Genomic DNA, 288,358 nt, shown 5'->3' with positions numbered 1-288,358 from the left:
CACCCCCTTCCTCCCCCTACCCAACCTTCCCTACAGCAGCAACATATGTCTGCCTCTAGCCAACTCCACCAATATGGCCCCTTTTTCCCACCCAGTGTTGGAGGCTGGTCCCAACCTGGTTGGGGACGACATGGCTATATTGGTGGGTATGAGACACGGACCTACCCGCCCCAACAAGAAGCCCCTCAGCAGTATTACTCTGGCCACTACCCCCAATAATCACAGGAGGAAGGTCAGTACCAACATCATGGGCAACAGTATGCCCCCACACAGGGCGTTGTTGCGCAAAATAGTCAGCAGCAACCACAGGCTGCTCTTCCGCCTTCTCCTTCCCCAACATTCCACAATTTATAAGTGGCTACAAACATGCAAATTGTTGATGCATACTGTACATCAGTGTCCATAAGCGGACTGATGGCAGGAGATGTCCAGTGTGTTACAACTGGTGCTAAAAATCACAATCCTAGTAAAAAAGAGGTGCTCTACATCATCAAAATGATGTAAAAAATATAAAACGAACATTTATTATGTAGGTTTTCAAAGCATATTAATAAACCACCATGACAGGCAAGGCTAGCTTACGCGTTTCTGAGACATATTACATGTCTGTAAGAAATACAATATTTCACCGCGCTATACTGGTAAAGTCAAAGGATCAAAATAGACTACTCACTTGATAATACATAGAAAAGGCGTGCTGTCCATATAAAATTCGTAAATTTGTGGCCAGCTAACTTTCTTTCCGAATCAAGGCAAACAGCCTCAAGAACATCACGCTCTCTCTATGTATTATCAAGTGAGTATTGTAATGTGATCCTTTGAGTTTCCCTGTATAGTGCGCTGAAATATTGTCTTTTTTGCAGACATGTAACATGTCTCAGAAACGCGTAAGTAGCCTTGCCTGTCATGGTGGCTTATTAATATGATTTGAAAACATTCATAATAAATGTTTGTATTATATTTTTTATATCATTTTGATGATGGAGACCTCCTCTTTTTGACTTTGGAATCCAATTGTCTAATGTTGCAATGTTGTTATTGCATTATTTCTTTTTTTGGATATGTTTGTAAAGTATATTTTGCAACAATGTTCTAATCTGCAAAATGGCCAATTTGGCCCATTGCCCAAGTTTTACATAGGGCAAGAATATGTTTGCCTTTAAGAAAAAAAAACATACAAAAAAGGCAAAAGTAAAAATTTGTCTACTACACTTTACGTCTCTGTCTCAATTCTCAAAAACAGTATCAACATACGCTTACCAATGCAATTAAACAGTCATAGATTCAGATGGGGTAGAAATATATATTTTTGGACACACAACAAACCAAAATTTACAACATAGATACAGCATGCTCTTGCCAAGAAGTTTCCCCCTCAGGTGACATAAAGTAATTAGTGAAAATATCACGCACTTTGAGCCCAGAGAGCGGTCTACGTTGAGGGTTGATAAGTGGTCTCACCCTACGCACATTGTCCGGCCTACGCACTACACCAGCAGAGGAGGAACAATCATGTATCCTGGTGAAGTCATGAAGAACCACACAGGCTTTCACTACTTCATTAACATTTTGTTCACTCAGCTGAATGGCAAACTGAAGTACACGCCATTTGGCACAAAGAATGCCAAAGGAACACTCCACCAGTCACGTGATAGGCGCAAGTTAAAAATTCTGCGCCTGTGGTCAAGGTTGCGCCGGGGATATGGCCTCATGACATTGCGTGTTAACTGAAACGCCTCATCTGCCACAAGGACATAAGGGACAGATTCTTGAGTGGAGCCTGGTAGCTGGCGTGGTGGTGGTAAATCCAACTGGTTGGTGCGTAGCCACCGAGCCATAATGGAAGTATTGAAGAATCTAGAGTCTCCCGTCCTTCCATAGGCCCCAATGTCAACAATTATAAACTTGTATTGAGGGTCAGCCAGAGCCAACAATACAACAGAAAAGTATTGTTTATAATTGAAGAATTGGGAGCCAGAGTTCGGCGGCTTACGCACCCGGATATGTTTGCCATCAATACAATTTGGAAACTGGCATTCCTCCTCAAAGTCCCTTGATATCCTCAACCAGTCTTCCATCCTGGGCTCGGGTATGATGACTTGATGGAGTCTTGTCCAGATTTCTGTACATGTAGACCTCACTATGCCAGATATGGTTGATCTTCCAATAAGAAATTCATGGTGTAGGGCAGCATAAGACAGGCCAGTGGACAGGAAGCTGAAGAACAACAGAAAAGGAATATTTTAGAATGCACACATTTACAAAACAAACAGGTCCATACATAACAAACTTGGTAGGATTTCAGAGCAAATAACACACACATCTTTGTTTGCACAATGAGTTAGTGATATTCAGTACATATTACACATAACATTCTGGTCTGTAAGTTGACACATATGTGGACTAAGATGAGGGCATAAAAGTTACTCCAAGAAGCAAAAAATATATACTTTGGCCAACACATCATGAACATAGAGAATGTGGTTGTGTAGTACATACCGTAATGTGAGTAGAAGTCGCTCCTCTGCAGATATAGCTTTGCGCATCCTTGTGTCCGGAAAGGTTATCCCAGGGCGCACTGTCTCCAAGAGTCGATCAAATGTTGCAAGGCTCATGCGACAGTATTGGTAGAATTTAGCCGGATGCTCCCGCAGAGAAGAATAGAGGCGGTGAAAATGACCTCTTGTGAGTCGTTGCCTCAAAAGTGGATGGACCCACATGCGTCTCCTCCTCCCCGGATCCACTATCACTGGGTATGGGTGACCAAAGCGGCGTGACAAAAGCCAGTTGAAGAGAACCTGCTCAGTTGTGTTGAAAGTCAGACTGTTTGCCATGTTGCACAAAGAACACCAACACCCCTCGTGAAGGCAAGGTCACAAGTGGACAGAATGGAGGCAGTCACCTGTTCCTGAGCCAATAAATAGGGTGCAGGCTAATGATTTAAATAGTTGCCAGGCCTCAAAACCGTTAAATGTTCATTTTGCAAGGCTGCGAGAAAATCTCGCCATACGGAGTCCATACGGATTACATACGGATTACATACGGATGCTGACATGCGCAAAATACGCGACCACATCTTGCTTACGGATGACATACGGAGCACTATTTAGGGGTGATTCATCCGTATTACGCCTGTAAACTACGGACCGTATTTTGCGTCGGTTAGTGTGACCCCGGCCTTATGGCGAAACTCTGTTGGAAAGATATCTAACTACAACTGTTTTTATGCGCATTTTATGAAGTGTTCTTTTTATGAGTATAATAATTTTTTCTTGCAATTGTACAATTACATATAGCTTCACTATTGGGTGGATGTTTCCCCACAATATATCGTATGTTATGATAGGTGAGAGAGGAGGCACCAAATTAGGTGGTGTAAGCAATATGGGGAAATGAAAGACTTAACACATATTTAGTGAGGCTGGTGGGAGTGTGAATGCCATCCGAGTATTGACTGTGATTTTTATTAAAAATAAGGAAGAGGAACAGCATCCGGTCTGGGTGAAAAATTGTATCAAAAATTTATTCTGCCAGTACAAAATACAACGTTTCGGCCATATTGTGGCCTTTTTCAAGTATACAAAATACAACGTTTCGGCCATATTGTGGCCTTTTTCAAGTATACTTGAAAAAGGCCACAATATGGCCGAAACGTTGTATTTTGTACTGGCAGAATAAATTTTTGATACAATTTTTCACCCAGACCGGATGCTGTTCCTCTTCCTTATTTTGGACTATTGTTCATTTGGGTCCATGAACCTTTGAACTGGCATCCATTCCTCCGTTGTGCTGTCGGCTGTTTTTTGCTGTGATTTTTATTAGTCCTGTAATTGTATGCATAGCTATGATCTCAAAACTTGGTCTTATTTGTGTAGTTTAATGTTTAATATTAGTGTATAAATCCTTTGATTCAGACACATAAATAGGTGTTAATGCATGGCCTCCCTAAAGTCCAGATGTGATTTTGAAATATATCTGACTTTATGGCTTTCAAGATTGTCACAAAAGGAGTCGTTTGAAACAAGAAAAACATGTCAGTTTCCAGGCCCACTTTTATCTTGAATGTACTAGTAGCAGTTTTTGTTTTGTGAAACACATCAATGTTTATAAAAAGAAGGAACAAAGTAAAGGAAAGACTGATAATAATCCTCCTCTCTTCTGTCTTTGGCTCAAAAAAAATCACATGAAAAACTGTTGCAAAAGCTGTGTGTGTGTTTCCAGCCTAAACGCATAACAGCAATATGGAAAGCAAATTGGTCTAACAACTAAAACGCTGAATACGAGCATAATTACTTGACTTGAACGTTAAAAGTCATCATTTTGAAGACTCTTTACAGCAATTTGCTGTGTCAACAGCAGATGGCGCCATATACAAAGGCTACATGAACATTGTGTCTCATTGATGTGACCAACCTCAGAATATGTTCTGGTTACAGTCTCAAAGCTATGAGGTCAAAATGTGTCACTGAAGATTATTTTGTCATTGGCAGGGGTTGATCTGATAACATTTTATTTTTTCAAACTATTGCAGAATTGCAGAATGAAATATTACAAGAGTAGTTGAGTACAGATGAGCGAACTCAAAGGGTTAAGTTTGGGAGCCGTGCCGGACACCTAGTGTCTGCACCTGACCCCTAACACAGACTTTTCACTGTACATCCATTTTCCTGTTCGGGTTCACCAGTCCAATAAAGCTTGTTGAAAGGCAGCAGCGCAGCTTTAAAACTGTGGCCACTTCCGGACCCATCACAGTCATGCCAATATATATGCTTTTGGTCAGCACTGATAATGCTATCAGTGTTACTATATCATAAAAGAATTATGGCCATGATGGATGGTGACACAAGATGTAGAGGAGCAGGAGGAGGACAAGAGCCAATTCACACTGATATCAGGCCTGTCCTGCACACATGGCTCGGAGGGTGGGTTACTGTTCCAACATCGGCCAGGTACCTAACTGTACAGCCAGGGGACATTTTGGAAGGATTATGATAATGAGGATACAGAGTACCCAAGTAGGGGAGAGAGCCCCGGAAAAGGGGCTCACTGTGTGTCCGGGTCGGAACTACAGGGGCTGTCACCCAGGTTCCCAGGGGGTACGTTCCTGGGGAAATGATTGCAGGCCAGGACCAACAGTCAATCAGGAGACGTGGGGGCGGGGCGACTATAAAATGAGCGGTGGAGACCAGCAGGAGGGACTCGGCAAGGAGAGAGATGCGGGAGATGAGAGACAGGAGGGAGGAGTCTAAGAGGTGTCCCAGAGCGAGAGTGAGTCAGCGCATCCGACACAGGGGAGACTGGGGCTCACCTGACCAGAAGAGAGGATGATGCCGAGCCGCACGAGGAGATCCAGTGAGACCCGCAGCTGACACCTGCCCCGCTCCATACTGCAGCTGCAGCCTGTACAGCGAGACCCGCAGCCGCCACTGCCCCGCTCTATATCGCGGTTGCGGCCTGTACAGCGAGACCCCGGGCCGCCACTGCCCCGCTCCATACCACGGCTGCGGCCTGTACAGCGAGACCCGTGGCCGCCTCTGCCTTGCCTCCCAACGAGACAACTCTGGCGGAGGGGAACCGACCTGGAGCCTGCATCACTCCCTCGGCACCAGGCATAGGAATGCCCGAAATCTCTGTCAACTCTTCTTTGCCTGGACCCCACGGCTGAGGTGCCAATCAGACATCTTCCAGACAACAACTCTGCAGGACGTCAGAGATCAATAAGTGACATTTCGTTTCAGTTCATAGTTAGTCCCATGGCCTGTAGCCAGCCATACTGTGGTCATATAGTTATTGTCTCTCGCCGTACTATTTAGCATTGTTCGCCTGTGTATTTGTGTCTGGCTTCCCTGCGAGGAAAACCATTGTTAACGTTACTCTTTATCCATATATAAAAGTTAAGTTTAGGCTACTTTCACAATAGCGTCGTATGACGTACGTCGCAATGCGCCGTTTTGGAGAAAAAAAGCATCCTGCAAAGTTGCCTGCAGGATACGTTTTTTCTCCATAGCCTTGCATTAGAGACGCATTGTGACGTACGGCCGCACGCTGCATCCACCATGCGACGGATGCGTCGTGTTTTGGCGGGCGCGACGCACAAAAAAAGTTACATGTAATTTTTTTTGTGCATCGTTTCCGCCATTTTTGACCGCGCATGCACGGCCGAAACTCCGCCCCCTCCTTCCTGGACATTACAATGGGGCAGCGGATGCGTTGAAAAACGCCCGTACCGGCGCAAATGTGAAAGTAGCCTTAGCCCTTGCTCTGTCTCCGGCTCATCACTGCATCCTGCGTTCCTGCGAGTACCACACCTAGATTATATACCTCCCACTGAGGACAGCTTGTCATTGCCTCTGCGCAGACTGGCACACATGAGTCAATACATGCTGCAGTACCAATGCAACTGGGGCATCACCAGCACCTTGGAAAGCAGAGTTAGCATGGCCAAAATGTGAAAAAAAAAAATATCAAAATTGATCCAAAAAGGGTATCCAACCGTTAAATCATATATATCCCTACAAATTATCTTTATTGATTAAAAAACATATGCAATGGTTCACACAAAAAAACCCGCACACAAACAAAAACAAAACCGTGTTCCAAAATCACCCATTAAAAATGGGTAAGCTAGAAGTCCCTCTTATGTCAACTAGGCTGTCGCCTTCCTGAAGGTGGAGGTTGGCACCCTAGGAGGGAACGTTGTGGCACCCCTGCTCCACGATGGCTGACCCTGGGAGACCTATATTCCCTGCAACCACTTGGGGAACCCTCCTACCCGATGTCCTAAAGGAACCCCTACCCATAGACATAGACGATCCTATCTCTAAGAGGACCCTAGACCCCAATTAAAAACAAAAAAGAACACAATAGGCAATTGGTGACGATTGACAGAATTTCACAACGTGGTCAAAGGATAACAATACTCCAGGGGTTTGGGCCCTTGGTTTGCTTAAGGCTGTTTACTCACAGAGGTTTTTTAGCGGTATTTTTAGCGTTTTTTCCAATAAAACCGCTAAAAATAAGCTTCCCATTCATTTCTATGCATTTTGCACTTTTTGTGCATACTGATGCGTTTTTTACTGTGAAAAAACTGCATTGCGGTAAAAAAAGCAGCATGCTCATTAATTTTGCTGATTTTTCTGCGTTTCTGGCTATTTCTATGCGTTTTGAAAATGCGCGGGGAAAAAACGCATAAAAACCGCGCGTTTTCGCGCAAAAAAACGGAAAACCGCGCGGTTTCTGGGAAGTGAGTCAGGTTTTTCAGCAGAAATTTTCTGCTACATGTGCACTTAGGATATGTGCACACAGTGCGGATCCTCCAGCGGATTTTTCCTCGCTGATTTTACTAAATCCGCAGGTCAAATTACCTGCATTTTTCCTGCGGATTTCTACCTGTTTTTTCGCGGTTTTACTGCGGTTTTTGTGCGGTTTTCCACTGCGCTTTTCCACCTGCGGATTTGTAGAATAGAGCAGGTGGAAAACAGCAGCAAAACTGCACAAAAGAAGTCACATGCTGCTTTTTTTTCCGCACAAAAACCACGCAGAAAAAAACGCAGCATGTGCACAGCGGTTTTTTTTTCATAGGCTTTAATGGTACTGAACATAACCTGCAGTTCTGCTGCAGATCCGCAGCTGCAAATCCAGCAGAATCTGCACCGTGTGCACAGGGCCTTAGCCTAATAGTTGGCATAGATGAAAAAATGGTGCTCAGAAAACTATTAGAGCCAACTCAGATGTAGTCACTATAGGAAAAAACTAATGTTGGTTAAATCAGTGTTTTCTAAGCATGCAGTGTATGTTCACACTCTTTCCAATAGCAACAAAAAGACCAGCAATGCCACATTTCAAATGTGACAAAAGATGCTGCATGATATTGCCCAAAGAAGTTATAACCCCATCATTAACCACGTGTGTAAACTGGAAGTGGTTTCTAAGCATGCAGACTGTTCAAAACACTGCTGCAATAGATACTGCTTTTTAATGCCAATTGTTAACCCCTTCCTGACATCAGACGTACTATCCCGTCCATGGGACCCGGGCCCCTATGCCCATGGACGGGATAGTACGTCTACCGCGATCAGCGGCGCCCACGTGGTGAGCGCCGCTGATCGCGGCCGGGTGTCAGCTGATTATCACAGCTGACACCCGGCACAATGTGTCAGGGGCGGTCACGGACCGCCTCTGACACATTAACCCCTTGCACACCGCGATCAAACATGATCGCAGTGTACCGGGGGTTAAAGGGAAGCATCAGTAGGGAGGGGGCTCCCTCCGTGCTTCCCTGAGCCCCCCACGGCAGCGCAATGTGCAGCGCTGCTGCCGGGGGCTCCTTTCCTGCAGGCCCCCGAATCCAAGATGGCGACGGGGGCCTTCGGGGGGCCTGCAGGAAGCTGGCTTCCTCAGTGCCTGCAAAGCGCAGGCATTAGGAAGCCTTGTGCACTGCCTGTGACAGATCGCTGATCTGTCACAGTGATCTGTGATGTGACAGATCAGCGATCTGTCACAGAACAGTGATGTCCCACCTGGGACTATTTAATAAAGTAAGAAAAAAAAATAAAAAAAAAGTGTTAAAATAATTTTAAAAAAAATCGCCAAATAAATTACAAAAAAAAAAAAAATATTCCCCCAAATAAATCCATTTTTTGAAAATAAAAAAAAAACAATAAAAGTACACATATTAGGTATCGCCACATCCGTAACGACCCGCCCTATAAAACTGTCCCATTAGTTAACCCCTTTAGCGAACCCCTTAAAAAATAAAAATAAAAAACGAAGCAAAAATAATGATTTATTATTATACCGCCAAACAAAAAGTGTAATAACGCGTGATCAAAAAGACGCATATAAATATCCATGGTACCGCTGAAAACGTCATCTTGTCCCGCAAAAAAACGAGCCACCACACAGCATCATCCGCAAAAAAATAAAAAAGTTATAGCTCGCAGAATAAAGCGATGCAAAAATAATTATTTTTTATATAAAATAGTTTTCATTGCATAAAAGCGCCAAAACATAAAAAAACGACCTAAATGAGGTATCGCTGTAACCGTACTGACCCGAAGAATAAAACCGCTTTATCAATTTTATCGCACGCGGAACGGTGTAAACGCACCCCCCCAAAAGAAATTCATGAAACGCTGGTTTTTGTTCATTCTGCGTTCCAAAAATCGGAATAAAAAGCGATCAAAAAATGTCACGTGCCCGAAAATGGTACCAATAAAAACGTCAACTCGTCCCGCAAAAAATAAGACCTCACATGACTCAGTGGATCAAAATATGGAAAAATTATAGCTCTCAATATGTGGTGATGCAAAAACTATTTTTACAATAAAAAGCGTCTTTTAGCGTGCGACAGCCGCCAAACATAAAAACAGCCATAAATAGTAAATCAAACCCCCCGTTATCACCCCCTTAGTTAGGGAAAAATAATAAAATAAAAAAAATGTATTTATTTCCATTTTTCCATTAGGGTTAGGGTTAGGGTAGGGTTAGGGCTAGGGTTAGGGCTAGGGTTAGGGCTGAGATTAGGGTTAGGGGTGTGTTGGGGTTCAGGTTGGAGTTAGAATTGGGGGTTTCCACTGTTTGGGCACATCAGGAGCTCTCCAAATGCAACATGGCGTCTGATTTCAATTCCAGCCAATTCTAAGTTGAAAAAGCCAAATGGTGCTCCTTCCCTTCCAAGCTCTGACATGCGCCCAAACAGTGTTTTACCCCCACATGTAGGGTATCAGCCTACTCAGGACAAATTGCAAAACAATTTTTGGGGTCCAATTTCTCCTGTTACCCTTAGGAAAATAAAAAATTGGGGGCAAAAATATCATTTTTGTGGAAAAAAATGATTTTTTTATTTTCACGTCCGAGCGTTATAAACTTCTGTGAAGCACTTGGGGGTTCAAAGTGCTCACCACACATCTAGATAAGTTCCGTGGGTGGTCTAGTGTCCAAAATGGGGTCATTTGTGGGGAGTTTCAATAGTTTAGGTACATCAGGGGCTCTCCAAACACACATGACACCCGCAGACCATTCCATCAAAGTCTGCATTCCAAAACGTCACTGCTTCCCTTCCGAGCCCCGACGTGTGTCCATACAGTAGTTTTCTCCCACATATGGGGTGTCAGCGTACTCATGACAAATTGGACAACAACTTTTGGGGTCCAATTTCTCCTGTTACCCTTGGGAAAATGAAAAAATTGGGGACTAATTGATCATGTTTGTGGAAAAAATACGATTTTTTTATTTTCATGCCCGGGCATTATAAACTTCTGTGAAGCCCTTGGGGGTTCAAAGTGCTCACCACACATCTAGATAAGTTCCTTAGGGGGTCTCGTTTCCAAAATGGGGTCATTTGTGGGGGGTTTCCACTGTTTAGGTACATTAGGGGCTCTCCAAAGGCAACATGACACCCGCAGAACATTCCCTCAAAGTCTGCATTCCAAAACGTCACTACTTCCCTTCCGAGCCACGACGTGTGTCCATACAGTAGTTTTCTCCCACATATGGGGCATCAGCGTACTCAGGACAAATTGGACAACAACTTTTGGGGTTCAATTTCTCCTGTTACCCTTGGGAAAATAAAAAAATTGGGGACTAATTGATCATGTTTGTGGAAAAAATACGATTTTTTTATTTTCATGCCCGGGAATTATAAACTTCTGTGAAGCCCTTGGGGGTTCAAAGTGCTCACCTCACATCTAGATAAGTTCCTTAGGGGGTCTAGTTTTCAAAATGGGGTCATTTGTGGGGGGTTTCCACTGTTTAGGTACATTAGGGGCTCTCCAAAGGCAACATGACACCCTCAGACCATTCCATCAAAGTCTGCATTCCAAAACGTCACTACTTCCCTTCCGAGCCACGACGTGTGCCCATACAGTAGTTTTCTCCCACATATGGGATATCAGCATACTCAGGACACATTGGACAACAACTTTTGGGGTCCAATTTCTCCTGGTACCCTTGGGAAAATAAAAAAATGGTGACTAAAAGATCATGTTTGTGGAAAAAATACGAATTTTTTATTTTCACGCCCGGGCGTTATAAACTTCTGTGAAGCACTGGGGGGTTCAAAGTGCTCACCACACATCTAGATAAGTTACTTGGGGGGTCTAGGTTACAAAATGGTGTCATTTGTGGGGGGTTTCCACTGTTTAGGTACATCAGGGGTTTTCCAATCGCGACATGGTGTCCGATCTCAATTCCAGCCAAAAACGTCAAATGGCGCTGCTTCCCTTCCGAGCTCTGCCATGCGCCCAAATAGTGGTTTATCCCCACATGTGGGGTATCAGCGTACTCAGGACAAATGGCACAATAACTTTTAGGGTACTTTTACCCTTGGGAAAATAAAAATTGGGGTGAAAAGATCATTTTTGTGGAAAAAATATGATTTTTTAATTGTACCGCTGTACGTTATAAACTTCTGTAAAGCCCTTGTGGGTTCAAAGTTCTCACCACATATCTAGATAAGTTCCTTGGGGGGGTCTAGTTTCCAAAATGGGGTCACTTGTAGGGGGCTTCCACTGTTTAGGTACATCAGGGACTCTCCAAACGTGACATGGCGTCCGATCTGAATTCCAGACAATTTTGCATTGAAAAAGTCAAACGGCGCTCCTTCCATTCTGAGCTCTGCCATGCGCCGAAACAGTCGTTCCCCCCCACATATCAGGTATCAGCGTACTCAGGACAAATTGCACAATAACTTTTGCAGTCCAATTTCTCCTGTTACCCTTGGTAAAATAAAAAAAATTGAACCTGAAGTATTTTTTTTGTGAAAAAAAGTTAGATGTTCATTTTTTTTTAAATATTCAAAAAAATTCCTGTGATGCACCTAAAGGGTTAATAAACTTCTTGAATGTGGTTTTGAGCACCTTAAGGGGTGCAGTTTTTAGAATGGTGTCATTTTTGGGTATTTTCTATCATATAGACCCCTCAAAGTGGCTTCAAATGTGATGTGGCCCGTAAAAATAAAATGGTGTTGTAAAAATGAGAAATCAGTGGTCAACTTTTAACCCTTATAACTTCCTAACAAAAAAAAATTTTGGTTCCAAAATTGTGCTGATGTAAAGTAAACATGAGGGAAATGTTAGTTATCAAGTTTTTTGGGTGCCATATCTCTGTGATTTAAGGGCATAAAAATTCAAAGTTGGAAAATTGCGAAATTTTCAAAATTTTCGCCAAATTTCCGTTTTTCTCACAAATAAACGCAAGTTATTTGAATGAAATTTTACCACTAACATGAAGTACAATATGTCACGAGAAAACATTGTCAGAATCACCGGGATCCATGGAAGCGTTCCAGAGGTATGACCTCTTAAAAATACAGTGGTCAGAATTGTAAAAATTGGCCCGGTCATGAACGTGCAAACCACCCTTGGGGGTGAAGGGGTTAATGACACAGATGAGTACCAATGCTAAACCAACTTATAACTACAATCAGTTCAATGAAGGACCTGAGATACAACGCATTCAGGGCAAGAAAAAAATGTGGTTTGCACATATATAGATACAATTAGCAGGTTTACTGCAGACTATGATCCAATCTATACTCTGTATTGTAGTGGCACAGATACCAACATATCCTGACACAGTGTGTAACCCCACAACTGATAATCAGGAAAGAAAAACAGTCACATATATCAGATATGATAAGGAATGCTGCATATTGCCCCCATAAGAATGATGGTTCTCAACTGGTTAACCGCCACCAGCCATAGAGAATTATGCGCCTCTTTGATATATGTGGCTGTTTTTCTTTCCTGATTATCAGTTGTGGGGTTACACACTGTGTCAGGATATGTTGGTATCTGTGCCACTACAATACAGAGTATAGATTGGATCATAGTCTGCAGTAAACCTGCTAATTACATCTATATGTGTGCATACCACATTTTTTTCTTGCCATGAATGCGTTGTATCTCGGGTCCTTCATTGACCTGATTGTAGTTATAAGTTGGTTTAGCATTGTTACTCATCTGTGCCATTAACAATTGGCATTAAAAAGCAGTATCTATTGCAGCAGTTTTTTGAACACAGTCTGCATGCTTAGAAACCACTTCCATTTTATACACGTGGTTAATGATGGGGTTATAATTTTTGGGGGGCAATATCATGCAGCATTTTTTGTCACATTTGAAATGTGGCATTGTTGGTCTTTTTGTTCGTATTGGAAAGAGTGTGAACATATACTGCATGCTTAGAAAACACTGATTTAACCAAAGTTAGGTTTTCCTATAGTGATCACATCTGAGTTGGTTCTAATAGTTTTCTGAGCACCATTTTGTCACCTATACCAACTATTAGTTGGCAGTGTACGCAGTGTCTAATTTCTGTCGCAACTTTTGAAATTTAGTCTGCATGCCAAGAGACTATAGTCTATTTTGGCAAACCAAGGGCCCAAACCCCTGGAGTATTGTTATCCTTTGACCACGTTGTGAAATTATGTCAATTGTCACCAATTGCCTATTGTGTTCTTTTTTATTTTTAATTGGGGTCTAGGGTCCTCTTAGATATAGGATCGTCTATGTCTATTGGTAGGTGTTTCCCAAGTGGCTGCAGGGAATATAGGGCTCCCAGGGTCAGCCATCGTGGAGCGGGGGCGCCACAACGTTTCCTCCTAGGGTGCCAACCTCCACCTTCAGGAAGGCGACAGCCTAGTTGATGTAAGAGGGACTTCTAGCTTACCCATTTTTAATGGGTAATTTTGGAACACGGTTTTGTTTTTGTTTGTGCACAGTTTTTTTTGGTGTGAACCATTGCATATGGTTTTTTAATCAATAAAGATAATTTGTAGGGATATACATGGCCAAAATGTGGCAAAACTTTATGAGCATGCCACAGTATACAGCACCACTAAGTATTAGCAGGAGCCAACATTACAACAACATGGTGGAAAAGTATGTGTCCTCAAGTCTCCACGTACTAACTGATCGGTCTGCCCCATTTAACATCTGCGTCTCCAAATTTGACACATGAAGCAGACAAACAGAAACAGAAAAGCCGACTATAAAGTCCAATCAATGAAAAAATAGGTAATATTTATTATAGGTAGCAAAATACAGGTACAACTAGGAAGCAACAAATCAATGTGTGTAAACAAACATTAAAAACAAGGTCGCACATGCAGGACCTACACCCCGTGGTTCAAGATAACTAGGCTAAAGAGGGCTTTACACATAGCGATATCGCTAAAGCGTCACCGATTTTGTGATGCAGCAGTGATATTGCTAGTGATATCGCTATGTGTGATTCCTCCAACCGGCTCACCCGCTGTCTGTCGCTGATCGCGCAAGATCGTGCAGCTCCATTTCTCGTCGGGTGCTTCCTGCTGGGGCTGACGGGCGACGCATGGACGCGGACGGGAGGACGTCTTCATCGCCGCGTCTGAAAGGTAAGTAATGACCGCTGCTGCATCGCTGTGAGATCTGCCTGTTTGGCAGCTCACTAGCGACCATTTAGCGATGCACCAGCGATCCTGACCGGGTCGTATCGTGGTCGGGATCGCTGGTGCATCGCTAAATGTAAAGGGGCCTTAAGTTTTAGTAAATCTAAAGTAGGTTGTTTTAAGACAGTACCATAGAAAAGAAAAGAAAAAAAATAACAAAACACCTTGTTGGATAACTCCTCTTTGTGGGAGGAAGCCCACGCAAACACAGGGAGAAGATGTAAACTCTGTGCAAATGCTGTCCTTGGTGGAATTTGCACCCAGCACTGCAAAGCTGTAGTGCTAGCCACTGAGCCACCGTGCTGCGCTGCCTTGCCTGCCTCATCCACCAATATTTTCATGTCCACATCCTCCACCACTTGGACCTGTTGCTCCTGATTCAAGATGATTGTTTTTTATTTCGGCTCTGCTTTGTGTTAGGACAGGACGCAGCTGTAGTGAGGGACAGTATTAGGTTTTGCATATGTGCAGTTTTCCAAAAACACTTTATGTGTGCTCTGTCTGTGATAGCACATTGCGTAACCAAAAGTTTTATATTCTTCAACTTAGACTATGTCTTAGTACAGTAAAGAGCAAAAAGGTAACAATGTTTTGAAGTTTTGACTTTCAGGCTCCGTATCTCATTATCCACTTCTACTTTGAACGTGAGACTGCCATAATTTTACAATCAACTTGGATATCTCATATATAAATTTGACTTGCAACTATTTAGCATATGATTAACTATGCAGATTATTGTCATGTCACTGCATTGTTACTGTTTTGCTCCTAAAGATCTACATTTTAATTTTTATTATTTTGTTAATAGATAGTATATCCATCTTTGGCTTTCAGCACTGCCTGAATCCTTCTGGGCATGCTCTCGGTCAGATTCAAACATGTGTTGACTGAAATTTGATCTCAGGTCCCTTCTGCACGTTCTAAAAGTTGGTGCATACTGGTCGACTCACTTGGGTATGTATACAGTTTTTTCTTCAATTCTACCCACAAGTTTTTGATTGGGTTGAGGTCTGGGGACTTTGGGGGTTATTCCAGTACCTCATTGTCATTGAACCATTTCTTCGCCAATCTCGACATATGCCTCAAATCATTGTCCTGTTGGAACACTAGGTCATCCTTGCCATACCTATAGTACTTCAGTGTACGAAGTCACTGTTCTTACTGGCGTATGGTGCCTGGACCTCTCTTCTGCTCACCGGGCCCTAACGGCAAGATTCTGCTGGTTCAGTTAATATATATAGTCGCATGTGAATACTTCCCACACAGCAATAGTTAACAGCCACCAGCCAATCAAAGTCCGGCAGCTGAGGTCAGTGCGCACGTTGCCAGCGTATGACGTCGCTGCCATACGCTGGCACATTTGCGCCTCAGATGAGAGACATGGAGGCAGTATGGAGAGACATGGAGGCAGTATGGAGAGACATGGGGCAGTATGGAGAGACATGGGGCAGAATGAATAGACATGGGGCAGTATGGAGAGACATGGGTGCAGTATGGAGAGACATGGGGGCAGAATGGAGAGACATGGTGGCAGTGTGGAGTGACATGGTGGCAGAATAAAGACATGGGGCAGCATGCAGTGGCATGGGGATAGTATGGAGAGACATGGGGGCAGAATAGAGAGACATGGGGGCAGGAATGAGACACATGGGGACAAAAATGGAACACATTAGGCCCGTAATGAGACACATGGGGTCAGGAATGAGACACAAGGGGCCAGGAAAGAGAAGCATGGAGCCAGGAATGAGACACATGGGGTCAGGAATGAGACATAGAGGACCAGGAATAAGACACATGGGGCCAGGAATGAAACACATGGGGCCAGGAATGAGACATGTGGAGTCCATAATAGATTACATATGAGAGCAGGCTGTGGGACATTATTACTGTAGAGGCTAATTAAGGGACATTATTACTGCTGTAATGTAGTTTATTTTTGAGGATACTGTTTTTAGTGTGGGGGAGAAGAGGTCCTGTTACTGTGCAGTTCAACACTGTCACTTTTTCTTCATCTGGTGTAGTGTAGAATTTGGGGAAAATTTGGGGAATGTGCTCTATATAACTGTGTTATTTTCTGCAGAGATGAGTCCTGGCTAGAAGAAGTGATGGCAGACTCTGCAAGATGAAGATGAAGGACTTCAACTATAGACGTCACCAGTGAGTCAGTGTGTTACCTGTACACCAGTGAGTCAGTGTGTTACAATATATGTTTGAGGGCTGTCTATTCCTTAGGGGATCTGCTCCGGAGCAGTTTAGATTTCACCTTTCTGGCTTTAGGCTTAGTTAGTTCTCCGGCTGTGCCGAGGCATCTAGGGCATCGTAGGAACGCTCCACGACTACTGCTAGTTGTGTTGTTAGGATCAGGGGTCTGCAATCCGCTGAGTTACCAACCTCTCTGGTTTCCTAGTGGCTTTGCCTGTTCCTGCCGTCCTTCTCGGTGACCCATTCATAACAGGTCATTATGTGGTGGCAATATGTGGTCTGGTCATGGTGTGGTGGTGTTTGTATAAGAGAACAGGATTTATTAACAAATGCTTAATAGGTTAGAGTAGAGTAGGGCCCTGCCAAAAGAACCTGCTTTGGTGTGGTGGCAGTTTAAAATATCTTTTGGCTAAAACAAAAGCTTATGGCCATGTATGTGATCTGCTAATAGATGGGAACTGTTAATGTGTGATTGGTGAAGATGTGGTGCAGAAACGGAGTTTTTCCAAGAGTGGGTGGTGGGACTGTGGAAGGTTTGAGGGTTGGAGGTGGCGCTGGGGTGGAACCTGGATGATGTCTCAAGGGGGTCCACAAATTTTGCTAATATAGGACCCTGAAATTTCAGGTAGCAGCCCTGTATAGGATACTCACATATAGCTCAGCACTGAGACCACCATCGATCCAGGTCAAGTATCCAAATCCTTTGGCTGTGAAACAACCCCATGAAATCAGGCTTTCTCCACTTGACATTTACTTCAATTTCTCAATTCATTAGCCGCCTTTTCCCTTGTTTCAGACCCATTTGCACCTATCAGAGCCTATTCTATTGGATTTCATGTCATCAGTCCAAATCACCCGTTTCAAATCTTTAAATGTCCACTTTTCGTTTTTGTTTGCCAACTCGAACAGACGCTTCTTATGACAATATTGAAGTTGAGTCTTCGTCACCTTTTTTCGGGTCACCATTCCAAAATTGTGTAATGTGCATCCCATGGTGCTTGTATGGACATCTGTGATTTCACTATTATGAAGCATTTTAGTCTTCTCCACTGCTGTGTTTTTGGCACCAGAACTGATAGACCTTAGGATGAGCAGATTTGTTGACTCCAAGATTTTGCCTGGATGTTCACCTTTTGTCTTCTGAATGGATAGATGGACTTCATTTTGTATTCTTCCAACCGTCATGGCACTCACATGATGCAGTTAGGCAATTTTCTTGGCCAAGAGACAGCTATTGATGAGCTGGATAATGCTGCTTATCCTTTCTTGGGAAATCGTCTTTTGGCTGTTCCTTGATCCGAACCAATGACCTTTCACCTAGGAATCAACCTACTAACACAGTGAGCTATTAGGGAATGTGAGAACAGGTTGTATTTTGTAGTATTCAGGAAGAAAAATATAACAATACAGTGACATGACAAGAATCTGCATAACTAATCACATGCTAAATAGTTGTAAGTCAAAGTTATGCATGAGATACTAAGTAGTGATGAGCGAACGTGCTCGCCACTACTCGCTACTCGCCCGAGTATCATGGTACTCAGTGAGCACTGAGCATTTCCGGGATTACTTGGCGGGAACTCGGGTCTCCACCCAGCATTTTTGACAGACTTTAGAGACCCAATCACGCTGCAGGGATTGTCTGCCAGGCAATGAAATGCCGCATCCATCTTTGTTATGGTCATGCAGTGATTGGCTGGCCGCACAGCATCATCAGGAGTATAAGAGATGGACGCCGCCCTGCTCAGCGCATTCAGCTCCAGATTGAGAGAGTGTTGGGAGAGCGGCTGCCTTGATTGGGTCAGAATTGGGGATTTATGAGTTAGTGTGGGGTCTACTATCCTAAATACTCACATCCAGCTAAAGCAACAGTCCTTCTAATGACTAAATCTGGTGTATATATGTTCCAGTGTTAGGTAGACAGGGTGGTGTATGTCGCTCTATACACATCAGTGCCTGCAGGCACTGTATGTGTTATCAATAGGAGATCAAGAGGAGTAACGGATTCAAATGGTTATAAAAAAATATATAGTCATTTTATTAGGTTACAATCCATATAAACAGCGTACAAAAAAGCATTATAGCAAAAACATAGGATGCACAAAAGATGGAGGTAAGTAACCCATGCATAAACACCCATACCCATGAAGTATGACAAAAATACATACCACACAGTGTGGCAGTCCTTAAAAAGGAAGGGAGTATGGCGGTCATAGCAACCACACTCAAAATAATCCCATGTGAGGGAAGTTGCGCTGCCAGCAACAGGCACTTACCAAGTGGGGTATGCACGAGCACCAAGAGAGAGGATAAAACGTCCCCCGACACGCATTTCGCGTCAACACCTGGTCGCTTTCTCAAAAGGAGTGGGGTATAGGCAGCCGAATAGGACCTTTAGTAACGCTGGCAACAGGTCACATGATCAGTCACGTGTTATCATCGGGCGAATCCAGCCAGCATAAGCGGTCCATGCGCCGTGTTACCTCAAGGTCCTTCATGAGTCAACAGGCGTCAGGCATCCAGTCACAAGCACAGGGAAAAGACCCAAATGCGCACGCGTGGAGGCAATGAGACGCCAGTGCCCATTGAAGGACACAAGGGGACAACGTGCATGCGCACTGCCGAAGATGACGAGTGCAAGTGAATGCATAATTAATTATAAGTGCACACATACAACATAACAAATATCCAAAAATAATTAAATAGTAAATGATTATGCATGGGAAAATAAATACAATAACATATAATGAATAATTAAATGAAATGCTAGATGCATAACAAACATTTTTACAGCGCATGTAAATAGGATATAATAATTAATCAGATGAAATGCCAAATGCGTAGCAGACATTTTTTAATTCAGCTCAGATAAAGATGAGTAAGCAGGTAACTAAATGGATCTCGCATCCCAAAGGTGCCTGTCTGCTTAAGTAGACACCACAAAGTAAATCACAGTAATGAAGATTATAAAAACCTGAATGAAAAGGAAAAAATAAAATCGATTAAAAACAAGAAGATACAGTGATGTGCAAATTAATTGGTAGAAAGCATTTTTAAGTAAAATCGTAAGTTGGTTACCAGTCAGTGATTCAAATCAGTTTTAACTGCTTTGAACACTCACACCTGTTCAAAGCAGTTAAAATTGGTTTGAATCACTGACTGGTAACCAATTTACGATTTTACTTTAAAAAATGCTTTGTCCCAATTAATTTGCACAGCACTGTATATCCTCTGAAATGGATATGTACAAGACAGGTGCAATACAAATATGATTTACAAAAAAGAGGCAAAATTCAAAGACTCCTTTAAACCCTTGGGGACCATAGTCTCCAGGGTAAAGATCTATTTAGCCTCACATTGGGCTACAAGTTTTTTATAATTCCCACCCCTAATTACTAAATGGATAATGTCGATACCCCTGGCTTTGAATGATTTTGGGTCACAAGCATGACAAGCCCTAAAATGTCAGGGAATAGTTTTCAAAATAGAGGGGTCGGCCACTGTCTTGTCCACACGAATGTACCGAACGTGCTCGCGCACCCTCACTCGTAATTCTCTCGATGTAAGGCCAACGTATATCATGGGGCACCCACATGTCGCAAAATAGACATCATTGGTGCTGCTACATGATATACGTTGTCTAATCTTGTAACTCCTAGAGCCATCAGAAGAGTGGAATGTTGTGCCCTGCAGGACATTCGGGCAGGCAAGACAGTGGCCGCAAGGGATGGATCCTGGAGTGGAACCCCTAGATCTAAAAGGGTTAGGTTGCTCGGAGATGTAATGGCTCCTCACCAACAGATCCTTCAGATTTTTTGACCTCCTAGGGGTCATCTGTGGATAGTTGCCAATTACTAGAGCAAAAGAGGGTTCAGCACTGAGAACAGGCCAATGCCTAACCAAAACTTCCCTCATGTGGTCCCATTCGTGCTTCAAGGTGGAAATGAAACGATTAGTTTCATTCTTAAGTCTACCTCTCCTGCCCAAATCAGCCCGGGGGTAGAGTAAATTATTCCTTGGTGAATTTCTGGCCTGCACGTAACCCCTCCCTATACACCTGTTACTATGGCCACGATCATGAAGGCGGTCCCGGAGCTCCAGGGCTCTTCTTTCAAAACTGTGGAGCAGATCCGCCTCACCCTGAGGAATTGACTGACTGGGACGGCCCTGATGGTGGAAAAATTGTGGGAGGAATGTGAATGCAGGAGTGGGTAACCTATGTTGACTTTCTGTAGACGTCCGTCTGAATATACCAATTAACATCAAGAGACAGGGAAACTTCCAGAAAGTCAATAGAGTTAAGCTCAAACTTATAAGTCAATTTGATGTTATACTCATTCACATTTAAGCATGCCATGAACTCCCCGAGCTGCTGCACTGTCCCATTCCACAAAAATAAAATATCGATGTAGCGGTGCCAGCACAATACATGGGAGGTGGCCGGCACTCCCCCGTCACCTATGACAAATCTCTCCCAGTACCCAAAGAAAAGATTTGCATACGACAAATGGTAAGAATGAACAAATACCTGTTCCAAAGGTTTCCTTGAGCTACTTAAATCACATAACCAACAATCACTTGATAAACTAGAAAGTAAAATTGAGGTGGTACAATTAGCACTCCAAAAGGATCTGACGGGTGATGTTTTAAAAAAATTTAATGATGAAGTAGACATAGAGCGTTAAAAGTGGGCCCAAGATATCCAAACGATGAAAACAAAAAAATTTAGAAGAGATATACAGGACAAAACAGCGTCCAGGGTTTATTGGTGGCGTAATCCCGACAACAGATCCCACCCATATTATAGGAATACATCTCGCTCTAGGTCAAGGTCAGCTTCAACTAAATCTAATTTTTCTTGTGAAGGGGATGCTACATCTCAATCCTCAAGCTTTGGAGGAAATTCAACCTCTGATGTACCTAAAAGACGAGTCAATACACGCCAAACTACTAAGTCCAAAAATATGGCAGGATGTACTGCCTCAGGTGGCCCACAGAGTGGTTTGCAGGTGATTAATCTTTCTTCACATATACTTACCAATATTCAGCTTGATGTCCTGAGCAGGGGGGGCCTTACCTTCTCCCCCACTAACTCATTTGATTATTTTTCAGCTGTGAAGGACCTCCATATGTTCTCATGGAAGCTGTTATTACATAAGCTGCACAATAAGAATCAGTCAAATGAGATGTTGAGTGACAGCGAGCAGGAGGCACGCCGTAATTTGGAGGATCTTCTAGAGGAACAATCTCCACCATATCGGGGTAAGTTTCCTCCGAATGTGTTGCCAAAATCGACAAAGTTTCCCCCCTTGTCTTTTAAGCCCAGCCATTGACATTTTTACAAAACTTGTTACTAGGGATCTTAACGCACTGACCACAAGGCGAAAACACGATAATTTATCTCAGAGACAGCAGCAAGCTGTTTCTCAGTTACAATCACTCCCTGGGGTGGTCTTTAAACCAGCTGACAAGTGGGGAAACATTGTCATTTGGCCTTCAACTCTATACGAGCATGAAGCTTTTCGACAGCTTAGGGATTCTCGTACCTATCAGAAGCTGTCCTACAATGCCACATCCTCCTACTCGCTGGAGCTTCAACAGATTCTGATTCGGGCAGTAGATAAAAATATCATCACGAAGCTGATTTTTGAGGGGTTGAAGATTAGGTCCCCCAGGACACCTACTTTTTTTCTCCTGCCCAAGATCCACAATGACGCCGCCGATCCGCCTGGGCGTCTTATTGTGTCCGGTATTGAGGGACTGTGTGATCCCGTGTGTAAATTCTTGGATTATTATTTGAAACCTTTGGTGGAACAGTTACCATCATATATCCGCGACACAAGGGACATCTTGTCATGGGTCGATGGCGTCCTTGTGGATCATAGAATCGTAGAGTTGGAAGGGACCTCCTGGGCCATCTGGTCCAACCCCCTGCTCAAAGCAGGATTCGCTAAATCATCCCAGTCAGATGTCTGTCCAGCCTCTGTTTGAAGACTTCCATTGAAGGAGAACTCACCACTTCTCGTGGCAGCCTGTTCCACTCATTGATCACTCTAACTGTCAAAAAGTTTTTTCTAATATCTAATCTGTGTCTCTTCCCATTCAGTTTCATCCCATTGCTTCTAGTCTTTCCTTGTGCAAATGAGAATAAAGTTGATCCTTCTACAATGTGACAGCCCTTTAGATATTTGTAGACAGCTATTAAGTCTCCTCTCATGTCCTTTTTGTAACGGCCGACGTCGAATCCCTGTACACCTGTATCGATCACACACAGGGTGTGGAGGCGGTTCGCTTCTTCCTGGGGATGCACGACCTTGATGGCCCTTTGTGCAGGTTACTCCTCAAGCTGCTCCAATTTGTCCTTACACACAACTTTTTTGTCTTTAAAGATTGATACTATTTATAGTGGTGCAGCACAGCCATGGGCGCGGCCTGTGTGCCCTCGTATGCAAATCTTTTCTTGGGGTACTGGGAGAGATTTGTCATAGGTAACGGGGCATGCCGGCCGCCTCCCATGTGCTGTGCTGGCACTGCTACATAGATGATGTTTTATTTTTGTGGAATGGGACAGTGCAGCAGCTCGGGGAGTTCATGGAATGCTTGAATGTGAATGAGTATAACATCAAGTTGACTTATAAGTTTGATCTTAACTCTATTGACTTTTTGGACATTTCCCTGTCTCTTGATGTTAATCGGTATACTCAGACGGACGTCTACAGAAAGCCAACATCGGTTAACTCACTCCTGCATGCACATTCCTCGCACAACTTTTCCACCATCATTGGATCTGCTCCACTAACGACAGTTTTGAAAGATGGGCCCTAGAGCTCCGGGACCGCTTTCATGATCATGGCTATAGTAACAGGTGTATAGGGAGGGGTTACATGTGGGCCAGAAATACACCAAGGAATGATTTACTCTACCTCCGGGCTGATTTGGGCACGTATTTGGCATTTCATCTGATTAATTATTATATGCTATTTACTTGCACTGTACAAATGTTTGTTATGCATCTAGCATTTCATTTAATTATTCATTATATGTTATTGTATTTATTTTCCCTTGCATAATCATTTACTATTTAATTATTTTTGGATATTTGTTATATTGTATGTGTGCACTTATAGTTAATTATGCATTCACTTGCATTCGTCATCCCCGGCAGTGCGCATGCACGTTGTCCCTATTGGCATGGCTGGTCTGGAGCCGGAATCTCCAGGAGTGGACCCTCTGGGCCATGGCACCGAGGGGCCCCGGGCAAGCCGCCAGGTGGAACCGACCCCTATACAGGGACCGTTAGGAGCAGGCCCAGGTGTTCAAGTACCACGGTAGCCGGTACCAAGAGGGGCAGTTCAGGATGGACTGGAGTAGGACTGTGGGACTGAAGTGTAGATGACAGAACAGAGCTTATGTGGCGCCCCTGAGGGTTCAGTCGCCACAGAGGTACTGCACCTCCTCCTGAGGTGTGGTACCCCACCATCCAGGTAAGGTGGAGACACCTGACCACACTCCAACACCTGCACCCCACACCACAAAGTAGTGTAGCAAAGCACCTTCGGAGGCTCCCTGCTTGGAGTGTAGCATAGCACCCCTTGGTGGCTCCCTGCTTGGAACACGAAACGTGCTGGGAGGTGGGTGGAGCTGAGTTTGCATAAAAGAGCGGGAAGAGTTGAGTTCGGTTCAGTTCAGTCATTCATTCAGTCAGTGAGTGAGGATGTAGAAGGACAGAGAGTGAGAAAGAGAAGATCCTCGGGAGAGGGATGGAAGAAGGAAGTGATGCAGCAGGCCACAGTGATCTGGGTCTGGTGGCACAGGAAAGAGACAGAGAAAGGAGGCTTGATTTTCCATTGGGAAGAAGGATTAGCATGGAACGTATGGAGAATAGGAGGACTAAGGATCAGGGTTGGAAGAGAGAACCCTTCCCAAGTTCTAAGCGCAAGGCCGGGGTCCGGTCCCTGAGGTTGTATGGATATTAATGGTCCTGCAGCAGACACCGGAGGAATAAAAGTAGTGACCACTTTATTACCACACCAGACTTGGGGGCACAACAGCAATGTGTGTGAGCCGGGACTAGGTAGAAGGAGTCTCCGAAGCAGGCTACAGCTGTCTGCCGTACAAGTAGAGTTCATAGGAACATCTGACAGGAGGAACTCCAGTGTAACTCAGTAATAGGAGTACTTCATTCAAAGGCGCTATAAGAGGAGACGTTCAGAAAAGGCACATATGTTGGCGGAGTGTTGGAAAGGAGTAGATCATCTTGCCTGGAAGTTGGCTGAGCTCCTGGCCCGGAGGACACAGCACGGATGCGGGCACCTGTACCTGCAACAGACTGTGAGTAAAGCTTTGGAACTGCATGCCCTGGTGTCCTCCACTTATTCCTGCGCCAACCCGCCCAGCACTGCTACATCCCTTGCGCCCGACACTACACCATCTAAGTGTCACTTCACCTACACTGCCCTGGGACTACAGCCCTGCCTGTGGAGGGCTATAACATCATTGCTGCACCACACCATCTGTCCCAGAGGATCTGTCTGCAGCGTCGGCTTACATCTTCATTGCCGAATACCACAGGTGGCGTCACGAATCATTCATAAAATTTCCCTTTTTACAATGGGCGCCCAGGGCCACGGGCCGGGTCCCAGCTGCCGTGACATCTCCCATTGAAGCTCATCGGGCCCGGTACCGAGTACCCCGCTGCCCTGGGAGGGCGACCCAACTGGAACATAGGAGACAGGAGTGGAGTAAGACTGTAGACTAGAATGTGGAGGGACTGAAGTGTAGATGACAGGACAGAGCTGGAACACTGGAGACAGGAATGGAGTAAGACAGTAAACTGGAACGTGGAGGGATGGCTGGAGCCGGAACACAGGAGACAGGATTAGGACGGCAGGACTGGAGCAGGATGGAACAGGAACACTGGAGGCAGGACTGGAGTAGGACAGCAGGACTGGAGCAGGATGGAACAGGAACACCGGAGGCAGGACTGGAGTAGGATGGCAGGACTACCGGAGGCAGGACTGGAGTACAGCAGAGGACACGGATAGCCGGACTGCAAGGCTGCTGCAGGGAGCACACGAGAATGGGACTGTGAGACTGCAGAGAGCACATGAAGAAGCGAGGCCCAGTGTGCTAGGAAACACAACGATCAGGCGCCTCCCTCAAGGGGAAGCGGCCTGATATGCCCCTGTCTGGTCTGCCATTGGTCAGGGGGTGCTTCCGGGTCAGGGCATAGCTGGAGCACAAGAAGCAGAAGGGAGGCGCATGCAAAGACGCTGTCGGCCGCGCGCCTGTCAGACGTGACCGCCGAGGCTGTCGGGCGGCGAGGGGCTGCGGTGTGGGGAGATGGCCGGGTGAGTATGCAGAGACAGCGTGACAGTCCCCTTGTGTCCTTCAATGGTCTCTGGCATCTCATTGCCTCCACACGTACGCATTTGGGTCTTTTCCCTGTGCGTGTGACTGGATGCCTGACTCCCGTTGACTCATGAAGGACCTTGAGGTAACACGGCGCATGCACTGCTTATGCTGGCTGGATTGGCCCGATGATAACACGTGAGTCGTGACTGATCATGTGACCTGTTGCCAGTGTTACTAAAGGTCCTATTCGGCCGCCTATACCCCACTCCCCTTGAGAAAGCGACCAGGTGTGGACACGAAACGCACGCCGGGGACGTATTATCCTCTCTCTTGGTGCCCGTGCACTTGGGATTATTTTGATTGTGGTTGCTATGACCAGCATACTCCTTTCATTTTGAAGGACTGCCACACTGTGTGGCATGCATTTTTGTCATACTTCATGGGTATGGGTGTTTATGCATGGGTTACTTACCTCCATCCTTTGTGTGTCCTATGTTTTTGCTATAATGCTTTTTTGAATGCTGTTTATATGGATTGTTACCTAATAAAATGACTATATATTTTTTATAACCATTTGTATCCATTACTCCTCTTGTTCTCTTATTGATATCATGTATATGGAGTGAAATGTGTATTAACATTATTATATATGTCCGCCATGCCTTCCTACTAAGGTATTTGGCACTTTCTCTGTTCTAAGGCACTGTATGTGTGTATATAGATCATTGCATACATCAAGACGGTCCATTCCCTTCTTGCGTTCTGATGATGTTGCTGTACCTGTAGGATATGTTAGCCATATATAGCTAGCCCCAGGTGTAATTGGAATACAGGCCACACATTTTTTGGTGTGGTATATCCGTGCCAGCTCAAATCTGTGCATGCTCAAAGTTTGGCCTTTTTACGGCGGTTTTCTTTTTTTGGCCTGGGTGAAACTGTACTTATGTACAGCACTATTTAGCCAAAAAAAAAGCAAAAACAAAAAAAAACATTTGTTGTAGTGGCATCTCTGTGACAGCTCATATTTGTGCGTGCTCAAAGTTTACTTTTTTGGGCCTGTTTGTCACAATACTTATATACAGCACTATGTTGCATTATTTAAAAAAACAGGCCACATTTTACAGTGGGGTCTATCTGTGACATGCCTCATACATCCGTGTGCCAAAAATTGAGGCATTTTATGCCTAACTTCCCTTTTTTGGGTAGTCTATCACTCTTTATATCCAGCAGTCTTTTTATCCAAAAACTGAAAAAAAAATTAATACAGTTTGTTATCTCAATAAATATACTTGAAATTAGTCCAAATACCACATATATTCTGTCACTTCAAAATATCCGAAACAAACATTTTCGGGCCAATATACCATGACGGCACTAAAAATCATGAAGAGATCCAGTATGAGAATAAAATATCAAATTTTATTGCAAAAACATTAAAATACTATAAAATTACAAAAATGCCCAGCAGGAGGCTCTCAAAAAGACCCATGCCATTAGTTATTATAGTCACACAGACAAATGTGAATCCTTGCACATAAGTAATTATAAATAATTACCGACAAGAGCATAATCTCTATAAATGTAGGGAATATTCACACCACAGTATTAAAAAATATATTAAATATAAATCAGGCCTGATATATGTAACGTAATTAAATAACCTCAGTGTCAAAATAACTGAATATATCGTGGCTGAAAAAAATACAAAAATACAGTGTAGTACTAGAAACCCACATTAAATTGCACCTGAATGGTCGTGACCCGATCTGATATATGCTGCAGGTTAAAATAAATGACCTCAATATCAGCAAGATTGAATAGTATCACAGCTGAAAAAGTGCTAGAGGATTGCTGCATAAAGCCTCAGAGGTTCAGCATTAAGGTTCAGAAAATACTGTGTGGAAATAATCTGTGACAACACTACAGGCAACTCACTACAGGCAAACCCACATTAAATTGCATCTAAATGATGGTAACCCAGTCTGATATATGATGCAGATAAAATTAAATGACCTCAATGTCAGCAAAGATAGTCACAAGAAGGAGTGGAATAGTCACAGAAAAAAAAACTAATACCCTGTATCAATAAATAGAATAACCACAGGGAAAATCCAATACAAATATTCCACGCAGCAAAAAAAGGGAAGAAAAAGAAAAAATGAAAGGAAAAAATTTAAAAAATTGAGAACAGACTGACATGTGCAGGGGCCAATCCCAACGTGTTTCGGGGGAGTCGTCCCACTTTCTCAAGGTCTTGTCTCTGCACAAACGCTGTCTCCTTTTAACCCCCCGTGTCACCCTACTAAGTTAATAGAAAAAGTGCACATGTGCAATCCTATTAATGTGAAAGAATCCCTTGTCCATTGCCTGATGTAAAATGCATGTTACTAAAAACATATGAAGAATATAAATATATATGTATATAAAATGCAAAAACTTTATTAAATTTAATGTGCATTTAAGACTATATTAAAAACCCAATCATAGAATCATAGAATCGTAGAGTTGGAAGGGACCTCCTGGGCCATCTGGCCCAACCCCCTGCTCAAAGCAGGATTCGCTAAATCATCCCAGTCAGATGTCTGTCCAGCCTCTGTTTGAAGACTTCCTTTGAAGGAGAACTCACCACTTCTCGTGGCAGCCTGTTCCACTCATTGATCACTCTAACTGTCAAAAAGTTTTTTCTAATATCTAATCTGTGTCTCCTCCCATTCAGTTTCATCCCATTGCTTCTAGTCTTTCCTTGTGCAAATGAGAATAAAGATGATCCTTCTACAATGTGACAGCCCTTTAGATATTTGTAGACAGCTATTAAGTCTCCTCTCAGTCTTCTCTTTTGAAAACTAAACATTCCCAAATCCTGCAACCTTTCCTCATAAGACAGGGTTTGCAGACCGGTCACCATTCTGGTCGCTCTTTTCTGAACTTGCTCCAGTTTGTTGATGTATTTTTTAAAATGTGGTGCCCAAAACTGGACACAATATTCCAGATGAGGTCTGACCAAAGAGGAGTAGAGGGCAATAATGACTTCACGATCTAGACTGTATGCTTCTGTTAATACATCCTAGAATTGCATTTGCCTTTTTTGCTGCTGCATCACACTGTTGACTCATATTCAGTCTGTGATCTATTAGTATGCCCAAGTCTTTTTCACATGTGCTGTTGCTTAGCCCTATTCCTCCCATTCTGTATATGCTTTTTTCATTTTTATTGCCCAGATGTAGTACTTTGCATTTTTCCCTGTTAAAAACCATTCTGTTAGTTGCTGCCCACTTCTCCAGTTTATTTATATCTTTTTGAATCCTCTCTCTCTTCTCTAGTAATAGCTATCCCTCCTAGCTTTGTGTCATCAGCAAATTTAATCAGTTTACCCTCAATTCCTTCATCTAAATCGTTGATAAAGATGTTGAACAATACAGGGCCCAGGACAGAGCCCTGTGGTACCCCACTTGAGACATTCTTCCAACTGGATGTGCAGCCATTTACGACCACTCTTTGGGTCCGATCACTAAGCCAGTTATGAATCCACCTAACAGTTGCCTTGTCCATGATTAAGTTCGTTTACCATAAAAATAAAAATGTAGTAATTAAATAATTTAATAATCTAAAAAATGGGGCATTCATATCTATAAATAATCAAAAAGCAATAAAAATGCCTTTCACATATATATATATACACACACAGCCACATGTATTAATACACACACATAAACATATATATATACAGTGGGGAAAAAAAGTATTTAGTCAGTCATCAATAGTGCAAGTTCCACCACTTAAAAAGATGAGAGGCGTCTGTAATTTACATCATAGGTAGACCTCAACTATGGGAGACAAACTGAGAAAAAAAAATCCAGAAAATCACATTGTCTGGTTTTTTTTCATTTTATTTGCATATTATGGTGGAAAATAAGTATTTGGTCAGAAACAAGCAATCAAGATTTCTGGCTCTCACAGACCTGTAACTTATTCTTTAAGAGTCTCCTCTTTCCTCCACTCATTACCTGTAGTAATGGCACCTGTTTAACCTTGTTATCAGTATAAAAAGACACCTGTGCACACCCACAAACAGTCTGACTCCAAACTCCACTATGGTGAAGACCAAAGAGCTGTCAAAGGACACCAGAAACAAAATTGTAGCCCTGCACCAGGCTGGGAAGACTGAATCTGCAATAGCCAACCAGCTTGGAGTGAAGAAATCAACTATGGGAGCAATAATTAGAAAATGGAAGACATACAAGACCACTGATAATCTCCCTCGATCTGGTGCTCCACGCAAAATCCCACCCCGTGGGGTCAAAATGATCACAAGAACGGTGAGCAAAAATCCCAGAACCACGCGGGGGGACCTAGTGAATGAACTGCAGAGAGCTGGGACCAATGTAACAAGGCCTACCATAAGTAACACACTACGCCACTATGGACTCAGATCCTGCAGTGCCAGACGTGTCCCACTGCTTAAGCCTGTACATGTCCGGGCCCGTCTGAAGTTTGCTAGAGAGCATTTGGATGATCCAGAGGAGTTTTGGGAGAATGTCCTATGGTCTGATGAAACCAAACTGGAACTGTTTGGTAGAAACACAACTTGTCGTGTTTGGAGGAAAAAGAATACTGAGTTGCATCCATCAAACACCATACCTACTGTAAAGCATGGTGGTGGAAACATCATGCTTTGGGGCTGTTTCTCTGCAAAGGGGCCAGGACGACTGATCCGGGTACATGAAAGAATGAATAGGGCCATGTATCGTGAGATTTTGAGTGCAAACCTCCTTCCATCAGCAAGGGCATTGAAGATGAAACGTGGCTGGGTCTTTCAACATGACAATGATCCAAAGCACACCGTCAGGGCAACGAAGGAGTGGCTTCGTAAGAAGCATTTCAAGGTCCTGGAGTGGCCTAGCCAGTCTCCAGATCTCAACCCTATAGAAAACCTTTGGAGGGAGTTGAAAGTCCGTGTTGCCAAGCGAAAAGCCAAAAACATCACTGCTCTAGAGGAGATCTGCATGGAGGAATGGGCCAACATACCAACAACAGTGTGTGGCAACCTTGTTAAGACTTACAGAAAACGTTTGACCTCTGTCATTGCCAACAAAGGATATATCACAAAGTATTGAGATGAAATTTTGTTTCTGACCAAATACTTATTTTCCACCATAATATGCAAATAAAATGAAAAAAAAAACAGACAATGTGATTTTCTGGATTTTTTTTTCTCAGTTTGTCTCCCATAGTTGAGGTCTACCTATGATGTAAATTACAGACGCCTCTCATCTTTTTAAGTGGTGGAACTTGCACTATTGCTGACTGACTAAATACTTTTTTTCCCCACTGTATATATATATTTACATACACACGTGTATGCGCAAGCCACTCAATTAAAAATGAGTGGGGTAAAAAAGGCAGAACAATAAATTACACATCCTTGAAATGTACTATAGGGCATACAGTTCAATTTCATGATTGAGTCCCTTTGGCACCAAACTGTCTAACATAAAAATCCATTTGGACTCAACTCTGGACATACTTTTTATGTAATCACCCCCCCCCACTGGGATTTTTTTTGATCTATTTGAATTCCAAAAAATGAAGATCCCCCACATGACTTGCCATGTTTTTCAACATAATGGCGTGACAGGGGGTGTCCCATGAATCCTTTGGTGATATTATCCAAATGATCTTTTATCCTTTCCCTGAGCCTTCTTTTCGTGCTTCTTTTTGTGTGCCCAACGTAAACCTTGTCACAAGGACATCTTACTATACACTCACTGGCCACTTTATTAGGTACACCTGTCCAACTGTGTGTTAAGACTTAATTTCTAATCTGCCAATCACATGGCGGCAACTCAGTGCATTTAGGCATGTAGACATGGTCAAGACAATCTCCTGCAGTTCAAACCGAGCATCAGTATGGGGAAGAAAGGTGATTTGAGTGCCTTTGAACGTGGCATGATTGTTGGTGCCAGAAGGGCTGGTCTGAGTATTTCAGAAACTGCTGATCTACTGGGATTTTCACGCACAACCATCTCTAGGGTTTACAGAGAATGGTCCGAAAAAGAAAAAAAATCCAGTGAGCGGCAGTTCTGTGGCCGGAAATGCCTTGTTGATGCCAGAGGTCAGAGGAGAATGGGCAGACTGGTTCGAGCTGATAGAAAGGCAACAGTGACTCAAATTGCCACCCGTTACAACCAAGGTAGGCAGAAGAGCATCTCTGAACGCACAGTGCGTCGAACTTTGAGGCAGATGGGCTACAGCAGCAGAAGACCACACCGGGTACCACTCCTCTCAGCTAAGAACAGGAAACTGAGGCTACAATTTGCACAAGCTCATCGAAATTGGACAGTAGAAGATTGGAAAAACGTTGCCTGGTCTGATGAGTCTCGATTTCTGCTGCGACATTCGGATGGTAGGGTCAGAATTTGGCGTAAACAACATGAAAGCATGGATCCATCCTGCCTTGTATCAACGGTTCAGGCTGGTGGTGGTGGTGTCATGGTGTGGGGAATTTTTTCTTGGCACTCTTTGGGCCCCTTGGTACCAATTGAGCATCGTTGCAACGCCACAGCCTACCTGAGTATTGTTGCTGACCATGTCCATCCCTTTATGACCACAATGTACCCAACATCTGATGGCTACTTTCAGCAGGATAATGCGCCATGTCATAAAGCTCGAATCATCTCAGATTGGTTTCTTGAACATGACAATGAGTTCACTGTACTCAAATGGCCTCCTCAGTCACCAGATCTCAATCCAATAGAGCATCTTTGGGATGTGGTGGAACGGGAGATTCGCATCAGGGATGTGCAGCTGACAAATCTGCGCCAACTGTGTGATGCCATCATGTCAATATGGTCCAACATCTCTGAGGAATGCTTCCAGCACCTTGTTGAATCTCTGCCACGAAGAATTGAGGCAGTTCTGAAGGCAAAAGGGGGTCCAACCCGTTACTAGCATGGTGTACCTAATAAAGTGGCCAGTGAGTGTATATATGACCCCCATGGATTGACAAGTAATCTTATCGTTGATATAAAACATCTCAGTTCTATCAGAATTCAAAAAAGTCGTCTGAATCATTCTTTTGCATTTAGTACGTATACAGCAAGAGCAATTTCCACAGGGAGTGAAACTTCCACTTCTAGTATGTTGATTATCTTTTGACGTGGGAATACTGTTCAACAATCCCATTTTTTTAGTGGGAGCTATAATATTACCAATATTTCTGGCTCTTCTGTAAACAAACCTAGGAATTGCCGGTAATAATTCACCCACAATTTTATCTTTCTTTAAGATGGGCCAATACTTCCATATAACCTTATAACCTTGGTGAAACCTTTATGATTCCTATGATACTGGGTGATGAAAGGTAAGTGACTAATCTCTTGCATTGTCTCCAACCAGGAATTAATCCGCACAGCAAGAAAATGCATTCATTGTGCACATGCCTGTGTGAACTGCCGCCTAAGAGTGCGCGCAGTATAAGAAATTCTCCATAGACCGGGGTGCCACTCCAAAGCAATAGGCACAACAACTTCACCAAAAAAGAAATACAGATGGCACTCACCGGTTAAAATCTTCTTTATTCTATTTCTTTAAAACATCGGCATAGGGAGGATGGGAGCAGGAGTGGAGATGACGACACCTGTTTCGTGCTGCAGTGGCGCTTCTACTGGTCTCAGAGGGGAGTGAGCCCAGTCTCACCTCTTAACAGAGGGAGACAATCAAACCCCACCCCCACTGCTTCAACACATATGCAGCAATTATCAATAACAGCTAAAATATTTTAGAAAAACAAATAAAAAACACATATACAATCATGAAAGCTTATTATAGGAAAACAGACATATCCAATCTCTCATTTAGACCAGCAGATTCTTGTGCCCGAGTGCACATGATCCATATGGCCTCTCTTTTCAATAGAAGTTTATGTAAATCTCCCTCTTGCACTGGAAGAGACACCCTTTCCAGGCCAGCAAAAGAAAATACCTCTGGATTTCCTCCATGAGATTCCCTGACATGCTTAATTAGGCGTGGGACACCTTTACCTTATCCAACCGAATTATAATTCTCCCTAAATCTCACATATAGGGGGCGAATGGTCTTACCGATGTAAAAAGCTTTACAACAACATAAAACAACATAAACCACGTGAGTTGTTTTACAGGTGATAAAATCCTTAACAACATGAGACACTCCCCCGATGTCTGATTTGTGCGCTATGTGGACGATATATTCATGATATGGGACGGACCCCGTGAAACATTTGATGAATTTGTCCAGTACCTAAATAAGTCCAATGGCATGAATATGTCGTTCACGTCTAGATATGGAGGTCTTAACCTCGATTTTTGGATGTACAGATCAGTGTTGTAGATGTTGAGTTGCAGACCAAGGTATTTCGTAAACCCTCCTCCACAAATGCCATTCTGCGGTTTGATAGCTTCCATCCAAATCATGTAAAACGGTATCTCCCTTATAGCCAATTATTAAGATTGAAGAGAATTAATAATACCCAGGAAGGTAATAATCAGCAAGCAGAGGAATTATGTGACAGGTTCCGTTGTAGGGGCTATCCTAATGGTCTTCTTAATGAGGCTAAGGTTAGGGCTGATCAGGCATGAGGTCGCAATCGTAGTCCTGCCTGTGGATCTGAAAAGAGATTCGTTTTCTGTTTCAAATTTGGCCCTATGGATGGGGTTATACGATCTGCCATTCGCAGGAACTGGCATATTTTGGAGCGTGATAAGGATATCGTAGAGGTGGCAGCAAGGGGTCCCATTGTTTCCAATAGATGGGGTACTACCTTGGGTGACATAGTAGTAAAAAGAACAGATGGTGAAGCAACTAAGTAATTGGTTAAGCAAGAGTGTTCCACATGGTAATTTTAAGTGTGGACATTGTCCATTCTGCAGTTACCATATTGTAGAAAGAACACTGTGCATCGGGGGAGTGTGTCATGTTGTTTAGGATTTTATCACCTGTAAAACAACTCACGTGGTTTATGTTGTTTTATGTTGTTGTAGAGCTTTTTACATCAGTAAGACCATTAGCCCCCTATATGTGAGATTTAGGGAGCATTATAATTCGGTTGGATCAGATAAAGGTGTCCCACGCCTAATTAAGCATGTCAGGGAATCTCATGGAGGAAATCCAGAGGTACTTTCTTTTGCTGGCCTAGAAAGGGTGTCTCTTCCAGTGCAAGGGGGAGATTTACATAAACTTCTATTGAAAAGAGAGGCCATATGGATCATGTGCACTCGGGCACAAGAATCTGCTGGTCTAAATGAGAGATTGGATATGTCTGTTTTCCTATAATAAGCTTTCATGATTGTATATGTGTTTTTTTATTTGTTTTTCTAAAATATTTTAACTGTCATTGATAATTGCATATGTGTTGAAGCAGTGGGGGTGGGGTTTGATTGTCTCCCTCTGTTAAGAGGTGAGACTGGGCTCACTCCCCTCTGAGACCAATAGAAGCGCCACTGCAGCGCGAAACAGCTGTCGTCATCTCCACTCCTGCTCCCATCCTCCCTATGCCGATGTTTTAAAGAAATAGAATAAAGAAGATTTTAACCGGTGAGTGCCATCTGTATTTCTTTTTTGATGAAATCTCTTGTATTGTACTCAAAGGTTCCTGTATTGGTTTGGTTCCATGAATCAAATCATTTCTTGATGCAGCTTTTGCCAATTGATTCGCCTACTCAAGGGAAGATACTTCATACCCTCTTTCTACAAATTGTTCTTTCAAAAAATTTGCTTCAGTAACATAATCACTATCTTTAGTGCAATTACATCTGATGCGCATAAATTGGCTTTTGGGGATGTTTAGGAGCCATGAGGGGAGTTGGCAGCTATCCATATGGATGTAACTATTGCAGTCCACCTCTTTATGATAACATTATGTAAAAATGGTGTTCTTCTCCACATAGATATTTAAGTCCAAAAAATTAATGTTAGTTACACTTGTATTAGCAGTGAATTCCAAACCATATGAGTTATCATTTATTTCCCTCAAAAATTCCTCTAGATCCACCTGTGGACCTTGCCATATAAAAAGCACATCATCAATGAAGCGTCGCCACATGATGAGTCCCTTTCTTAGTTGGCCATTAAAAAAATATTTGACTCCTCCCATCTCCAAACATATAAATTTGCATAACTTGGGGCAAACTTTGTCCCCATTGCTGTACCCCAAGTTTGCAGATAAAATTGTTTACAGTATGTGAAATAGTTGTGTTGTAAAATGAATTTCATACTCTCTACTATGAATGCAATTTGAGTAGGATTATAGATATGCAATTTCTGAAGGAAATACTCAGCAGACTCACAGCCTTTTGTTTGATTAATGACTGTGTAAAGGGACTTAATGTCCAAGGTGCCCAGTGTAAAGTCATCAGTCCACTTGACAGTCTCTAGAATTCTGATAGTATCTCTAGTATCTTTCAAATATGCGGGAAGCATCGGGACACATTTTTGTGTCCACATACTCTGATAAATTTGCCGTAGACAATTTATACCAGATACTATGGGTCTCCCCGGTGGGCATCTTAAATCCTTATGTATTTTCGGAATGTGGTCAAATATTGCCACACTTGGTGTCTTGTTGTTAATAAATTGAATTTCCTTTTTGTTCAAAATGCCCAAAGATTTACCCTTCTGGACAAGAATGTTTAATTTTTTGATATAATGGGCGGTTGGGTCACTTATTAGTTTCCTATAGGTGATGTTATCATTGAGAAGTCTCAATGACTCCTCATGGTACATTTTCCGATCCATGACTACAATACTCCCTCCTTTGTCCGCACTATGGACAACAATATCGCTATTATCTTGTAAACTAATCAAAGCCCTTCTCTCTTCCCTCGTGAGATTTTGTGGGGCATATTTGAAATTTCTTCTTTTCATTTTCCTAATATCCATAGTGACCAGTGTTTCGAATGTATAAAAGGCATTCGAATATTCACTGATGGAATTGAATGTGGATGGGTTTGCTAATGTTGTGTGTATATAGTCACTAGGACCTGGATTTGATACATAGGATCCGGCTATCTCCTTTTTTAAAAAATATTTTTTAAGAGCCAAATTTCGGAGGTATTTTTTCATACTCACATATAAATTAAAAGGAGCTGATTCCGTAGTGGGGGCGAATAGTAAACCTTTGTGTAGGAGGGATTCTTCTTTTTCAGACAGAATGTGAGAACTTAAATTATTAATTTTTTGACTTTGAGCATTTTTGTTTATTTTCTTTTTGGCGAGTTTCCTCCCTCCTCTCTTACCACGCTTGGCTTTGTGCTGTGGGCCTGAAAAAAATTTTGATGGATTTTTGAAATTCCCCCTTTTTTATATACTGATGTTCCTTTATTAGAATTTTTAAAAGCTTGGGTTTTCTTAAAAATATTATTGTGACCCAAATTTTTTGACACAGAATTTTTTGAGATAGGTTTTTGTTACACCGAGTTTTTTACCATAGGATTTTTTGAAACCCCGTTTCTACTTCCCGCTTTGTTATAAGTCATATCCTTTATAGCAACCTGTTCTTTCCTGTTGCCTGTTTATGACCTTTATCTATAGTCCCAGAGGGACCCTCTAAACAAAAAATTTCTGGATCCTCATTTACAGATGCTAGAGATTAATACCTATTGCTAGTGGGAATATACATTTCTGTGGGAGTATCTGTGATTTCCACTGGGATATCCAATCGGGTATTCCCCATATGATATACCTCATTCCCCCTGTCTAATGATGTTCCTGGAGTTTCATCCTGTGTATATTGACTTCTTATATTAATTGACATAGGGGTGTACTGAGTAGAATTTGAATTTGCGTAAGTGGAAAAAACTGCTGAAATATTACCAGGAGTTTTGGGTGAGGTTTCCTTATATTTATCCAACACCAGAAATTGTGTTACTGAATGTGATTGAAAGGAAGTTTCATTCATAGAATTGGAAGATTGCATGGGATTGCTGTGCCCTTGTAATGACACCTCATCCCTCATACATTTTCTCATTTTCTTTAATCTGATTTCTTTTTCTTTACTTTGTAATCTCTTAGTAATATTAGCTGCTAATTCTTGAATTTCATCAATATGGTCAAATGCTTTTAATTGTTCAAAATGATGATTAATTTCCCTAGTGATTATGTTACTGAAGCAAATTTTTTGAAAGAACAATTTGTAGAAAGAGGGTATGAAGTATCTTCCCTTGAGCAGGCGAATCAATTGGAAAAAGATGCATCAAGAAATGATTTGATTCATGGAACCAAACCAATACAGGAACCTCTGAGTACAATACAAGAGATTGGTCATTTTCCTTTCATCACCCAGTATCATAGGAATCATAAAGGTTTCACCAAGATTATACGGAAGTATTGGCCCATCTTAAAGAAAGATAAAATTGTGGCTGAATTATTACCGGCAATTCCTAGGTTTGTTTACAGAAGAGCCAAAAATATTGGTAATCTTATAGCTCCCACTAAAAAAATGGGATTGTTGAACGGTATTTCCACATCAAAAGATAATCAACATGCTAGAAGTGGGAGTTTCACTCCCTGTGGAAATTGCTCTTGCTGTATACATACTAAATGCAAAAGAATGATTCAGACGACTTTTTGAAATGCTGATAGGACTGAGATATTTTATATCAACGATAAGTTTACTTGTCAATCCATGGGAGTCATATATATAGTAAGATGTCCTTGTGACAAGGTTTACATTGGGCGCACGAAAAGAAGGCTCAGGGAAAGGATAAAAGATCATTTGGACAATATCACCAAAGGATTCATGGGACACCCCCTGTCACGCCATTATGTTGAAAAACATGGCAAGTCATGTGGGGGATCTTCGTTTTTTGGAATTCAAATAGTTCAAAAAAATCCCATGGGGGGGGTGATTACATAAAAAGTATGTCCAGAGTTGAGTCCAAATAGATTTTTATGTTAGACAGTTTGGTGCCAAAGGGACTCAATCATGAAATTGAACTGTATGCCCTATAGTACATTTCAAGGATGTGTAATTTATTGTTCTGCCTTTTTTGCCCCACTCATTTTTAATTGAGTGGCTTGCGCATACACGTGTGTATGTGTATATATATATATATATATATATATATATATATTTATGTGTGTGTATGTATACATGTGGCTGTGTGTGTGTATATATATATGTGAAAGGCATTTTTACTGCTTTTTGATTATTTATAGATATGAATGCCTCATTTTTTAGATTATTAAATTATTTAATTATTACATTTTTATTTTTATGGTAAACAAATTTAATCCGTCACATTGGGTTTTTAATACAGTTTTAAATACACATTAAATTTAATAAAGTTTTTGCATTTTATATACATATATATTTATATTCTTCATAGGTTTTTATTAACATGCATTTTACATCAGGCAATGGACAAGGCATTCTTTCACATTAATAGGATTGCACATGTGCACTTTGTCTATTAACTTAGTAGGGTGACACGGGGGGTTAAAAGGAGACAGCGCTTGTGCAGAGACCAGACCTTGAGAAAGGGGGACGACTCCCCCGAAAAGCGTCGGGATTGGCCCCTGCACATGTCCGTCAGTTCGGACTGGTGACGTCACTGCTTCACCACGTCTCCCACTCGCCACGCTACTCCACGGTGGCGCCATCGGCCGAGGCTGTCCGCTGCATTCTGTGGCTCATCGCTTAGGCGATTTCCAAATGCAAACGGGAGGACAGATGACGCTTCCTGCATTGAAGACAGACTTTTTTCCTTCATCCACTGGCCTCCATTGAGGGACGGACAACAGATAGTACACACCACACACAACAGTGAGTACTCTGGTTTGTGCGTTTCTGGCAGACAGTGTGTCCTATAACAGCAATTTATGCTGTACAGAGTTTTCAGCGCAGAAACTTCATATTTTACATTGAATTATATTATATTATTCCTTTAATAAAATCATTATATATGAAATTTATAAACCCCTTTTTTTAGGAGTTTTATTACACACAATTTTTTTGTGATCACTGTATCTCGAACACTAGGTGCGCCTGCACAGTTTAGGCATTGGTGTTCGCTTTCTTGAGTGCTCCACACTTAGACCTCTTGCATGTCAGCTTGGAGTCCAAAGGAGCGCATCATTGGGAAGTGATTCATACATCAGTGCAGATCTAGGCATGCGCCATAAGAGGTGTTTCGTGACGCCACAGATAGTTCACGCCTTCATTTCCTTATGATGCTCTCTGATTGGTTCCCGGGTATATTTAAACACACAGGGCCCACCGCATAGACACGCCCCCAGAAGAAGCTAGTGTGAAACACGTGTGGGGGTGAAGGAGGTCGCATCATTCACATTCACTAGAGACCTGGCATCAGCGTTTTCATAGGTATTACCCTTTTTCCTTTATGTTGAACCTTTGTGGATTTATGCAGCAATCCTCTAGTACTTTCTCAGCCATGATATTATTTAATCGTGCTGACATTCAGGTCATTTATTTTTATCTGCAGCATATATCATACAGGGTTACCATCATTTAGATGCAATTTAATGTGGGTTTCTATTACATTCAGAGTGAGTTGCCTGTAGTGTTGTCACAGATTATTTCCACACAGTATTTTCTGAACCTTAATGCTGAAACTTTGAGGCTTTATGCAGCAATCCTCTAGCACTTTTTCAGCTGTAATACTATTCAATCTTGCTGATATTGAGGTCATTTATTTTAACCTGCAGCATATATCAGATCGGGCCACGACCATTCAGGTACAATTTAATGTGGGTTTCTAGTACTACACTGCATTTTTTTCAGCCACGATATATTCAGTTATTTTGACACTGAGGTTATTTAATTAAGTTACATATATTGGGCCTGATTTATTTTCAATATATTTTTTAGTACTGTGGTGTGAATATTCTCTACATTTATAGAGATTATACTCTTGTTGGTAATTATTTATAATTAATTATGTGCAAGGATTCACATTTGTCTGTGTGACTATAATAACTAATGGCATGAATGTTTTTGAGAGCCTCCTGCTGGGCATTTTTGTAATTTTAATGTTTTTTTCAATAAAATTTGTTATTTTATTCTCATACTGGATCTCTTCATGATTTTTGGTGCCGTCATGGTATATTGGCCCGAAAATGTTTGAGTCTGTTATCTCAGGCTGAGGCCTGGTGTATCTGTGGTGGAAAAATCTATACTTCGCAGGCATGCGTTGCATAGTTCAGTCTGCTAGCCTTGTTCTACTCATTATTTTGTATCTTCAAAAATTAGCACAAAACCTAAAAAAAATTAATAGTCTGGTATATCAGGCTAAGGCCTGGTGTGTCTGTGGTGGAAAAATCTTTGCTTCGCAGGCATACTGATCACATAAAATTTTTCTCCAAATTAATCAATTTTTATTGAGCTTTTCAAATATTTCAGTAGTCCATTTAAAATGGGCAAGGCAAGGGCCAAGGGATGGGGAAGTGTACCTGATGATGATGGTGCATGCAGAGGACGAGGTCATGGCCAAGCTGAAAGTGGGCCACAGCAAAGACCCACATCTTTGTGCTCGACCTTCCTGTCCCAGTTTCTAGGGGAACACAGCACACCACTATTGGAGCCAGAGCAGTGTGAAACGATTGTTGGTTGGATAGCGGATAATGCTTCCAGTCACTTAGCCGCCACCACCACCATGTCTTCCACATGGTCACGTCTGAGTAGCAGTGAATGTGGACCGGATATTACTCACCCTGATGCTCCTTCCCTCTACCATGCCGAGTGCCCTGAGCAAACTGATCCCGCACTCGGACACCCGAAGAGCTGTTCAGTTTTCCATTTGGAGATTCGTGCCTCTCGCCCGGTCCACTTGAAGCGGGGTAAGATGATATTCCATGTAGCGATGCACAAATCTTTGAGCAGACACGGTCACAAGAGGTGGACGATGATGAGACACAATTGCCGGAAAGTCAGGAGGAGGAGCAGGGTGTGGATGTGGAAGTCGAGGTGGTGGATGACATAGTGACTGATCCAACCTGGCAGGAGGAGATGCAGAGCAAGGACAGCAGCACACATGGGGAAGGAGGCATATCACTCCAAATGTCAGGAAGAAGCAGTGTGGTGGCTGCAGACAGAAGGCATGCATCCGTTCCCCGTAACACCAACATGACGAAAGTTGCCATTCCAACTGTTAGATCGTCCTGAGTCTGGTTATTTTTTAAATAATCTGCCGATAACCCCAAACAGGCCATTTGCAGCACTTGCTATGCCGGCTTCAACAGGGGTAGCAAAACTACCAGCCTGACCACCACCAGCATGATTAGGCACATGGCAGCAAAGCACCCGACTTTGTGGGCTGAAGCCCAGGCTCCAGGACCAGTCTGCAGGTGACAACACTGCTTCTTCCACTGTTTTGCGTACAAGCCAATCCCCAGTTCACCATGCCAGTGAAGTTGCCTCAGGCCCTGCACCTGTTGTTGCCCACAGTCAACCAGCACCATCGTCAAGCCCATCCACGTATTTGTCCCAGCCCATCCTTCAGTTGTCTATATCCCAGTCATCGGAACGCAAGCGGAAATACAGTACTTAATTCGAACATTTCTCGTCTGCTTGCGCTCAAAATGTTGCCTTTTATGCTTATTAAGATGGAAGCTTTCCGCAACCTGATGGCGACGGCCATCCCAAGGTACTCGGTCCCCAGTCGCCACTATTTCTCCCGTTGTGCCGTACTGGCATTACACCAGCATGTGTCCCACAACATTACCTGTGCCTTCAACAATGCTGTTAGTGGGAAAGTCCACCTAACCACAGACATGTGGACAAGTGTTTGTGGGCAGGGATGGTACATCTCACTGACGGCACACTGGGTTAACATAGCGGAAGCTGGGACCCAGTCAGACCTTGGGATGGAACATATCCTCCCCATGCCAAGGATTGCGGCCCTATGTCAGTCATGGTTGCCCCCACAGTCTACAGCTTCTGCATCTCCTCCTCCTCTTCAGCCTCTATCTCTGAAATGAACACATCAGTCAGAAGCTGGAACCACTGCAGCACTGCCTAAGCCAAGCGGCAACAGGCTGTGCTGAAGCTAATCTGCATAGGTGACAAACCGCACAATGCAGAAGAGTTGTGGACAGCGCTGAAAGAGCAGTCAGATATTTGGCTGATACCGGTGAACCTACAGCCAGGCATGGTCATGTGTGATAATGGCTGGAACCTGGTGGTGGTTCTGAGCCAAGGTGAGCTCACACACGTACCTTGCCTGGCCCACGTGCTTAACCTCGTGGTTCAACGTTTTCTCAAAAGCTACCCAAAGCTGCCGGATCTGCTAGTGAAAGTACGCAATCTGTCTGCCCATTTTAGAATGTCAGCTACAGCTTCAGCCGCCCTTGCCTTGCTTCAGCAGCGTTTGCAGCTTCTGTCTCACCCATTGGTGTGTGATGTCCCCACGCATTGGAACTGTACACTGCATATGTTGCAAAGGATTAGTGAGCAGAAGAGGGCAGTTGTTGACTACCAGCATCAACAAGGCTATCGATATTCAGTTCAGACTCCACACATAAGACCTCAGGCATGGACATGGATGTCAGACATATGTACCATCCTCCAGAAATTTGAGAACTGCACCAAGATGGTGAGCAGCGATGATGCCATAATTAGCGTCACCATCCCACTTGTCAGCATTTTGAAAACCTCTCTGCTCACAATGAATGAGGATGCATTGCTGGCAGAGCATGAGGACATGGAGCAAGGAACCATACAGGTTGATTACACTCAGCCCAGGCTCATGTCGTCGCAACGTGGATTGGTAGACAATCAGGAGGAGGAAGAAAAGGAGCTACTTTCATGCGCTATAGACAGTACTACAAGCACAGCTGTCATACCGTCTGTTCAGCAGGGATGGCCTGAGGGCAGGGAGGAGGATGAGGAGGAGGACAGCATGGTCAGTTGTCCTGTTGGCGAGGACACGGAATTCTTGCCTGTTAGCAATCTGACATGCATGGCTAACTTTATGTTGAGCTGCGTTTCCCGTGACCCTCGCATTATAAAAATTTTCGGTGACACTCATTACTGATTGGTGATACATCTAGACCCAGACTACAAGGAGAACTTTCAATCTCTTCTCCCAGAGGCAGAGAGGTGTAAAAAATGTTGTTGTACCAGAGGGCCCTTGTAGCGGAATTACTGAAGAAATTCCCATGTGAGAATGCTGGCAGCAGACGTCAGTTTGTTGTACAACCAAAAAGTCCAAGCGAGAGAGACAGAAGTACAATCCAGCTCAGGCAGGGGAACAATGTCAAAGTTCTGGGACAGTTTTCTCAGACCCTTCCATCGTGCCGGCACAGAGGCAAGGGGTGCTGTCACAAGAAGTGCAATGTTTGGGAAGATGCTGAGGGAGTACCTTGCAGATCATACAAATATCCTCCGTGATTCCTCTGTGCCTTTTAATTATTGGGTATCCAAGCTGGACACGTGGCATGAACTCTACACCTTGGAGGTCCTGTCCTGTCCTGCTGCTAGCGTTCTGTCAGAGCGGGTTTTTAGTGCCGCTGGTAGAATTATAACAGATAAGTGCATCAGCCTGTCAAATGACAATGCTGACAGGCTGACTCATAAAAATGAACAAGGGCTGGATTGGTCCAGACTTCTCGACACCACCGAATGAAAACAGCGAAACATAACCTCAAATACATTGTCTTTTTTGTGGAGGTGTATTCTAATGCACCTCTTCACAACCACACATGGGTATCCGCTTCCAGATTTGGTCTGTTTGGTGTTATCCTCCTCATTATCCTCATCCTCATCATCCACAACCAGTAGAACACCAGGGTGAGCGTATTCAGTGATGCAAAAGTCACTCAATTTTAGTGCAAGGGTGTTTTTATGATGCCCGTTCCTAATTTGAAACCAAAACAAATGTTACTCCCCCAGGGGGAACTGTCATAAAAATGGGATGTACGTATATTCTTCCCATTTACTCATATTTTCCAGTTTTACTATCTCTGGACAATCCTCTTAGGGCCTAGTGTATACCTCTACAATAGAAAAATATTGAAATACTATTATATTTTAATTTATAACCCTGTCTCTGAGCTGTTGCTAGGGGCAAACATATCTCGTTGGACACATTCTGGCTTCATATCTTTGAACCTATGTTCGCCCCCCTTTTGTTATTTTTTTTCGTAGGTGGATTCACATTTTTTATTTGTTTGATTTCAGTATGATTTATCATTATGTCTCCTCATTCTCTGCAACTAGATCACCAAGGTTTGTGTTCTGTGCTACAGGCAGTCCAATTTTTGGCAAGGGTGTCTATGATGCCCATGGTATATTTAAAAAAAATGTACCCCTCATGTGGAAATGTTTGTCAGCCCAGGCATTGCGTGTATGGGCATTACAAGTCTAGGAGACCCAATCCTTTACATTGGTCCTAGTTTTTAATGAGGCCTTCATCAGTGTCTCCTCATTCTCTGCCACTAGATCACCAGGGTTAACGTGTTCTGTGCTGCTACAGGCAGTCCAATTTTTGGCACGGGTGTTTTTATGATGCCCGTTAATAATTTGAAACCAAAACAAATGTTACTACCCCAGGGAGAAATCTCATAAAAATGATATGTACGTATATTCTTCCCTTTATTCTTATATTTTCCAGTTTTACTAACTCTGGACAATCCTGTTACGACCTAGTGTATACCTCTACAATAGAAAAATATTGAAATACTATTATATTTTAATTTATATCCCTGTCTCTGAGCTGTTGCTAGGGACAAACATATCTCATTGGACACATTCTTGCTTCATATCTATGAATCTGTACTCGCCCCTCCTTTTGTTATTTTCTTTCATAGGGTGATTCAGATTTTTTTTTTTATTTGTTTGATTACAGTATGATTTATCATTATGTCTCGTCATTCTCCACCACTAGATCACCAGAGTTGAAGTGTTCTGTGCTGCTATAGCCAGTCCAATTTTTAGCAAGGGTGTCTATGATGCCCATAAAATATATTTTACAATTTTACTCCCCCAGGGGGAAATGTTTGTCAGCCCATGCACTTAGTGTATGGGCATTATGAGTCCAGGAGCCCCGCTCCTTTAAATTGGGCTTAGTTTTTAATGAGGCCTTCCTGAATGTCTCATCATCCACCGCCACTAGATCACCAAGGTTAACGTATTCCTTGCTGCTACAGCCAGTCCAATTTTTGGAAAGGGTGTCTATGATCCCCATAAAATAATTTTTAAAAATGTACCCTCCATGGGGAAATGTTTGTCAGCCCATACACTTAGTGTATGGGCATTACGAGTCTACGAGACCGGCTCCTTTGTAATGGGACATTTTTTTTAGGAGGCCCTCCTCCATGTTTCCTCCAAGGGTGGATTGTGGTGCGTGTAAATTTGGGTCAAGGTAGTCCTTCCATTCAATGCATAAGGAAACTGTATGGCAGGACCAACTGAAGACTGTAGTGGGTTTTCATGTGGCCTTCCAGTACTTGGGTTCAAAGGCTTATTGGGGTGGGTATGACTTGGCAGCAGGGCAGGTCTTGCTGTCAATGCATAAGAAAACAGAATGGGAGTACAAAATGAATAATGTGAATTGGATTTTCCTGTGCCCATCCAGTACCTGGGTTCAAAGGCTTATTGGGGTGCTTATGAATTGGTAGCAGGGCAGGTCTTGCATTCAATCCATAAGAAAACAGAATGGGAGTACAAAATGAATAATGTAAAGTGGATTTTCCTGGGCCCTTCCAGTATGTGGGTTCAAAGGCATATTGGGGTGCAGATGACTCGGCAGCAGGGCAGGCCTTGCTGTCAATGCATAAGAATACAGAATGAAAGTACAAAATGAATAATGTGAAGTGGATTTTCCTGGGCCCATCCAGTACCTGGGTTCTAAGGCATATTGGGGTGCATATGACTTGGTAGCAGGGCAGGCCTTGCATTCAATGCAACATTTTTTAGTGAAGCCCTACCATCTTGCGAAAGGGGTATTGGGGTGCGTCGTAATTCTTGGCAGCCCATCCACTCACTGCATAGGTTATAACAGTTTAGGAGACCCACTGTTTAATAATGGCCCTTTAAGCAGATTAATGCTGCCTGATGCCCCTGTAAAAATAGGCTCTGTGACTTTAAGAGTCCCTCCTTTATAAATGAAACAAGATATGTCTGCTTATGTGTCACACACCACATGGCCAAGGGTTGTTAAATGTTACAATGACATTTCCCAGTGATTGCATTTGTTTTGGTTGAAAGCAATGTTAAAGTTGAAAAATGCTTCAAAAACGCTGAACATAGCCCAAGTGGTGGAGGAACATTTTGGTCTGGGGTTAATTATTTTGCCTTATATACAAGTCATTAACCTGGAAAGGATGTACCTTAACATATTTCCCAGCAAAATCCATTTTGGTTTAGTTTTTGTTTGTTTTATGGTGCACCTATAAAAATGGCGTGAATCTCTGACAACATTGTTTACAGCTGTGACCTAGAAGTCAGAAATGCTTCCAGGGGCGATCCCAATAATGTTCCTGTGTCATTTGAGCAGTGTTTCCATCATTTTCTGATGTTTTTAGACCTTAAAAGGACCCCCGGAGGGGTTGCGGTAAAAATGCTCGGGTCTCCCATAGACTTACATACATTGGGCTCGTTGCTCGGGTCGAGTACCCGAGTATTCCAATTTGCTCGACCAGATCAAGGAGCACCCGAGCATTTTAATGCTCTCATATCACTAATACTAAGATGATTGTCTATAAAATTATGGTAGTTACACGATCAAAGCAGGAAGGGATGGAGAGATATGGAGCCTGAAATTCCAAAGTTCAAAACATTGTTACCTTTTTGCATTTCACTGTAAGTAAAAAATATACCCTTTGCAAAAAAAAGGAAAAGGAATGCAAAATGGGAATATTACTCATGGCTTGACCATTTCACAAGCCAGGAAGCAAACTGTCTTAGACAGAAAAGCCTTGGTTTCAGCATTTTTTTTTCAGCAGGAAAATAAGGACTTAAACTACCCTTCTTGGTTGTATTGTGTCAAGAATTAAAAAAAATGTTATTAAGTAGCTATACTGCAGTATATCACAAATCAATTTACAGTTACACTGACTCTTCAGGTCCAGCGCCTCCCTATAACTTGCATCTGCGTGTTAATATTCACAAACAAAGACATCCACTACTACTTTCCATGTTCTTCAGTGCTGCAGTTGCACACCACACTCTGATTTAGGCCTTTTTATTGCTATGCGTAATGATGAGCTGTATGCCCTGCAAAGCCCTAAAATTCTTGTTTTCCTTGCCCTCATCTTTTATAGTCTCGGTGATAGTCCCGCTTGATTGGCTGTGCAAGACCATGTGATGTGATAGCTGCAAGGCACCAAGTTTTTTTTTGGGCAATCCACATAACTTTAATTGCAAATTGTTCGACTTTGTCCGACACTGCAAATTTTCTCAAATTTGGTTTGAAGTCAATTTCCAACAGTAATGTTGAAATAAACCTGCTCTACTTCGTCTTCAGTTTACATTTGTGTACAATATGCCAAACACAATGGATGTCCCTCTATCCAGTCATTGTATCCAGGACAATATGCTTTGTATAACCCAACGTCAAGCACAATGCTTATAATTAACCCACGTATATTAAAACAAATATTCAAAGATATAGTGAAAAATAGTTCACTTCATGATTTATTAAGATATCTGCAAAATATTCTGTACAGTACAGTGCTTGAAAAATACCTCAAATAGTAAATATATAATAACTTTCACATAAGCAATCTGATAGGGGTCAGGCATATCACCATGACTGAGGAAAATAAACTATACACATGATACAAATCCAAAGGTGACCAGTAAGTCGTTGGTGGGTATTCTTTCATTTTATCTACCAGAAAAGAGAAAGGAAGAACTAGAGAAAAGGGAATGAAACAAGCAAATTACAAAACAAACTAATATTTAGGCAATTTACATCTGTTTCATGTTTCCTTTGTTTACGATCTATCTCTATTATTTCACAATGCCAGTCTACTTTGTCCAGATCAGGATCCCTAAATGTGGGACATTAATATAGAGAAAAACTTATTTTCTTATTTTTATTTTAGAGGCTATCTTCTGATGCCACCGGTGCTCCCCTCCAAACCCTTTGAGCTTGAGTGACAGTGACAGTGGCCACCAGTAACATAACGTCAACTTGCTGCATCTTCCAATCACCAACGTCTCCAGTGATAAGACACTGCAACCACATCTACACTATACATAGGCTTCATAAAGACTGGAGGAGATCCTGGCCAGGATATTTTATATTTTCTGATCTCTTATCGTATTGGTACATTTTGGAGGAATGCTTTCATCCCTTATAGGCAACTATAAAGAATGTTGCCATAAAGCCCCTGGCATATAAAATAACTGATATGATAGGATCTAAAAATAATTATTTATAGAAGTGACTTAGCAGGTTCTGAAGGTCCAAAGAAAGAAGGCATGAAGAAACCCTGGGATCTCTCTATTGCTGGGCATAGGGTAAATAAGGTTTTAGGATACTGATCCTTACCTTGTTAAAGTAGTCCTCGTTCCGATAACATTATGCCCTGGCTGCAGCATGTTAAAAAACAACAAACTACTCCATAGTCTCCTTCTTCAGGAACACCAGCAAGCTACAATCACTGCTCTCAATGTCTGCAATTGTCTATGGCACTAAAGTCACATTGACAGCATCGCAGTCAGTTGATCAACTCGGCAACTCAGTTGACGTGACGTCAGCCCTACAGCCAATGCCAGACTCTCGAAGCTGCAGTTGGGAAAAACCATTTTCTTAAAGGGGACAACATAGTTAAGGTTGAACTCTAATTTGTCCTGGAGTTTTGCCCTGCCTATTTATTCAGTAACCATTACGTAAATGTCTAAATAATTAAAAGTTTTGATCTAGGCTTTGCAAAGTCACTTCCAGTCAAGGTGCCACCAACTTATGTGTTCTAGCATTAAACAACACAGCACAATTTAAATGATATAATATCAGGTAAAAGATAAACTATCAGGCCATGGAATACAGTTTCCGTGACACGGTAACAGAGGTAGAAATTGTGGATAGAACAATTATAAGTGTAATAAACCACTTTTCCAAAATTCTCCTTACAATTATCATCCTGACTCGTCAAAACATCCTTTAACATTCAAAATGTCTAGCCGTGATGATGACATCACTTTGCATGTCTGTGACATCACCAGTACTTGATGAACGAGCAGCATATCCTGTTTTGGTTCTCCTATAGCTATTCTACTTCTCCTTTATTCCATATCAATGTAATGCTAAAACCGCTGACACATGGCATCATCTTAAAGTTGGACAAATTTGATCAGATGCCAACAGGGGTCGATATGGGTTCTGATACAGCAAGGTTAGCTATTAAGCTTTCACATTGCTTCATGCTCTTCATCATGTGATCAGATTGGTGTGGGTTACCCGAAGACCTGGGATTTACAGACATTGTAAGATTTGTGCTCAACATTTATATTCAAGTTGTTTGGACATTTCCTGTGTCAAAGAAATTAAGGAATTACAAAAATAGTTTATACAGTTGCCTGCATACCTCCACTGTACAACAAAGAAAAGATACATGTATGAAACATATCTACAAGTCGTTTCCTATCCACACGTTAATTTGTCAGCAATTTCCATGGGGTGATGTGTCTAATGTGTACGTTGTTGCACCTTTGTCAGCCACTCCTCCTGCACCGATTAAACCATTATCTTATCGGAAACATAAATGAAATTAATTCTCCTTTACATGTTATAATAATTTTGCCAGCTTATAGTGTGAGCTGTGAATGCATGTGGGCAGTTCAAGTATCGTAGTGTTCCTCCACATCTCTCTAATCAAAGGTAAACATCATGAAGCTCTAAGTAACCTCCTGATCCCATCAAGTACAGAGTAGTTTGATCAGAAGATCCCAGTAACATGTTCCAGGACTTGTATAGCCAATGTTCTATTTTGTGTTTGAAGATTTCAATATCTGTATGTTATTCCGGAGCTGAAGGCAGCCTTGGTCGAGGTTTGGCTTCTGCAGTTCCGTTCGTTGATGCATAAGGACATGCTTCTGTTCCGTTATTCCAAGATGTCGATCTGTTAATTGAATGTTTCCCTACACAAATGTTTAGCAGGTTTTCACTATTTGGATCTGCAAAAATTAAGAGACACATTTTTAAAATTTTAATAGATCAAAAAATCACATGAACTTAAAGAATAAAATAAGGGATTAGAAGGAGGAAAGATTTGTTGTCATGCGACCAAAGAGCTTAAATTGGTGGTCCGAAACATATATTTTAATTCCAAATGTCTGTCATTATGTCATTAAATGTTGTACTCTAATCTCTTTTCTAATGTATTTTAATTAAAATTTACCAACCAATCCCTCTGTACTCTATCTAGCTGCTTTATTTTCTTTTACCTACTTCCTGTTTGATGATGCTTTATTTGAGAACCTCCAATGCATGCTGGGATACTCAAATGAAACATGACTGCCGCGGCCTTTGTCCCCGCCCTGAAACAAAGTGTCATTAGTGACATCCGTTTCAGGGGCTTGGCTAGCCTCTGCTCTACTTAGAAAGTATCAATTGTCAACTCCAATGTATGCTCAGTAGGATCTTGTCACTGTGCAATATTCTTCTCATTGCACAGTAACAGTGCTCTCTCTTAATGGCTCTGATGAGAAGTGATGATCCAGCAAGAGAGTGCACTGTTAGTGCACACTGTAAGGAGTTTACATGGCATACAGGAAAAGCAGAGACCAGCCCTGACCCCAAAATTAACTCCTTTTAACCCCTTCACGACCTTTGACGCCACGTAGGCGTCATGAAAAGTCGTGCCAGAACGACCCATGACGCCTATGTGGCGTCATGACTTTAAAGCCCCCCTGCGGGTCGGGTGACCTAGGTCACTGAAAGGTCACCCGACCCGCAGATACAGGGGGCTTTGTTCATCGCCACAGGGGGCGTGGCTTCGCCCCCACGTGGCTACGATCGCTCTGATTGGCTGTTAAAAGTGAAACAGCCAATCAGAGCGATAGTAATATTTCATCAATGAAAATTGATGAAATATTACAATCCAGCCATGGCCGATGCTGCTGTAGCATCGGACATGGCTGGAGACACCGATTCCACCCCCCCCACCGGCGATCGCCCCCCCCCGCAACTGAATGACAGCGGCGATCTGCCGCCGCTGTCATGATCTGCCCCCCTCCCATTCCCTTCGCTCCCCGCCAGCTTCCGATCCCCCCCTCACCCCATCTCACCTCCCCCGGCACCTTCTAAGTCCCCCCGTCGCTCCCGGTGTCCGGCGGGTCCGGTTCATGGGCGCCGCCATCTTAAAAAATGGCGGGCGCATGCGCAGTGCGCCCGCCCGAATCTGCCGGCTGCAGATTCAATTCTTTCATTTTGATCACTCTCACAGTGATCAAAATGAAAGAAAAAGTAAATAAACCCCCCGATTATCACCCCCATAGGTAGGCACCACTAATAAAATAAAGAAAATATTTTTATTTTTATTTTTCCATTAGGGTTAGGGTTAGGGTTGAAAAGAGGGTTAGGGTTGAAAAGAGGGTTAGGGTTAGGGTTGAAAAGAGGGTTAGGGTTAGGGTTGGAAAGAGGGTTAGGGTTGGAAAGAGGGTTAGGGTTGGAAAGAGGGTTAGGGTTAGGGTTGGAAAGAGGGTTAGGGTTGGAAAGAGGGTTAGGGTTGGAAAGAGGGTTAGGGTTAGGGTTGGAAAGAGGGTTAGGGTTGGAAAGAGGGTTAGGGTTGGAAAGAGGGTTAGGGTTGGAAAGAGGGTTAGGGTTAGGATTGGAAAGAGGGTTAGGGTTGGAAAGAGGGTTAGGGTTAGGGTTGGAATTAGGGTTAGCGTTGGAATTAGGGTTAGGCTTGTGGTTAGGGATGTGTTAGGGTTAGGGCTGTGGTTAGGGGTGTGTTGGGGTTAGGGTTGGAGTTAGAATTGAGGGGTTTCCACTGTTTAGGCACATCAGGGGGTCGCCAAACGCGACATGGTGCAACCATTGATTCCAGCCAATTTTGCGTTCAAAAAGTCAAACGGTGCTCCCTCCCTTCCAAGCCCTGACGTGTGCCCAAACAGTGGTTTACCCCAACATATGAGGTATCAGCGTACTCAGGAAAAATTGCACAACAACTTTCGGGGACTAATTTCTCCTGGTACCCTTGGGAAAATAAACAATTGGGGGCTAAAAAATTACTTTTGTGGAAAAAAATGATTTTTTCATTTTCACGTCTCTGCATTATAAACTTCTGTGAAGCACTTGGGGGTTCAAAGTGCTCACAACACATCTTACATACGTTCCTTGGAAGGTCTAGTTTCCAAAATGGGGTCACTTGTGGGGGGTTTCCACTGTTTAGGCACATCAGGGGCTCTGCAAACATAATGACGACCGCAGACTATTCCATCAAAGTCTGCATTTCAAAACGTCACTACTTCCATTCCGAGCCTTGACGTGTGCCCAAACAATGGTTCCCCCCCACATATGGGGTACCAGCGTACTCAGGACAAACTGGACAACAACTTTTGGGGTCCAATTTCTCCTGTTACCCTTGTGAAAATAAAAAAATGCGGGCTAAAAAATCATTTTTTGAGTAAAAAAAAGATTTTTTATTTTCACTGTTCTGCATTATAAACTTCTGTGAAGCACTTGGGGGTTCAAAGTGCTGCTCACCACACATCTAGATAAGTTCCTTGGTGGTCTAGTTTTCAAAATGGGGTCACTTGTGGGGGGTTTCCACTGTTTAGGCACATCAGAGGCTCTGCAAACGTAACATGATGCCCGCAGACCATTCGATCAAGTCGGTATTTCAAAACGTCACTACTTCCCTTCCGAGCCCCGACGTGTGCCCAAACAATGGTCCCTCCCCACATATGGGGTATCAGCATACTCAGGGCAAACTGGACAACAACTTTTGGGGTCCAATTTCTCCTGTTACCCTTGTGAAAATAAAAAATTGCGAGCTAAAAATTCATTTTTTGAGGAAAAAAAAAGATTTTTTATTTTCATGGCTCTGCGTTACAATCTTCTGTGAAGCTCTTCGGGGTTCAAGGTGCTCACCACACATCTAGATAAGTTCCTTGGGGGGTCTAGTTTCCAAAATGGGGTCACTTGTGGGGGGTTTCCACAGTTTAGGTACATCAAGGGCTCTGCAAATGTAACATGATGCCCGCAGACCATTCCATCAAAGTCTGCATACCAAAACGTCACTACTTCCCTTCCGAGCCCTGACGTGTGCCCATACAGTGGTCATCCCCCACATATGGGGTATCAGCGTACTCTGGACAAACTGGACAACAACTTTTGGGGTCCAATTTCTCCTGTTACCCTTGTGAAAAAAAAATTGCGTGCTAAAATTCATTTTTTTTGAGGGAAAAAAAATGATTTTTTATTTTCACGGCTCTGCATTATAAACTTCTGTGAAGCACTTGGGGGTTCAAGGTGCTCACCACACATCTAGATAAGTTCCTTGGGGGGTCTAGTTTCCAAAATGGGGTCACTTGTGGGGGGTTTCTACTGTTTAGGCACACAGGGGCTCAGCAAATGTAACATGACGCCCGCAGACCATTCCATCAAAGTCAGCATTTCAAAATGTCACTACTTCCCTGCTGAGCCCCAACATGTGCCCAAACAGTGGTTCCCCCCCACATATGGGGTACCAGCGTATTCAGGACAAACTGGACAACAACTTTTGGGGTCCAATTTATCCTAGTACCCTTGTGAAAATAAAAAATTGCCAACTAAAAAAATTTTTTTTAGGGAAAAAAAAAGATTTTTTATTTTCACTGCTCTGCATTATAAACTTCTGTGAATCACCTGGGGGTTCAAAGTGCTCACTATGCATCTAGATAAGTTCCTTAGGGGGTCTAGTTTCCAAAATGGGGTCATTTGTGGGGGAGCTCCAAAGTTTAGGCACACAGGGGCTCTCCAAACACGACATGGTGTCCGCTAACGATTGGAGCTAATTTTCATTTCAAAAAGTCAAATGGCGCTCATTCCCTTCTGCGCCCTGCCGTGCACCCAAACAGTGGCCCCCCCCCACATATGAGGTACCAGCGTACTCAGGACAATCTGGACAACAACTTTTTTGGTTCAATTTCTCCTGTTACCCTTGTGAAAATAAAAAATAGCGTGCTAAAAAATCATTTTTGAGGAAAAAAAATGATTTTTTATTTTCACTGCTCTATGTTATAAACTTTTGTGAAGCACTTGGGGGTTCAAAGTGCTCACTACACATCTAGATAAGTTCCTTAAGGGGTCTAGGTTCCAAAATTGTGTCACTTGTGGGGGAGCTCCAATGTTTAGGTACACAGGGGCTCTCCAAACGCGACATGGTGTCCGATAACGATTGGAGCTAATTTTCCATTCAAAAAGTCAAATGGCGCTCCTTCCCTTCCGGGCCCTGCCGTGCACCCAAACAGTGGTTTATGACCACATATGAGGTATCGGTGTACTCAGGAGAAATTGCCCAACAAATTTTAGGATGCATTTTATCCTGTTGCCCATGTGAAAATGAAAAAACTGAGGCTAAAAGATAATTTTTGTGAAAAAAAATACTTTTTTTTTGTTACGGATCAATTTGAGAAGCACCTGGGGGTTCAAAGTGATCACTATGCATCTAGATAAGTTCCTTGGGGGGTCTAGTTTCCAAAATGGGGTCACTTGTGGGGGAGCTCCAGTGTTTAGGCACACAGCGACTCTCCAAACGCGACATGGCAAGCGCTAAATATTCCAGCATATTTTCCATTCAAAAAGTCAAATGGCGCTCCTTCCCTTCTGAGCCCTGCCGTGCGCCCAAACAGTGGTTTTTGACCACATATGAGGTATCGGTGTACTCAGGGGAAATTGCCCAACAAATTTTAGGATCCATTTTATCCTGTTGCCCATGTGAAAAATGAAAAAATTGATGCTGAAAGAAAATTTTTGTTGGAAAAATTAAAATGTCCTTTTTTTCCTTCCATGTTGCTTTAGTTCCTGTGAAACACCTAAAGGGTTAATAATCTTCTTGAATGTAGTTTTGAGTAGCTTGAGGGGTGCAGTTTTTAGAATGGTGTCACTTTTGGGTATTTTCTACCATATAGACCCCTCAAAATAACTTCAAATGTGAGGTGGTCCCTAAAAAAAATGGTTTTGTAAATTTTGTTGTAAAAATGAGAAATCGCTGGTCAACTTTTAACCCTTATAACTTCCTAACAAAAAAATATTTTGCTTCCAAAATTGTGCTGATGTAAAGTAGACATGTGGGAAATGTTATTTAGTAACTATTTTGTGTCACATAACTCTCTAGTTTAACAGAATAAAAATTCAAAATTTGAAAATTGCGAAATTTTCACAATTTTCGCCAAATTTCTGATTTTTTCACAAATAAACGCAAAAATTATCGATCTAAATTTACCACTAACATGAAGCCCAATATGTCACGAAAAAACAATCTCAGAATCGCTAGGATGCGTTGAAGCGTTCCAGAGTTATTACCTCATAAAAGGACACTGGTCAGAATTGCAAAAAATGGCCAGGTCATTAAGGTCAAAATAGGCTGGGTCATGAAGGGGTTAATGTGCACCGATAGTGCCCTTTCTTGCCCATCTTTTTTTTTTTACCAGAGACTGTGAGTTAGCGCACTGTCACTGTGCATATTGCACAGCGAAAAGATCCTACTGAGCATGTGTTGGAATTGACAATCAACACATGGTCATTACAGCAGGGTGCTACAGTATGCACTGGAGGCTCTCAAACAAAGTGTCATCAAAGAGGAAGGAAGTAAAAAAAATAAAATAAACAGGTCAGATACAGTGGGTACGGAAAGTATTCAGAACCCTTTACATTTTTCAGTCTTTGTTTCATTGCAGCCATTTGGTAAATTCAAAAAAGTTCATTTTTTTTCTCATTAATGTACACTCTGCACCCCATCTTGACTGAAAAAAACAGAAATGTAGACATTTTTGCAAATACTGTATATTAAAAAAGAAAAACTGAAATATCACATGGTCATACGTATTCAGGTACTTTACTCAGACACTCATATTTAAGTCACATGCTGTCCTTTTCCTTGTGATCCTCCTTGAGATGGTTCTACTCCTTCATTGGAGTCCAGCTGTATTTAATTAAACTGATAGGACTTGATTTGTAAAGGCACACACCTGTCTATATAAGACCTCAAAACTCACAGTGCATGTCAGACCATGCACTGAAGTATGAGAATCACTGAAGTGATGTCAGACCATGTGATGTCAGTGATATCAGTGATGTCAGACCAGTGATGTCAGACCAAGTGATGTCACTGAAGTGATGTCAGACCATGCCCAGACTATGAGAAACAAGATTCTCTGGTTTGATGAGACCAAGATAGAACTTTTTGGTGATAATTCTAAGCCATATGTGTGGAGAAAACCAGACACTGCTCATCACATGCCAAATATAATCCCAACAGTGAAACATGGTGGCAGCATCATGCTATCGGGGTGTTTTCCAGGTGCATGGACAGAACGACTGGTTGCAATTGAAGGAAACATGAATGCGGCCAAGCACAGAAATATCCTGGGTAAAAACCTCTGATAGAACTGGAGAGGATCTGCAAGGAAAAATGGCAGATAATCCCCAAATCCAGGAGTGAAAAACTTGTTGCATCATTCCCAAGAAGACACATGGCTGTACTAGCTCAAAAGGGTGCTTCTACTCAATACTTGAGCAAAGGGTCTGAATACTTATGATCATGTGATATTTCAGTTTTTCTTTATTAATACATTTCTACATTTCTGTTTTTTATCAGTCAAGATGGGGTGCACAGTGTACATTATTGTGAGAAAAAAAAAAAAGTACTTTTTTGAATTTACCAAATGGCTGCAATGAAACAAAGAGTGAAAAATGTAAAGGGGTCTGAATAATTTCTGCACCCACTGTACGTTAGGATATCATAATAAGGGAATGATAGGGACATTTTTTAATAAAAGCATAATACAAAAGAGATTAGATTATTACATTAAATAGACAGGCATTTAAGATTAAAATAAAGATTAGTTTCAAACTACCCCTTTAACTTGTTCTATTGTTTTGCATGTAGCGCTTTTAGCAAGAGGATGTACATGTATGGATTAGTTGACACTGAAAATGTTAAATGAAACCACTGCTGATAAGTGTGTGTTATGAAAGAAAATGGGAAAGTTCCTTGGTGGATAATCTCTTACTGTATTCCAGGAATTTTTGTGTAACAATTCTGGGTGCACCTTCGATTAGAGGACCTAAAATCTACAAGAGATGTGAAAATGTTTTATTGCCAGTATCCCCACTCTTTAGTGATCAGTGGGCGTGCTCGGATAAGGTGTTATCCGAGCATACTCCTGTCCTAATCGAGTAATTTCGGCATGCTCGAAAAAAATGCTTGAGTCTCCTTGGATGCATGTCTCGGGGCTGTTCAACAGCCACCACGCATGCACAGACTAACAAATAGGCAATCCCTGCCTGTGTGGTGGCTGTTGAACATCCACGATACATGCAGCAGCAGCAACTCAAGCATTTCGTTTGAGTACGCCAAAATACTTGTTTAGGACACTAGTATGCTTGAATAACACCTTATCCATGCACGCTCACTCATTACTACCACTACTTCTTAAATGACAGTGTATTCTACATGTTCTGTATCTTGTTGTAATAAAACCTATCTATATCTCAAGACAGCATTTTTCTCACTTTTGTTTCTGAGATGATTGGAAAGATGAACTGGTAGTTCCCAATACAGGACATACAAGTAGAAGATGTGCCCTTCACTATGTTAATGCCTGCCTTACTAAAATGGCAGAATCGGCTTCTGTTATTAGGCCAAAGTGGTGGTAGAGGGATCTCTTTCTGTCTAACCACTTAGATGCCGTGGTTGCTGTTGCGCACAGCTTTAAGGTATTAATCAACCAAGATCAAAGTTATTTCTTTTGACAAGTGTTGCAGTAAACGGTACATGTAGAAGGTACTTCCCTTATCGGTACATGAAGAAGGTACATGTAGAAGGTACGTCCCTAATCGGTACATGTTGAAGGTACTTCCCTAATCGGTACATGTAGAAGGTACTTCCCTAATCGGTACATGTAGAAGGTACTTCCCTAAACGGTACATGTAGAAGGTACTTCCCTAAACGGTACATGTAGAAGGTACTTCCCTAAACGGTACATGTAGAAGGTACTTCCCAACATTGCTGTACTGTGTTCTTTCATTTGTCTACCAGCAAAGAGAAAGGTAGGACTAGAAAGAAGGCCGATCTACACAAATTAAGACATTGTACATATACTATACGCATTTAAAAATTATTACCAAACTTTGGATACTGGCTCTTCTGATTTAGTAATATATGATTTTTATGTATTTTTTTGTGGAAATCCACTTATGTCTAATGATCAAACATTACATTTCTGTTCGATAATGTAAAATATAACAACTTGTAGATGTTCCAGTGTCTAGATATTGCCCCAGAATTCTATTGAGAACATCACCACCTTCATTTGCGCTCATTAGAGATGAGTGAACTCAAACTGTAAAGTTAGGGGTCAGTACTGGACACCCTGTGTCCGATGCTGAACTCCAAACACAGTCGTCTCCTGGAAGTCCACGTTAAAGTTCGATAGAGCCCTTACTACGACCGTTTAAAAACCACAATGTTCAGGTCCCTATTGGCTTCTATTAATTAGAGTTCAGGGTCAAGAAAGGGGCAAGTTTTGGTGCCCAAACCGATCTTTGGACTACAGTTAGACCGAACCCGACAAACCCAAACCTCCACGGGTCCGCTCATCCCTAGCACTCACTACTAAAGATATCCCATAGTTTCAACCAATGTTGACAGCGCATTCCTTGTTTACACAGAGGGATGTGCTGCCGACCAACAATAATTTTTGACACCGCATAAGAATATACGATGAACGACTAACAAGTGTTCTGTCATTTGATAGCATTTTTACAATAGACGATGATCGAGAACAGATGAAAGAGTGTTTCGTCTTCAAATAATATCCCATGTAAGTAGCCCTTTAATTTTAATATCTACCAAGTTGTTCAGATGATATACAGTTCAATCTCATATTACTTCCACCTTTCTCCGAGGAAAAAAAATTAACTTAATTGTGGAAGAAAACCTAAGAAGAAAGTAATGTATTTATTTTTGTTTTTAGAATGAAATTTTCTTGACATGTCTACTTTGACATTTTTCACAGTGCTGGAATTTCCATGCATAACAATAGCTACAACACAAATTTGCTTACCTGCGCTCTTTTTCTGAGAATTGACTTTACAGTTTGTCTCCTCCTGAAGCCTTTTCTCAAACTTCCGAACATCTTCTAAGGACATGCCTGCAAACATATTTGCCGTGTGATCTTTAAATGTAGATGTCAATCAATCACATTCTTACATAAAGGAACACTAAGATAGGGGCTTATGTCTTAGATCATGCAGTAAACAGATGGATTAGTGAATGCTTAGTGGTTGTCGCCATTGGCAAAACACATAAAGAGAAAACACCAGCATGTTAATTAAATAACTCTGGCCACACGCTGGGACTTCATCTGTTAATCTGGCCCCAAATCACCATATGTGTCAGAGCAAAACAATGTTATCAGGAAACAAAAAGAAATTGATCATATTATTTACATGTCATTAGTACAACACAGGCGGAAAAAACTATAAAATGGGTGTTACCTTCACAAAAATAATAGTGCTGCATCATACCTAAAGCCCCCGTCTCACATAGCGAGACCGCTCAAGCGTCACCGATTTTGTGACGCAACAGCGACCTCGCCAGCGATCTCGCTACATGTGACACGCAGCGGCGACCGGCTCCCCTGCTGGATATCGCTGATCGTGCTCGAGTGTCCAGGACCATTTTTTCGGCGTCGGCGTCCCACTGGCCAGCTCGCATCTCTGTGTTTGACCCGAAGAGCCACCTCGTTGGCGACGCAGAACTCAGGGACGCAGGCGGGAATCAACAGAAAAGCTGCTGTGTGACAAGTTACCAAAGACCGCCGAGGATCGCTGGATGGTTGCTGCGTCGCTGGTGAGATCTGCCTGTTTGGCAGCTTACTAGTGACCATTTAGCGACGCACCAGCGATCCTTACCAGGTCGTATCGTTGTCGGGATCGCTGGTGCGTCGCTATGTGAAACGGAACCCTAAAGGCTCCCTCACATTAGCATATAATACAGAGGAGAGCAATACAAGAAAACATCACATTGCAATCTGACCAATGTTATACAATGAGTCAGTGTTCATCTACAAGTTTTTTCTCAGTTGGATTGGACCGAGAAGAAAATTGCAACATGCTGTGATTGCGAGAATCAGATTGCATTCGCCACTGCAAGTCGATGGGTGCGATAATATAATCACACAGCACGTGGACTATGCTTGTACCTATTGATTTTTATGCATACATCTCAAAGGACACCCAACAACATTTCATCAGTCAAATACAGTAAATTCTCAGCCCGAACTGTCAGAATAGAGTAGATAAAATAGATAGAAATACAGTATGTCAGTGAAGTATATAATCAGTGCTTGCATGTGTTGTTTTCTGTACTTGTATTTAGCTAGTAATTAAATAAATTAATTAGAAAATGGTGTGGGGTCCCCTTTACTTTTACTAACCAGTTCAGGGTAAGCAGACAACCATGAGCTGGTGTTATTATTCTGGGAAGGGGCCTATATCTTTGGAGCTTCCCAGCCTATTGATAACACCTCATAGCTGTATACGTAGCCTTTACTGGCTATTAAAAAGGGGGAATCCCCCCAAAAAAATGAAGGGGGTCCCTCTTATTTTTAATAACCAGCAAAGGCTATGCAGACAACTGCGAGATGATATTAATAGGCTGGCCATGGATATTGACCTCTTCCCAGACTAATAATACCATCTCTCAGCCATCCCAGAAATAACATATCCATTAGATGCGCCAATTCTGGCACTTCGCCTCAGCACTTCCAGACTCCCCTGGTGCATTGGCAATTATGGTAATGGTTTTGGGGTTGATGTCAGCTGTGTAATGTCCGCAGACATCAAGCCCAGGGATAAGTAATGGAGAGGTGCATACCCCCATTACTAACCTAGTAGTCAAGAGAAATTAACACACATCCATACAAAAGTCCTTTAATTGTAAAAAGCACTCCCCAACAATTACCCTCTTTTATCGATTTATTAGCAAAAACAATAATCCACAGGGTCCATCAAAGTCCATATGGAGGTCTCACGACCATCCCTGTGAGTGGTAACATTACTGATGTCACCGCTCATCACAGCCATTAATTTGGTGTACTTAGTTTTAAAAGCCTTGTCAGAATGGTTAACAGAAGCATCTTATTAGTGCAGGCAGCTACAACTGGAATAACGTACCGTATACAGTTTACAGTGCTAAAAAACGGACTGATTCTTACCTGTGTTTTGGATAAGATTTTCATAATAGTTTGGTAAATGTGTCCATTTTTATCAGAGTTTCATCGGCTTTTCTCGCACGCAAAACACAAAACTGATGGACGTCTCTAGTTACTCCTGGTAAATGGTCCATGAAAAACAGGCAGCACACGGGTGGAATAAAAGTGCTAGGACGCTGGTATCCAAGGTAAACAGCGGGTAACTACTGTAAGTGCCGCACGCGCTTAGTTACCCAATATTTACCTTAGATACTAGCGTCCTAGCACGAGCACGCAGGTATCTAAGGTACACAGCGGATAACTAAGTGATGCGCGCGCTTAGTTACCCGATATTTACCTTAGATACCAGCATACTCGCTGGTGCTGATCGCTGGTGAAGCTGACTGTTTGGCAGCTCACCAGCGATCATGTAGCGAGGCACCAGCGATCCTGACAAGGTCGTATCGTTGTCGGGATCGCTGATGCATTGTTTAGTGACGGGGCCTTAAGCAGCAGAAATTTACTGCATCCGATCACTGGTAGGAAAAGTGCTGCAGACAAAAATGCACTGAACATACAGTGCAATAATCGGCTGAATGATTCCTTGTTATCATCAGGTGTAAACATGGCAATAATGAGCCAATGAACGAGCAGCTGAGTGCGAGGGCTCATCGGATCGCACACGGAGCAATGTTATTCGATGGGGCTGTGCACATGTCCAATTTTTTCCTCGGAATCTGTGCATGCACAGTTTGCATCCGATAATTAGATCGCACTGCAAATCAATATGTCCGGACAGCACTCGGATGACATTTGAGTGCAGTCTGAATTTCAGGGATTAACAGTATGGAAATGTATTTATTTTTTCCCATCTAACCTTCATTTGAGAAAATTTGATCACACAAATGATCAAACTCTGTCAATGTTCTCTGCGGCACCTGTTCTGTTTACACAGGATGATGTGCTGACGAGAACGTTGCTATTTTGTGCAAACTAAAAAATTATTTTACCCGACAAACGAGCATTTTACAACAAAAAAACATTGGCCCAGCAGTATATGGTGCAGTGCAGAACCATATTACATAGTAGTATGTTACATGAGCGACACAACGTCATTTGCATCAAACGCAAGCCTCGCATCATATAATGGCAGGGAATTTATGTTTAGATTTTGATTTATTTAATAGTAAGTGGTTGCCTTTGATCTTTGTGTTTCCATACAGAAGTAAGCCTGGTACAACACCAAAGACGTGTTCTCTAAGCATCCAATTACAAGTCAGGTACTTACCATACCACTCATCCATCCAAGCCACAGCTTGTCTGTGGCCTGCAAGTAAAATGTCTTTGATGTTCTAAAAACAAACAAAAACAGTAATTATCTATCATGTGAACACATTTTATTAAACACACAGTTGTCTCACATCCAGAAATAGCTGGGACTGTTCATATATTCCAGATATTATTTTGGTAAATTCAAAGAAGAAGAGGTTCTTATAAACCGAGCCCAAAGGCGACTAGTCCTGGGTGAGAATGGTAGATTTCCCAGGCAGCACTGAGAGTGAGAGTTATCATATTTTTTGCACTAAAAGAGACACATCTTTCTCCTGAAATTCTGTCCTGACACTGGCTAGTTCCTCCCTCTTGCCATTGGGTGGTAAGAGCTTGGGTGGGACGTCCCTCTTGAGACAAAATGTCCTATTATCACATACTGGCCAACAATTACTCTACAAAATTTGGGACAGTTACACCCTGCCCCCTAGGACCACCAGGCAACACCCCCAATATAGCTATTATTACCAGGACCACTTTGGTGGGGTGCAGTTTTACTAAACAAACGCCCAATTTGACTTCTGTCATGGGTGGCAAAGATTGACGCTATCCTGAGGACACAACATGATCATATGAGCTTAGATATAGATCTCTTTCTACAGGGTGGGCCACTGATATGGATACACCTAAATAAAATGGGAATGGTTGGTGATATCAACTTCCTGTTTGTGGCACAATAGTATATGGGAGGGGGGAAACTTTTCAAGATCGGAGGTGACCATGGCGGCCATTTTGAAGTCAGCCATTTTGGATCCAATTTTATTTTTTCCAATGGGAAGAGGGTCATGTGAACTTATTGAGAATATCACAAGAAAAACAATGGTGTGCTTGAACAAAGAAATGCTAGTCTAAGGGGGTCAGATTCCTTGTAGGAATGCTTGGACCTGACACCCATAATGTGGTGGTGCACCATCTTGCTGGAAATACTCAAGGAATATGCCATCTTCAGTGCATAAAGAGGGCAACACATCATCATGGAGCAATTTCAGATATCCAGTGGCATTGAGGTTTCCAATGATGAAGAATGGCCACAATTATGGGTGTCAGGTCCGAGCATTCCTGCATGAACAGTTTCCTGGAAAGTGGATTGATCATCGTGGGCCAGTTGAATGGCCACCAAGGTCTCCTGATCTGATCCCCTTAGACTTTTATCTTTAGGGTCATCTGAAGGCAATTGTCTATGCTGTGAAGATACGAGATGTGCAGCGTTGCTATCAGTGTGTCAAGAGTGGGAGAAGAGGGTTGCATCCAACACAATGGGCAGCACTTTGAACACATTTTATAAGTGGTCATAAACTTGTAAATAACTCATGAAAGAATAAAGTAACGTTAAAACCAACCACACCATTGTTTGTCTTGTGAAATTCTCAGTATGTTTGATGTGTCACATGACCCTCTTCCTATTGGAAAAAATAAAGTTGGATGCAAAATTGCAGACTTCAAAATGGCCACCATGGTCACCACCCATCTTGAAAAGTTTTCCCCCTCCCATATACTAATGTGCCACAAACAGGAAGTTGATATCACCTACCATTCCCATTTTATTTAGGTGTATCCATATAAATGGCCCACCCTGTATATAAACTACTGATAGCATAGAATGTTAGATTTGAAAGGGACCTCCATCGTAATCGTGTCCAACCCCCTGCTCCATTCAGGATTCACTAAACCATCTCAGACAGATGTCTGTTCAGCCTCTGTTTGAAGACTTCCATTGAAGGAGAACTCACAACCTCTCGTGGCAGCCTGTTCCACTCATTGATCAACCTCACTGTCATAAAGTTTTTTCTAATATCTAATCTGTATCTTCTGCCTTTCAGCTTCATTCCATTGCTTCTGGTGTTTCCATGTGCAAATGAGAAGGATAATCCCTCTACATTGTGACATCCCTTCAGATATTTGTAGACAGCTATTAAGTCTCCTCTTAGCCATCGCTTTTGCAAGCTAAACATTCCCAGAATTCCCATGATGGTATCTTTGTGCCATTTATGACACATCTGATCTGCAGACTAATAATTTTGGTCCTCCTGAAATACCCTTAGGGTAACCACAACTTTTGCACCCTGATGCTATCCTGATACTATTTATGCCTCTATCCTGACTGCAGACTATGGATGTTGTTTCTCATAAAATATTCTTTGCGTGAAAAAGCTCAGAATTAATCTTTTTTGGGATTTCTTATTTAGAAATAAGTTCTGACCTTTCTCATAATTTATCCAGATAACAAATTCTGTTTTTCTAAAGTCACCCATAATCATATTAATGCCTTCTAATCCATGGGGGCTGACTTCCCAGCAGTGAATCACTTACCTTATGAATGAAGCTTTCTACTCTTGACTGAAATCCGTACACTTCAAATTTAGCTGCTACTAATTTATAAGAGCACATAATGGGCTTTGTGGTTTCATGCCAGTCCTGAAGTAAAGGCCCTCGACCTGTCTTCTCTGAACGGAAAGTTCTCAGGTCCTAATGAGAGATTACGCCACATGCAAAGCTGTTAAAAATGGGAATATGCACCTGTATTTTCACATTATATTTTTGGTGGGGGCTGGAATTTGGGCTCCTTTATAAGTGCTGGTTCCTAACACTGCGCCATCCATCTTCTTATCAGGACATGACTATATTTGTTAAAGAAGCACTCCTCCTCCCATCAAAGTTTTTTTTTTCCATAATATATTGCAGTAATCATATGATATAGCATTGTGTACTTACTATTGATCATTTTGCCTTTCTATCCTGTTAATTCTTCTCATTTCTATTAGGTTTACAACATCACGTGATTAAAAACTGAAAAGCTGAATCCTTCTAAGATCTATGTAGAAACAGGAGGACAATTTTCTCTGCACGAGTCATCAGTCACTGCAAAATTCCCTGGCAGGGTGAGGAGTAGAGCAGCTAGATCAGGAGTTGTAGAGGGGAATGAGTCTAAAGAAACAAGAGACTTCCTGTTCCTACATAGAGCAGATAAAATAGAATTATCTGGGTAGTAAGGCAAAATGAGCAATTGTAATTACATAGTGCTATATAATATGATGACTGCAAAACATTAAGAAAATAAAAACTTTGATGGCAGTGCTTCTTTAATGACAGAACTTAGGTAGAAAAATCATGTCTTAAAAAAAATATTAAAGAAATATGCCCATTGTCTGCTTTTCCCTTACCTGTGGAGAGGGAATCTGATACATATTCACACTATTCTTAGAGAGGAAACATGGAGCAATGGACATTTCATCCCATTCTTTTATAAGATCAAATCTGTTGGCGATCTACCAGCTCTGTGAATGCTGAGCTCCGTATCACCCTGCCCACACCACTGACTGCCAGTTTTCTGAATATACAGTATACCCTCGGAAGAAACCAGCAGCGAAACGCACGTCGAGGTGAGCAGATGCCACTCCAGGTTCTTTGAGGTGAATCCTTTCCCTATCTACATTTAATGCACAAACTGTTTCTATTTGTATATATTCTCTGCTCACTTTCAAGTATTAGTTTAAACGCTCTAGGGATGCACATACTCAGGTTGATTCATGGGATTTTGGTATTTGGATTTGATTTAAATTGCTACCTTCTCTTCAGATTTTACATGAATAGGGAGTGTGATCTCTGCACTGTTTCAAGTGTCAGATGTTTTTATTGCTGAGTACTACTCTAATAACCAGCATCATTCCTTTCACTAGCTTTAGATCTTTACTACTGATGCAGCTATTATCACTTTTTTACCTCCCTTCAATGGTAATCCATTGTCTGAGAATGGTACATTATTCCTGTTAGTGCTATAAATAACTACGAATATATGTCTAAGGCTGGTTTCACATTTGCGTTTTTTTGCGCTGGAAAAAAACGCATACATGCGCATGCGTTTTTTCCCCTATATTTAACATGGGTGCGCATACCTGCGCGCTGGTAAGCGCATGTATGCGATTTTCATGCGCTGCGTTTTTTTGGGGTGTGCGTTGGTATTTTCCAGACGCAGCATGTTGCATTTTTTGGCCCTTGAAAAAAGCGCATGCGCACGTATGCGCACGTTTTGCGCTAAAAATGGCCATTATAGCCTATGGATGCGCATACGTGCGCACTGGCATGCGCAGGTATGCGTTTTTTTAGCGCTGCGTTTTTTTGGTGGTGTCCACTTGTTGTCCTAGTTATAATCTTCTAAAGTCAAAAAAAAAAAGTCTATATAAAGGAGGTGCCTGCCAAAACTCTGCCACTACTACACTGACAGATTGAAGAGCAGACAGTCAACCAAGAACCCATTATATCAGCGAAGAATGTGAGTATATTACATTATATGCCTGTCCTTTTAAATTATGTATGTACTAATGATTTTTATTATTTTTACATGCAGTATGTCTTCAGAATCAGAGTATTCCCCATCGCGGCAGGAATTGGCGCAAGCAGACCGTGAGGTGATTATTTTCGTGCATCTGGTAAGTATATCTGCTGCTTCTCCAAATCTCTTACGTTTTTTTCAACTTTTTTAAGACATCGTCATCATCATCTTCTGCGGACGGGACTAGTGAGGGCGAAGAGCAGGAGCAGCGAAGCCAAGTCCCGGTGGTGATACGGAATGTAAGTATCAAATGATTTGTAATGTTCTTTATTTTTTATCTTCTATTTTTACTTTTTTATGTTTCTTTTTTTGTAACTTTTTTTTCAATTTAAATTTGATTATTCTAATGAATGTGTTTTGTCTAGGTTCCACAACGGGATGAAGACGTCTACCTGGATAATGAGCAGCTCATCAGCCTGGTCCAGGAGCGTTCGCCGTTGTGGGACAGCCGTGACCGGCTGCACAAGGACATTGTGGTGACCCGGCGGCTATGGAATGAGGTGGCCGCAGCGTTGATGGATGGCTGGGACAGCGCCACAGCATCCTCCAAAAAGGCGTTTAGTGAGTATTTCCCTGCTCTGTATTGTGCCGCAGTGACTGTTGTCCTTGACGGCACTGTTGGGTTTCGTGCTAGGCATATTCTAGCAGGAAACCCAACAGTGTAATCGGGGTCTACAGTGACTGCTTTGAGTATTGTATTGCTACATTGTGCCGCAGTGACTGTTGTCCTTGACGGCACTGTTGGGTTTCGTGCTAGGCATATTCTAGCAGGAAACCCAACAGTGTCATCGGGGTCTACAGTGACTGCTTTGAGTATTGTATTGCTACATTGTGCCGCAGTGACTGTTGTCCTTGACGGCACTGTTGGGTTTCGTGCTAGGCGTATTCTAGCAGGAAACCCAACAGTGTCATCGGGGTCTACAGTGACTGCTTTGAGTATTGTATTGCTACATTGTGCTGCAGTGACTGTTGTCCTTGACGGCACTGTTGGGTTTCGTGCTAGGTGTATTCTAGCAGGAAACCCAACAGTGTCATCGGGGTCTACAGTGACTGCTTTGAGTATTGTATTGCTACATTGTGCCGCAGTGACTGTTGTCCTTGACGGCACTGTTGGGTTTCGTGCTAGGCGTATTCTAGCAGGAAACCCAACAGTGTCATCGGGGTCTACAGTGACTGCTTTGAGTATTGTATTGCTACATTGTGCCGCAGTGACTGTTGTCCTTGACGGCACTGTTGGGTTTCGTGCTAGGTGTATTCTAGCAGGAAACCCAACAGTGTCATCGGGGTCTACAGTGACTGCTTTGAGTATTGTATTGCTACATTGTGCCGCAGTGACTGTTGTCCTTGACGGCACTGTTGGGTTTCGTGCTAGGTGTATTCTAGCAGGAAACCCAACAGTGTCATCGGGGTCTACAGTGACTGCTTTGAGTATTGTATTGCTACATTGTGCCGCAGTGACTGTTGTCCTTGACGGCACTGTTGGGTTTCGTGCTAGGCGTATTCTAGCAGGAAAACCAACAGTGTAATCGGGGTCTACAGTGACTGCTTTGAGTATTGTATTGCTACATTGTGCCGCAGTGACTGTTGTCCTTGACGGCACTGTTGGGTTTCGTGCTAGGTGTATTCTAGCAGGAAACCCAACAGTGTCATCGGGGTCTACAGTGACTGCTTTGAGTATTGTATTGCTACATTGTGCTGCAGTGACTGTTGTCCTTGACGGCACTGTTTTTTTTTATCAACAGTGGACAAAGTCCGAACACGTTGGCGTTCGATCAAGGACCGCTTCAACAGTGATGTTCGTGCTGAGGGCCAGGTTCGCAGTGGATCTGCGTCAAGGACCAGAACTAGATACCGTCACTATCACGCGTTGCAGTTCCTAAGACCGGTCCTTGCCACGAGATCGTAAGTATTATAAATTTTGGGTTTTTATTTTTATTAATCTGTGTTTTTCTAATCCACAGCTGATGCTTCTTGTAAAGGCATGGTAGTAATGATTTTCCTTTCTTCAACAGCACCTGGAGCAGCACCCTGCAACCTGGCCCTGGAGCGGTCCTTCCTCGGACGTCCTCTGACCCGTCCCAGCCATCCGACAGCCAGGAAGCACCTTGCAGGTCAACCACACACACAGCTGGTGACCAGGAAGCTGGGCCATCAGGTGTTCCCCTGTCCCAGGTCTCTGCCACTGGTTATGCGGGCACTACCCGCCAGCGGCAGAGGGCCTTGGACAGGAATGTCTTGCCCGAGTTTATGCATTTGAGCGAGACATTTAATTCCAGCCTCAAGTCACTGTCCGACAGAGTTGAAAGCGGTTTTGCACTCATGGAACGTGGTTTTAACCACTTTGAACACCGCTTCAATTCTGTAGAACAGCGCCTTGACCGTCTGGAGGCCGACCTCAACAGACCAGCACACCATTTTTTTAGTAAGATTGAAAAGGGCATGGCGGAACACCTTAGTCCTGATCAACAGCTGAATGTGCTGCAGGCCTGCAACAATGCTTTCTTGCAGGCTATGCAGCATAATCGGTACGGTCAGCAGTCAGTGGTGTCCTTTCCACCTGTGCCACCATTGACTCGCTTCACCTCACTACCGACTTGTGCTGCATACCACTGCACGGACACCTCTATTCAAAGCCAGGACACCCACCGTTACACCACCACAAGTCTGAGTGCAGCTGGTCACTTCACCGACACCACCATGGCAAGCGCTGCTCCTGTCTGGAGCACCACCGCCACTCCCATGCATGCGTGGAGCTCAGCCACCACTAGGCAAACATGGAACAGCCCTGCCGCTACAACAACATGTAGTAGCCCTGCCACCACCACTCTGCAAACCTGGACCATCACTGCCGCCACCAGTCCTCCTGCAAGGACGAGCACTGACAACGAAGAGCAGCAGCAGCAGCCACCTCAGCAGCAGCTCCAGCCTCATCAGCAGCAGCCACCTCAGCAGCAGCAGCCGCCACCTCAGCAGCAGCCGCCACCTCAGCAGCAGCCGCCACCTCAGCAGCAGCCGCCACCTCAGCAGCAGCCGCCACCTCAGCAGCAGCCGCCACCTCAGCAGCAGCCGCCACCTCAGCAGCAGCAGCAGCCACCTCAGCAGCAGCAGCAGCAGCCACACCTGCAGACGGGGGACCTACACTCAATATTTGCCCCTAGTTCAAGGCGAAATCTATCAAGGCGGGCATTGGGCCAAAGTCGGTCCAGGCACACAAGCCTACGGCGACATGCCATTACAACTAATGTACCTGAACAGATTTCCTCTCCTCCAAGTGTTCCAAGTTTAATTCCCTTAACTGGACTACCTTCCCCCACAAGTTTTGTTGCCCCTTCCCCTCAAACGCCGTCTTCAACAGCAAGTGTTGCATATTCCCTGCACACCCCCAAATTGAAACCATCTGCCCCCAAACGCCGGAAAAAATAATTTTTTGGTTTATTTTTGTGATAAAAAATAAATTTACATTTGTGGTTCACCATTACTAAGTTTCATTAATGTTGTTTGCGCCGCTCACACACACTGATGGGTAAATACATGTTAAAAACCAACCCAAGGCCTAGTATAGTCATATGTGAAATAACACGGACTAGTATAGTCATACCAAGGCCTAGTGTAATAACTCGAGTTTTATCAACTTGGATCTGGTTTCATGAAAAACAAACTTTTGAAACTTGTCTTAAAAATAAGTTTCTTTCTAGTTTCACCAGTTTGTTTTTTGTGAAACAAGATGCTAGTTGTTAAAAATCGAGTTATTACAGTAGGCCTTGGTATGACTATACTAGGCCGTGGTATTTCACATATGACTATACTAGTAGGCCCAAGGCCTACTATACTCATATTTGAAATACCACGGCCTAGTATAGTCATTCCAAGGCCTAGTGTAATAACTCTAGTTTTACCAACTAGAATCTGGTTTCATGAAAAACAAACTGTTGAAACTTGTCTTAAAAATAAGTTTCTTTCTAGTTTCACCAGTTTGTTTTTTGTGAAACAAGATGCTAGTTGTTAAAAATCGAGTTATTACAGTAGGCCTTGGTATGACTATACTAGGCCGTGGTATTTCACATATTACTATACTACTAGCCCCAAGGCCTACTATACTCATATTTGAAATACCACGGCCTAGTGTAGTCATTACAAGGCCTAGTGTAATAACTCTATTTTTACCAACTAGAATCTGGTTTCATGAAAAACAAACTGTTGGTTTCAAGTTTCACCCGTTTGTTTTTCGTGAAACAAGATCCTAGTTGGCAAAAATTGAGTATGCCTTGTTATGACTATACTAGGCCGTGGTATTTCACATATGACTATACTAGTAGGCCCAAGGCCTACTATACTCATATTTGAAATACCACGGCCTAGTATAGTCATTCCAAGGCCTAGTGTAATAACTTTTAAGTTGGAATGGAGCAGATTACATTCATCCACTCAATGCTGACTTGTATTCCCCATGGACTTTCATTGGGGTTGGGTTTTGAGGGTTGTGTTTTGAGAAAATCACATACTTTGTTTTCAACTAGTTGCACAATTTTCTCTTGAAAAAAAATGGTTTCCTGATTCATGGCCTGCAGCTTTGCTCGTTCCAATATATTTCACGCAGACTAGCAATGCTGCATTTTAACTCATATGTGTATTTACCTGCCCAGGTGTGTGAACATCAAAAAATTCAGTTATACATGGGAAGTTTTTTATTAAATTGGAGTTTAAAAAATATAGTGCACTCAGTAATGGTATCAAATAAGGTTTTTTATTACCATAAACAAACAAAAACATTACACCATTTCATCTTGCCAGTGCACCCGTCCTACATCAGAAATAAAGTAGGTCGCAAATTGGTCCCTCATTTGGCCAACTTCAACGGATGACCTGAGAGTGTGCTGAGTGAATTCAGGCAATGGGTTAGGAGCATCATCGTCCAGTTCAAAGGTCGGGTGCTCTTTAGCCATCACAAAGTTATGTAGAACCACACAGGCCTTCACCACCTCATCGACTGTTTCAAGTTTAAGATTAATGGCCGTGCCCAGAATTCGCCATCTGGAGACAAGAATCCCAAAAGCACACTCGACAGTTCTTCTGGCCCTGGTCAGCCTGTAATTAAATATTTTTTTGGTGTGGTCCAAGTCCCGGCTGGAGTAGGGTTTCAGTAAGTTTCCGCACATTTGAAAAGCCTCATCGCCAACCATTACAAAGGGCAGTGGCGGAGCTTCGGTGTGAGGAAGAGGCCGTGGCATAGGGAAATTAAATTGGTTGCCATACAACCTCCGGCCCATGTCTGAGTTTTTAAAAGCCTGTGAGTCATTACCACGGCCAAATGCTCCAATGTCCACTGCTACAAACATACATCCGGCATCCGCAATCGCAATGAGTACTATTGAAAAGTACTTTTTGTAATTATAGTACTCAGATCCCGTTCTTTGGGGTTTGATGATCCGTATGTGTTTACCATCAACAGCTCCCAAACAGTTGGGAAAATTGCATACTGTCCAGAATTTGTCAGCAATTTCCATCCACTTTTCAGCGGTGGGCAGGGGCATAAATTCTGGGCAAAGAACATTCCAGAGAGCCCGGCAGGTGTCAGCAACAATTCCAGACAAGGTAGAGATTCCAATACGGTACTGGAAGTGTAGTGAAGATAGGGTTTCTCCAGTCGCCAGGAATCTGTGAACAGACAAAGAAGTAAAATTAATATTTATGTATATTATTTTAAAAAAACTATAAAATAAAATATTAGTACATTCACGAAAACTAATTACCCACGGTTTTGAATACTAAATTTAAAAAAAAAACATCAGACCGCACCCCTTGGTTTTTAAAACATACCGTAATGTCACCAGTAGCCGTTCCTCAGGAGGAATCGCACGACGGAGCTGTGTGTCCTGTCTCCGGATGGATTGTTGGACACGAGCAAGCAAATCCATGAAACTTTCGTGGGACATCCTGATATAATCTGTAAATTTCTCCGGGTTTGCCTGTAGCTCGCTGTAGAGGGTGTGGTATGCCCCACGGCTCTCCCGGAGTTCAACAATCGGATGTATCCACATACGCCGCCGTCTTCGCTGCCTCTCTCTCTTCCTTTGTTCATGGCAAGCAACTGCATACGCCTGAGCCATCGCGATGTCCAAATCCAAGTTGAAGTGAAAACTCTTCCAGCGCAGATCCATGGTCACGAGAAGAATCAAGCAAATGTGAAGAATACTGTAGACAGGGTCTATATATTAACATACCACACCCACAATGAAGTCCCATTGGTCTTGTGTGTTGTTGAATGGTTGTTTTTTCATTTTTGTGGGGTTTTTCCAAAATCTGTAAAAAAACGCAAACGCACAAAAAACGCATACAAACGCGCAAAAACGCTGCGTTTTTTTCCTGCATGCGCATAAAAATGCTTGAAAAAAACGCAGCGTTTGTATGCATTTGTATGCGTTTTTTTAATGCGTTTTTTTGCGGGAAAAACGCGCTGCAAAAAAAAGCAAGTGTGAAACTAGCCTTAACTCTTTAGAGCTCATGACGTCTTCCCTGTGAGACACTCTGCTTTTTTCTATCTTGTTTATGTGCTTTTGTTTTTTTAATACAAACTAATAAAAGTTATACATTTTTTACTATCATGGATCTCTTCATTTCCCTGGGTTTCTTAAACTGGGGTCTTATATTTAATTTTGTATACAGTGCATATTCAGAAAGCTGCCAATCAGCTGTGTGGGAGGGGTTACACAGAGCAGTTGACTAGGAGGCATGAGACATCTAGCCCTGCAGTGATTATGTACTGCTGACAAAACACAGATTTTTTTTTTTAAACAGTAACACACAGCCTACTATTTGACCCATCACTGGAAGCAGGGTTTCATCACAATGTTCTCAGATAACATAACAAAAACCTTCTGCAAATCCCCTTTAAAATACCACTCTAGAGGATTTTTATTGCTCCGCTGGAGTGATGCTTTAAATGTTAGTCCTCTGCCTGTGGTCATATACTCACCTGCCACCATCTTCATTGTTTTCCAGCATCACTCCTGTCAGTCTCTGGCAAAAAGTGACCCGCCGGGCATCTGTGGCGTTTCATGTAGCTGAGCGGAGGTCACTTTTCAACACAAGTCTATGAGAGCGCCTCATTCTGACCTAGTTTTGGCTCTCCTAGACTTGCATTGAGAGCTTACGACACAGCTTCTGACTTCTGGCTAGTCAGAAGCTGCTCTAACAAGATGGTGTTGAGGGACCGGAGTGGCATAAATAAAAGTGAAGACGCCGGAGGGTGAGTAAATGACTGGTAGTAGGGGACTTACATTTAAAGTGCCACTCCACGCTGGAAAACAATATGCTGGGATAGTGCTTTAAGAATAGATCACCAAACGAACCCCCTGGTGCCTAATGTTCAGCTTTACAAGTGGCAATCCATAACTAACATGAGAGCTACAATTGTGATCCCCCAAGTGAGGTCCAAGGTGACCTCCTACCCTATCGACCCAATGTCTTGGTCCTTATCGAGATTACTTCAGTACCAGGCAATTGAGTCAGATGCCCCAAAAAAGGGACATTTTTAATCCATTTATTATTCATCGTTCACATGAAGGAAGGTTGGGTAAAATATTAGGGAAAATGCAGTAGCTAATGTAATAAAAATGTTTTATAGGTGTCACTCTCACCTCTGATTTTTTGTAGTAACCTTCTGGAAGATCATCAGCCGCAATGTCGACAAAACACACATCATCTTCTGGGGTTGGTTTTTCACCAAATACCTTAAAAAATATATATATTTGTTTTCAATTTTATTTGTCATTCGTCATAGTAAAGTTGTTGACCATGTATGTGTTATGTTAAATCACCCCTGTATTTGCACAAAATCTACAAAAATCTGTAAACTATGGAGAAACTACCATTCCCAGAATGCTGACCGTTCCAGTTTTATTACAGCTCCAGAGCCATGGGTTGGAGACCACTGGAGTAGAGAGATCTCAGACAAATAAACTACAGATCAGATTATTCCTTAATTAATAAGAAGAAATATTTCTCTGTCGGAGAAGAATCATAATTATCCACTAGGTTTTATGTCACATCATTAACTCCTTCCTGCATTAACGTCCTGGACAGAGGTCCGCAAATGTGAGAAGTCTCAGCAGATGAGCTCCCTTCCCACTAGGATGATGCTAGTTATATCACATAGCCAACATCTGTCTCTGAGCTTTGGCCGTGGCTGTTAAACATTTAGTTTCTGCTTTCATTCTCTGACAGAGTCATTTTCATGAATGCTCGCTGATGGTTATGTGCATTGGCTGTGTATAGGATAGGGGTCATCTGGCATCACTGAGTGCCAGATTTAGACGCCCTATATTAGGCCTAGTGCCACAGCACGGCCTCTAATATATATTCTTTGCTACCCATCTCATACTTACCCCAAAACTTCTGATATTCCCCTGAAGAGGCCACTGACAGAGGGCCGAAACGCATAGGAACAGGTTGTGTGTGTAGGGGGGTGACATTATTAGGTATCACTTGGGTACTACCCTTGTTAGGGCAGTAGTCTTCATATGCGGCACAACGGGGGATTTTAGGGGTTATACATCCACCCTTCTCCCATTGATTTTTTTTTTGCTCTTTGTGGTGCCTCCATGAACAGGTGTCTCAAGACAAGGGTGAGATCATTCCAATTTTTTTATTTGCACTGGTTACATTGCGGGAACTTTACATGTCATATATGTTATATGTTTTCTTGCCTTTAACTAATCTGATACCCGATTGGAAGTTTGATCTAACTAATCTGATAGACAATTGGGGGGTTTGATCTGGTTTGACCTAACTAATCTAATAGCCGATTGGAACTTTGATCTGGTTTGACCTAACTAATCTGATAGATGATTGGAGGTTTGATCTGGATTAACCTAACCAAATAGCCAATTGGAACTTTGATCTGGTTTGACCTAACTAATCTGATAGATGATTGGAGGTTTGATCTGGACTGACCTAACTAATCTGTTAGCTGACTGGAAGTTTGATTTGGCTTGACCTAACTAATCTGATAGATGATTGGAGGTTTGATCTGGATTGACCTAACTAATCTGTTAGCTGATTGGAAGTTTGATTTGATTTGACCTAACTAATCTGATAGATGATTGGTGGTTTGATCTGGTTTGACCTAACTAATCTGATAGTTGATTGGGGGTTTGATCTGGTTTGTCAGCTCATTGAAACATCGAAGAAAATAACTGGGAGAAACTGTCCAATGATCTGACAGTGAAAGATCAAAGAAAATAATTGGGAGAAACTGTCCACTGTCAGTTCAGTGGACAGTTTCTCCCAATAATTTTCTTCCATCTTTCACTGTCAGCTCATTGGACAGTTTTTCCCAATTACTTTCTTCGATCTTTCACTGTCAGCTCATTGGACAGTTTCTCCCAATTATTTTCTAACCTGGGAGGAGCTTAACTAGAAAATGACTAGATGCCAATGACAATCTGTTCCTGGGACGGCAATTGTCACATGACCGGCGCATTTCCTGGTGTAAAAAGATGTGTCACAGATGTAAGTGTCACATGTTGCTACAGTGTTGAAACCATAATGTAACATAAAAAAATGCCGATGTGTTTTTTTAAAATGTAACTGTCAGGGTCCTGACAGCGCCGGCGTACAGCCTCCGCTAAGCAGGGACTCACCCGCACCGTAGGGACCCCTGGGGACAAGAACAGCCAGAAAATAAAGATGCACAGGACCTGAATGTAGAAGTTTAGCAAGCTGGCACAGGACCTACGGTCATGTGAACGGTCAAGTGACTGCAAGGGGGCGGGGCTTAGCGTCCTACTTTCAAAGAAGGTAGAAAACTCAAAGTCGGGCAAAGCGGGGGTCATGCACAGTACAGGCAAGTGAGGTACAGGAGGGATAAACAGATGGGAGGTCAGACAAAGCCAAAGGTCATACACAAGATATCAGTAAAGTACCAGGGTTGAGACAGAACAGATAGTCAGGGCCAAGCAGAGATCACAACCAAACAGACGTAGAAGGTACCAGGCATAATCCAAAGCAAAATCCAGAGAACAGACTGAGTTGTACACAGAGGATCAAGCAACCAGAGCACAGCACTAACACACTCAGGGGTCACCACACAATGCCAAGGGCGAAAGTATAACTGACGGGGGACTGGAGCTTCCTGAGGCTATAAGAAGCCTCCCCAGAACCAATGAGAGGCCACCATAATAGGTCCCAGGTGTGCAGGTGAGAGTCTGCACTGAGGTCAGAACATCAACCCCAGCAGTTCCGGTCACCCACCACTGGTATCATGACAGTAACTTTCTCTATTACTGTGTTTTTGGTTATGTTGCAATAATAAGATACATTATTAGTCTGACATTGAGAGATATGCATAAAACATTATCCAGCCATGTTAAGTGCATGAAGGAGACAGCTGAGTGCTGCAGAAAATATCTGAGAAATCTCTTGCGATGTACTTCTTATTCGCTGTCAGACATTTGATAGATATGGAGCATGGTTGGAATATGCGCCACATTATTATTATTATTATTATTATTATTTATTATTATAGCACCATTTATTCCATGGTGCTTTACATGTGAGGAGGGGTATACATAATACATACAAGTACAGTAATCTTAAACAATACAAGTCACGGCTGGTACAGGATGAGAGAGGACCCTGCCTGCGAGGGCTCGCAATCTACAATGGGATGGGTGAGGATACAGTAGGCGAAGGTAGAGCTGGTCGTGCAGCGGTTTGGTGGATCAGTGGTTACTGCAAGTTGTAGGCTTGTCGGAAGAGGTAGGTCTTCAAGTTCTTTTTGAAGGTTTCCATGGTAGGCGAGAGTCTGATATGAAGTGGTAGAGAGTTCCAGAGTAGAGGGGATGCGCGGGAGAAATCTTGTATGCGATTGTGGGAAGAGGAGATAAGAGGGGAGTACAGAAGGAGATCTTGTGAGGATCGGAGGTTTCGTGCAGGTAAGTACCGGGAGACTAGGTCACAGATGTACGGAGGACTCAGGTTGTGGATGGCTTTGTATGTCATAGTTAGGGTTTTGAACTGGAGTCTTTGGGTAATGGGGAGCCAGTGCAGGGATTGACAGAGGGGAGAGGCCGGGGAATAGCGGGGGGACAGGTGGATTAGTCGGGCAGCAGAGTTAAGAATAGATTGGAGGGGTGCGAGAGTGTTAGAGGGGAGGCCACAGAGCAGGAGGTTGCAGTAGTCAAGGCGGGAGATGATGAGGGCATGGACTAGGGTTTTTGCAGATTCTTGGTTGAGGAATGTATGGATCCGCGAAATATTTTTGAGTTGAAGTCGGCAGGAAGCGGAAAGGGCTTGGATATGTGGTTTGAAAGAGAGATCAGTGTCAAGGATAACCCCGAAGCAGTGAGCTTGTGGGACTGGAGAGAGTTGGCAGCCGTTTACTTTAATGGATAGGTCTGTTGGGGGGGGTCACGTGAGATGGGCGAAAGATAATTAATGAAGCCTTTCATCACGTTATATACTGTCTATAGATTTCTATATTCGCACAGCACTCTTACCATACAGCTCATTTTACATCACTGCTTCTACTTTAACAAAAGCTTTTCATTTTATTTGCTGATATAATACTTCCAAGTTTATATTGCTGGCTACATTTCCAGCCCTGATTGCCGGCTGCCAGCGATTCTTTTCCCAGCTATGTCTTTGTTCTTTGCATGACTTTGATTTGTATAAGTATTTGTTTAGTGTCTTTTTACATTGATGCAAATGGCTAAAGACGTTTGTACTTTTCTGATTTGTAATACAAATTTAGATTTTTCCAGGAAAAACAATAAACTTCCAAAAACGCAAACACTTCCAATAGAACAGAATCCAGCTCGGCTCAAATCAGCAATGCCAAAATATTCTGGAATAAATGTGGATCCTTGTTAGCAATGCGGTTGATCAGTGATACACAATGAAAAGCAATAGCAAAATACATGATAAATGATGCCAGGGTTTGGCTTCTGATGCCTCATTGTATTCCAAACGTGGGAAATGTGAAAGAATAAAGGTCTAAGAGATCATTTTCTCAGAGTTTGATTATTATGGATTTAATTTATCACTAAGCAAAAATTTCTAATGTCTATGGTGGCCTGGCAGACCCTCATAGGGAAAGATGGTACTGATATGATGAATATTTCATGGCTGATCGCTATGTTTTCTTCAGAGATAACCGGGGAGGTCAGAGGTGCTATCCATTCAATTGTTTTTGACTAAGGAACTGCTTAAACGGAATGATAATATGGATTTTCCTAGCATTTAAAGATGCAGAACAGATGATGATTGGAAGCAGTAAATGGCAGCATAAAAATTACGTTTGTAAGAAGATGTATTAACAGAAAAGCGATTTGTTTTCTAATATATCTCCACAGCTTCTCATACAGCCAAATCAGATCTCATGCTCTGCACTGAGGAGGGGCAAACATCCTGAAATATGTCTGAAAATTCAGATTCTGGTTTGACTTTCATCCTACGTCATATTGCAAGGCTCGTTATAGGATCAATAATGACTTTTAGTATTGCTGCTTACAATAGGTGGCACTAGAGTTCAAGCCCTCTTTTCTTCTGAAGAGGCAATTTGCAGATTTAATTTATCAGAGGAGCATTGCACAGCATATAAGTGTCCTTACCCTGTCAGGCATGTCACTATCCATGTCAAAGGCCTCTCACCTAGCCAAATGAGAGCTCATGCTCTGCACTAAGGAGAGGCAACACCCCGAAACACGTCTGCAAATTGAGATTCTGGTTTGGCTTTTATCCTAAGCCATGTTGCAAGGCTTGTTAAAGGGACAATTTTCACTTTTAAAATGGCTACTTACAATAGGTGCCATTCGATTTCAACTCTTCTTCCTCTCTGCAGAGGCAATTTAACTATTTAATTTCCCAGAGGAAAACTGCATGGACTATAAGTTTCTTTACTCTGGCATGTCAGGCTTGTCACTCTCCACAAGCAGAAACGCGACACAATAAAACCAAATGTAATCTGTAATCCAAAACTGCTCACTATACAGAGTGTTGTTCCTGCAAAATGCGTACATGTTTGTTATGTGGATATAAATAATAGATCAGAGCAATATTCAATAGTATACAATGTCTGACAGCGTCAGAAATGGCTTTCTCTGATCTGCCAATACAACTGAAAAACTCCCATTGACACATAAAATTAAAAAAATTGGAGTCATAAGATCTGTCATCAAAATATGTGCAAAAAATTATTTATTATATAAACATCAAGTATAGATAGCAATAAAATCTTTGTATACACGTAGATACATAGGTATTACATGGATAAATTCAGTATGAAGGACACAGGTAAAGATAGTCCAGGAGACAACACTACACTGAAGAAAAAGAAGAAGCCTATGCAAAACGCGCGTAGGGGTTGGCAGCCTGTGACAAAACTGTGACCAACATGGGTGAGGATCAATCTTGAGCTAGCCACTTTATTGTTTGCCCCTTAAAATGCCTCTGTACATTATATATTATAGCCTATCTTCATAAGAACTTGGTTCCTCCGGTCATCTACTCTTCAGTGTAGTGTTGTCTCCTGGACTATCTTTACCTGTGTCCTTCATAGTCACATTACCCATGTTATATCTATATATCTACCTGTATTCAAAGATTTTATTGCTATCTATACTTGATGTTTATATATTATATAAATAATTTTTGCCCATATTTTGATGACAGATCTTATGACTCCAATTTTTCTAATTTTTTATATGTATGTAATGTGGTGCTGTTTGGGTTTCCTACTCAAGTCTCCCTGATTCACTATCTTTGTACTCCTATCAAGCCCATACGCAGGACCTAATATGATATTCTTAACACAAAGTGATACAGAAGTACTGTAGTATTTTATTACAAGCTCAAGTGTCACAGTGTGGTCCAAAAATTATATATGATATACCCTTTTTTTTATTGCAAATTGGTTTTGTGGCTGACCACCACTGTTGCCGTGCACGCTGGGTCATGTTCGCCATCTTTTCTGTGTTTATTGTGATTGATCTAGGCTGCTGTGCACACTCACGGCAGCCCCGCCCTGCCCCAGGCTTTATTTATTTTTGCATCCATGTCTGAGCCTGCATTGCCCTTCATCTGTGTTTGCTGGTCAGGCAGTGTGTGGAGGTCAAACCTGAGATGTCTGTGTTCAGACCTGGTTGGCCTTTATCTGCACCTGCTCCATCTGGCTGCACGGGAGTGATGCAGATATGCTTCAGGTATGGATTGCATTTGATATGGTCTTGCTTTTAAAACATTTAGGAGGCCGCAATGGCACAGTGAATAAATAAAAATGTAGAGTAGGACCCCCCATATGAGATTGCCTTGGCATGGCGGGGTGGCTCAATATATTGATCAATATTTTGCTAAATGTCTCATTTTGAATGCAGTAAGATATGTGCATATGCACCTCATGTTATGCGTTCTGACCACTGGCAGTGCTGGCTCTTCTCTTTTTTTTATGATATACAATAATATAATAATTATATATATATATATATATATATATATGTATAGTGGGGTAGCGCTGTCATTCACATAGGGGATTCTCGCTTAGCCGCCACAAAACCATTATAGTCCATGCGGTTTATTTATGCAGCATAAACCAAAGCAAGCAACATAAAGTTCATATCAGCATAGCGTCCTTGACAGAGCTTCTCTCTGTCCTCTCTGTAGTCACACAGGTTGGCATACACAGGCTCTTCAGCCTCATAGTTATCTCACCCACGTCAGGGTTTCCTCATGGCTGTTTCTCCATGCTGCAGCCATCCATTCCCTCCAGGGAATCATCAGGCACGTGCAGCCATTACACACAGCCACTCCACATGCTGTTAGCCAGGAGACACATCTCCCAGCGGGACCTTTCACAACGGACCAACCAGGTCCCTGCATTCACTACATGTGACCTACCATGGCCACTTTATACGGTCCGTAGCCATGCCCACCGGGTCACATGGCTATGACCTCATCACAGGTCCTTGAACCATTCACACAATTTTATCACAACGTTCTCAAACACACCCCCTGGGTGGGTTTGTAGGTAACTGGGTCCGCCCGTCTCCCCAGTTACCTGGAGACTTCTCCCTGGCACATTGAAACAACACCTCAGCAATATCATTGCTGATCAACACACACACGTAAGTCTCCATCTCAAGGCCACCCACCTTGAGATACATAACGTTCCTTCAGGATTCTGCCACTCATTCTCTCTCTTGGGACATCCACACAGCGCCCCGTAGCAGACACAGTGGTCACTACACCACTATATATATAAATATACAAACACACACACACACAAAATTTAAAGATATAATTTTGGTTGCTGCACACAATATATACACTCACTGGCCACTTTATTAGGTACACCATGCTAGTAAGGGGTTGGACCCCCTTTTGCCTTCAGAACTGCCTCAATTCTTCGTGGCAGAGATTCAACAAGGTGCTGGAAGCATTCCTCAGAGATTTTGGACCATATTGACATGATGGCATCACACAGTTGGCGCAGATTTGTCGGCTGCACATCCCTGATGCGAATCTCCCGTTCCACCACATCCCAAAGATGCTCTATTGGATTGAGATCTGGTGACTGAGGAGGCCATTTGAATACAGTAAACTCATTGTCATGTTCAAGAAACCAATCTGAGATGATTCGAGCTTTATGACATGGCGCATTATCCTGCTGAAAGTAGCCATCAGATGTTGGGTACATTGTGGTCATAAAGGGATGGACATGGTCAGCAACAATACTCAGGTAGGCTGTGGCGTTGCAACGATGCTCAATTGGTACCAAGGGGCCCAAAGAGTGCCCAGAAAAAATTCCCCACACCATGACACCACCACCACCAGCCTGAACCGTTGATACAAGGCAGGATGGATCCATGCTTTCATGTTGTTTACGCCAAATTCTGACCCTACCATCCGAATGTCGCAGCAGAAATCGAGACTCATCAGACCAGGCAACGTTTTTCCAATCTTCTACTGTCCAATTTCGATGAGCTTGTGCAAATTGTAGCCTCAGTTTCCTGTTCTTAGCTGAGAGGAGTGGTACCCAGTGTGGTCTTCTGCTGCTGTAGCCCATCTGCCTCAAAGTTCGACGCACTGTGCGTTCAGAGATGCTCTTCTGCCTACCTTGGTTGTAACGGGTGGCAATTTGAGTCACTGTTGCCTTTCTATCAGCTCGAACCAGTCTGCCCATTCTCCTCTGACCTCTGGCATCAACATGGCATTTCCGGCCACAGAACTGCCGCTCACTGGATTTTTTTTCTTTTTCGGACCATTCTCTGTAAACCCTAGAGATGGTTGTGCGTGAAAATCCCAGTAGATCAGCAGTTTCTGAAATTCTCAGACCAGCCCTTCTGGCACCAACAATCATGCCACGTTCAAAGGCACTCAAATCACCTTTCTTCCCCATACTGATGCTCGGTTTGAACTGCAGGAGATTGTCTTGACCATGTCTACATGCCTAAATGCACTGAGTTGCCGCCATGTGATTGGCTGATTAGAAATTAAGTCTTAACACACAGTTGGACAGGTGTACCTAATAAAGTGGCCAGTGAGTGTATATACACAGTAGAATGTAAAAGTTTGGGCACCAGTGGTAAAAAGTACTGTTATTGTGAACAGCTAAGCAAGTTGAAGATGAAATGATCTGTAAAAAGGTTAAAGTTAAAGGTTAAGGTTACTTTGTATTTTAGGGGAGCACAAGGGTTTTATCATGTGAAGATCTAAAGAACTATATGATTTAAAATGAACTAGTGGGTGTATTGAAGATATGATTGATGGGAGATTGTCGAATTATCCCTAATTCTCGATTGGACAAAAATGTCCAGCCAGGTAGTGTTTAAGGAGGAGTGAAGTGCTTGTCTATCTCAGGCTGGTTTCACATTAGCATTTTTTTAACATGTTTAACATGGGGGGGTGCATGGTCTTCCGTTTGCACGCGTTCGTATGCGTTTTTGTGCGCATGCGTCTTTTTAAGGCGTGCGCCTAGGCACGCCAGAAGCAACCTGTTGCATTTTTGGATCCGTCCAACGGCGTCAAAAAAACACATGCGCACACTTGCGCAAGGAATTCGACAAAATAATGCATTACAGTCTATGGGAACGCAGGCGTGCGCATGGACATGCGCACGCTTGCGTTAAAAACCGCATGCGTTTTAAGAGTTAACATGGCTAGAAACTGGTTAAAACGCATGCGCATAAAACGCAAATGCATGCAAAACGCATGATGCGTGTTTTGCATGTATTTCTATTGCGCACTAAGCACTGCGCTAAAAAACGCTAATGTGAAAGTAGCCTCAGTCGGTCACATAGATACGAATATAACATCAGTGGATATAGGCAACAACGCCACTCTATTCAACCCAAAACAAGGCAAAAATGAAGATCCAAGATACAGATCTAAGAATCCTTTTTAGTTTACGTGTTTGCTGGTTCTGATGCGTCACGTAGAGGAGATCTCTTACCTGTGAATTGCAGCCGTTGTTATTTTCAAACTTGGTTTCTATTCGTATTTGAAATTTTGGAAGAAAAGAGCACTGTGGAAAGAAAACACCAAACACTTGCCTTACTGTGCCAATAAACTCTCCTGCGGATGGCATTCCCATCCTGTTCAAGTGGTTAAAAGATAGCGTAACTAAACTTTCCTGGAGTTCTATTACAATACTCTAAACACTGAAGTACAAGGGGCTGGATATTGGTCTACTGCCGTGGTCTGCATGCAGCACATCTCAGTAGCACTCAGTAGGACAATCGGGTGTCTGTGGAACATTGGGTCACGCAGAGCATTACCAATGCTACGTTTATAGGAGACATTGTGTTTTATAGAATCATAAAGTGTGCTATATAAACAAAACAGCATCATTTCTCAAGATAAGCACATACAATTACTGTATATTAGATCAGATACTGCATAAATGGCAGGATATTGCCGTATACATGAAGAATGGCCTCTCGTGTAAGATGACCTGTATTGATCTTGGTGGTGAATGTGATTGATTCTGCTATTGAGAAGAACTTCGTGCTAAGTTCATTTATATTACTTAGAATGAGCTGATAACATCGAAACAAATGGACATCCCATATACTCTATACAGTAGAGGGGCCTGGTAAATGAGAAGATCCCATCACTTTTAATTGTCCTCATCATTTAATTTTAAAGGGAATCTGCCAGAGGGTTTTTACTATTTAATCTGAGAGCAGAATAATGTAGGAGCTGAGAGCTTGATTCCAGAGATGTGTCACTTAGTAGGTTGAGTTTTGTAGTTTTAACACAATCAGTGTTTTATCAGCAGGAGATTATCACTACAGGACTATGTCTCACATGGAGAGCAGTCAGGATAATCTGCATAACTCTGCCCTCACCATTGGAGTGGGTGGGGTTATACACAGAAAGTTCACTGAATGAGGACCCACAAAACTCGAAAGAATCCACTGTACTTTAACACTATCACTGATCAGGTGGACTACAATTAATAAAATATAACCTTTATCTCTAATTTTTAAAATATTAAGCAATAAGGCCACCGTGCTCTTTGAAATACATCCACTATATCCTATCATGGATCATTATGTGGATCAAAGGCCATATACTGTATGTATCATATCATCTTCTCTATACTATTGTCATTGTTCTCTAATCCTTCATTAAATATCAATACCACAGTGGGTTAAATAATAAGGAAATATTGGTCTCATATAATCCAACCAGTACCCTATTTAACTCGTGAAGAGAGATTGCACTAGGCTCTAATTTTATCAGAATAGCACTTTCATTTTCCCATAGTGTTCATACAGGCTAAAGTGCTTGTGCAGTAACATGGTCCTCAAAAGGATCTCCGTAAATCTGACAAAGTTATAAAACATGTGTACACCTAACCTATCTCATTCACGGCATATGTATAGTTCCCCATAATATAGAACTGCCATTGCTATATAGTTCTCCTCCTCAACCCATCTCGCCCCCCAATTTATTAGGTAAGCACATCAGGAGGCTGAATTCTACTGTAGTCAGAGGCTGATAATTGAATGTCGGCACAGGAACGCAGGGGCGTACCGTCAATAGTAGCAGACCACCAGCTGCTATGGGGCTCGGAGAGGTGAGGGGGCCCTGATGGGTGAGGGGGCCCGCGACGGCCGCTGCGGTTTGGCAGCTGTGCTGTGCTGACACAGTACTATCTCCTTTAATTAAATGTAAGCGACGGCCACCGGCACTGTATACCCCCTGGCTGGGCCCCTGGAAGCTCCCCTTTCCTTGTTTCCTGGTCAGCAGTTGGCTGAAGTCTCTGGCTGGATTTGCATAAGAAAGCCATGCCTCCTGGCAGCCAGAGAGCAGGGTGCATTGCAGGAAGCAGAAAACATTCATTATGAGCCTCTCTCACTCAGGGACAGGGACACACACAAGACAGTGACTCAGTGAGCCCGGCTGGGGGTGGATTTTTTTTTGTTAAATGTATCCCCTCACTGTGCTGTGTGCAATATACAGCGATATACAGTGTCCTGCGTGCGATATACAGCGTCCTGTGCGTGATATACAGCGTCCTGTGCGTGATATACAGCGTCCTGTGCGCGATATACAGCGTCCTGTGCGCGATATACAGCGTCCTGTGTGCAATATACAGCATTCTGTGTGCGATATACAGTGTTCTGTGTGCGATATACAGCGCACATATACAGCGTCCTGTGTGCGATATACAGCGTCCTGTGTGCGATATACAGCGTCCTGTGCGCGATATACAGTGTCCTGTTTGCGATATACAGCGCACATATACAGCGTCCTGTGTGCGATATACAGCGTCCTGTGTGCGATATACAGTGTCCTGTGTGCGATATACAGCGTCCTGTGTGCGATATACAGCATCCTGTGTGCGATATACAATGTTCTGTGTGCGATATACAGTGCACATATACAGCGTCCTGTGTGCGATATACAGCGTCCTGTGTGCGATATACAGCGTCCTGTGCGCGATATACAGCGTCCTGTGCGCGATATACAGCGTCCTGTGCGAGATATACAGTGCCCTGTGTGCGATATACAGCGCACATATACAGCGTCCTGTGTGCAATATACAGCGTCCTGTGTGCGATATACAGCGTCCTGTGTGCGATATACAGCGTCCTGTGCGCGATATACAGCATCCTGTGTGCGATATACAGCGTCCTGTGTGCGATATACAGCGTCCTGTGCGCAATATACAGCGTCCTGTGCACGATATACAGCATCCTGTGTGCAATATACAGCGTCCTGTGTGCGATATACAGCGTCCTGTGTGCGATATACAGCGTCCTGTGCGCGATATACAGCGTCCTGTGTGCGATATACAGCGTCCTGTGCGCAATATAGTGTCCTGTGTGCCATATACAGCATCCTGTGTGCGATATACAGTGTCCTGTGCACGATATACAGCGTCCTGTGTGCGATATACAGCGTCCTGTGTGCGATATACAGCATCCTGTGTGCGATATACAGTGTCCTGTGTGCGATATACAGCGTCCTGTGTGCGATATACAGCGTCCTGTGTGCGATATACAGTGTCCTGTGCGCGATATACAGAGTCCTGTGTGCGATATACAGCATCCTGTGTGCGATATACAGCGTCCTGTGTGCGATATACAGCGTCCTGTGTGCGATATATATATATATATACACACTACTGAGCCACCAATGATTTATTCTGCCTTGCTAAATGTCTGTGATATACACTCACTGGCCACTTTATTAGGTACACCATGCTAGTAACGGGTTGGACCCCCTTTTGCCTTCAGAACTGCCTCAATTCTTCGTGGCAGAGATTCAACAAGGTGCTGGAAGCATTCCTCAGAGATTTTGGACCATATTGACATGATGGCATCACACAGTTGGCGCAGATTTGTCGGCTGCACATCCCTGATGCGAATCTCCCGTTCCACCACATCCCAAAGATGCTCTATTGGATTGAGATCTGGTGACTGAGGAGGCCATTTGTGTACAGTGAACTCATTGTCATGTTCAAGAAACCAATCTGAGATGATTCGAGCTTTATGACATGGCGCATTATCCTGCTGAAAGTAGCCATCAGATGTTGGGTACATTGTGGTCATAAAGGGATGGACATGGTCAGCAACAATACTCAGGTAGGCTGTGGCGTTGCAACGATGCTCAATTGGTACCAAGGGGCCCAAAGAGTGCCAAGAAAAAATTCCCCACACCATGACACCACCACCACCAGCCTGAACCGTTGATACAAGGCAGGATGGATCCATGCTTTCATGTTGTTTACGCCAAATTCTGACCCTACCATCCGAATGTCGCAGCAGAAATCGAGACTCATCAGACCAGGCAACGTTTTTCCAATCTTCTACTATCCAATTTCGATGAGCTTGTGCAAATTGTAGCCTCAGTTTCCTGTTCTTAGCTGAGAGGAGTGGTACCCGGTGTGGTCTTCTGCTGCTGTAGCCCATCTGCCTCAAAGTTCGACGCACTGTGCGTTCAGAGATGCTCTTCTGCCTACCTTGGTTGTAACGGGTGGCAATTTGAGTCACTGTTGCCTTTCTATCAGCTCGAACCAGTCTGCCCATTCTCCTCTGACCTCTGGCATCAACAAGGCATTTCCGGCCACAGAACTGCCGCTCACTGGATTTTTTTTCTTTTTCGGACCATTCTCTGTAAACCCTAGAGATGGTTGTGCGTGAAAATCCCAGTAGATCAGCAGTTTCTGAAATACTCAGACCAGCCCTTCTGGCACCAACAATCATGCCACGTTCAAAGGCACTCAAATCACCTTTCTTCCCCATACTGATGCTCGGTTTGAACTGCAGGAGATTGTCTTGACCATGTCTACATGCCTAAATGCACTGAGTTGCCGCCATGTGATTGGCTGATTAGAAATTAAGTCTTAACACACAGTTGGACAGGTGTACCTAATAAAGTGGCCAGTGAGTGTATATTGACAATCAATCGGCTACTTGTTGGCTATTAGCTGATAGCCCATTTTGGCATTTCTTATGCTCACAGGATGATCAGTATAGATTGCTTTGTGTGTATAGATTATTATTGTTCTCAGCAGCACATACATGCTGAGAACTGAAACAAATCAAAGACTAGCTATAAAATTAATTGTTTGACCTATTACATGCATGCCTGGAGATAAGAGCACCTGTTGATTTTTTTTGGGGGGGGCATTCAAACTTTTGCTATGGGGCCCCATGATTTCTATGTACGCCCCTGCAGGAATGTCTATTTTCACTCCCGGCAATGATAAGAGCACGGTGGCCTTGTTGCTTAATATTTCAAACATCTGAAACATAGGGGTTATACACAGCCCAGAAGTCTTAGCTCTGCTTTATATACATCAGACAAAATAGGTTTGCCATTAAACCTACACCGAGCAGCCAAGTGAGTGAGACATCCATGGAATCAGGCTTCCTTGCCCTATATTATGCTGCTCTCAGATTACATAGAAAATACCTGCTCACAGACCCCCGTTATTTATTTAGCAGCTCCATTTTCTCCTGCTAGAATGAGCTCATTAGTACAAATTTCTAGAGCTCTGATTAGGTCATCAATTATTGTAGGCCAGAAAACTTCTTTAACTTAGTGAACTGTGAAAGTCCTAACACTTGGGTGCACGGCGAACCAGGAGAGATCATCCTACCAAGTATGGAAGCTAAGTTGGGCAAGATGTCATTGAAAGCTGAGTGGATGTTCCATCAATGCAGAGACTATGACTAGCACCCGTTACAGCACCTCCCACTTGACTAGAAGAAGCAGCATGCAGCTGATCTCCATGCCATTATTCTATACCACAATCATTTTACAAGGGCATGCTTAGCATTGTATTATCACAGTATAGTGCTCCTGGTTTAGAAATATAAATCAGACTGACAGCTTCTCCTAAAGTAAATGGGCTTTTGGGAAGAGGCCTTCAAATTAACATGAAGATGACTTGGATATACATCCACAATGATCACTTTCTTGCCTTGTGTACCTTTACTTCTTGTAAGGTTTCTTAGTGTTGCTGTAAGCAAACTTTTAAAACATCTTGTATTTCAGGTTTACTGGTCGCAGGAGACTGAAAATATCCTAGGTTGAAAGGACCATTCACTTGAAGTATATTTGCCATCCATTCCGAAATGCCCAGAATACTCCCAAAGGGAGTTTGTAGCTATATTCCGCGCTGCCGCTTTAGACAAATTCCAGGAGAATGCTGTATGATTGCAGTGGTTTTATTCTACGCGTTTCAGGGGTCTGAAACCACAGGGTCTAAATGAAATAACTGAGGTTTTTACCTAGACAGTGGAATTTTTGTTTATATCTATATTCACATGCTCTGCAACCTTAAAGGGAAAAAAAAAAAAAAAAAAAAAAAAAAAAAAAAAAATTATTTATGTATTTGCTTAAATATTGCTTGTGCGTTAGCTCTAAAAGAGTGTTATATATATGAAAATCCTGTATAGCCTCCTATCAGGTTTAGCTCCTTTTGCCCTTGGGAGCAATCACTTTCATACCTCTGTCTTAAACATTATCTCTGTTAGTTGCATTTTTTGAAGAATTTTTTGAAGAGTTTTTTTTTTTTTTTTTTTTTCTTTAATTAAGCCCGGGTAAGCGCTACTAATTCTACTAGTCTGACATGAAAGAATGACCCCGGCTGATAATAGTATCTTATTTCTCCTTTAACTCAGCTCCCATGCATATATTGCCTAGTCATAGAGATTAGTGAACAGTGCAAGAATGTTACTGCCACTCCTTCACAGTAAAAAGACTTATGTGTCAGGGGGTGAACACTAAAGCTGCCTGCGATCTTATCTATTAATGAAGCCACCCATTCACTCTGCCGCTTTATCCTGCGTTTTTTCTTTGAGCAGTAGTTGGCTCCTGCACAGCGTCCTGTGTGTTGCTGCATCTGATATTAACCCCCTTTTTTATGTGCTTCATGTTATATCTAAAATTTGCCCATGATCTTTGTATTAGTGAAGTAATGAATCCATGCTGTCTGCGTTCTCATTCTGAGCAGCGCTGGCTGCTGTGCAGCTTCTCGTGTGTTGCTACTTTTAGCATCCTTTATTATTTTTTAACCCATTTCCTCTATACTAAAAAATAATTTTATATTTAATTTTTTAGAATTTAACTAAAATTATATATTTTTTATTGGTAATGAATTAAAATTATGTTTTTACTTTTTTCCCCTTTTTGTATTAAGATTGCAATGCTTTCAATGAAAAAAAAAAAAGCGGTTTGCTGTTTCCATACGATAGTCCACTTGTAAGGTATCCACCTCTAAACAGGAATAAACTCCCCCTTTCCCTTTTTTTTTTTTTTTTTTTGTTTAAATCGTAAATTTGACTTTATTATCTGTTTTGTAAACGAAAATTTAATCAAAAAATCTTTTAAAATACGTATTCTTTTGTAATATATCTTAGGTTAACTGTTAACCATGTGGTGTCATTGAACTTTGACACTGCATCATCTGACTTGTTGGCGCTCATTTTTTTGAAATCCAGCATCCTTACAAACCTATTTATGTCTGTGATACCTGTATGTATTTGTGGTATTTCCTGATGAAGGGGGCATGAGACCCCTGAAACGCGTAGAATAAAACCACTGCAATCATACAGCATTCTCCTGGAATTTGTCTAAAGCGGCAGCGCGGAATATAGCTACAAACTCCCTTTGGATTCATCATTTCTTTGGTCACTGAAGACCTGTGGATCTGCAGCAGCCGCTACCTACACGCTCTTATCTCATCCTAACCAGGTGAGCATATTTCATGATATACTGTCTTTTGTAACGTGGATAAGACCCTATTGCGCTTTTTTGTCTCCCCCTTTTTTTGCAACAGAATACTCCCAGAAATATATAAGATCTACCACACTCGTCGCTATACTCACCTCTTCCTGTTCTTGGGCTTCCTCTCCTAGGGTGACTTAAAGAGGGGGAAAGTAGTGTGTAGATGAATATCTGACTACTGTATAGGGGTAATATGAAGAAAAGTGTGAGGTCTTTTAAATAGAGGGGGGATTTAACTAGGGTTTATTAATGAGGAATGGGATATAGTTTGGGCAAACTAGACACCATAACAGGTTTCAGGGGCTTTGTACACAGGGGGTTCTGATCTGGGTTCTTTATAAAGGTCTGAACTGAGGTATATTAGAAGTGCTAGCCTGGGGTCAACCTACAAGGTGGATAAAGCCTGTTTCAATAAGACATATGTACATGGGGGTTGTGTATGTGATCTGGTGTCTGTACACAGAGGGGATTGTATGATATTGGTATAAACTAGGAATCTGGCCTGAAGTCTGTATAAAGGACTGGAGTTGGTAGAAATTTAGGGTTTGACTTAGGGGAGGGTCTCGATATTAGATGGTTCTGGCCATGCGTCTGTGTACGTGAGGTTTCTGATTAGATACCTGCATAAAGGGCTGCAGTCTGTCAGCTCAGATAAAATGTGTGCCTCTATACTGTAGACATGTAAAGAAAATAAAAACCTAAAATCTATGAACAATCTATGAATATGTGTCACTATCTGGTTTAAAATACTATAACTAATATAGATGATACATTCCATGTAAAAGTATGAAGCCTTGATAACATTGAAAAGTCAGAGGCAAAACAAATTGCAAATAGGATAGTGCAACTTACCGTGTATTCTTTATGCCAGTCGACGGGGACAAAGAGAGAAAGAAAACATAGAAGAAATTCATCAGAAACAAGTAGTAGTATATTGCTAATATAAAAACTCCTACTTTTTCATTTAGTTTTAATCACTTTTTCATGTAAATGACATAGTTTAGTGGAAAGTGACCCAGAAGTTTTACATCTTAGTGCAATGCTAATTATGAACTACCAGCTCTTAGGCCGATTTCAGACCATGAAAAATGGACCACGCTTAGATCATAAAACCCAGCGCAACCATTGGGTCTCTTAACCTGAGGTGACTGCTTGACATATGCCTCAGACACAGCTAGCCCAGGTCAGAAGAACCAACGGTTGGGCAGTGTCTTCCAGTTCGAGCATGGTCTGTATTTCACCAATGTTCCAACCCAGTTTTACTCAAGTAAGCCTGCCAGGCAGAAACATTGAGGTTGTGCCTACGGTAACTAGAAAAAGTTTTCAGATTTTATTGAGCTACGCTTGGATTCCAGTGGTTTTCAAACCAGTAAAACTGCTTTTAACGGTAATATAAATACAGTAAATACTGTAGGTCTGTATTACTGTGTCTGCACAAAACACAGGCAGTATAGATTTCAAACTATGGCCTTATTCATTCTTCGTCTTGTTTTTGTGGTTTAATTTTACCACAAGTACACTACTCAAAATATGGTTTCTTCCTGTAACACCACACATTAAAAAAACATAGCGTGCACTTCCCTGGCAAACTACTGTGAAGAGGATTCCTAAGAATGCTCATTTTCCGATATTCAGGCAGTATAAACAAGCTACCAATCACTCAATGAACAAGCAAAATGCTCCTTCAACAAGTGAAATGATCTTTAACCTTGTTGAAACATCATCGTTCTCAGCAGCACATGATATGTCTGCCGAGAACATAACAGTTGATAGGCACAGAACAACCAATTACTGAAAGTTCTTGGCACGTGGGAAGAGCTGTAGGCTTACATGAATGTGATTTTTCAAAGATCATTCAATTAGGAACAAAAAGAAACCAAAACTGATCAACTGGGTAACGGTAAAGCAGGAACTTTGTGATAGAAGATCCAATATTCCCTACACACACAAAAAAAATATAAATTATAATTTTATTACCATAATATCTCAAAATGTATAGACACTGCTATATTCATAAAGTGATCGGGCCCCATTTCCTTCTATATTGAAACAAGCAACTTCAAAAGAATGCAATTGATGAATCAGGTCCTCTGTCTTTATGTAACTTCCTGCTGTGCTTATTTGCAGGAGTCAATAAGAACAGACTGAACTATAGAATAGAACATGGCCAAAGCCTCAGTTTAAATATATGGCCAAGCAAGAGGTAGATAACAGATGATTTCAGAATCCCTATGTTAGAATACTGTAAATTTCTGGTACTTATTATAATTATGCCCTAATGCTAAATAGCCAAGACTTAGTGGGATATTTCAAGAATGTGAAGAAATGCCCCACCCCCATCATGTAGTTCAATAGCATCCTATCCTAGTCATGTGTCAGGATAGATTTCAGTCTGAAGAAACACAGCTTGAGACCTGTGTCTCAGCTACCAGAGGAGCTGTATTGTAAGTACACATACCTAAATGAGCTGAAGAGCAGGGCTGTGACTTCAGAAGAAATAAATCTTCTCCTTGGCTGACTTAGCACAAAGATTTTTTTCTCCAGCATTAGTCCTCCGTGCATAGACAGCCAAGGATAAAAAAATGTTTTCTCCTGTCACAGCAGTTCTCCAGCAACTCCAGTATGTGGGCTTATTATACAGCTTCTCTGTCAGTTGAGACACTTGGTCTTAGGAGCAGTGCTTCTTCAGACTGCAACCCGTCCTGACATGTCATTAGGATAGACTGCAATTTGAATTGTGTGACGAGGTCATTCTAAAACTTTCTTGGAGAATCCATTTAAGAAAATAGCAGGTAAGCCTTACAAACATACATTTACATTTACTCTCAGGAACGGTTTAATTTTATTTTAGACAGGTAATTAAAATGTAAAATTAGTCACAATATCAAGATGTATTAACCATAGGATTATCATTTCTCATCAGCCTATGTTAACAGTCTGGTGAACAAGCACCAAGCTACTTGTTATATAGTTAATTGTGCTCATTAAGGTGCATTGACTGACCAAAATGGGCATGTCTAAATGTACCATTACAGTTAGGTAGTATTAATAAAAAGTTAAGCTCTTGAGAGTATGTGGCCCCTTTGCCATAAGATTGTTGGTAGTTACCAAAGAATTTCATACATGCAAAAAAAAAGTAATATCTGTAGGGAGTACTGTAAAATCAAATATCTAACTGCAACATGTATTTTTTTTCACTGTTTCTAATTAAACCTGGAAGACCATGTAGATGACATTTAGACATGATGCTATATCTGTATTAGAATTTGCCAACAGTTACATGTCATTTAATGCCCATGTGACTCCTACATGTTTATAAGAGGCTATTGGCCATTAGACACAAGGGCTCAGGTATCACTACAACCTCTGCGTCCTTTAATGAATGTTATGCCCTTGTCATATACTGTATATTTATGGCCACTAAGCACAATGTCAAATAAAGTGCAAAGTATCAGCAGAAGCATATATACTAATCAGTTGTACTCAGATTCATTTTTCTTTGCTGTTTGCATAGGCTGAACACATAGTGACTGATGATAGCAAGTTTATTTCTGTATGGAGGAGTAAGGTATGGTCTTTCTCCAGAGCATGCTTTATTGACACTACTGTGTGATATCATCTATTTAGTAAAAGTATATAGACGTAAAACACAGAACATTGTCTACCCAACATCACAAGATGAGGATACCGCACACATAACAGCATTATAAAGCACCAACCATGGAGGTATATAAACAATTCATAAAGCCAAGTTGTCTTTTCATATTCACGTCAGAGCCTATACTGTGGTCTTTGCCTCCTTTCGCCATTCTCTTTACTAAACTTTCTGATACATATTGGGTCTATTTAAATGGATTTTTGAAGATATCACAATTACCATTAAAGGAAATTTAAAATGATGGCAAATCACTGTGATATACCATCACTTCATTGTGGGTTAAGATCTGATGTTTTTGGATCTCCACTGAGAAGAAGATCAAGGAACCCGCGGTGATGGTGTTGTGAACCACTGAGCATCCTGGATAGGGATGGCTGCTGATCCCGGCACAGGTAAGTAATCAGTGACACAAAAACTTGTAAGGAGATGCATTGCTAAGCCAACACTTAGTCCTTTCATTCCCAGGGATGGTGGGGTTTCAGTGGTTGGACACCCACTAATCACACAATAGGCAAACCCATCGAACGCTATGGGCCCTTCAATGAAGTAACTGACACATCATCATAATATTTGGGTTCATGGTTATGCCGAGAAGCGCAGCCTGCAAAGTGACATGAACAGTATGCTCTCTGTAACTTCTTCTTTCAGTGTAAAATCTAATTACCGTATTACAAATGAGAAGACTGTCCAACCCTATTGCTGAAACTCTGCAATAATACACATTATGGAAGGATTGCCATATCACTAGGATATGCCACTACTTTCCCAGTGGTGGGGTTCCAGCTTTCAAGATACTCATAATTCTCAGAATGAAAGGGCTGCATTGCTACATAAGCATTGGATGTTCCTTCCAGTCTGTATATGGGACAGCAATGTAGCCTCATTTACTTAAAGAGGACATTGTCACTTGTTCAAAAAATTGAGATAGATATTGTGTAAAAATCCCTGAGCTCTCATGATCCTGCCACTTTTTTCCATTTTGCGCTGCATCGCTCAATTGCAGAGACATTCATATTTATTCATTTTGTAGTGCCATATGTGAAAACCCTGCTTCTATTGCAACTTGGCGTTTCTTCACAGTCTTTTCTAGTGGCATCTTTTTCTAGTGGGAGCACTCCTCGCTCCCAAACGCTGATAACCACAGCTTGGCAGCATCTGAGACTTCTAGATCAGCTGGCAAGCTGTAAATGGCAGCGTCTGATAGGGTAGGGTATAAACAAATGCCCGCAGAGAAAATTCTGAAGAAATGCCCAGTTGCACTACAATCAGAGATTTCACATATTTCACTCCAAAATCAACAAATATGAATATCGGCAATGGAGCGATGCAGCGCAAAACGGAAAAAAAATGGAAGAGTCAGGAGAACTTCATTTTTTTCCAGGTGTATAATTAATTTTTTTGATCAAGTGACATGTCCTCTTTAAACAGAACTTTGTTGGTGTTCTCTATACAGCAGACCAGCACTGCACAGGAAGAAAGTTCAAAGAACTTTAGATGACCTTTGTTTTTGGGACCAGCAGATGTTCCAGAGATTGTACATTTTCTAACAATGTGCAGTTGCTGTCCTAGCCGTTCCCTTTTGGTTCTGCCTTGGAGTATGGATCGGGGGGCTATCTCTGATCTTTAACCAGTTCTTCTTTCACTCTGTTGCCTCCTCTCTGTCCAACCCAAGTGCTATGTCTGCTAGAGGAACACACCAACTGCTCTGCTTTGGACTCTTCCTATAACACTCCCCCGAGGAACACTGATCTGTCTCTAATCTACTGCCATGGACTACACCAAAATACACTAAGAAGGAAAACATTCCTTTAACTGAGGGACAAGTAATCTTCACAGTGTCAGAAAAGAAAACATGGGCCTTACAGGAATTTTGAATACTCTCCTATATCCCTAAACATGCTACCAGCATATACAGTTTGTATGGGTTACAATAACTACATTCTATAACTATTTTGCAATTGTCAAATATAAATTGTAGCTTTACTTTAAGAATTGAAGCCATTCACTGTGACATTTGTATAAATGAATGCTACAATGCCATAGTACTTGCAAGGTAGGGGGTTTTCCGTAAAGAAAATCTGTTTAGCATTGTGTCCCTTTTAGGCAATAATAGAATTACAGCAGTTTTTCATTATATGTTGTGCCCTCGAAGACACAACCAAATACTTCTATTTATTCCCAGGTACTTAAATAGCAGGCTATATTCATAGACTCCCCCAGTAAATCATGCTTTCACTCTGTGTATAAAACCTTTCACTGCGCATTCTGCGAATATAAAGCCGCCCTCCCCCATGTTGACTCTTGTTCAAATGACAGTCTTGCAAACATTTGTTCTACATTTACTCTGTGCCAGTTCGGTGACAAGCTTCAGTCAAACTCCCTCGCTCGCGGAGCAGAGTGCACCTGCTTGATTTAAGCCTTTTAGCGAGCGATCACTAGAGTCACTGGATTATTAAGCAGTCACTGAAGACGCCGCATGGACCCTCAGCAGTGGGTTATGATTCATGTTCTCAGGAACAAAAAACACACAATATGACTTCAGTATAAAAGTAGCTAAAATCATCCATGAGAGACAATAATAGGACCTGTAACACTAATGTTATAAAAATACATAAGAATAGGTTGCAACCATCGAGGATTACCGGAAATAACTATATGATATCCCACTTATTTAAGCCAAAAAACTCCATAGAATTAATGTTCCTTTCCAATTTTGCTTTTTTTTTTTGTGGGAACATAGCAGTTCCCACTAAAGTAGTCCTAGTTGCTAAGCAACAGTAGTTTTCCTACACTGGTGACCATGATCAATGCAGTACAAGTCTGTATTTAGTGCAGTAATTATAAGTGTATACATAATATACTGTGATATCAGTGGCCTCAGTGCTTGTCATTAGGAAGAAGACCATCTCATCAAGAAGGAAAGAGGCAATGGAATTCACTGCAGGTTTTCAGCCTCAAAACTATTTATATGTACATGTAGCTCTTTCAAAGACAATTCCTGCAACACCCGTACATGCCAAGCCTGTTCCTCTATTAATAGAAAATCAGTGTTTGAAAATGGTACGCAAATGAGGTTGAAGAGCTACTGTAGATTTGAAGCCTCAGTCACTCAGGCTCTATACCTTGCCCAGTGCCACCTCCTCCTGCTTGACGGACAGCCCCAATACTGTGTGACTTGAGGCAAAGGAGCCATCAGTCAAGCAGAAGGAGGAGGTGCCAGGCAGAGAATAGAGGTGGAGTGACAGAAGTTTCAGATCTACAATAGCTCTTCTTCAACTTCATTTACATATCAGTTAAAACACTGATTTCCCAGTAACAGGAACACTGGGCATGTACAGGTGTTGTTGGACTTATCTTTCAAAGTGCTGCATGCACATGTATATAGTTTGGAGTGTGAAATCCTGCTGAAACATTCCCTTTAAAAAGGGAAAAGGCAAGTACAGTACAATGCAATGCTTTAAAAGTCCCTCAGAGGTTGTGAGCTCAGAATGGTTGCCTTAGACAAACATGGCGCTAGTCACTCCATCTAGCAGGTCACAGAGGAACACTGGTCTTCACCTTTTAACTATTATACAGGGATCTGGACTTACTGTGGGAACTACAGGGTTTTGTCCACAGAGTAGCTGCTTGCCAAAGTAGTGGGCCTGAGGCAAGGATGGTCAAATAATTCAAATTAGTATCAGGAGGGACATAACCTGTCAAATAGGCAGAGTCAGATGCCAGGAAGTCAGTCAATCTGAATCATCAAGTTGGAGTCAAAATCAGGTGAGTTTATGGAAACAGATGTAGTCAAAATGCAAGCTGGGTAAAGATCAAAATAACCAAAATAGTTGACAGTAACATAGTACAGGGATGGATCCAAGCACAATAACTAGCAATCCCCGCAGTACCCTGGGAGTATAAGTAGGGTGTGGTACTGTCTTATTGGCCACAGTGGGGAGCTTATTACATCTGCTGAACTGCTGGGAAGCACACCCCCTGTTCTGCCTAATTGGGCAGCATCACATATTCAGCCAAACCCTACCACTGATTGAGAAGCTCCTCCACCACACAGAGATATAGACCTTGTTGTTTCCTTCATTCTCAGTTCTGCCAGGGTGAATCTGGCAGTGCCTGGTCATAGCGGCAGACATCGCTGGAGAAGGTCCAGGTTGGGATGTAACAGGAGATACTTAATATGTGGGACTCAGGAGATAACTGCAATCTACAAGTCAAACACTTCTACGAGTTCTCTTTAAATTGTGTGCACTGCATCTTTTCACTACTTATGTTGGATCAGTAAATACTTTATATCTTGAAATATTTGGTTCATAAAACAGTAAGGCCAGGTTCACATAACGTTAACACAGCCCGTTCAATGCATAGTGTTGACGGGCTGCGTTAACGCTATAGCATAACGCAATTCCTGAACGTCTGCACATACCTTTATAGAGGACACGAACATAGGCTATAACATTATTACAATGCAAACATATCTCTGCACCATAACAGGCCTATACTAGTAAGAGATGTTGTCAATGACTTGAGAAAGGTCATAATTATCAGATCGTGAAAAATGAGGATGAATGAACTCATGGAGATCAACATCCAACACTGCGGAGACACCATCACATGTTTCTCAACGCAGTGATTCTAGAGCAATGCCCCAATCCCTAATGGGAAATATGTAAAAACATGCAAAACACAAGCCGCGGAGACACCATCACATGTTTCTCAACGCAAGCAATGACTAGCCAGGTCTTTCCCCGGGAAGGAACAACCACGGGAAGGGCAGTCTCCAATGAAGGAAACCACCTATGCCAAAACTTGGTATCCATCCACAGACAGCTGTTTCGGGGTATTGCCCCTCATCAGTGTGGAGTAGGAAACTGGCCAGTAGGAGCAATGCCTAGTAGAAGACTGTGAAAAATGAGGATGAATGAACTCATGGAGATCAACATCCAACACTGCGGAGACACCATCACATGTTTCTCAACGCAGTGATTCTAGAGCAATGCCCCAATCCCTAATGGGAAATATGTAAAAACATGCAAAACACAAGCCGCGGAGACACCATCACATGTTTCTCAACGCAAGCAATGACTAGCCAGGTCTTTCCCCAGGAAGGAACAACCACGGGAAGGGAAGTCTCCAGTGAAGGAAACCACCTATGCCAAAACATGGTATCCATCCACAGACACCTGTTTCGGGGTATTGCCCCTCATCAGTGTGGAGTAGGAAACTGGTCAGTAGGAGCAATACCTAGTATAAGACTGAAAAATGAGGATGAATGAACTCATGGAGATCAACATCCAACACTGCGGAGACACCATCACATGTTTCTCAACGCAGTGATTCTAGAGCAATGCCAACAATCCCTAATGGGAAATATGTAAAAACATGCAAAACACAAGCCGCGGAGACACCATCACATGTTTCTCAACGCAAGCAATGACTAGCCAGGTCTTTCCCCGGGAAGGAACAACCACGGGAAGGGCAGTCTCCAATGAAGGAAACCACCTATGCCAAAACATGGTATCCATCCACAGACAGCTGTTTCGGGGTATTGCCCCTCATCAGTGTGGAGTAGGAAACTGGCCAGTAGGAGCAATGCCTAGTAGAAGACTGTGAAAAATGAGGATGAATGAACTCATGGAGATCAACATCCAACACTGCGGAGACACCATCACATGTTTCTCAACGCAGTGATTCTAGCGCAATGCCCCAATCCCTAATGGGAAATATGTAAAAACATGCAAAACACAAGCCGCGGAGACACCATCACATGTTTCTCAACGCAAGCAATGACTAGCCAGGTCTTTCCCCGGGAAGGAACAACCATGGGAAGGGAAGTCTCCAATGAAGGAAACCACCTATGCCAAAACATGGTATCCATCCACAGACACCTGTTTCGGGGTATTGCCCCTCATCAGTGTGGAGTAGGAAACTGGTCAGTAGGAGCAATACCTAGTATAAGACTGAAAAATGAGGATGAATGGACTCATGGAAATCAACATCCAACACTGCGGAGACACCATCACATGTTTCTCAACGCAGTGATTCTAGAGCAATGCCCCCATCCCTAATGGGAAATATGTAAAAACATGCAAAACACAAGCCACGGAGACACCATCACATGTTTCTCAACGCAAGCAATGACTAGCCAGGTCTTTCCCCAGGAAGGAACAACCACGGGAAGGGCAGTCTCCAATGAAGGAAACCACATATGCCAAAATATGGTATCTATCCACAGACAGCTGTTTTGGGGTTTTGCACCTCATCAGTGTGGAGTAGGAATCTGGCCAGTAGGAGCAATGCCTAGTACAAGACTGTGAAAAATGAGGATGAATGAACTCATGGAGATCAACACAGTCTTCTACTAGGCATGGTGGTTTCCTTCATTGGAGACTGACCTTCCCGTGGTTGTTCCTTCCCGGGGAAAGACCTGGCTAGTCATTGCTTGCGTTGAGAAACATGTGATGGTGTCTCCGCGGCTTGTGTTTTGCATGTTTTTACATATTTCCCATTAGGGATGGGGGCATTGCTCTAGAATCACTGTGTTGAGAAACATGTGATGGTGTCTCCGCAGTGTTGGATGTTGATCTCCATGAGTTAATTCATCCTCATTTTTCACAGTCTTCTACTACCCATTGCTCCTACTGGCCAGTTTCCTACTCCACACTGATGAGGAGCAATACACCGAAACAGCTGTCTGTGGATGGATACCATGTTTTGGCATAGGTGGTTTCCTTCATTGGAGACTGCCCTTCCTGTGGTTGTTCCTTCCCGGGGAAAGACCTGGCTAGTCATTGCTTGCGTTGAGAAACATGTGATGGTGTCTCCGTGGCTTGTGTTTTGCATATTATTATCAGATCAGCAGCAGCTCCACCGATCATCTGCCTGCAGCTCCTGCTCTGGCTGGATGTACATTACATACAGAGCCACAATAGCTCTCCTCTCTACACCGCATAGTAGCCATTCTTGGGATCTGCATCTCAGCTCACATTTGCCTCAATAGGTGCTGAGAGGCAGTATCCCAGAATGGTAAGTACACAATTTACACAGCAGGAAGTACAAAGAAATGATCGTTGGGGTACTGGGTTCCGGCCACCCACTGATCTGATTTTGTTGGTCTATCTTAAGGAGAGGTACTCAATATTTCAGTCCTGGAATAGACCTTTAAAGAATCACTTCAAGCACTTTTATCCTCTTAATACATTGCAATCATCATATGTACACTGACGAGCAAGCTAATCATATGCTACATAGTTGCAAGTCAAAATTGAGATATCCAAGATGAGTATCTATAAATTGATGATGGTCTCATGATCAAAGCAGTAGTGGATGGTGAGATATGGAGCCCGAAAGTCAAAAGTTCAGAACATTGTAATTTGCGGCCCTTTTGCCCAACAGTGGAGATCAGTGTACTTACTATTGCTCATTTTGTCCTTCTACCCAGCTAATTCTTCCATTTTCTCTGCTCTATGTAGAAACAGCAAGTCTCTTTTCCCTGCATTTTTCATTCTCTTTTCAATTCCTTACCCAGCTGCTCAGCTCCTCCTCCTGCCAGAGATTTTTGCAGTGACTTGTGACTTAAACAGGGAAAATTGACCTCCAGTTTCTAGTGGATGGTGAGATATGGAGCCCGAAAGTCAAAAGTTCAGAACATTGTAATTTGCGGCCCTTTTGCCCAACAGTGGAGATCAGTGTACTTACTATTGCTCATTTTGTCCTTCTACCCAGCTAATTCTTCCATTTTCTCTGCTCTATGTAGAAACAGCAAGTCTCTTTTCCCTGCATTTTTCATTCTCTTTTCAATTCCTTACCCAGCTGCTCAGCTCCTCCTCCTGCCAGAGATTTTTGCAGTGACTTGTGACTTAAACAGGGAAAATTGACCTCCAGTTTCTATATAGAGCTTAGAAGGATTCAGCTAGTCAGTTTTTGATCAGGTGACTTCATACACCTAATGGAAATGAGAAGAATTAACTGGGTAGAAAGGCAAAATGAGCAATTGTAAGTGCTATATAATACGATGACTGCAATATATTAAAAGAATAAAAATGTTGATGGTAGGAGGGCTTCTTTAATCTAATATTCTGTATTATTAACACTGAATAGATACAGTAATAAACACATTTTTCAGTCACCCCCTCTTTGAGCAGTTCAGTGGCCAAAATGGTTTTCATGCCTTGAGATCCTGCATGTTTTCAGGTACAGGATTCTCCATTGATGTCTGCAGATATCGTTGATATTCTGCTGGATCCCTAGGCTAAAGACCAGTTTTCCACCATCTCTCTATAGCAGGGGTCTCAAACTCGGCAGAGTAAATGGGCCGCACATGAAAAAAAATTTAAGCTGGCGGGCCGCATTCCTTTCAAACTTAATACAGTACAAAGTTATTGTTAAACAATTGTTTATTTGAGCTACTATAACAATTCTATATCACTGTACTATAATACTGCTAGGTTTAAACTTATGTAGGGGCAGTTACAGCACAGGTATGGGGGCTGTGCACCTGTATGTAGGGGAAGTTACAGCGCAGGTATGGGGGCTCTGTACCTGTATGTAGGGGCAGTTACAGCGCAGGTATGGGGGCTCTGTACCTGTCTGTAGGGGCAGTTACAGCACAGGTATGGGGGCTCTGTACCTGTATGTACAGGGCGGTTACAGCGCAGGTATGGGGGCTCTGTACCTGTATGCAGGGGCAGTTACAGCACAGGTATGGGGGCTGTGTACCTGTCTGTAGGGGCAGTTACAGCACAGGTATTGGGGCTCTGTATCTGTATGTACAGGGCGGTTACAACACAGGTATGGGTGCTCTGTACCTGTCTGTAGGGGCGGTTACAGCACAGGTATGGGGGGCTCTGTACCTGTCTGTAGGGGCGGTTACAGCACAGGTATGGGGGCTCTGTACCTGTATGTAGGGGCAGTTACAGCACAGGTATGGGGGCTCTGGACCTGTATGTAGGGGCAGTTACAGCGCAGGTATGGGGGCTCTGTACCTGTCTGTAGGGGCAGTTACAGCACAGGTATGGGGGCTCTGTACCTGTATGTACAGGGCGGTTACAGCGCAGGTATGGGGGCTCTGTTCCTGTATGCAGGGGCAGTTACAGCACAGGTATGGGGGCTGTGTACCTGTCTGTAGGGACAGTTACAGCACAGGTATTGGGGCTCTGTATCTGTATGTAGGGGCAGTTACAGCACAGGTATGGGTGCTCTGTACCTGTCTTAGGGGTGGTTACAGCACAGGTATGGGGGCTCTGTACCTGTATGTAGGGGCAGTTACAGAATAGGTATGGGGGCTGTGCACCTGTATGTATGGGCAGTTGCAGCACAGGTATGAGGGCTGTGCATCTGTATGTAGGGGCAGTTACAGTGCAGGTATGGGGGCTCTGTACCTGTCGGTAGGGGTAGTTACAGCACAGGTAGGGGGTTCTGTACCTGTCTGTAAGGGCAGTTACAGCGCAGGTATGGGGGCTCTGTACCTATCTGTAGGGACAGTTACAGCACAGGTATGGGGGCTCTGTACCTGTCTGTAGGGGCAGTTACAGCACAGGTATAGGGGCTCTGTACCTGTATGTAGGGGCAGTTACAGCGCATGTATGGGGGCTCTGTACCTGTCTGTAGGGATAGTTACAGCACAGGTATGGGGGCTCTGTACCTGTATGTAGGGGCAGTTACAGAACAGGTATGGGGGCTCTGTACCTGTATGTAGGGGCAGTTACAGCACAGGTATGGGGGCTGTGCACCTGTATGTAGGGGCAGTTACAGCACAGGTATGGGGGCTCTATACCTGTCAGTTTGGGCAGTTACAGCATAGGTATGGGGGCTCTGTACCTGTATGTAGGGGCTGTTACAGCACAGGTATGGGGGCTGTGCACCTGTATGTAGGGGCAGTTACAGCACAGGTATTGGGGCTCTGTACCTGTATGTAGGGGCAGTTACAGCACAGGTATGCTCTGTACCTGTATGTAGGGGCAGTCACAGCACAGGTATGGGGGCTCTGTACCTGTATGTAGGGGCAGTTACAGCGCAGGTATGAGGGCTCTATACCTGTCAGTTTGGGCAGTTACAGCATAGGTATGGGGGTTCTGTACCTGTATGTAGGGGCAGTTACAGCGCAGGTATGGGGGCTCTGTACCTGTATGTAGGGGCTGTTACAGCACAGGTATGGGGGCTGTGCACCTGTATGTAGGGGCAGTTACAGCACAGGTATTGGGGCTCTGTACCTGTATGTAGGGGCAGTTACAGCACAGGTATGCTCTGTACCTGTATGTAGGGGCAGTTACAGCACAGGTATGGGGGCTCTGTACCTGTATGTAGGGGCAGTTACAGCGCAGGTATGAGGGCTCTATACCTGTCAGTTTGGGCAGTTACAGCATAGGTATGGGGGTTCTGTACCTGTATGTATTGGCAGTTACAGCACAGGTATGAGGGCTCTGTACCTTTATGACCACAGCACACACATACACAATGCCGACACACCCCACTGATCGGACAGTCGTCGCCTATAGAGCTGTGTGACAACTCCTGCAGTGAGCCTGCTGTGATTAGAGGCTGATTTGCTCCCGCTCCATCCACAGCCAGAACTTTATACCCAGTCACTAATCCCGACAGTGAGCGGCAGCACAGCTCTGCAGGAGCAGCCCACGTGACACAGTGCTGCGCGGGTAACACAAGCTCACAGTTATTAACCCCTCCATAGCCGCCCCCGCTGTATAACATGGAGCAGTCCACAGCCAGCGCCAGAACACAGCGCTGTATAAATTCTACCCGAGTCCTCTCACACACGTGCTGGGAGAAAGCTGCAAACTGCTCCCACAGGACCTGCAGTGATGACGGTCAAGTGATCAGTCACATGGGAGGGAGGAGTCACGAGATGGGATGTTTTTGTTGTGAAGAGGTTGTTCGAGTGTAGTTACAACAGAGCAGTGCACTCCTCTCTAGCATGAGATGTGTGGGGCACCGCGGGCTGCGTGTTTGAGACCTCCTGCTCTATAGTATCTGCTCCGGAATATAAGGGTCTGGAGTCAGAAGTAGCAAGAAATGTGTACAAACCTACTAACCCATGTTAATATACAAAAATAGTTTAATAAGCAGCAAAGAAAATGATAAAAGACTCGTACTGGACCAAGCTGAATTTGTAGCACTAATGAGATACATAATGCTTATTTTGCTGCCACCTGGAACTCTAATGTGTAAAATCTTCAAGTTTCCAGGTTGGCACCGGTTTGGATGTGGCCATGCTCACATTTTCTGGTCTCCATTCTACCTTGCTCTGTCCTCGCTGACCTAGAATAACCTGCTATTTTTACACTGTGCTTTTTGTAATATATTACAGTCAGCACAATGGAGCTCCGTAGCTTTGAGAACTTTAATGTCAGTTATCAACAGGATATGTGAGATCAGACTGAAATGAAGTCAATGCGAGTTTTTTGGGTTGAAGAATGAAACTGTGAAATGTCCTTATGAGCAGAAGAACACATAAATATCTGCTTAGGTCACCTGCGTTTTCCTATTTTTATCAGTAATAAAAAATATTTTAACTCAAAGCATACCTCCAGTAAAAATTAAAACTTTATGGGGCTCTTATGGAGCCATTGAATGTCATATAATTGATACAGTAATGCCAGCTGTTTTTTTTCATGCAATTGGTCACCTGCACCATTCAACGACGGCAACTGAAGGAGACTTGCCATAATTATGAATAACCTTTATAATATCCCTCAGCTTTATCAGAACACAACTTATTACAGTCTTACTGCTCTCACTGCAGTCAATGTTACCCCCAATAACAGCCAGAGTGCCCATAAAACGACCATGGTGACTCAATAACTGCCATAATACTCCCATATCATTTATGGAGCTGTGGTGACCCTAATAAGAGTGATTGCTTCCAGGGCCATAACTAGAGTGGGCGCAGTGGTTGCAGTCACTTCTGAGTCCTGGAGCCTAATGAGGTCCTAGCTTCAAGTTCCAACAATGTCCGCAGCCACCGTAACAACCCCTGTGCCAACTTGCTGCTAATTTATCACTTTCGCAAATAGGAATATTTCTTCTTCTGCTTAACTCTAAGAACTGTGGGAGATTTTCATGTTTTGTTGGAATATCTCCATTGTTGTGGCCAATCTGATATAATTACTTTAATTATGCTGAGTGACAACCCCTGTGTAAGATATAATACCGCAATATTGGTTGTCACCAGCAATGGGATAATGTTGATTGTTGTCTTATTCTGGATAATTTGTTATAGTTGTATATTTTAGGAAACCTTAATTCTAAAATACTGTGCATATGATTTTAGGCAGATGTGTAAACAATACTGCAAAGTAAGAAGTGTTAATTACAGTTGTGCTCAAAAGTTTATATACCCCGGCAGAATTTTTGCTTTCTTGGCCTTTTTTCGTAGAATATGAATGATAACACGAAAACTTTTTCTCCACTCATGGTTAATGGTTGGGTGAAGCCATTCAGGGTATGCTCCATTGTCAGTAAAGAGTGCGGGTTAGACGCTGTGTACATCCGCAGCGTCCAACCCGCAGCAGCCAGATGTTACAGCATAGTGGAGGGGATTTCATGCAATCCCATCTCCACTTGGTGTGCAGGAACCCCTCCGGCTTCCCTGCGTAACCAGACATGCGGCTCGTCTTTCCAGACCACAGCATGTCTATTAATCTTGCGGAGATGCTCCGCCTCTACAAGATAATGTCATCCATACAATGTATAGGACGCGGTGATTCCGCATGGTTCAATGAACACATGTAGAATCACCGGCGTTCAAAAGCCGGCAGTGCTTTGGACGTTGCAGACATGTGCTGCGTCCAAAGCGCTGCCAAGTACTGACCGTGGAAACATACCCTTATTGTCAAACTACTGTTTTCTCTTTTTAAATCATAATGACAACCCAAAACATCCAAATGACCCTGATCAAAAGTTTACATACCCTTGTGATTTTTTGACTGATAACATGCACAGAAGTTGACACAAATGGGTTTAAATGGCTACTAAAGGTAACATCCTCACCTGTGACCTTTGACAAATGCCAGGAAAATTCTTTGGGATGCAAAGAAAAACCCACAAATAACATCGGCTGAAATACTGAACTCTCTGAAAACTAGCGATGTGGCTGTTTCAAGATGCACAGTAAGGAGAAACTTGAAGTAGTTTGACAATAAACGGCTTCACCCAACCATTAACCATGAGTGGAGAAAAAGTTTTGGTGTTATTATTCATATTCTCTGAAAAAAGGCAATGAAAGCAACAATTCTACTGGGGTACATAAACTTTTGAGTAAAACTGGAGACTATTTTTTCCCATTAATGAGAGAGACTGAACAAAAGAGAAACTCTAAATACAAACAGTAATTGGTGGTGATGGTCCTTTGCTTTCAAAACAGCATCAATTATTCTAGGCACACTTGCATACAGTTTTTGAAGAATTTGGCAGGGAGGTTGTTTTAAACATCTTGGAGAACTAACCACAGATCTTTTGTGGATGTCGCTTACGCAAATCCTTGTGTCTTTTCATGTAATCCCAGACTGACTGGATGATGAAGAAATTGGGGATCTGTGAGGGCCATATCATCACTTCCAAGACTCCTTCTTTATGCTGAAGATAGTTCTTAAAGATATTGGTTGTATGTTTGGGGTTGATGTCCTGCTGCCAAATAAATTTGGAGCCAATGGTACTGTATGATGGTTAAGTATCTGCCTGTATTTCTCAGCATTGAGGACAAGAAATGGGCAACATTGTTGATAGTAGATGCAATGGTTGACCAAGGAAACTTAGTGCAGCAGATGTAAGACACATCATTCTAAAGGTACTGTCACACTTAGCGATGTACCAGCGATCTCGACCAGCGATATGACGCGGTCAGGATAGCTGGTACATTGCTAAGTGATCGCTAGTGAGCTGCCACACAGGCAGATCTCACCAGCGACATCGCAGGGGTCGGGGGTCGCTACTTACCTGTCACAATAGGCGATCCTGACGTCCTCCTGCCCGACTCCAAGCGTCGCTCGTCATCACAGCAGGAAGCCCAGCAGGAAGCTGACGATGAGAAACAGTCCAGGACATTCTCGTGCGATCAGCGATAACCAGCGGGGGAGCGGTCGGAGGTAAGTATCAGACATAACGATATCGCTAGCAATATCGCTATAACGTCACAAAAACCAGTGACGTTATAGCGATATTGCTAGCGATATCGCTTAGTGTGACAGGCCCTTTACTTCCCTTAGAAATTGGAAGCTGTCTAGCAGTGCCATCAGCTAAGAACTGAAAGCAATCAGTGGGACCCTGCTACACCAATCTACTGTTCAGGAAAGTCTAGACAGAAGTCATCTTTATCGAAGAATTGCAGAAAAAAATGTATACGTTCTACATGGGAAAAAAGGCCAAGTGACTCATTTAGGTATGAAAAAAGGAAATTGGGTGCAGTTGCTCTGGACAGATGAGTAAAATTTGAAGTATTTTGCTGTAACAAAAAACAGTTTGCTGTCGTAAGGGCGGGAGAGTGGTACAATAATAAGTGGCGACAGTGAAGTATGGTGGAGGAGCCTTGCAAGTTTGAGGCTACATTTCAGCAAATGGAGTTGTAATTGAGGACTTGGTCAGGATTAAAGGTGTCCTCAATTCTGAGCTATAGAGGCAGATATTTATCCATCATGAAATACCCTCAGGGAGGCATCTATTTAGCCCCAAACTTATTCTCCAGTAGGACATTAAGAACTAGAACTGATAATAAGGTCCCCACAGAGCATTGATGTTAACTTTATCGAGTCTATTTGGGATGACCTGAAGAGACTGAAGAATTTGCCAAGCGACATCCACAGGACATCTGTTGCTACTACGCCGAAATGTTTAGAGCAACCTCCCTTTCGAGTTCTTCAAAAACATTTTGTAAGTGTACCCAGAAGAAGCGAATCAAAGAGCGGCCATCAAATAAGGATTTGATTTAGATTTCTCTTTTGTCCATTCACTTTGCATTTTGTTTATTGATAAAAATAAACTACTAATACTTCTATTATTGGAAGCTTCTTATTTTGCAGCATTTTATCCATATGCATGAAAGTTTTGTACAGTACAGAATATTGCAGCAGAAAAATAGTCTTCATGTGGATTGTGTTAAGAGAAAATTCATTTTCTAGCCACTCCCCTCATATAACATAACTCAATTTTTTATTTCTCTCTAGATATTTTGGATTAGTTCAGGCTGCAGACAAGTTCACATTGCCTGAGGATTAAAAATCATCTCCATTTCCTGCATAACATTGATTCATCATTCATTATTAATAATTTTCTTACTTGTTGCTCATCTACTACACCCTAATATGTTGTAGATGGAAAATGTACATCGGCGTCTAAGGCGTGTAATGTGTAACACAACAGGATGAGAACATACTCTGTAGTTTATATTTCCAAATTAAGTTTTTCCAAAGTTTGCAAAGTTGTTTTTATATAGCAGAACAATCCTACAATACCATGTCGTAGGGTCAAAGAATGGAGGAGGCTGATGCTACTTCCCCACGGTAGCCCAAATTTATTAAGACATAAATAATAAGGCATAAATATGGCAGGAATACAAAATCAGAGGGATTTAAGGTAATTTTTTTATTGGGGGGGGGGGAGGGCAAAAGTTTAATCTATGCTTATTGTGAGGAGGAATAAATTTGCACAAGAAATATTCACTCTTTAAGGCCATTAGCTAAACTAATCTGACATAAATCACTTCATTTTGGATATCAAGCCCACTTTTAAAATGATGAGCAAAACTGCCATTTTTATAGAAAATTTCATGCAAGTTATATTTCATACCTTAAATTTCCAAAGCAGAAACCCATTGTGAATGAGACATATGTGTGCCATCTGAATCAGAGCCTGCATGATTGCAGCCAGGTATATGTTTCCCAGAAATGTTCCAGTGTTTCAGAGAAAAAATAGTTGGGCGATTCGGCCGGGGACCATAAGAATAAATGCGACTAGTTAATAATATACAATAAGAGGCAATTTAAGCATTGTATCTACCCCCAAATGGTATCAGTAAAAACATGCTCATGGAACAAAAAATGAGCCCTAACACAGCCAAAGAACCCAAAAATTGAAAACGTTACGGGTCACATTATGGGGTCACAAGTGAATTTTTTTTTTCTTACAAATTTCACACAAATGTTTTTCATCACTTAAATAAAAAAAGAACCTGTACAGATTTGGTATCTGCATGCTTTTACTGACTTGGATAATCATATTGCCAGGTCAGGTTTACTATATAGTGATCCTGATAAATGATGAAAAACAAAAAGCAATTGTAGAATTCCTGATTTTGTTGCCGGACCTTTAAATTATCGTGTGTGTCAATTTATTTGTGTATAAATTATTAAATTATTCGTGTGTTATCTCTGATAAATAAAAAAAATAATTGTGGATTTCCTGATCTTCTTGCCAGACCTTGGATTTGTCTTGACTATTCAGGTGTGTCATCGCTTTTGCTCTTGACGCTTTCTGACCTCAGGTACCTGATTCTGGACTTGGCCTCTGACTATCCGTTTCCTCCTATTCCCTTATCTTGGCGTACCCTCCTGGCATTTGACCTTGGACTGTTACTTGACCACACCTTTGTCTTGCCCCTCTGTACTAGGAGCGATCCTGCTATCTGACCTTGGACCTCCTGACTAACCCTGTTTTGAGTAGTAATTCAGCGTCACATAGCCTCAGGCGATACCTGACCATCTATATGTTTTTATTACTGTGGACACATATACTCATTTGGACATAATAATTATAATTTATAGTTACCTCTTTGGCTGATTTCCTTCAGAACTTAATGTCTTTTACATCTTGCTTGATGCTTTAACCCATTCCTAATGTACTATATCCTTTATGGCAAGTTTTTTTCAGATGTAATCACCACTATTTTAATGTTTTAATAACCGGTATGTCTATTTTTATATTGGAACTAATAAAGGCTATTTTGATATTACTTTATGATTTATGTAATCATTTGTATAGGATTTTACTGTTATTATTCAGTAATCTAAATGGTTTGCCAGAAATGTACTCAGAAGTGGACAGCCCCTTTAAAGTGCTTTTCATTTATGAACATAAAACAGATGCAGATACTGTATGTAAAAATAATTGGTTAATGTGACAAAAAGCAGGAAATTCTATTATTTCCAATACTTCTTTCTGCTGACATACCATATTATCCATATAAATTGTAGTTCTTTTATTCTGGCTAGAAAAACAAATTCTGTGAGTGAAGAGAATGAGAGAACACATATGTGACCCCTGGTATTTTACCATTCTGCAGCAGCTAGTATTTAAAATCAAGCCCATTGTTCAGATATGTACCATACAGGTCATTAGAGTAAGCATAGAAGAGGCATCAGCTACCCTTTTCTTTGATTTTTAACTTTGCTTGTCATTGCAAAGTAATCTCAATTTTAATATCTGTGAACATGCAAATTACATGATGTTCAAAATGATCCCTGATATACAAGATTTAAAGGAGATAAAATAGCCAATTACTACATTAACAAAGGCATAAAACCAACGCTATCTTGTGATTTGATGTGGGTATCTGTAACATATTGAGATTATTTTATTTTTTTATTCGTATTTATTTTTTCAACATTGCAAAAATAAATTATAATTAGAGATGAGCAAACCTTTCAAGGTTCGGTTCAGATTCGCCAAATGGACCTCCGTTCGCCGAATTGTTCGACAAAAGTACATGAAACCCATTAAATTCAATGGGAGGCAAAACCAAACGCATAGACACCACCTTAAAGGATGACAAAAAGCTTCCCATACAGCTAAAATTAGAGGCAGACACCAGGAAATTTGTCATCAATTGACCCACAGTAGAAATTTGCAAATGGCACAGCAGCAGTCAGCAATGGGCCATGCATGAGGTATCAGGGCCTGGCCCAGCATTTACAGCTTGGAATTGAAGTTTCAATTAGGACCTGGTGGTTAAGAGAGCGGTATAAGCCTTCTTAGCTGGGAAACCTCACACCTCATTCAACACCTTCAATTTTTTATTTTTACTTCCAGCCACACTCAGATGGTGGAAACATCAGTTTCATAGACTACTATTGATAAAAAATTTAAGAATAGTAACACAGATAGATGACTGATCAATTGACCCACATTAACCCCTTCCTGACATCCGACGTACTATCCCGTCCATGGGACCCGGGCCCGTATGCCCATGAACGGGATAGTACGTCTACCGCGATCAGCGGCGCCCACGTGGTGAGCGCCGCTGATCTCGGCCGGGTGTCAGCTGATTATCACAGCTGACACCCAGCACTATGTGTCAGGGGCGGTCACGGACCACCCCCGACACGTTAACCCCTTGCACACCGCGATCAAACATGATCGCGGTGTACCGGGGGTTAAAGGGAAGCATCGGCAGGGAGGGGGCACCCTCTGTGATTCCCTGAGCCCCCCATGGCAGCGCAATGTGCAGCGCTGCTGCGGGGGTCTCTTTCCCTACAGGCCCCCGAATCCAAGATGGCGACGGGGGCCTTCGGGGGGCCTGTAGGGAGCTGACTTCCTCAGTGCCTGCAAAGCGCAGGCATGAGGAAGTCTGCAGAACTGCCTGTGACATATTGCTGATCTGTCAAAGTGATCTGTGATGTGACAGATCAGCGATCTGTCACAGGACAATGATGTCCCACCTGGGACTATGTAATAAAGTTAAAAAAAAAAAAAAGGGTTAAAATAATTTTAAAAAAATCGCCAAATAAATTAGAAAAAAAAAATATATATTCCCCCAATAAATCCATTGTTTTGAAATAAAAAAAAACAATAAAAGTACACATATTAGGTATCGCCGCATCCGTAACGACCTGCCATATAAAACTATCCCATTAGTTAACCCCTTTAGCGAACCCCTTAAAAAATATAAATAAAAAACGAAGCAAAAAATAATGATTTATTATCATACCGCCAAACAAAAAGTGCAATAACGCGCGATCAAAAAGATGCATATAAATAGCCATGGTACTGCTGAAAACGTCATCTTGTCCCTCAAAAAAAGAGCCGCCATACAGCATCGTAAGCGAAAAAATAAAAAAGTTATAGCTTGCAGAATAAAGCGATACAAAAATAATTATTTTTTATATAAAATAGTTTTCATTGCATAAAACCGACAAAACATAAAAAACGACCTAAATGAGGTATCGCTGTTACCGTACTGACCCGAAGAATAAAACCGCTTTATCAATTTTACCGCACGCTTAACGGTGTAAACGCACCCCCCCAAAAGATATTCATGAAACGCTGGTTTTTGTTCATTCTGCGTCCCAAAAATCGGAATAAAAAGCGATCAAAAAATGTCACGTGCCCGAAAATGGTACCAATAAAAACGACAACTCGTCCCGCAAAAAATAAGACCTCATATGACTCAGTGAGTCAAAATACGGAAAAATTATAGCTCTCAATATGTGGTGATGCAAAAACTATTTTTACAATAAAAAGCGTCTTTTAGCGTGCGACAGCCGCCAAAAATAAATACTGCCATAAATAGTAAATCAAACCCCCCGTTATCACCCCCTTAGTAAGGGAAAAATAATAAAATTAAAAGAAAATGTATTTATTTCCATTTTCCCATTAGGGTTAGGGCTAGGGTTAGGGCCAGGGTTAGGGCCAGGGTTAGGGCTAGGGTTAGGGTTAGGGCTAGGGTTAGGGCTAGGGTTAGGGCTAGGGGTGTGTTGGCGTTAGGGTTGGAGTTAGAATTGGGGGTTTCCACTTTTTGGGCACATCAGGTGCTCTCCAAATGCAACATGGGGTCTGATCTCAATTCCAGTCAATTCTGAGTTGAAAAAGTCAAATGGTGCTCCTTCCCTTCCAAGCTCTGCCATGCGCCCAAACAGTGTTTTACCCCCACATGTAGGGTATCAGCCTACTCAGGACAAATTGCAAAACAACTTTTGGGGTCCAATTTCTCCTGTTACCGTTAGGAAAATAAAAAATTGGGGGCAAAAATATAATTTTTGTGGAAAAAAATGATTTTTTTTATTTTCACGCCCGGGCGTTATAAACTTCTGTGAAGCACTTGGGGGTTCAAAGTGCTCACCACACATCCAGATAAGTTCCGTGGGGGGTCTAGTGTCCAAAATGGGGTCACTTGTATGGAGTTTCAATAGTTTAGGTAGATTAGGGGCTCTCCAAACGCACATGACACCCGCAGACCATTCCATCAAAGTCTGCATTCCAAAACATCACTACTTCCATTCCGAGCCCCGACATGTGCCCATACAGTAGTTTTCTCCCACAAATGGGGTGTCAGCGTACTCAGGACAATTTGGACAACAACGTTTGGGGTTCAATTTCTCCTGCTACCCTTGGGAAAATAAAATAATTGGGGACTAATTGATCATGTTTGTGGAAAAAAATATGATTTTTTTATTTTCATGCCCGGGCATTATAAACTTCTGTGAAGCCCTTGGGGGTTCAAAGTGCTAACCACACATCTAGATAAGTTCCTTAGGGGGTCTAGTTTCCAAAATGGGGTCATTTGTGGGGGGTTTCCACTGTTTAGGTACATTAGGGGCTCTCCAAAGGCAACATGACACCCGCAGACCATTCCATCAAAGTCTGCATTCCAAAACGTCACTACTTCCCTTCTGAGCCCCGACGTGTGCCCATACAGTAGTTTTCTCCCACAAATGGGGTGTCAGCGTACTCAGGACAAATTGGACAACAACTTTTGGGGTCCAATTTCTCCTGTTACCCTTGGGAAAATAAAAAATTGGGGACTAATTGATCATGTTTGTGGAAAAAATACGATTTTGTTATTTTCATGCCCGGGCATTATAAACTTCTGTGAAGCCCTTGGGGGTTCAAAGTGCTAACCACACATCTAGATAAGTTCCTTAGGGGGTCTAGTTTCCAAAATGGGGTCATTTGTGGGGGGTTTCCACTGTTTAGGTACATTAGGGGCTCTCCAAAGGCAACATGACACCCGCAGACCATTCCATCAAAGTCTGCATTCCAAAACGTCACTACTTCCCTTCTGAGCCCCGACGTGTGCCCATACAGTAGTTTTCTCCCACAAATGGGGTGTCAGCGTACTCAGGACAAATTGGACAACAACTTTTGGGGTCCAATTTCTCCTGTTACCCTTGGGAAAATAAAAAATTGGGGACTAATTGATCATGTTTGTGGAAAAAATACGATTTTGTTATTTTCATGCCCGGGCATTATAAACTTCTGTGAAGCCCTTGGGGGGTCAAAGTTCTCACCACACATCTAGATAAGTTCCTTGGGGGGTCTAGTTTCCAAAATGGTGTCATTTGTGGGGGGTTTCCACTGTTTTGGTACATCAGGGGTTTTCCAATCGCGACATGGTGTCCGATCTCAATTCCAGCCAAAAATGTCAAATGGCGCTGTTTCCCTTCCGAGCTCTGCCATGCGCCCAAATAGTGGTTTACCCCCACATGTGGGGTATCAGCGTACTCAGGACAAATGGCACAATAACTTTTAGGGTCCTGTTACATTTGGGAAAATAAAAATTGGGGGTGAAAAGATCATTTTTGTGGAAAAAATATGATTTTTTAATTGTACCGTTGTACGTTATAAACTTCTGTGAAGACCTTGTGGGTTTCAAGTTCTCACCACATATCTAGATAAGTTCGATGGGGGGTCTAGTTTCCAAAATGGGGTCACTTGTGGGGGGTTTCCACTGTTTAGGTACATCAGGGGCTCTCCAAACGTGACATGGCGTCCGATCTGAATTCCAGCCAATTTTGCATTTAAAAAGTCAAACGGCGCTCCTTCCCTTCTGAGTTCTGCCATGTGCCGAAACAGTGGTCCCCCCCCAAATATCAGGTATCAGCGTACTCAGGACAAATTGCACAATAACTTTTGCAGTCCAATTTGTCCTGTTACCCTTGGTAAAATAAAAAAAATTGAACCTGAAGTATTTTTTTTGTGAAAAAAAGTTAGATATTCATTTTTTTTTTAAATATTCAAAAAATTCCTGTGACGCACCTAAAGGGTTAATAAACTTCTTGAATGTGGTTTTGAGCACCTTAAGGGGTGCAGTTTTTAGAATGGTGTCACTTTTTGGGTATTTTCTATCATATAGAAACCTCAAAGTGGCTTCAAATGTAATGTGGTCCGTAAAAATAAAATGGTGTTGCAAAAATGAGAAATCGCTGGTCAATTTTTAACCCTTATAACTTCCTAACAAAAAAAATTTTGGTTCCAAAATTGTGCTGATGTAAAGTAAACATGTGGGAAATGTTACTTATCAAGTTTTTTGTGTGCCGTATCTCTGTAATTTAAGGGCATAAAAATTCAAAGTTGGAAAATTGCAAAATTTTCAAAATTTTCGCTAAATTTCCATTTTTTTCACAAATAAACGCAAGTTATTTGAATGAAATTTTACCACTATCATGAAGTACAATATGTCACGAGAAAACAATGTCAGAATCACCGGGATCCATAAAAGCATTCCAGAGTTATGACCTCATAAAGGGACAGTGGTCAGAATTGTAAAAATTGGCCCGGTCATGAACGTGCAAACCACCCTTGGGGGTGAAGGGGTTGAAACCTTTTATAATGGCACAGAAGCAGTCACCAAGGAACATGTATGACGTATTAGGCTCTGGTCTAGCATTTGCAGCTTGGAATTGAAGTTTTAATGAGGACTTGGTGGTTAAGGGACCGGTGTAAGCCTTCTTAGCTGGGAGACATCATACCTGATGCAACACCTCCAATGTATTTATTTTTCATCTTTAATCCAACCACACTCATATGGCACAAACATCAGTTTCATAGACTACTATTGACAGAAAAATGTAAGAATAGTAACACAGGTAGTTAACTGAAAGTGAGTGCACACCTGCCTGTCTGGAAGCCCTACTTACACGGGCAAACCACCAGATGGAGACCCAACTTGTAGTAGAAATATTATAATAGACCTCTGACACACCTTTCACCACAGGCAACCCACCAGATGGAGACCCAACCTGGAGTCTTCACATTTCAAAATCTCTGACACACCTTCTACCACAGGTAAATCCATTCCATTGTAGCTCTGGCAGTATGTTTTGGGTCGCTGTCCTGCTGGAAGGTGAACCTAAGTCCCAGTCTCGAGTCTTTTGCAGCCTCAAACAGGTTTTCCTCCAGGATTGCCCTGTATGTAGCTTTATCCATCTTCCTATCAACTCTGACAAGCTTCCCTGTTCCTGTTGAAGAAAAGCCTCTCTGCAGCATGATGCTGCCACCACTATGTTTGACTGAGGGGATAGTGTTTTCAGGATGATGTAGTGTTTTCCACCACACAACATTTTACATTCAGACCTAAAATTTCTACGTTGGTCTCATCTAACCAGGCCACTTTCTTCTACATGCTAGCTATGTCTCCCACATGGATTTTTGCAAACTGCAAACAGGAATTGTAATAGCTTGATTTCAAAAATAGCTTTCTTCATGCCACTCCATAAAGGACAGACATGTGGATTATATGACTATTAGTTTTCCTGTGAACAGATTCTCCCACCTGAGCCATGGCTCTCTACAGCTCCTCCAGACTGATGATGGGCTTCTTTGCTGGTTCTATAATTAGTGCTCTCCTTGTTTTGGATGTCAGTTTAAGTGGATGGCCATGTCTTTGTAGGTTTGCAGTTGTGCCTTTTGCCTCCAATAAGATTGAACATCTCTGTGAGATGTTCAGAGCGTGGGGTATTTTGTTATAACCTAACCTTGCTTTACTTTTCTCCACAACCCGTTGGTGTGTTCCTTGATTTTTATGATGCTGCTTGATCCCTTATGTTCTCCAAAAAACCTGTGAGGCCTTCACATAACAGCTGTAGTTATATTGACAATAAATTACACATAGGTGGACTCAATTTGCTAATTATGTGACTTCTGGATGCAATTGGTCACTCAGGATTTTATTTAGGGTTATCAGACTACAGGGGACTGAATACGAATGCAAATCTCAATTTTCAGATTTATATTTTTAAAAAATTAGAAAACTTATAATTTCCTTTAAACGTCACAAATACGTGCTACTTTATGTTGGTATGTCACATAAATTCCAAATAAAATACATTATAAGTATCATACATTTGTGGGTGTAATGTGGCAAAATATGGAAAAGTTCATGGGGTATGACACTGTAAATCAGTGCAAATTTCAATACTGGAAAGCATGTAATTACTTGAAAAATAAACATGGGACAGAGGAGAGAGAAGAGCATCTCTTTCATTTCAAAACATAGTGTGAATTGAGGCTGATGTCATATGGTCGAAAGATCCAAAGTTAAATATTAAAGCTTTGTAACTAATGTGAAGGGTTGCCACACTTAGCTGCTTCCTCAGGTAGACACAAGAACTCTCCATGTGTCTCTTCCAATATTTTCAGTACTTTGTCAAAGGTGTCTCGTTCATGGAAAGTCGTAGCATGACGGAATCCCTTGCTTCTCTGTCTAGAGCCATCAAGGCAACCTCCGACGCTAACGCAGGTGTCCTGGAATACATCCTCATCATTTCCCTTACCCGCTCAGTCCAGCTCCATAATAGAACGTTACTCCCTGTAAACTTGGGGAGATTGCTCAAAATTGTCCCCAGCGGAATACTGGCCCTTGGACCACCCCCAACTGCTTGGTCTGCCACCTTTGCGCCCGTAGATTACATTCTGCTGACTACGCCAAGTGTAAGAGTAGGAGCAGGAATGCAGGATGCAGTGACGGTACGCAGGCAGCAGAGCAAGGGTTAATAGGTTTATTTACAGGGGAAATACTCCACACAGGGAGGTAAAGAGTTAAACAGTATAAAAGGCACAGTATAATACAATGGTACAAATATTAGCAAATGTATAAGGAAGTCCTAATACTGCAGCTCTGGCTGCGAACTCGATGGTGCCGGCAACGCAGTGTCCTCATTAAAGGGGTCAAGCAGACAACAATACCCCCGTCTTCTGGTGACAGTAGTCTGTCTCCAGTACCTTCCACTGCCCTTAGTCCATATACTGTAGTTTCCTACAAAGGTAAGGTCCACGACTATTGTCTAAGCTCGTCGAGACTCCTGCACAACTCTCCTCACAGTCTGGATCAAGCAGGCCCAAAGTGGCTGATGGTAAAAGGGGTCACGATCTGGTTTGGGCCCCACATGGCTCAGAAGTTGTTTAACGGCACGGTCAAGGTACCAGGTTCTGTCCTGTCCTCGGTAACTTGTATTATACTCATGAACATGGAGCATCCTGTGCCTTACTTTCTGATGGTCACCGGACTCACGCTGTACGCCCCTTTCTCTCTGGTCCCTGCTGTTGGCGACGGGTGAGGTCTGCCATCTTCCACTAACTTGCACACTGCCGATGTTCTCATGACTTGGCACTTCTCTCTTTGGCTGCTGCATGACTGGCTCAGCTCTTCTCAGTGTGCATATCTCAGCTCAATGTACACAGCTTGGCTCTGCTTTGCACTGCTCCGCAGTGGTCTTTCTCTCTGGTGTGCTACTGTACACGCTTGGCTCTGCAGGCGACAGCGCTCCTCCTTCTATGTGACTCCTCGCAGCGTTGTTACTCCATGCAGGGGACAAGGGAAGCAGAGTGTGCCACTCACCACTCTGCGCGCTGCTCTGCCCTGGCGCCAAACTGCTCTGCTTCATGCACTTTCTCCTTTTATCTCCCTGCTGCGCACCGCTTCAGTCTCTCCTCGCCCCCTCCTGTCAGCTCGAAGCTCCGTCTCTCTCATGCTTCCCTGATGCAGCAGGGGAAGGTACGCCCCACTCATGCTTCCCCCCATGAATAATGGATGCAGCTTTTCTAGTTCCGGACCCGGCATGCAGGTACCTGAGGTCTGGTCTATCTCCTTACACCTGCACCTCGATGCATATTGGCTGGCTCAAACCAGGTACTCTGTGGATGTTATACTAATGTGCTTATGGGTATATGTCATTTATAGTATACGTTTACATGAGATGTAATGTTTATATACCTGTGTTGTGTTAGGGACTAAGGTAAGGACAGTTAGCAACATAGTTAGGCCTAATGTTTAGCATAGTCTGAGGTTATGTGAAGTATAGTGCAGTGGGGGCACTATAGAGGCAGGGATGTAGATTTAGATGTAAGATAAGATCGTTAACTGGTTTTAGCCAGAGTAGTAATAGCTAATGTTTAACCCAATAGGAAGCTAGCAAGTGGGAGGAGCTAGTTCTGAGGTAACTGGATTGTTATAGAAAGAGTTGTGGGGAGTTGTGAGGTAAAGCGTGAAGGGAACAGAAGCAGTGATAAAGGGGCAGAGACAGTGAAGTGAAGGCTCGGATTACAGAAAAGATGGAAACTGTCGACAGGAAGCAAGTGGGACTGGGCAGCCTGAGGGAACAAATGGCGAGGTTTTTTGGCAACTCCCGAGACGTTCCTGAATGGAAAAGGAATGGGGAGCCCCTGGATGAAGCGGGTCTATCATCTGTTAGCTGTGCTACAGAGTACCTGGGAACCAGATCTTGTGCCAGAAGACAGTATTATGGAGAGTCTAGAGAAGTAAGTTTCTATGTCCTGTGGAAAATACTGGACTGTAACTGCTGTACCTGGGAACGAATTAAGTAAAGTTTTGCAGAAAATATATAGAGACTCTGACAATATTTGTGTGTGCGTGAGAAGAAAAGGAGCCGTGCACTCGGAGGAGAACGCTGGCCCACAGATGGGTGAAGCACCGCACACACAGCACATTGCAAAATGGACATTCTGATTTTACAGTGGCGGAGCGTTGGGGTGTGGAAGAGTCAAAGCCCCTCACCACGACTGACACCCTGGCCCCCGTTACATGATGATCACCAGACCGCATCACAGGTCCTGTTAGCACACATGTCTGTGTCAGCTCTGCAGGAGGTGGTATAATGAGCACTCTCCCTCCCACTCTGTGAGTGCTCATATAAAACTAGCCCATTTATACAGCTTTTCTTTAACCCTGCCAACACTTAGTGTGCTGGAGAAAAAATATCCTGGTTTCCTACCACTGTCGCCACATATCTCCCCTCATACACTGTGCCAGTTGACCCTGTCACACTTACCAATATAATGTCATTTTTAAATACCGTATATACTCGAATATAAGCTGAGATTTTCAGCCCATTTTTGGGGGCTGAAAGTCCCCCTCTTGGCTTATATTGGAGTCATATACCTGGGGGTCGGCGGGGAGGAGCAGCGGGGGGGTCAGAGATCATACTCACCCCCCTGGAGCGATCTCTGCAGCCCTCCTGCTTCTCCACGGTCTCCCTTCTTTACTTCAGCGGTCACATGGTGCCGCTCATTAAACTCATGAATATGTGCATATTTATGAGTTTAATGAGCGGTACCACGTGACCACTGAAGGCAGGAAGGGAAACCGTGGGAGAACAGGACTGCAGAGACCGAGCCAGGACGGGGTAAGAATAGGCTATATTCACCTGTCCCCGGTCCATCAGTGCTTGCTGCTGTCTGATGTGAGTGTGACATTCAGACAGCAGAGGGCGCGCTGACATGGTCAGTGCGTGCCGTACCCTGTGCTGCCTGAACGTCACTGACAGATGACGTGGCAGATAGCGGCAAGCAGCGATAGACGCAGGACAGGTGAATGCCTCATGTGCCGGGTCCTGAGCACCCAGTGACGGGAGAGGTGAGTATGTCATTTTTTTATTTGCAGCAGCAGTGGCAGCATATGGGGGCATAATGTATGGAGCATCATATGGGGGCAGCATATGGGGGCATGATATATGGAGCAGCATATGGGGGCATGATATGTGGAGCAGCATATGGGGGCATGATATGTGGAGCAGCATATGGGGACAACATATGGGGGCATGATATATGGAGCATCTTATGGGGGCAGCATATGGGGGCATAATATATGGAGCAGCATATGGGGGAATAATCTATGAAGCAGCATATGGGGGCATATTATATGGAGCAGCTTATGGGGGCATAATCCATGGAGCAGCATATGGGGGCATAATCCATGGAGCATCTTATGGGGGCATAATCTATGGAGTAGCATATGGGGGCATAATCCATGGAGCAGCATATGGGAGCAGCATATGGGGGCATAATCTATGGAGCATCTTATGGGGGCAGCATATGGGGGCATAATCTATGGAGCATCTTATGGGGCAGCATATTCTATGGAGCATCTTATGGGGCAGCATATTCTATGGAGCATCTTATGGGGCAGCATATTCTATGGAGCATCTTATGGGGCCATAACCTTTATGGAGCCACATATGGGGCATAATATTCTAGGGAGCATCTTATGGGGCCAGTATTAACCACTGTGCAGCATTATATGGGGTGTATTTTGTATGGAGCATCTTATGGGGCCCATCATGAACTGTATGGAGCATTATATGGGGCTCCTGATTCAATATGGCTATTCAAAAACATTTATCCTACTGATGTCTCAATTAATTTTACTTTTAGTGGTATCCATTTTTATTTTTGAAACTTACCAGTAGCTGCTGCATTTTCCACCCTAGGCTTATACTCGAGTCAATAAGTTTTCACAGTTTTTTGGGGCCAATTTAGGGGGGTCATCTTATGCTTGGGTCGGCTTATACTCGAGAATACGGTATATAAAATGCAATGTGATATATTGGTTCCCTCTCAGAAAATGAGATAATGGAGGCTTCAATTACCAGCCGAGTTAATGTCTTCTAATAACGATAATGCTGAAAACACCTCATTATAACAGCCGAGTGATTTTGCTCATATCAGCCAAACTAATAGATTCCTCAGAAGGATAGCTGGAAATGAATTTCACTGCATTCAGTTTGTATGTTTCACTCAAAGGGAAGATGCCACAACTATTAACAACCAAATCCACCTACGACAATATACAGGAATAGGCTATGCTATAGATCAGTGTTTCCCAAGCTCCAGTCCTCACGACCCCCAACAGTTCATGTTTTCAGGATTTCCTAAGTAATGCACAGGTAAAGGAAGTATCATCAAGGCATCAGGAATTCTTTCACTTGTGCAACACTATAAAAATCCTGAAAACATGACGGGAGTTTGGCAAACACTGTTATAGATCATAATAGTATCAGGTGGTTGGAGATCCATTGTTGATCTATTTGCTCACTGAATATTGCACCATGCCTAAATGTTTGAGGTGTACCAGCCAGAAGTTTTAAGGGAATGTCCCACAAACAATATTTAGAGCTTATCCAAAGTATTGGTGATAAATATATGATTGGTAACAACCAATCACTGGAATCTCCACAGGTCATGACAAACGGTCTTAAACCCCTGTGAATGGAGCAGTAGTGCACATAGATATATTTGCTTCTATAGGATGAACGTTGTAGGGTAATGTGTGATCACCACTCCCATAAATAATTGAGCACTACTGCCCTATTCACACAGTGACACACAGCGTCGGACTGGCCCACCGGGGAACCGGAGGATTCTCCGGTGGGCCCTGGCATCTGGTGGGCCCTGGCACCTGCAGGCATACAGGGCCAGCAGTTGCCTAGGGCCCCCGCTGCTCCAGGGGCCCCCAGCCAGTGGTGTGTCGCACACCATGCAGCTGCTATGGGGGCCCCTGCCAGCGGAGCAGCAGCGGGTGTCAGGAGGCAGGAGCCCCTGTCCCCGCTGCTAAAGGGAAATGAATATTCACTGCGAAGCAGTGAATCTCATTTCAGGTCTCCACCCCCAGAGGCCCCGCCCCCAGCCCAGTAAGCCGCTCTGCATCAGGGCCGGCGCCGCCCTCAGTCCTCTCTGCTCCTGACTCACAGCCAGTGCGCGATGACGTCACTACATCGCGCACCCGCTGTGTGTCTGGCAGAGGGGGCAGCTCCTGACACTGAGGCCGGGATCAGCGTGGGAGCGAGGAGGAGAGGTGAGTATTGTGTTTTGTTTTGTTTTTTTATATCTCTCGCTCTCTCTATCTGTCTCTCTCTATCTATCTATCTCTATTTCTCAATATATCTCTCTCTATCTCTCTTATATCTATCTATCTTTCTATCTCTATCTATTATCTATATCTATCTATCTCTATCTATTATCTATATCTATCTCTATCTATCTTTATATCTATCTTTCTATCTCTACATCTATCTCTATATCTTTCTATATATATCTCTATATCTATCTATTATGTCTATCTATCTATCTCTATATCTATCTATCTTACTCTATCTATCTCTATATCTATTATCTCTATATTTATTATCTATCTAGCTACCATCTATATCTATCTATCTTTATCTATATATATCTCTATCTAATATCTATATATCTCTATACCTATCTATCTATTTATCTATCTATCCGTTATCTATCTCTATATCTTTTCTCTGTATCTATCTATCTCTATATCTATATCTCTCGCTATCTATCGCTCTATCTATATATCTATATCTATCTTTATATCTATATCTATATATCTATCTCTATATCTATCTCTATATCTCTATAGCTATCTATCTATATATCTCTATCTATCTCTATATCTCTATATCTATCTTTCTATCTCTATATATCTATCTATCTCTATATCTCTATATCTATCCATCTATCTATATATCTCTATCTATCTCTATATCTCTATATCTATCTTTCTATCTCTATATATCTATCTATCTTTATCTATTTATCTCTATATCTTTTCTCTGTATCTATCTCTCTATATCTATCTATCTCTATATATATCTATTATCTCTATATCTATTTCTCTCTATATCTATCTATCTATCTATTTATCTCTATCTCTATATCTATCTCTCTGTATATCTATCTATCTTTCTATCTCTATATCTATCTATCTTTCTCTATCTATCTATCTATCTATCTATCTATCTCTATCTATTATCTATATCTATCTCTATCGCTCTATCTCTATATCTATCTTTCTATCTCTACATCTATCTCTATATCTATCTTTCTATCTATATCTATCTATATCTATATCTATTATGTCTATCTAGCTATCTCTATTATCTATATCTACCTATCTCTATATCTTTCTATCTTACTCTATCTCTATATCTATCTGTTATCTCTATATTTATTATCTATCTTTATCTATCTATCTCTATCTATTATCTATATCTATATCTATCTCTCTATCTATTTATCGATCTCTGTATCTATCTCTCTCTATCTCTATCTTTATATCTATATCTATCTATCTCTATATCTATTATCTCTATATCTATCTACCTATCTATCTCTATATCTATCTCTATATATATATATCTGTTTCTCTCTATATCTATCTCTATATCTCTCTCTCTATAGCTATCTATATTATCTCTATATCTATCTATCTATATATTATCTCTATATCTATCTATCTCTATATCTATCTATCTATCTCTATATCTGTTATCTCTATATCTATCTCTATATCTATCTATCTCTATATCTATCTTTCTATCTAACACTATATCTCTATATCTATCTCTATATCTCATTATCTATCAATCTCTATCTCTCTCTCTTTATCTATCTATTGATCTATCCATCTATCTCTATATCTATCTCTATATCTATCTATTATATCTATCTATTATCTCTATTATCTATATCTATCCATCTATCTAGCTATCTCTATCTATCTCTATATCTCTCTATATCTATCTTTCTAACTCTATATCTATCTATCTCTATACATATCTCTATATCTAGCTATTATCTCTATATCTATCTCTATATCTATCTTTCTATATCTATCTGTCTCTATATCTATCTCTATATCTATCTATCTCTATATCTATCTATCTCTATATATCTCTATATCTATTTTTATTTATAGCCATCTATCTATATATATTTATCTCTATATCTATCTATATATGTATATATTATTATTATTATTATTATATCTGTATATCTCTATCTATTATCTATCTATCTCTATATCTTTCTATCTATAGCTATCTATCTCTATATCTATCTATCCATTATCTATTTTCTATCTATCTCTGTATCTATCTACCTATCGATCTATCTATCTATCTATCTATCTATCTATCTATCTATATTTCTTTCTATATCTATCTTTATATCTATCTCTATCTATCTCTATGAATCTTTCTATCTATATCTATCCATTATCTACTTTCTATCCATTATCTACTATCTATCTCTATATCTATCTATTTCTACATCTATCTTTCTATCTATTTCTATCTAACTCTATATCTATATATCTATATAGCATTATACCCTATGAGGGGGGCAGTATTATACCCTATGAGGAGGCAGCATTATATCCTATGAGGAGGCAGCATTATTCCCTATGAGGGGGTGCATTATACCCTATGAGGGGGCAGCATTATACCCTATGAGGGGGGCAGTATTATACCCTATGAGGGGGGCAGCATTATACCCTATGAGGGGATGCATTATTCCCTATGAGGGGGGCAGTATTATACCCTATGAGGAGGCAGTATTATACCCTATGAGGGGGGCAGCATTATTCCCTATGAGGGGGGCAGTATTATACCCTATGAGGGGGCAGCATTATACCCTATGAGGAGGCAGCATTATACCCTATGAGGAGGGCAGCATTATTCCCTATGAGGGGGTGCATTATACCCTATGAGGGGGTGCATTATACCCTATGAGGGGGGCAGTATTATACCCTATGAGGGGGGCAGTATTATACCCTATGAGGGGGCAGCATTATTCCCTATGAGGGGATGCATTATTCCCTATGAGGGGGGCAGTATTATACCCTATGAGGAGGCAGCATTATACCCTATGAGGGGGTGCATTATTCCCTATGAGGGGGGCAGTATTATACCCTATGAGGGGGGCAGTATTATACCTTATGAGGGGGGCAGTATTATACCCTATGAGGGGGCAGTATTATACCCTATGAGGGGGCAGCATTATACCCTATGAGGGGGTGCATTATTCCCTATGAGGGGGTGCATTATTCCCTATGAGGGGGGCAGTATTATACCCTATGAGGGGGGCAGTATTATATTCTATGAGGGGGTGCATTATTCCCTATGAGGGGGGCAGTATTATACCCTATGAGGGGGGCAGTATTATACCCTATGAGGGGGGCAGTATTATACCCTATGAGGGGGGCAGTATTATACCCTATGAGGGGGCAGCATTATTCCCTATGAGGGGGTGCATTATACCCTATGAGGGGGGCAGTATTATACCCTATGAGGGGGGCAGTATTATACCCTATGAGGGGGGCAGTATTATACCCTATGAGGGGGGCAGTATTATACCCTATGAGGGGGCAGCATTATTCCCTATGAGGGGGTGCATTATACCCTATGAGGGGGGCAGTATTATACCCTATGAGGGGGGCAGCATTATTCCCTATGAGGGGGTGCATTATTCCCTATGAGGGGGGCAGTATTATACCCTATGAGGGGGGCAGTATTATACCCTATGAGGGGGTGCATTATACCCTATGAGGGGGTGCATTATACCCTATGAGGGGGTGCATTATTCCCTATGAGGGGGGCAGTATTATACCCTATGAGGGGGGCAGTATTATATTCTATGAGATGGCTGCATTATATTCTATGAGATGGCTGCATTATACTATGTGAGGGGGCTGCTTTATATTCTATGAGGGGGCTACCCCAACTCCTGCTACATAATTAAGACATGTACAACCTTATATTATACCCGGATATTAGCGTGTTTTACCGCATAATTGGTGGTCTGGTATTTAACTCTATGCAGCTACATAGTGGGCCCCAAGAATGATTTTCTCTGGTGGGCCCAAGGTGTTCCAGTCCGACGCTGGTGACACAGGACCCATGTTCTTGAGGTAAATGGAGGTCCAAGTGGAAAAAAAACCCTGAAGTCCTGATTTTAACACCTATCCTTTAAATTAGTTGGCTACTTTAGCCTTCTTAGGAATATGCCTTCTAAAAGTATATCCATGCCTTCATGAGGAACACATTGTCACTTGGTCATCTATACAGTTAAATGTGAAGATAACAGTTACATAAAATATAATTATGAGAGATGCAGAAAGACACATTTTTCACTAATCACCATGATGATTGGACATTTACATTGGACCTTTAGTATTATATATCATTATAGCTGTGTTTTTCTTTGTTCCTGTCACATTTTCACGGATCCTATAAATTCCCACCAGAATGTCATTTTTCTGTTACCTGTTATAGTATAGGGGTAATAGTTCCAAGCCTTTTCCGTAATGTAGAATATCTTTGGCACAAATCCTCTCACCCACGTTGGAAGTTTGCTGGAAAAAGTACAAGAACAAAAATTAATATGACTGAGAACACTGATCAGAGATACTGTAGATAAAAGCTGAAATGATAAGAATAAGTCTAGGTTTCAACCATGTCTACACTGAGGTGCCAACAGGATTTAATAGAAAAAAATCTATGGCAGATGGAGTCTTTTTGGCATACATTTAGGTGACATACATCAGTTTAAAAGTGTCTCAACTTCATTAAAAGTGGGTGTCTACAAATATGGAAAAACCCCTGCAGTATACTGTATAGGTGTGTATGTCTAGGACATATAGGAATCACTACATAGGGTCTGGCACAGTGCTTACAAAGGGGTCATGTGAAAGAAATGGAATTGCAGACTAAGATTTTGCCTCTGTAACCTTACCATTTTTAACATTATAGTACCGCATGAAACAAATCTAGTAAAAGGTTATTGAATAACTATGTAAAAAGTACCTTCTTGAATGAATTGCAATAGATGTACAGAGTTCACTGTCACAAATAAATCTTCATCGTTTTTATTCAACTTTAACAAAAATCCTTAAAGAGGTTGTCCACTACTCAGGTCCACTAGTCAAAAAACTCTGGTCAATCACTATGTCCCTCCCTTATAAAATAATAACACCTTCGATGTTGGGGCGCTGCTCCAGGGATGTTGGCACTGACTCTCCATGGGATCTTGAGACAAATACAAACCCTTCAGCCAATCAGCACTGGCATTACTCTCCCCGCCATTTGTCAAACCAGATATCCGGAGGAAGTCAAAGAGCAGCTGGAGCTTTCACTTCCTCTTGATGTTGGATTTTTCTGAAGGAGAAAAGAGTGAAATCAGCACTGATTGACCGCCCTTAGAGATTCAGTGTCAACACCTCTGGAATGGCAACAGAGGGGTTATTATTTTACAAGGGGGGACATATGGATTGGGAAGGGTTTCTCAGACTAGTGGACAACCCCTTGGGAGCCCCTGATAGTCAATTGTTGAGGGAGGTAAGAATCAGGCAAATTCAATTACGGAGTGACAATTGTTTTCTTCTTTAAAGGGAATCTGTCAGCAGATTTTTGATATGTAATCAGAAGACAGCAGGAGGCTGAAACAAAGAATTCAGGGAGGTGTCACTTGTCAATGTGCATGCTGTAGTTTACTAACTGTAAAAGATTTATCACTAAGAGATTAATATTGCCGATTCAGCAATTAAGCAGCTCACTGTCTATGGACTTTGTACACAGAGAGCCTGATGTGGGTGGTTAGCTTTCTCAGCTCTGCTTCATTCTAAATCTAAAAGCTCTGACTGTGTCAGAATGGCTGCACCCAGTATACTAAGTGATACATCACTGGATTCAGCTTCTCTTATCTACATTATGCTGCTCTCACATGAGCTAGCAAAAACCTGCTGACAGATTCCCTTTAACAGCTAAGCTGCCACCAAAGACTACTGACAGCAGTTTATCACAGAGAATACAGGATTGCCCGGCAGAGAGAGCGTTCCTGAGCATGGGACAGTCGGGCGAGATAGCTGCTGGCTGAAAGATGGGTTTAGCTGAAAGCTACAGTCATGGCCAAATGTAGTATTGACACCCCTGCAATTCTGTCAGATAATACTCAGTTTCTTCCTGACAATGATTGCAAACACAAATTCTTTGGTATTATTATCTTCATTTAATTTGTCTTAAATGAAAAAACACAAAAAGAATTGTCCTAAAGCCAAATTGGATATAGTTCCACACCAAACATAACAAAGAGGGTGGACAAAAGTATTGGCACTGTTCGAAAAATCATGTGATGCTTCTCTAATTTGTGTAATTAACAGCACCTATAACTTATCTGTGGCACCTAACAGGTGTTGGCAATAACTAAATCACACTTGCAGCCAGTTGACATGGATTAAAGTTGACTCAACCTCTGTCCTGTGTCCTTGTGTGTACCACATTGAGCATAGAGAAATGAAAGAAGACCAAAGAACTGTCTGAGGACTTGAGAAACCAAATTGTGAGGAAGCATGAGCAATCTCAAGGCTACAAGTCCATCTCCAAAGACCTGAATGTTCCTGTGTCTACCGTGCGCAGTGTCATCAAGAAGTTTAAAGCCCATGGCACTGTGGCTAACCTCCCTAGATGTGGACGGAAAAGAAAAATTGACAAGAGATTTCAACGCAAGATTGTGCGGATGTTGGATAAAGAACCTCCACTAACATCCAAACAAGTTCAAGCTGCCCTGCAGTCCGAGAGTACAATGGTGTCAACCCGTACTATCCGTCGGCATCTGAATGAAAAGGGACTGTATGGTAGGAGACCCAGGAAGACTTCACTTCTTACCCCGAGACATAAAAAAGCCAGGCTGGAGTTTGCCAAAACTTACCTGAAAAAGCCTAAAACATTTTGGAAGAATGTTCTCTGGTCAGATGAGACAAAAGTAGAGCTTTTAGGGCAAAAGCATCAACATAGAGTTTACAGGAGAAAAAAGAGGCATTCAAAGAAAAGTACACGGTCCCTAGAGTCAAACATGGCGGAGGTTCCCTGATGTTTTGGGGTTGCTTTGCTGCCTCTGGCACTGGACTGCTTGACCGTGTGCATGGCATTATGAAGTCAGAAGACTACCAACAAATTTTGCAGCATAATTTAGGGCCCAGTGTGAGAAATCTGGATCTACCTCAGAGGTCATGGTTCTTCCAGCAGGACAATAACCCAAAACACACTTCAAAAAGCACTAGAAAATGGTTTGAGAGAAAGCACTGGAGACGTCTAAGGTGGCCAGCAATGAGTCCAGACCTGAATCCCATAGAACACCTGTGGAGAGATCTAAAAATGGCAGTTTGGAGAAGGCACCCTTCAAATATCAGGGACCTGGAGTAGTTTGCCAAAGAAGAATGGTCTAAAATTCCAGCAGAGCATTGTAAGAAACTCATTGATGGTTACCGGAAGCGGTTGGTCGCAGTTATTTTGGCTAAAGGTTGTGCAACCAAGTATTAGGCTGAGGGTGCCAATACTTTTGTCCGGCCCATTTTTGGAGTTTTGTGTGAAATGATCAATGTTTTGCTTTTTGCTTCATTCTCTTTTGTGTTTTTTCATTTAAGACAAATTAATTGAAGATAATAATACCAAATAATTTGTGTTTGCAATCATTTTCAGGAAGAAACTGAATATTATCTGACAGAATTGCAGGGGTGTCAATACTTTTGGCCATGACTGTATCTAAAGTGCTTTAAACTAATGCAGAAATTATTGAGGTCAACAAGAAGTCCTACCAGCTTAAAATGCATAAATGTGTACTTTTTTTGTAAGTGCTCAACTTTCTTCCCTTTCGATCGCTCAGATGTTCAGCTGCAGGTAACTTATAAGTTAAATCTAACATTTTGACAAATTTTGACAACTACCATTACCCATCTACCTGAGAAATTATTGATTTTCATAGTTGCTAAAAGTCTTGTCTAATACTGGTGGGGGCATCACATCAGCACTGCAGTCTATCGGTGGACATTGACTGGATGCAGCGCTCATGTTGTTAGGGCTGGCGGAACGCACCAAATATTAAAAGATGGTAATAAGGTGCGTTCGCAGCCCGGCGTCCACCGTGCAGGGGTGGTAAACTGCTGCTCAGTAATGGCGGACTCTATATGGCGGTATAATAGAAAAACACACGCTGGTTAGCGTCACCTGGTGTGTACAGAGGCGGACTCTGTTGCTTCACAGAACCGCACTACCACAGAACATAAATGCCGGAGCCTGTTTAAAGCTCACAGAGCTCAGCAAGGGAGCACACAGAATGCGGTCACAGTACTCTGCCCCAAGGACTCAGGGTCATAGTCCCTCTAGACCTTCTGGGCGCCCACTATAGACACTGACTATGGTGGAGTGTTGAGCACGTGCACCATGGCGTGCAGAGCCAGCGGTGAACACTGATGCCAGTCTCAGACTCTGCCTCTACCTACAAATATGCCTGGGCACTTAACAGGCTAGGCTGCACAACACATGCGTACCAAGGCTAGGGGTTTCTTAATGAGTCATTCACCAGAGACATTCATACATGCATACAACACTCACTCCTCATAGTCTGGTAATGCAGTCTACACTAGTACATGGCCAAGCGGCCATGCAAACCTTTTATAGCAGTGCAATTCTGGGACCTTCCTGACCTTTCTGATGGTCCAATCCGAGCTGGAGAAGGACCTCCTGAGCATGTGACCTCCGATCTCCAATGAGAGATCGTCCCACTGGCATGCTCAGTGGATCGAAAGGAGGACTTAGTCCCTAGAGTAGCTCGCTGCTGACCAGCATGCATTGCTATAGCTGGACCAGAGGTGGCAGCAGCAACCAAACCCAAAGAGCTGGTCTGAGCAGAGGACCAGGATCGACGAGTCTGCTGAGCAGCCTCCTCTGCAGCCGGAGAGGAATGGGAGACAGCGGAATGCAAGGCTCGGGATTCCTGCTGTGCAGCGACAGGAACCCGACGCCTAACATATGATGATCCCAATATACCAGTGGGGTTGTAGCAATGAGTATGGAGAGTGATGAGTATCAATTTTTGTATTTGTGTCCCATTAATGGACAACTCTTAACTAGTGTTGAGCATTCCGATACTGCAAATATCGGGTATCGGCCGATATTCGCTGTGTCGGAATTCCGATACCGAGTACCGATATTTGTTCAATATCGGATATCGGAATCGGAAGTTCCCATAATGCAATGAGCCACTGTTGTGGCTCTGATTGGCTGCCGAAATGACGTCTTCATGATGCGCGGTCAGTTCGGGCCTTCCAGGGGGTCTGTGCCGAATGCCCGGGGGTTTGTACCTGCCTTCCGGGGGTCTTTGCCGACTGCCCGGGGGTCTGTACCGGCCTGCCGGTGGTCTGTGCCGACTGCCCGGGGGTCTGTGCGGAATGCCGGGGGTCTGTACCGGCCTGCCGGGGTGCTGTGCCGGAATGCCGGTGGTCTGTGCAGACTGTCCGGGGGGGTGTGCAGGCTGCGGGGGTCTGTGCAGGCATCGTCCGATGGGACTACAAGTCCCATCGGGCAATGCCTGCTACCATGACGGTGATTGACACATTAGCCAATGATGGGACAGTAGTAGTCCCATCATCCGGCTAATGTGTTGAATGTAAAAAAAAAAAACCAAACATACTACATACATACTACATGCTACATACACACTACATGCATGCTACATATATACTACATACATACTACATGCTACATACATACTACATACATGCTACATGCTACATACATATTACATATATACTACATGCATGCAACATGCATACCACATATGTACTACATGCATGCAACATACATACATACTACATATATACCACATGCATGCAACATGCATACTACATATATACCACATATATACTATATGCATGCAATATATATACTACATATATACTACATGCAACATGCATACTACATATATACTACATGCATGCAGCATGCATACTACATATATACCACATACTGTGTATACTACATGCATGCAAGATACATACATACAACATATATACTACATGCATGCAACATACATATACTACATGCAACATGCATGCTACATATATACCACATGCATGCAACATGCATACTACATATATACTACATGCATGCAACATACATACTACATATATACCACATATATACTACATGCATACTACATATATACCACATGCATGCAACATACATATATACAACATATATACTACATGCAACATACATACTACATATATACTACATGCATGCAACATACATACTACATACATACTACATATATACTACATGCATACAACATGCATGCAACATATATATATATACAACATATATACTACATGCAACATACATACTACATATATACTACATGCATGCAACATACATATATACTACATATATACTACATGCAACATACATACTACATATATACTACATGCATGCAACATACATACTACATACATACTACATATATACTACATGCATACAACATGCATGCAACATATATATATATACAACATATATACTACATGCATGCAACATACATATATACTACATATATACTACATGCAACATATATACTACATACATACTACATATATACCACATGCATGCAACATGCATACTACATATATGCTACATATATACCATATGCATGCAACATGCATACTACATATATACCACATATATACTACATGCATGCAACATACATAAAACATATATACTACATGCATGCAACATGCATACTACATATATACAACATATATACTACATGCATGCAACATACATATACTACATGCAACATGCATACTACATATATACCACATGCATGCAACATGCATACTACATATATACTACATGCATGCAACATACATACTACATATATACCACATATATACTGCATGCATACTACATATATACCACATGCATGCAACATACATATATACAACATATATACTACATGCAACATACATACTACATATATACTACATGCATGCAACATACATATATACTACATATATACTACATGCAACATACATACTACATATATACTACATGCATGCAACATACATACTACATATATACTACATGCATACAACATGCATGCAACATACATATATACAACATATATGCTACATGCATGCAACATGCATACTACATATATACCACATATATACTACATGCATGCAACATACATAAAACATATATGCTACATGCATGCAACATGCATACTACATATATACAACATATATACTACATGCATGCAACATACATATATACTACATGCAACATACATACTACATATATACCACATGCATGCAACATGCATACTACATATATACTACATATATACTACATGCATGCAACATACATACATACTACATATATACCACATGCATACTACATATATACTACTTATATACCACATGCATGCTACATATATACCACATATATTACATGCATGCAACATACAAACATACAACATATATACTACATGCATGCAACATGCATACTACATATATACAACATATATACTACATGCATGCAACATACATATATACTACATATATACTACATGCAACATACATACTACATACATACTACATATATACCACATGCATGCAACATGCATACTACATATATGCTACATATATACCATATGCATGCAACATGCAAATTACATATATACCACATATATACTACATGCATACAACATACATATATAGTACATATATACTACATGCAACATGCATACTACATATATACAACATGCATGCAACATACATATATACTACATATATACTACATGCAACATACATACTACATATATACCACATGCATGCAACATGCATACTACATATATACTACATATATACTACATGCATGCAACATACATACATACTACATATATACCACATACATGCATACTACATATATACTAGATATATACCACATGCATGCAACATGCATACTACATATATACCACATATATACTACATGCATGCAACATACATACAACATATATACTACATGCATGCAACATGCATACTACATATATACTACATGCATGCAACATACATATATACTACATGCAACATACATACTACATATATACCACATGCATGCAACATGCATACTACATATATACTACATATATACTACATGCATGCAACATACATATATACTACATGCATGCAACATACATACTACATATATACCACATGCATGCAACATGCATACTACATATATACTACATATATACCACATGCATGCAACATGCATACTACATATATACCACATATATACTACATGCATGCAACATACATATATACTACATATATACTACATGCAACATGCATACTACATGCATGCAACATACATACATACTACATATATACCACATGCATGCAACATGCATACTCCATATATACCACATATATATATATATATATATATATATATACTACATGCATGCAGCATACATATATACTACATGCAACATACATACTACATATATACTACATGCATGCAACATACATGCTACATACATACTACATATATACTACACACATACTACATATATACCACATGCATGCAACATACATATATACAACATATATACTACATGCATGCAACATGCATACTACATATATACCACATATATACTACATGCATGCAACATACAGTACATACATACAACATACACTCACTGGCCACTTTATTAGGTACACCATGCTAGTAAGGGGTTGGACCCCCTTTTGCCTTCAGAACTGCCTCAATTCTTCGTGGCAGAGATTCAACAAGGTGCTGGAAGCATTCCTCAGAGATTTTGGACCATATTGACATGATGGCATCACACAGTTGGCGCAGATTTGTCGGCTGCACATCCCTGATGCGAATCTCCCGTTCCACCACATCCCAAAGATGCTCTATTGGATTGAGATCTGGTGACTGAGGAGGCCATTTGAATACAGTAAACTCATTGTCATGTTCAAGAAACCAATCTGAGATGATTCGAGCTTTATGACATGGCGCATTATCCTGCTGAAAGTAGCCATCAGATGTTGGGTACATTGTGGTCATAAAGGGATGGACATGGTCAGCAACAATACTCAGGTAGGCTGTGGCGTTGCAACGATGCTCAATTGGTACCAAGGGGCCCAAAGAGTGCCCAGAAAAAATTCCCCACACCATGACACCACCACCACCAGCCTGAACCGTTGATACAAGGCAGGATGGATCCATGCTTTCATGTTGTTTACGCCAAATTCTGACCCTACCATCCGAATGTCGCAGCAGAAATCGAGACTCATCAGACCAGGCAACGTTTTTCCAATCTTCTACTGTCCAATTTCGATGAGCTTGTGCAAATTGTAGCCTCAGTTTCCTGTTCTTAGCTGAGAGGAGTGGTACCCAGTGTGGTCTTCTGCTGCTGTAGCCCATCTGCCTCAAAGTTCGACGCACTGTGCGTTCAGAGATGCTCTTCTGCCTACCTTGGTTGTAACGGGTGGCAATTTGAGTCACTGTTGCCTTTCTATCAGCTCGAACCAGTCTGCCCATTCTCCTCTGACCTCTGGCATCAACATGGCATTTCCGGCCACAGAACTGCCGCTCACTGGATTTTTTTTCTTTTTCGGACCATTCTCTGTAAACCCTAGAGATGGTTGTGCGTGAAAATCCCAGTAGATCAGCAGTTTCTGAAATTCTCAGACCAGCCCTTCTGGCACCAACAATCATGCCACGTTCAAAGGCACTCAAATCACCTTTCTTCCCCATACTGATGCTCGGTTTGAACTGCAGGAGATTGTCTTGACCATGTCTACATGCCTAAATGCACTGAGTTGCCGCCATGTGATTGGCTGATTAGAAATTAAGTCTTAACACACAGTTGGACAGGTGTACCTAATAAAGTGGCCAGTGAGTGTATATACTACATGCATGCAACATGCATGCTACATATATACAACATATATACAACATGCATGCAACATACATATATACTACATAAATACTACATGCAACATACATACTACATACATACTACATATATACCACATGCATGCAACATGCATACTACATATATACTACATGCATGCAACATACATACATACTACATATATACCACATACATGCATACTACATACACTCACTGGCCACTTTATTAGGTACACCTGTCCAACTGTGTGTTAAGACTTAATTTCTAGTCAGCCAATCACATGGCGGCAACTCAGTGCATTTAGGCATGTAGACATGGTCAAGACAATCTCCTGCAGTTCAAACCGAGCATCAGTATGGGGAAGAAAGGTGATTTGAGTGCCTTTGAACGTGGCATGATTGTTGGTGCCAGAAGGGCTGGTCTGAGTATTTCAGAAACTGCTGATCTACTGGGATTTTCACGCACAACCATCTCTAGGGTTTACAGAGAATGGTCTGAAAAAGAAAAACAATCCAGTGAGCGGCAGTTCTGTGGCCGGAAATGCCTTGTTGATGCCAGAGGTCAGAGGAGAATGGGCATACTGGTTCGAGCTGATAGAAAGGCAACAGTGACTCAAATTGCCACCCGTTACAACCAAGGTAGGCAGAAGAGCATCTCTGAACGCACAGTGCTTCGAACTTTGAGGCAGATGGGCTACAGCAGCAGAAGACCACACTGGGTACCACTCCTCTCAGCTAAGAACAGGAAACTGAGGCTACAATTTGCACAAGCTCATCGAAATTGGACAGTAGAAGATTGGAAAAACGTTGCCTGGTCTGATGAGTCTCGATTTCTGCTGCGACATTCGGATGGTAGGGTCAGAATTTGGCGTAAACAACATGAAAGCATGGATCCATCCTGCCTTGTATCAACGGTTCAGGCTGGTGGTGGTGGTGTCATGGTGTGGGGAATTTTTTCTTGGCACTCTTTGGGCCCCTTGGTACCAATTGAGCATCGTTGCAACGCCACAGCCTACCTGAGTATTGTTGCTGACCATGTCCATCCCTTTATGACCACAATGTACCCAACATCTGATGGCTACTTTCAGCAGGATAATGCGCCATGTCATAAAGCTCGAATCATCTCAGATTGGTTTCTTGAACATGACAATGAGTTCACTGTACTCAAATGGCCTCCTCAGTCACCAGATCTCAATCCAATAGAGCATCTTTGGGATGTGGTGGAACGGGAGATTTGCATCAGGGATGTGCAGCCGACAAATCTGCGCCAACTGTGTGATGCCATCATGTCAATATGGTCCAAAATCTCTGAGGAATGCTTCCAGCACCTTGTTGAATCTCTGCCACGAAGAATTGAGGCAGTTCTGAAGGCAAAAGGGGGTCCAACCCGTTACTAGCATGGTGTACCTAATAAAGTGGCCAGTGAGTGTATATACTAGATATATACCACATGCATGCAACATGCATACTACATATATACCACATATATACTACATGCATGCAACATACATATATACAACATATATACTACATGCAACATACATACTACATACATACTACATATATACCACATGCATGCAACATGCATACTACATATATACTACATGCATGCAACATACATACATACTACATATATACCACATGCATGCAACATGCATACTACATATATACTACATATATACCACATGCATGCTACATTTATACCACATATAAACTACATGCATGCAACATACAAACATACAACATATATACTACATGCATGCAACATGCATATATACTACATATATACTACATGCAACATACATACTACATACATTCTACATATATACCACATGCATGCAGCATGCATACTACATATATACTACATATATACTACATGCATGCAACATACATACATACTACATATATACCACATACATGCATACTACACATATACTACATATATAGCACATGCATGCAACATGCATACTACATATATACCACTGTGATAAAACACTCCAGGATCGCCTTTGCTGGGGTCAAAGGTCACGTGCGTTCAGCATGAAACTCAGGCGCAGAGCTGGGATTCGGGTATAACTGACACTGGGTCAGGTTTATTAATGGTGAAAGCAATGCATAAAGAAATAAAACATAAAACAAATCCTTGCCTGTCCGGCACTAACTAAACAAAGTACAACCTAACTACCAACTGGCGGGTTTCTCCCGTCCAGCCAAACCACAGTTGCAGTGGGCACTGCTCTCACTCACGTGTGTCTCTCACACAGACAGGCTCTCTGTGTTCCCAGGCTGAGACACTCACACAACCACCTTGCATCCTTTTATATCCACCTCCCATTATCCATTAGTAAGCAGGTGCGATACTGACCAGACTAGGCCACATAGGAAAGGAATCTGGGCGAGATATACCTGCCCTCATCCACTATTCCCACATGATGCTCACATATCCCCCCCTTCTGCTCAGACCACTCCGGTCGAGCAATGACACCCGCCAAACAGTGCACTCGGGACAGGGCATCTGCATTTCCCATCTGTACCCCTGGGCGGTGCTCCACCGTAAAAGTGTAGGCCTGCAGGGCAAGGAACCACCGGGTCACCCGGCTATTCCGTTCCTTGTTCAAGTGCATCCACTTGAGAGGGGCATGGTACGTGATCAGCCTGAACTTTCGGCCCACCAGGTAATATTTGAGGGCCTCTAGAGCCCACTTAATGGCGAGGCACTCTTTTTCTACGACTGCATACCTTTGCTCGTGTTTATTCAGCTTCCTGCTGAGATAGAGGACTGGGTGTTCCACTCCGTCCCTCACTTGTGAGAGTACTGCCCCGATACCGGTATCAGAGGCATCCATTTGTACCACAAACTCGCTGCGGAAGTCAGGAGTCACCAGTACGGGCTGAGAGCAAAGTGCCCGTTTTAGGCTATGGAAGGCTTCTTCAGCCGCTAAACTCCATTTAATCATGACGGAGTCTTTCCCTTTTGTAAGATCTGTCAGGGGGGTAGCGATGGCTGCAAAATTGGGTATGAACCGACGATAATAGCCGGCGATCCCCAGGAAGGCTTGCACCTGCTTCTTGTTGACAGGTTGTGGCCAGTCCTGAACCGCCTGAATCTTATCAACCTGGGGTTTAACAACACCCCTCCCAATTACATACCCCAAATACCGGGCTTCTTCTAGCCCGATGTGACATTTCTTGGGGTTCGCGGTTAGACCTGCCTCCCACAGGTCATCAATCACAGCTTGTACTTTCTGGAGATGAGTCTCAAAGTCCAAGCTGTAAATGACAATGTCATCCAAATAGGCCGAAGCGTACCGCCTATGTGGCCTCAGGACTCGATCCATCAGTCTCTGGAAGGTCGCCGGTGCCCCGTGCAGTCCAAACGGCATATACACATACTGAAATAAACCTTCCGGCGTAGCAAATGCCGTCTTTTCTCTGGCAGCCTCAGCCAGAGGGATCTGCCAATACCCCTTGGTTAGATCTAGGGTCGTAATATACTGGGCTTTTCCTAACCGATCTATTAACTCGTCGACCCGGGGCATAGGATAGGCATCAAATTTTGAGACCGCATTCAGTTTCCTGAAGTCATTGCAGAACCGGATGGTGCCGTCCGGTTTAGGAATTAGCACAATCGGGCTGAACCACGCACTGTGCGATTCCTCAATGACTCCTAACTCTATCATTGCCTTCACTTCTCGGGAAACGGCTTCACGGCGCGCTTCCGGGATTCGGTAGGGCTTTACGTGAACTGTGACACCAGGTTCCGTTACAATGTCATGTTTCATTAGCATAGTCTGCCCGCATTCTCTACCACAATGTGATAAAACACTCCAGGATCGCCTTTGCTGGGGTCAAAGGTCACGTGCGTTCAGCATGAAACTCAGGCGCAGAGCTGGGATTCGGGTATAACTGACACTGGGTCAGGTTTATTAATGGTGAAAGCAATGCATAAAGAAATAAAACATAAAACAAATCCTTGCCTGTCCGGCACTAACTAAACAAAGTACAACCTAACTACCAACTGGCGGGCTTCTCCCGTCCAGCCAAACCACAGTTGCAGTGGGCACTGCTCTCACTCACGTGTGTCTCTCACACAGACAGGCTCTCTGTGTTCCCAGGCTGAGACACTCACACAACCACCTTGCATCCTTTTATATCCACCTCCCATTATCCATTAGAAAGCAGGTGCGATACTGACCAGACTAGGCCACATAGGAAAGGAATCTGGGCGAGATATACCTGCCCTCATCCATTATTCCCACATGATTCTCACACCACATATATACTACATGCATACAACATACATATATACTACATATATACTACATGCAACATACATACTACATACATACTACATGTATACCACATGCATGCAACATGCATACTACATATATACTACATGCATGCAACATGTAGTATATATGTAGTATGTATGTATGTTGCATGCATGTAGTATATATGTAGTATGCATGCTGCATGCATGTGGTATACATACAACATATATACTACATGCATGCAACATGCATACTACATATATACTACATACATGCAACATACATATATACTACATGCAACATACATACTACATATATACCACATGCATGCAACATGCATACTACATATATACTACATATATACTACATGCATGCAACATACATATATACTACATGCATGCAACATATATACCACATGCATGCAACATGCATACTACATATATACCACATGCATGCAACATGCATACTACATATATACTACATATATACCACATGCATGCAACATGCATACTACATATATACTACATGCATGCAACATCCATATATACTACATGCAACATGCATACTACATGCATGCAACATACATACTACATATATACCACATGCATGCAACATGCATACTACATATATACCACATATATACTACATGCATGCAACATGCATACTACATATATACCACATTTATACTACATGCATGCAACATACATATATACTACATATATACTACATGCAACATACATACTACATATATACCACATGCATGCAACATGCATACTGCATATATACTACATGCATGCAATATACATATATACTACATGCATGCAGCATACATACTACATATATACCACATGCATGCAACATGCATACTACATATATACTACATGCATGCAATATATATATATATATATATACTACATACAATATAAATTTCTCACACAGCAATGCCATAAAATGAGACTAGGGACTTTTTTTTTACAGTGGCGAAGAAATACAGTGCGGAAGGATACCTACCTCCCATCATTGGTTTCCTGGAGCCCTTAGAGAACGGTAGCATCAGCTGATGCTGCTGTTCTCCACGCAAGATCGTCGTGGGACACTCGTGGACTTCTGCGGATCAGGGGTAAGTATATTGGTGGTTTGTTATTTTAATATTTATTCCACAGACGACAATGGCTTCGGGGATCAAAGTGACAAGTGATGGTGAGTATGTACTCTATGTTATATGCACTGTATGTCTATATGTATGTATTGTATGAATGTATTGTATGTAGTATATATGTATGTTGCATGCATGTAGTATATATGTGGTATATATGTAGTATGCATGTTGCATGTAGTATATATGTATGTTGCATGCATGTAGTATATATGTTGTATATATGTAGTATGCAGGTTGCATGTAGTATATATGTATGTTGCAAGCATGTATTATATATGTGGTATATATGTAGTATGCATGTTGCATGCATGTAATATATATGTTGTATGTATGTTGCATGCATGTAGTATATATGTGGTATATATGTAGTATGCATGTTGCATGCATGTAGTATATATGTTGTATGTATGTATGTTGCATGCATGTGGTATATATGTAGTATGCATGTAGTATATATGTAGTATGTATGTAGTATGTATGTTGCATGCATGTAATATATATGTAGTATGTATGTTGCATGTAGTATATATGTAGTATATATGTATGTTGCATGCATGTAGTATATATCTGGTATATATGTAGTATGCTTGTAGTATATATGTAGTATATATGTATGTTGCATGCATGTGGCATTTATGTAGTGTGCATGTAGTATATATGTAGTATATATGTAGTATGCATGTTGCATGCATGTAGTATATATGTTGTGTGTATGTATGTTGCATGCATGTGGTATATATGTTGCACGGATGTAGTATATATGTAGTATGCATGTTGCATGTAGTATATATGTATGTTGCATGCATGTAGTATATATGTGGTATATATGCATATTGCATGCATGTAGTATATATGTTGTATGTATGTTGCATGCATGTAGTATATATGTGGTAAATATGTAGTATGTATGTTGCATGCATGTAGTATATATGTAGTATATATGTAGTATGCATGTTGCATGTAGTATATATGTAGTATGTATGTAGCATGTATGCAGTATATATGTAGTATATATGTAGTATGCATGTTGCATGCATGTAGTATATATGTAGTATGTATGTAGCATTTATGTAGTATGCATGTTGCATGCATGTAGTATGTATGTAGCAAGTATGTTGCATGCATGTAGTATATATGTAGTATGTATGCAGCATGCATGTAGTATGTATGTTGCATGTATGTAGTATGTATGTAGTATGTATTTTTTTTTGTACATTCAACACATTAGCCGGATGATGGGACTACTACTGTCCCATCATTGGCTAATGTGTCAATCACCGTCATGGTAGCAGGCATCGCCCTATGGGACTTGTAGTCCCATCGGACGATTCTGCACAGACCCCCTCAGCCTGCACAGACCCCCGGTCAGTCGGTACAGACCACCAGCAGGCCAGCACAGCCCCTCGACAGGTCGGTACGGACCCCCGCAGCCTGCACAGACCCCCGGACAGTCGGTACAGACCACCGGCAGGCCGGCACAGCGCCCCGGCAGGCCGGTACAGACACCCGGCAGTCCGCACAGACCCCCGGGCAGTCGGCACAGACCCCCGGAAGGTCCATACACCCCCCCGAGAGGCTGTACAAGGACAGAAAAGGGTTTTTCTTATTCCGATACCGGAAGTCCCATAGACTTGAATGGGACTTCCGGTATCATAATCGGTGAAACACGATACTTTTTTCGTATCGGGCCGATACCATCCGATCCAATATTTTAGGGTATCGGATGGTATCGCTCAACACTACTCTTAACGTAATAATTCATACGCTTTTGTAGTGGAAAATAAAACCTGTAAAAAGTGTGAAGGAATTATATACTATTATATTAGTGATGCTTTAAGGTCAAATTGGAATTAAGCTCTAGACAAAGAAATGTCATGAACAATACGTAGTCTTTAGTGGAGACCCTTACTTTTGTACCAGTCCAATTATTGGAAAAAGTACATTTAAATTAGGAGCCTATGTTACAATTTGACAACAAAATATTTATTAAAATTTAAAAAACTTAGATTGCATAAGAGCGAAATAACCATTGTATTTAATAGTTGTAGGACGAGCTGCTGCTGAGTTTCATACATTTTTCTATTCACAGCAGACTCCCAATTACCGTATATTTGGACCGAAGAAAAGCAAAATAGAGAAGTACAATCCATAATAGATTTATCTATTTATTTCACATCACATAAGCAGCAAACATTTCGAGTAAATTGCCAACGCTTACAAAAAAGTAGTGCATTGCTCTCCACGGTTAAGTTAGTCCATTGTGTCCTTAATGCTAGGCTGCACATGTTGATGCAGAACATTGAAATCTAGCCATGTGTGGGGATGTCTGCAACATGTCTGCTTCCTTGTGTTATTATTAACCTCTTTACATAAAGCATGCGTTCCACTGTCACACTAATGTCACATCCAATCTGTTTCTAAAACCTGCTGATTATTCATCTGGAAAAGTGAACAGATGTCCACAGTCTTGTGCCCTCCTGTAGAGTATTTACCTCTAGTCTCATACCCACAGACACAGGAAGGCTCTCCTGCCACACATGCCAGGATCAAATAAGCTTATTTTACATACATGTCAAAATCAGATAGCAATCAGCCCCAAGTTGTTAAATTGCACTGTTTCGATGAGGGTCAGTATAAAAAAAAATTCTGACAACACTTGATATTTAAAGGTTATGAGGGGGTTAAAAAAAATGGAAACTGCATTTGATCTTGTATAAAGATAAGCAGAAACCTGGATATTTGGGTCTGGCCAGTTTGTCCAAACAGTCACAAAAAGTTCGAGTACCAGAACAGTACCTAGACCCAAACCCGGAACCCATTCACTTGAATGGGGCACCCGAATTTCCAGTGTTTGCCATGCTGTCATGTGCATGACAGCGTGTCAAACACCGCTACTGATCATCTGTAAAATCATAATCACCGGTCAGACAGCTGCGATTCCCTAACAGGTATGATCGGAGGTATAAAGTTTACCTCCAGTCACTGGTGTCGACTGATGGGAATACTGCTCCCATCAGCCGACGCCTGCTGCCGTAATAACAGTGAGAGCAGGAGAAGCTGATGGGGGTATTCCTCACTCATCACCTGCGCTATAAGTAAACAAATAAATATAAAAAAACAGCGTGGGTTCCCCTGTATTTTTAATAACCAGTCAGGCAAAACTGACAGTTGGGGGCTGCAACCATCAACTGTCACCTTCAGCAAGGCTGCTTATCAAGAATAGAGGGATCCCCAGTAGTAGTCCCATTAGGTGATATCAATGATCGGAGGTAAACTTTATACCTCCGATCACAGCTGCAGGCTCATACTGTCATTTGACAGTGTGTGACCCACGACTGTCTAACAGACAGTGAAGATTTTACCGCCGATCAAAAGCGGTGTTTGCTGCCCTGTCATGTGACAAACACCCGGTGCTCGGGGGGCCAAACCGGAACAGTAGCACAAAATTCCAGGTGAAGTCCACGTTCAGTGTCCGTGCCCAAACAGTAGGAGTTCGGTACGGATGCCGAACTTTACTTTTCGGGTTCGTCCATCTCTAGTCTTCTACTGTACATTTTTTAACTGTTGATGTATAACAATGGATATAACAAAATGGACATATGGAGGACAAACGGATGGCTAACAGATGACAATGGGGATGAACATCATCTGTTTTTTTTCTGGAAGTAAAATGGAGGATTTTACATAAACTCATCTGATCCCAGCTTAAAGCAGAAATCAGATGGCCATGTACAGTATCATGGTCCAAGTATGGGCCTCAATGCACAGACAGGTCGTGGGTCTTCTGACCCGAACTCGACTGTCCTATACATGTCCTATGCCTACGAGGCTAAGTTGGGTCAGAAGACCAGCAGCAAGTCCATGCACCATGGTTCATACAAAGAACAAGAGATTAGCAGATCAGTCAAAATTCAAATTTGCAGTTTTCCCTGATTTGTGGAGGTTAATTTAGTCTGTGATTTCTCCGGACCCCATAGCATGTTGAAGGTAATATGTAAAAAATAGAAATAACTATCTATACTACATCTCCACTGCCCCAGCTCCTCACTGTCTTCGTCGCATCTTTTGATCCCCACCACTCAAACTGAAACCCCCAAGTCTCTCATGCTGAGCAGAGAGTTCAGGCTCTGATAAGTTTCTGAACGAAACTGCAGAAGTGCACAATCGTTCACATTGTCATGATGTTACAACTTGCATCACAACTTTGAGCGTGCATATGAATAAACATCACGGAGTCATCAGTGCTGGTCAGTAGGAGAGGTCTTTATGAGATGCTATGAGAACCGGACACATGATGGTCAGGAGTGGAGGGTACTGAGAGGTGAATGGTAAATGTGAGTATAAGGATTTTTTTTAACCTTTTGATGGCCCTTTACGGTTCAGAAAAATAGTGGCCATTAGCTGCTATACTGCTGAATCCATGCAGAAGTGAACTACAAAATTTCTGCATTTTGACAATGGATTTTTTTTCGTAAAATTGGAGGAGAATTCAAATCCCCTCAAACTCTCCTTCCTTGCCATCACTGAAACCTGGCTCACTCCCTCTGACACAGACTCTCTAGCTGCGCTATCTTATGGCGGATTCCATCTCTCTCACACCCCTCGACACAGCAACAAGCGTGGTGGAGGAGTTGGCTTGCTACTGTCTGATACCTGCTCCTTTACCCCAATTCCTCTGCCACCCTCCACTACTCTTCCCTCATTCGAGATGCACTCCGTCCGCATCTTTTCCCCCACCAACCTCCAACTGGCTGTCATCTACCGCCCCCCAGAACTAGCCATCTCATCCTTTCTCGACCACTTCACCACCTGGCTACTCCATTTCCTTTCTGCTGACATCCCCACCATCATCATGGGCAATTTCAACATCCCCATTGACACTTCCACCCCGGCTGCCTCTAAACTTCTATCGCTCACGGCTTCCCTCGGACTCACTCAATGGTCCTCTGCGGCCACTCACAAAGATAGTCACACACTGGACCTTATCTTCACCCGTCTCTGCTCCCTCACTAATCTCAATAACTCACCCCTCCCCCTGTCTGACCTCAACCTACTGAAATTCTCTTGCCTCTCCTCTCCTACTGCGCAACCCCTGCTCCATAAACTCCCTCACCCTCGCAGGAATCTCAAACACCTCAATTTGCAATCACTCTCTGAGTCCCTTCTCCTGCTTACAGACATAGCTTCCCTTCATGACACAGATGCTGCTGCCACTTTTTATAACACCACAATAACAGCAACACTTGATTCGGCTGCCCCTCATGCAGAGCAAAACTCGAACAATCAACAGGCAGCCCTGGCTGACCAGCCAGACCAAAGAACTGAGATGGGTTTCCAGGGCTTCTGAGCGGAGACGGAAGAGAACCCACTCTACTGAGCACTTCAACGAATACAAGCAGTTCCTTGCCAGCTTTAAGTCCACGCTCTCTGCCGCAAAACAAACTTACTTCTCATCTCTCATATCCTCCCTGTCTCACAACCCTAAACAGCTCTTCAACACTTTCAATTCTCTACTCCGTCCCACAGCACCTCCTCCCTCTCCTCTCATTTCTGCTGAAGACTTTGCCTCCTTCTTTAAGCAGAAGATCGATACGATCAGACAAAGCTTTGGCCCGCAGCCCACATTGCCCCTCTTGGCCTCTCAGCCCTGTCCTGTTAAAGCCAGCATCTCCACCATGACAGAAGATCAGCTCTCCACCCTTCTGTCAAGATCACACCTCACCACTTATGCCCTCGACCTGCTCCCATCTCACCTCATCCCTAACGTGGCCACAGTCTTCATCCCAACTCTAACACACCTCTTCAACCTTTCACTTAAAAATGGTGTCTTTCCCTAATCCTTCAAACATGCCTCAATCTCACCCATCCTCAAAAAGCCCTCCCTTGACCCATCCTCTGTGTCTAACTATCGCCCGATATCTCTTCTCCCTTATGCCTCAAAACTACTGGAACAGCATGTATATCTTGAACTGTCCTCCCACCTCTCCTTCTGTTCCCTCTTTGACCGGACAATCTGGCTTCCGACCGCATCACTCAACTGAAACTGCCCTTACTCACTAATGACTTACTAACCGCCAAGAGCAAGCGACACTACTCTGTCCTCCTTCTCCTGGACCTGTCCTCTGCCTTCGACACCGTGGACCATTCCGTCCTGCTACAGATTCTCTCATCTCTTGGCATCACAGACTTGGCCCTATCCTGGATCTCATCATACCTAACTGACCGAACATTTATTGTCTCCCTCTCACACACCACCTCCTCACCTCGCCCCCTGTCTGTCGGTGTTCCTCAAGGTTCAGTCCTAGGATCCCTACTGTTCTCCATCTACACCTTCGGCTTGGGACAGCTCATAAAATCCCACTGTTTGCAGTATCACCTTTACGCCGATGACACGCAGATCTACCTATCTGGACCTGACCTCACCTCCTTACTGACCAAAATCCCACAATGTCTGTCTGCTATCTCAGCCTTCTTCTCTGCTCGCTTTCTCAAACTGAACATGGACAAAACAGAATTCATCATCTTTCCCCCATCTCACTCTACCCCTCCACCAGACCTATCCTTCAATGTTAATTGCTGCTCGCTTTCTCTAGTCCCGCACGCTCGGTGCCTTGGGGTGATCCTCGACTCTGCGCTCTCTTTCAAACCACATATCCAAGCCCTCGCCTCCTCCTGCCGCCACAAACTCAAAAATATTTCCCGGATCCACTCATTCCTCAACCACGAAACCACAAAAACACTAGTGCATGCTCTTATATCCCGCCTTGACTACTGCAACCTCCTACTCTCTGTCCTCCCCTCTAGCACTCTGGCACCACTCCAGTCCATCCTACACTCTGCTGCCCGACTAATCCACCTGTCTCCCCGCTATTCCCCAGCCTCCCCCCTATGCCAGGCCCTTCACTGGCTTCCTATTGCCCAGAGGCTCCAATTCAAAACCCTAACCATGACACACAAAGCCATCCACAACCTGTCTCCTCCATACATCTGTGACATGGTCTCCAGGTACCTACCTGCATGCAACGTTCGATCCTCTCAAGATCTCCTTCTCTACTCTCCCCTTATCTCTTCTTCCCACAACTGCATACAAGACTTCTCCCATGCTTCCCCCATACTCTGGAACTCTCTGCCGCAACACATCAGACTCTCACCATCAACGGAAACCTTCAAAAAGAACATGAAGACCCAACTGTTCCGACAAGCCTACAGTCTGCAATCATCCTCGGTCTACTGAACCAGCGTCCGACCTGCTCTACCCTCTCCTACTGTATCCTCACTCATCCCTTGTCTTACACATGTTTATTATACTTGTCTATATTTCCACTTTTCACATGTAAAGCGCCATGGAATAAATGGCGCTATATAAATGCATAATAATAATTAAAAAAAAAATGCCTCTGCTGATAGCGTTTTTCACAGTACAGTTAGTGTGCAGTGAAAGGGGAGGATTTTTGGTGTGTGCAGCAGTGCTGGTGGTGATTAGGCTGCCTTTTAAGGCTACCTGCTAGCTGCATTGCTGTATGCACACTGCTGTTCAAACTGCTTTTTTCAAAGCACTCCAAAATGTATTATTTTGTCCTGGTGAGTTACTGAGCGTTCATTTTTTCACACACCGTCTAGCGGTGTACGCTCCTCACACACTACTGTGTACCGGCTGGTATCACGGACAAATAGACGCTATCTGGGTGTGACTCAGGAAGAAAAAGCCGAGGAGTTTGTCCGTTTTTCCAGACCTACACCTTAGAGTCGTGTCCGTTTTTCAAGCAGTTTCGTATATCTGCTGTTTGTTACGGTCAAAACTAGACAGAGACAGCGTGTGTCAGTCCGTATACAAATACACGGAGCTTGACAATTTTCCATAGAGACACCGTCTAGCGGGGTACGCTCCTCACACACTACCGTGTCCTGGCTGGTATCACGGATAAATAGAAGCTATCTGGGTGTGACTCTGGAAGAAAAAGCAGAGGAGTTTGTCCGTTTTTGCAGACCTACACCTTAGAGTCGTGTCCGTTTTTCAAACGGTTTCGTATATCTGCTGTTTGATCATGGTCAAAACTAGACAGAGACAGCGTGTGTCAGTCCGTATACAAATACACGGAGCTTGACAATTTTCTATACACACCGTACAACGGTGTACGCTCTTCACACACTACCGTGTACCACCTTCTAGCATGGACAAATAGAAGCTACCTGTGTGTGACTCTGGAAAAAAAAGCCGAGGAGATTTTCCATTTTTCCAGACCTACACCTTAGAGTCCTGTCTGTTTTTCACACAGTTTGGTATATCTGCTGTTTGATCATGGTCAAAACTAGACAGAGACAGCGTGTGTCAGTCCGTATACAAATACACGGACCTTGACAATTTTACATACACACATCGTATAGAGCTGTCCGACTCTCCAACAGTATTGTATATCTGCCGTTCGCATTACAGTCACTTTCATACCTAGTCAGCGTGTGTGTGTGACACTCCATAAATACATATACGGAGATTGTTAGTTGCACAAAAATCATATACAGCTATACACTTCTGATACAGTTCCGTATATCTGCTTGTTAGAATACGGTCCAATACATACTGTGAGAACGTCTGTGACAAACATAATATATACGTTTATTTAATTTGTTTAATACACCTTACACAGCTGGACGCTTCTCATACAGTACCATCTCTCTGCTGGTATTTTTGGTACATTTCCCAAACATGAGGAAGTATGGTGGAAGAGGCCATGGACGTGGGCAGGGGGGCGCAGCTGGTACTGATGGTGGTGGTGCATCGGCTGGTTCTGGCAAAAGCACAATAGCAGCTAAGGCAGGAGGTGTTGAGCCTGTGTCATCCTCTGGCCCAAGAAGGCCTGTAAGGTTGCCTTTTCTTGGAGTAGGAAAACCGCTTTTAAAACCGGAGCATCAGGAACAGGTTTTGGCGTACATTGCCGAAACAGCCACCAGCTCTATTGCCTCCTCTTCTGAACGTTCGAATCATGCAAGCACGGAGTCGTCAGTGCAGGGTTCTGGTCATAAAAAACCCTTTTCCTTGTGTCGTTCACCCCCACCAAAAGTTAAGTATGCGGCAGCCCACACTTCAGATTACTCTATGGAGCTCTTTTCACATACCATGCCTGGGTTATCCAGTCAAATCCTGAATTCCCCAGTTCAAGATGAATCTTACATGGAGTGCACTGATGCACAGCCACTGCTAGATGATTCTGCTGGTACATTGACCCACAGCACTACATTGCCCTTGCAATCTATTGAGCCAGAATCTGACCCTGATGAAACCCAGGTGCCCCTTCCCACATACTATACCACCTAACACGGTGACACAGAGGAAGGGAAAGAGGAAGGTGCAGATGACTTTGAAGAGGAGGTGATGGATGACCCAGTTCTGGACCCGGATTGTCATCCATTGGGGGAGGAGGGTGGCGCTGGCAATAGTTCAGATAAGGAGAAGGATCTACAGCAGGCATTGACATCGCTGCAGCGGTTATCTAGCAGGCCCGCAGCTGTCCTAAAACGTGGAACAAAAACTAAAAGAGTTGCAGGACAGCTTGACTAGAAGGTCAACTTAGCACAGCGTGCAAGGCCAGACAATGTTTATCATAGTAGGAAGAGTGCAGTGTGGAACTTCTTTGTCCAAAATCCTACTGATGAGGCAAAGGTTACCTGTAAGAAGTGCGGAAGGACCTTTAGCCGAGGTAAACAACTCAGAAATTTGAACACCAGTTGCATGCTTAGACATTTAATAAACATGCACTTGCAAGCGTGGACGAACTACAAAACCTCAGGTAGCACATGTGCACCTGCTCCGACTGAAGGTAGTCAACAACGCTCCATCCCTACCCCTACTGTAAGACCACCGCCACCATTAAGCACACCACCAGCACTAAATGTGGAGGTGTTGTCGCAAGTCCAAAGCACTCAGGGAATCACAATGGCTTTGCAACACAACACTGAATCTAGGCTATCACCACCAATACCATCATCAACCCCCTCTCACTCCATCCGGTCCACCGCTACTTCCCCCAGATGCAACTCTCCAGTCCAGCTGACCCTACCAGACACTCTGAGTAGGACAAGAAAGTAGTCATCCTCTCATCTGCGTACACTGTGTTTGAATGCCTACATTGCCAACCTAACTCATTAGAGATGATGCCCTACCGTTTGGTTGAAAGCGAAGCTTTCCGTGACCTCATGGCCTACGCTGTCCCACTCTATGACCTACCCAGTCGGCACTTCTTTTCTCGAAAAGCCATCCCTGCCCGCCACCCGCATGTGAAAGACCGCATTGTCCATGCATTTAAACAGTTAGTGAGTGGAAAGGTGCACCTCACAACAGATGCATGGACCAGTAGGCATGGCCATGGCCGTTACGTGTCCATCACTGCTCACTGGGTTAATGTGGTGGATGCAGGATCCACTGGGGACAGCGGCGGTGGAAGAGTGCTGTCTAGCCCACGGTATAGGAAACAGTTGTCTGTAGGCTTTCGCTCCTCCTCCTCTATCAGCGAAAGCTCGTCCACAGAGCGCAGTCGCACGAGCACTACATCCGCAGCTGGCAGTGTTACACACGAGGTGTCCCACTATTGAACAGCTAGTGGTAAGCATCCGCAGGCTGTGTTAAAGATGATGTCTTTGGGCAACAACAGACACACCGCGGAGGTACTGGCCGACTACTTGCAGCGACAAACAGAGTCATGGCTGGGCAGTCTACATCTTGAGGCAGGCAAGGTAGTCAGTGATAACGGCCATAATTTTGTGGCAGCCATATCCCGTGCAAAACTCACACACATACCTTGCCTGGCTCACATTTTGAACCTGGTGGTGCAGTGCTTCCTTAATAATTATCCAGAGTTAACATCCCTGCTCCATAAGGTGCGAAGACTGTGCTTGCACATCCATCGCTTGGCCATACACTCCAGTCGCATGCAGAAGCTGCAGCGATTGCTCCACCTCCCCAAGCACTGTTTAATCATAGACGTTGCAACAAGGTGGAACTCCACCCTGCACATGGTTGAGAGCCTGTGTGAACAGAGGCAGGCTGTAATGCATTTATGGGAGGATACACTGGCAGGCAGTTTGAGGGAAGACATGGAATTGTTGGGTGTGCAGTGGTCAAAGCTGAAAGACCTCTGTAAAGTCCTTCAGTGTTTTGAGGAATGCACATGGCTGGTAAGCGCAGACGACGCAATCCTAAGCATGAGCATCCCACTTATGCGTCTGCTCATGCAAACTTTGATGAACATTAAGGAGCAGGCGTCTGCAGAGGAGGAGGAGGGAAGCCTTGATGACAGTCAGCCATTGTCTGGTCAGGGAACTGTCCTGGATGAGGTGGAGGAAGAAGAGGAAGAGGAGGAGGATGAGGGGGATGATTATTTTGGTCAGGAGGATGTTTCTCAGGGGGCAAGAGAAAATGTTGGCATTCCAAGGTCAGGTACAGTGTTTGTGCGTGACTGTAGGGATGTGGATTTGCCAGAAACTGCTCCTCCACCCACCACAGGCAGTGCATCATTGACACCTGGAACATTGGCCCACATGTGCGATTATGCCTTGCGGATCCTAAAAAGGGACCCCCGCATTGCCAAAATAATGAGGGATGACAACTACTGGCTGGCCAGCATCCTCGATCCACGCTACAAAGGGAAATTACACAACATCATGCCACAGGAGAACCTAGAGATAATATTGGCAAACAAGCAACTCTGGTAAACTGTTTGTTTGAGGCTTTCCCAGCACACAGCAGTGGTGCTGGTTCTCCCATGAGCCGGAGTGGGCACAATGGAAGAGGTGTTCATGGTGCACACAGCAGAAGTGGCGTTGGAGACAGGGGTTTAATGACCATGTTGTGGAATGATTTCTCAAGTACCGCTCACACGACTGCTAATACTGCATCGATTAAAAGTGACAGGAGGCAGCAGTTGTCAACTATAGTTACAAACTACTTTTCCTCCCATATCGATGTTCTCCCTCACAGGTCATTCCCCTTTGACTATTGGACCTCTAAACTGGACGCCTGGCCTGAATTGGCACAATATGCCTTACTGGAGCTTGCTTGCCCTGCTGCTAGTGTGTTATCTGAAAGAGTCTTCAGTGCTGCTGGATCAATCCTGACAGAAAAAAGGACCCGTCTGTTGACCCAAAATGTTGATGATCTAACCTTCATTAAAATGAACCATGCATTGGTTTCAAAGGATTTTGTCCCACCTTCCCCTGATGACACATAGGTTACCAGAAAAGTGCCTCGGTTTTTTCCTCCTCTTCCTCGGACTTGCCCAATTACGCCCTTTGCAGCAGCTGAATGTCCAGCCAACACATCAAGATATGTCAAGTTTTAAACCTCCCTAACTGGGCTGCCCACCTGTCCCCCAATGGCTGGGGTCAAGACCTGGTGCACCAGGGCAAGTGATGTTGCTCTGAACAGGTGGATGGGCCCACTGATGGCCAACGGCAATGGCACAGGGCCCCTCATAGTAAAATACAGTGTCTCAGATGGTGGGAGGGCCCACTCGCCATCAGACACACCAGCATACTATGAGGGGCCCTGTACCAGTACCGTCAACCACAATTGTGCCCCCCCTGCTTGGTCATGGCCATAGCACTTGCAAGTTGCAATACTTACCTCTCCTTGCTCCACCGCTGTGTAGTCTGGGCAGTTAAATCCTTCACAGGGATGGCCACTAGAAATTTGGTGTATTGATCAATGATGGTTAAGATGTAGCTATGGCCTGTCCTGCTGGCCTCTACCTTCAGATGATCAATGGCTACCATTTGAAATGGACGTCAGCTTATAAGCGGATGCAGTGGTGGTTTATGATCACCTTTCACAGTTGTGATAGTCACAGACGTGTGACATTCCTACCACCATTTTTCAATGTCTCCTCTCATGCCAGTCCAATAGAATCGCCTACGGCCTGTGGCTTCTATCTTTTGCACTCCAAAATGACCAGACACATCATGATAGGCAGTGAGGACCATGGGTACATCTCTTCCTGTGATCACAATTTGATGGAGACGAGTAACGGTGATGTGATCCATGCTACTGCGATAAAGCTATCCTTTCTTCACAAAGAACATTTTTCGCTTTCTCCACAGACACAGTAATTGAGGGTCTGCATCGCCTCTGCAACATCTACCAGGAGGTTTTCCCACCATGAGTAATTCCAAAATTTCTGCTAACACTCGACTTTGCGTCTATACTTGTATCCATGTAGTTATCAGTAGCGGAGATTCTGGACTGGCTTACTGAGATTGAAATATATACGAAGATTTAAAAATACCACAACACTGTATACTGGTGTACGTTATGAATACCTTTCCCTTTTTCTACTTTTTTAATTCTGGTGTAATACATAGTGAGCCTGTGAGTGTCTGTGTCTGACTCCGGAAGTATAGACGGAAATTTAACCCTAGACTGGACACACCTGGTATGTGCTGATACAGTACCTTGTTTCAAAAATTTGTATTAAGGTGTCATCTGTATGATAACCAACGTGGGAGGGGGCCCTCTTCTTGCCGCAGACAAACACGAGACTGAGACAGAGTTTGTATTGAACAGGTCCGTTTTTAGTGCCCATCCTTCTGTCGAAAACAGCAATTCACCACAGCCGTTTCACATTTCTCTGTACACAGGCCCTGGTACCTTCACTTCCTTTGTAACTATAATCGTGACGTCCTCTGTGGCTCTTCCACTGTGGCTGGCCTAGGCCCAACCATCACAGCGCACCAGTCTGAGCACACCGTCCGTATGATAGCCCCAGACCATCTTAGTCTGCGGCTACCATCTTCTGGGCCACCCCCCCGTGACCGCCTCAACTGTCAGTCCTCTCTGGAGCCTTTCCACTATCTCTTTTTCCTCAGCAGAACTTCCTCTTTACTGTGCTTCCTTCTCTGACTGACTCTTTCAGAACCTTCCCTCAGCCTTTTATACTTCTAGTTCTGGTAGCTCCGCCCACCATCACCTAAAAGTTTCTCTGACCAATGGCAGTTATTCAGTCCCACTCCTACACTCTCCACTGCCCTGCAATGGGCAAGCTAAAACACTGCACCCTTTCTCTTTATCTTAGCGGTTTCACACCTACACTGCGCTACACCTCTGCTTCTCACTACAGGCTGGTTTGTCTGTCAGTCCACCTTCCCTACATCATCTATAGTAAGTGAGCATGTGTGGGTTACGCCTTCTATATATACGGTGAATCAGAGAAACCAAATTTTTACACTATACTCGATACAGCTTGTATGTTGTTATACAGTACCTTTGTTCTACATTTATCATAACGGTCAAATTCATACTGTGTAAGCGTCTGAGAGTGACTACGGGACTATTTATACAGAGATTTCAATTGTACCCTAAAAAATATATACTTGCTATCTTGTTATCCAGGACCTTTTTTACAACATTTTTTATTATGGTCAAAACCAAACTGAGTGAGCGTCTGAGGGTGATTACGGAAATATATACCGATATTTTCAATTTGGCCAACGCTGTATACAGCAGAACGCTTCTGATACAGTAACCTTTTTAGCTATTTAGAGTCTGGTGTAATCCATAATGAGCCTGTAAACGTCTGTCTGTTACTCCGGCAATATATTTGGAACTTTAAGATTACCCCAACTGTATACAGCTGTACGCTTGTGTTACATAACCCATTTACAGCTTTTCATATTCTTGTGTAATCCATACTGGGCCTGAGAGCATTTGTGTCTGCCTCCTAAAATGAATACGGAGAATCAGAATGTGGGCATGGAGGGCCACCTGGTACTGATGGTGGTGGTGGTGCATCTGCTGGTAGTGCCAAAAACAAAATAGCAGCTAAGGCAGGAGGTGTTGAGCCAGCATCATGGTGTAGCTCTGGAAGGCCTGTAAGGCTCGTTTTTCTGGGAGTAGGTAGACTGCTTTTAAAGCCAGAGTATCAGGAACTGTTTGTGGCTTACATTGCTGAAACAGCCTCCAGCTCTATCACCTCCTCTTCTGAAGTTGTAAAAAATGCAAGCACTGAGTCGTAACTGCAGGCTTCTGGTCAGGAGCAACCCCTTTCCTTGTGTCCTTCACCCACACCAAAAGTGAAGGATGTGGAAGCACACACCTCAGATTACTCCATGGAGCTCTTTTCACATACCATGCCTGGGTTAATTAAAAATAGGGCCCATCATGTACTGGAGCAATGTAAATGGGGCAGATCAGACAATGGAGCATCATCCATGAGGCCCATGATGTACTGGAGCAATATAAATGGGGCAGATCAGACACTGGAGCAGCATCTAAGGGGCACATTATACACTGGAGCATTACAAATGGTGCCCATTATATATGGAGCATTATTGGAGCCCATCATACACTGGAGCATCATCCATGAGGCCCATCATGTACTGGAGCAATGTAAATGAGACGGATCAGACACTGGAGCAGCATCTAAGGGGCACATTATACACTGGAGCATTACAAATGGGGCCCATTATATATGGAGCATTATTAGGGCCCATCATACACTGGAGCATCATCCATGAGGCCCATCATGTACTGGAGCATTATAAATGGGGGAGATCAGACACTGGAGCAGCATCTCAGGGGCACATTATACACTGGAGCATTACAAATGGGGCCCATTATATATGGAGCATTATGTGGAGCTCATCATATATTGTATGGAACATTATATGTGACTAATTATTTGGTATGGAGAAATATAAGGGGCTCATTATTCTGTACGGCACACAATGTGGTGGCCATAACACTGTATGGAGTAATATACTGTCCTGTTTTTGAGCTATTGTACAATTTAAAATAGATCAGTCATGTCATGTAATCAGTGAAATATGTGTCATTGTACTATACCTATATTTCTGTGGCGTATCGGAGCATCATGAGTTGTGGTATGTGTTAAAGGGGCGCACTGACACTGTTTGGCCCAGTGCACACGAAAACCATGAGCCAGCGCTACCCCCCACAACTTTAGCCAAATAACGCTCAGTTTTCAATGCGTAACTATTATTAGGAAGTAAATTAAGGTTGACAGCTTCAGTTATAAGAATTGATGTTTTTGGCTTTGAAATGGGCACTGTAGGTGTGTTTACTGTCTTCCACTCCCTGCCGACTTTGCTTCCCCATTGACTTGCATTGTGTTTCGTGTTTCAGTCGGCCTCCAACTTTTCCCTTTAGTCGGCCAATTTTGTTCGACCCGACTTTTGCGAAAGTCGGGTTTCATGAAACCCGACTCGACCCGAAAAAAGGCAAAGTCGCTCATCTCTTAATTGTGAATAAAGAAGTTTCAGGGCGCTTCCTTCAGAGGATCCTTAACCAGTTTGAATGCCTAATGAAGGCCTACATGGCTGAAACGCGTTGTGTGTTTTTTTTTAATGTTTTATTGTCTTTTATAAAATTTTGCATTTTACTTAGCCAATAAAATGTCATCTGATTCAACATCAAAGATACTTGGTTGTTTGGCTATATAATCCTCTTACTCCAAAATGGGTTAAGGATCCTCTGAAGGAAACTCCCTGAAACTTCTTTATTCACAATCAAAACTTCTGACATGCAAAAACCTTTTCTGAAATGACAACGACATCAGCAGCCACTCACTTAATGGCTGCTAGCATACACAGAAGAAGAAACGCAAGGATGCTATAAAATGAGGAATGTAAACAGTTGTCATAATGTGAGTTTGGATGTATTAAATGGCCACTTTGTCTGCAATAACAAAGCTAGTATTACCATCTCTTCCACGAAGTTGTAAAGCAGGGAAATATTTGGAGTTGATACAAAAACAAATACATCTAAGACAATGACGTCTGTCAAACATGATGGCGCTATATTTATTTACTCACTTATGTAGCTCCATTATTTCCACAGACATCATCAAGACTGTCCCCATTAGGGATTCCCTGTCATATCCATGGAGATTGGGAGAAAACTTGAGAGCAGGCAGGAAACCTACACAAATACGGGGAGAACATACAAACTCCTTGCAGGTGTTGTCCTTGGTGGGATTTGAACCTAGGACCCCAACGTTGCAAGGCTACAGTACTAACCACTGAGTCACCATGCTCCTGCATGTCACATCTTCTATATAATTGTTTATTTCTGTCTGTCTGTAACGGAAATCCTGCATCGCTGATTAGTCGCGGCCGGCCGGGCACGACCAATCAGCGACAGGCGCAGTCCGGCCGCGAATTGGTGTGGCATTCGAACGACGCACGCCACCGCTACCGTCGGGAGATCTGCGTCGCTAGCCGCTGATCTCCCGATGGTTGCCACGGGTCATCTGCCTCATGGAGGTCAGCGGCGACGCAGCCGGGAGATGACCGACACAGCGCTCCATGTGCGGATGGTACCCAGGGTCCGAAGGAGAGAAGACTCCGGTCCTTTGTGCTAAGCATTACTGGGACCGGAAGATGCCGTGAGCGTGGAGAGGAGATCAGGGGCCTTCGGAAGGTGAGATTAACCTTTTTTTTAATTTTTTTAAATTATTTTTTACATTCTATCTTTTACTTTTGATGATGCATAGGCAGCATCAACAGTAAAAAGTTGATTACAAATGTCAAACACTATGATTGGCAAGTGTGACCCACCTGTCAATCACATTCAAAGCGATGCTTCAAATCGCTTGGAATGTGCTTGAATTCCGCACGCGAAAATCGCGTGAAAAACGCATGTTTTCCACAGGAAAATGCATGCAAATTCGCATGCATTTTTCCCGCGGCGGGAGTTGCGGAAATGCTGCAGAAATTTCCGCAGCATTTCTGCAACGTGGGTACTTAGCCTCAGTGTGACACGCAGCAGCGACCAGGCCCCCGCTGTGAGATCGCCGATCGTGGTGGATCGTCCTGGACCATCTTTTGAACGTCAGTCTCCCGCTGACCATATTCTAGAATACCCGATGCGTTAGAATCGGGCCACCATCTACTGTAGTAACAATAATAATAATAATAAAATGCTTTTGTTAATAGCTAAAATATAATTTTTTCTGCTGCAGAATCGCTATTGCTAGGATAACCAGGCCTTTTAACGTTGGCTGTTGGCACGTGAGATTCCTGTCCCTATGAGGTGCATCTACATAGTGCTGGGCAGCCCACCCTGATGTAATAATATGGGCATCACTCAGAGGCACGGCGCAGGATAGGGGCCCGCTGCCAATTTCACCTGGATGTGCATCCCTGGAAACCCACTTGCTCAATGCATTGCAATAGAAGCTGACAGACAGTCAGAGGCATGGCAGAGACGTCATGTGCTGCCTGTGACCGTAAAGCTGAAGTCAGCTGACAGCTTCTGCCCTGGCTATAGAGAAGGATGCCGGATGTCATGGGAGCAGGAGAAGGTAAGAATAATCATTTGTTTCTGTATAAAATGTGCTGGAGAAAAACAGAAGGGGCCGAGGATGGGGGGCATTATATTAGAGGGGGGTTAGATTGGGGGAAATTATGCCAAGAAGGAAGGAGCCCATTATGGGGACACTCTTAAAGGATGGGGCACATCATGAGGGTCATTATTACTTGAAGGGCCCAGGACGGGGTAAATTATTACTGGAGGTAAATTAAATTATTACGGGAGATAGGATAATATTACTTGAAATTGCCCAGGATGAAGGACAATATTACAGGAAGGGGCCCAGGATGAGAAATATTATTAAGTAAAATGCTCAGGACATGGGACATTATTACATAATTGGGAATGTTATACCAGGAAGCAAAAGGGGCCCAGGATGGGGGACATTGTTATAGCATGGGGCCCAGGATGGGGACATTACTACTGGAAAGGGCCTATAATAGGGGGCATTATTACTGGGAAGGGCCAGAATGATGAGATTAATACTGGAAAAGCTCCTGTGTGAGGGACATTATTACAGGAAGGAGCCAGATTGAGGGAGATTATTACAGCAAGTTGCCAAGACAGATAATAATAATAATAATCTTTATTTATATAGCGCCAACATATTCCGCAGCGCTTTACAGTTTAACAGTTTCAAAACACAAGTCATAAGTAACAACGCTAACAACGCAATAATTAAAGCAAAATAAGACGAAATAAGACGACCCTGCTCGTGAGAGCGTACAATCTACAATGAGGTGAGGGAGATACAGAGTACAGGTGTGTATTTACAATGGTGTATTTACAATGAAGGTCCAGCCATCTTGCAGGAGTGAAGGATGGATGGAGATAGTGAATGGGCTACGCACGCACACTTACACAGAGAATGACTTTGATTAGTGAATGTGATAGGCCGCTCTGAACAGGTGTGTTTTGAGGGAGCGCCTAAAACTATGCAAATTGTGGATAGTCCTGATTTCTTGGGGTAGAGCATTCCAGAGGATAGGAGCAGCACGGGAGAAGTCTTGGAGTCGGGAGTGGGAGGTACGGATTAGTGCAGAGGTTAGTCGAAAGTCGTTTGCAGAGCGCAGCGATCGGCTAGGCCGATAGACAGAAATGAGAGAAGAGATGTAAGGGGGTGCCGCACTGTGGAGAGCTTTGTGGGTGAGAACAAGTACTTTGAATTGGATCCTATAATGAATGGGCAGCCAATGTAAGGACTGGCGAAGAGCGGACGCGTCCGAGTACTGATTACCCAGATGGATGATCCTGGCTGCTGCATTGAGTATGGACTGGAGAGGGGATAGTCGAGTGACGGGGAGGCCAATTAATAGAGCGTTGCAGTAATCCAGGCGAGAGTGGATCAATGCAACAGTGAGGGTTTTTGTTGTTTCCATAGTGAGAAAAGGGCGGATTCTAGAGATGTTCTTTAGGTGTAAGCGGCAAGAGCGGGCAAGGGATTGTACAGTGGGGCAAAAAAGTATTTAGTCAGTCAGCAATAGTGCAAGTTCCACCACTTAAAAAGATGAGAGGCGTCTGTAATTTACATCATAGGTAGACCTCAACTATGGGAGACAAACTGAGAAAAAAAAATCCAGAAAATCACATTGTCTGTTTTTTTTTCATTTTATTTGCATATTATGGTGGAAAATAAGTATTTGGTCAGAAACAAGCAATCAAGATTTCTGGCTCTCACAGACCTGTAACTTCTTCTTTAAGAGTCTCCTCTTTCCTCCACTCATTACCTGTAGTAATGGCACCTGTTTAAACTTGTTATCAGTATAAAAAGACACCTGTGCACACCCTCAAACAGTCTGACTCCAAACTCCACTATGGTGAAGACCAAAGAGCTGTCAAAGGACACCAGAAACAAAATTGTAGCCCTGCACCAGGCTGGGAAGACTGAATCTGCAATAGCCAACCAGCTTGGAGTGAAGAAATCAACTGTGGGAGCAATAATTAGAAAATGGAAGACATACAAGACCACTGATAATCTCCCTCGATCTGGTGCTCCACGCAAAATCCCACCCCGTGGGGTCAGAATGATCACAAGAACGGTGAGCAAAAATCCCAGAACCACGCGGGGGGACCTAGTGAATGAACTGCAGAGAGCTGGGTCCAATGTAACAAGGCCTACCATAAGTAACACACTATGCCACCATGGACTCAGATCCTGCAGTGCCAGACGTGTCCCACTGCTTAAGCCTGTACATGTCCGGGCCCGTCTGAAGTTTGCTAGAGAGCATTTGGATGATCCAGAGGAGTTTTGGGAGAATGTCCTATGGTCTGATGAAACCAAACTGGAACTGTTTGGTAGAAACACAACTTGTCGTGTTTGGAGGAAAAAGAATACTGAGTTGCATCCATCAAACACCATACCTACTGTAAAGCATGGTGGTGGAAACATCATGCTTTGGGGCTGTTTCTCTGCAAAGGGGCCAGGACGACTGATCCGGGTACATGAAAGAATGAATGGGGCCATGTATCGTGAGATTTTGAGTGCAAACCTCCTTCCATCAGCAAGGGCATTGAAGATGAAACGTGGCTGGGTCTTTCAACATGACAATGATCCAAAGCACACCGCCAGGGCAACGAAGGAGTGGCTTCGTAAGAAGCATTTCAAGGTCCTGGAGTGGCCTAGCCAGTCTCCAGATCTCAACCCTATAGAAAACCTTTGGAGGGAGTTGAAAGTCCGTGTTGCCAAGCGAAAAGCCAAAAACATCACTGCTCTAGAGGAGATCTGCATGGAGGAATGGGCCAACATACCAACAACAGTGTGTGGCAACCTTGTGAAGACTTACAGAAAACGTTTGACCTCTGTCATTGGCATTGCCAACAAAGGATATATCACAAAGTAATGAGATGAAATTTTGTTTCTGACCAAATACTTATTTTCCACCATAATATGCAAATAAAATGAAAAAAAAAACAGACAATGTGATTTTCTGGATTTTTTTTCTCAGTTTGTCTCCCATAGTTGAGGTCTACCTATGATGTAAATTACAGACGCCTCTCATCTTTTTAAGTGGTGGAACTTGCACTATTGCTGACTGACTAAATACTTTTTTGCCCCACTGTATATGGGATGTAAAGGAGAGATTGGTGTCAAACATAACACCCAGACAGCGCACCTGCTGCCGGGGTGTTATTGTGGTACCACCCATGGAGAAGGAAATGTCAGATTTAGGGAGGTTAGTAGACGGCGGGAGCAGAAGAAGTTCAGTTTTGGAGAGGTTGAGTTTCAGATAGAGAGCGGACATGATATTGGAGACTGCGGACAGACAGTCACTGGCGTTCTGTAGTACAGCGGGGGTAAGGTCAGGGGAAGACGTGTATAGTTGTGTGTCATCAGCATAAAGATGGTACTGAAAGCCAAATCTGCTGATGGTCTGTCCAATTGGGGCCGTGTAGAGAGAGAAAAGAAGGGGGCCAAGGACTGAGCCCTGAGGTACCCCGACAGCAAGAGGAGATGACGTGGAGCCAGAGAACAAAACACTGAAGGAGCGGTCAGAGAGATAGGAAGAGAACCAGGAGAGTGCAGTGTCCTTAATGCCTAGTGACTGGAGCCTAGAGAGTAGGAGATGGTGGTCAACAGTATCGAAAGCTGCAGATAGGTCAAGAAGAATGAGCAGAGAGTGGTCACCGTTACGTTTTGCTGTCAGAAGGTCATTGGTCACTTTGATGAGTGCAGTTTCAGTCGAATGTAGGGGGCGGAAGCCGGACTGTGAAGGGTCTAGAAGGGAGTGAATGGAGAGGTAACGGGTAAGGCGGGAGTAAACTAGGCATTCCAAAAGTTTAGAGATGAAGGGGAGATTGGAGACTGGTCTGTAGTTGTTTGTGCAGGATGGGTCGAGAGCAGGTTTCTTTAGTAGTGGAGTAACGATGGCGTGTTTGAAGGAGGATGGGAAAATGCCTGAGGAGAGGGAGAGATTAAAGATTGTAGTTAGGTGGGTTGTGACGACTGGAGAGAGAGACTGGAGGAGATGTGAGGGAATGGGGTCGGTAGTGCATGTAGTCGGACGAGAAGAAGAGAGGAGTCTGGAGACTTCTTCTTCTGTTATGGGATCAAATGTGGAGAGTGAGCCAGGGGAGATGTAGGAAGGGATGGGAGTCACAGCACTTGGTGGTTGGGAGCAGATTTCTTGACGGATATTATCTATTTTTCTGTAAAGTGGGAGGCCAGGTCATCAGCACAAATGTCTGTGATAGGGGCTTGTGCTTTTGGCCTGACGAGGGAGTGAAAATTGTCAAAAAGTTTCTTAGGGTTGTTGGCTAGTGAGGAGATCAGGGTGGTGAAGTAGGTCTGTTTGGCAAGGTGAAGGGCAGCGTTATAGGTTCTTAACATAAATTTGAAGTGGATGAAGTCTTCTGGTGTGCGGGTTTTTCTCCATAGGCGTTCAGCACTCCTGGAGCATCGCTGGAGAAGTTGAGTTTGCGATGTGAGCCAGGGCTCTTTTACTCTGTGTTTGGAGGTTCTGAGGGTGAGGGGAGCTACTTGGTCAAGGGTGCTTCTAAGAGTGTCATTGTAGTGATGAACAGCCAGATTAGGACAGGAAAGAGAGGAGATTGGGGACAGAGATGAGTGTAGGGAATCTGAAAGTGTCTGAGGGTTAATAGCTTGTAGATTTCTGACTGTGTGGTAGGTAGGAATTGTTAAATATTAATAATCCGTTAATTTCTTATAAGACCCAGTTCTGTAGAATGCTTTAGCTTACATGACATAGGCTATTTTTAAGCTTGGCTCATGGTAGAAAGACAGCTCCATATATGTAGAGACCACGTGCTTTAGGAGACGTATATAATTCATGGCTAACTGTAGAGGTCGCTCTCTTCTTCCCTCACCATCATGAGAGACAGACGCAAGATGACATGACATAACAGCTGGTATATTACTTGACGGCGATGTGAGAAGCCGAACTGAGACACAGCAGCCATTTGCTATTCAGGATCTCGGAGAGAAGAAGAATACATGTTGCTTTTGCCATGTGGGATCTCAGAACATGATCTAATGGACAATTTCTCTTTCACCTATTTTTATTCACCTGTTTTTCTGTAATAACCTTTCTTTGATGGAAGTAAGCAAATAAACCACTATATTTTTATCTGGTAACTAGTCCTGAGTATTTTACAGGATATGCATTATTTTACATTGGAGAGCCAGCCAGATCTGAATTTTTGTACTTTTTTGCGGATTTCCTTCAACTTGCACACACGGGGGATTGGACTTTGCTAACGTCAAATCATATGTGCAAGTTATCGGGAATTCCACTACTTACAAGAATCACATAGAACCTAGAAGTAAGAAGTACCAGATAGATTGAGAAGTACTACAAGTGCCAAAAGTACCAGACGTAAGCCAGACGTGTAAAGACAGGAACCCAGCGTTGTCCATCAAAGGGAACAAGCTGAGACATTTCAAGGTAAGAGAAATGGATGTCATTAATTGTCTTGCTAAGCAGAGTAAATTGAAATTTAAGTCTGTAGACAATTCTAATTCAGAAGTTTTATGGTTAAGTTTATATGCCGAGTGTGAACTCGAGAATCAGAGGTTAGATTCTAAGTTTTTCAATAGAGAAAGAGAGAGATTAAAAAATATTCTACAGATGGTAGATATATTTCATAGATCTGTGTCAGAGAAATCTAAAAATGATTGTGTAGAGGATAGTGATATTCCCGAGATTCACTGTAATGTGGAGAAACAGTTACAAGTAGTAGCAGCTATTGAATGTGACCTTGCAGACGTGGAACAAGATGGAGAAGTAGGAGGAGACTTCAGAACTGACGTAGAGGACGTACAAGGGAAAGACGTACCACTAAAAATAGAAGATTCACAGGCCCAAATCCGAAGTAGCGTGAGGAAGGATTTGATAAAGATATGCCAAATAATTCCTGCTTATGACAACAAAATAGATGTTTATAGAAACTCTGAGATCTTTGAAAGTTGTACTGATAACTTTGATTTATCGAACGAGGAGAAGAATCAGTTGTTCAAAATGTGGATCCCTGTAAATTTTGCTAGGAGATTGTCTTTAAAGTTATCTGGTGAGACACATGAGAATTTAACTGATAAAGACAGATTAAAAATTCTCATTTTTTGTTCATCAAATGAAAATCATCCAGATATTGATATTCTTCAAAAATTAAGGATTGGTCGGAAGGAATGTATTTTTACGTTCATGTCCATATATGAACGTTTGTACAAAATGCTGAGTGAGAATGTCAAAACACCGTCCCTCATAAGGAGTTTTGTAAGCAAATTTTGGTTTCTAAATCCTGCATCTCGTGTTATTGCGTCACAAAAAGATTCTTTGTTTGAATGTGCGCAATTCCTTGAGTTTGCCAGAAAACACGAGAATCGTGAGAGGAAAGTAAATTGTGCTAATTTTGTAAAGACAGGCAGAGTAAAATCTTATCAGAAGCCTGTATTAGCAAAGCCTTCTAAAATGAGATTTCCCCAAAATCAAATCTACGAAGAAAGAAAAAGAAAATCACATGTTTGTTATAAGCCATATGGAATGATGCAAAAGAACACCGAAAAGACACAAATGGAATTAAGAAAAATGATGAGTTCTGATTTTCTTTCTGTAACAAAGATGGCCGAATTTAACAGACAGAAACAGGTGGTGAGTGACATCATGGCCTGTAAACTGAATACTCTGCTCCAAGAATCTATCAGCTTTAAAATGGCAAGAACCTTTCAGGATATTTTTTGCAGAGAAATAAGTATGGGTGTAGGAATTGGCTAGAAAAAGTAATATATATTGTGTAACAGTGTTATACAATTAGTGAGTTATAGAGTATAATCCTGTAGTTTTATGGTTTGTGGATATATACATAGTCATACAGTATATATATAGAGTGTTTGTAGAAGTAGAAATAGTAGAACTGTATTTTTTAATGAAAATTAAAATCTACATCAGTAATAATATTTAGAATTATATGATATTAACCTTATTTTTTATGTTTCCTTAGAATTTTCATTTCAAAGCAGGACTTAATCGAGGAAAATTCTCTTCCAAGGATTTATGCCTTTATTTACACAGGATGTTGCAATAATTGCATGATTTTATATATCTAACCCTTAAAAGGAAATAACCAATTGCTTTTTAAAATGTTCTGGGTGTGTGCTTTTTTACTGCATGGTTTGAATGACAACCACAGCAGGGGAATTTGAACCTTGTTCTAATCATACAAGTATACCAGTATACTATGTCCCTGTTCCTTAGGAAAAGAATTTTAAAGGGGGTCTCAACTTTTGCAAAGCAATGGAATTTTTTTTCCAGGCCTAAATGTCAAGTATAGCTATACATATATTTATGTCATGTGTATTTGGGGAATATTCAAAGAAATATTAAGAGACTAAATTGAAATAGTTTACAATGCATTGATAATTAGGATAATTTGGGTTAAAATACGTGTATTCATCACACTTTCATATGTGAGGTATAAAGTTAATATGTGACACAGTCTGAGTGACAGTGACTGAGTGTATGAGCAGCTGCTGAGCGAGTAATGTGATACGTTTGTGAGACCTCAGGATCCTGAATGCATGAAAAAAAAAAAAAAAAAAAAAACCCCAAAGCTTTTATCTTTAGGAAATTATTAGAATATTAAGATACATAATGAAATATTATCTATACAAACATATATTTCTATATTTCTATAGTAATTATTATTTCTTGATTTAGTTAATTGTGGATAAGTGCAATCGCACAACAAAATAGAAAATAGTTTAGGAAGAAAATCTATTCTTTCCTTATCAGCTTTAGCTCTTTTAAACAGGCACCAGCACAGAGCCTGGTATTCACCAGCTGCATCTGGGAATAGTGGACCTTCCTTCTCTGTCCAAGTGTGTTAATCTTAAACTACATTTAAATTAATTTTTCCAAAGGATAATTTTATGATATTCAAATTAATTTTGATGGTTACACATCTTCAGTCAAATAATGGTATAAGCAAGTATAAATTCACATAATTTATACATTAATTATTTTTAATTTTGGTTTTGATAAATGAATTATTTCATGAAACAATATTTTTTGGTATTAAGGGGGAAATATGTTTTTTATCCTGACTACATAATCACATTTGATTAATACCTCTTCTTCACACATTTTAATAGGAAAAAAAAATATTAATAAGGTACAATGGTATAAGTATTGGGTATAATAACAAGTATTATAAAGAGTCATTTCTTTACACTAAGAGGAATTACATGCAAAGTTGCATGATTTGAATATTTTGATAACACAAGTTTATGACAATTATGAAATAATCCAGATCATGGAAATATTAAGGGTGTATGTTACTGAAGACATAACTACACTGCATCAACATAAAGGCCTTATTCTTATTTTTATTTTTATTCTTATTTTTCATTATTTTTAATTCTTTCACCAATATTTAGTAAAGTAATATCTACTGAGAATATTGCTTCATTAAATATAGCAATTATATGGTTCTATTACTAAGGAAAATGTTTCACTTCTGAGTTATATGCAACAATTCTTTTATTCATTCATTCGCTCACTCATATATTCTTATTTTGGTTCATGGCTTTACATTCCTACATATTATTAGTATAATGAATATATTTCTTATTAATAAAGATGAAAACACTGGTTACATAAAACACAGTGACACCTATGGGTTGAAAAAGGTAATTACACCTATGACATAAAAAAATGTTCTATCACATGAAAAAAATGGATAATAATGTATTATCACTTATTATTGGTTTATTATTTCAAATATTGAAATCCATATACAGTACAAATTCTGATAATAATTATATGGATATTACTGATTGCTATGGTACGCTGTGATATTATGGGATAGGGAAATTACCAGATTTGGTATAGAATAGGGAATGAAGACTTCAAGCAAGATACTGAAATTATGTTAATAAAGACTTTTCACATTTCTAAACTTCATTGATTTTTATCAGTTGCAAGAAGAAGAATGCCGCGATCCAGAAATCCCAGAAGGTAACAAAGCTATGATTACTGAGTAATAGACTGTGTTAATTACAAATGCAGTATCCACCACTGACAGTCACAAGTGCAGTATCCACCACCGACAGTCACAATTAAAGTGTCTAACCTGACAACCAGAGGACGATGATCCTATGATGCTGAGATGAACGGTGTTATCACGTTCTTATCAAGTTCCAGAGGTTTTCAATCACCTGAAAAGCTTCGATGAAAGCTGGTGAACAATGAAGGTAATTATCAGGAAGCTACAACCCTGACATATGTCCTGTGCATTAGGACAAGGACTGGTTATGGTGCTATGTTTAGCAAGGAAGAGTCATTTTAACCCTTGCTTTGCTGACCAAAGACGTCACACCTGTTCAAAGACCAGTACCGATGGAGGATTCCAGAATATCCAAGGCGAGCCAATGTAAGCCCAGGTTTTTAAAGATAACACTGCACAGATATTAAAGCTGCATAGACTTTGTTTTCGTATTAACATTTGAAATTATGGACTTTGATTTGATACACAACACATCTATATGCTATAAGAAAACTGTATTTTTAAAAGAACCAAGAAGAAGACAGAAGACATCAAAATGAAGACCAGATGACACCAGATGATGATGACTGGACCTGAGATGCTTCAATTTAGACTTAGGGAAGTATAATTATACATATTTTATATGAATATTGTTCACGGCTTACCATAACATGAATTCACATCAATTATGTCATTGAGTACTTATAACGGTAATCTAATATTATTATTATTATTATTATTATTATTATTATTGATATTAAATTATTTTGTCAAAGAAGAAGAAAAGAAGAAAAAAGATCGTTATATTTGAGGGTTCCAATTAATGTCTGTCTCCCTCAAAAGGGGGAATTGTTAAATATTAATAATCCGTTAATTTCTTATAAGACCCAGTTCTGTAGAATGCTTTAGCTTACATGACATAGGCTATTTTTAAGCTTGGCTCATGGTAGAAAGACAGCTCCATATATGTAGAGACCACGTGCTTTAGGAGACGTATATAATTCATGGCTAACTGTAGAGGTCGCTCTCTTCTTCCCTCACCATCATGAGAGACAGACGCAAGATGACATGACATAACAGCTGGTATATTACTTGACGGCGATGTGAGAAGCCGAACTGAGACACAGCAGCCATTTGCTATTCAGGATCTCGGAGAGAAGAAGAATACATGTTGCTTTTGCCATGTGGGATCTCAGAACATGATCTAATGGACAATTTCTCTTTCACCTATTTTTATTCACCTGTTTTTCTGTAATAACCTTTCTTTGATGGAAGTAAGCAAATAAACCACTATATTTTTATCTGGTAACTAGTCCTGAGTATTTTACAGGATATGCATTATTTTACAGGAATGAGCTGGGGTGGGCGAGGATTTGTGAGCGTGAAGGAGAGAATGTTGTGGTCAGAGAGTGGAAGCGGTGAGTTGTTTAGGTGGGAGATTGAACAGAGCCGACAGATGCATTATTATATATGTTTATAGGACCCAGAAGCTACAAGTGCTCATACATCTGGCCAACATGCAGGTGGGTTCTCAGGTCCACATTTTGCACCAGGGACCATTGGTCTCTAGTTATGCCACTGCTCATAAGCCTGACACTGTGCACTGCACATATCTCTGTGACTCTATGACTGCTATACAAGCCTCATTTGTGTGCATTGATAATTAAAGGCAACCACCGTTTTCATTAATTGGAAGGTTTGTGAGCAGTTCTTTCATTGGTATTTTACACTTGTGCTGCCCCTGCCTTTATTATGGGGGTCTGCTGCATCCTTTAGTGAATTAATGGAATTAATGTTGCCTTTTAATGTTGATAATTATGGCTGTCTATTTTCTGTGATGTTTTTTTAAGTTTTACATTTACGTTTAAACAAAATAGACAGACTAGGGCAGTGTAGCAGGGGCACAGCTATGGGGGGATGTCATATTGTCAATATTGAGTAATGGGGTCTTACTGTCTTCACTGTTATAAATGCCACATTGTAAAGGGGGCATTCGCTGGAAGACGGTCAGGGCACTGGACACCCTACCTATATAATGTGGTACTAAATGTAAGTAAGTGTGTTACATTGCTGTGTTATGTGTTATATTTATTCTCTATTACTTACTTATACAATGCCATTAATTCAGTAGCACTTCACTGTCAATGGCATTGCTGTTCCCATTGGGACTCACAATTTAAGCTCAGTATGTCTTCAAAGTTTGAGAGGAAATCAGGGAACGCTGAGGAAACCAACACAGACACGGGAAGGACATATGTAAGAAGAAGTAATGGTACCCCTGAAGAGTCCCTATGTGGTGTGGCATCTACAAGTAGGCTGAAATGAAGTGGAACCAATGGCACCAACGGAGTTGCAGGAGGAGCAAGTTCTTGTGCTGGACCTGGTCAGGTGTCTTGCATGACAGAGTTCCTGGCTATAAGAGCCCTGCATGCCAAATGAAAGGAGGATTTTACACCAAGGAGAAGAGCAGGGCAAACACGGGTCAGAGAAGGTGCTGAGGGAAGCATGATAGGCCACAGCGCAAAGCGGACGCCACCAAGGTGCTTGTCATCACCAGACAAGATCCAGATGACATCTGGTGAGACTCAGATACTGCACTACGCCAGTCCAAACTGCATTAGTCAAGACCAGAACCATTGACCTATGCCATTCAAGCCCCAGAGGCTAGACAACACCCATCAAATGTCGGGACCCAGTCCTTTCCCGCCTAGTAGTCACCTGCCGACGGTCAAGCACCGAAGATTTGCAAGCAGCCGATGATCAGAGGAGCATGGCTACTGTTACAGAGGAACGATACGAGTGAGCAGGGTCGTCACTTCCAGATGCAAGGAACGGTACCGGTGATGGTCTGGGTTAGGACAACGGGTGGGGAGGGAGCCGGATGGTGCACATGAGGATGAAAGCTCTCTGGTAGACCTTATCAGAAGGACTTGCTGCCTAGTGGGAAAACTCCTTAACCCCTGCTAGGGCCAGGATTTCGGGAAGAATTAATGTGGTAGCTCCCATGAACGGTTGTACCACTCTTGGAATGAGAACTAGAGCATAATAGAACGAGAAGCTTCCCCTGTTATTACGATTGCATAAATGTACGGTCCATTGTTGCTTTGCATCATTAATTGCTTCTTACTTACTGTAAATCCCCAATACATTTGAAAGAATCAAATTGTTCATTGACTGTTTTGGTGCCTCTTGTGAGTTACATTCGGTCCCCTGCATTACACCTACAAAGTCCTTATAGATGTCTTTGGTGGGATTGAAGCCAGGACCCCATCATGGTAAAGCATCCAAACATGACTTATTTGTAGAAAGTGTCCATCTATAGCCACTGATGGTGATTGCTGTCTATATCTACCAAGGTAAGACAGCCATAGTGTCTGTCATGCAGGCCCTATGATCACATAACTAGATATACTGTAGTGCGCTGTTTAGAAAGGGATAAGTCAAGCCTATGTATTGGCTGTGTCTTGGCTTGATGGAAGAGACAGTGTAGACAGAGCGAGAAAGTCTGTTGGTGAAGCAGTGACCTGAAAAGAATTCTCAGTGCCTGCCAGCATTAATCGCTGCATAGGCAGCACTCCTGTGTATCAGTCCATGTGATCACATCTCCAATGCAGCTCGCTGTATCCTGAACTAAGTGGCTGCGGGCCAAAGTACTTGTACGGCCGGTGGATGGAAGCCTCATTACCCGAGTCAGATACTATGACAGACTACTCCCACCCTGCACCGTGACTAGTAACTGTAAGCTTTTTTGAACTTGCCAGTACCTAAAGCAGCAATACAGCAATCAAGTTGATGTATTGGGCACAGTGGCCCATAGCCAAGGCACAAGGTGCATCTGTCCTGGATTAGAACCAATGAGGAGTATTTGTGATAGCTGATGGGCTTGCAAAAAAAACTATTGACCCTGACATTCGATGTGGAGGTTTTGAACCATTTTCCACAGTCTCTATTTCTATTGAGCAGCTGGAGTCAGCAAACTGTGACTAGGAGTTGTGTGGGGCAGCACGGTGGCTCAGTGGTTAGCACTGTAATCTTGAAACGTTGAGGTCCTGGGATGAAATCCCACCAAGGACAACATCTGCAAGGGGTTTTTATGTTCTCCGTGTTTACGTGGGTTCTCCAGTTTCCTCTCACACTTCTATGACATACTGATCGGGAATCTAGATTGTGAGCCCCAATGGGGACAGTGATGATAATGTCTGTAAAGCGCTGCAGAATTAATGGGGGTATATATGTGAGTAACATAAATTAATAGTATTATGTAGTATTATGTAAATGGAGAATGCCATGCGGTTGAAAGAGCAGGAAGTATGAGAGGTGCAGACTGGGAAGAGTCCGAGAATGTCGTTTTGTCACGTTCTCAAGTACATCCCAAAAACAAGCACCTATTTTGTTATTTCTGCTGATGCTGAGGTCCCGTTGTGTACCGAAAACCTTGGAAATTTGCATTTGAAGGAATTAATTAATCTGGCATGCTAAACGGACTAGGTGTGCATGACATTTTCTGAGAAGGTTCCATAAAACAGTTTAAGAGTTAAAATTGAAAATACAAAACTACAATATTATGTATATTACTATTCTACCACTGGCATCCATATCCTCATTCCAAGACACAGACAGTGCCACTGCTTTCTACAATGCCACTCTCGCATCAGCTATTGACACGGTCGCCCCTCTCGTTCATGGCAGAATGTGACGTACCAACAGACAACCCTGGCACAATAACACTACTAAAAAGCTCCGGCAAGTGTCCAGGGCTGCAGAGCAGCGTTGGAAGAAAACAAATTCGCAAGACAACTTCACTGCATGCAAACAGGCAACACTCGCTTTCAAATCTGCCCTCACCTCTGCTAAACAGGCCTACTTCACAACCCTCGTATCTTCCCTATCCTACAATTCCAAACAGTTATTCAAAACTTTCAACTCCCTCCTCCGCCCACCACTGCCCCCTTCAACCTCCCTCACCTCTGCTGAGGACTTTGCCGCACACTTCAAAAATAAGTTCAACCAAACAAGGCAAGTCTTCTTTGTTCAACCACCACAACCCCTTTGTATACCAGACCAATGCCCAAACCCCATAACCTCCGTCTCCAACATTACTGAAGGGGAGCTTAATCGCCTCTTCTCCAAATCGCACCTCACAACCTGTGCATTTGACCCCATCCCATCCCACGTCCTCCCCAACCTCACCATCACACTTATCCCATCCCTAACCCACCTCTTCAACCTATCGCTAATGTCCAGTACCTTCCCTTCTGCTTTTAAACATGCCACAATCACGCCTATCCTTAAAAAGTCAACCCTCGACCCAACCGCTATGTCCAGCTATCGCCCAATATCACTGCTCCCATTCGCTTCCAAACTCAAGGAGCTGCACATCCACGCTGAACTTTCCTCCCACCTCTCATCTAACTTGCTCTTTGACAATCTACAATCTGGTTTCCACCCCCATCACTCCACTGAGACAGCCCTGACCAAAATCACTAACGACCTACTTACAGCCAAAGCAAACGGACAATACTCTATACTCCTGCTTCTAGACCTGTCCTCTGCATTCAACACAGTTGACCACTGCCTCCTACTACAGATCCTCTCCTCCCTTGGCATCAAAGACCTCGCCCTATCCTGGATCTCCTCATACCTCTCAAACCGCACATTCAGCTTCTCCCACTCCCACACTACCTCCTCATCCCACCCTCTCTCTGTTGGAGTCCCCCAAGGCTCTGTTCTAGGACCCCTACTCTTCTCAATTTATACCCTTGGGTCAACTCATAAAGTCCCATGAATTCCAGTACCACCTTTATGCTGACGACACTCAGATCTACCTCTCTGGCCCAGACGTCACCTCTCTGCTGTCCAGAGTCCCGAAGTGTCTATCAGCCATATGCTCCTTCTTCTCCTCTCGCTTCCTCAAGCTCAATGTGGACAAATCTGAACTCATCATCTTTCCTCCATTTCACAGATCTTCCTTACCTGACCTATCACAATTAATGACATCACGTTTTTCCCCAGTACTGGAAGTCCGCTGCCTCGGAGTAACCCTTGACTCTGCCCTGTCCTTCAAACCACACATCCAAGCTCTTTCTACCTCCTGTTGCCTCCAGCTCAAAAATATTTCCAGAATCCGTCCTTTCCTCAACCCTCAATCTACTAAAATGCTTGTGCACGCCCTCATCATCTCCTGCCTCGACTACTGCAACATCCTTTTCTGTGGTCTCCCTGCTAACACCCTCGCACCTCTCCAGTCCATCCTTAACTCTGCTGCCCGACTAATCCATCTCTCTTCTCGCTACTCCTCCGATTCTCCCCTCTGCAAATCTCTTCACTGGCTTCCATTCCCTCAGCGTATCCAGTTCAAATTACTAATACTGACCTACAAGGCCATCTATAACCTGTCTCCCCCATATGTCTCTGAACTAATCTTCCGATACCTTCCCTCACGTAATCTCCGATCCTCCCAAGACCTCCTTCTCTCCTCCACACTTATTCGCTCCTCACCCAACCGCCTCCAAGACTTCTCCCGAATAGCCTCATCCTCTGGAATTCTTTGCCCCATGTCCGGCTATCAACCACATTCGGATCCTTCAGACGGAACCTGAAAACCCTACAGCCTACAAGAAAGCCTACAGCCTGCAATGACCCCACTACTTTCTCACCACTACTGGAAATATCACCTCAACCAACACCAGAACTGCTGCAACCCCCCAACCTACTGTCTCCTTCTCCACCATTCTGTAACATGTAAGCCCGAAAGGGCAGGGTCCTCTCCCCTCTGTATCAGTCTGTCATTGTAAGTTTGTTTACTGTAAGTGATATCTGTAATTTGTATGTAACTCCTTCTTATGTACAGCACCATGGAATCAATGGTGCTATATAAATAAATAATAATAATTACCCTTCAGGCATCCATGATATCTTACATGTGAATTTTGGAAGTGTGCAGTTTATAATTCCAAAAATAGAGATTTAGTGTACTCAATATGCTAACTTTCATGATTTTTACTAAGGGGGCGTTGCTCACAGAGTAATACTACAGAACAGCATAAGGACACGCCGCCAAGAGAATCCCGTGAGCCACACCCCTTTAGTAAGGACTAAACAAACTACCATATTGGGCATACTAAATATAAAGGTCCAGATTTCTAGAACCACATGGCACAATCAAAAAAGAAATAAAAATGTAATACTAAGTGGAGCAGCGAGAATCGGATAAAAGCTAAAACTGGAGACTTTGAACCTAGTTTGAGGTCACCTTTAAGGGCAGGACAGCTAGGTAAGTCTCGCCTTATGATATACACCACAAGTACATAATTAATAGCGTGACAAAGTACAATTACAGCAGTCAGCTCTCTAGAATACGACCAATTTTTATAATCCTTTCCCTTCCAATATGGACACTACTTTCTGCCATGTAAAAACGGTGACATGCATTCATATTGTAATCTGTGAATGATTCACCGGGGCCAGCACTCATGCATGTCACCAGCAGATTTTCAGCCCATCCTCCCCTACTTTCATACAAAGAAAGTGAATCAGAGTCTTTGCAGTTCGCAATTGACATCTCCAGCTCGGTGCAGTCACGACAAGTTCCTTTCAGCTATTCTGGAGCAAACTGTGAGGTGTTGGAGAGATGTAATATGCTTAATGCTCTCCAGCTGTTGCCACGCTCTACTCTTCCTGCTCTTCTCTTAATACTTTATAGATTTTCTATAACAAGTACAATTTGAATATGGTCAAAACGTCAACTGGGGATGTGGTACTGTTAATGCCTGATCTGTGGGTCACTAGGGTGCCGGGCTGTGTCTTCTACCTGGTAGGAATGTCACTGCCTATCACAAATGCCAAAATACTGGGGAAGCGGATAGCTAGCTGCCAATGTTTGTAGAATTAAACTTTTCCCTTTTCATCATTAAAACTTCCATGACCCCTCTCTGCTCTAATAGGACTCTTAAGGCAGAGGCTCTGGCAGAGGTTCTGCTCCTTCCCAGATAACAGGGTAAAAAGCTATTTGTATTGGCACAGGATAACAATATAGAGGACTATCTTTAGAAAAAGGGATAGCAGTCCCGTTCACCAGCATTTAGTGGATTCGGTGTGTAATGCAGGCGTCTCGATGCAACACACAGAGGCACCAGGCAGAAACAGTCAGGGATGATTATAGCTCTATATACAGTGATTTGAAGTAACTCTAAACAATTAGTGTTAGTAGCTAGGCAGCATAACATTCAAACAAAGGTAACAATAAACTTGGAAAAGCAAAGGCAGTCTTTCATTATGTAATAGCAATGTTCTGTTTACATTGGTGTTGCGCCAAGTCGGGGAGCCACTATGCAACTTCTCTCGCTGCCATTCTGACCCTAGTGGGGGTCACTGGGTTTTTCCACTAGGCCTCAAGTCTCTCACTGCCATAGTCTATCAAAGCCTGTTGAGCTTCCAATGCACCAAACGGCCCCCTCCCAACCTGAGACCCTAATTCAAGCCAACTCCGGCACTGTAGAGGATAGCTGTAAGTGATGGCCCTGCTCACACGCACTGTCCTTCTGCAGTCGCAGGCCTGTCCCTTCTGTTGCAGTCTCCACATGAACTGTATGTGAAAAGAGACAGTATGTGAAAAATTTAATTATACCCTTTCTGCTTCCTTAGGAATCAAAAGGGTAAGTAGAAACTTAGTGCTGCTAATAAAATACCCATCATAAATTGTTTATTAGCAAGCGTATAAATAGTTTGGAGTCCATCATTTTGTATTAAGAAAGATTTTTCACACGTGCAAAACATTCAAGATAGTTGACAATGTTCAAAGAAATTGCAAAATATCCAAGAGCTTCAGCTCAGAGTCTAAAGGTTTCAGATGGAACAAATCACATGATGTCTGGAACAGTGTGCTTTGGATAGACAAGATAAAAGTTGAGATAATTGACCATAATGCCCTGTGCCTTATTTAATGAAAATCAAGCATAGCATATCAGCACAAACATACCAACTGTGATTTGGGCTTGTTTTGTAGCTACAGGACTAGAGCACCTTGAGTCGACCATGAACTCCTCTGTATACCAAAGGATCTTAGAGTCAAATGTGAGGCCCAAACTGGATCATGCAACAGGACAATGATCCCAAGCACAAAATCAAATCTACATCATAACAGCTGAAAAAGAAAAGTATCAAGGTGTTGTGATGGCCCAGCTAAAGGACAGAGCTCAACCTATTTGAAATTATTCAGACCTTAGGAGAACTGTACATAAACAAATGCCCCCAAATCTCAATAAACCTTAAGGGGCTGTCCACTATTAGGACATCCCCGACACTTTGCCCCGATATAATAAAAAAGCCTATATTCACCTCCCGTGCCGCCACTCTTTCAGCGGTGTCAGCACTCATGTACTGTTGTTGTGACACATGACCCTGGCACCCAGTCAGCACTGGTGTCACTGTCCTGCGTTCGGACAAATGGAACATGAAGAGGAAGTCCGGGCTGCAGCTGATCTTTAACTTCCTCTTCATGTTCAATTCAATGGAAGGCGGGGACAGTGTTGCCAGCACTAATTGTGCGCTGGGGTCACGAATCACAACAACCACAGAAGAACCCAGGGGAGAGCAAATGCAGACACACTTCAGGAACGGCGCCAGCATGAGAGGTGAAAATAAGCATTTTTATTTTGTCAATCACAAGCTTGGGGTATGACAAGGAGCTGTCCAAGTAATGGAAGACTTCTTTAAGCAAAATTGTAAAGGAGAGTGGGCCATAATTCCTCCATAATGATATGAGAGACTGGAAAATTCATACAGAAAATGATTATTTTGTGCTGTTGCTGCTAAAGGTGGTCCTAAAATCTATTGATTCAGGGGGTGTACTTAATTTTTCACACACCGCTTTTGCATTTTGGACCAGTTTATGTTAAATAAATAGTGACTTTGTTGATTTTGTCATGTGTTGCTGTACCTCTAATACTATATTTAACTAATTCTAAGTCCTCCTGAGGACCAGATGTCTTTTTTCTAACGTCTTGATAAGCAAAGCCGTACAATTTAAAAAGGGTGTAATTAGTTTTTCTTACGACTGTAACAGAAAATCATATAAGTATTAATGAATGGGCTGTCACAGTATTTGTATGCATCTTTTAATTTTTTTCTTAAGAAGCTTTACAAAAGTGGTGTTTCATGTATCAACTGTCAGTTCAGTCTCTACTTTCTACCATTTATCACCTCTATTTCCACCAGGAACAAGAATAGAACTAGAATTAAAGAAGCCCTCCTCCCATCAAAGTTGTTATCCTCTTAATATATTGTAGTCATCATATTATACAGCAATGTGTACTTATAATTGCTCATTTTGCCTTTCTCCCCAGCCAGTTATTCTCATTTCTCTGCTCTGTGTAGAAACAGGAAGTCTCTTCTACCTGCAAAAATCAACCCCTTTCCATAAGCTTTTGCATTAACTTATGACTTGTGCAGAGAAAATTGACCTCCTGTTTCTACATAGCGCTTAGAAGGATTCAGATTCAGAATAGCCATATGTTAAGTAATGTCACAGGCCTAATGGAAAAGAGAAGTATGAGCTGGGTAGAAGGACAAAATGAGCAATTGTAAGTACATAGTGCTATATAATATGATTACAGCAATATATTAAGAGGATAAAAAATTTTGATGGGAGTGCTTCCTTACGAAGTCTCATTGAAAGTTAAAGATGAACACTTCTAAGGTCAAAAGTGTCCAGTTTTTAGCCTTATTTTATTCCAGCTGTTCCCGTAAGTATTCCATTTTCTTTTTTAACCCATCATGTGGTTCCAGAGATATTGACTTTTCTGCGTAGTGCTAATTTTTTTGTTTCTTTTTATACTAAGTGACTCATCAGATCCTCTGGAGAATGTCAGTGCTCGTATTGGAGGTTAGTATTGCTGTTATTATTTTACATGGGGGAACTATGGTTATGTGGAAGGGGTTCTCCAAGTAGTGAACAACCCCATAAGCCATGTTTTGTCCTAGTTTAGATAGGACAAAGCAGTGAGAAAGTCATCTGCTCTATCCAGTTGTCTTAAAGCCAGACACTGGAAAGGAGGAAATTAGAGTCATACTTAGTCACCTGTACTCCTTATAGGAAAGATTTAAAAAAAGAATATTCCAGCTGTAACCTAATGAGAATTAAAATACCACTCAAGCATTTTTTTTTATTGTGCCAGTGGATTGGCGCTTTAAATGTAATTCCCCTGCCCCTTTGTCTCACATTCACTTGCCGCCATCTGCATCCCTTTCCAGTGTTGTTCCCGTCGGTCTCCAGCTAAAACTGACCTGTCAGCAGCTCCAGTATTTCATGGAGCGGCGCAGAGGTCACTTTTCAATATAAATCTATGAGAACCTTGTTCTGGCTCTTATAGCCTTGCACTGAGTTCCTGTGATGTAACTTTTGACTTCTGGACAGTCAGACGTTACGGGCACAAGATGGTGCTGCAGAACCGGTGCATCGTTGGTAAAAGGCGAAGCTGCCGGAAGGTGAGTATTAAAACGGGGGCAGGGGCTTACATTTAAACTCCACACACTAAAGTGCTGGAAAAAAAAATTTGCTGAAGTCATTAACACATTTTTTTCTGTCAATAGTGTCTAAGTGTTTTATGCCCTTTATGTAATGACTCACCTGTTTAGGTAGACCCTCTTCTCCGTGTATTGTCCTTTGCCATGGTTGGGATCGTCATAAGGTTCGTTGATGATCACTTCCACCCCTTCTCCGTCTGAACTTTGCTCATGGCTGTGTTTGCTGATCATGTACAGCTGTCCAATCCTGTACTACAAAGACAAGAAACAGGTCACAATGGAAGCTAGTCATGGCGCAACCAGATTTTTATGTTTCGGCAATGTTTGACCTGACTTGGAGTGCATTAGTGGAAAAATTTCCAGTTTTTTCCCATATTTTAAATTACATACTTAATCTGAAATCAACGCCGAGCTGCATGTTATAACAGGTGGGAATCTGGGGCATGCTAACTTGTTAGACATCGCATTGCTCATAGGCAAAGAATCACGGGCAGAGGAAAGCGTGGGAAGTACTGACATCGCTCTCTTGTCCGGACAAGCAGCATTAGTTCCCACTGACTTCAATATTGCTACAAAAGTCAAGCCTGGTAGAAAAACAATGGAGAGAACTAGTTACCATATAATTATGCTTTTTTTCTTGAATATACTGCAATAATCTAAATCTACAGAACTGCAGGAAAATCACAGCTTCCTCGCCCACTGCTGCTCTTTCTTTTAAAAGAAAGGTTCATTTTTTGCATTGTTAATAACCTTTACCCGTTATTAGGAAAGGTGCGGAGCACAGAATACATCGCAATGTGGAATTAAAGCAGCACTGAGCATAAAATGAAAAGCACCTAAAAATAGGTCACAAAGGCATCAAAACATAAATTACTGGTCTATAGTGAAAATAAAATGACTGAGAAATAATTATTACTTCCATATATGTGAACATTTCTAGGACGTTCATTTCACGTCATTATTACTTTACATAGAAATTCTCTACTTCAAAAATGTAATCCGGCAAATAAAAAAAACAAAACAAATGAAATATTACTGCAAAAATGGTGAAAAGTGTGCTAATACCAGGTTCGGACTGGCCCACTGGAGAATAGGAAAATCCTCTGGTGGGCCCCAGTGCAGGAGTTGGCCATCATTCTCTTATATGAGCAGTACTTGGCACAATATACTTTATTTATATATATATACAGTCATATGTAAAAGTTTGGGCACCCCTATTAATGTTAACCTTTTTTCTTTATAACAATTTTGGTTTTTGCAACAGCTATTTCAGTTTCATATATCTAATAACTGATGGACTCAGTTATATTTCTGGATTCAAATGAGGTTTATTGTACTAACAGAAAATCTGCAATCTGCATTTAAACAAAATTTGACCGGTGCAAAAGTATGGGCACCCTTATCATTTTCTTGATTTGAACACTCCTAACTACTTTTTACTGACTTCCTGAAGCACTAAACTGGTTTTGTAACCTCATTGAGCTTTGAACTTCATAGCCAGGTGTATCAAATCATGAGAAAAGGTATTTAAGGTGGCCACTTGCAAGTAGTTCTCCTATTTGATTCTCCTATGAAGAGTGGCATCATGGGCTCCTCAAAACAACTCTCAAATGATCTGAAAACAAAGATTATTCAACATAGCTTTTCAGGGGAAGGATACAAAAAGTTGTCTCAGAGATTTAACCTGTCAGTTTCCACTGTGAGGAACATAGTAAGGAAATGGAAGAACACAGGTACAGTTCTTGTTAAGCCCAGAAGTGGCAGGCCAAGAAAAATATCAGAAAGACAGAGAAGAAGAATGGTGAGAACAGTCAAGGACAATCCACAGAACACCTCCAAAGACCTGCAGCATCATAAAAATAGTGTTTTTCTTGGAATGCTGTGTTTTTTAGCCTCCATGCATAACGCCGTTTTGTATGACCAAACAACTCAATCTTTGCTTCATCAGTCCACAGGACCTTCTTCCAAAATGTAACTGGCTTGTCCAAATGTGCTTTTGCATACCTCAGGCGACTCTGTTTGTGGCGTGCTTGCAGAAACGGCTTCTTTCGCATCACTCTCCCATACAGCTTCTCCTTGTGTAAAGTGCGCTGTATTGTTGACCGATGCACAGTGACACCATCTGCAGCAAGATGAAGCTGCAGGTCTTTGGAGGTGGTCTGTGGATTGTCCTTGACTGTTCTCACCATTCTTCTTCTCTGCCTTTCTGATATTTTTCTTGGCCTGCCACTTCTGGGCTTAACAAGAACTGTACCTGTGTTCTTCCATTTCCTTACTATATTCCTCACAGTGGAAACTGACAGGTTAAATCTCTGAGACAACTTTTTGTATCCTTCCCCTGAAAAGCTATGTTGAATAATCTTTGTTTTCAGATCATTTGAGAGTTGTTTTGAGGAGCCCATGATGCCACTCTTCATAGGAGAATCAAATAGGAGAACTACTTGCAAGTGGCCACCTTAAATACCTTTTCTCATGATTTGATACACCTGGCTATGAAGTTCAAAGCTCAATGAGGTTACAAAACCAATTTAGTGCTTCAGGAAGTCAGTAAAAAGTAGTTAGGAGTGTTCAAATCAAGAAAATGATAAGGGTGCCCATACTTTTGCACCGGTCAAATTTTGTTTAAATGCAGATTGCACATTTTCTGTTAGTACAATAAACCTCATTTGAATCCAGAAATATAACTGAGTCCATCAGTTATTAGATATATGAAACTGAAATAGCTGTTGCAAAAACCAAAATTGTTATAAAGAAAAAAGGTTAACATTAATAGGGGTGCCCAAACTTTTACATATGACTGTATATATATATATATATATATACAAACTAAAGATTGCTCAACAACAGTGTTAGTAACATTGTCAGTGTATAAAAAATTAATTAAGAATATCCACACTACAACCCAAATAATGGACTATAATGGACAGATTGTCATAATGAGGGACATGAAAAGGGGGAAAGAAAAACGATCATAAAGTCCAAAGTGTGGTAAAAGATATAATTACTTTATTGTAGAATATATATAATTACCGGTAAGAGGAAGAAAAAAGGGATTGCATGTGGTACAAAGGTGTGCAGTACACACGGTAAGAGCCAAAATGGCAATAACATACTTGAGCAGATAGTGGCCAGTGACCATCACATTAGCAAATAGTATTCACAGTATTGAGTATATTTCCAAAACCCTCAATAAGCACCAAGTGGCTAGGTGTCAGAAAATCCAGCCTGCATTGTGGCAAGGACAAATGGCCATTAGTATTGGCATGGACTGGATGGAACAAAAAATTACAATGGTACCGTACCTTATAGAGACACCACAAAGGGAGAAGCTCAAAAACATGTGCGTCCGCCCCGACGCGCGTTTCGGACTTGCCTTCGTCAGACAAATGCAGCAACTTATTCATTTAACAATTTACCCATTTCATTGCTATATATATATGTGTGATTAAGGATAATGTCACATTTGCATGTAGCTGAACACTGGGGCCCTGAAGTTGGTTACTAGTGGGCCCTTGACACCCTAGTAGCAGCCAGATTTCCCCAAACTTGGGCTGTCTCAATGATACATGCCTCCCTCGCTTGCAGGTTACATAGTGACTGTCGATGAGCACATCATGGGTTAAAGCCTGTGGAAGTAGTGACTATTCTCAGCTCCATTATGTCATGCTACTTATACAATGTGCCTCATCTTGTCTGTTAGTTTCTACTGACTAATCTGCTTTGGTCGTAGCATCTTTTGGGTTGAGAACAATGTAGTTAGTAATAATTCATCCATGAACCTGCATGGCATTGCTGGACATGTCTTATTAGCCCAAGTCAGTCTACGTCTGTGACTTTTGTCATCATCAGACCTTGAAGCACTTGTCGACGAGCTGTTATGATATGCTACAGAGAATCTATGCATGAGTTCACATGCCTCTACAGGAAGGCACTTTTGTCTATACACATGCAAATTCACAATGTGTCACTTTATTTACTAGGCATAAAAAAACAGGTTCTGGAGACGATCAGACTGAGGATTTACATAACAAAATAACTATGGAGATACTATTATAGATAGGAAATACAGTACTCCTCTCACTTTTTAGCCAAAACCAAAGGTCATGCCCAGTATAGCTGTCGGGCATCCAATGAATTGAAGCTCCTTGAAATCAGCTTTGATATGTAATCTGACAGTAGCACAATGTAGGGACAGAGATCCTGATTCCAGCAATGTGTCACTTAGTTTACAGGGTGCAGAAGTTATGATGGAGTCACAGATCTCCTGGGCAGATCTGGCAGACCTCAGTTGTTGAGCCCTGTATATCACCGCCCACATCACAACTCCCAATGTATATTGTGTAGTGACAGAAAGTGGCTAATCAGTGCTGGGGGAGTGGTTGGACTAGGAAGCATGAGGCATCTAGTACTGTAGTGATAATCTCCTGCTGATAAAATAATGATTGTATTGAAACAGCAAAACGCAGTGCTGGAATCAGGCTCTCTTTCACTTCATTATGGTGCTCTCAGATTACATAGCAAAAAACTGCTGACAGATTCCAGTTAAAGAATAACTATTATTTTCATTTTTTTCAGACATTAATAGTATACATGAATATAAGATAAATTGCAATACATCTTATCAGAGGAATTTACTTATTTCTCCTCTCGGACTGATCATTTATTTTAAAAATTCTCAAATCACATGTCCAATTTGTAATCACTGAATTCAGATTTGCTATTACTTAGGAAATGACAGTTGGTGCTCGTAAGGTTCTTGATCTGCTTCTAGCTCTTCCCTTTCCATTGAACTTTAAAAGCACCAACCGCCATCTACAATCTCAATAATGTGAAAAGATGAATACGGATTTTACCCATGAATTGAGAGTAAAAGATCAGTCCTAGAGAAAGAAAGAGGTGGATTTCTGGTTTAATATTCATTACAAAGCTGTGTCTTTTAATGAGCAATGTTGCATTATGAAATAAAATTGAAAACATTTTTTTGGCTGGATTTCAGATTTGAAACTTTCCAGGTGGAATCAAACTTCCCAAATGTGACTTGTTACACAAGTGTTTTCAGATCAGTTGGGGGGCTTCGGAGTACTTGTGAGTCGTGGCGAAACACATTTTTAGAAAAAATTTGACATTGCAAATTCAAATTTTTCAAATATTAGCTGATCTCTATTATTTATGCTTCTAAAATATGCATTAATTTGGGCAATGAAACAACGAGTGTTTACATAGGAAGTGCCCAGAAAATCCCTAATGAAAAGAGAAAGAAAAACTGCGTGTTTGTTATGTAATAATAAGTGGCACATTTCTGGCAATAATCTCTTGAAAACCTTCCCAGAAATATAAATGATTTATCAACAAGTCCTGTAGACAAGGGAGCATATTTCTGATCAGGTTACTCTTTTACAATCTAGAGTGGATATGCATCTACATGCGCGTCTCCTAGCAGCCTGGGAAAGAGCACAGTTGGGATTTGCAATGCAACCATGCCGCTGGTCTGAACTACCAATCTTTAGTGTGCTCAGGCTCGGACTGGCCCATAGGGTAACAGGGGAATCCCCTGGTGGGCCCCTCTGCAGATCTTGGCCACCAACCGCACTGTATGGGCAGTACTTGGCATATTTCACTTGCTTCTCTCTGCACGGAGAAAAGCAGCATCTCATTATTCATTAACCAAACTAACCAGTTTACTATTATATAGAGATATAGGCAAATTTGTGAACGAGGGTAGTGTAATAATTGTCTGAAGGTGAAAAGTGGGCCTCCCCAAAGTCAATGTTACTGGTGGACCCTTGGCAACCCAGTCTGACTCTGCGTGCGATCCTGAAGACACAAACTTGTGAAACCTCCTTTTATTAATTAATTTCATATACAATATAAGATAGTGGCGGCTTCCATGCTTAAGCCTCCAGAAGAATGGACCGGTCACTTCTTTTTGTCGTTTCTCAGCTTCGGAAGCCTAAAGTGTTTAAAAGAAGTGACAAAAGTTGTTTTTCCCATTGCTATGAATATGTTGACTCTTTTTGGCCTTTTAAAGGGAATCTGTCACCCTTTTTTTCGACTATTAGCTGCCGGCACCGACACCAGGGGCTTATCTACAGCATTCTGTAATGCTGTAGATAAGCCCCAATGTAACCTGAAAGATAAAAAAAACCACATTAGATTATACTCCCCCGGGGGGGGGGTCCGGTCCGATGGGTGTCGCGGTCCGGTCCGGCGCCTCCCATCTTCATACGATGCAGTCCTCTTCTTCCCTTCCTGTCGTTGCTCCTGTGCAGGCACACTGCTCTGCCCTCAACAGGGCAGAGCAGTGTGCCTGCACAGGAGCCACAACAGGAAGGGAAGAAAAGGACGGCATCGTATGCAGATGGGAGGCGCTGGACCGGACCGCGACACCCATCGGACCGGACCGCCCTCCCCGGTGAGTATAATATAACTCTTTTTCCTATCTTTCAGGTTACATCGTGGGCTTATCTACAGCATTACAGAATGCTGTAGATAAGCCCCTGATGTCGGTGCCGACAGCTAATAGTCGAAAAAAGGGGTAACAGATTCCCATTAAGCAATTTTTCAGGTGGGTTCAAGTTAGAATTAGAGATGATCGACTTTGCCTTTTTTAGGGTTGAGTCGGGTTTCATGAAACCCGACTTTTGCAAAAGTCAGGTCCAACGAAATCGGCCGCCTATAGGGAAAAGTCGGGGTCCGACTGAAACACGAAACCCAATACAAGCCAAAGGGGAAGCAAAGTCGGCAGGGAGTGGAGGACAGTAAACACACCTACAGTGCCCATCTCAATGACAAAAACATCAATTCTTATTACTGAAGCTTGTCAACCTTAATTTACTTCCTAATAATAGTTACGCATTGAAAACTGGGGGTTATTTGGCTAAAGTTGTGGGGGGGTAGGGCTGGCTCCAGGTTTTCGTGTGTCCTGGGCCAAAGAGTGTCAGTGCGCCCCTTTAACACGTACCAAGACTTATGATGCTCAGATACGGCACAGAAATATAGGTATAGTACAATGACAAATACTTCACTGCTTACATGACATGACTGACCTATTTTAAATTGTACAATAGTTCAAAAACATTACATTACATTATATTACTCCATACAGTATTATGGCCACCACATTGTGCGCCAAACAGAATAATGAGCCCCATATATTTCTCCATGCAGAATAATTGGTCACATATAATGTTCTATACAGTATATGATGAGCTCCACATAATGCTACAGTATATGATGGTTCCTATGGACGATGCTGAGTTATGGGCCCAAATAATGCTCCATATATAATGGGCACCATTTCTAATGCTCCAGTGTATAATGGGCCCCGTAAATGCTGCTCCAGTGTCTGATGTCCCCCATTTGGAATGCTCCAGTATATGGTGGGCCTCATAGATGATGTTCCAGTGTATGATGCGCCCAAATAATGATCCATTTCTAATGCTCCAGTGTATAATATGCCCCATAGATGCTGCTCCAGTGTCTGATCTGACCCATATATAATGCTCCAGTATATGATGGGCCTCATGGATGATGCTCCAGTGTATGATGGGCACAAATAATGCTCCATATATAATGGTCCCCATTTCTATTGCTCCAGTGTATAATGGGCCCCGTAAATGCTGCTCCAGTGTCTGATGTCACCCATTTGGAATGCTCCAGTATATGATGGGCCTCATGGATGATGCTCCAGTGTATGATGGGCCCAAATAATGCTCCATATATAATGGGCCCGATTTCTAATGATCCAGTGTATAATGCGCCCCGTAAATGCTGTGCCAGTGTCTGATGTCCCCCATTTGTAATGCTCCAGTATATGATGGGCCTCATGGATGATGCTCCAGTGAATGATGGGCCCAAATAATGCTCCATATATAATGGGCCCCATTTCTAATGCTCCAGTGCATAATGGGCCCCATAAATGCTGCTCCAGTGTCTGATGTCCCCTATTTGAAATGCTCCAGTATACGATGGGCCCCATTTTTAATTAACCCAGGCATGGTATGTGAAAAGAGCTCCATGGAGTAATCTGAAGTGTGTGCTGCAGCATCCTTCACTTTTGGTGTGGGTGAAGGACACAAGGAAAAGGGTTGCTCCTGACCAGAAGCCTGCACTGATGACTCAGTGCTTGCATTTTTTTAAACTTCAGAAGAGGAGGCGATAGAGCTGGAGGCTGTTTCAGCAATGTAAGCCACAAACAGTTCCTGATGCTCCGGCTTTAAAAGCAGTCTGCCTACTCCCAGAAAAGGGAGCCTAACAGGCCTTCCAGAGCTACACCATGACGCAGGCTCAACACCTCCTACCTTAGCTGCTATTGTGTTTTTGGCACTATCAGCAGATGCACCACCACCACCACCTGTACCAGGTGGCCCCCCATGCCCACGTCCTCTTCCACCATACTTCCTCATGTTTTTGAAAATGGACCCAAAAACCCAGCAGATATATGGTACTGTATCAGAAGCGTACAGCTCTATATAGTCTAGGGATAACAGTAAATCTCTGTATATATTTCATGAGTCATACACAGACGCTCACAGGCTCAGTATGGATTACCCAATAAAAAAAAAAGTTGAAAAAGGGTACAGTATCACCAGCTACAAAGTATACACTCACTGGCCACTTTATTAGGTACACCATGCTAGTAACGGGTTGGACCCCCTTTTGCCTTCAGAACTGCCTCAATTCTTCGTGGCAGAGATTCAACAAGGTGCTGGAAGCATTCCTCAGAGATTTTGGACCATATTGACATGATGGCATCACACAGTTGGCGCAGATTTGTCGGCTGCACATCCCTGATGCGAATCTCCCGTTCCACCACATCCCAAAGATGCTCTATTGGATTGAGATCTGGTGACTGAGGAGGCCATTTGAGTACAGTGAACTCATTGTCATGTTCAAGAAACCAATCTGAGATGATTCGAGCTTTATGACATGGCGCATTATCCTGCTGAAAGTAGCCATCAGATGCCTGTTCTTAGCTGAGAGGAGTGGTACCCAGTGTGGTCTTCTGCTGCTGTAGCCCATCTGCCTCAAAGTTCGACGCACTGTGCGTTCAGAGATGCTCTTCTGCCTACCTTGGTTGTAACGGGTGGCAATTTGAGTCACTGTTGCCTTTCTATCAGCTCGAACCAGTATGCCCATTCTCCTCTGACCTCTGGCATCAACAAGGCATTTCCGGCCACAGAACTGCCGCTCACTGGATTTTTTTTCTTTTTCGGACCATTCTCTGTAAACCCTAGAGATGGTTGTGCGTGAAAATCCCAGTAGATCAGCAGTTTCTGAAATACTCAGACCAGCCCTTCTGGCACCAACAATCATGCCACGTTCAAAGGCACTCAAATCACCTTTCTTCCCCATACTGATGCTCGGTTTGAACTGCAGGAGATTGTCTTGACCATGTCTACATGCCTAAATGCACTGAGTTGCCGCCATGTGATTGGCTGATTAGAAATTAAGTCTTAACACACAGTTGGACAGGTGTACCTAATAAAGTGGCCAGTGAGTGTATATAGTATGGTGTAAACATTCTGAATCTCCGTATACATTTCAGGAGGCAGACACAAACGCTCTCAGGCCCAGTATGGATTACACAAGAATATGAAAAGCTATAAATGGGTAATGTAACACAAGTGTACAGCTGTATACAGTGTTGGAGTAATCTTAAAGCTCCAAATATATTTCTGGAGTAACAGACAGAGGTTCACAGGCTCATCATGGATTACACCAGAATCTAAATAGCTAAAAAGGTTACTGTATCAGAAGCGTACAGCTGTATACAGTGTTGGCCAAATTTGAAATCTCGATATATATTGTTAGGACTGGGTGAACGCACCAAATTATAAAATAATAGTAGGCGCGTTCGCAGCCCGGGGTCCACCATGCAGAGGTGGTACACTGCTGCTAGGTAATGGCGGAAGAATAGAGCTGCGTAAAAACAGTCACACATGGGTTACGTCACCCAATGTGAACAGGAGCGGACTCTGTTAATTCACAGAGCCGCACAGCCGCTGAACGTGGATGCCGGAGCTTGTTTAACTCACAGAGCCTGGCTAAAGAGCGCACAGCAAGCGGCCACAGAACTCTACCCCAAGGACACGGGATTAGAGTCCTTCTAGGCACACTGAGCGCGCGGAGTGCCCGGAGGTACAGACTCGAGGGCGACTGGAGCCACGGTCCTCAGGCTCTCAGACGGGACTATCAGCCGAGGCTACTCCTCCTCCGATGACACCACGGAGCGGGAGAGAGCATCGGCCCGGACATTCTTCTCCCTGAGAGAAAATGCAGGGTGAAGTGGAATCGGGAGAAGAACAAGGACCATCTGGCCTGGCGAGAATTCAGCCGCTGGGCTGTTTGTAAATAGACCAAATTCTTGTGGTCGGTGAACACCTGGAAAGGGTGGCGAGCCCCCTCCAAGAGGTGTCTCCACTCAGAAAAGGCCAACTTCATTGCTAGCAACTCCCTGTCCCCGATGGAATAATTCCTCTCCACCAGTGTGAAGGTCTTGGAGAAGAAGAAGCATAGGTGCTTCCGACCTTGCGAGTCCTTCTGGAACAGGACCGCTCCAGCACCGACGGAAGAGGCATCCACCTCCAGAATGAAGGGTCTATCCACATCGGGGCGATGTAGAATGGGAGCGCTAACGAAATGAATAGAGGAGAAGGCCTTGGAGACAGGTTCTGACCACAACTTGGGGTTTGCACCCTTCTTGGTGAGGGCTACAAAGGGCGCTACCAAAGTTGAGAAGTGGGGAATGAATTGGCGATAGTAATTTATGAACCCCATAAAGTGCTGCACCGCTTTGAGAGAATGGGGTTCCTACCAATCCATCACCGCCTGTAGCTTGGCAGGATCCATGGCCAAACCCTGGGCAGAGATGATATAGCCCAAGAAAGGCAAGAACTCCTGCTCAAACACACACTTCTCCAACTTGGCAAAGAGGGAGTTTGCCCTCAGGAGGTCAAAAACTTTGCAAACATCTCTCTGGTGGGAGTCAATATCTGGAGAGTAGATGAGAATGTCATCCAGATAGACTACTACCGAGGTGGTAAGCATATCCCGGAAGATATCGTTCACAAAGTCTTCGAAGACGGCTGGGGCATTACAGAGCCCGAAGGGCATCACCAGATTTTCATAGTGCCTGTCTCTGGTGTTAAATGCTGTTTTCCATTCGCCCACATCACGGATGCAAATCAGGTTGTAAGCCCCCCCGCAGATCAAGTTTGGTAAACACTCTCGCTCCCCGTAGCCTATCAAACAGCTTTGATATCAGGGGTAGAGGATACTTATTCTTAACGGTGATGACGTTAAGACCCCTGTAATCGATGCAAGGACATAGTTCCCCACTCTTCTTCTGGACGAAGAAGAATCCCGCCCCCGCTGGTGACACTGACTTCCTAATGAATCCTCTTGCCAGATTCTCCCTGATGTATTGAGACATGGCCTCTGTCCCTGGGAGAGAAAGGGGATAGACTCGACCCCGGGGAGGCTCAGCACCAGGCAAGAGGTCAATAGGACAGTCAAAGGGATGATGCGGTGGAAGTGTCTCCACCGCCTTTTTGGAGAACACGTCCGCATACTGTCGATAGTGTTTAGACATCTACCCTCACATGACTTACTCCAACCAAGAATTCTCCCCGAGGACCACTCTATATGGGAAGAGTGATACCGCAACCAGGGGACCCCTAGAAGGACCTGATCGATACCCTCGGCCATGACGAGGAGGGATATCGTCTCCTGATGAGATGGAGACACCGAGAGTAACAGTGGAGCGGTTTGGTGGGTAATCTGTGAGGGCAGAGTCGCGCCATTCACTACTCTGATGGTGACTGGCTTGGACATCATAAGCAGTGGTATCGCGTGCCGTTGAGCGAAGGCAGATGACTTAAAATTGCCCTCCGCTCCGGAATCCACACAAACCTCCACCGCCAGAGTGGAAGAACCAAACCCAAGTGTCCCCTTAAAGAACAACTTAGAGGAAAACGCCACGGATTCTAGTGAGCTGCCTCCTACGGCCACTAGGTGCGAGCGTCTTCCCCGCCGCTGTGGGCACTGGTTGGCAAAGTGACTGGACTGCTGGCAACCATGACAGATCACAGGGGCTCGAGCGGGCCGGGGCCTGGATCCCTCATGGGAAGCCCCCTGACGCTCGGACGCCCAATCGGGAGATTCCAGAGGTTTAGCAAAACTGGGTGCCAACCTAAACCTCTGCCTACACTGGGACCGCTACAACCTTCGCTCGGCAAGGCGAAGGTCTATATGGGTGGAGACGTGATAAGCTCCTCCAGTGTAGCAGGAATCTCCCTGGTGGCCAGAGCGTCCTTCACATGGCCAGCCAAACCTCTCCAGAATGTCGGAATGAGGACCTTATCTGGCCACTCTAACTCCGAAGCCAGCGTCCAAAACTGGATGGCAAAGTGGCTGACCATGGACGAACCCTGTGACAATGCCAGCAGCCGGAGCGCGGTGTCATGGGTGACTCACGGTCCCAGGACGACATGCTTCAGAGTGTCCAAGAACCGAGAGGCACTCTGCACCACATGATCACCACGCTCCCACAGCGGTGTGGCCCACTCCAAAGCCCTGCCTGACAAGAGGGAAATAATAAATCCCACTTTGGCCCGCTTGGAGGGGAATCATGCTGCCAGCAGCTCCAGCTGTATCGAGCACTGGCTCACGAAACCCCTACAAGAGGCACTATCACCTGAGAACTTCTCGGGTAGTGGGAGGCGGGACAAAGTTGGGGCAGGGATGGCAGTGGTCACACGGGAGACAGCCTCTGCGGCTGCCTGAACAGCGACCGCAGTAACATCCGCAGCTGAGGCTGGACACTCGAGAGCCGCCAACCTGCCCTGCAGCTGCCGGATGTACTGCAGCAGTCGCTGTTCGCCCGCCATTACTAACCAGACCCTGGCGCTAGGATAATGTTAGGACTGGCGGAATGCACCAAATTATAAAATAATAGTAGGTGCGCTCGCAGCCCGGGGTCCACTGTGCAGAGGTGGAACACTGCTGCTAGGTAATGGCGGAAGAATAGAGCGGAGTAAAAACAGTCACACGTGGGTTACGTCACCCAATGTGAACAGGAGCGGACTCTGTTAATTCACAGAGCCGCTCAGCCGCTGAACGTGGATGACGGAGCCTGTTTAACTCACAGAGCCCGGCCAAAAAACACACAGCAAGCGACCACAGAACTCTACCCCAAGGACACGGGGTTAGAGTCCTTCTAGGCCCACTGAGCGCACGGCGTCGCTGCCACGAGCGCCGCTATAGACGCTGATTATGGAGTGTGGAGCACGGGGCACAGAGGCGTGTCGAGTCACTGATGATGGTTAATGCCTGACTCAAACTCTGGCCTGCCTAAGCCTGGGCGCTAGCAGGCTAGGCTGCACAACACATGGGTACCAAGGGTAGGGGTTTCATAATGAGTCAGTCACCAGAGACATTCATACGTGCATACACCACTCACTCCTTATAGTCTGAAAATACAGGCTATCCTAGCACATGGCCGAGCGGCCAAGCGAACCTTTTATAGCCGCGAGCGTCCGACACCTTCCTGGCTTCTCGGATGGGCCAATCCGAACATGAGCAGGACCTGAGCACGTGACCCTTGATCTCCAATGGGAGATCACTCCACGGGCATGCTCAGTGGCCTGACATGGGGACTTAGTCCCTGGAGAATCTTGCTGCTGAGCAGCATGCATTACCATAGCTGTGCCAGAGGGGCAGCAGCAAGCAAACCCACGGAACTGGTCTGGGCAGAGCACTGGGACTGACGAGTTTACTGAGCAACCTCTTCTGCGGTTGGAGAGGAATGGGAGACCGCCGGAAGTAAGGCTTGGGATTCCCACTGTGCAGCGACAGGAACCCGATGCCTAACATATATTTCCGGAGTCACCCTCAGACGCTCACTCAGTCTGGGTTTGACCATACTAAAAAAGGTACTGGATAGCAAGTATATATATTATAGGGTACAATTGAAATCTCCATATACATAGTTGCGTAGTCACTCTCAGACGCTTAATCAGTATGGATTTGACCGTAATACTAAATGTTGAACAAAGGTACTGTATAACAAAATACAAGCTGTATAGGGTAAAAATTGGTATCTATGATTCACTGTATATATAGAAGGCATAAACCACACACCCTCACTATGGATGATACCGTAATAAAAAATTTTGAACAAAGGTACTGTATCCGCACATACCAGGTGTACCCAGTCTAGGGGTAATTGTAAATTTCTGTCTATACTTCCGGAGTCAGGCACAGGCTCACTATGTATCAAACCAGAATTTAAAAGGTAGAAAAAGGGAAAGGTAGTCGAAGCGTGCAACAGTATACAGTGTTGTGGTACTTTTAAATCTTCGTATATATTTCAATCTCAGTAAGCCAGTCCAGACTCTCTGCTACTGGAAACTTGGAAACTACATGGATACAAGTACAGGTGGAAAGTCGAGTGTTAGCAGAAATTTGGGAATTACTCATCGTGGGAAAACCTCCCGGTAGATGTTGCAGAGGCGATGCAGACCCTCAATTACTGTGTCTGTGGAGACAGCGAAAATGGTTCTTTGTGAAGAAAGGATTACTTTATCGCAGTAGCGTGGATCACATCACTGTTACTCGTCTCCATCAAATTGTGATCACAGGGAGAGATGTAGACATGGTCCTCTCTGCCTATCATGATGTGTCTGGTCATTTTGGAATGCAAAAGACAGAAGCCACAGGCAATAGGCAATTCTATTGGATTGGCATGAGAGGAGACATTGAACAATGGTGGCAGGAATGTCACACGTCTGTGACTATCACACTGTGACATGTGATCATAAAGCACCACTGCATCCGCTTGTAAGTTGACGTCCATTACAAATGGTAGCCATTGATCATCTGAAGGTAGAGGCCAGCAGGACAGGCCATAGCTACATCTTAACCATCATCGATCAATACACCAAATTTCTTGTGGCCGTCCCTGTGAAGGATTTAACTGCCCAGACTACACAGCGGTGGAGCAGGGAGAGGTAAGTATTGCAACTTGCAAGTGCTGTAGCCATGACCAAGCGGGGGGGGCACACTCGTGGGCGATGGTACTGGCACAGGGCCCCTCATAGTACGCTGGTGTGTCTGACGGCGAGTGGGCCCCCCCACCATCAGAGACACTGAATTGTACTATGAGGGGCCCTGTGCCAGTGCCGTTGGCCTTCAGTGGGCTCATCCACCTGTTCAGAGCAACGGCACTTGCCCGGGTGTGCCAGGTGTTGACCCCAGCCCTTGGGGGAGGGGGCAGCCCAGTTAGGAAGGTTTAAAAAATGGCATATGTTGATGTGTAGGCTGGACATTCGGCTGCTGCAAATGGCGGAATTGGGCAAGTCCGAGGAAGAGGAGGACAAAAGCGAGGCAGTTTTCTGGCAACCTATGTGTCATCAGGGGAAGGTGGGACAAAATCCTTTAAAACCCATGCATGGTTCATTTTAATGAAGGTTAGATCATCAACATTTTGGGTCGACTGACGGGTCCTTTTTTCTGTCAGGATTGATCCAGCAGCACTGAAGACTCTTTCAGATAACACACTAGCAGCAGGGCAAGCGAGCTCCTGTAAAGCATAGTGTCCAATTCAGGCCAGGTGTCCAGTTTAGAGGCCCAATAGTCAAAGGGGAATGACCTGTGAGGGAGAACATTGATATGGGAGAAGTAGTTTGTAACCATAGTTGACAACTGCTGTCTCCAGTCACTTGTAATCGATGCAGTATTAGCAGTCGTGTGAGCGGTACTTGAGAAATCATTCCACAACATGGTCATTAAACCCGTCTCCAACGCCACTTCAGCTGTGTGCACCACTAACACCTCTTCCGTTGTGCCCACTACGGCTCGTGGGAGAACCAGCACCGCTGCTGTGTGCTGGGAAAGCATCAAACAAACGGTCTACCAGAGTTGCTTGTTTGTTAGCCAATATTATCTCTAGGTTCTCCTGTGGCATGATGTTGTGTAATTTGCCTTTGCAGCGTGGATCGAGGATGCTGGCCAGCCAGTAGACATCATCCGTCATCATTTTGGCAATACGGGGGTCCCTTTTTTAGGATCTGCAAGGCATAATCGCACATGTTTGCCAATGTTCCAGGTGTCAATAATGCACTGCACTTTCTGGTAAATCCACATCCCTACAGTCACGCACCCAACACTGTACCTGACCTTGGAATGCCAACATTTTCTCTTGCCCCCTGGGAAGCATCCACCTGCCCAAAATAATCATCCCCCTCATCCTCCTCCTCTTACTCTTCCTCCTCCACCTCGTCCAGGACAGTTCCCTGACCAGACAATGGCTGACTGTCAGCAAGCTTCCCTCCTCCTCCTCCTGTTCCTCCTCCGCTGCAGATGCCAGATCCTTAATGTGCATCAAACTTTGCATGAGCAGACGCATAAGTGGGATGCTCATGCTTATGATGGCGTCGTCTGCGCTTACCAGCCGTGTGCATTCCTCAAAACACTGAAGGACTTTACAGAGGTCTTTCAGCTTTGACCACTGCACACCCGACAATTCCATGTCTTCCCTCAAACTGCCTGCCCATTTATCCTCCCACAAATGCATTACATCCTGCCTCTGTTCGCACAGCCTCTCAACCATGTGCAGGGTGGAGTTCCACCTTGTTGCAACGTCTATGATTAGGCGATGCATGGGGAGGTGGAGCAATTGCTGCAGCTTCTGCATACGAGTGGAGTGGACGTTTGAGCGACGGATGTGCGAGCACAGTCTTCGCACCTTATGGAGCAGGGATGTTAACTCCGGATAATTATTAAGGAAGCACTGCACCACCAGGTTCAAAGTGTGAGCCAGGCAAGGTATGTGTGTGAGTTTTGCACGGGCTATGGCTGCCACAAAATTCCTGCCGATATCACTGTCTACCTTGCTTGGCTCAAAATGTAGAGTGCCCAGCCATGGCTTACTTTGTCGCTGCAAGTAGTTGGCCAGTACATCCGCGGTGTGTCTGTTGTCGCCCAAAGACATCATCTTTAACACAGCCTGCTGACGCTTACCACTAGTTGTTCGATAGTGTGCAACACTGCCAGCTGCGGATGGAGTGCTCGTGCGACTGCGCTCTGTGGACGAGCTTTCGCTAATGGAGGAGGGTCGAAAGCCTACAGCCAACTGATTCCTATACCGTGGGCTAGGCAGCACTGTTCCACCGCCACTGTCCCCTGTGAGCCTGCATCCACCACATTAACCCAGTGCGCAGTGATGGACACGTAACGGCCCTGGCCATGCCTACTGGACCATGCATCTGTTGTGAGGTGCACCTTTCCACTCACTGATTGCTTGAGTGCATGGACAATGCGGTCTTTCACATGCAGGTGGAGGGCTAGGATGGCTTTTCGAGAAAAGAAGTACCGACTGGGTAGGTCATAACGTGATACTGCGTAGGCCATGAGCTCGCGGAAAGCTTTGCTTTCAACCAAACGGTAGGGCATCATCTCTAATGAGCTTAGTTTGGCAATGTAGGCATTCAAACACAGTGTACGCGGATGAGAGGATGCATACTTTCTTGTCCTACTCAGAGTGTCTGGTAGGGTGAGCTGGACTGGAGAGCTGCATATGGGGGAAGTAGCGGTGGACCGGACGGAGTGAGACGGGGTTGGTGATGGTATTGGTGGTGATGGCCTACATTCTGTGTTGTGTTGCAAAGCCATTGTGATTCCCTGAGTGCTTTGGCCTTGCGACGATACCTGAACATTTAGTGCTGGTGGTGTGCTTAACGGTGACGGTGGTCTTATAGTGGGGGAAGCGATGGAGCGTTGCTGGCTACTTTCAGTTGGAGCAGGTGCACATGTGCTACCTGAGGTTTTGTAGTCCGTTCACGCTTGCAAGTGCATGTTGATTAAATGTCTAAGCATGCAACTGGTATTCAAATTTCTGAGTTGTTTACCTCGGCTAAAGGTCCTTCCGCACTTCTTACAGGTAACCTTTGCCTCATCAGTAGAATTTTGGACAAAGAAGTGCCACACTGCACTCTTCCTACTAGAGTTGAGCGAAACGAGTCGAAAAAATTCAAAAGTCGCCGACTTTTGGCAAAGTCGGGTTTCATGAAACGAAACCCGACCCTAGGATGAGGTCGGCCACGAGGTCGGCGACTTACACGCCAAAGTCGCGTTTCAAAAGTTTGTTTTGCGCTCTTTTTCAGCCAATCAGGATCCACGGACACTGTGGGCAACGTGATGACATAGGCACGGGTCACCACCATCTTTCAGAAGGGCATGCAAGTGATTGGCTTGCTTTGGTGGGCGTCACAGGGGGTATAAAAGGGCATGCACGCCGACCGCCATTTTACTTCTGCCGATCTTAGTATAGGGAGAGGTTGCTGCTGATTCTGTAGGGAGAGCGTTAGGCAGGGAAGAAGACAAAAAAACTGCTTCTGCTGCTAGCGATTTGGCCTGCACAACACACCAGTCACTGTGTGTGCAGTGCAAGGGGAGGCTATATAGTGGTGTATCAGTGGTGTTGGTTGTTGGGCTGCCTTCTAAGGCTTCCTGACATTCCTGCATTGCTGTTTACCCACTGCTCCGCAAACTGCTTTTTTAAAAGCAATCCCAATTTTTTTTTTTGTCCTGCTGAGAAGACAAAAAAACTGCTTCTGCTGCTAGCAATTTGGCCTGCACAACACACCAGTCACTGTGTGTGCAGTGCAAGGGGAGGCTATATAGTGGTGTATCAGTGGTGTTGGTTGTTGGGCTGCCTTCTAAGGCTTCCTGACATTCCTGCATTGCTGTTTACCCACTGCTCCGCAAACCTCTTTTTTAAAAGCAATCCAATCTCCCTTATCCTCTAGTCACTTTTGTCACAGCTGTGCCATCGAGCCTGTCACATAGCGCTCAGATATCCATTGGGCCTCACACAATCCAAAAGTGTCCAGTGTCCAAAAGTGTGTGCAGAGATTCAAAATCTCCCTTATCCTCTAGTCACTTTGGTCACAGCTGTGCCATCGAGCCTGTCACATAGCGCTCAGATATCAGTGGGCCTCACACAATCCAAAAGTGTCCATCCAGTGTCCAAAAGTGTGTGCAGAGATTCAAAATCTCCCTTATCCTCTAGTCACTTTGGTCACAGCTGTGCCATCGAGCCTGTCACATAGCGCTCAGATATCAGTGGGCCTCACACAATCCAAAAGTGTCCATCCAGTGTCCAAAAGTGTGTGCAGAGATTCAAAATCTCCCTTATCCTCTAGTCACTTTGGTCACAGCTGTGCCATCGAGCCTGTCACATAGCGCTCAGATATCAGTGGGCCTCACACAATCCAAAAGTGTCCAGTGTCCAAAAGTGTGTGCAGAGATTCAAAATCTCCCTTATCCTCTAGTCACTTTGGTCACAGCTGTGCCATCGAGCCTGTCACATAGCGCTCAGATATCAGTGGGCCTCACACAATCCAAAAGTGTCCATCCAGTGTCCAAAAGTGTGTGCAGAGATTCAAAATCTCCCTTATCCTCTAGTCACTTTGGTCACAGCTGTGCCATCGAGCCTGTCACATAGAGCTCAGATATCAGTGGGCCTCACACAATCCAAAAGTGTCCATCCAGTGTCCAAAAGTGTGTGCAGAGATTCAAAATCTCCCTTATCCTCTAGTCACTTTTGTCACAGCTGTGCCATCGAGCCTGTCACATAGCGCTCAGATATTCATTGGGCCTCACACAATCCAAAAGTGTCCAGTGTCCAAAAGTGTGTGCAGAGATTCAAAATCTCCCTTATCCTCTAGTCACTTTGGTCACAGCTGTGCCATCGATCCTGTCACATAGCGCTCAGATATCAGTGGGCCTCACACAATCCAAAAGTGTCCATCCAGTGTCCAAAAGTGTGTGCAGAGATTCAAAATCTCCCTTATCCTCTAGTCACTTTGGTCACAGCTGTGCCATCGAGCCTGTCACATAGCGCTCAGATATCAGTGGGCCTCACACAATCCAAAAGTGTCCATCCAGTGTCCAAAAGTGTGTGCAGAGATTCAAAATCTCCCTTATCCTCTAGTCACTTTTGTCACAGCTGTGCCATCGAGCCTGTCACATAGCGCTCAGATATTCATTGGGCCTCACACAATCCAAAAGTGTCCAGTGTCCAAAAGTGTGTGCAGAGATTCAAAATCTCCCTTATCCTCTAGTCACTTTGGTCACAGCTGTGCCATCGAGCCTGTCACATAGCGCTCAGATATCAGTGGGCCTCACACAATCCAAAAGTGTCCATCCAGTGTCCAAAAGTGTGTGCAGAGATTCAAAATCTCCCTTATCCTCTAGTCACTTTGGTCACAGCTGTGATATCGAGCCTGTCACATAGCGCTCAGATATCAGTGGGCCTCACACAATCCAAAAGTGTCCAGTGTCCAAAAGTGTGTGCAGAGATTCAAAATCTCCCTTATCCTCTAGTCACTTTGGTCACAGCTGTGCCATCGAGCCTGTCACATAGCGCTCAGATATCAGTGGGCCTCACACAATCCAAAAGTGTCCATCCAGTGTCCAAAAGTGTGTGCAGAGATTCAAAATCTCCCTTATCCTCTAGTCACTTTGGTCACAGCTGTGCCATCGAGCCTGTCACATAGCGCTCAGATATCAGTGGGCCTCACACAATCCAAAAGTGTCCAGTGTCCAAAAGTGTGTGCAGAGATTCAAAATCTCCCTTATCCTCTAGTCACTTTGGTCACAGCGTGCCATCGAGCCTGTCACATAGCGCTCAGATATCAGTGGGCCTCACACAATCCAAAAGTGTCCATCCAGTGTCCAAAAGTGTGTGCAGAGATTCAAAATCTCCCTTATCCTCTATTCACTTTGGTCACAGCTGTGCCATCGAGCCTGTCACATAGCGCTCAGATATCAGTGGGCCTCACACAATCCAAAAGTGTCCATCCAGTGTCCAAAAGTGTGTGCAGAGATTCAAAATCTCCCTTATCCTCTAGTCACTTTGGTCACAGCTGTGCCATCGAGCCTGTCACATAGCGCTCAGATATCAGTGGGCCTCACACAATCCAAAAGTGTCCAGTGTCCAAAAGTGTGTGCAGAGATTCAAAATCTCCCTTATCCTCTAGTCACTTTGGTCACAGCTGTGCCATCGAGCCTGTCACATAGCGCTCAGATATCAGTGGGCCTCACACAATCCAAAAGTGTCCATCCAGTGTCCAAAAGTGTGTGCAGAGATTCAAAATCTCCCTTATCCTCTAGTCACTTTGGTCACAGCTGTGCCATCGAGCCTGTCACATAGCGCTCAGATATCAGTGGGCCTCACACAATCCAAAAGTGTCCAGTGTCCAAAAGTGTGTGCAGAGATTCAAAATCTCCCTTATCCTCTAGTCACTTTGGTCACAGCTGTGCCATCGAGCCTGTGACATAGCGCTCAGATATCAGTGGGCCTCACACAATCCAAAAGTGTCCATCCAGTGTCCAAAAGTGTGTGCAGAGATTCAAAATCTCCCTTATCCTCTAGTCACTTTGGTCACAGCTGTGCCATCGAGCCTGTCACATAGCGCTCAGATATCAGTGGGCCTCACACAATCCAAAAGTGTCCATCCAATGTCCAAAAGTGTGTGCAGAGATTCAAAATCTCCCTTATCCTCTAGTCACTTTGGTCACAGCTGTGCCATCGAGCCTGTCACATAGCGCTCAGATATCAGTGGGCCTCACACAATCCAAAAGTGTCCAGTGTCCACAAGTGTCTGCAGAAATTCAAAATCTCCCCTGTCCTATAGACACCTTGTACCTTGTTTTGCATTACTATATAGTTTGTTGGATTTTGTCTACATTTCTACCAAAAATGAGGAAGGCTGGTGGAAGAGGCCGTGGAATTGGGCGGGGGTTGGCAGCTGGTAATGATGGTGTTGGTGGTGGATCTGATGGCAGTGGCAAGAGCAAAATAGGACCGAATGCAGGAGGTGCTGACCCTGCGTCATCGTCTGGCTACATAAGGCCTCGAACGCTTAGTTTTCTAGGAGTTGGCAAACCGCTTTTAAAGCCAGAGCATCAGGAAAAAGTTTTGTCTTACATTGCTGACTCAGCCTCCAGCTCTATCGCCTCCTCTTCTTCAGTTGTAAAAAGTAAAAGCACTGAGTCGTCATTGGAGGCTCATGTTCATGTACCACACCTTTCCTTGTGTCCTTCACCCCAACCAAGATTGAAGGATGACGCAGGCCATACTACTGATTACTCCATGGAGCTGTTTTCACATACCATGCCTGGATTATCAAGTGAATTGGTGAATTACCCAGGCCAAGATGAATCTGACATGGAGTGCACTGATGCACAGCCGCTGATGGATGATTCTGCTGGTACATTCACTCAGAGCACTACATTGTCCTCGCAGTGTACAGAGCCAGATTCTGACCCTGATGAGACTCAGGTGCCCCTTCCCGCACACTATACCACCATACACGGTAACACAGAGGAAGGTGCACATGACATAGAAGAGGAGGTGATGGATGACCCAGTTGTTGACCCAGATTGGCATCCATTGGGGGAAGAGGGTGCTGCTTCCAATAGCTCAGATGAGGAGCATCCACAGCAGACATCGACATCGCAACAGCTGTTATCTGGCAGGCCCGGAGCACTCCAAAGACAGGTTCCAAACATCAAAAGAGTTGCTGGACAGCTTGTCCAGAGGGTCAAAAGATCACAGCGTGCTAGGCCGCAAAATGTCTGCCAAAGTAGGAAGAGTGCAGTGTGGCACTTTTTTGACCAAAATCCTCATGATCAGGCCAAGGTTATCTGTAAGAAGTGCGCAAAGACCTTTAGCCGAGGGAAAAATCTGAAAAATTTGAATACCAGTTGCATGCTTAGACATTTAACCAGCATGCACTTGCAAGCGTGGACATAACACCAAACCTCAAGTGCCACATGTGCAACTGATCACAACGAAGGTAGTCAGCAACGCTACATTGTTTCCCCCACTGTAAGCCCACCGGTTAGCACAGCAGCAAATGTTGAGGTGTCGTTGCAAGACCACAGCAGTCAGGGAATCCCACTGTTATATCAACGAAAGACTGATTCTAGGCCATCAGAAAGAACACCAACTCCATCACCATCATCAACCCTCTCTCAGTCCGCCCTGTCCACCGCTACTTCCACCATATGCAGCTCTCAAGTCCAGCTCACCCTCCCAGACACTATGAGTAGGTCAAGAAAGTACTCAGTCTCTCATCCGCGTACACTGGGTTTGAACGCCCACATTGCCAAACTAATCTCATTTGTGATGATGCCCTTTCGGTTGGTGGAAAGCACAGCTTTCCGCGAACTCATGGCCTATGCAGTACCACGCTATGACCTACCCAGTCGCCACTTCTCTCGCAAAGCCATCCCAGCCCTCCACCATCATGTGAAAGACCGCATTGTCCATGCACTCAAGCAGTCAGTGAGCGGAAAGGTGCACCTCACAACTGATGCATGGTCCAGTCGGCATGGCCAGGGCCGTTACGTGTCCATCACTGCGCACTGGGTTAATGTGGTGGATGCAGGGTCCACAGGGGACAGCGGTGGTGGGACAGTGCTGCCTAGCCCATGGTATAGGAAACAGTTGGCTGTAGGCGTTCGACACTCCTCCTCCTCCTCCTCCTCCAGAAGCGAAAGCTCGTCCACAGAGCGCAGTCGTACGAGCACTCCATCTGCAGCTGCCACTGTTGCACACGATGTGTCCCCCTATCGAGCAGCTAGTGGAAAGCGTCAGCAGGCTGTGTTGCAGATGATGTGTTTGGGCGACAGACACACCGCCGAGGTGCTGGCCGAGTACTTGAAGCGACAAACTGAGTCATGGCTGGGCAGTGTACATCTTGAGGCAGGCAAGGTAGTTAGTGATAACGGCCGTAATTTTGTGGCAGCCATAGCCCTTTCAAAACTCAGCCACATACCTTGCTTGACTCACACCTTGAACCTGGTGGTGCAGTGCTTCCTCAAAAATTATCCGGAGTTAACAGCCCTGCTCCAGAAGGTGCGAAGACTGTGCGCGCACATCCGCCGGTCGCCTGTACACTCCGTTCGTATGCAGAAGCTGCAGCGATTGCTCCACCTTCCCAACCACCGCCTCATTATCGACATTGCAACAAGGTGGAACTCCACCCTGCACATGGTGGAGCGGCTGTGCGAGCAGAGGCAGGCCATAATGCATTTGTGGGAGGATACACGGCCAGGCACTTTGAGAGCAGACATGGAGTTGACAGGTGTGCAGTGGTCGAAGCTGAAAGACCTTTGTAAAGTCCTTCAGTGTTTTGAGGAATGCACACGGCTGGTAAGCGCAGACGACGCCATCCTAAGCATGAGCATCCCACTTATGCGTCTGCTCATGCAAACTTTGACGCACCTTAAGGAGCAGGCGTCTGCAGCCAATGTTGATGAGGAGGAAGAGGAGGAGGGAATCCTTGATGACATTCAGCCATTGTCTGCTCAGGGACCTCTCCTGGACGAGGTGGAGGAAGAAGAGGAGGAGGAGGATGATGATGGGGATGATTACTTAGGGGAGGAGGATGCATCTCGTGGGGCAAGTGAAAATGTTGGCGTGGCAAGGTCTGGTACAGGGTTTGTGTGTGACTGGAGGGATGTGGATTTGCCAGAAAGTGCTCCTCCATCCAGCACTCGCAGTGCATCATTGACACCGGGAACATTGGCCCACATGTCAGATTATGCCTAGCGGATCCTAAAAAGGGACCCCCGCATTGCCAAAATGATGAACGATGATGACTACTGGTTGGCCAGCATCCTGGATCCACGCTATAAAGGCAAATTACAAAACATCATGACACAGGAGAACCTTGACCTAATATTGGCTAATAAACAAGCAACTCTGGTAAATCGGTTGCTTGAGGCATTCCCAGCACACAGCAGCAGTGATGGTTCTCACACGAGCCGTACGGGCCAGGGGCAGCTTGGCAGAGGTGTTCGTGGTGCACACAGCAGAAGTGGCGTTGGAGACAGGGGTTTCATGACAATGTTGTGGACTGATTTTTCAAATACCGCTCACACAACTGGTAATACTGCATCGATGGAAAGTGACAGGAGACAGCAGTTGTCAACTATGGTTACAAACTACTTTTCCTCCCATATCGATGTTCTCCCACACAGGTCATTCCCCTTTGACTATTGGACCACTAAACTGGACACCTGGCCTGAATTGGCCCAATATGCCTTACAGGAGCTCGCTTGCCCAGCTGCAAGTGTGCTATCGGAAAGAGTCTTCAGTGCAGCTGGATCAATCCTGACAGAAAAAAGGACCCGTCTGTCAACCCAAAATGTGGATGATCTAACCTTCATTAAAATGAACCACGCATGGGTTTCCAAGGATTTTGTCCCACCTTCCCCTGATGACACATAGGGTGACAGAAAAATGGCTTGCTTTGGTCCACCTCTTCCTGGTACTTCACCTATTTCGCCTTTTGCATCAGCTGAATGTCCAACATCAACATATGCCACTTTCTAAAACTCCCTAACTTTGCTGCCTCCCCCCCCATGGCCGGGGTCACCACCTAGCGCACGACACCGTGCGAGTGCCGTTGCCCTGGACAGGTGGGTAGGCCGACTCTTGGGCGCGGGCACTGGCACAGGGTCCCTCATAGTGCAATCAAGTGTCTCTGACGGTGGTGGTGCACACCCGCCGTCAGACACACCGCTGTACTATGAGGGGCCCAGTGCCAGTACCGACGCCCACGAGTGGGCCCCCCTTGCTTGGGCAGGGCCCCAGCATTTGCAATCTTTACCTCTCCCTGCTCCTCCGCTGTGTAATCTGGGCTGTCAAATCCATACTGTGCCTGACACCGTCTGAGCCTGCCTCCTGATGTATAGACATATATTTTGAATGTGTACGCTATCGATACATGTTATCCGGGGATACGGTACCCTTTCTAACCTTTGTGCAATCACGTGCAATCCATACTGGGCCTAACACTGTCTGAGCCTGCCTCCTGAGACATATATTTTGAATGTGTACGCTATCCATACATGTTATCCGGGGATACGGTACCCTTTCTAACCTTTGTGCAATCACGTGCAATCCATACTGGGCCTAACACCGTCTGAGCCTGCCTCCTGAGGCATATATTTTGAATGTGTACGCTATCCATACATGTTATCCGGGGATACGGTACCCTTTCTAACCTTTGTGCAATCACGTGCAATCCATACTGGGCCTAACACCGTCTGAGCCTGACTCCTGATGTATAGACATATATTTTGAATGTGTACGCTATCCATACATGTTATCTGGGGATACGGTACCCTTTCTAACCTTTGTGCAATCACGTGCAATCCATACTGGGCCTAACACCGTCTGAGCCTGCCTCCTGAGACATATATTTTGAATGTGTACGCTATCCATACATGTTATCCGGGGATACGGTACCCTTTCTAACCTTTGTGCAATCACGTGCAATCCATACTGGGCCTAACACCGTCTGAGCCTGCCTCCTGAGACATATATTTTGAATGTGTACGCTATCCATACATGTTATCCGGGGATACGGTACCCTTTCTAACCTTTGTGCAATCACGTGCAATCCATACTGGGCCTAACACCGTCTGAGCCTGCCTCCTGAGACATATATTTTGAATGTGTACGCTATCCATACATGTTATCTGGGGATACGGTACCCTTTCTAACCTTTGTGCAATCACGTGCAATCCATACTGGGCCTAACACCGTCTGAGCCTGCCTCCTGAGACATATATTTTGAATGTGTACGCTATCCATACATGTTATCCGGGGATACGGTACCCTTTCTAACCTTTGTGCAATCACGTGCAATCCATACTGGGCCTAACACCGTCTGAGCCTGCCTCCTGAGACATATATTTTGAATGTGTACGCTATCCATACATGTTATCTGGGGATACGGTACCCTTTCTAACCTTTGTGCAATCACGTGCAATCCATACTGGGCCTAACACCGTCTGAGAATGATAGATGGGGCCCACCATACACTGGAACATTCCAAAGGTGGACATCAGACACTGGAGCAGCATTTACAGGGCCCATTATACACTAGAGCATTAGAAATGGGGCCCATTATGTTTGGAGCATTATTTGGGCCCATAAGACAGTAGAGCTTCATCCATGGGGACCAACATATACTGTAGCATTATGTGGAGCTCATCATATACTGTTTCAAACATTATATGGGACCAATGATTCTGTATGGAGAAATAGATGGGCCTCGTCATGAGATGTAAAAAGTGAGGTATTTTTCATTGGACTATACCGCTATTTCTCTGCCGTATCGGAGCATGATGAGTTGTGGTATGTGTTAAAGGGGCGCTCTTTCGCCCAGGGCACATGAAAACCTGGAGCCAGCCCTCCCCCCCCCACAGTCTGTAGCCAAATAACCACCATTTTTCAGTGCGTAACTTGTATTATGAAGTTAATTAAGGTTGACAAGCTTAAGTAAGAAGAATTGATGCTTTTGGCATTCAAATGGGCACTGTTGGTGTGTTTCCTCTCCTCCTCTCACTGCCGACTTTTATTCCCCATTGACTTACATTGGGTTTCGTGTTTCGGGACGACCCCGACTTTTCCCTATAATCGGACGATCTTGCTCGACCCGACTTTTGGAAAAGTCGGGTTTCATGAAACTAAACGCGACCCTAAAAAACCAAAAGTCGCTCAACTCTACTTCCTACTATGGTATACATTTTCTGGCCTTGCACGCTGTGCTAAGTTGACCGTCTGGCCAAGATGTCCTGCAACTCTTTTAGTTTTTGGTCCACGTTTTTTGGACAGCTATGGGCCTGCCAGATATCCGCTGCTGCGATGTCAATGCCTGCTGCGGATCCTTCTCCTTATCTGAATTATTACCAGTGCCACCCTTCCCCCCCTAATGGATACCAATCCGGGTCAAGAACTGGGTCATCCATCACCTCCTCTTCAAAGTCATCTGCACCTTCCTCTTTACCTTCCTCTGTGTCACCGTGTAAGGTAACATAGTAACATAGTTATTAAGGTTGAAGGGAGACTTTAAGTCCATCTAGTTCAACCCATATCCTATACTAACCTGCCCTAACATGTTGATCCAGAGGAAGGCAAAAAAAAACCCATGTGGCAAACAGTAAGCTTCACATTGGGGAAAAAAATTCCTTCCCGACTCCACATATTGCAATCAGACTAGCTCCCTGGATCAACGCAATATTAAGGAAACTAGTGTATATACCCTGTAATATTATACTTTTCAAGAAAGACATCCAGTCCCCTCTTAAATTTTAGTAGGGAATCACTCGTTACAACATCATATGGCAGATAGTTCCATAGTCTCACTGCTCTTACAGTAAAGAATCCGCATCTGTGAGTATGCTTAAACCTTCTTTCCTCCAGACGTAGAGGATGCCCCCTTGTCCCCATCACAGGTCTAAGAGTAAAAAGATCATTAGAAAGGTCTTTGTACTGTCCCCGCATACATTTATACATTGTAATAAGATCACCCCTAAGCCTTCGATTCTCCAAACTAAATAACCCCAAGTGTAATAACCTGTCTTGGTATTGCAGACCCCCAAGTTCCCTAATAACCTTGCTCGCTCTTCTCTGCACCCGCTCCAGTTCAGTTATGTCTTTCTTATACACCGGAGACCAGAACTGTACACAGTATTCTAAGTGTGGTCGCACTAGTGACTTATATAGAGGTAAAATTATGTTCTCCTCATGAGCATCTATGCCTCTTTTAATGCTTCTCATTATTTTATTTGCCTTTGCAGCAGCTGCCTGACACTGGCCACTAAATGCGAGTTTGTCGTCCACCCATACACCAAGGTCTTTTTCAGTGACAGTTTTGCCCAGTGTTTTACAATTAAGCACATAATTATACATCATGTTCGTTCTAACCAAGTGCATGACCTTACAATTATCCCCATTAAAGCTCGTTTGCCATTTATCAGCCCAAGCTTCTAGTTTACATAAATCCTCCTGTAATATAAAATTGTCCTCCTCTGTATTGATTACCCTGCAGAGTTTAGTGTCATCTGCAAATATTGAAATTCTACTCTCTATGCCCCCTACAAAGTCATTATTAAATATGTTAAAAAGAAGCGGGCCCAAAATTGACCCCTGTGGTACCCCACTGCTAACCGTGACCCAGTCCGAGTGTGCTCCATTAATAACTACCCTTCGTTTCCTATCCCTGAGCCAGCTCTTAACCCACCTACACATATTTTCCCCTATCCCCATTGTTCTCATTTTATGTATCAACCTTTTGTGTGGCACCGTATCAAAAGCTTTTGAAAAGTCCATGTACACCACATCCACTGCATTCCCTTGGTCCAGTCCAGAACTTACCTCTTCATAAAAGCTTATCAGATTAGACTGACAGGAACGGTCCCTTGTAAACCCATGTTGATATTGGGTCGTGAGGTTAATCTTCTCCAGATACTCCAATATAGTATCTCTTAGAAAACCCTCCAGGATTTTACCCACAGTTGAGGTTAAACTTACTGGCCTATAATTTCCAAGTTCAGTTTTTGTCCCCTTTTTGAATATTGGCACCACATTTGCTATACGCCAGTCCTGTGGTACAGACCCTGTTATTATGGAATCTTTAAAGATTAAAAATAATGGTCTATCTATGACTGTGCTTAATTCCTGCAGTACTCGGGGGTGTATCCCATCCGGGCCCGGGGATTTGTCAATTTTAGTGATTTTTAGACGCCGCCGTACTTCCTGCTGGGTTAAGCAGGTGACATTTAATGGAGAATTTTATCCCTGATCATGTTATCCGTCATGGGATTTTCTTGTGTAAATACTGTTGAAAAAAGTCATTTAGCATATTGGCTTTTTCCTCATCCTCATCCACCCAGACTATTTTTAAGGGGGCCAACATAAACATTTTTTAGTTTCTTACTATTTATGTAGTTAAAGAATATTTTGGGATTGTTTTTACTTTCTCTGGCAATGAGCCTCTCTGTCTCAATCTTTGCTGTCTTGATTTGCTATTTACAGAATTTATTTAATCTTCTGTATTTAGTTAATGCCTCATCAATACCTACTTGCTTTATTTCTCTAAATGCTTTATTTTTGTCCCTTATTGCTCCCCTTACAGCTCTATTTAGCCATAGTGGTTTCTTCCTATTTCTCGCATGTTTATTCCCATACGGTATATATTGTGCACAGGTCCTATTCAGGATGCTAATAAACGTCTCCCATTTTCTTTGTGTATTTTTATGTCTCAGGATATCGTCCCAGTTAATTGCACCAAAATCATCTCTCATCCGTTGGAAATTTGATTTCATGAAGTTTAGTGTCCTTGTAACCCCTCTGCTACACATCTTATTAAAGGATACATGAAAACTTATCAATTTGTGATCACTATTACCCAAGTGACCCCCAACCCTTACATTTGATATGCGGTCTGGCCTGTTGGTTAATATTAGGTCTAGCAGTGCCCCCCCCTCTTGTTGGGTCCTGAACCAGTTGTGAAAGGTAATTGTCTCTCATAGTTGTCAAAAACCTATTACCTTTGCTGGAACTGCAGGTTTCGGTTCCCCGATGTATTTCAGGATAGTTGAAGTCCCCCATAATAATGACTTCTCCTTGAGTCGCTGCTTCTTCTATTTGCTTTATGAGGATATTCTCTGTTGCTTCCATTATTTTTGGAGACTTATAACAAACCCCTATCAGTAATTTATTATTTTTCCCCCCTCCCCTTATCTCTACCCACAGGGACTCTAAATTTTCATTAGATTCATATATATTATCACGAAGGATGGGTTTTAACCCCTTCCTGACATCCGACGTACTATCCCGTCCATGGGACCCGGGCCCCTATGCCCATGGATGGGATAGTACGTCTACCGCGATCAGCGGCGCCCACGTGGTGAGCGCCGCTGATCGCGGCCGGGTATCAGCTGATTATCACAGCTGACACCTGGCACAATGTGTCAGGGGCGGTCACGGACCGCCCCCGACACGTTAACCCCTTGCACACCGCGATCAAACATGATCGTGGTGTACCGGGGGTTAAAGGGAAGCATCGGCAGGGAGGGGGCTCCCTCCGTGCTTCCCTGAGCCCCCCACAGCAGCGCAATGTGCAGCGCTGCTGCGGGGGGCTCCTTTCCTGCAGGCCCCCGAATCCAAGATGGCGACGGGGGCCTTCGGGGGCCTGCAGGAAGCTGGCTTCCTCAGTACCTGCAAAGCGCAGGCATGAGGAAGCCTTCTGCACTGCCTGTGACAGATTGCTGATCTGTCACAGTGATATGTGATGTGACAGATCAGCGATCTGTCACAGAACAGTGATGTCCCACCTGGGACTATTTAATAAAGTTAAAAAAAAATAAAAAAAAGTGTTAAAATGAATGTAAAAAAATCGCCAAATAAATTAGAAAAAAAAATAAAAATTCCCCCAAATAAATCCATTTTTTGGAAATAAAAAAAAACAAAACAATAAAAGTACACATATTAGGTATCGCCGCCTCCGTAACGACCCGCCCTATAAAACTGTCCCATTAGTTAACCCCTTTAGCGAACCCCTTAAAAAATAAAAATAAAAAGCGAAGCAAAAAATAATGATTTATTATCATACCGCCAAACAAAAAGTGTAATAACGGGCGATTTAAAAGACGCATATAAATATCCATGGTACCGCTGAAAACATCATCTTGTCCCGCAAAAAACGAGCCACCACACAGCATCATCAGCGAAAAACTAAAAAAGTTATAGATCGCAGAATAAAGCGATGCAAAAATAATTATTTTTTATATAAAATAGTTTTAATTGCATAAAACCGACAAAACATAAAAAAATGACCTAAATGAGGTATCGCTGTAACCGTACTGACCCGAAGAATAAAACCGCTTTATCAATTTTATCGCACGCGGAACGGTGTAAACGCACCCCCCCCAAAAGAAACTCATGAAACGCTGGTTTTTGTTCATTCTGCGTCCCAAAAATCGGAATAAAAAGCAATCAAAAAATGTCACGTGCCCGAATATGGTACCAATAAAAACGTCAACTCGTCCGGCAAAAAAATAAGACCTCACATGACTCGGTTGGTCAAAATACGGAAAAATTATAGCTCTCAATATGTGGTGATGCAAAAACTATTTTTACAATAAAAAGCGTATTTTAGCGTGCGACAGCTGCCAAATATAAAAACCGCCATAAATAGTAAATCAAACCCCCCGTTATCACCCCCTTAGTTAGGGAAAAGTAATAAAATAAAAAAAAATGTATTTATTTCCATTTTTCCATTAGGGTTAGGGCTGAGATTAGGGTTAGGGGTGTGTTGGGGTTCGGGTTGGAGTTAGAATTGGGGGTTTCCACTGTTTGGGCACATCAGGGGCTCTCCAAATGCAACATGGCGTCTGATCTCAATTCCAGCCAATTCTGAGTTGAAAAAGTCAAATGGTGCTCCTTCCCTTACAAGCTCTGCCATGCGCCCAAACAGTGTTTTACCCCCACATGTAGGGTATCAGCCTACTCAGGTCAAATTGCAAAACAATTTTTGGGGTCCAATTTCTCCTGTTACCCTTAGCAAAATAAAAAATTGGGGGCAAAAATATCATTTTTGTGGAAAAAAATGATTTTTTTATTTTCACGTCCGAGCGTTATAAACTTCTGTGAAGCACTTGGGGGTTCAAAGTGCTCACCACACATCTAGATAAGTTCCTTAGGGGGTCTCGTTTCCAAAATGGCGTCATTTGTGGGGGTTTCCACTGTTTAGGTACATTAGGGGCTCTCCAAAGGCAACATGACACCCGCAGACCATTCCATCAAAGTCTGCATTCCAAAACGTCACTACTTCCCTTCCGAGCCCTGACGTGTGTCCATACAGTAGTTTTCTCCCACATGTGGGGCGTCAGCGTACTCAGGACAAATTGGACAACAACTTTTGGGGTTCAATGTCTCCTGTTACCCTTGGGAAAATAAAAAAAATGGGGACTAATTGATCATGTTTGTGGAAAAAATACAATTTTTTTATTTTCATGCCCTGGCATTATAAACTTCTGTGAAGCCTTTGGGGGTTCAAAGTGCTCACCTCACATCTAGATAAGTTTCTTAGGGGGTCTAGTTTTCAAAATGGGGTAATTTGTGGGGGGTTTCCGCTGTTTAGGTACATTAGGGGCTCTCCAAAGGCAACATGACACCCGCAGACCATTCCATCAAAGTCTGCATTCCAAAACGTCACTACTTCCCTTCCGAGCCCCGACGTGTGTCCATACAGTAGTTTTCTCCCACATATGGGGCGTCAGCATACTCAGGACAAATTGGACAACAACTTTTGGGGTTCAATATCTCCTGTTACCCTTAGCAAAATAAAAAAATTGGGGACTAATTGATCATGTTTGTGGAAAAAATGCGATTTTTTTATTTTCATGCCCGGGCATTATAAACTTCTGTGAAGCCCTTGGGGGTTCAAAGTGCTCACCACACATCTAGATAAGTTCCTTAGGGGGTCTCGTTTCCAAAATGGGGTCATTTGTGGGGGGTTTCCACTGTTTAGGTACATTAGAGGCTCTCCAAAGGCAACATGACACCCGCAGAACATTCTATCAAAGTCTGCATTCCAAAACGTCACTACTTCCCTTCCGAGCCCTGACGTGTGTCCATACAGTAGTTTTCTCCCACATATGGGGTGTCAGCGTACTCAGGACAAATTGGACAACAACTTTTGGGGTTCAATGTCTCCTGTTACCCTTGGGAAAATAAAAAAATTGGGGACTAATTGATCATGTTTGTGGAAAAAATACAATTTTTTTATTTTCATGCCCTGGCATTATAAACTTCTGTGAAGCCTTTGGGGGTTCAAAGTGCTCACCTCACATCTAGATAAGTTTCTTAGGGGGTCTAGTTTTCAAAATGGGGTAATTTGTGGGGGGTGTCCGCTGTTTAGGTACATTAGGGGCTCTCCAAAGGCAACATGACACCCGCAGACCATTCCATCAAAGTCTGCATTCCAAAACGTCACTACTTCCCTTCCGAGCCCCGACGTGTGCCAATACAGTAGTTTTCTCCCACATATGGGGTATCAGCATACTCAAGACAAATTGGACAACAACTTTTGGGGTCCAATTTCTCCTGTTACCCTTGGGAAAATAAAAAAATGGTGACTAAAAGATCATGTTTGTGGAAAAAATACGAATTTTTTATTTTCACGCCCAGGCGTTATAAACTTCTGTGAAGCACTGGGGGGTTCAAAGTGCTCACCACACATCTAGATAAGTTCCTTGGGGGGTCTAGTTTACAAAGTGGTGTCATTTGTGGGGGTTTCCACTGTTTAGATACATCAGGGGTTTTCCAATCGCGACATGGTGTCCGATCTCAATTCCAGCCAAAAACGTCAAATGGCGCTGCCTCCCTTCCGAGCTCTGCCATGCGCCCAAATAGTGGTTTACCCCCACATGTGGGGTATCAGCGTACTCAGGACAAATTGCACAATAACTTTTAGGGTCCTGTTACCCTTGGAAAAATAAGAATTAAGGGTGAAAAGATCATTTTTGTGGAAAAAATATGATTTTTTAATTGTACGGCTTTATGTTATAAACTTCTGTGAAGCCCTTGGGGGTTCAAAGTTCTCACCACACATCTAGATAAGTTCCTTAGGGGGTCTAGTTTCCAAAATGGTGTCATTTGTGGGGGGTTTCCACTGTTTTGGTACATCAGGGGTTTTCCAATCGCGACATGGTGTCCGATCTCAATTCCAGCCAAAAGCGTCAAATGGCGCTGCCTCCCTTCCGAGCTCTGCCATGCGCCCAAATAGTGGTTTACCCCCACATGTGGGGTATCAGCGTACTCAGGACAAATTGCACAATAACTTTTAGGGTCCTGTTACCCTTGGGAAAATAAAAATTGGGGTGAAAAGATCATTTTTGTGGAAAAAATATGATTTTTTAATTGTACCGCTGTACGTTATAAACTTCTGTAAAGCCCTTGTGGGTTCAAAGTTCTCACCACATATCTAGATAAGTTCCTTGGGGGGTCTAGTTTCCAAAATGGGGTCACTTGTAGGGGGTTTCCACTGTTTAGGTACATCAGGGACTCTCCAAACGTGACATGGCGTCCGATCTGAATTCCAGCCAATTTTGCATTGAAAAAGTCAAACGGCGCTCCTTCCATTCTGAGCTCAGCCATGCGCCGAAACAGTCGTTCCCCCCCACATATAAGGTATCAGCGTACTCAGGACAAATTGCACAATAACTTTTGCAGTCCAATTTCTCCAGTTACCCTTGGTAAAATAAAAAAAATTGAACCTGAAGTATTTTTTTTGTGAAAAAAGTTAGATGTTCATTTTTTTTTAAATATTCAAAAAAATTCCTGTGATGCACCTAAAGGGTTAATAAACTTCTTGAATGTGGTTTTGAGCACCTTAAGGGGTGCAGTTTTTAGAATGGTGTCACTTTTGGGTATTTTCTATCATATAGACCCCTCAAAGTGGCTTCAAATGTGATGTGGTCCTAAAAATAAAATGGTGTTGTAAAAATGAGAAATTGCTGGTCAACTTTTAACCCTTATAACTTCCTAACAAAAAAAAATTTTGGTTCCAAAATTGTGCTGATGTAAAGTAAACATGTGGGAAATGTTAGTTATCAAGTTTTTTGTGTGCCGTATCTCTGTGATTTAAGGGCATACAAATTCAAATTTGGAAAATTGCAAAATTTTCAAACTTTTTGCCAAATTTCCGTTTTTCTCACAAATAAACGCAAGTTATTTGAATGAAATTTTACCACTAACATGAAGTACAATATGTCAAGAGAAAACAATGTCAGAATCACCGGGATCCATGGAAGCGTTCCAGAGTTATGACCTCATAAATGTATAGTGGTCAGAATTGTAAAAATTGGCCCGGTCATGAACGTGCAAACCACCCTTGGGGGTGAAGGGGTTAAGGATGATTTTACATATAAACACACACCTCCCCCTCGCATATTTGTTCGGTCATTTCTGAACAGACTATAGCCCTGTAAATTAACCGCCCAGTCATGGCTCCTGTCCAGCCATGTCTCACGTATTCCCACCGTGTCATAATTATGTTCCAACAACATTAACTCCAATTCCTCCATTTTGTTGGCGAGGCTTCTGGCATTAATATACATGCACTTTATGTATCTCTCTGTACCTCTATTCTTTCTTAAATGATTAACTGTTCTAACCCCACCCCCCATGCCACCCCCACCCCCAGGTGGTACAGTATGCGGGAAGGGGCACCTGAGTTTCATCAGGGTCAGATTCTGGCTCAGTAGACTGCGAGGGCAATGTAGTGCTCTGGGTCAATGTACCAGCAGAATCATCTAGCAGTGGCTGTGCATCAGTGCACTCCATGTCAGATTCATCTTGGACTGGGGAATTCAGGATTTGACAGGATAACCCAGGCATGGTATGTGAACAGAGCTCCATAGAGAAATCTGAAGTATGGGCTGCCGCATCCTTAACTTTTGGTGGGGCTGAAGGACACAAGGAAAGGTGTTTTTCCTGACCAGAGCCCTGCACTGATGACTCCGTGCTTGCAGCTTTCGAATGTTCAGAAGAGGAGGCAATAGAGCTGGTGGCTGTTTCGGCAATGTACGCCAAAACCTGTTCCTGATGCTCCAGCTTTAAAAGCGGTTTTCCTACGCCAAGAAAAGGGAACCTTACAGGCCTTCTTGGGCCAGACGATGGCGCAGGCTCAACACCTCCTGCCTTAGCTGCTATTGTGCTTTTGCCAGAACCAGCCGATGCACCACCACCATCATTACGAGCTGCGCCCCCTGCCCACGTCCGCGGCCTCTTCCACCATACTTCCTCATGTTTGGGAAAATGTACCAAAAATACCAGCAGAGAGATGGTACTGTATGAGGAGTGTCCAGCTGTGTAAGGTGTATTAAAAAAATTAAATCTACGTATATATTTTGTTAGTCAATGACGCTCTCCCAGTATGTATTTGACCGCAATCCAAAAAGCAGATACACGGAACTGTATCAGAAGTGTATAGCTGTATACGTTTTTTGTGTAACTAACAATCTCCGTAAATGTATTTATGGAGTGTCACACACACACACTGACTCTGTATAGATGTGACTGTAATGCGAACGGCAGATATACAATTCTGTTTGAAAATCGGACAGCTCTATATGGTGTCGGCATGGAAAATTGTCAATCTCCGTCTATTTTTATACGGAGTGACACACGCTGTCTCTGTCTAGTTTTGACCGTTATCAAACAGCAGATATACGAAACTGTTTGAAAAGTGGACAGCTCTATAAGGTGTAGGTCTGGAAAAATGGAAAATCTCCTCGGCTTGCTTTTCCAGAGTCACACACAGATAGCTTGTATTTGTCCGTGATACCAGTACACAGTAGTGTGTGAGGAGCGTACACCGCTATATGGTGTCTGTATGGAAAATTGTTAATTTTTGTCTATTTTTATACGGAGTGACACACGCTGTCTCTGTATAGTTTTGACCGTTATCAAACAGCAGATATACAAAACTGTTTGAAAAGTGGACAGCTCTATAAGGTGAAAAGCGGATAGCTCTATAAGGTGTAGGTCTGGAAAAATGGAAAATCTCCTCGGCTTGTTTTTCCAGAGTCACACACAAATAGCTTTTATTTGTCCGTGATACCAGCCGGTACATGGTAGTGTGTGAGGAGCATACACCGCTAGACGGTGTCAGTATGGAGAATTGACAATCTCTGTCTATTTTTAGATGGACTAACACACGCTGTCTCTGTCTAGTTTTGACCGTCATCAAACAGCAGATATATGAAACTGTTTGAAAAGCATACACGACTCTAAGGTGTAGGTCTGGAACAACATACAAACTCCTCTGGTTTTTCTTCCAGAGTCACACCCAGATAGCTTCTATTTGTCTGTGATACCAGCCGGTACACAGTAGTGTGTGAGGAGCGTACACCGCTAGACGGTGTGTGAAAAAAATGAACGCTCGGTAACTCACCAGAACAAAATAATAAAAGTTGGAGTGCTTTGAAAAAAGCAGTTTGAACAGCAGTGTGCACACAGCAATGCAGCTAGCAGGTAGCCTTAAAAGGCAGTCTAATAACCACCGGCGCTGCTGCACACAACAAAAATTCTCCCCTTTCACTGCACACTAACTGTACAGTGAAAATTGCTATCAGCAGAAGCAATTTTTTGGTTCTTCTTCCCTGCCTGACACTCTCCCTTATTCAGAATCAGCAGCAGCACCTCTCCCTATTCTAAGATCGGCAGAAGTAAGATGGCGGTCGGTGTTCACAGCCTTTTATAGCCACTGTGACACCACACAAAGCCAGCCAAACACTTCAATGCCCTTCTCTAAGATGATGGTGACCGCCACCCATGTCATCGCGTTACCCACAGTGTGCGTCCTTCATCAATGGCTGAGAAAAGGCGCTGGAAGCATTATTTGAAACGTGACTTTGGCGCTCGGCTCGGCGACGTCATGGCCGACCTCACGCTATGGTCGGGTTTCGATCGGTGAAACCCGACTTTAGCTAAAGTCAGCGATTTTTTAATTTGACAGACCCGTTTCGCTCAACTCTAGTTAGAATCTGTTAGGTGGCTTGTTTTCATATATATTTTTTATAGGATTCACCATAGAAATTAAAACCCATGAAAAAATATCTAAATTAAAAACAGGCCACCTAAAAAACTTATGTAGTTATGACGTTTTTGTTTTTTATAAGAAAAAGAAAAAAAAGCCACAGAAAAAGGTACGAGTAAAGGAGGGCTTAAGGAGGTATTTTAATATAAAATATTGCTTTCTGACATATTGGTATTAATAAAGGTCAGTAAGGAGATAACAGAACCAGATAATGGAGCAGCCGCCTGGTGTTTGCTCCGTGCTGATCACATTCGCACACCACTTACCAGGGAGATACTGTATCAGTCTTCAGGAATCATACAATGCACTCACAGCAGCTCTATTAAAAATATCCTGTAATTAGTGCAGTTAAGAGATTTACCAGTGATTTTTTTTCACTAGAGAACTTCTTACAAAGTACTCATTTGAGAAGTGAAGAAAAATGCATAACATATGGTTGACGAGCTATCTGCTTTGGCTTTGACGTAGCCTTTTGCTCGCCAAAATGAATTTTTCTGAGATTTTTTTTATAATGAGTATTAAAAATACAGACATCTGGAAAGTGAATCAGAGATATTATTCTCCTGGGAGTACCTCCGAGTCTAGAAATATTTTCTCTACCTTTGGATTTTACATGTTTATCTTGGCTTTCTCTTCATAGGAGTTGAAAACGTCTATTTAAACGTTAAGGGTATCATTACAGCGAGGGGATTTTTAACAAGAAGTTATAAAACTGGGTCAAAGGATTTTAAAAAAAAAACACTTTTTAATGTCTATAAATAAAGTATATCCATGGTAATTTCAAGCAGTGAAGTAGGACCTTGGCCTATTTTCAGTGGAGAAAGAACAGGCATTCCTATGCAGTTCTGGTAATAGTTAGCATCTGAATACCCAGAACTGCTGAAATTCATTTGCTCGTGTTCTCTGGAGTTTTTCAGTCACTGCTTTGCTAAAATAAAATAAAAAAAAAAAACAGGATTAGCTTGTTATGTGCTAGGAGGCATTTAGTACTTTACAGTACTTTCCATGCCCTTCGGCACTGACGAAATTGGAGGAGTGAAGCATTAAGAATCTGTCACCATTACGAACTACAAATGAGACCCTTCATGGGGTAACAGAGAGAAGAGAGCATAGGATGATGTGAAGGGATGAAGAATTTTGATTAAAAAAAATAATGAATGCATCTTTCCATTTATGGAGTTCTAGAATTTAGCTCCGTGACTATAACGCCTTTTGGACTGCTTTATGGGCTGTTATGCCAAAATTCTAGCCCAGTACATGCAGTGATTTCTAATCTGGTTTCTGATAAATGAACATTTATTGGCAAAGGAACCCTACAAGGCTGGACTGAAACATTAGGTATGATGCACCTTATTGCAGTCATATGAAGTTGCATAGAACCTTTAGTAGTTATAAGGAGGTGGCGGAGACCCTCATTTGCTCCTCCCCCACACGGCACATATGCGACCCTTTCTTTTATGTTATGACAACCCTTGTAATATGTGCTGAGTTTGCAATGTATAATGTCTGTTATTGTGTTAAGGTGTTAATCATGTCATGAGTACGGTTTCTGTATTACATGTTCTTATAGAGTTAGGGATAGCAGGAGTTAACCTGGTGGGTGGGGTTTACAGCCCCAAGAAGGAGCAGGAACTTCCTGCTCCTGGTTCAGTAGCCCGGGCATGTTTGCCCTGGGCAGATGTGCAGCAATGGTCGGGGCATTGCCAGACCCCAGGAGGGGATAAAATCTGTTGCTCCGAACCTAAGGACATCAACACAGGCATTGCCACACCCGAGGAAGGGAATAGAATCTGCTGCTCTGGACTAAGGACAATAACACGGTTCCCAGGACTACGTAAGGGCCCCGCTTAAGGGACAAGTGTCCAGATTCCGGCGTGGGGGACTGCTGCCTCTTTTTGCCGCCGTGGTTGTTGTGGATATGGCTGTGGATGAAGCTAGGGAGAGAGCAGGAAGCCAATGTTCGTACTTCATTTACCTCTGTTATTAAAATTTGTTCTCCCTGTTGGACTGCAGTGGTATTTGGAATATGTTTGTTCTACCTATTTCTGTACAAGGTACCGGGGTGTACACTGACTGTGACTTAGTTGACTCGACTGGGAATACCACCCCGGGCCACCTTGTTAAATAGTCACAATCCTATTAACTAGATATGAGCAACTCAATACGCAGGGGATCGAGTTGAGTCTAAGGCCCCTTTCACATATCAGTTTTTTGCCATCAGTCACAATCCATCAAATTTTGAAAAAAACAGATCCGGCAACTTATGCCGCCGGATCCATTTTTTTCTCATAGACTTGTATTAATGATGGATTCAAACTGAAGGCCACACGTTTCATCCATCGTTCGCCGGATCGTCAAATTCATTGTCCGTCGGCCGGACACAACGGACATAGGAATGTTTTTTGTCTCCGGATCCGACGCCATCCGTCGTTTGCTAGAATGGAAGCCTATGGGTGCCGGATCCGTCGCTGTCCGACAAATGACGGAATCCATCACCAGATTCCGGTTTTTTAACTGCACATGCGCTGACACTGTGTGCTTGTATGGTGTGTGCGGGCTATGTATGTGTGCGTGTGTGGCAGGACTGTGCGGGGGTACGCAGGGGTATGTGGGGCTTTGTGGGGGTATGTGGGGGGCTCTGCGGGGGTATGCGGGGCTGTGCATTTGTGGTGAGGCTGTGCGGGGGTCTGTTTGGGGGTATGCGGGGCTGTGTAGGGGTATGCGGGGTTGTGCGGGGGTCTGCAGGGGTATGCAGGGGTATGCGGGGCTGTGTGGGGGTCTGTGCGAGGGTATGCGGGGCTATCCGGGGGTATGCAGGGGTCTGTGCGGGGGTATGAGGGGCTGTGCGGGGGTGTGTGGGGCTGTGCGGGGGTCTGTGCGGGAGTATGCAGGGGTCTGTGTTGGGGTATGCAGGGCTGTGCAGGGGTATTCTGGGCTGTGCGGGGGTATGCGGGACTGCAGGGTGTGCGGGGTTATGTGCGGATGTGCGGGGGTCTGTTTGGGGGTCTGCATGAGTATGCATGGGTCTGTGTGGGGGTATGCATGGGGCTGTGCAGGGGTCGGTGCGGGGCTGTACAGTGGTATGCGGGTCTGTGCGGGGGTGTGCAGGGCTGTGCGGGGGTCTGTGCGGGGGTGTGCAGGGCTGTGCAGGCATCTGTGCGGGCGTATGCATGTGCTTGTGTGTGTGTGTGTGTGTGTGTGCAGGCAGCAGATCTCTTCTGGAGGCAGCTAAAAGCTCTCAGAACCTGATATAAAATGAAAAACATGGCAACCCCATCCACGGCCACTACCTGATCACTGTACCCGAGGACTTCATGACCCATGATAATTCATAACAGATTAATCTCCATTGTACACGTATATGATGCTTTCTGCTTTTACAGGGCAATTCTGTTATGATCTGTCATGATTTTATGTAATAGGCTTTACTAGACAATGCTGGGAAACATGAGCACTGAGCAGAGCTTTACCATTCCTCAATAGAAATAACCAAAAATTACTAGGCCCCCATACTATGCGTGCGGCCAGGAGCAGATATCACGCACAATATAGGAAAGACTAAGTGCAACACTAAATGATGAGGGGAAGAGAGCCATACTCTAGGGAAGGGGAAGTGGAGACTTCTAGGCAGATCTAAAGTCACCCTGTCTGCCCTAAACGTCCCTATATAGATTCTACACCTATCGCTGAGCAGGAACCTAATCCCTGCCTGACCCTGGCAATAAGCCCTACTTAAGGAATGACGGGGTGCGCACTAGTCGACTCCCACTACCACTAAAGAAAGCTGGGATAGGCAAACAAGGGGAACACTTATCTTGAGTAGACTCAGAGATGTAACACAGAACACAGACGTCCTCCAGCAACACCAAAGAGGAAGGTAGCCTACTGCTATAGCTCCAAGCCTCAACAGGGGGAAAATCAAATATCACTGGCAATTCCCAACAGCAGGCTGAGAGTCTATAAACACTCGGGTGCAGGACTGAACTGGAGAAAGGTTGCCACAGGTTAAAAGAGTCAGAAAGTTCAAGAAGGTGTCTGCAAGGCCAAACACAAGGCCAAACACAGAGACCTTCTGCGGCTAGATGAAGTGCGACTGTCTGCAGCCTCTGACACACCTGTGACAACGGATCCATACAGATTAGGGCCCCTGAGCCAGAACAAGATATAGTCCCTTTGCAGTACAATAGCTGTTTATAATGTCCAATTCCACCTGCTATTGAAATGATAACGGGCCCCTTGACCTCTTGGGTCCATGTTCAGCTGTCCAGGTTGCACCAATGGTATGGTTGCCACTGCGTGCAACACCGGTCTGCTCTACAACTTTCTACACACCCAGCTTCCATCTCCAGCATATTTCCTTGAAATAGACCATTATTAAGGTTGCATCGTGGGATGCTGTCTGCTTTCCCTATGCCAAAGCTAAATAAATCTGCATATTCTTGAGCAAGAATCAATTGCTTCTGTATCATTTGGTGCTGAAGATACTCTTCCATGATATAAGACTACAGCCCTTTCCTCAAATATGTAAATCTATAGAGCAATGCTGCGGCCTTACACACTCACACATAATGTCATGATGTTGCGTGTGCCATGCTGCAATGTCATGACTTAGGACATAATAATTGGAAGAGGCCCCCAAGGATACCAGTTTTCGAGTGCCAACAAAGGAAGATCACACTGTCCTGGTCTGGCTGCTTTCTTTTTGGACCTATGAAATTATTATTATCTTTTTGGAGCAATGAAAGTTATGAAATTGTTAAACAGTAGTTAATTTTAATTCAACAGCATGAAAATAAGCAAGTTTGGAATTTACTTTCTTTGTTCATCTGCTTTCATTCTCCAGCTGAAATAGTTTTTATCTTACATAGTGTCCTGCTTTTTTCAAAGGAGATCAATCAGCACTTTGCTTTGAATGCTCAGTAGTTACATTCCAGGAGAGAAGTTAACTCCTGAGATACCAGTCAGTTCTCTCAAGCGCATAGATTTCTATGGAGCAGATAGACAGCTGCTCACTTCACACTTCCCTCTAACAGCTCCTGACCAATATGCTGTTTTCAATCCTGCAAAATCACCATCTCTCAGTATCCCAAGTTCCAGAGCAGTTCACCTGATTACAAGTCTCACTTTCAGGAGGCATGTGCTTTTATTCACTTAGGCTTGTACCCACGTATGCAGAAAATTCCTGACTAAAAACCGGACTCCTTCCCAGGAAACGCGCGTTTTTTTCCACACCTTTTTTTGCACGTTTTTATGTGTTTTTTTTTCCAGAGCATCCCTAGTCTCATAGAATATAGTTAGAAATGCTGATTTTTCCGCGAAATTAATGAGCTTGCTGCGTTTTTTACCGCGATGCGTTGTTTAAGCGGAAAAAGACACATCAATATGCACAAAAAGTGCAGAATTCATTAAAATGAATGGGATGCTTCTTGTAAGCGTTTTTTAAGCATTTATGCCAGTAAAAACGCTTAAAAAACATGAAAAAAACGTTTACATGTGCACACACCCTTACAGTGATAACTGCTCAAAACACAACTTGAGTATAATCAGGGGAATAAATCACCGCCAGAAACTTAAGATCTTCAACTTGCCTGGTCTTTCTTATTCCTAACACCTGCAATTTTTTATTTTTTTTGGGGGGGGGTAAGGGGACAGTTTAGTTCCCCAATACATATTAGATTATCTGATCAGTTTGTTTGCCTAACTTTCATCTACCATTTATAACTGGCCATCAATAAAGCATGTGCCAGAATTCAGAGTTGCAGGTAAGAATTACTATTCATAGGAATGTATTTTTCACTAGTTTTTTTACGATATTATGTATAAAGCCTTTATGATTTATCCAACTATATACTAGTGTGTGAGTAATAAATGGTGGATCAGTCCAACCTTCTGTTCATTGGGCAACTAGTGAAAATGGGGAACGAGTGGCAACAAGACCCTTCATAAAACTACTCAGAAGCTCCTGAGATCTGGTTCCTTGGTTCTTAGACTCTGTGGTGGTTGTGTTACGGGAGATTGGGACTCTAGCGTTTGGAGACGGTCCCACTTTTCTGCCGATATACCCATTCAAAGGTTGATTTCTTGCAAACATGTTTGCACTACTAAATGCATGGTAGGGTTATTGGGTATTATGTAGGCATGCACAATGTGATTTTGAGTATAACTGTACATAGGACTTTAATCCTGAGGAAATATTTGCTGTGTACGTACTATAATAGCTTTAGTAGTTGCCATGCCAACTTTCTTTACAGTGTTATAATCCACTCGAGGCTTGAATGCTTAAGAGAGGGACACACATGATTGCGAGCCTACATAAAAGAAGCAAACGGTGTGTGAATATAGTTTGTAGGTACTGATAGCCAAAGATGGAAAAAAATAAAAATTAAAAAAAATACAGTAAAACAGAAAATCACAGTCTATGCAATGCAATAAAAACACACATAATGCAGGGGTTGTCCACCTTTGAAGACATTTTTTTTTCTAACTTAAATGCATGTATTTTGGGCTAAAAATCATTTTTGCAATTGGGTTGCATTGAAAATGTTCCACCGTTCGCTTCGTATAGCCTTTGTGTTGCGATGACTATTTCTGGCTGCAGAATGAATTAACTAAGAATCTGTCAGTCAGATTGGGTCTGTGACGGTGTGACAGACAGTTTGTCATGCTTTCATTTGTCTTTTCTAACTTCCTCCCAGCTAATACATAAAAATATTGCCTCCATAGTTGGACCACACCATAGCTTAATATAATGGTTAGCAACAAAAAAACGTAAATCACATTGCAAATATTACTATTGAAACAACTGTTAAAAAAAATTGTTAGCACCGCAAGAAAATTTATGGATGGTTTCTTTTGTTTTTCCCTGTTGTGAGTTAGCAGCTTTTTCAGTGTGGTGTCACTTTACTACTTACCTACTGTTGCTTTTACGTTTTTTTTTGATCATAACTGTTCCCTAGAATAATGTATGTTAAGATATTATATATGCAGATTTCCAGGGAAAATTACACATGTGGAAATAAAGGAACTTGAGAAAGGGGCTCCATCGAGCAGCACTTTTAGTGGAGAGGTGGCTGTAAATGTGTGGATATTTCCACTGATTTGTATGAAAGGTCCAAAACTGGTCAAGAACCTCTCTACTGCCTTCCCCTCTGGGCTCGCATCTATAATATATATACCATATGCTGGCGATATGACAAAACTGGGAGCTGATCATGGTTTCCACTGATACATTCTAAAATGTCCATTTATTTAAAACATTGATATAATTAGTGTTACTGAAGGAAGCCATGCCTGGCTTCTTATCTTGCCACTTGGCGCTCTTACTATGATGCCACTGATGTGGTCATTCAGCATCAGCGTGGTGAGGATACAGCAATGTACGGTAACATTTCATGGTAGGTCTTTTTCTAAAGGGAAGCATAGTGGCTAAGTGCTTGATCAGGGGACATAGTAGTAGCGAAACTTTATAGGGTTGAGTTGTGGCGTGATATATATTTAGGGGTCACATTGGAAGTTTAATTTATAATCAGGTAGGAGGAGGCAGTGGTGGCAAAATATTTATTCATGGGGCACATTGGTGGCTAGATGTTTCTTCAGGGGGTACAGGGTATATGTTTATTTGGGGTTACAGCAACGGCTACAAGCTTATTTAGAGGACACAGTGGTGGTACATGTTGGTTTAATGAGGCTCAGAGGTGGCATCATTTCTATAAAAGGAGCACAGTGGCAGCCTCATTTTTTAATCTGTGGGCAAAGTAGTGGATCCATATACTGTATATTAAGGGGCACAGTGGTGGTCTTTTTTATATTCAGGGGGTACAATGGAGGCTTGTGATGATGGTGGTTTTATTTCTATTCCGAGACTACAATTGCTATTTTTTGGATTCAGTGAGCAGTGGTTATTTTATTGATTCATGAAGAGCTATGGCTAGCTGTATATTCATGGGATATAGTAGCTAATCATATATAGTGAATAATAATTCATGGAGAAGGCACAATGTTGGTCAATTTTTTTTTAGAGCTTTGTAGAGTGTTGTTTTGTTTTAGTGGTAAATTGGGAGGTAAGTGTTTTTACTTCAGTGACACATCGAGGGACACACTTGTGTTCAGAGGCAAGGTTCGCATTTTTTGTATATAATAGCATAGGGGAAAAGTAATAAACGTGGTAGATGTATAGGTGGTAAACCTGTGGCTGTGCAGTACACTACAGAAATCCACATGATAATATGACTGTGATGGTGGGAGAAACCAGACAGGTGGTGAAAAACCTGGGTGAGAAAAAACAGAGAAGGACCGACCGTAGAATCCTATCTTATTGTTATCTTCTGATTTCCAATAAAGATTAAATGCATTTTATAATATCTGAATTCTCTGCACTTCTATGATTGGTCTTTCTCGTTCCTCACCAAGGTTCTGGTTAGGTGCAATCGGCTAGCTCTCTATATAACCTTAATCAGTCAGCTGTAGAAGCGGAGCAGACTGGATTGTGTTGGAGCTGAACTGAGAGACAAGCTAGAGTTTCTTTCTGAGAAGAAACAGCACAGGCCGTGTGCACCAAACTGCAAGTATATCTGGCTGCTATTGGGAACCGAACTGGGACTAGCTCTGCGGTGTCTGAAGCAGCCATGGTCTGTATTGTTTCGTTACATCCTGGAAAAGGCTGGTGATTTATATTAATGGTTTTGTTTTGGTGCTACAACACAGAAACCCAGTCCCTGTGTGAATGCTCCCTACTGCTGAGCATGAATCCCTTTAAAACATACTCTCTATATATGAATATGCTGTAAAAACAAGGAACCAAAGACTAAAAAACTCTGTTATATATACTCTACAGAATATCAGGAATTATCTGAAATTTCTGGAGAAGAAAAGAAAGAGAACGGAGTCCAGATTTGACATCACCATTAAATCACTGAATATAAAAGTTTATTCTGCGTCTTGTGCTATAGTCACACTACTGTCTGCAAAGTAATGATGGGTAATAATATTCTTGTTGTGAAATGAAATCTTCCAGTTACTGTTGTTAAGGATAAAGTGGGATTAATAGGGGCAGCCATACCATTGGTGCAACCTGTGCAGCCACACAGGGGCCCAAGAGGTATGGGAGCCCATTTATATCTCCAAAGCAGGTGCAATTTTGCATTTTTTAGGAGATCTTGGCCTACAAAGGGTCCATATATTTTTCTTGCACGGGGTTCCTTTTCTTTTTGTGTCTGCCCATGCTGGGATATGTCATTATGTATATTTATACAAGTCTATGAAAAACCTGCGGTGGGGACCTGACCCCATGGTGTGGGACCTGCCCCATTGCTAAACTGTAAGGTACACCTATGCATACAGTGTCCTCCCTTATATGTAGTATTGTTCTTGATGACACAGTGTCTTCCCTTATTATGAACATATTCATCCTTTAATTACATACTTTCAACTCTCTTATTGTTTTATGCCTTTTGTGTGCTTATTATAGCATACATATGAATGCTTGAGGCTTATATTTTTAGGGGGGCTGAAGTGTAGCATATATTTGTTTTGGGAAGTGATGAATGGGTTTATATATACTTTTTTAGAATGAAATGCCAAAGGTTGTGTAGTGACCAGAAAAACCATTACTAATATATGATTGCATTTGTGTCAACGGTTTTCTGTTTTGCCTTGGGGGGAGGTAAATTGCTTATTATGCTGCCCTCTCCTGCCTTGTTTTGGTATTACAACTTGTAGTACAATGCTGCCCTCTTCTGCCTTAGTTTGGCATTACAACTTGTTTTTCTGATTGGAAAATAAGTGGCAGTTGGAGGTGGTGTGGGAGACTGAAAACGTGTTGTTACGTGCGGTTTTGGTGGTGAGAGGAGGTAGGGAATTGAGGCTCCTCGTCTAGGACAAGCGGATAATAAAAAGCACCTTTTTCTTGGAGTGCCCCGCGTTTACAGCAACAAAGTGCTGAGACAAGCGAAGGAGCTGCAGAGCTGGGCAGCAGATTATCCGGATACTCCGATCCGATTAAGGTCAGCTAATCCTCCTCCTTCACTCAGCACAGTGAGTTATATGAAAAGTTACTGTCATCCTCCCAAGACCGAGACCGTGAAAATGCTTTGACTAACACAATGCTTAAGGAAAATTGTATCTGTTATCCATAACTGTTTTATGGAAAAACATAAGGATTGTTTCAAGCATTCAATAAAATTCATCTTTCAAGTTTGCACGGATCTTCCGGTGTATGCTTTCCTCCGCGGCCTCATACCTTGCAGGCATCAACAGAACCCACACTCCCCCTTTTATAATTGCCACCTAACCTAGGGATTGTTAGAGCCAACGGAGTCACCGTCACTGAACCACCCTCCGAGATACTAGGCCTGCATCCCACAAGGCGGTGTGATAGTTGCACTGTGTATAATTGAGCTACATGTCTTTAGAAAAAAGTTGCTGCTTTTTCTTTTTCTTTTAGATTGCCCCAGATGCCCTGATCATAGTTGCCAAGTTAGTTTTACATGCTAGATCACATAGAAGTGTAGCCCAGTACATAACATGGACATGGTGATTTTGTGTGAAAATAAAAGCTATGCAAAGGATGTAATTATTAGATTGCTGACATTTTTTTGCACAACTGAACAGCCGGAAACATTTAATTGCACACAATCTCCAGGACTCAGGATCTTCCCCCCCTTTTAACTTCCGGTTGCTCCCCTAGTGGGACCCTATGGCATATTATCTTCTTTGATTTCTTTTGAAGAGTAACCTTCCGTGATAAAAATGAACTGTTTAGTCTACTCATCCACAAAGACACAAGGAAAACTGTTCTCTGCTTGTTCTCGTCCTGTAACCTTTTTACAGTTTTACTTTCCGTCTAATAAAAGTGTAGAGTATATTTTTTCATGTTAAGCTTTGCATGGAGGAGCAGTAAGAACAGACGATTATCTTTATAAATATGTAAAGCTGACGACTCCCAGCCGCGTACAACTCAAGTGCTAAGCAGACTTCAAAGCTCAAATTGACATTTAAAGTTTTTTTTTTCAGCCAGCCTTTTTACTACAGCAACTTAATGTGACCCAGTAAAACACCAGCTTCAGGGGATGGGAGTAAACGGATTGATGGGAATCAGCATTTGAGACAGAAAATTTACCTCTATGATCCTATAATGTAAACACTGGAAACGACTTCACTGAAAATTAAGGAACAACTGGAGTATATAACTTGGTGAAATATCTCATCCCATAATAACCAGTATCTTATGAACCACGGTCGGTTACAAATCAGGCCACTTTGATACAGCAGTAGTTTAGTTATTTTTCAGCAGTATTTGTAAGACAAATCCAGGAGTGGAACTTACGGAGAAAAATTAAAGAGGACCCTCAACTTGCTCAAACAAAATTGAGTTAAAAAACTCTTGATTCTGCCACTTTTTTCTGTTTTGGGATGCGTCGCTCCATTGCAGAGAAATTTCCATTTGTTGCTTTTGAAGCGCAGTATGTGAAATCTCTGCTTGTAGATTAACTGTATGTTTCATCATAGTCTTCTCTGGGGGGCATGGCTTTACCAGTGGCATAATGTTTGTGGTCACAGAGAGTGTGACCGCGACTGAGCTCGTGTAAGTAAGGAGGCCCACTGACGCCACCCACCGTCAGTTTCCCCTGGATGTGCGTCTTTGGTGACCCTCTGGCTCCCAACACTGCAATACACACTGCCTGCCAGCTTGCCTGTGTCGGGCAGCGCATGGCAATAACACCATGCGCTGTCAGTGCCGCTACACTGAAGTCAGCTGCCGGCTTCTGCACCAGCTATAGGGGAGGACGCTGCATATTGTAAAAGTGGAAGAAGGTAAGAATAATTGTTTCTTTTTAAAATGTGCTGGAGAAGAATGGAAGGGGACAGGGATGGGGGGCATTTTATCAAGAAGGGGCCTAGGATTGGGGACAATATATCAAAAAGGTGCCCAGGATGTGGGACATCATACCAGGAAGGGGCCCAAGATTGGGTGGAAGTTCCTTTCTAAAAAGGTTGAGTCAATAACTTCTACTGGTCCACCCATTATTACTAGAAGTTAACAAGGATGGAGGACATTATTATAAGAAACGGCCAAGGATGGAGGACATTGTTAAATAAAGGGCCTAGGACAGGAAACATTACTACATGATGGGGGACATTATACCAGGAAGGAGCTCAGGATGGGGGACATTATTACTGGAAGGGCCCAGGACAGGGGACATTACTACTAGAAGAAGCAAGAATGGGGACATTATTCCAGGTAGTAACTCAGGATGGGAGACATCATTCCTGCCAGGAACAGGGAAAATTATTACATGGGGGCAAGCACACTTGTCGTTACAGGATCTAGAATGCAAAATGGGCCGATATATCCGACCAACATGCATGTGGGGGCCCAGGTCTAAATTTTGCACCTGGGCCCAATGATTTCTAGTTACATCACTGCGCTTTACCCCTCACACCTCAGCAACATCTGTACTTGACAGCACATGCTCCCAGAGAAAACTCTGAAGAAACACCCAATTCATCTGCAAGCAGAGATTTCACATATTGCGATCCAAAAGCAACAAGAATATCTCTGCAATGGAGCAACAGGTTTAAAATGAGTGAGCATCCGAGAAGAATTAAAAAATACAGATTTCTATCAACATTGCAAAGTATTAAAAGATCTAATGTGATTGAAGTGGACAACTTTGTTGTTGCATTTTTCCCTGCCTTATGTCATGCCTGGAATAATTTTGGTGGTTGGACTAAGAATAGATTTTCATTTCAATGGAAATTGGATTAACTTATTATATGGACAAGGACTAATTCTATTTTATCTTTTCAAAAGGCTGTAATACCAAGGAGAGAGAGGGTGAAAGTTACACGCAGGGTCAGAATAGTCAAATTGTTACGTGTCATACACACTTTTCTTATGTTTAATTGCAGATTTGGTGCATAATCTCAACTCTTTCAGCGTTTTTGCTGCAGATTTCACCCATACTAATGAGTAAGGAGAAATCGGCACCAAAAACGCATGTAAAAAGCGCATCAAAAACACACCAATTTTACGCAGAGTTTTTCCTGCCAAAAGATGAGGAAATTTCTGCACCAAATATTACCTGTCTGCACATACCCTTATAGTGTCACATATTTTGTTTGGTATAACAATTACAGCCCATATTGTGCACATTTATAGTGTGAATGCTGCATGACTCACGTTATTCCAAATCTAAGAGGATCACTGCCGGGGGTGAACATACCACATCTGCAATCATTACAGCTGGACAGGAATACAGCAGGAAGGGGGCCATCTATGGGTTTCATTAGGTAAGATGCATGATGGTGCATTCCTTCCTAGAAATATTACACAATTAACTGTATATGTGTATAGAGATGCGGCTTATCCTGAAGAACCATGAATAAGGAGACTTAAGGCTAGCACACGCCACTTTCATGAAATTAGAAGTTGGAAATAAAAGAGCCCTGTTGTTGTATAGGGAGTCTTTGATATGATGAATTTATTTCTATGGCAAGCTGCCTCAATAAGCTGCTCCAAATTCACTTGTCTGCTTCAGTCAGACAAGCTTCTGTGGCATCACGAGTGTGTTTCCTTATGTAGGCATCTATGATATCACAAGTTTGCTTCCTTATGTACAGTATTATTATTATTACAGTAAGCTTCTGTGACACCACAAATGTGCTTTCTTTATGGAAGCTCAATTAACACCACAAATGTGCTTTCTATGTAGGCTTTTGTGACATCACAAATGTGTCTACTTATGTAGGCTTCTGTGACATCATAAGTGTGCTTTGTTATGTAATGTAGGCATCTGTGACATCACAACTGTGTTTCCTGTTGTAGCCTTCTGTAACATCACAAGTGTAGTTCCTTATGCACATTAGGCTTCTGTGACCAAGTATGTTTCCTTATGTAGGCTTCTGTGACATCACAAGTGTATTTCCTGTTGTAGGCTTCTCTGACATCACAAGTGTAGTTCCTTATGTACATTAGGCTTCTGTGACCAAGTATGTTTCCTTATGTAGGCTTCTGTGACATCACAAGTGTATTTCCTGTTGTAGGCTGATGTGACATCACAAGTGTGCTTCCTTATATAAGCTTCTGTGACATCACAAGTATATTTCCTGTTGTAGGGTTCTGTGACATCATAAGTCTATTTCATTATGTAGGCATCTGTGGCATCACCAGTGTATTTCCTGTTGTAGCCTTTTGTGACATCACAAGTGTAGTTCTTTATGTACATTAGGCTTCTGTGACAAAGTATGTTTCCTTATGTAGGCTTCTGTGACATCACAAGTGTAGTTCTTTATGTACATTAGGCTTCTGTGACAAAGTATGTTTCCTTATGTAGCCTTCTGTGACATCACAAGTGTAGTTCTTTATGTATATTAGGCTTCTGTGACTAAGTATGTTTCCTTATGTAGGCTTCTGTGACATCACAAGTGTATTTCCTGTTGTAGACTTCTGTGACATCACAAGTGTATTTCCTTATATAAGCTCTGACATCACAAGGATATTTCATGTTGTAGGCTTCTGTGACATCACAAGTGTGTTTCATTATGTAGGCATCTGTGGCATCACAAGTGTACTTCCTGTTGTTGGCTTCTGTGACATCACAAGTGTGTTTCCTTATGTAGGAATCTGTGACATCACAAGTGTGTTTCCTTATGTACTGTAAGCTTCTGTGACATCAAAAGTGTTTCCTTAAGTAGGCATCTGTGACAGTGTAAGGAGATAGACCAGACCGCAGGTACCTGCATGCCGGGTCCGGAACTGAGATGGCTGCATCCTCCGTTCCCAGGGGGGAGCCTGAGAGGGGTAGACCTTCCCCTGAAGCCTGAGGGAAGCCCTAGGGAGACGGAGCTTCCTTTTGACAGGAGGGTCGGTTAGAGCCAGAAAAGGTCACGCAGCAGCAGAGGGATAAAAGGAAAGAGCGTGCGAAGGACTGCAGTCTGGCGTGAGTGGGGAACAGTGCAGAGAGCAATGCGCAGAGCAGTGACCAGAGCGCTCTGCATCCCCCACCTGAGAGGACTGACATGGCAATGGGCTGTATGGAAGGAGCTCCCGTTGTCTGCAGAGCAGAGTTGTGCCAGCAGAGCTGGGAGTGGCAGCAGACCAAGAGAGGAGTGCTCTGGCCAGGAGTACCAGTGCCAGGCAGACCAGCGTCGCCCGCCGCCAACAGTGGGGACCAGGGAGAGCGGGATGTGCGGTGTGTGTCCAGTGACAGCCAGAGAGTACCAGGTGCCGTACAAGACCTGACCGTGAATACCGAACACGCGCTGCCTAAGAGAGACCACATAGGACTGACACTCGCACCCTGACGTGGACACAGAATAGTTGTGCTGACCTTTGTGACCTCACTACATCAGTTAAGACAGTTAAGGAGCCACTTTGGGCTCGTACCGGTCTGTGGCCCGTGCCTTTAATAGCCACAGCAGTATATGGACAAGGGGCAGTGGAAGGTACCGGAGACCGACCACTGTTACCAGAAGATGGGGTATTGTCATCTACCTGACCCCACTAGAGAGGACACCGCACCAGCCGTTGCGGCACAATTGAGTTCAGGAGCTGCAGTATTGATTTCCTTATACGTTTGCGAATATTTGAACCATTGTATTGTACTGTGACTTTAATACTGTTTAATTCTTTACCTCCCTGCGCGGAGTATTTCCCCTGTAAATTAACCTGTTAACCCTTGCTCTGCCTGTGTCCCGTCACTGCATCTCGCATTCCTGCTCGTACTCTTACAACATCACAAGTGTGTTTCCTTATGTACAGTAAGCTTCTGTGACCAAGAATATTTCCTTGTGTAGGCTTCTGTGCCATCATAAGTGTGTTTCCTTTTGCAGGCTTCTGTGACATCACAAGTGACAGCGACATTTAATTCGCGCATCACTGGCTCTGCCCATCTGTGACCCGTCACATGATCGCGCTCATAGTAACTGAGCATTCTGCTGCATTCAGGCGATCTGATCATCGCCTGTGTGTAGCAGAGGCGATCAAAGTACTGCAGCTTCTAGTCTCCCATGGAGACTATTGAAGCATGCAAAAATATGAATATGAAAAAAAAAATATATAAAAGTTTAAATCACCCCCCTTTGCCCTATTAAAAAAAAAAAACAAAAAACATATATTTGGTATTGCCGCGTTTAGAATAGCCCAATCTATCAATATAAAAAAAAGAATTAACCTGATCGGTAAACGGCGTAACGAGAAAAAAATTGAAAACGCCAGAGTTACGTTTTTAAGGTTGCCACTACATTACAATAAGATGCAATAATGGGTGATCAAAACATTGTATCAACTCCATAATTATATCAATAAAAACGTCAGCTTGGCGCGCAAAAAATAAGCCCCAGATCACGAAAGATGGAGACGCTACAGGTCTGGGAATGTGGCGACATTTTTATTTTATTTTTTTTTACGTATTTTTGATTTTTTATTCACCTCTTAAATAAAAAAGAAGCTATGCATATTTGGTGTCTGTGAACTTGTAAGAACCTGGAAAATCGCAATGGCAGGTTAGTTTTAGCATTTAGTAGTGAACATGGTAAGAAAAGCAAAAAACAAAAAACAACCGTGGAATTGCATTTTTTTTTGCAACCTCACCGCACTTAGAATTTTTTACGGTTTTCCAGTACACGATATGGTAAAATCAATGGTGTCATTCAAAACTACAATTTATCCCACAAAAAAACAAGCCCTCACATGGCCATATTGACAAAAAAAAAGTTATGCCAAAATTTATGGGTTATAGGGTTAATGGCAGCTTTGATTTATAAACAATCTCTTTTAGGCAGTTTTTACCATAGGGCCCTTAGGCCTCTTTCACACTTCTGTTATTTGCATCAGTTATAATCCGCCAAAAAGGCAGACAAGCGGATCCGTTCTCAACTGATGTGAACGGATGGCACAGGATCCGTTTTTAGACGGATCCTGAAAATGAGGAAATTTAAAGGAACTGCTGGCCGGGAAGGAGAGATGAGAGAGAGAGATGAGAGAGAGAGATGAGAGAGAGATAAGAGAGAGATAAGAGAGAGATAAGAGAGAGAGAGAGAGAGAGAGAGATGTTATTTTTTTTTTTGTCCGGCACCCAGACAGAATTTGGAGTTAATTCAGTGTCTGGAGGATCCGCCGGCCAAAAAAACGTTGCAAGCTCCGTTTGGAAATCTTTGAGGATGTTGACAGACACTAACATTGTGGCGGATCCTCACAAAAACGGATGCAACGGACAGCAATCAGTCAGGATCCGCCAATAATGAAAGTCAATGGGGAAAAAAACGGATCCGCAAAGAAAAATGGTGGATCCGTTTTTTTTCAAATTTGGCGGATCTTGACTGATTGTCAAAAACGGAAGTGTGAAAGACGCCTTAGTGTTAGAAGAACTCTGTTTCTATAAGGACTACAAAAATTCTCATGATAAATGGTAAAAACATAGATTGTGAGCACGTTCACTTACACCAGAACAAGATTTTGAACTGTTGGACAATTAATTAATGCAAAATTAAGTAATGCAAAATTATTTGATGATTTACAAAATATTCTAGACTTGCAGGTAATATCTGTCTGCAAATCAGACTTGAGTATCATGAAGAGCAGTGATGGCCAATCTAGTACATTACAGGAGGCTCAGATGTGAGAGCAACACATGGTACACAATGCCCTGATTCCCTGTGATTTAGTGCTCATCCTCCATTATGCTTTATGTGAGATACAGAAACAGCGAGTCCACAGGCACAGCTGTCTCTGTATCTTTGGCCACTATAATGGCTACTACACAACCTCTTTTATCAGTATTGTTAGGATCCTATTAGTCTTACCTCCGTATCGAACATTTTTATAACACAACCAAAATTATGCTTTAAAGGAAACCTGTCACCAGAAAAAAGATATGGGGATAATCTATAGGTTAATAGCATTATTAACCTGCCCGGTACCTGCACATAGCCAAAAGCTGTGGGTTGAATACAAACTTTATTTCCCCGGCAGCGTTCTTGTTTCAGTCACGGAGGCAACGCTGGTTCAGTCACCGGTCCGAGAATAGAGAGCAGCTTCTTTAACCGCACCCCTGTCCCTGACTGACACGGCCAGCAGGCCGGTAACTAATACAACAGGATGCGGCACGTGTAATTGTCCTATGTGACGCAGCCCGCAGGCCAGTAACTAATTTAATAAGACAAGGGAATAGGGGAAACCTGGGTAACAATAACAATGGTGGCCCTGCGATAGGGAACGGGGAAGTGGAGACCTCCTGCACTGCCCTGAGTCAGTGTCTCTACACTCCTCACGTTCCCTAGGCCGGTTCCGCACCAGGCACCGATCAGGAACCTAAAAACCATGACGCGCCCTGCACCTAAACCCTCGCTAGGGAATTGGTCGGTGCGGAAACTAATCCCACCACTGCACTAAACACACATAAGGAAAAGTGACAAAACAGGGGAACACCACTTAGCTTTGCTCTGTTGCTTATGCTCCCAGCAACAGAGCCCACCACCTGCGTGCATCTTTTCCTCCACCGTGTCCAACATCTGAGTGCACTGTCCAGCAACGGAACTTCTCAGTACCATAGTGCATCCTTGGAGCAAACAGAGTCCACATCTGCATGCAGCTGTCCCGAAACAGTCCAGAAAATGAGTCCAGCCTTTCTGCCAAAGAGTCCAACATTTTGAGTCCAGCTTTCCGCAACCGAGTCCAGCATTCTGAGTGCAGCTCTACACCATAGCTGCCACTCCACCAATCCATGCCAGCCCTCCTTGCAGACACCATAGCTGCCACTCCAGCACTCTGACTGTGCTGCCAGTGACTCTCCTTCAGCTCCATTTTTTACCCCGGCTTGCTTGCAAATGAGGAACTTATCACCAACAGTGATTAACACACCTGATGCTCTCTTATAGAGCTATCACACTTGTTATATAATTACATGCACAAACTAAGGTAACCAGAGTGCAATGACCCTAATGGCCACCGGGGGGAAAACAACTGAAATCACCACAGTGCAATCACCCTAATGGTCACCAGGGGCAAAACCACTTTTGGCACACAGCCAAAGGAAAAAAAAAAGTTGCTTTGTGCATTTAATCAGATCCGACCTGGATCGTGACACTCGCTATGTATTGGGGCTAACTTTCAGAAAGTGCTGGAGGAGCGATGAACTTACATAATATTAGTCTGACGGGTTTAATGTTAGGGCTGACATGTGTATGTGTGTCTACATTCAGCTTATCACCCTCTAACTTCCTGTGGGTGATTTGCAACGTCAGGGAAGTACATGTATAACTCAAAATGAAGCTTTAGAACATGTGTGTAGGTTCTGCAGCTGCAGGGAGCCGATTGTCAGACACAACTGGATTCCCTACAGAGAAGGCAGAGATGGTTTATTAAAATCTCTGCCATCTTGTTTGCTTAATGGGTGCTATGTATATGTAGAAGAGAAGACCGGGTTGTGGGAGCTAACAAAGCATCGGGTCCGGAACTGCTGGGGCCGGACCTACTGTTGTAGGGGGGAAGGAAATTGAGGATGGAGCAGACCCTTGACCTGTGTAGAGGGGGCGTGGTGAGCCAGGGGGTTATAATAGGGTTTGAGCTGGAAAAGAGAAGAGCTTCTCACCAGGGAGAGAAGTCAGTGAGAACCGACACTGGGCCACGGGTAGAGCTAGGCCGCATGGCAGAGATTACGGTTGGGTACAGCAAGGACTGTCAGAACTCATTGGGCATGCGGAGGAACGTACGCTGAGGGGAGGAACACAGTGGATGACTCCCTGCTGCACTGCACCTTAATGGACTAGGGACTCAGCGGGTAAGACCAGTAATCACCAGCTGCAGCCAGAAATGAGACTGACTTGTTAGGCACGGAAGCCGGAAAAACTCAGCACCAGCCTCAGCCGGCAACCAGCCATCCATCCAGGAAAAGAGAAAAGCATCTAAGTTAAACTAAGTGTAATTGACATTTATAAACCTCCAAATTGAGCTATTTTTCCCCTTTCTGCCCCTCAGTTTTCACCTTGTTTATTCCCTGTGGCTCCCTGCGAGGAGGTTATCCCTTACCTATGAAACAAGTAATTGTTTTCACCGTTACCATTTGCTCTGTGCCTCTGTGTTACTGCATCCTAGTACCTGTGTTACATAAACAGCATAGGAAGTGATGTCACTCCTCCTGGAATAATGATATGGTCTCTGAGTGCTGAGAGAAATCAAGAGATGTTGGGTCCCAATAGATCTCGATCAGTTTGAACTTGCCCTGTAACTGGGGCTAATATGCCATACCCAGTTGCAGGGAAAATCAGCAATGAAAATTGTATTTAAGTGTTGAAATGCCCCTTAAAATATCTTTCTGTCTTTATGAGGGGGAACAATGTTTGAAATTAATAAAAAAAATAAACAGAAAAAGTAGTAAAAAATAGATTAAAAGAAAAAAGCCACAGTAAGTTTTAATTACTGTTTCTGATTAAAGAAAAACACACATCTGATGTATAAAAATTACTTATCTAGAAGGAAGAAAAGAAAATTCCAATGTATGTGGTTGGTCCTGTATGATCTTAAAGAAAAAAAACAAATAGAATTTGGAAAAATAGACAAGTATTCACTATTCTTTCCCCAATATTTGAAAAAAAACCAAAACATAAAAATGATATAAAAACTAGTTTTCACACATCACAAAAAAAAGAGGCAAAAATTATTTAAATATCCGAATAGAAAAAATGTTGGAGCTCTTAAAGCCTTGTGTATAAATAAAACCAAAAATATTCTAGATACAGTCTAGGAATCACTTCTGTTATATATACAAACATTCTGATAATATCATGACCTCGTTCTGTGCCGCGCTGCAGCAAGCAGAATTTTGATGGCAGCCTAATTTTTTAAAGCTTTATAGGGGAATGTTTAGGAATAATGAATGGCCAGCCGGTGACCTGCTTTATTCTGCTTATTTCACAACTCCAGTCTATCTGAGAAATATTCTCAAATTCTCACCCGAATTCTCGATTGTTGTGACAAGTGAGCTGGCAATCTTAGACGAAATAAGCGTCCATACATAACAATGAATTTGCTCTTAGGCATTCTAGATAACACCAAATTAAAATCAAGTCTGGAAAAAAATATATATATATCAAGTAGAATGATAAAACCTCATCCCACTTAAAAAATGGAAATTCCAAACTATCCCAACATGTAACCAAGGGCTTGGTTTGATGAACAATATTTAATTCCTTAACGACCATTGACGGAAATATCAGCATCTCACGCCCAATCACAGCAGAAGCTCGGCTCCACTGGTGCACTAAGAGCCAGGGATGGTGGCAGCACCACTCCTGGCTGTTTAGCCCCTAAATGTCGCTATGGAGAGTAAACGCAACATTTAGGAGGCTGGGAGAGGGAGGGGGCTCCCTCACTCTTTAGATGAACTATACTGCAACATCACTGCGGGGACCCAATCATTGCCATGATGACTCCGGGGTTGTCATGACAAGCCCTGGGTCACCAAGCTTTGGAAAGCTTCTTAGAACATGCTCAGAGCATGGCCTAAAAAGCTTCTAAACAGGTAAAATGCATTGCAATGCATCACAAAAAACATTGCCGGCCCAATCTGTACAAATGTCACTAGTTAACCTCTTCAGTGAACGGCATAAAAAAAACTGTGGCAAACTATGGTTTTTCATCATACCACTAAAAAAAGTGGAACAAAACAATATAAAAAAGACATGTAAATAAACATGGTACCGCTGAAAACGTCATCTTGTCCCACAGAAACATGCCGCCATACAGGTTCGTCAGCTGAAAAATTAAAACTTTATAGCTCTCAAAATAAAGCAATGCAAAAATTATTTTTCTTTTCTATAAAAGTTTTTATTTTGTAACAGTGCCAAAACAGAAAAAAGGACATAAATGAGGTATGGTTGTAAAAAATAAAGCTGCCTTATCAATTTTACCACATGCAAAATTACCTAAACCCACCCCCCAAAACAAAAAAATCCTTAATTGCTAGTTTTTGTTCACCCTGCCTCCCAAAAATCAGAATAGAAAAAAATGTTATGTGCCCGAATCTGGTACCAATAAAAACATCAACTTGTCCCGCAAAAAAACAAGCCATCACTTGACTCGGTCAGCAGAAATATAGCAAATATAGCAAAATTATAGCTTAGAAAAAGGTATATTAGTGTGTGACAGCAGCCAAGCATAAAAAAATTATATACCGTATTTTTCAAACTATAAGACGCACCGGACCATGAAACGCACCGGACCATGAGACGCACCTCAAATTTTCAGAAGGAAAGTAGGGAAAAAAATTAATGTGTCAAATGGGGGCCCGTCTTACAGTCCGAATTCAGCTTACCATGAAGGTCAGCAGTGCTGGTGGAGAGTGGTCACAGGGGGTGTTCGGTGGTCTGGCGATATGACTCCCATCCCAGACTGGTGCGGCAGGTTTGGCGGTGCTCATGGTGCGGGGGCTCCGCCAACATTTTCTGAAAACCTGGAGCCCCTGAACATCCATTGCTGTGATGCTGTGGCCTCTGGGAAATCCCATCCCAGGCTGGTACGGCAGGTTTGGCAGTGCTCTGAGCATGCGCCGCATCCGGCAGCCGTTTCCCTGGAAGCCACCGCATTGCAGTAATGGATGTGCAGGGGCTCCAGGCTTTCCCACAATGATGTCGGAGCCCCCCGCACCACCGAACCTACTGCACCAGCCTGGGAAGGAAGTGTGTTCATTGCCTTGCAGCATCAGATAGCAACAGAACTGCACGCCTCCTGCTGCTGCCACACTACTTATAAGTATATTCCGACTAGACGCACCCCCATTTTCCCCAAAAATATTTTGGGAAAAAAAATGCGTCTTATGTTCTGAAAAATAAGGTAAATCTAGTATCGGTGTAATAGCACTGACCCAAAGAATAAAGTCATCTAATCACTTAGGAAATGATGTAAAAAATAAATAAAACCAATTCTTGACCTACTACTGATTTATTAATTCTGCCTCCCGAAGATCACAGCAAGGCTTGACTCACATTTATCCTACGTTCTACTCTGAACGCTTACACTAGGGTTTTCATGTAAATATCTGAAATACGTGATTCCGACTGAACCCCCAGCCGAAGATTCCCTATAACTAGGCTGATGGAGGCACTGTGGACTGACCTATGATACAGCAGTGTCCTTTTTAGGCAAGTACAAACGCATGGTCCACCGCAATCATTCATAGATTTATATGGAAACCTCAGCGTAGAGAGCAGGATGAGTATGATCCAAAATGTTATGTAAAATGCTCCCAACAAAAGCTTCAACTCAATCCATAAAAAAGCAAATCCACACACAGGTGCATCTTCTGTCAATGTAAATATAGGGGCTTCCATATTACTGATAGTACAAATGCTCTGGAAAAGCTCTATGGCTTCTTGCCCCCAAAAGAAATTCAGCGTATTCTGGTCTCCCAAATCAAAATGTCCCCCTCCCTTCTAAGCCCCATAGTGTGTGTAAATCACATTTAGCATCCACATATTTGGCAAAAGCATAATTTTCAAAATGGGGTCACTTCAGGGGAGGGGTATTCTGCTCTTTTAGCACTTAAAGGCACTGTATATGGAGTCCGCAAACTATTCTAGGAAAATCTGTGCTACAGGAGGAAAACAGAGCTCCGTCCCTCCTGAGTCTAAGCACTATTGTACAGCTACACGTAATTATTTTTTCTTCACTGCCCAAAGGTAATAAAACTTTGTCATGCACCTGCAGTGTCACTATGATCACTGTATCCTTAGATGAATTCATTGAGAGGTGTAGTCTGTAAAATGGCGTCATTTATGGGAAATTCTGCTGTTTGGCACCTCAAGGGGCTCAGCCAGTGGGTTGTGGTTCCCATAAACCCTAACAGCAAAATATGCACTACCATATGGTGCACTATTTCTTTCTGAGGTTTAAACTGTGCCTCAAGAGTAGCTCTCGATTACATTAGGGTATTGGCGCAATCAGAAAAAACTGGACAACAGTCTGTGGTACATTTTTTTCCTACTATCCCTTATAAAAAATTTGAATTTGGGGCTAAAACAACATTTTGGACGTGAATATTTAATTAGTTTTTCTTCACCACCCAATGGTATAAATTTCTGCGAGGCACATACGGTGTCAAGAAGTTCATTTCACCCCTACATCAATTCATTGAGAGGTGTAATTTGTAAAATGGTGTCAATTATGGGAGGTTTCTGCTGTTCTGGCACCTCCAATGTGACATGACATGCTCAAACCATTCCAACAAAATCTGAACTCCTATACGGCGCTTCTTCCCTTCTGAGCTTTGCTGTGCCTCAAAAGTAGTTTTTGATTGCATACAGAGTATTGTTTAACTCAGGAGAAATTGAGCAACAAATTTTATGGTAAATTTTCTCCTGTTACCCTTGTGAAAATAAATATATTGGGGCTAAAAGAACATTTTTGTGGGTAAAAATTTGATTTTTTTATTCTCACAGCTCAACGTTATGATCATAAACTTCTGTGAACCAATAGTGGGTTCAAGATGCTCACCACAAATTTAAATACATTCCTTATGGGATCTACTTTCCAAAATATGATCACTTGTGTAGGGGTTTCCACTGCTTAGGCGCATCAGAGGCTCTCTAAACATGACATGGCGTCCGCTCTAGATTCCTGCAGTTTTTGTGTTCAAAAAGTCAAATGATACTCCTTCCCTTCCGAGCCCTGCCACCGGTTTCCCCTTACATATGGGGTGTTAGCGTACTCAGGTGAAATTGCAGAACAAATTTTGAGGTTCGATTTCTACTATTACCTTTGTGAAAATAACAAATTAGGGGATACATAATTTTTTTGTGAAAAAAATTAAAGTGTTCATTTTTTCCATCCACATTGCATTAATTCCTGTGAGGCAGCTGAAGGGTTAATAAACTTCCTGAATGTGGTTTTGAGGACTTTTAATGGTGCAGTTTTTACAATGGTGTCACTTATGGGTATTTTCTGTTATATAGGCTCCTCAAAGTCACTTCAAATATGATGTAGTCCCTAAAAAATTATTTTGTAAATTTTGCTGGAAAAATGAGAACTCGCTGGTCAACTTTTAACCTAACTTCCTAACAAGAAAAAATTATGTTTCAAAAATTGTGCTGATGTAAAGTAGATTTGTGGGAAATGTTATTTATTTATTAACTATTTTGTGTGTCATACCTCTTTGGTTTAAGGGCATAAGAATTACGAGGGGCGCACCCATGAAATCTTTTTTGCATGGTGTTGTTTTGCAATGCAATATGTTATTTAGTTAGTTGAATGGTCTCATGAGCAATCTGGATTTACTTTGACTATTTTGTTTCCGTTACAGCATTTTAAAGTTGGGTCACAAGGCTGAAATATGGAAATGGAGAATGTATAAGAGAAACAGTAAGAGTTTTTGCTGAGTCAAAAGTAAGAAAAGGTCAAATTCTAGAAATGTTTTTGAGGTGCAGAACTTTAATTATTGTATTGTTAACTTTGTTAATTATGACTTGTGTTTTGGAACTGTTAAACTGTAAAGCGCTGCGGAATATGTTGGCGCTATATAAATAAAGATTATTATTATTATTATTATTATTATTCCACAAAAGCCTTTACTGGAACTTTGTGGCCAGTTAGTTTTTATGGTACCTATATAATTACAATCCTCTTTAGATGTGCGGGAGTTACACATGGGGCTCCAGAAATACCAGTAACATCCAAGAAAAATATTCATAATTGAGAGTCCTCAGTGGTTGATACCTTTTAATGGCTAACTGAAAAGATGGTAACAAATTGCAAGCTTTCGAGACTACTCAGGTCTCTTCACCAGGCATTGACTAGTACAACATCTGAAGAATCACATATATATGCACAACACAGCACAGAAAAAATGCAATAGATAAGACAAGTGACGTGAAGCAGAATTATCATTATGGGATAGGGAGAAACATAAATATTGGACCAGTTTATAGATAAGGAGTCTGGATGTTTTGTTGTCATCTGATTGGGGTCTCCTAATGTGTTGTGATGCCCCCATGCGACACATTAATTCCAGCACTGAGAGTGTCAAAGGTCGTCATAAATTGAATAAACTAACAGCAATAGGTCCTCTACCAGAAGGAATCATCCTGGCCATCATGGATGTGGAATCTTTGTACTCTAATATCCCACACCAAGCTGGATTAAATGCCTGCAAATTCTTCATGGAAAACAAAGGGACTGATGCTGTGGTGGAACTTATAAAATTCATCCTCACTCACAATTACTTTGAATTTGACAACAAGATCTATCTACAGGAGATTGGCACAGCTATGGGAAGTAAAATGGCTCCACAGTATGCAAATCTTTTCATGGCCAAGCTTGAAAGCGACTTTTTGTCCTCATGCCCCATCAGGCCCCAGGCATACTACCACTTCATTGATGATATTTTAATAATTTGGACAGAGTCAGAGCAACAGCTAAAGACGTTCCATGAACAGTTTAATCAATTTCATCCCACCATCAACTTAACACTCAACTACTCCAGCACTGAAATTAACTTTTTGGACACAGTCATTAAGCTAAAAAACAATCAAATAGAGACATCCCTGTATCAGAAGCCAATCGACCGTCCAACATACCTTAAATGGGACAGTTTCCATCCAAAACACATAAAGAACTCTATTATCTATAGCCAAGCCATCAGATACAATCGTATATGTTCCAACCCCATGGATAGAGGCAAACACCTTGGTCACCTCAAAAAGACCTTTTTGAATCAGGGCTACCATCCAAGAACAATTGAAAACCAAATTACAAGAGCCACCAGAATGTCAAGGAATCACCTGCTACATTACAAAGCTAAAGAAGAAAATAACCGGGTGCCTCTAGTAGTCACCTACAACCCAAATCTGGAAGTGCTAAGGGGAGCTGCACGGAAATTACAACCTTTACTACAAAAAGATGCCCCATTACAATCCATTTTTCCAGACCCTCCACTACTGTGCTTTAGGCATCCCCCAAATCTAAGAAGCCTCATTGTCAGAAGCTCCCTGTCCTCTGCAACAGCTGCAGGAACCTTTCCTTGCAACCAGAAAAAATGTAAAACCTGTCCATTTGTAATGACCACGGACACGATAAAGATCCCCAATTCACATCAGGACTGCAAGATCCCAGATACTTTCAGCTGCATTACATCTAATGTGGTGTACTTAATTATTTATACTAAATGTCCAACTGGGGGTCTGTTTGTGGGGGAGACAGGGAAAAAGCCTAGAACCAGGATGAATGCTCATCGTCCCACAATAAGAGAAGAAAGAATGGATCTACCTGTGGCAAAACATTTTTGTATGCATGATCACAACAACACCATGGATATGAAATTACTGGTATTGAAAAGTAACTTCACATCTTAGAGAGACAGGAGGGTCTGGGAGTATAAATTTATGATGAACTTTGACACTCTCAGTGCTGGAATGAATGTGTCGCATGGATTTATGTCTTTCTACATCAATTAAGGAATTTGCTCCTAAGACCTTGTGGGGGCATCACAACACATTAGGAGACCCCAATCAGAGGACAATAAAACATCCAGACTCCTTATCTATGAACTGGTCCAATATTTCTGTTTCTCCCTATCCCATAATGATAATTCTGCTTCACATCACTTGTCTTATCTATTGCATTTTTTCTGTGCTGTGTTGTGCATATACAGTATATGTGATTCTTCAGATGTTGTACTAGTCAATGCCTGATGAAGAGACCTGAGTAGTCTCAAAAGCTTGCAATGTGTTACCATCTTTTCAGTTAGTCATTAAAAGGTATCAACCACTGAGGACTCTCAATTATGAACATTTTTCTATCTACTGGCTGACACGGTACAAAGATATACATCTTTCCTGTATCAGTAACATCCAACAAAGCAAGTTTCTAATTAAAGTACACTATCATGTAAATGAAGACCTTATAGAATGAAAAGGTACTTTTTGTCTTTAATTTTTGCTGTTTGTTTTCCTTTTTATGCATTTTTACTTACAATGAAAATATAAAATTGAGTTAAGAAAAAGTTATCGTAAGAAGCCACCATCCCAAGGGCCTCCAATCACAAATAGTAGTTAGACTGCAGTAGGAAGACTGTACTGGTCTGTCCACTGCACAATGTGCATAGGGTTTGAAAAAATTAGCTCTATGGGCTGAGTCATGGTTGACACAGGAAAGTTTTCCTTGTGCTTGCACCTATCCAACATGTGCTTATACCTGTCCAACAGGAGTATTTCTAATTTCTTAGAAAAAGTGCTCCTGAATTGTAATTTTACTAGGAATACTTAAATGTCATTATAACCAACAGGTTCTCAATACAAAACCAAATATATACCTAGATGTTTACCAATCAAATGGCTATACACTGAAGAAAATTATACTCGTTCTCCACACTTTCTACTCCACGCTTTCCAAAACTTTCTACTATAAAGACTCATGCAGGTGACCGTATTTTTGGCCCAAGTGTGAGCTAACAAAACATCGGATCACACTAGGACCAATGTTAGTCTACGGGGCCGTGCACATGTCCGATCTTTTTCTGCGACGAAATCTGTCCAAGGAAAGAAAATCGTAGCATGATCAATTTGCATCAGAAATTCAGATCGCACTCGACCATGGAAGTCGATGAGCACGTGGAAATCATTGCACTACACTTGAATGACATCTGAGTGCTGTCTGATGTTCACAGACACAGAATAGAGAAGATGGAGACATTTTTTTCTTTCCATTCTTGTATCCAAGAAAATTGGATCACACTGTGATCAATCTATGATCAAACTCTCACGAAACTGGGATTATCATAATCTGCCCGATTTTCTCGGGTGAGAGAAAATACTGTTGCGTGACCCTAACCGAGGCCACATGATTGGACTCGTAATTTAACAGTTTAAAACTTGCTAGATTTCACCTTCCTTTGGTTTATAGTTTGGTACATTCTGCAGCTTACAAATTACTGCCTTCGTTGCCAACGTGATGTTGTATTTTTTTCCAGTTTAGCAAACAATCATGGACAGCCAACTTTATTATTGACACATTGGAAAACCATAACAAATCATTAAGATTTTAAGTGATTAATGACTACAGCCCATTAGGCTGATACAAGGACATCAGCTTCATTCATTGAGATCTGTAACATGACAGTAATTACAGTCATAGTGATCTGCACAAGTTTCTCCAGCTTAAAAAACTTCACAGCAAATCACATTTTTTACGGCCGGGGAAAAAAGTGCGCTCCTTTTACCGACTGTCCAAGAATTTCTGACTGTATATGACTTGGTGCAATTTTGTGAACTGAGCATGATTTTAATTTACTTCAAGAGTGCTATGAGTAATAAGGACCTGATATTCCCGCAAGGAAATTTTTTATAAATTGACAATAGCAGACGTTGTCTAATCAGTGTTAATAACTTGTCAATATACATTTCCAGGAGGAATAACAGTGGATCAGCACAAAGCTGATTTCTAAGATAAGAATATACTATTGCCTATACATGTCACTAATCTGCCCATACTAAAGGTGCGTTTACACTGCAAGGTCATCGTGAACGAATTTTCCTTGGCGGCTGATCAACCAATGAGCAAACAAGATGTTCGTCGGGTGAAATGATCTTCTTGGCAGTACATCGACCTGTATAAACGGGACTCACGCCAACAAGAACAATGACAGCCCATGTTCAGTGAATGATTTATAAAGCGATTATAAAGTAGAGAACTGAAGTGGAGTCGGCCTCTGTAAATAGGCTGTTATTAATTGCTGCCTGGCAAACATTGGGAAGGACCCTAAGAATATTGTGTACAATTTTGTGTTCCAGTGTAAAGCTGATCTAGACTGGGTGCAGAGAAGAGCGACCAAGGTTATTAAGGGGTTGGGTGACCTAAAAAACCTAGATAGGTTATCAAACTTGGGGTTATACAGATCGGAAAATTATAATGCACGAGGGCGCAGTACAGTGATCTAAAGTGGACATGCATACTATGAATTAGGTTTTTTCCTTTAAATAATTTCCAGAAATTTTTTTATGTTATTGTTTTTTTCCCTTAGCATATATATTTTAGAAGAACATCTGAAGAAGGAGTTTAATTAGAGAGAAATCAAGCCTTATGTTGGTGATGATTTATAGAACATTCTGTCATTTCACTAAGAAAATATGACTAATTACAGAGTAGATATAATTAATATAATTCAATACTCAAGACTGCAAATACAATAATTTCACTTCATGCCATGTGCTTACCTGACACAGCTGCAAAAGACACAACTGGCAATAATATATATTGCCCTATAGGCATTTTACAACATTGAAAGTGGAATGGAAAAATCCCAAAAACATAGAATAAAATAAAAGAAAACCCCAGGAGCAAAACTATGAAACTCTCTTCTAAGGGCATACAGTATCTGGGGACTGGCAACCTTTAGACCAAAATAAATACTGAACCCAAAAAATTTGCTATGTGTCTAAGGCCAGGTTCATATAGCGTTAATGCAGTCCGTTCAACGCATGCGTTAAACGGACTGCGTTAATGCTACTCTCATATTCTGATCGCGCTCAGCGATCGTGCGCTAGCAGTGATGGATCCTCAAATGCTACAGACCGCATCTGAGGGTCCTTCACACAATGACGGCTCATCGCTAACGCATGCCGCTTATGACACGCGTTAGCGATGTGCTCGGTAATGGAAGAGTATGGCAGGGTTAACGGATGCGTTATATAGCGTTAATACCACAGTGTAACGCAATCCATTAAACGGACTGCCAAACGATATGTGTACCTGGCCTAAGCCTCGTTGAAGATTTTGTTATATTTAACAAGAACAAATTACATTACATCCAAGACAATTTTTTGTGTCCAAATGACATACACCTTGACAAAAGTCAACAGATTCCAGTTTACGTCAACCTTGTCCATTGGTTGGCAGTGGTATTTGTTGTGGAATGGATCCAGCACTCTTTTTGGTTTATGATATGGTTGGCACACGATACCCCATAGCGCTTATGTAGATATTAAAGCTGTGATGCTGAAATCCCAGAAAGTTCATTACTTAATCACTGACAACATGTCTAGAGAAACAATTGGAAGCAATCTCAATGTGTTTCATTCTGTCATCCACTATGTTGGTCGGCTTCAAAAACCTGAGAAGAAATTGCTAAGTAACTGTCAAATTTAGATCAGAGGCCTCATCATATGCCAGTCTCTGCTTTTAACTAAGCAGCCAGTAATCATCTTCAATTAGTAATACTCACTTCTGATATAATCCTCTTAAAAGAACACAATCTAATATTTAAGGTGGAAGCTGTGGACGAATGTTCGCTTTACAAACTGAACATTCAGATTACTATAACTGATTTATTACATGCTAGGATGGGTGCAAATCGAACAATTATCTGGGAATGTAGGGGCAGATGGGGTGCGGAATTTAGAACTTGATTTTATGATTTATAATAAATATAGTGAAAATTCACCAAGCAAGATGTATTGGTCTCAGATGTTTCTCCTTGACTCCTTCCATCTAATCGTAACACCTTAACGGGAACATGTCACTTTCCCAAATACTATTAACCTGTAGATATAGGGTTATTCTGCAGGTCAATAATAATCTAAAGCTGCCCAGCCACAGCACTGAAAGCATGGCTACCAGGAAAAGATGAACGTTATTCCTCCTGGGGGCCTCTGGCTTTCAGTCTTAGAGGTGCGGACCGTCATACAGTCATTGCTCAGTACATAGTGTGAAGCAGTGATGGAAGTCATATATGAGGATCATTATGTGTCCACCAAAATGTATCCACAAATGTCCTATATTATGCACCCTGGCACTTCAAAATCACTAATTACCAAAATTCGGACTTACATTTCCCATTGCCGAAAGAAGAGTTCCAGAAATAAATAAAACCGTACAATATTTTATTACACCATTTAAAATACCGTAACAACCATTAAAATTACAAAGGCACCCAAACTAGGGGGGCAATACAATATGTGTTAAATATCCGGCAGCTTATACACCACTGCTAAACGACCCTACACAAAACTTTTCCCGCAGGGTTAAATGTAAACCATAGCCACAAGCCACTTGCAAGACCAAGTCTGGAGGGAAAGATCCGTCCCACTACCTTCCTACAGACCATTCCAAAAATAAAAGCCCATGTCAGGTTTTCTTAATCAAATTTGATCAAAAAAACTTGACCCAGTCAACACTTAATTTATTTTTGCACTGTACACACAGTTGTGGCTGTGATTGCAACGTCGTCCAGTGGGTTCAGTATGTTTCCAGACACATTGTGGTGGACAAATTACCACGGAAGAAGCTGGATGTGAAATGTGCGTCGGGGTGAGGAGGGACGAGAAATAATCTGTGTTGCTGCAGCTTTCACCTGTAATCGGCTTTCCCTGGTAATATGTCCTGACTTTTTTACACATGTATTATTATGATAGATTGCGCTATGTTATGTATCTGGTTTTTGGGATGTAATTAGCAGTGGTGTATAAGCTGCCAGATATTTAACACACCTAGTTTGGGTGCCTTTGTAATTTTAATGGTTGTTATGGTATTTTAAATGACGTAATAAAATATTGTATGGTTTTATTTCTTTCTGGAACTCTTCTTTCGGCTATGGGAAATGTAAGTCTGAATTTTGGTAATTTGTCCACCAAAATGTGTCTGGAAACATACTGAACCCACTGGATGACGTTGCAATCACAGCCACAACTGTGTGAGTGTTGACTGGGTCAAGTTTTTTTGATCAAGTTTGATTAAGAAAACCTGACATGGGCTTTTATTTTTGGAACAGTCTGTAGGAAGGTAGTGGGATGGATCTCTCCCTCCAGACTTGGTCTTGCAAGTGGCTTGTGGCTATGGTTTACATTTAACCCTGCAGGAAAAGTTTTGTGTAGGGTCGTTTTTGTTTGTTGCAGAGCTGAAGGTTCAAGTGTGTCTGGCTGTATGAGGTGAACAGAGAACGGTGCCAGAGACCTGGATAACGTAGACACCACACTCGAGATTCCTACAGTAGTTCAGGTCTAAGTGGACATTATCTGCTGCGATCCGGATGGGAAAGGTCTATGTTGATTTGTGAAGTTGGCAATTTAAGACTTTTTTTTCCTTGAATTGAACTTAGTTGGGTCATTGCCTCGCTCCCTTGCTAGCGTATAAGCTCCTTTCCTTACAATAGTGAGTGATGGCTGGAAACATGACCCATCTCATTGATTGACAGTCATTAGATCTGAGATGGCTGTCAGTCAGTGTGCTGGGGCGTAGTTAGAGGTGCTTCTCTCTGTTTACTGAGCGTTGACTGAAACGGCACCAACCACTCCTCTGTGATTAAAGCCGCAAGGCTACCGTGCTATGACTGCACAACTTCAGGACACTATTAACTTGCAGATTAATCCCATTTCTGCAGGTTAATAGCATTTGGGTACATGATAGGTTCCTTTTAAGTGCATCCATTATGTAGAATAAAACATCTGCCTACTACATATTACAAGATCCGGTCCAATTCCTACTAATATACATCTCCTGGCATGAGAGAAAATTGAACTCATTGCTACCTTAAATTTTTAATTTGTTGCCTCAATCTTGATAAAACCTTGTTTTTTTTGCAGAATGCAGTGAGTTCTAAGAGCAGTGGGTGGGAGAATGTACTGGCTGAAACTTATTAACATAGTGATGCCACTCTGTCTATTGCTTTGCTAAAAAAGGCAAATTACTGCGCAGGAGTGAGGAGACTACTGATCTGTGCGAGTGCGTGATTTCATGACAGTCTACTAACATAAGAGGTGAAGTCAGCAAGTAGGAGGTGCCAATGAAGTTAATAAACGAGAAGGTAGAGATTCCGTAAATGCATTCTCCCACCCACTGCACCAACCCATGGTATCATAAGTAGATAAATTGTTACACTGCCAAAATCCTGCCAACAGGATATGCGCGTCACAAAACTTGCAAAAAAGTGGCCATACCCCTTGTAATAATGAAAAGTGGAGATGAGATGACCCTATTTTGTGTAGGACTTAATAACTATCGATAAACCTTAGCTTGTAATTAGTCATTATAAGATAAATATCTTAAAGTTGTCAACATCTACTGACTAGAGAAAAACAAGCTAAAAAATCTGGCTCCGGGTGTGTAACACTGAGTCTTATGACATTTCAAGTGTCACTTGTAACAAGGTAAATGTAGCTTAGATGACTTGCATTGCTAAAAAACAAAGAAAAGTAGACAAATGAGGAAAAAGCTTAACCAGTTTTGGTGGATTTAGTCTACAACTACAATACCGGCTTTAGCCGAGTTATTTTTTGTTTGTAGAACTGGTGGAACTACATTTTTCGCAAGGGCTTATTTCTCGTCCTGACTTTAATTCTATATACTTTGTAAGTTATGTGAAAACAAACTAGAAATACCCTGTCATTCTTTTCACCTACCCTAAGGGGGTATTCCAATTTCAAGAAAGTGAGAAGATATATCCAAAATATGCATTTTTCACCGCAATATACTAGCCAGCACAGAAGTTGTAGAGCATGTTAGTAGTCTCATGTTCTTGCGGTCCACTGTTCTGTGCCAGATATCAAGCTCATGACTTCCTCGGATTTGTTTATTTTACATATATAGTGCCGTTAATTCCACAGCACTTTACAGACATCACCATCACTGTCTCCATTTGGGGTCACAATCTAAATTCCCTATCAGGATGTCTTTGGAGGGTATGAGAATACCAGAGAACCTTAAGGAAACCCATGCAAACACGTAATTGACATGAATATTTGGATCCATAAATTGCGTGTTGGTTCTGCACATACATGGACATTCTCCACACTCAATATTCTGATCAGTCCTGGGTGTCTCAGTGATGACATTCCATCATAAGGGCAGGATGAAGAAGACTGCGCACCATGTGATGGCAGAGTTGGAAGAGAACAGCAGCTCTTTTAGGCCCCTGCAACAACAGAAGGTAAAAAGTGGTCTACTTTGGCACCATAGACAGTGGATTAAATGGGTTTTCTACTTTCATTAAAGTAGATCCTCACTATAGCCAGTCACTGAGGTCAGCAGCTGTGCAAGGTAGACGGCATGAGTCGCTGAGCTCATTGACTACTACAGTGATACATTGAGTAGCAGCTGGAAGCCGATGCTGGATCCAGGGAAGGTGAGTGCCTGCTCTTTTTGCTGTTTCTGAAACTGGAAATTAATTGCTAAAATGCTTTTAATGATAATGATCTGAAAGGAGTTTGTTCTCTGATGCATAACAAACTGGACACAAGACTGTTAAGTTTGTGAAATAATAAAGCTATTTACTCACTGGTTCAATCTACAGGGTGGGCCATTTATATGGATACACCTAAATAAAATGGGAATGGTTGGTGATATCAACTTCCTGTTTGTGGCACATTAGTATATGGGAGGGGGGAAACTTTTCAAGATGGGTGGTGACCATGGTGGCCATTTTGAAGTTGGCCACTTTGGATCCAACTTTATTTTTTTCAATGTGAAAGGGTCATGTGCCACATCAAATTTATTGAGAATTTCAAAAGAAAAACAATGGTGTGCTTGGTTTTAACATAACTTTATTCTTTCATGAGCTATTTACAAGTTTATGACCACTTATAAAATGTATTCATCTGGACTTCAAGGAACCGCAGACTGTTATTGACACCTCTCCATTATTAACCCGGCTTAATGTCACCTTTCAATAGCAAGGTGACATTAACCCATTATTATTAACCCACTAGCCATCGCTAAAGGCAATGAGAATACAGAGGCTAAGTGCCAGAAAAGGCGCATCTTATAGATACGCCTTTTCTGGGGTGGCTTGGGGCAGATTTTTTTCGCCAGGGGAGGCAAAAACAATGGTCCCTCTCTATGCTATTAATATCTGCCCTCACTCACTGGCTTTCCCTCTCTGGCGGAGAAATTACCACGGGAGCCCACACAATTTTTTTCAACGAATTAAACCCTTTATTTTTTATTGGTATATTGTCTCCCATCCTTGTATGTGCTGCCCCCTTCCTGTCCTGGTATGCGTGGCACCCTTCATCCCTATTCTGGTATGTATGGTACCCTCACCCCCCAATCCTGGTATGCATGGCACCCCATTCTTCATCCTGGTATGCATGGTCCCACCTCATCCCTATCCTGATATGCATGGTCCCCTCATCCCCCAATCCTGGTGTGCATGGTTTCTCACTCCCCATTCCTAGTATGCATGGTCCCCTCACCCCTCACCCCCCAATCCTGGTATGCATGGTCCTATTACCCTCCAATATGGGTACACATGGTCCTCTCACCCCCCAATCCTGGTATGCATGGTCCTCTCACCCCCCAATCCTGGTATGTATACTACCCCTCACCCCCAATCCTGGTATGCACGCTACCCCTCACCCCCCAATCCTAGTATGCATGGTGCCCTCGCGCCCCAATCCTGGTATGCATGCTACCCCTCACCCCACAATCCTGGTATGCATGGTCCTCTCACCCCGAAATCCTGGTATGCATACTACCCCTCACCCTCAATCCTGGTATACATGCTACCCCTCACCCCCCAATCCTGGTATGCATGCTACCCCTCACCCCCCAATCCTGGTATGCATGGTCCTCTCACCCCTCAATCCTGGTATGCATGGTCCTCTCTCCCTCCTATCCTGGTATGCATGGTCCTCTCACCCCCTATCCTGGTATGCATGCTCCTCTCACCCCCCAATCCTGGTCTGCATGGTCCCCTCACCCCCTATCCTGGTATGCATGGTCCTCACACCCCCTATCCTGGTATGCATGGTCCTCTCACCCCCCAATCCTGGTATGCATGGCCCCCTCACCCCCCTATCCTGGTATGCATGGTCCTCTCACTCCCTTATCCTGGTATGCATTGTACCCTCACCCCCCATCCTGGTATGCATGGCCCCCTCACCCCCCTATCCTAGTATGCATGGTCCTCTCACCCCCTATCCTGGTATGCATAGTCCTCTCACCCCCCCTATCCTCGTATGCATGGTCCTCTCACCCGCCTATACTGGTATGCATGGTCCCCTCACCCCCCTTTCATGATAAGCATGGTCCCCTCACTCCTCCTTTCGTGGTATGCATGGTCCCCTCACCCCCCTTTCGTGGTATGCATGGTCCCCCCACTCCTCTTTTCGTGATATGCATGGTCCCCCCACTCCTCTTTTCGTGGTATGCACCTTTCTTCCCTGTGCTCCAGTGCTGTCACGTTCTGCCAGAGGCCGGGGGGAGGAGTCTGGTGACAGAGTACGCACATACCCATACCGTGCTATCAGGCGCCATATTGCTGAAGACACACTGCAAATGTGTCTTCAGTAAAATGGTGCCAGATATCGCTATGCGCATGCGTGATTCCCACATGCACTCTGGCCCCGGACTCTGGCTGAAGAGAAGCGCCGTGGCAACGCTCCTCCCTATCAGGTAAGTATGGCCTCTCTCTCCAAATCTTCCGTGCTACTTACTGCCAACCACACGGCTCTCGCGAGAAGTCAGCATCAGCTTGGCAGCTCCCGGAAGGCGGATGGCATGGGATGATGAAGGCGGCAGCCATGTTATTTTCGGTCTCTCATCTGGAGAAAGCATAAAGGAAGGAGAGAGAAGATCTCCGGGCAGCAATCCGTGTCCATCTAGTGGGGGCGGCACCATGAGTGGCGGTACGCACATTCTGTCTGTCTGTCTCTCTGTTTCTAACGGAAATCCCGCATCGCTGATTGGACGCGCCTGGCTGGACTGCGTCCGTCGCTGATTGGTCACAGCCAGCCGGGCACGACCAACCAGTGACGCAGGATTTCCATTACAGACAGACAGAATTAGACAATTATATATATAGATTCTATGTGTCTATATCTATTCTTATGTTTGTGTTTTAACCTGTCATTGGGCTTCATTATATGTCCATTTTGCAAGTCGGCGAGAAAATCTCGTCATACGGATGCCATACGGATGTCACACGGATGCTTAGATGCGAGAAAATCGCGTCCTCACATTCCAATCAGATGACATACGGATCACTGTTCATGAAACATTTGTGCTATTGTGGTCCGTTAAAAACGGATCGATTTTTTTTATAGCTTGTGTGTGACTCCAGCCTAACAAGTATTATAGGAAGGAAGAAAAACTGTGGGATTTATTCAGATCCTTGGGGGTCTTAGTATCCAGAGTGACTATCCATTTTGCTTCCAGCTGGGACAAAATTTTCTTGTTATTACCCCTCTGATACCAATGTACTGTATATTATATCAATCCTCTAACCATAAGGGTCTTGGCCTCGCAGTGGTGATGAAGCCTGAAATGGCAAGGGATTGTTTTTAGATCAGAGGAATCGGCCACTGTCTTGGCCGCACAAATGTCCCCCACATGCTCACGTACCCACACTCTAAGATCTCTAGAGGTAAGACCAGCTAAATATTATTTGCTCAAAATTCTCTCTAAACAGCAGCAAAACATCAGGTACTTTCATTGACATGCTGAACTTTAGAACATAGCCAGGGTTTCTATTGTTTACTCATTTGCACAAGGTCTATACTTGTGAACCCTCCATTCTGGAAGTTACTTTGTATCAGGAACTTTCATAAATCCTAAAATCAAAGCTACTGCTGCTAGAAAAGTAACTGGAAAGTGCAGAATAACTTTACTTGTAGAAATAGCTTAAAGCAAGTTCCACTATGAGGTTTAGGTATAATTGATAGGTTTTCTATGATTTAGGCTGAGAGACAGCATATTAAGAATTTCAAGGGTTGACCCTTTTCAGTTTTAGATCAGTATGGCCATGTGAAGGCTAATTTTTTGCAGGACAAATTGTACTTTTGAAAGACAGCATTGGTTTTAACATATTGTGTACTGGAAAAAGAGGAAAAAATTCAAAGTGCGGTGAAACTGCAAAAAAAGTACAATTCCACAGTTGTTTTTATTTACCTACCATTATGATTCTTCAGGTCATTACGAGTTATTATTATTATTATTATTATTTATTATAGCGCCATTTATTCCATGGCGCTTTACATGTGAGGAGGGGTATACATAATACATACAAGTGCAGTAATCTTAAACAATACAAGTCACGACTGGTACAGGATGAGAGAGGACCCTACCCGCGCGGGCTCACAATCTACAATGGGATGGGTAAGAATACAGTAGGCGAGGGTAGAGCTGGTCGGGCAGCGGTTTGGTGTATCGGTGGTTACTGCAAGTTGTAGACACCAAACATATCTAGGTTCTTTTTTTATTTAAGTGTTGAAAAAAAATCCAAAGTTTGTATAGAAAAAAAGGCGCCATTTTCTGATACCTGTAGCGTCCCAATTTTTCATGATCCAGGGCTGCGTGAGGGCTTATTTTTTGTGCGCCGAGCTGATTTTTTTTTATGCAGTTTAGGTGTAGATGCAATGTTTTAATCACCAGTTATTGCATTTTATAACAATGCAGCGGCGACAAAAAAATTCTGGCAGTTTTAATTTTTTTCTTGTTACGCTGTTTATGATAGCGTTAATTCATCCTTTTTACTGATTGGGAGATTCTGAACGCGGCAATACCAAAATGTGTGTATATTTGATAGTTTTTATTGTTTCATTTTGAATGGGGCGAAAGGGGGGTGATTTGAATTTTTATATTTTTTATTTTTTTAATAATTTTTAAAACATTTGTTTTTACTTTTTTGCTTGCTTCAATAGTCTCCATGGGACTAGAAGCTGCAGTACTTAGAACATCTCTGCTACCAACAGGAGATGATTAGATCACCTGTGTGTAGCAGAAATGCTCACTTGCTATGAAAACCAACCATATTGTGGTGCTCATAGCAATTTGGCAATGACAACCACAGATGTCACCTGCAGGTCTCTGGTTGTCATGCAGACCCATTGGAGACCCGCGATCATGTGACTGGGTCATCTATGGGTGGGATTAGTGACGCGCTTCCTGTAAGCATGAGTTAAATGCCGCTGTCAGAAAATGACAGTGGCATTTAACTAGTTAACAGCCAAGGGTTGATCGTGATTACACCAGCGGCTGTTGCGGGCACATGTAAGTTGTTTAAATTAGCTCTCATGTGCCCGGAAAGGTGCGGGCTCCAGCGCTGAGCCCGCACCAAACAGAGGGAATCCGACATGTGCATACTATTATGGCACATGTCAAAAAGGGGTTAAAAGAGTTAACCTGGACTTTGGTTATTTTTTCATATGTGGTTAAGAACTTACCTGCAGGTAGTTGCTAACTACATGCCCGTTCTTCCTGGGACGATCTCTTCCATGTCAGGCAATGACTATCCTGCTTCCTTTGACCTCACGTCAACAGTCCCTTTCTCTTCCGGGCTACAATGTTGATGGGACATCACTGTCGTCAAGATGCTGATTGACAACTGGCTTCCCGTAGATAAGTAGCGGATAGCCAACTGTTAATCAGCATCACATGGTTAGTGACAGACATCGACAGAGTACAGGAGAAGAAAAGAAGCTGCTCTGTCAACGTTAAGCAAAAGAATCGATGCCATGAGTAGTCTGTGACATCTCTAAGTCAGCAGAGATCGTTGTCTGGCAGAAGAAACAGTAAATTCATAGGAAAAAATAATCAAAGTCCAAGATAACCTTTTCATTCTTATGGGACATGCAAAACAGAAAGGCTTGTTAACTTAAACATTGACGTAATGGGTAGCTATTTCTAAAGCATGGCACTAGCGATGTAGTTTTCTTTCCATCCAGGAAAAAGTTAATCTGTATGTTTTTTCTGTAAAATATGGCTACCCAACGGATATCTTAAAGGTGTTCTCCAACCTTAGGCTTCAAGTCACAGAGTGCCGGCAGACTTGTGAATCCTCACATTGTACACACTGTGTGTTGGAAGGATTGCCGAAACTGGGAGCGGGAAGCAAGAATGTTATTTGCATACATATGGTCACATGCCGACTAGATGGGCACAGCTTCATTCAACACAGTGAGGTCGGGTAGGATGCAGTCTAGTATGAATGCTTGTGAAAGTATGGAAATTGTCCACTTGCATCCACATGACCGCCTGTTCCCGGCGTCGGCACCACTGAATCCTCACAGTATGTAATGCGCTCAATACATACAGTGACTACAGACTTGTAGCCTAAAGCCAGACAACCCCTACAAGTAAAATCAGTTCTCACTCTCAGCAATTACCCAACAGACACACTGCCAGGAACACTAAATAGCATATGACTATTCTTTTGTTTAGGCTACTAGTGGATTGACTATAAAACATAATACTTTCTTGTGATGCATCAAGTGGGACGATCACTAGATAAGTAGTGCCGCATGATGAGAGCATTAGATTCATCATAAAAGCAAGTGCTGGTGTTTACATTGACTAAATTAATGCTTCAACTCACATGGATACAATGTAAGCAGAAATTATTGACCTATGTAAAACAAGTGAGAACACACAGCACTCTATGCAAGTGTCTGAATGCTGCCAAGTGGATAGAAACAAGTGGTCATATGCAACACAACTCACATGGCCAACTTGCCAGTCCACTTCTAATCCTTCTAAAGGCTGGTGTATCTGCAGTAAATATCAAATCAAAAGAAATGAGTGGGACTATAAGGTGGTATTATTATTATTTATTTATTTATATAGCACCATTGATTCCATGGTGCTGTACATGAGAAGGGGTTACATACAAATTACAGGTATCACTTAAGCCAGGTTCACATTGCGTTCAGTAGCACTGCGCTGATAAGACCCATTACATAGCAGCACTATCGCTATGTAATGGATGTGTTAGTGCCGCCATTGCCCACAGTGGAAGTAGCGCATCATAACGCATGCCAAAACGCAGCATGATGCGCTACTTCATAATGCACCCTCGAACGCTGCAGACCTCATTGAGCTTGGGGAAGCATGAGGTGAAGGAGGATATGGCTGATAGACACTCCGGAATTCTGGACAGCAGAGAGGTGACGTCTGGGTCAGAGAGGGGGATCTGAGTGTCATAAACATAAAGGTGGTGCTGGAATCCATGGGACTTTATGAGTTGCCCCAGGCCAAGTGTATAGATTGAGAAGAGTAGGGGTCCTAGAACAGAGCCTTGGGGGACTCCAACAAAGAGAGGGTGGGATGAGGAGGTAGTGTGGGAGTGGGAGATGCTGAATATGCGGTTGGAAAGGTATGAGGAGATCCAGGTTAGGGCAAAGTCTTTGAAGTCAAAGTAGGAGAGGATCTATAGTAGGAGGCAGTGGTCAACTGTGTCGAAAGCAGAGGACAGGTCTAGAAGGAGGAGTATAGAGTATTGTCCGTTAGCTTTGGCTGTCAGTAGCTCATTAGTAATTTTGGTCAGGACTTTCTCAGTGGAGTGATGGGGGCAGAAACAGATTGTGGATTGTCAAAGAGCAAGTTAGATGAGAGGTGGGAGGAAAGTTCAGCGTGAATGTGCTGCTCCAGGAGTTTGGAAGAGAATGGAAACAGCGATATTGGGCGATAGCTGGACATAGCGGTTGGGTCGAGGGTTGGCTTTTTAAGGATAGGCGTGATTGTGGCATGTTTGAAAGCAGAAGGGAAGGTACCATAAGTCAGTGATAGGTTGAAGAGGTGGGTTAGGGATGGGATAAGAGTGGTGGTGAGGTTGGGGAGGAGATGGGATGAGATGGGGTCGATTGCACAGGTGGTGAGGTGTGAGTTGGAGAGGAGACAATTAAGCTCTCCTTCAGTGATGTTGGAGAGTGAGGTTATGGGGTTAGAGCATTGGTCTGGTATACAAAGGGGTTGCAATGGTTTGAACAATGAAGACTTGCCTTGTTTGGTCGATCATAAATTTGAAGTTTGTGGCAAAGTCCCCAGCAGAGATGAGGGAGGTTGGAGGGTGCAGTGGTGGGCGGAGGAGGAAGTTAAAAGTGTTTGGGGTTGTAGGATAGGGAACATACGAGGGTTGTGAAGTAGGCCTGTTTAGCAGAGGTGAGGGCAGATTTGAAACGCACTTGGTATATGTGTAAAATCTAAAAGCACGTTCCCACGTTGGCCATTTCATAACCAAAACCCATGAAAAAAGAACAAAATACAAAAATGGGCATATACCCTACAACAAGTAAATAAATAAATAGTAATAGTACATGACATAACATAGGGTACATAAATAATGCTAATTTGATCAAAAAAGCATAAACGCCACCCCATGATGACCAGGTTTACCAATCGGGATGGTCCTAACCAGTCTCTAGTATGCCTTTCCATTTGTTATACAGTGTCAATGTGAATAAGAGAGGAACAGGACAGGGTCCTGACAGACAACCATCCATGGGAAGCTAAACAGATTAAATATTTAGCTCAAAAAGAGGGACTACGCTCCTTGCTTGTGCAAAAAACAAGAAATGACAGCAAAACCAAAAAAATGAGCCGGACGATAAGCTTTTATATGTGCAAAGTGTACAAGCATGTTAAAACTGTGGTTATTTCACAAACAAAACCCATGAAAAAACAAGAAACAAGAAGAGCATGTACGCTACAGCAAGTAAACAAGTAAATTGCAATAGTACATGTACATAACATAGGGTACTTCGTTAGCTGCGGAGTGGATAGAAACAGGTGGTCTTGTGCACCACAACGCACATTGCCAACTTGCCAATCCACTTCTACTCCTTTTGAAGGCTGGTGTTTCTGCATGAAATATAAAAATGAGGATTTGTGCAGAACGCACAGCTTATGGCTTAAAGTTTAAAAAAAAATCTTAAATGAGTCATTTGTTCTATTTTTTATTAGTATAAACCAGCTTTACTTTACAGACTAGTTGAAAAGAAACAGAGTATGTAAAATACAATGGTGATACCAATGGGTGGCTGGTTAATGTTTCAAAAGAACAGAGATGAAGGTAATATGTAAACACTTTCTCTTAACAGGGTAAAAGGCTGTGACTATTCTTGAAGAGAAGGTCTGACAGTGACCACAAACATAGCACTTGAAATATATATTTTTTTGGCTAAAAATTGGATTATTAATGAGTTCACGCTGGTTTCAGACTAGCGCATTTTACATGCAGCGCACGGCGCTGCTAAGCCCCGCCCCCTGCCCACCCCGTCCGGTCATTTCCTCCTACTATCGCACACAGCTGCATGCGATCTGCGCACCCTATCTTTAGCATAGGCTGCGCAGACTGTGCACTGGCCGTGCGCTAGTAGGATTTTTGCATGCGTTGCGTGGTGCACCGGTGTGCGCCGAATGCACCATGTTGCATTTTGGTGCGCTCGGCGCACCTTCAATAGTGTGCAGCGCACAGAAAAGTCCTACTAGCGCACGGCCAGCGCACGGTCTGCGCACCCTATGCTAAAGATAGGGTGTGCAGATCGCATGCAGCCGTGTGCGATAGTAGGAGGAAATGACCTGACGGGGTGGGAAGGGGGCGGGGCTTCGCAGCGCCGTGTGCTGCATGTAAAATGCGCTAGTCTGAAACCAGCCTAAGTCCCGCTGTGACTTGAAAGTTTATTAAAGTTTGGACATTATAATTAGGGATGAGCAAATAGCTTTGGATAAGAGCTTATTCGAATAGCTATAGCGCTTACTCAATAGCTGCATCGGGATCCCGGATACCTGCAGCGCTCCCAATGATCAGCTGTTCGTCTCCGCAGCTGTATGTGTAGCGGATGTTTCACTGTCACAGCATATGTATGAAGAGCCCAATAAACAGGTTCTCCATGCATGTGTTGTGACTGTCACACAGCTGCGACACATGTAGCTGGGGCACCAAACAGCTGATCATCGGGAGTGCTCCAGGTATCCAGGATCCCGATTCAGCTATTCTGTAAGCGCTATAACTATTCGGATAAGCTCTTATCCGAAGTTATTCGCTCATCCTTAATTATAAATTTTTATATAGCAAAACTACTGTAGCTGATCTCATATGTGGGTCAGTTCTGGTGGTGATAGTCCTTTTTTCCAGGAGCCTTCACAAGTCAAGTCAAGGAAATGACTGACATCTTTTAATATAAAAACTGCACAAAGAAACCAGTGGCCTTTAGACCTCAGTCAATGAAAGGATGAGGACAACTCTGTAATGGCACATAAGATCATTAATCAAAGCGTCCTATCAAGAAGGAAACTTCATGTTGCAGCTATGCAGATAGCTGCAAGCTCCACTAGATGGCAATAGAGTGGAAGGAGGACAGCACATCTGCAAGAGCAGACCTGCAGCGCTGCAGTGAGACTAACACCAGGTGGCAGCAGAGTAGTCAAATAAGCCGAGTTAAAACCAAGAACCAAGAAGTATCATTTCTCCTTGTGGAGAATGACATGCTAAGCATGTCGAGATGAGGAGACTTAAAGCCGCAATGCTCCTCTGGGAAATATGCTAATTATGCAAATTGTCAATGTTGACCCTTTAACTAGTCTTGTTACGTGACTTAGGATAAAAGCCAAGCCAGAATCTCAATTTGCAGACACTGTGTTTCGGGGTACCTCCCCTCATCAGTGCAAAGTGTGAGATCTGGTTTGGCTGTGAGAGAGGCGTCTGACCGATATCCAAGAAGTATCATTTCTCCTTGCTGAGAATGACATGCTAAGCATGTGAAGATGAGGAGACTTAAAGCCGCAATGCTCCTCTGGGAAATATGCTAATTCCGCAAATTGTCTCTTCAGAGAGGAAGAGGACTAGAACTCTAGTGCTCACACTTTGCACTGACGAAGGGCAGTGCCCCAAAACACAGTGTCTGCAAATTGAGATTCTGCCTTGGCTTTTATCCTAAGTCATGTAACAAGGCTCGTTAAAGGGTCGACATTGACTTTTAGGATCGCTACTTCCAATAGGTGGCACTAGAGTTCTAGCCCTCTTCCTCTCTGAAGAGACAATATGCATAATTAAAACCATGAACAGCACGCAGTACAAAGGGAAAAAGCAAGTACAGAGTCAGCGGAGAGCCAGAGGGTCAATACCAGTCCAAAGCAGAAGTACTAGGAGCCAGACAATAAGTCAGGTCAGAGCCAAAGCCAAGTCAAACATCGGGAAATCCAAAAACAAAGGGAAACACTAAGATGGGACGGGCAGAGAGGAAGGAACATACACGGGCAAAGTCAGTAAGCGCAGCAGGACAAATTAGGGTACTACCAGACTCAGATACCCACGCCATAGGTAGAAACTAAGAAACTATAACTGACATCACCTGCAGGATGCAGCGGGGAGAAATAGCCGACCTGTAACCAAAACGAGGCAAGGCAAAGTTAACCCCTGACATGACCAGACCGGGAAACGGGGCAGACAGTACTCAAAACCGGGTCTGGATCATGACACTGACATTATACTCCTTTATATATGGAAATGTCTTGGATGTTTCCAGAAGTGGAGACATTTCATATAAACTAGTGATCGCAGGCCACACGTTTCCATCAATCATTTGCTACTTACAGTCAGCCTTTGCCTAGCTTTAAATGACTATAAAGTGTTAATAAAGAATTGAATTTACCAATTCAGCAATGTAAATCATGAGAGCCAAGTTGTGCGGAGACACATCTCGGAGAGTTCAGCAATGAAGAAGCAACGAAGAATTGTGAATATACAGTAGCTTGTGATAAGGAAATAATATCAGATACATGACATAATCCATACATAAAGTTCTCTTCTCTTTTAAATTCATTTTACAGGTAAATTATAATAGAGTTCAAAGGTGAAGGAACTTCAAAAGTCTCATTGTACATGGGCAGACACTTCTATTATCACTTATCTTAAAAGAAGCAAAGGATTAGGCAGTTACTTGCCCAATCTTTTATCTTTAGACAGAGGCTTTCAGGAGTCAGTCTGCTTGTGTCTAAACCCATTAGACTGTGAAAAGATCTCATGTTTATAGGCCCGCATACACATTAGGCTAGGTTCACATGTCCACTAATCAGCCCTTAGAACAGATCCAGCAGCAATCCATTGACAAAAAAAGTTGTGCAGACTTTTTTGTCTGTCTAAAAAGAAGTAATCTCAACTGGAACCATTTTTTTTAAGTTGAAGTCTACAGAGCATAGATTCATTAATTCCCCATCCGTTTTTAATCCATTTGAAACTGAGCTCAGTAAGCAAAAAACAGATCCTTTTAGATGAAATAAAAATGGATAGGTAATCAATGGATTCTTTTTCCATATACTTCAATGTTAAAAATACTGATATGGTTAAAATCATTTTTTTAGGCAGACAAAAGGATTGGTGCTGAGATTCGTTCTTACCGATGATTACATGTGATCATAGCCTTAAAGTCAGTAGGAACCACTGATACTGATACTGGTGGAATCGGCTCAGTTTAATGTGTATGGTAACCTCAAGGGACAGAATGACCCAGATTGAGGAATTTTTGTGGAAGATCCTTTTATTCTCCATGGAAGAAAGAGTGTCTCTCTCAAAAACAAAACAGAAGCACTCACACAAGCCAAGCATCTCTGAATATGAGTGAGTCAGAGAAAATAATTAGTGTGCACTGGAGCCTACAAGACGACATTTCACTGGATTTTTCAGTTTAATCTAAGAAGCTCCTCAAATTGCACGTTTCAATGATCTGGAACAGTTTTCCTACTTTTTCTGCCCCCTCTAGTCTTAGGGTACACTTGGCGACCCACCATCGATCCCGACAACAATGCGACCTGGTAGGGATCGCTGGTGCATCGCTACGAGGTCGCTGGTGAGATGTCAGTCAGATCTCAACAGCGACACAGCAACGATACGACGGTCGTTGGGAACCTGTCTCTCAGACCTGTGGTATTGAGGTCGTTCGTCATTGTCCCTGTCAAACACAGCGATGTATGCTGGCCAGTGGGACACCAGCGATCAAAAAATGGCCCAGGACATTCGAGCACGATCAGCGACATTGCAGCAGGGGCCCGATCGCCGCTATGTGTCACACGTAGCGAGATTGCAGGCAAGATCGCTGTTGTGTCACAAAATCTCGCTAGCAATCTCGCTATGTGAGACAGGGGCATAAAAGTATTCTCCTTGGGAATAACGATGAAAACTTTCCTTTCAACTAATTGGGCATATACCAGATACTGTAACTTCACTGTTGGCATTTGCTTTTACTCCTCTATGACATAAATTCTGTCTAATACGTCCAGTTGGTTGAAGGGACACAGATGAAAAAAGATTCAAAATCAGTGGAATGGTGAAAATTACAGGAGGTAATAAATAAAAAAATCCAGTCAAAAGGGAAAAGTCTTCTTTAAGAGCACTTTAACATAGAACAATGCTCATAGACATTAGACAAAATTTGCAAAAAACAGATGTTTTTCGCCATTTCAAATGGTTATCTTGCATGAATTGACAATGTTTTTGCAGCCATAAATGAATAGCCACCAACTGCTTAAATTTTAATCTACGCTGTTGAATTTCTTTGGCTACTGGTTGACAACCTTGGTAACTTATCAGTAATTGCAAATCTGCGTGATGATCTAGTTATCTACCTTTGCTTTAAATACCATACTTTTTTTTCCTCCATGGAGATTCATAAAGAAAATGATCTACCACCAAGTTAAACTGGGGCTTCTTACTGACTTTGGTCTTACAAGTCAGCAATGTTCTAGACTAGTCATGCAACAGAAAACATTTTTTGTGACGTCTGCAACTTGCTTTGACGTAGTCTTTTTAGAGCTGACGATTCGAGAGACAAGGAGGACACCAGCGCGATAAGGTCTTATCCGATAAACAAAGGTGAATACGTGAAGGACATGGTGACTGCTCACATTTTGGGGTTGTATAACCCACAACTAAGGAATCAAAGCAATGACAGATGAAGCAGAACTCTCATGTCAGAGGAACCCATTGTGTGGACCAAGTGTTTGGAGGATTGAAGTGGTGATCTGTGCTGCTGATAATGTTTTCACAATTAAAATCCAGGTGACATTGTGCAGGATAGACGCATATCGAAGTTGGACTCACTTCTTCAGCAGGAGAACCACAATGTTGGTGTATATTAGTCCAACTTCGACACGTGTTGAGAATAAACTGCATTGTCTTTCCTGCCCAATATCTTCTAGATTTTTACCGTGAATACGTTATCAACAGCACAGAACACCACTTCAATCCTCCAAACACTTGCTAGAGCTGAGGTTTGGCTATACAAAACTTTACATGTTGCATGTGACTAACATTAAAGCCAAAGGACCAAAGTCATCTGGCACATGCGACTCGCAACATAATCCAGTTGCAGTCATTACACACAACGTCATAATACAACACCATGATCTTTATGTCAATCAACACATGCGTCTGTATGACTTTAGACTTACAATTTTTCAGTTGTAACATGTAAAAATCTACTCCAAGCTAAGATATAAGAAAATAATCTTCTCTGCAAAGGGTCCTCATAATCGAACAAGGGTGGTCATGCCATCTCATAAAAGTTAAGGACCCCCTATATAGTTTGAGGAGTCTACTGAAGAACTTATCACATTTTTAGTCTCTTGGGTATAACATGCATATCTTGGTCTTATGTAGAGTTAGTTTTGAATGAGCCATTCATGCACACCATCAACGTCTACATCAAAGTATTCTGAAGCGATCCACCAAGCCAAGGTTTTATTGACACAACACTGTTTTATCAAGATCCATGATAACTCAGAAAGAGTGGAGGTTGACATGGAATTAACTGGCACACTTTGTGATGGTTTTGTATAGCAATGTGATGGTTCTGTTGAGCTCAGCAATTACAGAATATCAGGCGAGATGTGTCGCAGGTATCTGGACTGGCTTGACGTGCACCTACAAGTTGAAGCCAGCTGTGGAATGATCACTATGAGCAGCTTCCATCGTACAAAAGGACATTGACTGTACAGTATTTTCTCTGGGGTGAATGCAGACTGGCACAGGTGGCGAGAAAATGCTTTGACGTAGGCTCACTTGTCTTACACAAGTGGAATTAGTGCTATTCAGGCTGCGTATCAAAACATTCTGCTTCATCGGGGAACATGAAAAGCTGATGGCTACAGTATCTCATGTTTGACCTTCTTATTTCAGGCACCGGAGTCTAAAGGACAAAATGTAGATGTCTCTTCCATGTCATCCATACAGTAACGCCACAATGAATTAAGCACGTACATTTTGCTGGAAAAATAGCAGAATACAATAACCCCAACCATATGCAATTCTGCAAATGGAAAATAGGATTTCCCAGCTTACCTCATCCACGGTTAGGGGCATACAGATCCGGTACTCCTTTACCAGCATCCTGGGCCCAGGGCTGGTTCTGTACTCAGGGAAAACTTTGCCAAGCTCTTTGTTTCCCTCACCTTCCAGTATGTGCCTTTTCTCAGCTGGGCTTCAGGCACACCTTTGCATGAAAGTGAAAAACTCCACCTACCACCACACACACAAAAATGTTAACTCATTGCTGACAAAAGCGATGGCTGGGGACACAAAAGTCTCCTGCAAAGCTCCCATGTACAGCCTGAAGCAGCTCTGACAGTGCAGTGCTCTTGTTTTCTGGATTCCCTCTCTTTCCTTCTCTCTCCCTCACATCCCCCCTCTCCCCTTTCCGTTTCATCACAATGCCTTCTTTTCCCTTTCCTGATTGATTTGTGACTTGTGCTTAAATGTTCATTTTCTCCTGCATTATTTATTAGTAGGGTACACAAGGAGCAGACAGCAGTCACTTAGGATTATTACTGCAGCCCCGCTGTATTTATGGAGCATTTACAATAATGGCATTTCTGGCACCTAATTGCTATATTTACGCCTCATATGCGCTACAAGTATCACAATGAGGGGGCCGTGGGAATGCCATTGATTCCGACTCTTGACAAATTCTTGTTTATTACTCAATATCCAGAGGCAAAGTCTCAGGTTTGTTTTTCAAAATCACACTGAGAGTGACAGCACTCCAAAAATCTGACCCAGATTTGACAACGAAACTGGGACAAAAATCAATGGCATATCGTGAATCCATACGCAAAATTAACCAATGCAATGGGGCGAGTCTGCTTAACGCAATTTTAAAAAATCCTTGCAGATTTCACATCTATAAGTAAATTATCATTTTTTTAGGCATTAATATTAAAGTCCTGTGCCATAGTTGTGTCGCATCTCCTCCTGTACCCGCTCATGCGATGTCTGCTTTTGTCACCAGGCACCATCATATTTATTCTGTGAGGGGCGCTGATGATGGTGGAGATTTTGGGACTAGAACAGAGACACAGGCTCTGCACAGCAAGACTCGGGACGGCAGGTAGGCACCCACCTAGGGCGCTACCTCACCAACTCTATAGATGGGTAATGGGGGAAATGTGGCGGAGTGACGGCGCAATTTGCAAAAAAATAAACTACACAGGTGAGCAGTGTCAGTGAGTTACTGAAACCACTCTCCTACCATCTGCACCCCCGGCCATTGTTCCATCCCAACATTCAGTTGTATTCATGTCTTCAAGAGTACATACAGTGGGTACGGAAAATATTCAGACCCCTTTAAATTTTTCACTCATCGTTTCATTGTAGCCATTTGGTAAATTCAAAAAAGTTTATTTTTTTTTCATTAATGTACACTCTGTACCCCATCTTGACTGAGAAAAACAGAAAGGTAGAAATTTTTGCAAATTTATTAAAAAAGAAAAACTGAAATATCACATGGTCATAAGTAATCAGACCCTTTGCTCAGTAGAAGCACCCTTTTGAGCTTGTACAGCCATAAGTCCTCTTGGCAATGATGCAACAAGTTTTTCAACCCTGGATTTGGGGATCCTCTGCCATTCTTCCTTGCAGATCCTCCCCAGTTCTGTCAGGTTGGATGGTCAACTTTGGTGGACAACCATTTTCAGGTCTCTCCAGAGATGCTCAATTGGGTTTAGGTCAGGGCTCTGTCTGGGCCAGTCAGGAATGGTCAGAGTTGTTCTGAAGCCTTTCCTTTGTTATTTTAGCTGTGTGCTTAGGGTCATTGTTTTGTTGGAAGGTGAACCTTCAGCCTAGTCTAAGGTCCAGAGCCCTCTGGAAGAGGTTTTCATCCAGGATATCTCTGCATTTGGCCACATTCACGTTTCCTTCAATTGCAACCAGTTGTCCTGTCCCTGCAGCTCAAAAACACCCCCATAGCATGATGCTGCCACGACCATGTTGCACTGCTGGGATTGTATTGGGCAGGTGATGAGCAGTGCCTGGTTTTCTCCACACATGCTGCTTAGAATTATCACCAAAAATTTCTATCTTCATCTCATCAGACCAAAGAATCTTATGTCTCATAGTCTGGGAGTCCTTCATGTGTTTTTTAGCAAACTCTATTCGGGCTTTCATATGTCTGGCACTGAGGAGAGGCATCCGATGGGCAACTCTGCCATAAAGGCCTGACTGGTGGAAGGCTGCAGTGATAGTTGACTTTGTGGAACTTTTCTCCCATCTGCATTAATGAGAAAAAAATGAACTTTTTCGAATTTACCAAATGGCTGCAGTGAAACAAAGAGTGAAAAATTTAAAGGGGTCTGAATACTTGCGTACCAACTGTAGAAGGGAAGATCTGTGTGTCAGGATAACAGGGGCAGAGGAGCATTGAACAGCACCCTGCTTCAATGCTTAATTTAGCAGGCTGCACACTACTTTCAGGCTGCAGTCTGTAGGAGTCTTGTACCACACAGGGTACATCATGTGGCGCAATAACAATGCTGCATCACACTGCCTGCGTCCCCTGTTACACAAAATAGGAGCTAAGACAGAGGCTGGGGAGCACAGCTAACCTGGATTAGGTGAGTATAAGCTTTTAATTATTTAATTTAGCCTGAAAGTCGAATTATGTTACATTACACTGCATAGGGGCTATTGGGGAATAGCACACTTTATGGAGGCTATGGGAAACATCATACTATATGTGCGACTGTAGGCCTACATAATATTATATGGGAGGTTTTGGGAACATTATATTGTCTACAGGGGTCTCATACTGTATGGGATGCTTTGGGGCCATCATATTGTGTGGCGTCTGTGGGGATATAATACTGGGGGGCTGTGAGAGACATCATACTATATGGGGATTGTGAGGGACAACAAACTATAGGTCACTGTGGGGGACATCATACTATCAGGGAGCTATTTTTTTTGGGAGGCTGGAGATATTTTACTGTGTATAGGGGCGTAGGTGACATCATTCTGTATAGAGACTGTGGGGGATACAATACTGCGTATACAGGGGCTTCAAGGTGCATAACTGTATGAGGGCTTTGGGGACATTATATTGTGTTTCGGCTATGGGGGTATTACGGCACGGGCGGATGCAGGGACCACCATACTGTATTGGGGTTGTGGTGATTATCATACTGTATGGTGGGCTGCTTTGCATGGGGGGAAATGTAGAGGTCTTCATCTCTATGGGAGGTTGTGACACCATTATATTGTATTTAGGGCTGGTAGGGCCACCACAATGTATAGGGGGCTGTAGGGAACATTATACTGATGGCATAATACTATTACTGTGTAAGGGACTGTGGGGGCCAATTTATTGTGTTTAGAGTCCTTTGGTGGACATTATCTTGTATAAAAGAGGCTGTCGCGGTCTTCATATCTACTATATAATTGTCTAATTCTGTCTGTCTGTCCGTAATGGAAATCCCACGGCGCTGATTGGTCGCACCCAGCCAGTCGCAACCAATCAGCGCATTCGAACGACGCACGCCTCCGTCGGGAGATTTGAGGAGCGGAGAGAGAGAGATTCTAGAATACCCGATGCGTTAGAATCGGGCCACCATCTAGTTATATATAAGAGGCTGTGGTGGACATCATACATTTTATAGGGGGCTGTGGTGGATATCATACTTTATTAGGCTGTGGTGACTGCGACGCCCACCGTGGGATACTCGGTCCAGGTCAGACAGTTCTCCCGGGGGTTGTCACAGCAGCAGGGACCCAGTCACTGGCCCTGGCAGTGCAATAAAATGCTGAGGGGGAAAGTTTATAGAGGATTTAACGTGACGCCACCTGTGGTGTTCAACAATGGATGGCCGACGCTGCTTAAGGAGTCCATTGGGACCGATGGTGACGCAGCTGGGATGGTTCTGCTCCCCACAGGTGGAACGGGACCCCAGGGCTACCGATACTATTCTTATAAGGGATCGTGGATGTTTGGGTGCAGGACTGAGGGAGTGAGGAGTGACTCAAGACTCAGGGGTTGTGGTTTCCTTTACCTTTACTTAATGGTACGAGGTGCAGACTGGAGCACTGATAACAGATGGTAATGGAGATCTGGGCAGCCTGGAAGCAATTTAGGGTCCTCCAGATTTAGCTGCAGGGACTTCTGTACCCGAGCAGCCACAGACTCCAGCGTCCAGTTTCCAGCACTCAGCTCTGGGGTGAGCTTGGTTACAGCTCCACTCTCCAGGTTCTCCTCGACTTCCCTCTTCTCCCTCACTGCTCTCCCTCTCACTCTCTCTCCCAGACTCCTCATCCCACCTCCAGGCCAGACCTTATAGGGAAGCTCCCCTGAAACCAGGTGTTAGATCTCTCCCTTCTGGTCTGGAGTCAGGAAAAGTGTTGGATGCTGGTGTTACCTGGTAAGGGGACCCCTCCTTGCTTCCAGGCATGTCATCCAGGCAATGCCACTGTGGCAACCGGACTCCTGAGGTGCCACATGACCATTCTGTATGGGGGGCTGTAGTGACCATTATATTGTGAGAGAGCAGTGTTAGGACTAAGAGGGAAAAGTTTGGAGAGGACAGCATGATTGGCAGTATGTGGGCCAGGTGCAAAGAGGGGTGAAAGTATGGCTAGTGAGATGGGGCAACATGGAATGGTGGCACAGTATAGAAAGGAGTTAACATGGCAGGTGGACAATGTGGAGCTATAGAGAGTGTGGTGGGAAACAGTGGAGAGAGGACAGCCTTAGCATAGGCCATGGTTAACTAGGGTGAATGGTGTGTTGGTAATAACATATAAGAGCGGAAAATGTGGTAGTTCTAACTGTTAAGGGAAGATGCTGTGGTAGTTATTGCTCATAAGAGTGGACAGTGTGGCAATTATAGCTCATAAGCAATGGACAGTATGGAGCCCATATGCCATAAGAAAGGAAGCACACTGTAGTGCCATAACATGCAAACATGAGAAATGAAAAATGAATTCCATTACTGCATTAGGAGTATGAAAAATTGAGAAAGTTTAGAGCATAAAATGGCCAAGTTATGTGTACCTGGAACCACGGTAAGGCATTTCCCGTTTTCCAGGACCCTATCTATGCCAACTAAGACTGAAGTCTCTATCTGAATGGGAACCTATGAAAAATTCTCTGTTTAGACTGAAGTCTATATCTCTGTGGAGGGGAAGTGGCTCTGCTTTGATTAAAACCGCCTGCAGCTAACAGGTGGAGTGCTCAGTCAGAATGTAAATGAATACAAATTTCAAAAACTGACCGTCACATCCAAGCAAAAGCATAGTGTGAACAGGTGCTTAACCTAGAGTCACCAACTCATATACATTCATACAAAAAAGGAAGCACACTGTAGTGCCATAACATGCAAACATGAGAAATGAAAAATGAATTGCATTACTGCATTAGAAGTATTAAAAATAGAGAAAGTTTAGCGCATGGTGTGATGGTAATAACACATAAGGGCGGAAAATGTGGTAGTTATAACTGTTAAGGGAAGATGCTGTGGTAGTTATTGCTCATAAGAGTGGACAGTGTGGCAATTAATAGCTCATAAGCAATGGACAGTGTGGAGCCCATATGCCATAAGAGGCTTCTTTAGGGACATATATTTTTAAACAGAGATCAGTATAAGAAAACTTTTATTTTTAATGGTCCTGTGGTGAAATTTGATGCAAAAGGCTGCAGAAGCAGGACGTCTGCAGAGATGACCAGTGGATGTGAAAAATCATCTTGACATCTGAGCAAGATTTACAATCAAAGCATAGAAGTCACCTATAAGATACTTAGATGAAAATTTGTATTTGTAACATAGTAACATAGTTATTAAGGTTGAAGGAAGACTTTAAGTCCATCTAGTTCAACCCATATCCTATCCTAACTTGCCCTAACATGTTGATCCAGAGGAAGGCAAAAAAACCCCATGTGGCAAACAGTAAGTTTCACATTGGGGAAAAAAATTCCTTCCCGACTCCACATACGGCAATCAGACTAGCTCCCTGGATCAACGCAATATGAAGGAAACTTGTGTATATTGACTACTAGTGATGAGCGAGTATACTCGTTGCTCGGGTGATCTCCGAGTATTTTGGCATGCTCAGAGATTTAGCTTTCCTTGCCTCAGTTGAATGATTTGCCACTGCTAGACAGCTTGAATACATGTGTGGAATGCCTCTTTGTTAGGGAAATTCCACATGTATTCAGCCTGTCTACAAGTCGCACATCATGAAGCTGAGACAACGAAAACTAAATCTCCGAGCACGCCAAAATACCCAAGCAACGATGCTACTCACCCATCACTATTGACTACATTTTATCAATACTATGGTTCATCTACGGTCCGCAGTCTGATAATGGTAACAACTTCCAGCATCCCCTTACTGTTATCAAATGTATGAGGAAGCAGTGATACCTCACAAGAGCTCTTGCCGGATGTGACAATAGCGGGGAAAGACTGCCATCTGCTAGCTGAGCGCAATCAGGTGGAACCAATTTGTACGAGAAGAATTATAGAGGGTGCAGCTCTGTTTGCGGGACGTGGTCAGTTGACTCACAGTACAGGGATATAAAAGCCCTGAATGCAAACCGCAGGCAGATTTGGTGCCAAGATAGCAGACACGAACCTGGGATGCAACTGAGACCAGCATGACAGGCAACAGCGAGAAGTCTGTGCCACCAGGGTGCCGGTCACCATCTAGCAAGGTTCAGACTACGCTCGAGAAGATCTAGAGTTCCAGTCAAGACTACAACCTGCGTTCTACGCCAGACAAGACCCAGAGACCAGATATCGCTTGTGAAGAGCCGAGCCTGTCCTTTATGCTCCAGGCCCAAGAGACATTCGGCAATGCTCAAGCAGTGAAGATCCGCAAGAAGATGATGGCTAGAGAGGCACGCTCTCAATTGCAGAGGGTCAGTGCGAATGAATTTTGACATACAGTACCGAGGCAGGCCAGGGGCAGGACAACAGGTTGGGAGGGGGCGAGTTGTTGCATAGTAAGCTCAACACGCTTCAATAGACTTGTGACCTAGCAGGAAAACACAGTGACCCCCTCTAGGGCCAGAGTTAGGCTGGTTTCACATTTGCATATCTGTGCATAGCGTTTGATCCGCATAGATCCGCATGCGTCCATATCTTTAACATGGTGTACGCAGGGACATGCGTTTGCATGTGTTCGCTTGCGGATGCTTATGCATGCGTCGTTTCACAGTTTGCGGCAGTGTCCGGTGAACGCAACATGTTGCATTTTTTGAGGTGTCAAATATGCGTAGACATACACATGCGGATGGATGCGGATGAAGTGCGTCAAAACAACGCATTACTTTCTATGGGAACGCATTGGTACGCAAAGACATGCGTATGCATGCGTTCGATATGCACCCGTACTTCAGAATGAGCAGCTCCAGGAATTGGTTTCGCCCCCCACCAAAACAGAGGGATATAAAAGGGGGTGAGGACACAGCAAGTTCATTCAATCAAAAGACTCTGGATGCTATTACAAGGAAGTGGGTCTGCTGTAAAGACACTGGATTTCACACTGGATGTGAGTATAGAAGCTATGAAAATGCCTGTCTGTCTGTCTCTCTCACTGCAGTCTGTGTTCACTTCTGTCTCTCTTGCAGCCTTCTACAAAGGTGTCCTCAAGTGAAGACCAGAATGTCTCCCTGAGTGGACAGGAGACTGATGAAGTGAGGACATTTGCTACACTGAAAGGTATGTATTGACTGTCAATATGACTCATGTGGTAAAATCATGTATTTTCTTTACAGAACAGTTCCAGTGCGGAAGAGCAGGAGCAGTTGACTCGGGCCCAAGTTCCTCAGGTGGAAAGACAGGGTGTATGTATTCTTGAATGATTTTGGTTTAAGTGTTTTATCTTTACTAATGTGTTTCTTTGATTTCTAGGTTCCGCAACGTGAGGAAGGCACCATTGACAAGGACCTGCTGATAACGCTGATGCAAGAGCGAGTACCATTGTGAGACACCCATGATCGGCAGCACTCGGACACCGTGGTGATTAGACCACTCTGGGACAAAGTGGCCAGATGGTTGGACAAAGCCACGCCACAAGTCAGGAAGGATTTTCGAAAGTATTGCAATGTGGTCTGACACGGCAGTGAACCTGTAAAAGGTGCATTGTTTTCCAATTTCTTTTTTTTCCCCCTTCACAGTGGAGAGAGTAAAAGTCCGTTGGCGTTCGATGAAGGATCACTTCAATAAGGACAGGAGAGAGGAGATCCAAGTTCAAATTCGTGCTGTTCGAAAAATTTCCAAATTCAAGTACCATCGTAAGCTGTCCTTCCTGAGGCTTGCGGTTGGTCATCGAACGTAAGTATTTTTGTGTTGTAGTCCATGGTATAACATCTGAATTTTTATATTCCACAGGATAAAGTTTTTATTTTTTATAGTAATGTTTTTCATTTCTTTTCCACACAGAACCTGGAGCAGCACCACCGAACCTGGATCGTCCTCTGTTGGAACGCCCCCTCATCGATTATTCCCATACAAACGTTGGCCCATGTCTGAGTTTTTGAAAGTCTGGGAGTCATTTCCTCGTCCAAATGAGCCAACTTCCAGGGCGACAAATCGACAGTCAGCATCTGCAATCGCCATGAGAACAAATAGAGAAATATTTTTTAGAATTGAAATACTAGGTTCTGCTTCCATCAGGTTTCCTAATCTAAATGTGTTTGCCGTTCACAGCCCCCAAGCAGCATTTTGCAGTCAGAGTTCAGTTGTGGGTTGGGGGAGGAATTCCTCATGCAGAACTTCACATAATGCACGGCATGTGTCTCCAACAATCCCAGAAAGGGTGGACACTCCAAAGCGGATTGAAAATGTAGAGATGATAAGGTCTCTCCAGTAGCCATGAATCTGCGGAACAGAAAATGGGAAAAAAAACAGTACATGGCTTTTATAACAATAATATTAATGACACATGTTTCTTTTTCAAAATTACGTAGCACAGACGTTCCTCATAGGAATTGCTCAACGTAGTTGTGTGTCCTGCCTGGTGATAGATCCTCGAACACGTAGCAGCAAACCATCAAAGCTCTGTTTTTTAGTAAGTGTTGGTTTGCAAGATGCAGAGCAGGTGGCTCTGCAACATCCAGCTGATGTGTGCAGTCAACACAGAGACAAGGGAAGTGAATGCCTGGTGCCCCTTTACTGTGACACGGTGGTGCAGTCGCCCATGGCAACTGGTCTCTGATGCGGACTGTTTTGACGTCCTGGCTGCAATCCGGAGGATACCGTTTGCTTATCATTTGTGAGTTTTTTGGGCATTAAAGACATTTTGCTTTGCACTTTACTGGTCTACTGTCTCATTACCGCATGGTGTGAACACCGCCGCACTACATATGGTATGTGCCGACGTTCCGGAACTGGCAGTGCTTATGACGCAGTGCATGTTCGCTGCGTCCAAAGGTCTGCTGTTTATTGAATGCTGGTGAATTTGCATGTGTTCACTGAACCATGCGGATTCACAGCGTCCAATAGATTGTATGAGTGAAATTTTGCTTGTGATGACTCGCGTCTCAGCAAGAGAAATTGAAATGCTGTGTTCTGGAGAGATGCATCTCATGTTTGTCTCCACGCGTGAGCCACGGGCATCTCTTGACACATAGTGAGCATGGGATTTCTTTAAATCCCATGCACTATGGTGTAACAGCAGGTCATTGCGGGTAGGACACTGCACAAGAATGCAGCATCCAAACCACAACGTTTACTGATCAAATGCACATATCCTAAGGTCATGTGGATTGGATCTAATATGTGTACTTTTTATTTTGCTTATGATTTAAATGTAATAACATTTATTCTATTTTAAAAAAATATTTTTTCAAATTTTTAGTAGAAAACTATAGTTTTAAAATTTTTTTTATGGATGTTTTATATAGGAGTGTTAACATGGGTGCAGTGTTTCGACACGTGACGCTCACACTTGATACTGCATAAATCGAGATGTTTTGAAAATTCTGTTCCCATTTTCCATATCATTAACATGTCTTGCCATTAATAAGGTTATTATCCCCATCACGACATATGATGTACAGTTACGTCATATATTGTGCCCTTGTGAAGCAGGTAAACGTATGCAGTAACACAGAAGCGCAGAGCAAGGGTAACAAGGGTGCAGTTTAATTAACACAGTAGGGGTTCTCCTTGCAGGGAACCAACAAGGGGTTAAACAGGGTTTAATAAGCTAAAGAACAGTATACTTAAGGCCACAGTCTATGCAATTAACTGTTTCACTTATCGTGAGTCCATTGCTGTCCACTACTCCAAAAACGAAAGGGAAAAGCTGTATGAACGCAGTCTTGGGCCGGTCGTGTTCAACCATTTGCACCTGCTGGCCAGATCCAGAGATGAAAAGTACTTCACCTTTCCTAAGGCAGAAATAGATTCCTCAATTCTGGGCAATGGATAGGAGTTCCGCACTGTACAAGCATTCAGTCATCTGTAATCGACAAAGAAGTGTAGGGACCCATCCTTTTTCCCAACTGAAACGATGGGAGCCTCACACGGACTCTGACTTTCCCTTAAGACTCTACCCTGAGGCATGTGGGCCAGCATCTCCTTTACTTCTTTATACATCTGAGGAGGTATCTGTCGATATCTTTCCCGAACTCGTGCAGCACTTCCCGTGGGAATTTCATTGGTGATAGCTTGAGTGCGCCCGAAGTCATCTTCATGGCGGGCAAAGACCTCTTCATATCATTCTAACACAGCTTCCACCAGTTGTATCTGCTGAGGCAAGAGTCCCGTCAATTTTGCTCGCAATTGCTCCAAGATCCCACAGCCCTCCCTTATGCCTCCAGACAAGTGTTCCAGTGCCATGGTAACGGCCAGTGTCCAGGGATCGCTTTGCATGACTGCTAATTGCACTGCCTCAGGTTGCACCACTTCTTCCAGCATTCCCAGGACCTGAGCCACTTCACTCCTAGGTGAGAGGGTAAGGCTATCTTCTCCAAGGTTGACGCACCACAATACAACATTGCCGTCATGGACTGTGGCCAGTGTCCAAGCTATGAGTAGTCCGGGGGGTACCAGATCCATCGATCTTGGCTCTATCTGCACTTTCAACCCCTCGAGGGGCGTACAGGCTCATACTGATAACGTGAGCACCGTCTGGCCAGGCGGTATAATAAGTTTAGCAGTGGCGGGAACCATCACCTTCCCCAGGACCTTCCCTCCACTTGATGCTTCCTGAGCCTGAGCAGCTCAAATCAGTTGCTGGAATACCTTTCTTTGAGGAGTTTGTGGGCTCCACAGGTACAAAAAAGGCCTCTTGCAGCCTGTTACCGACATCACCGGCAACCAACATGACCCCTTTTCAGTCTACATCCTTCCCACACACTTGGATCTTCATCCAGACCACCCCTGTGACCAGGATGGGCAACTGGTTGGCTGTTGTTAATCTGATTACTGGGCTCCACTCTTGCCACGCCACTTCCAGAAAATGATGCTGGAAATATGCTTCTGGCATTGTGGTCACTTGTGATCCGGTATCAATTAAGCAATGAATTGCTCGCCCATTCACTTCTGCCCAGACAGTAGGGCTTGTAGAGATTAAACGTCCAGGACTCCTGTCTCTCCTCCTTGATCTATCAGGTTCTGTGCTGCATCCCCCAGCCATGGAACCTAATAGTTTAATGGCTGCCGTGGTAGGGACCTTCCCATCTCGAACATCCCCCTGCATAGTGTCCAGAGTTCCCACAACGGAAGCAAGTCAGATTCCATTCTGCACAGGGTTGACAGCTCCCTGGTGAGGCTCGACAAACAAGCGGGACTCTGAATCACTCCTATCTCTGGTCGTGTTTTGGGCTACAGTGGGGACTCTTCTAAGGCTGGACCACTCTTCTTGCATATTCCGTATTTCATTCCAAATTTCCTGGGCGCACTCTGGTTCACCTGCGGGCAGTGTGGGTAACTCATTACTCCAGACCATCCCTTCTAAGGCCCCCGTCCCCGTTCCTGCTCTCTCACTCGCGCTTCCGCTCCTATTTCTAGGAAGGTCATACGTGGTTTAGAACGCAAGCACTCTCGCAAAGCTTGTTTAAGCGGCGCATCCCTGAGGCCTGCCAAAACCGATCCCTCAGTATCACATCAGGGAGTCCCACTCCTATAGCCCCCACATCATCTTGCTTAACGATATGCGCATTCACCTCCTGCAATGCATTAATACACTAGGTGATAGACTCTCCTTTCCTCTGGACACAGTGGAACAGTCGCATCCATAACTCCCCAACATTGTTGGCATTCCCCCATGCATTTCTTCCAGCATGTGCATCACTTTGTCCAGAATATCCCACTCGTGGCGGGGGATAAACATAACAGAGCACCAAGCCTCACCATCCAGGGCCATCACAGCAATCTCTGCTTGCATAGAAGACATCATGGGGTGCATCCTCAATATGCTTTTAACCCGCTCGGTCCAGTCCCACAGCATTATATTACTCTATATTATATTATTATTATATTATTATTATATTACCTTGCAAATTTTGGGAGATTGCTGAGCATGGCCCGCAATGGCAAGCTAGACTTTGGGGCACTCATGATGGATTGGTCTGCTGCGTCTGTGTCCGAAGACTGCATCCTGCTGACTACGCCAAATGTAAAGCAGGTAAATAGTTGCAGTAACAAAGAGGCGCAGTGCAAGGGTTAACAAGGGAACAGTTTAATTAACACAGTGGGGGTTCTCCTCGCAGGGAGCCAACAAGAGGTTAAACATGATTTAGTTAAAAAACACGAAAAAGAATATATTTAAGGTCACAGTCTATGCAATTAACTGTTTACTTATCGTGAGTCCATTGCTGTTCACTACTCCAAAAACGAAAGTGGAAAGCCGGCTGATGCTAGTGCTGTGACCTTCAGATTTCCCTGCCCAACAGATCTGTGTGCACTCTTCTGGCGGCAACAGGCGGCCATCAGTTTGACCCATTGAGCCCCTAGTCCATCATGATGCCTTGCAGCCAGGAGTCCTTTACCACTATCTCCTGCTCAGCGTGCTCTGCAGTCAGGAGTTTTGCACCACATTCTCCCACTTGGTGCACTCTGCAATCAGGAGATCTGCACAAAACCCTCCCGTTCAATGTGCTCTGCAACCAGGAGTCCTGCACGACACTCTCCCGTTCGGTGTATGCTGCCTTTGTTCCCTCTCTCTAGCGCACGGTCTAACTCTGCCCACAGCGAGCAGCAGATCCCTTCTCTCTCTTCTCTCCAGCGGGAACTCTCTGCATATTCCCACGCTAAACCCGCTGTCTTTCCCTCGCTTATCATGACCCTTCTCTCTAGGTCATGGGTATTCCCCATCTCCTATTTCCTTCACCCCTGCAACATTGGATGTGGCATTGGCAGTTCTGGACCCGCTGTCTCATTTGTACCCACTGATTTTCCGAATGTGTCACCCTCATGAAGACCCCCCATTATTTATGCAGCTAATTTAGACGAGTGAGAACAATTTGACGCCTAATTTTCCCTGCTTCAGGAAATTTCAACCTTTGCTGACAGATTTAAAAAAACTGATTCCTTGCTTAGACAAGTTTGTGTTCAGCCTTTTGTCAGAGGCACCTTCGGGGGGACTACTCCTGGCATCCTCCAAACCAGGATTCTTCTATCAGACACTCAGACAACTTTCATGCCATTTTTGGGCATTTTAAAGTGCTTTTTTTATCACTTATTTGACACTTGGCATGATGGTGCATAAAAATCTCAGGCTTGAATGCTTGGCCATAAAACGCCTTAAAGTATGTAATTAATTTATCAGGTAATTCCTGCACAATGGCCTACAGGTGCAATACATGATCATGATTAATGTACACCTTATAAGCCCTGTTCCCTGGGATGAGAACAAAAACACTTTTCACTGTTTTTTCCAGGACATAAAGCCTCATCTGTTTTCCATGTGGCACCAGTTTTACCTATTCAAGCATACACTGAAGAACCGCAGCACCAGACACAGTCTGATATTAGATTTATCACTGTTTTACGTAAAGGTAAAAACAAACACAGAACCTTTTCCCTCAACAATCCCTTTAGGATATGAAAACTGGACAATGAGAAAAATTGTCCAGCTTGTTGTAAAATAACAAATTAAACCATACTCACCTCACTAGTTCTTACATCTCATCTTCCAAGAGAGCCCGAGACCACCAAGTTCTCTGTGCTGTCTAAAGGATTACTGTATATATCCTGTTATTGCAGGTATCCTGTAGCCACATGTAGCCAGAACAGGATATACAAAGACCAGCTGTATACATCCTGTTCTGGCCGAATGGACGCTGGACCGTTGAGAACATTGACTGGTTGAAGCTGTCAAATGCTGTCCATATTAGTCAGGAAATATAAAGACTGTGGAGGTAGTAGGGCAAGTATTATGTCCTATTTTTCTGTTTTTAAGTAGAGTTGGGCAAAACGGGTCGGTCATATTCAAAAGTCGCCGACTTTCGCTGAAGTCGGGTTTCATGAAACGAAACCCGACCATAGCGTGAGGTTGGCCACGAGGTCGGCGACCAGAGCGCCAAAGTCGCGTTTCAAAAGATGCTTCCAGCGCCCTTTTTCAGTCAATGATGGAGGACGCACACCGTGAGCAACGCGATGACATAGGCATCGGTCACCACCATCTTTGAGAAGGGCATGCAAGTAATTGGCTGGCTTTGTGTGGCATCACAGGGGCTATAAAAGGGCGTGCACGCCGACCGCCATCTTACTTCCGCAGCAGGCAACGACATCGCAACAGCTGTTATCTGGCAGAACCGTAGCAGTCCAAAAACGTGTTACAAAAACCAAAAGAGTTGCAGGACAGCTTGGCCAGATGGTCAGATTAGCACAGCGTGCAAGGTCTCAAAATGTCTTCCATAGTAGGAAGAGTGCAGTGTGGCACTTTTTTGAACAAAATCCTAATGATCAGGCAAAAGTTATCTGTAAGAAGTGCGCAAAGACATTTAGCCGAGGGAAAAATCTGAGAAATTTGAATACCAGTTGCATGCTTAGATATTTAACCACCATGCCCTTGCAAGTGTGGATGGACTAGCAAACCTCACATTCCACATGTGTACCTGCTCCGAATGAAGGTTAGCACACCACCAGCAGCAAATGTCAAGGTGTCATCGCAAGGGCAAAGCAGTCTTGGAATCACAATGTTATAGCTACGAAAGACTGAATCTAGGCCATCAGCAACACAACCAACACCATCACCATCACCAACCCTCTCTCAGTCCGCCATGTCCATCGCTAGTTCCACCATATGCAGCTCTCAAGTCCAGCTCACCCTACCAGAGACTCTGAGTAGGACAAGAAAGTACTTATCCTCTCATCCATGTACACTAGCTTTGAACGCCCACATTGCCAAACTAATCTCGTTAGAGATGATGCCTACCAGTTGGTTGAAAGCAAAGCTTGCCGCGAGCTCCTGGCCTACGCAGTACCACGCTATGACCTACCCAGTCGGCACTTCTTTTCGCGAAAAGCCATCTCAGCCCTCCACGTGCATGTGAAAGACCGCATTGTCAATGAACTCAAGCAATCAGTGAGTGGAAAGGTGCACCTCACAACAAATGCATGGTCCAGTTGGCATGGCCAGGGCCGTTACGTGTCCATCACTGCGCACTGGGTTAATGTAGTGGATGCAGGGTCCACAGGGGACAGCGGCGGTGGGCTGCCTAGCCTACGGTATAGGAAACAGTTGGCTGTAGGCGTTCGACC

The 288,358-nt window shown here is 43.0% G+C and overlaps 1 protein-coding gene across 1 annotated transcript; it reads right to left on the bottom strand.

The window, feature by feature from the left end:
* Positions 1 to 48,588: 48,588 nt before the first annotated feature.
* On the bottom strand, positions 48,589 to 273,016 carry LOC141085641 (cytoplasmic phosphatidylinositol transfer protein 1-like). The gene is made up of 10 exons (XM_073571180.1): positions 272,721 to 273,016; positions 184,323 to 184,471; positions 130,462 to 130,550; positions 93,586 to 93,593; positions 85,436 to 85,507; positions 75,627 to 75,719; positions 65,970 to 66,125; positions 63,619 to 63,682; positions 60,201 to 60,287; positions 48,589 to 51,101 (listed from the first exon to the last, which is right to left on the bottom strand). The coding sequence occupies exons 1-10, from the start codon at positions 272,766 to 272,768 to the stop codon at positions 50,944 to 50,946; spliced, it is 924 nt and encodes a 307-aa protein (XP_073427281.1). The 5' UTR covers positions 272,769 to 273,016; the 3' UTR covers positions 48,589 to 50,943.
* Positions 273,017 to 288,358: the final 15,342 nt, after the last annotated feature.

The sequence above is a fragment of the Dendrobates tinctorius genome, unplaced genomic scaffold (assembly GCF_039654945.1).
Source record: "Dendrobates tinctorius isolate UK_male_01 unplaced genomic scaffold, ASM3965494v1 ptg000028l, whole genome shotgun sequence".
In the NCBI taxonomy this organism is placed as follows: Eukaryota; Metazoa; Chordata; class Amphibia; order Anura; family Dendrobatidae; genus Dendrobates; species Dendrobates tinctorius.
This window is presented reverse-complemented; position numbering and strand designations above follow the sequence as displayed.

Excerpts from the sequence above, each read along its gene's own strand:
- LOC141085641 (XM_073571180.1), bottom strand. The coding sequence starts at position 272,768 with ATGCTGGTAAAGGAGTACCGGATCTGTATGCCCCTAACCGTGGATGAG. Across the intron at positions 66,126-75,626 it reads GTTACTACAAAAAATCAGAG|GACCTGAGAACTTTCCGTTC; the intron begins GTGAGAGTGACA and ends ATCTCTCATTAG. Across the intron at positions 51,102-60,200 it reads TTCTCAGAAAAAGAGCGCAG|ATCCAAATAGTGAAAACCTG; the intron begins GTAAGCAAATTT and ends TAATTTTTGCAG.